Source organism: Ischnura elegans, chromosome 7 (genome assembly GCF_921293095.1).
Source record: "Ischnura elegans chromosome 7, ioIscEleg1.1, whole genome shotgun sequence".
Taxonomy (NCBI): Eukaryota; Metazoa; Arthropoda; class Insecta; order Odonata; family Coenagrionidae; genus Ischnura; species Ischnura elegans.
The window spans coordinates 15,369,173-15,631,115 of record NC_060252.1 but is presented as its reverse complement, the minus strand read 5'-3'; the positions used below and the strand labels follow the sequence as shown (position 1 = coordinate 15,631,115).

General features: G+C 38.9%; 5 protein-coding genes across 6 annotated transcripts; 3 read left to right on the top strand and 2 right to left on the bottom strand.

Annotated features, from left to right (window-relative positions):
* Nucleotides 1–18,220: 18,220 nt before the first annotated feature.
* LOC124162537 (helix-loop-helix protein 6-like) lies at nucleotides 18,221–18,634 on the bottom strand. The gene has a single exon (XM_046539111.1). The coding sequence runs from the start codon at nucleotides 18,632–18,634 to the stop codon at nucleotides 18,221–18,223; it is 414 nt and encodes a 137-aa protein (XP_046395067.1).
* A 78,248-nt stretch (nucleotides 18,635–96,882) lies between these two features.
* On the top strand, nucleotides 96,883–157,983 carry LOC124162227 (kielin/chordin-like protein). Its single transcript, XM_046538687.1, has 4 exons — nucleotides 96,883–98,309; nucleotides 137,134–137,172; nucleotides 154,067–154,635; nucleotides 156,916–157,983. Exons 1-4 carry the CDS (start codon nucleotides 98,147–98,149, stop codon nucleotides 157,123–157,125), a joined length of 981 nt encoding a protein of 326 aa, XP_046394643.1. The 5' UTR covers nucleotides 96,883–98,146; the 3' UTR covers nucleotides 157,126–157,983.
* Nucleotides 157,984–167,426: 9,443 nt separating this feature from the next.
* On the top strand, nucleotides 167,427–205,995 carry LOC124162917 (nucleoporin p58/p45). Its single transcript, XM_046539653.1, has 10 exons — nucleotides 167,427–167,628; nucleotides 168,881–169,161; nucleotides 171,064–171,156; nucleotides 174,204–174,377; nucleotides 182,221–182,305; nucleotides 183,688–183,862; nucleotides 185,540–185,738; nucleotides 186,348–186,587; nucleotides 189,870–189,956; nucleotides 205,456–205,995. Exons 1-10 carry the CDS (start codon nucleotides 167,570–167,572, stop codon nucleotides 205,653–205,655), a joined length of 1,593 nt encoding a protein of 530 aa, XP_046395609.1. The 5' UTR covers nucleotides 167,427–167,569; the 3' UTR covers nucleotides 205,656–205,995.
* Nucleotides 205,996–206,071: 76 nt separating this feature from the next.
* On the bottom strand, nucleotides 206,072–228,886 carry LOC124162916 (protein FAM114A2). The gene is made up of 8 exons (XM_046539652.1): nucleotides 227,885–228,886; nucleotides 226,906–227,212; nucleotides 224,950–225,218; nucleotides 216,781–216,886; nucleotides 209,566–209,807; nucleotides 207,633–207,853; nucleotides 206,720–206,861; nucleotides 206,072–206,336 (listed from the first exon to the last, which is right to left on the bottom strand). The coding sequence occupies exons 1-8, from the start codon at nucleotides 228,497–228,499 to the stop codon at nucleotides 206,259–206,261; spliced, it is 1,980 nt and encodes a 659-aa protein (XP_046395608.1). The 5' UTR covers nucleotides 228,500–228,886; the 3' UTR covers nucleotides 206,072–206,258.
* Nucleotides 228,887–229,564: 678 nt separating this feature from the next.
* Nucleotides 229,565–257,241, top strand: LOC124162458. Of its 2 annotated transcripts, none has more exons than XM_046538997.1 (12): nucleotides 229,565–229,907; nucleotides 229,980–230,118; nucleotides 230,277–230,412; nucleotides 230,630–230,721; nucleotides 236,004–236,183; nucleotides 237,112–237,437; nucleotides 239,729–239,906; nucleotides 244,522–244,698; nucleotides 244,947–245,170; nucleotides 247,557–247,813; nucleotides 252,388–252,520; nucleotides 256,732–257,241. In XM_046538997.1, the coding sequence occupies exons 1-12, from the start codon at nucleotides 229,795–229,797 to the stop codon at nucleotides 256,868–256,870; spliced, it is 2,094 nt and encodes a 697-aa protein (XP_046394953.1). In that variant the 5' UTR covers nucleotides 229,565–229,794; the 3' UTR covers nucleotides 256,871–257,241. The 2 variants fall into 2 exon arrangements, with proteins under 2 accessions (XP_046394953.1, XP_046394954.1); XM_046538998.1 differs by having other exon boundaries at nucleotides 229,567–229,907; nucleotides 237,112–237,413.
* Nucleotides 257,242–261,943: the final 4,702 nt, after the last annotated feature.

Below are 261,943 nucleotides of genomic sequence, written 5' to 3'. Positions count from 1 at the left end.
ATTTCCCATCAATTCGAGTCTAGGTCAAAATTTTCTGCTGCGCAAAAGAATATTTCACTCTTGCTAGGACTATCAGACGCAATAGGAGTTCTATTTCATAGTAAATGTATTTTCATGGATTATGCACCAGCAATTGAAAAATTATTTCTTGAGTTGAATATGAACTTTCTAATCAAGCCTACTGCCATGCTATTCTGATAAAAAAATAAGTTCTTGAAGCCATCCCATGTCTATATTGAATTTCAAATCAATGGTAATTATAAGTTTCTACTAAACTGTCATCTTTTCGTATGCTTAAAGGACCACTTATATATCCTCTAAATTTCTGGTACCTCAACCATAAAATGAAAAAGTCTCTACGAATTTAACATTGAATTACAATTCTTCTCGCCCGGAGGAAAACTTAGACATGAAATAACCCCGACCTGTCTTGGCCGAGATAGTGTGAGTCAAAACACTGTGTGCAGCGGCCGTCTTAAGCGAGTGAATTAGAATGTGAATAAATTTTAGGTTTTAACATTAGGAAATATATGTTTTAAATTTAGTGGAGAAGACGAGTTCATTGAAAGTGTTTTTTTAATTATATTCTGTTGTTTCGTTTGTGACTTTATGTTACTTATGTAGTTATCAACTTAAAGAAATAAGAATATCTTTTTTCCACGAATATTTATTTCATAAATTTATTTCAACCTACCTTTCAACGAGGTTTGCCATCATGATGAAAATTATCATTAAGTAGTTAATATTAGTATTTTGTTCACTCCGTGGATTATTGAGTGTTCATTCTTCGGTCTGGCGCTCCGTTAATCCAATGGAGGTATTTCAGCCAGTTATCCCAGGAGAAAGTGCGATTTCAAGGTTGAAATTTTCCGTGCTCTATTTTTTTTCTATCTGAGGAGCTTTCTTTAGTTTATGGTGGATTGTGTGAAGGGATGGCTCCCATTTTATTGTTTTATGCCTTTAATTTGGATAAAGTAGCATTTTCCCCTCGAATTTAGCCGAGGCTTCTCATGAATCTTCTGTCGGCAGTCAGGACAGTCAGGTGAGAAAGAGAGATAGAAAGAGATGGAGAGAGAGGAAGACATAGGAAAACTATCAGGTATTTAAAATAATTGTTGGTTTCCTCGTTTGTCTCTGAAAAAACCTGCGAGTTGCGTATCGAGACTTTCCTGCGACTTTCCCTTTCACTTCTCGGTTGGTCATGCCACTGAAATGAGTAATATCCCGGGTTGATCGAAAAAAAATATCTCTTTGGTGACAAAAACATTTCTCGGAAAAAAATTTAAGCACTGATCATTTTTTGTGTTTCTATTTGATTCTTTATGTTAGACATGCCAGTTCACATACGAAACCCCTTCAACGTATAAAAAAATGCAGAGAATACTTTAAACCACTACCGCAGAAATTATTCATATTTTCAAAAACAAAAAAAATCTTTCTTTTTTACGCTGCCTTGCATGGCCTTTAATGATTTAGTAATTTCAGAACTATACGCAATGCATGACGTTATTTGTACTACATGTATATTATACCTATCAAAGATTAAAATATTGTTTAGTGCATCATTCCAAAGGTAGATTTCGATTAACCTAACGATAACTAAGATAGGGCTCACCCCGGGTTAAGCCGTATGCTCACAACTACCCACATTCGGTGCTGTGGGTCAGTTTCTTCCCCTAAGCCATCTCAAATCTAAATAATTTTGGCTGGAAGTATTCATAGCTCAGGTTTATTTTAGCTTGGAAAGCTCAAAATTAGTTATGTAACTCTAGTCCCTCATCTACCACGCCTCAAAATTATTCAATGGTATTCAAATACCCCTATATTGTTCCAAGGATTATATTCGACTTAGTGATCGGTGTATGCCTCCAACGCTAGCAAAGCATTTTGAACTTTTTTAAATTACCGAGAATTATATTCGCTACAGTTAACGGTAAATCCTCATTTGTGTTTATAAAAATGATGCATTTATGCTGGAAGCAATGCGAAAGCTACGGGAAAGGCTAACATCACCTGACTATATCAGATTTGTTCCACTATTGCTTAGCTTGAACATTTTTTCATGACTTCACCGTATGGAGGTTCATCACAGACAGCCACGCTCGGAATGGATAATCTAAGGATTCATTCTATGTGGACTTATTTATGATGTTTTGGTCCAAAGTGCCCACTAATAGCTGCTGAAAAGGATGATTTAAATACATGTTGGTGATTTATGCCCATTGTAATACTCTAGGGCCGGTTTTATAATGTCTGATTAAACCTCACGTTAACTAACCGGGAGATAACGGTGACGTAAACGTAGCGGATGACCTTCATGTTGAACGATTGGTCTCTGTGTTGCGGTCGATCAAAAAAAAACAATTGCTATCGATATCGCTCTGCGGCTTAAAGTTTGTGGTTGGCGGTCCTCATGGCCCGTAAAAAAAAATTCAACTTGATCGGGAAGCATCTTTTGCTGTACTTTTTGCCATTTCACATTTTCGCATGAAAAAAATATGCTATTTTTTTCTGATAGTTTCTTGATGCTCCAATCCGTGAATTTGTGACAAATAATTACAAAAATGCATTTTATATCGGTTAATACTTACGATTGAGTGCCTCTGAATGGAAAAAATGTAGTTTAGTTCGCAATGGTTGTTCCCAGAGCGCCAAGTTTATGGAAATGTCACGGATATGGTCCCATCGATTTGAATTTGGCGTAAGGGCGCAGACTTCCCATCTGTAGGGTCCAGATTCAAATCCGAAAGGTGGCAGAAACGTCGCATAAATTCCAATCTTTATTGGGTAATCCTGGTACAGCACCAGTCCTTCGGTTGAGTCGTTGAGCCGTGGTCTTTGTTGGTGTCATCCCTTTGGAGCTATAGTCCTGCGCTAACACTCATTCTTCCCTTGGCCAAGTTTCTTAGATTGCACTATCAATCGGTCATCACCCTCAAATATCTACATTGCCGAATACTCATCAACAGGAAGAATCTCGTCTCATCTCTAGGCATTTTCTCTCTGCTGGACTCTAGCAACCTACAGCCACTAAGGTTCTCTTGCTTGAGAATTGCGATAAATTGTCCATGTGTTTTTTTTTACTGCCAGAAATTTTTCTTTGTTAGTTTTATCTTTCGGACAATTTTTATGGGCCGTATTCCTCTGAGGGGGCCTTCCAGTGCATGTAGTCTGTAAATAGGTCTCCCATGTACTTGAAAAACAGAAATTTACTCACATCCCCTGATCAGGTAAAAGCCTTTTCGAGGGATACTGGAATCCGTAAGGCCAGGAGTAGAAGGCTAAGGATTTCTATCTATTCTAATATTTTAAGGCGAGGATTTCTTCCTCAATCTCTTGGCAATTGACCAATGGTGTTTCAGCATCTTTTAAAATCCGTATATCCCCTAAACCATTTCCGACTTTGATGAAGTAGTAATTAGAAAGGAAAAATGTATAACTCTGGTATAAAATTCGTCTTCTAACACTTAGAAAACCCCCTATGCAAACTAATGGTGGTGGTGAACTTCTATCGGGTCCATGATCATTGATCATATGCACATCTCCCATTGTCTTGTGTCCGAATCTTTGCAAAATTTCTTTGACAACTCTGTTTACAATATTCTACAAAAGAGAATCTCCAAGCACTGCAGGAAAAAGTGACTTAGTGCGCATCACGCTCTCGGGTTCAAAGTTAAATACACCTAAGGATGAAGTTCACCATGAAAAAATATTTGAATTAGCAGGGATACGAACTCGGATCTCCCGATTGCCGTTCAGGTGAGTTCGCCAGTTACACCACCAAGCCATTTTCTAAAATCGAACTTCGGGATGGGTTTTACCGAACAAGATGCTGACAAGTCAAATATTTTTTCATGGCGAACTTCATCCTTAGGAGTATTTAAAAGAGAGTGTTTTTTTTACTATACCTTAAGTAGTTTTCTTGAGTGAGTTAAATCATGAAATATTATCTCCAGTAACTAACTGGTTGTTACTTTTTTTTTAAAAAAATGCTCGACACTTTTTTCTATAATGCGTGCATTTTGCCATAGCGCATATGCAGCACACTTGGAATCATTCTCAACCACGAGAACGTGGCTCTGTATGTTCTTTTTTATCATTGGGTGTGTATTATATTCCGTAAATTAATTTAATTCGCTTCAGCGAGAATGCTCAGCTTGTACGCGAATTCCACATATTCGAGTTGAATTTGTGGCTAGGGTTGGATATTTTCCAATGAATTAAATTTTACGGGGTAAGCCAGCTAGCAGAGCCGCTGCTTAACTACGCAAAAACATTAAATTTACTGGTAAGCCTAAAGCCTGTACATGCCGATGATCTATGAATATTCTGACCACGGAAAATCTTTCGCCGAACTCATTTATTTCTTTCGTACCTCGTTTCCTCTTCAAAGGAATCGTTTCGTTTTCCCTCAATTCAGTACTCTCTGATCGTATAAAGGTTTGATTTAGTCTGACTCGTCGTTTATAATTCGTTCAAATAATCGTCCGCGTTAAAATGGAGAGATTCGGTTGAAGTAGGTGAGGCTATTGTTCCTTAATAGCCCCATAAATACATCTATGGAGAGGGATAGGAGAAATTCCCACGCAAATCACGAACAAGGTTGCCCGGAAGAGGTGGTGACGAAGAATATACGTGATTCACGTGCCTCGAAAATTGGGCCAATGAAAGTGAGAAATAACCTGCGTTCCAGATTAACATTGGCCACTCTCCACTCATATTATATGGATAAACTTCTCTTGGGAGTCCCATCGGGTTAAAAACTCCATTTCGGCCGACGCGACGTTTCGAGCTCCGACTCGGGGCTCATCAACAGGGATGCTGAATGTAGTTTCGATGAAGTTGGCCTTCCTATCAACTTCACGAATCCCGAGAGAAGTTAAATCACATAATTCGCCGGGAAAACATGAAATCTTATTTTACTCATATTGTAATTGGTAGGCAACAGGGTGCAACTTACCTAACGAATGTTTTCACCTGTTGTTAACTTGACTCCAGTCCTTTATTCATGGATCAAGTAGAGGCTTTTTTCTGCCATGGATGTCGTCATATCCTAGAATATTTTACGTTTGTGATCTGTCCCACTTATTCCATTGCAGGTATTTGCGTTCCCGAGGTACGTGAAATATTCGATTTGATTCACATCAATCTTTTGAAACATACGACTTCTGTTCATGCTTCCGAACACCATCTTATTACTCTCCTAATAGATTTTCTTGCTTTGTCCTGATATACTTTTTATCAAATAAATGCAATGAAATCTGAAGGCCGTTCTCGTTCCCTGCTAAGGCTTTATTACTCACAAGTTAACAACAGGTGAATTTTATTATTATTATTTTATTATACAGATTCTGATTTTTAGTCCTGAAATACTTTTTTAAAAGGCGAAATGAGATCTGGAGGCCATTTTTGTTTCCGAATTGTATGGCGATATAATTTACGAAGCGTAGCATGTTGATTTCTCCTCTATTACCCTCGATTCTTTATTATGCAGTTCTTTCATCGCTTAATCCATTAAGAGTTCTGACGATAGAATTCATTCTTTTGGGATGCCTTTATTAATGTCTTTATCTATAAATCTTCCTTACTATCTGTTCCGAGGGCATCATCCCCCGCCCACCCGCTCTCGTGAATTACCTTTAGTGCAAAGATACGCCCTCCACAGCTTTCGTTTTGCGATCCGTCGTCTCTTGGGCGTGGGCCGACGTTGAACATCCCTCATTGTGCATTCAGATCAACACCTTTGGAACATTCGGTGCGCGGAGACCTCTCCAGGGGCCAACGAGCAGACGGATGGAAGGAAGGTTGAGGGGGGGGAGGGTTTGCTCGGACACGCCCCTGTCCTGGCGCATCTACGTGTGACCTTTGGCTGTTGGCCGTAGCGATGTACAACATACCTACTCTTGCGGTTACTCTCGGGCTATGGATGGCTAACATACGGCAGGCGTACGTGATCCTTAATTTTATAATCCTACATAAACACAAAATATCTACGAAAAACAAGGCCCTACATTTTGTATCGTATCGGCCACAAATACAGCATATTATTCGTGAAAGCTGATGAGAATTAAAGATGACAAATTTTTTTGTAATATTGTAAATTTTTGTTGCTATTTAATTGCAACAAAAGGTGTGACATTAGTTTTGACGTGCTGAATTACGGAAAAAAATTCATTTTTTGCGATATTTGTTCAACTTTTGAGGCCATGTACTTCGCTGAAAAAAGTAATATCAGAAAAACATTTTGCTTCAAAAAGATTTTGTTTCAAAACTAATTTATTGACAATAACTTAGCAAAGTTTAGAAATCCATGTTCAAATGAAAAACATTTTTGAGGTCTTGTCCAGCTTTTTTCGATTTTAGCCCACTGTGCGCGTGTCCAAAATGATACGCTACTGTGGAAGGGTGCTTGCGAGGCTGAAAATAAGGGGTTATGGTCTAAACGTTCAAAGTTGGAATCTTTCAATTATTGGGTTGTTCGTTAGAGGGAAACGGAATCTGTGGAAAAGTATTTGGTAAAGAGAATAGTGCTTCAAATGATGGTGTTGTAAACAGAAAACAACATCGATGAGAAAAACTGCATGCAACAACGTGAATTAGCGACTAAGGTGCCAAAATAAAATTTTACAACAGCTATGAAATTAACCTACAAATAATTATGACTACGAGGAATGACTCAATGTAACCATTAACTGTAGAAATGGAGAGGTCGCAAGCGCAGTTAGCTTTTCGAAGAATAGGAATGACTACAAGAAAAAATTTCCGAAAAATAAATCTTCTCCGAGTATTTCATTATTTTCAGTTTACCAGTGGCCATCACAGCAATAACCGTGAGTAGTTTACAGCGGTAAAAAAAATCAAGTCCTATAAAAGTTGGGTTTTGGAAATTTAGATGAACCAATAAGATGTATGGACATCGTCAGTGCGTCGAGTGTATGACTCAAAATATTTCTATCCGCTTGTCAAGACAGCAATTTCATTGAAAGCGAGAAAAAGGCATCATATTCCAAGTAATCTCAAATGAGGTTAGGATTATTATTCATCGTAGTATAAATTGAAAGAAATTTCACTTGGATTTTCATCGTCTAGCATTAATGTGTTTTTCCAGGCTAGTATTATACAATTATCCTGGCGGTTGATCCAAGGAGACTTCCTGAAAACGTTAACTTTTATAAATGAAGCATATCTGTGAACAATCGGAGGCTAGTATATGCCTAGTCTTATCATGAGTTTATCAGCGAGTACACTGCATTGGTCACGGTGACCTTGGAACACGGAAACTCTTCCGTGACTTACCTTCCAACCGTGTCGGCGTGCTCGTCTATCAAAATGGATGGAGGGGTTGTTAGGGGTTTGGCCAGGATTAACAAGCACTAGACACGGAAATGCGTGCGCAGTCAACGCAATTAAAAATTCTTTCTTATGCATACACTTTGGCGAGACTGTCGCTGAAACTCGAATATTACAAAATAGGAATGATCTCAAGTCGTCCTCTAGATGTGTCGTCACCCACCTCGCATTTCAACGAGTTTTCAAAAGTTGCCACTGGCGTCGCTGACAGGCAAAGAGATGGGAATTTGACGTACTCCAAAATCAAGGTCGGAGAATTACTTTAAAATCAAGATTGATAACCAAAACTTGTACTCCAGATGATTTTGATCCATGAAAAGTCATACGTTTTCTTTGCTATCCCTCGCAACTGCAAATACTATACAGCAAATAATAAAATCGAATAAAATCGACCGCTCGCGGCTGAGCTTAAAGCCACCGAGTGCGTCCACCGGGTTGCGGATGGTGGGTCGACCTTTAGATATAGAGGTTAGCTGCGAGATAAGCGAGTTCTCTCGTCGAATAAGCAGTCGTAGACAAAAAGCGGCGGTATTCTGAGGGGGTATTGGGCTACCCTTGGGTAAGGTAGACCATTTAAAAGATACCAAAACCGGTGAAGATACCGTGACTTGGCGACTGGGGGCCGCCAACAATTATGCCTCTCATCACCCGGGGGAGAGGGCAGCATCTCTTCTTCACATGTGCGAAGGTGGAGACCATACTGGTCGGTACAGCGACACACATTCCACTACGGGCGTGGTTACATTTACTTTAACGGCTGTAGTACTGCGATGTGGAAGGCAAGGGGAAACCACCACATTATCATCCCGAGGAGTCACAGCTACTCCACTCAATTTATATAATGACATGATGGAATTCTCTCGGGTAAAATATTCCGAAGGTAAACTAGTCCTCCATTCGGATCTGCGGGCGGGGACTACTCGAGAGGGTACATCGGTCAAAGGTGATAGAATGTCACGGATAGGAACATGGAACGTCAGATCACTTCGCACCTGCGGTAAGCTAGAGAACTTGAAGGTGGAGATGCGAAGAATGAACCTCGATGTATTAGGCATCAGCGAAATGAAGTGGCCCCAGGAAGGAGACTTTTGGAGTGGAAGCTACAGAATGATACACACGGGATCGCTAAATGGTAATGCTGGAGTAGGCATAATGCTTAGAAAGAGCGCCGGGATGCGTGTTAAAAGCTACCTGCAGTTTAATGTAAGGATAGTAATGGTGAAGATAGATACTAAACCCGTAGCTACTGTAGTGGTACAGGTTTACATACCTACGTCAGATTATGAAGACGAAGAAGTAGAAGATGTCTACCAAGATATAGCGGAAGTTATCAAGCAGGTAAGAGGGGAAGAAAATCTTATTATTTTAGGTGACTGGAACGCCGTCGTCGGAGAAGGTCAAGACGGAATAATAACTGGGAAATATGGGTTGGGTAACCAAAATGAAAGAGGAGAAAGGCTACTTGAATTCTGCACGGAGCACAGGCTAGTGGTTGCCAACACTTTATTCAAAAATCCCCTGCGAAGAAGATACTCGTGGAAGATGCCAGGAGACCGTAGAAGATTCCAAATCGACTACATTCTAGTGAAACAAAGATTCAGGAACCAGGTGAAGGACTGCAAAAGTTATCCAGGGGCAGATATCGATAGTGACCATAATTTAGTTATGATGAAATGCCACCTTAAATTTAAAAAGTTGAAGAAAGCCGTGAAAAACATATGGCAGGTTGAAAAATTGAGGGAGGTTCAGTATCAACTGGCTTTTAAAGAGGCTGTAGAAAATAAAATAGGGGAGGATACGACCAACAAACCGATTGAAGAGAGTTGGAAAACTATTAGAAGTGGTCTGCAGGCGGCAGCTGAGGAAGTTCTTGGTAAAAGAAGAGTCGTTATGAAAAAACCATGGATCACGCAGGAAGTATTAGATCTCATTGAAGAAAGAAGAAAATACAAGGCTGCGAAAACAGAGGAAGGACAGAATCGTTACAAGAGAATAAGGAACGAAATATGTCGTAAAGCGCGGGAGGCTAGAGAAACGTGGATGAAAAGCATTTGCGAAGACGTGCAAAACAATCTTAAACATGGAAAAGTAGAGGCCGCTTATAGGATTGTGAGGAACCACTTTAAGGAAAGGGGCGTAAGATGTAATACCCTAAGGGACAAAAACGGAGAACTATTGATTGAAAACGAAGAAAAAGGGAAGAGATGGAAGGAATATCTGGAAGATTTGAACAAAGGAAGTCGCCTCAGAACGAATGCTATCGAAAACGAGAGGGAAGTGGATACCGATGACATGGGAGCCCCGATTTTAAGATCGGAATGTGATGTGGCTGTAAGAGACCTCAGGATAAATAAAGCGTCTGGCATTGATGACATTCCTGCAGAGCTAATTAAAAATTCAGGAGAGAAGACGTTGAACTAGCTATACAAAATCATTAGTGAAATGTATACGACAAGTGAGATACCAAAGGATTTCGAGAGGAACATTATAATCCCTATTCCTAAGAAGAAAAGAGCGGAGAAGTGCGAAGATTTTAGGACCATAAGCCTTACTACACATGCGTCAAAGATACTGACAAGGATCATCTATAGAAGAATAGAACGAAAAGCAGAAGAGTACTTGGATGAGGACCAATTTGGATTCAGAAAAAACAAAGGCACAAGGGAAGCTATATTGGCCCTAAGACTGCTCATAGAGAAGAGAATGGAAAAGAACGAGCCAACATTCGTTGCGTTTGTGGACTTAGAGAAAGCATTTGACAACGTGGATTGGAGCACAATGCTTGGAATCCTAAAGGAAATTGGGGTTCTTTATAATGACAGAATAATCATCCACAGTTTATACAAAAACCAAGTAGCCGTGATAAAATCAGGGCCCAGCTGTGAAGAAGCAAGAATTAAGAAAGGAGTGCGACAAGGCTGTACATTGTCACCCGTAATTTTCAACGTTTACATTGAGAAAGCCATTAATGAAATCAAAGAAAAGGATTTGGGAGTCAATATCCATGGAGAAAAAATTAGCATGCTAAGATTTGCCGATGACATAGCCGTTATAGCAGAAACAGAGAAGGATTTGAAAAATATTCTGGCTAATATGGGTAGGGTAATGAGTAGATATCAACTGAAAATAAGCACGAAGAAAACCAAGATCTTAGTATGCAGCAGAAGAGAAGAAGTCAAGACCAACATTAAAATAGGGAGGCAAAAACTGATAGAGGTGGATGAATTCTGTTATTTGGGAAGCAAGATAACTAGTGACGGGAGAAGCAAGAAAGAAATTATCAGCAGAATAGCCCAGGTGAAGAGAGCATTCCACCAAAAGAGAGACCTGCTTACAGCGGGAAACTTAAATATGGAAGTAAAGAAACAATTCATAAGAACCTACATCTGGAGTATGCTCCTATACGGAAGTGAGGCATGGACAATGACCGCAGCGGAGAAAGCAAGGATAGAAGCCTTTGAAATGTGGTGCTACAGAAGAATGATGAAAATCAAATGGATTGACCGAGTTAGTAACGAGGAAGTGCTAAGAAGGGTAGGAGAGAAGAGAAGCCTCATGAAAACCTTAATAAGAACAACGGACAACCTTATAGGCCACATCTTGAGACATGATGGCCTGATGAAGACAATCGTCGAAGGGCAAGTGGAAGGCAAGAATGGAAAAGGAAGACCTCGGACAAAATATATGGAACAAGAAAAGAGAGATGTGAAAGAGAAGAATTACGTAGGTGTGAAAAGATTAGCTGATAGGAGAACTGAGTGGAGAGCTGCGTCAAACCAATCCTAGGATTGTTGACCAGTGATGATGATGATGATGATGAAAATCGACCGCTCCGCAGAATGGCCACGCTTCGAAAATTGTTTAAAACCAATTAAAAAGCATCGAATTGACTACAAAAATGACCCATTTTTGGGACAGAATAGGACCTCGTCTATGAAGTCCCCTTGTTCTCTGAACACCATTACCGGGATTTTTTGTCGTTCGTTCGAATCCGCTAAACCGCGTGGACGTAAGATGTAAGTGCGAGTACTTTCACGAGATAATAGTTATAATAATTGAAATAAAATGTAGTTGCACTTTTTCAGAATTATTTCAATGCGTACGACACGTTTCGGGACTGTGACGCATTAAAAAAATTGCGAGAAAGTGCAACTGCCTTTCATTTGAATTCGTCGCTCCCACTATATCAGTAATCAGTTGAGTTTATTCTTTTTAACATACAAATTATGTAGTGGAAATAAATCCCAAGAGATTGTCCACAGAAAGGAAGTCACAAACAAAAAGAACACTTACAAGATGCGTTTCGAATTTTCGGCCGTATATTTGGCGGTCTTCTTCGAGAAAGAGGAGTTTGTGGACTGAAACAGTCTCTTCCCCAAGCAAGACGACCGCTTTAAGTACGGTCGAAAACTTGATACGCATCCAGCGTGTAAGCGTCCTTTTTATTTGTGACTCCCTTTCTGAGGATTGGCATTTATTTACATTATTCACGTATGGTGCAATTCCAAAGTAATGATTAATGCACAGAATGTATGAGTTTTGATCAGGGGCGCAGCTAGGAATTAAGGCTGGGAGGGGTTTTAGGCGCAACTAATACTGGGGTGTCTGGGGGTATGGCATACCCGCCAAGGTAATCGATGGTGCGGGGGCCCTCCCCAGAAAATGTTTTGGATAAATAGTGAGTTTTGCAGTTTTATGAGGGATATTTTATAAATCCTTAGAATATTCTATAAGTAATATTAATGCAATTAAGTAAAATGGATTTAACTTAAAAATTTCTCTGAGCTCTGGGGGGGGTTTTATCCCCCAAACCCCCCCCCGCTGCCAGGGGCGCAGCTAGAAATTGAGGCTAGGGGGGTTTCAGGTGCAACTAATACTAGGGTGCCTGGAATGAGGTATACTCTCCAGGGTAAGAGGTAGGTGCGGGGGCCCTCCGCAAGAAGATAGTTAAGATAAATGGTTCAAAATGTTGAGTTTTACGGCCTTCTGAGGGATATTTTGTTAATCCTCACACTATTCTATAAGCAATATTAATCCAATTAAGTAAAATAGATTTAACTTAAAATTTCTCTGAGCTCTGGGGGGGGGGGGGGGTTTATCCTCCAAACTATCCCCCTCGCTGCGCCACTGGTTTTGATAGACTCAGTGGCGGCGGGGTCGGGCTCGAGTCCTTCCAGGGTAGATTGCTCCTATCTAGGGCATGGTTGTTTTTGCCCGTGTAATTGTTAAGGCCGTTTTACACGGGGCACGGAATTGCGCAGGTTAGGGCTACGTTAATTTCTAAAATGGCGTGGAATTGCGCGAATGCATGAACGAAATTAGAACAGGGGCTATTTTGCCGTCTCGCATCCACGCATTCTCGCATGTGTTCTAGCAATTCACCGCTTTAGACGACGCAATTTTGATTGCGCCTTCGCACGTACGTCAGATTGCGCAATTCCGTGCACCGTGTAAAACGGCCTTTAAACTAGTTGAAAAACCCGATATTTAAGTCCAGTATGTCCTGTTTTCGTAGGTGTGGGATAAATGAATAGAGTAGTTTCCTTCATCAAAGTAAACAAAATGCATCGATTGCTATTCGTTACCCACCATTAGGGATTTCATAAAATACAAATTATTTGGTTTTAGAAATCCCAGTTTAAACGAATGGCAGTGGCCAATTTTAACCTCATTTGAAAAGGGCCATATTGGCGCCCATGCGATTCCACTCCACGTGACGTCACAGGGACATAGTTTCTACACGAGAGGATAGGAGTTTTACATCGTTTGAGATTACCAATGCATGCATGAGTCACAGAGCTCAGGGAATCATCTGTTAACAATCACTTATTAAAATTGTCTAAGGTCGGAAAGTTTCCTTCGTTTGATAAGGTAGTGACAATCCATATTTAAGCCAAGCGCCACCTGCTAGCAGGGTACTCTGCTACCTGCTAGCAGCCTGCGTCGTATCAGCGCTCAAGCCTCGCCTCAAGGTCACCTCACAAGGTGGCAGCGGGAACCAGAACGACGTCACACGGAGTTTTCCCAGCATTCATACTCAGCCGTCGCGTTTTCGCGCGCTTGAAAATTTTCACTTTTCATTTAATCGCGAAAAATAGATATCGTCATTTAAAATTCTAAAAGCGTGAAATGCGTACTTCAGGAGTACTAATCTTTCGATTTAGGCAATAAAAAAATAATATGAAACCACCCTATTACTGAAGAAAGATTGGGTCTTACCCGGCTGATAGACTGCGTAAAGAATTCTCGGGATCGCCAACGTTTTCGATTCCGTTTCGATGTCTGACTCGGCCATCATCCTCGGCCAGGGCTATTGAGTGAACTTCGCTATTGAGGAGCTATAAGTAGGGTTATTAAGAGCAAAACGTCAGCAGTAATGCAGTTCCTGACCCGGTGGAGATCCCAAGAACTCGTCTCGCAAATAATTTTGTATTTCCACTTTCCTGCGGTGGCGTAATCAGGAATTTGAAAATTATGGGGGAGGGGGGGCTTACCGGAGATTTTGGGGTCCTTCCGGGGTGTATGGAAAACAGCCCTGGGAAAATAGGGGCCCACCCAGGAATATTTTGGGATTTTGAATACGTGACTATAAGGACTCAAAATTACTAATTTTGTCCGAGTATGTGTTTGATAAGTTATTTATAGAGGCCATTTTATTCGTTTTTGGCGCCTCTTTTGAAGTATCAAGGGGGTATTGTAACTCGTAAACCCCGCCCCCCCCCCATGACTACGCCACGGCTCTCCAGAATTATCATAAACGTTATAATGATGGTACCAAGTCAACGCGTAAACAACTATTTCATAACCGACATCTCGTAAACGGACAGTTCGTAACCGCGACAAATCGTAACCGTGACAATCGGTAACCAGAAAATTCGTAACGGACTATTTCGGGAGCGCGACAGTTGGAATAAAGACGTTCCGTAATCGGAAGGAATGAAACTCATGGAGGGTATGAGAAATATTAATACTATAACTACCAAGAATGTTTTCTGTTTCGACAGTGTTTTAAGTTTAATACTTGTCTGAAATGTTTGTTTATTATGTTTTAGATCGTGAATGAATGAATCATTTTCATGATGATTAATGGGTAATCCTTTGGTGGGGAGGGAAGCTTTGAGCGGAGCAACTTTGTTTCACGCGTGTGTGGTGTCGTGGGAGAGAAAGGGGCGGATTTTTTTGAGGATTCCGGCGCGTCACACCCTCCAATCCTCTTGTTTCCACACTCCCCCACCCCAGCGCTGCAGTGCCATACCCCTCCTCCTGCCTTTAACTTTCCCTGCCTCCGCGCACTGCCAAAAGAAGAGACGCGCCTGCTCCACTTTCCTCTCCTTCCTCACAACATCCTCTTCCGTTCCCACGTCCGCACCCCGAAAAGTAGGCAACGAAAAACATAATGGGCCATTTTCACTATCCTCTATTTTACGCCGCCTTTCCGTAGCGGCATGAGAATCGCCATCCGATTGTCTTCTTTCCCGCATAACTCTCGGAGCGCTCTAGGTAAGAAGCAGGCACGTAGGTAGAAATTTGATTCGGGGGGGGGGAGGAGGGGGGCAAGACATGGTTTAGGGGGGGGCAAACCAAGTTGTGACATTAGTTTATGAGATTATTTCCTTGAAAAAATAGTTATATTTTAGTTACATATCTTCCACCACACTTATACCAATACATATCATCTTTCGTGGGTTTAAAGAAAATTTGTTGAATGCTTTCGTTTCAATTCAGTTCTGATTTTGCTTATAGACTTTTGCGATTTTAGCTTCTAGGGGGGGGGGGGGCAACTGCCCCTCGCTGGGTACGTCCATGGGGGTAATGAAGAAGCAGGAGCAATGTCCACAATTTTAAATTTATTGGTACTACCGGTTTTGCTTACAGCATCATCAGGTACAATATATCAAAGCATGCAACGTCTTAAATAGGAAAGGCAGGATGGGGGTGGTAAGACGGGAAGGCGGAGGAAGGGGAGGATTCCCGCCTTCCCGTCTTACCACCCCCATCCTGCCTTTCCTATTTAAGACGTTGCACGCTTTGATATATTGTACCTGATGATGCTGTAAGCAAAACCGGTAGTACCAATAAATTTAAAATTGTGGACATTGCTCCTGCTTCTTCATTATGTTTCGTTTCCACTCCATCTCGCCTGAAACCTCAGATTATACCCATGGGGGTAGGCTGCGTGGCATGCGGACTGCTAATACAGATATTATGTTTTAAATTCGCTTTTTGAAATTAATACATTTTATTAAGTCAGCTATATATTTCGTTTGCATGATGATGAAAGTTAAATTCATATTTTGTTATTGGTAGTCATAATATAATGTATGAAATATACCAAATACTGTCGGCCTCGGCGGCGGTGGAGTAAAGTCCTCGCCTGATTATGATGTAATATTAATCCAATTAAGTAAAATGGATTAAATTTAAAAATTTCTCTGAGCTTTGGGGAGGGGGCGTTTATCCCCTCGCTGCGCCTGACAAACCGTAGTTCGTATGTTCGAATCCCGCCTGGGTAGGTGGTCCCTATCCAGTGCATGAATTTTTGTGATGTTGTATTTATGTTGAAACCGCCGTTTTTAAAGCCGTTCTGTTCTGCTTAAGGGGAAGTGGGAAATAAATAAATAAATCGAAAAATGGAGTGCAAAGTGATAGTTACCCCTGGGCTAGTGGTCTCCTGTCGTAATGCGGGTAGTCGGCTCAAGGGAAAAATTTCGCGGGTGCGCGGGGGAACCGCCAAAGCCTCGCCCCCCAGTTACGTGCCCATCAGAAAAGTCCATTGAATAGCACACGCCCACCGCAAACATTGGGGGAATGTGGACGATCATCGGGTAGAGGAAAAAGTGCTTTCCAATCCAGATCTAAAAGCTCCGCATTTTTCGTCATCGTCAATCATACTGTAAACTACATTTACGTCTACATAATACCTTGCGAACCACCACAGGGTGTTTGGCAGGGGGTGATCAATCACCAGCAAGCAAGAGAATCCCCATGTGCACACCACACGGTCATAAAAATATTACGCATACTAGCATGAAATACGTGCAAATTGATGCAAAGGCAAAACTTGCCAACGGTTAGTAATTTCGCAAATGAAATCCATGCAAGGAAATGGAAAAATAAAAAAATTCAATTACTTTACCTAGCGAGTGAAGCCATTAATTTTATTATTAGATACACCTTTGCTATCTTTAAAGGTAAGAGGAACCATGTGCTGCTTTCAAGGCAGTTGTAAGTCTGGGGGGGGGGGGGGATAAGGGGTTCGACTCCCAACACACAAAGTGTTTAAGATGTACGATCTTAAAAGGAATCTTTCCCTTCCGAAATCCTCTGCACTCTCTCCAATCCGCTGATCCCAGTTTTTTTCTGGCTACGGTATGGAGTGGTGGCTTGGCATGGGACGACGGATTATTTGCGCCATGCGGAAAGGTTAGGAAAGAAAGGGTGAAGAAAAACACTTTGCCGGTACTAGCTTACTCTTAGCGAAAGATGCCCTCGGGACCACGGCTAATGTCCATCGGACGGACGGTGTGCTATGCTTGAATTGCCCTCCACAAAGCAGGGATCGGGTAGTCTTTGAAAAATCTCCGCCGCCGCCAAGACTTGAACCAGGACTTACAGGATGAGAAGCCAGCACTTTAGTCACCATATCAACTCGATCCACACCTCCATACGGCCCTGTTTGCTCTGCATTCGGATTGGGAAATGCGGTTATAAACATCTTAAAATTACTCTCTGTGGAACGGAGTTTGAAATACATAAAAAATTAGCAACAGCGATTTTCGTCTTCTGAGTGTCTTACCATGATTGATATGGCAAAATCCGCGATCACGTGATGGGTGTGGTTTTGATGATGGCGTTTGTTAAAGTCATGTCGTTTATATCGAATGAAAATTTGATCTCCAGTAAATGTGGATAATGACGAACAGGGGCGCAGCTAGGAATTAGGGCTGGGGGGGTTTAGGCACAACTAATACTGGGGTGTCCGGGGGTGTGGAATACCCGCCAGGGTATGCGGGAGGTGCGGTGGTACTCGTTTGGAAAATTTTCAAGATAAATGGTTCAAAATGGTGAGTTTTACGGCTTTTGGAGGGATATTTTATTTATATTTAAACTATTATGTAAGTAACATTAATCCAATTAAGTAAAATGGATTTAACTTTTAAAAATTTCTGAGCTCTGGGGGGGTGTTATCCCCTCGCTGCGTCACTGATGACGAAGATGTAGAATCAATATTTAGATAAAATCTAATTATAAGTCGCAGAAATGAAAATATATTGGATGACAGCTTACACTTACATTGAACCGGACCCAGGCTTCGGTTTATCATACCATATCAGCGTCACGCCCTCCAGAATATGTTTCAACGAAAGCGCAGTGAGGTGGAAACAGCAGAAACGATAAAATTGCTGACATCAACCAGAGGATGAAAACACTTTATTCTCGTGAGTGTTCTTTATGATTTCTTTGAGACCTAAAAATTATATTTCTTGTATCACTGGAAGTGAGTATTTTGTTTACATGAAATTTGAATTTCTGAGCATATGCAGTGATTACGATTTTCGTAGATGATACTTATTACACTAAGATACGATATGCAATTTCTTTTTGCTACTACAGGTTACACTGGAGAATTAATTAACATCCATTTATTCATGATTGTTAAGCAATGATTTTATATTTATAGGCGCAAAATCTTAATCAGTATATTCGTATACTGTTTCTGCGGTTCCTTTTCTTCGATTCTTCCTAGAAGTTATGGATGTAAAGAATCGCCTCTCTGTCGCGGGCCATTTTTTCATCATAATTCTTTGAACTTCGGAGAGAGCTCCTGCTCAGCACTGATTTTATGTTTCAAAAAATTAACACAATTTGTTCAGTTCATCCTTATCCTGCTGTTGCGGTTCCTTCTCTTTAATTGTTCCTCTAAATTTCGGATGTATACAATCGCCTCTCTCAAAACTTCCACCTTGCTCATGCCGGCCTTCCTCTTAGTTTCCACGTCCGCCGGCAGACAGCGCTTCAGCCGCTCGAATCCCTCGTTGACGCTCCTCACCCGCTCCCTCTCCCTCTCGTTCCTCTTCCGCACGCAAGGTGGCTCTACCGTCGACGGCGCGAGAGCTGCCGCCTCCGCCACGACCCCCGTCCTCCAGCAAAAGCCTCCTCTGCCCCCAGACGCGGCCTCCGAGGGCAAAGGGATGCGGTTCTCCGGAGAAAAAGGGTCCATATTGCCTCCACTGCCTCCACTGTCAGCACCCTCCGTCTCCCAGGAATACCCGGGAGCGAACATATTCCCTGAAAAGAATCCACGAATGGAATGTAAAAATATGAAAAGTCTGGGTAAATGTCAGTTTACTTAGCAATTAATAAATTGACCACATACAGCTTAATTGCCAGTTTTTCATTGGCGCAATATAACAAACATAAAAACATATAAACACATTCAAACGTAATAAATTTAAATAAATAACAATTCATTAAAGGAAGTGATAATATCCTCAAGAATTGCCACTCAGATGGGAAAGAGCCCGGCTCGTTTAAGTTTGGCAAGGAAGTGAGCAGGGGCGGCCTGGCCCGGTCGGCTGGTTGGCAATCTCCGAGGGCCCCGAGCTAAGGGGGGCCCCACAACGCTCGCGTTTAACCGGTAGCCTGCATGAAGGTTGTAAGGCGTACATGGATGTATGATAAAAAAGACTCTGATTACTTGCACCAAAGTTCTTTTGCATGAAAAAAATTGTACGTTTTTATTAGTTACTTCATTTAAAACATACTAGGTGTAAAAATTTTATATAAAAAATAAAATAAAGATAAAAAAGAATTTGATGTGGAAGGTTACCCGCGATTTCCACCGGGTCAGGTTCTCCAACTCCATCTCGGCAGACGTTTTGATGTACGGGGTGTCCATTGTCATCAGGGCATGCCCTGATTGTCATCATGCCCTGATGACGATGGACAACTCGTTGATCAACAAACTGACCCGGTGGAAATCCCGAGTAACCTACTACAATAGGGTAGTTTCCTTCATCAAAGAAAACGAAAGGCATTGATTGCGATTCGTTACCCACCATTAGTGTATTCATAATATACAAATAAAATACACTTGCGGCAGCGGGAACCAGAACGACGTCACACGGAGTTTTCCCAGCATTCATATTTAGCCGTCGCGTTTTCGCGCGCTTGAAAATTTTCACTTTTCATTTAATCGCGAAAAATAGATATCATCATTTAAAAATCTAAAAGCGTGAAATACGTACTCCAGGAGTAATAATCTTTAGATTTAGGCAATAAAAAAATAATGGGAAACCACCTTATTCTATACGCCGGGAAAGACTGCGATCAAGAATCTGATGCTTTTTTGAAAGGGTTGTTCGAAAAGGTTATTTTAGAGGTTTTATTTTTTGGATTTTTGTACAGTTTCAAGGACAAAATTCAATAAATATATAATAGAACCATAATAAATTATTTCCATTTATAAGTAGTGAAATTCTCACTTTTCATAGAATTTTTTTCTTGCGATATTGTTATCATTTGCTAACTTTTGTCTTGTTTTTAAATGATAAAATAGCATCAAAATCTATTTTCGGGCATCAATTTCTCTTACTTTTCCGGGGGAAGGCCCTTAATCACCCCAGACCGCCCCTGAAAATGAGAACGGGTCATTGTGTTCTGGAAGAGAATACAGACTGTCCCAAGGGTCGTGTGTCATTTTTGACCTGTAATTTTAGTAACTTTGCATCGAGCAATATTCATGAAAATTGACATTCTTATGGGGAAAGGTCCTAAGTTTTGATGAGCGTAAGCAAAATTGTACAATTTTGACCTTTTGACCTCATAATGTAGGTCCAAACCAAACATTTGAATTTGCCTTATGGGGTTTCAATGTTAAAAAAATCGAGATAGAAAAAAGTCTAAACTTTATTGACCAAGATATCAATTCTTAAGTTTTTGGACACGAGAAACCCGAAAATAACACTTTTATTTACGAAAATTGAACCATTGACCCTGTAAGGTCATCGTCAAGGTCATAAGGGTGGCAAAAGGAATAGCATACCAACAAAGGTGTCGATCCATGGGTTTTATAGGGTGCCCAAGTCATTGGTATTGTCCAAATACCCGTATTATTCACTAATTGACCTCCGAGGGTCACAATGGGGGTCAAAGGTCATAGAGTTAAACGTTGGGCCATCATGACAACCAACGTGTCAAACCATAGGTTTTGAAGGGTGCCAAAGGCGGTTAGGCAGTTCATAGATCAGTACAGTTGTATATGAGGGAAGAGAGGCGGAAGAGGAGGAAACGTTTGTCCAGGGACAATGTGAGAATGGGCATATGGAGTATAGAATGCGTGCGAGTGGATACACATGGCACTTAGACCACTTATCAATAAATTAATTATTAGGACCACTTAGCCCATTATAACCCAATATTGCTCCTAAGCAACACCGAAAATGTTTAAATTTTAAGCTCTATTCTGGATATATTTAAACTATGTGCTCTTTTGTGCTGTAAATTTTTATTAATGCCGCCGCTCATTATTAATTTATTAATGCTGCCGCAATAATTATGAATCAGTGGAAAATTATCATTTTTTTTCAAATAAGAGGTCCTTAGATTTAGTTTCTCCCACAAGCAGCTCTGAGTCAGAAAGAGTTAACGTGAGATTGCTGCACCCATATACGCCTGTGGCGGAGTTCAAGGAATATGTTAGCGCGGAACCTGTTTAAATTGACGCTAAAATTTGCGATAGTTTGGCCGCACTTTGAACTAACCAGTGTTTCTAACCCAGAACTGCTTCTGGCAGAAATAAAATTTAAAGACTTGCCGTTTTTAAGACGTGAAAATTTTCTACTAAGTCATAATTATTGTAGCAGCTATTTATTTTCCCATTAAAGCTTTACAGCACTAAAGAATACTTAGTTTAAATCTTGCCTGAGTAGAGCTGAAAATTCATATATTTTTTATGATACTTAGACGCACCATTGAGTTATAATGGGAATTGGGAAAATCAGGGTAAAAATTTGGCACGTGTAGTGTCGTAGTCACTTTTTCATTCGATTCGTTGTTGATTTGTGTTTTGTTGATTAAAATCGTTAACCGTGGAAGAAGATACCTCGAAATGAAAGATAACGTGGATATACTATTGAATGGAGAAGTAGACCCAGAAAAATATATTGAAGTGGCTGAGAAACAGCTCAATTCAATTCCATTACCTTGTATGCGGAAGTTTGCTGTTTCAGTTCTACAGGAGAATGATATTTAGCGTCCATACCTCGCCAATATTTTCTATAAACGACTCGAAGTTTGAAGTTAATATTTTTGGTAATCCTAATTTATAAATTTTGTTTCTTTTCCTACAACCAGCCTAAACATTAGAGAATTCACATGTGCAATTTCGTGTTTACGAAGGTCCTTATTTTTTATTGATACCCAAATGACTGTGAAAATTTCTCAAAAATTAAATTGAAGTTTTTTGCCAGATATGCGGCAGTTTCAGAAATAACATGAACTTTCTATCCATTGAGCAAAATATTTTTTTCGATTGTGGTTTCATGGTTCAAACTTAGTTTATTTGTTTACGAACCGGATTTGTAAGGTTTATCTATGCCGAATTTCCAAAGCTGCTTGGTACTTCGCAATGGCGGATCCAGGATAGGGACAAGGGGGTTAAAGCTGGAGTTAAAATTCCAGCAGTTGTGGGGGTCGGAAAAAAATCATTATTCTATCTAGTGTAAATTGGATACCAAATATCATCCCGTTGCATCATTGTACTAAATTTACCCTCTTCAAATTGAGTTTTCATTTTAATAACGCTATTTGCAGGCTTGTTGAAAGGTTGCTTAAAAAATAATTTTCAATTTCTCTTAATTAGTATATTTATTAATGTAAACTTCTTACGAAGAATTTTTTCCTAAAGAATTGCATCTACGAAAATGTGAACGTATTGTCGTAATTTCGTCATTAATTCATAAAATCAGTCATTTCAATTGCCTAGATAGAGGCAAATAACTGATAGCTACTCAGAAAAAAATAATTCATGTCACTTGCTCGTTAGAAAACTGTAATCTATAATAGTCGCGCACCATTGCACCCTTTTGTTTTATTACACGTCTTTGGGGGTTTAAAAACGCACATTGCTATTCGCACCCATTTTTAGGATGAAGCGCAAAATTTTATGAAATAAAGGTAGCTTAGGAAATAATGTCTTTAATTTTGATGGTTAAATTCCAGAAGTTTAATTATTAACTTACTCTATGAAATTTTATGCATACCATATACATTAAGTAATTTGTAGCCATAAAATATTTACTGAAATATTCACCAATTTACTGTCTACATGTACACATATCTATCCGCAATTTGCAGCACCATTGCGTCTTCCTTTCATCATTTCTGCAGGAAATACTGTTCCTTAACACAAGATATTTCACTTTTATTTCATTTTGGCCCTATACATCAGCCACAAAATAAAAAAATACATTAGCCAATAGTTTGGAAGTTTCAATGATTATATGGCTGAGAAAAATGACCTTTTCCTATACCAGAGCGGCATTTTCGGGACCGTATAAATTATTCCATGCCTGTATTCCTATTTTAAAAGGTTCTCTCGTGCAGAAGATACCAGTATAAACATGCGTTCAAGCGTGGAAAACGTCGGCGGGGCGATGCGGAATACATTTGAATGCGACGGCACAAAAGATTGTCTTTCGGAGCGAACGCAGGTGGCATTCCGGAACAAAAAAAAAGATAACGAAACTTAAGGTGCGCATAAGGTATTCGGAGCGTTGAATATTAAACCGGAGATGGGAGGAGGCGGTACACACGTACAGATACAGTGTTCGGGCTTAAGTGGCGTGAAATGGTGACTTCTTTGCACCTGTTCTTCTTTCCCCTCCATCCCATCCAATATGTAGACGGCGCACACACAGCTACCGCAACCTCGCAAGTCACACTAAAAATTGGAATTGCTCGCGGGCGGGAGCCGACGAATGCGAAAAATATTGTTTCCCGAGGATTTCCCTCGACGATTGGATTGCCACTTCCCCTTTTCCACCCTCACAACCCCTCCCACTACGCCTCAGAAAGAGAGGTACGGATAAAGAGAGTGAGAGAATGCTTTCTTTTTTGTGATGACGACGCGACGTGGCAGCACCCAATGTGCGTGTTACATACGGGTGCCTTTGACTTCCCTTCGCTTTGATCCCTTCTTTTCTTTATTGTAATCATGGATTTCTTCGGCACACATGCGATGCAGCCCTTTCTGGGATCCAACTGCCGAAGCAGCGTTCTTTTTTTATTTATGGGTTAGGTTTGGAGTTGCAGTCTTATACGTCACGAAACATAGGGGAATGATTATTATTTTACTTTTGAATGTAAAAAAGCACAAAATTTAATATTTGTATATTTACAAGATAATAAAATTATGATTTGTTGCGCCATAGTAAGTGAAGTAATTCTTACCTAAAATAATAACAAATAAATGGACTGAACCACCTAAGAAAACTATATGAAAACTAACTAGTCATAAAATTGTTACCTGCTGAAATACTTGTTCGGGGACCTTCTCAGGACCCATCAGCTGAGGCTGCATTAATTTCTATTTATAGCTAAGGTATGGAGTTCCACTCAAACGACACGAAATTGAGCAGAATGATTATTTTATTTTTTAAAGCAAAACGTACCGCGTTAGTTAAAATGTGTCTTAACAAGATAAAAAAATATAAATTTTCTTACCTATGAAGTTATAACCGTAGTTATATCTTATACTATGTACAGTCGCAAAACTCTTACCTTCTCAAATATTCATAAGTGAGCCTTCCTTGGATCTAGCTACCGAAGGAGCGTTCTTTTTTAATAATGGCGAGGGTATGGAGTTCCATGTCTGCGTCACAAAGCATAGGAGAGTGATTATTTGACATTAAAAAGGCGAAAAAGCCCCGCTTCATAAAAGCTGGGTCTATATCCAATAGATAAATAAGCGATGCCTTTGAAATTACGCTTAGTCATGAGATCGTTAATAAAATGTTAATAAGTGAACAATGCGCATGTATACACATTCCTACTGTACTGCACTTTTATCCATTTCTTTCATGGTGAATGGACGCTATATCTATTTCTTATTAAAGATCATTTTCACTTATTTATTTTATGCATATCTATCAGCACAAAATTTAAAATGCATTGGCAAATAGTTTTGATCTTTCAATAATTGTAGTCAGGATAATATTCAAATGAAAAGTCTTTTGGAGTTGAACTCTTTTTCATCTATGTTTCGCAACTATGTACGGTGAAATATGTCTTTACTCTCGCAGTGGTGGATACAATTGGGGGGCGCGGGTGGCGCGCGCCCCCCCTTGCATAGCCGCCCGGATTGCCTAACATTGCAGAACCACATTTGTAACTTTTTTTTATCATAGTAATGGTATAGGGTAGTTTCCTTCATCGAAGAAAACGAAAGGAATTGATTGCGATACGTTACCCACCATTAGTGTATTCATAATGTACAAATTATTTCGTTTTAGAAATACCGGTTTAGACGAATGGCAAGGGTCAATTTTATCCTTATTTGAAAAAGGCCAGATTGGCACCCATGCGATGCCACTCCATGTGACGTCACAGGGACCTAATTTCTACACGAGAGGATAGGAGTTTACCAATTACGTCTGAGATTACCAATGCATGCATGAGGCACAGAGCTCAGGGAAACATGTCTTAATAATCACGTATTAAAACTGGCTAAGGTCGGAAAGTTTTCTTCGTTTGATAAGGTATTAATAATCCTTATTTAAGCCGAGCGCTACCAGCTAGCATGGTACTCTGCTACCTGCTAGCATCCTGCGTCGTATCAGCGCTCAGAGCCTCGTCCCAAGGTCACCTCACTTGCGACAGCGGGAACCAGAACGACGTCACACGGAGTTTTCCCGGCATTCATACTTAGCCATCGCATTTTCGCGCGCTTGAAAATTTTCACTTTTCATTTAATCGCGAAAAATAGATATCGTCATTTAAAAATCTAAAAGCGTGAAATACGTACTCCAGGAGTAATAATCATTCGATTTAGGCAATATAAAAATAATAGGAAACCTTCTATATTTATATAATCAGTTAAATGAAACTTTGCGTGTGACTTGATTATTTTTCAGTGCAATGAAAGTCAAGGTAGCTCAAGATATCCTTTGCGTCCTCCCCTAGAGTTTTTTCTGCATCCGCCACTGTCCTCTTGTTTCGAATTCCGGTAATTATTAAGTGAAGTATTCGTATAAAACACGCTTAATCACATACCCGTAATGCAAGTCATGGAGTCTTAAAGCTCAGAATATAAATGCATGATGCATCTAGGCGTGAATAGTGTGATGTCCTCTGGATGAACTATAGGTGTATTAATAAGTAATCGGAACATAATCAATTATGCAACTTTAATCCGAATACTGTTCATTTTCTTTGAAAGATATCGATTTTTAAAAACGGATTCTAATATTAGTTTTGAGTGATTTAAACGTTATAATTCATTGAGCTCCTAAATGTAAATTAAGAACCTATACATCGTATTGCAGGATCGTTGTGTTAAGATTTATATTTGACCCATATGCAGTTAATTTGGAGCAATTTTTTAAAGACTTCTCGGATTGAATTACACTCGAGTTTCTAAAATGTGCTTGCCGGTCGAGTCTGAGTCCTCCGGTGACAACATCCGCTGTTAGTAGTTGCGATGAAAATTCAAATCACCGATTTATGTCCGAGTGTTGTGCGCAATCCACTCGCCCTAAGACGATACGTTTTCATTCATTGGCCGACGTGGACTCAACGTGAAGCATTGCTGTGGAAAAAAGGAGCAGCTTGTGCTTTGAAGAATTTGCCGCATCCTGCCTCAGGGTTGACAAAAACCGCATCCAGTCGTAGAGGACGAACCAGAAATCGCCCAATCTATCTGGGAAAAGAGCGGATTGCTATTCCCGTGCGTGTGCAGTTCGTAACGCTCGGTAGAGAAATATTTCTCCCGTAATCCGAGATTTCGAAATTTTTTTCGCGCGGATTTATATGCTCAGGCTCCTGTAAATCTAGACTGCAATATAGGAATTTTTCGCGAATATGCGCCCTTCACAATTTTCTTTTATTCGGTGAAAGCACATTCTACCCATACGCGAGGTATAGTTCGCAGAAATAGTAGTATAAAGACGTTTTGGGGGTGCGTCAAAACAGGGTTATTTGCACGTATAGTTCGTTTTCGCAAAGATTGCGAAGTGTAACATCCTGGCTGTCGTCTGAAGAAATAAACTTAAGACGTTCTATACTTTCAGGATAGGTAATTTTATAATAATCGTATTTCTGATCACTGTGTCTCATGGAAATTCATGTCAATATCTTCGCCCTTCACGCGGCAGGATTGAAATACTATTACTCATTACCGCTTTAGCGTAAGTGTGAGGCTCTCAACAGTATGTGACTCCATGTAAGTCCTTTCTCCCTCGCGTTGCCATCTTGGATGGACCGTAGGGCGAAACATCCAGTACCATACCCTCGGTGTGATTGCCAAGGGAAATTTAGTACCTGGATAGCGTAGTAGTGTGCGCAGTGGACCGGTAAGCCAAAGGTCCGCGGGTCGATTCCAGCTTCAAGAGAATTTTGACACATCTCATTATATAACTCATGCAGAGAATCAGGACCCCTCCGAGGGTAACAACGCACCTGGGCCAGGAACCAAGTCAGAGACTTAGGAAGACGGAGCAGGGGGAGGTCTCCCGCCGCGATAGGAGCCCGTCGACGCCTATGGGATAGGGATGGGGTTGGAAGGGAGGGACGTGGTAAACATCTCGCCGCTATATGAGCGACGAAAGCCCACTAAATAGCGAAACACGGCACCAGCCATTAATATGCCAACGATTTTGGTGGATTTTCCTATTAAAAAGAAAAAAAAAACCATCGATCAAATCGTTGGATAATATAACTCATACAGTGTATACGAAACTCTAGGGCAGGCTCGCTGGTTACACTCCTGGGCCGAGGTCTGCAAGCGTTAGCTTATCATCTCTGCACCGCATAAGGGGGAGGACAAGGCAGGAAAAAGGAATGAGGCGCCGCCGCGATAGGAGCCCGACGACGCCTCATGGGACGGGATAGGGAAGGAAGGGATAGGACGAGGAATCCCGCACCGTCACAAAGGCGGGCGGGTCCTACCATCAGCGAAACCAGGAAAACCATTGCTGTGCCAGCGATTTTAGAGGATTATCATATGAGGAAGAATAATCTAACGATGAAATCGCTAAATTATCGTAGAAGGACAAAGAGAATGAGGGCTCAAGGGGAGCCCTTCGAGGATACAACACACCGGGGCCGGGAACCAAATCAGAGACTTATACGCCAAATCACACGGAGAGGGGGAGGAGAGGAAGGGAAAAGGAAAGAGGCGCCGCCGCGATAGGAGCCCAAAGACGCCTCTGGGAGAGGAAAGGTGCGGAAGGAACGGGATGGGGAAAAACGCCTTATCGCTGTAGAAGCGAAGAGAGCCCTACTAAAAAGCGAAACCAGGCAAAGCCTTTAATGCTCTAACGATCTTGGAGGATTATTCTATGAGGAAGAATAATCCAACGATCAAATCGCTAGATATATAACTCATACAATCTTAGGATTACTGACTTAATTTCAATACACTTAAATATCTTACAATCTCAGTCCAGAGCGGATTTAGCGCTGCTATGGGGTTCGCCATTGGCATTTGCTTCCTGGAAACCCATATCGCTTACGATGCCATCCTTAATCGACCGCAGTGTCCTTATATCCTGCGCCATTCATATCGGAAAATTGCTTTAAAATCAAATAAGTCTGGAGGTCTGCGTAGTAATCCGGAAAATCAAGATCTGCGGATCACGGTCAAGGGAAATTTTTTCTCTCGGCAATTCGTGTAAACATCTTCGCTGTTCACGCGGCAGGATTGAAATATTACAAAACAAGTATTCCTATGGTTTATGTAGCTCGTCATAATGGTCATTTTTGGTTTTATGGCTGTAACTTAACTTAGTTAACTAAGTTAGTTTACTTATGAAAAGTTTACAAAAGCAATTGAAAATGTCCAATGTTTTAATCTTGTATATAGGTCAGCAGCATATATATAATATTTTAGAAATATGGTGACCTCGCACTTTTCATAGGGGCGTGAATAAATTTAGAAAGAATGGCAGCGTATATTTGTCCTGCAGTCCGCGATTTCGACTATTTCCTCGCGGGTATAGATTTCGAACCTGCTCTGCATCTTGACAGCAATAGAGAAAATTTTTGCTGCTGCATCATACTTTTTGCACGCTATTCGACTTACGGTGGCTCCTCCCAGGCGAGAGGTTAATGTCATTTTCGTAAAAAATATTGAAATATAACTTCTTTTCCTTCAATGAAATGATCTTTTCACAAAATATTCTTCTTGATAATTTGATTTTATAAAAAATTTGTTCCGACTAGTTATTAATGCGTAACATGTTTATATAATATTGTTAAATATTATATTTTAATGGAAGACTGAATGAAAATAACGTTTCAATGACTCAAACCCTCGGCGTAGGTATGTATTGGAAAACACTTCCAAAGACAAGTCTGGGTGCGATATCGCCCAATTTTACCTTGTAAAATCGAAGGATGTCGCATGTTGCTGTACACATATATGGCATTAAGTATTTATTTTGAATGGCACAGTCGCGACAGAACATCCTCTAGGTTATTGCTTTTTTACTGCTTCCCGTAAATTGCCGCGGGCGCAGGATTGAACTCGTCCAGGTCACGGATCCAGATTGGCAAAACAATTCCGAGGGAGCACATCGCCTGAAAAACCCTCAAATCACCGTAAAGCCTCGCCTTTCTCAAGGATTCGCCTATTTCCCTGGCGCGCGAGTGTTCGTGACACAAAGAGCAGCGAAGAACGTCCGAAATGATTCTTTTTTTCATTCACGGGGAAGTTGTTTATGGACTGGAGGAAAAAGTAACCGGTGGACTTCATCGCCGCTTGGCCTCCCGGCGCTGTTCTCCGCCCGGGATATCTGATCTTCCTCGGGGGTCGGTCGTAAGACTCGAGGGCGAAGATGTGAGGAAATTACTCTCGGAAAATATTGGAGCGCAAATTGGAATGGGAAAATCAAGGAGCGGGCCTTAAACGGGTGGTGTGTGCTATGTTCTCGCGAATCGAGCAATCTGATACGCAGAACGGATCTGTAGTGCAAAGTGATGTTTTATGCGCAAAGGTATGGTATGGTATTTGAAGAAGGCGACCGACAGCTGAGGGTATTTGCGCTATGAGGGAAGGGTAGAGAAAAAGGAACCACGGATTAACTTCCCATCCGACGGACAAAGTGCTGACGTTGAGGTGACCTTCACAAAGTACTCCAGCTAGGATCGGGCATCTGAAATATCTCCGGCACCCCTTAGTTTTTAAACGAGGTCTCGCGGGGTGAGAAGCCACCTCATCAAGACGATCCCCATGCGCAAAAGATTGGCCTGCCGTATGATTTATTTAAAAAAATAGTCTCATTGATGTTGTGAGCGTCCTAGTTTTGTGCTTTCTTAACTTTTTGACAATTTAATTGACATGCCTTAATTAAAAACTTGTTAAAAAACATTCGAATTATGCTGCGCTTCATTAATATCAATTACCGTGCTACTATTGGAGAGGATTGCATTCGCTGCATTTAGTGTCCAGCATGCCGGCACCGAATTTTTCATCATGATTCATAAAAATGAACCATTCTCCCAAGCATTCTTTAATGGTGTAACCAGCATTTCCTGGATGTCTATGAAAAACTAAGCAATAAATACGGAGAACGACATTTTTTCTCAGCTTTGCAGCTTATGATACTTCTGATCAGTATCCTCTCCTATACGCTTTGAGCTTACCTAGTTCTACACGATACATTCCACACGATATCTTCGTCTCCCATGTCCATGCGAAAGGTTCTCGATGAGAGAAAGAGAGGTGCTATTTTACAGGCGACACCATGAATACGGAGCGAGCATGGGGGATCCGACCCAGAAAGACTTGATCCGAAACAAATACAATGGAAATCTTCGCGATTCGTTAAAAATTGCAACGAGTGAGTAGAAAGAGTTACACAGTTTTTATACAAATTAAGCTGGGAGCTGCTAGGTACTCGCAGGCTAAATGCTAGGGGTAGATTGCTTCAGCAATTACTAATAATAATAATTCAAACTTTATACTTCACGACCCCTTATTATATATATATTTTTTTTTATATCACGAGATGTGGGTCAAATGTAAATATTATTTATTTTTTCAAACTTTGCCTACGTTTCGGACATTATATTTGTCCATCCTTAGGGCTATAAAAATGATAATGTATGATACAAAATTAGTTAAATACAGGCAATTTTACAGTTGTTATACATTAAAATACATGGAAATACATATTCAAAATTTACCTTTAAGTCTGATGTTGTTTTTATTTATTTACAATTTGGTTGCTTGGATTTCTTTCTTTGTTGGTTATGTCATTTATTAAATTATGATAAATTTTGCTAAGGTAAGTAATGTCTGTTCTTTTATTGCAGCTTTTTTTATTTCTGGATATGTGGTACATTTCTTTGAATAATCTTTTTGATAAAACTGGTTCTGTATCTAAAATTTTGGCCTCTTCGAAACGAAATGAGTGACTGTTTGTAATTGCATGATCTGCTAATGCACAAATTTGAATTTTGGTCTTAATTGATGCTTTATGTTGTGAGATTCTATTTTTTAAATATTGACATGTTTGGCCTGTATAATTTTTATCACAGTCTTTACATGGAATTGAATAAATGATATTGCTTCTAAGCTGCATAGAGCAAAATGCACAAATATAATAACAAACTTCATACAAAAAGAAAAACAATGCCCACATAAATCTATTTTCATTAATCTTCTTCATAAAACTCAAATTTTTTTAAAAGATAACCCTGACATTATTATACTCAAAACAGATAAATCAAACGAAATAGCTATTATGTATAAACAGGAATATGACAAGAAAATACATTACTTACTTGATGATAACGAAATCTATGCTAAAGTTCCCATAAACAAAAACCTAACCACATCACTTCAAAATAAAGTAAATACTCTTGTTAAAAAACTTTTTAAGGAAAATAAAATTGATTTTAAAACAAAATTCAAACTAATTAAGCACAATAGTACTCCACCAAAACTCTATGGATTAGTTAAAGACCATAAACCGGAAAATCCTCTAAGACCAGTAGTAAGTTTCGTAAACAGCCCAACTTACGAATGTGCGAAATTCATTTCCAACATTCTTAATAATTTATCCTCAGATAAATACAATATTAAAGATTCTTTTCAATTCTTTGATAAAATTAAAAAACAAAATATTCCTTTAAATTATAACCTTTGCTCATTAGACGTCAAATCCCTTTTTACAAATATCCCCCTCGACTTGGTAAACCAAATTGTAATGGATAATTGGGAAATACTAAACCAAAATACAACTCTAAACAAAGAAGATTTTTTTGAACTTTTTGATTTATGTATAAACCAGGGGTATTTACAATATAAAAATTGTCAATACCATGTAAAAAATGTTGTTCCTATGGGATCCCCAGTGGCAACCATTTTGGCAGATCTCACCATGAACAAACTATTAGATACAGTGCTACCAAAGATACCTTTTATATACCTTTCATCTATAAATTTGTTGATGACCTATATTTAGCAATACCAAATAATATACAAGATAACACTATTTTACAACATTTCAATGATTTCCATCCTAAATTGCAATTTGTAATAGAAAAAGAAAAAAATAATGAACTTTCTTTTCTGGATATGATCACTAAAAGAAACTCTGATGGTTCCATAATAATAGATTGGTACAGGAAACCGCATAAAGCAGATAGATATCTAAATTTTCATTCCCACCACCCTCTAAAGCACAAAATAAATACGGCCATGGCACTCAAATTTAGAGCACTCAGTTTAAGTGATAAGATCTTCCATAAAAAAAATTTGAAAATAATTGGTAATATTTTAGAAAAAAACCACTTTCCAAAAAAATTAATCAATAACATACTCTATTCAAATAAAAAATCATCTTCACAGACTCACAATACAATAACTACAACAAATATATCAAACACAAATAAGGACCAATATCGAGGAATGATTTATATAAATGGATTATCAGAACAAATTACCAAAGTATTCAAAAAAACAAATTTTAAAATAGCACATAAAAACTATAAAACCCAACATAAACTCATATATTCTAAACTTAAATCAAATACCCCTATGCAGCTTACAGGAGACTTTGCCTAACTGATGTCAAGAAAGAAGATGAAACCTTTTTTATTTGAAAGTAGACACTTAGATAGGAATACAGTTGAAGGGTTTTGTCCAAATACCCGGTTTGAGAGAAAAAAGCATTTAAAAATTGAAAAATATGGTCACGTTGAATTTAATTTTAAAAATTCCGCCAATTGTTAAGAAGCGATTTGGCCGAGTGGTAGCGTACCGCGCTTCTGATGTGAAAGTTAATGGTTCGAGACTCGGTAAGAGTAAATTTTTTCCAGTCTGCCACCTCCTCCATTTTTTGTAATCCGTTCCATCCTCTTCTAATTTGTTCATTTAGGACGATTTACATTTTTTTTACTTGACTGTTGTTTGAGAATAAGCCCTAAACTGACATTTTTGTCGCTAGCTAACCCTTACTTCGAATTATTCTTTCCGTGCCAAGATTTATGAAAGCAGGAGTAGTAAAACTGTGGTGCTGGCTTCGAAGTGAAGGGAACTCATTTCCAAAGCAAAAGATTTTAAACATATTGTCTCCGGAGAGTTTCCCCGGTTGCATACAGGGGAAAGATATAAAATCAGGGGGAAGGAAACTCGACAAGCTTGAAATGATCGACAGATGGGTATACGATCACTTTGTCGAAGCCAGGAACAGCAATGAGCCGCTGATGACTCGGACTTTACAAGAATATGTTATTTATGTGTGATTTCAGCACATATCTCCAGGATTTGAATTCCCTGGTGGTGCTTCATGGGTTGCATCTTTTAAGAAGAGACACCGAATCGTCCAACGTAAATTAACAAAATACGTATCAGCGGGCGAGCAATGGTGTGCTTAAGAAATATTGCAATCGGCAATGACGTTTCAGAAGCAAACAAAAAGCCCAATCTCCAAATGTAATAGATTTCGTAATTAATACAGATCAGGCAGGGTGTCCGTAGAGGAGGATATAAAAAGAACGCGATCAAGAAAGGGAGAATATTGTTCAGGTTGCTCTTGGGAGCGTGATCAAAGTAATACACTCACATAAAGCGCAGGAAAGCTGCTTCCTAAAGTTTTTATTGTGCTTATCAGAACCTGGAGGTGATTTTGGTCCGCAAGTGAGCGAAGAAACTGGAGAGTGAATTTTTAAATGTTTCTGTTGTGTATTCTAAATCTGGAAAACTTACGACTGGGTTGTATTTCAAATTTTTAAAAAATATTCTCCGGCCATGTGTTAAAAACAATACATTTTTATTGCTTATTGATTTGTGGGGGACAAAAAAATAGTGCCATTTATGATGAACTATTTATCGACGAGGGAGGAGAACCGATATACAGCGTAAAAACTATACCACCGAAGTGCACATCCGTAAGCCAACCGTGCGATGTATATTTTTACAGGAAAGTAAAGCAGTTTATTGCTCGAAACCAGATCTGCACCTTCCTCCTTCAAGGGAAAAGAGAGATATTCTCACATGAGGATGGAATAAAAATCCATTCAATCGTGCATCATCAGTTGTCCTAACCAGCGTTCAATGATATGCTGAGGTATGCATGATATGCCTCGAAGTTAGTAGAGAATTGAATTGTTTAAAAAAGTTAAGGGGAATATGTTTCCTTGAAGATATAAAGAAACACAATGGCGAATGCTCAGGTAGCAGTTTTATAGAAAGAGCATGGTGTTTTTCAATTAATTGCCTTTCTTGTTTAATTACAATTATCATCCAAATTACTGTAAAGAGGCGAAGTAATAAATAAATAATGAAAAATTGGAGAAGGCAGTATGGCAATGCAGATTATTCAATTTTATATATTTTTATGCTTTATATTATGGAGGTATTTCCTCCAATTCATGGTCCTTTACGCGACAGAGATTTCTCGTGGGCATAAGATCTAATGAAAGCAAGAAAAACAGAATAATATCGTGCTACGGGAAAAAGCAAAAGAAGTGTAGGAAAATGGGAGTCTGGCGAGGCCATGAAAATAGAAAAGGGAAGGGGCGAGCCGACAAGCCAAACTAAAAACAGTACTATCAAATGGACATCGACCTCAACAGGTGCAGGCCATGAACCAATTTTGAGCTGGCCGAGTAGTATATTCCAGGTAATTAAAAGTTCATGTGTAACGACAATTTTTTCCCCAGCTTATACAGCTTGTTTAAAATCTCTAGGCACCTAAATACGCGGAAATAAGGACTCTGACAATGAGAGGAGAGTAAGTGTGTGGGAGGAAAGCATACCTCGCACATCGATCGGTTAGGGAAAGAGGAGTAGGGAATAATGGTCGGCAGGGTGCCCAAAAATGGCTTTATGGAGACTTACTATTCTAACGAAAAATATAGATGGTACTTCAACCTCCTATCCAGGTTACTATGTGTTGAAAAAACTTCGTTCTAATCGTCTAGCCCTTAAACTATTCAGGTGTTGAGGACAAAATTTCTTTCTTCCTTTCGAAAATACTATTATACACAAAAATGTTAGCCTTGAAACTTTGAACTCAATATCTCCGGTAAATCGAATTCGCTTGAATTGGTTCTTGGCAACAAAATGCATGCGGCAAAATAAATTAAGTTATAAGGGCATTTCCTGACGATTACCAAAGTAAAAAAAATAGACTACAGGAGAGCAACAACAGTCAGAAGAGCAATGGCAACGTTTAGCACTTTGAATACTCCAAATTGATGATACAGGTAGACGAGTGAAAATTGTTGTATATTCTAAATACTACAACGGCAGGAACCTGGGAGACTCTCCGGAGACAATATGTTTAAAATCTTTTGCTTTGGAAATGAGTTCCCTTCACTTCGAAGCCAGCACCACAGTTTTACTACTCCTGCTTTCATAAATCTTGGCACGGAAAGAATAATTCGAAGTAAGGGTTAGCTAGCGACAAAAATGTCAGTTTAGGGCTTATTCTCAAACAACAGTCAAGTAAAAAAATGTAAATCGTCCTAAATGAACAAATTAGAAGAGGATGGAACGGATTACAAAAAATGGAGGAGGTGGCAGACTGGAAAAAATTTACTCTTACCGAGTCTCGAACCATGAACTTTCACATCAGAAGCGCGGTACGCTACCACTCGGCCAAATCGCTTCTTAACAATTGGCGGAATTTTTAAAATTAAATTCAACGTGACCATATTTTTCAATTTTTAAATGCTTTTTTCTCTCACACCGGGGCGTATTTGGACAAAACCCTTCAACTGTATTCCTATCTAAGTGTCTACTTTCAAATAAAAAAGGTTTCATCTTCTTTCTTGACATCAGTTAGGCAAAGTCTCCTTGTTAGAAGCAATATCATTTATTCAATTCCATGTAAAGACTGTGATAAAAATTATATAGGCCAAACATGTCAATATTTAAAAAATAGAATCTCACAACATAAAGCATCAATTAAGACCAAAATTCAAATTTGTGCATTAGCAGATCATGCAATTACAAACAGTCACTCATTTCGTTTCGAAGAGGCCAAAATTTTAGATACAGAACCAGTTTTATCAAAAAGATTATTCAAAGAAATGTACCACATATCCAGAAATAAAAAAAGCTGCAATAAAAGAACAGACATTACTTACCTTAGCAAAATTTATCATAATTTAATAAATGACATAACCAACAAAGAAAGAAATCCAAGCAACCAAATTGTAAATAAATAAAAACAACATCAGACTTAAAGGTAAATTTTGAATATGTATTTCCATGTATTTTAATGCATAACAACTGTAAAATTGCCTGTATTTAACTAATTTTGTATCATACATTATCATTTTTATAGCCCTGAGGATGGACAAATATAATGTCCGAAACGTAGGCAAAGTTTGAAAAAATAAATAATATTTACATTTGACCCACATCTCGTGATATAAAAAAATATATATAATAATAATAATAATAATAAAATAATAATAACAATAACTTTATTCCAACCATAAGTTTAGACAATTACAAAGTATTACAGGTATTTGATTGGAATACAGGTGCCCCATTGGGGAAAAAACCCGCATTGGGGTCACCGAGTCCGAGCCACCTTCTCATAAATAGAGTTTAGTTGCACAGAAGAATTCCAGTTACTGTTTCCATCGATATAAATACCCAGATATTTTATATGGCTTACTGTTTCAATCGAAAAACACTGACCACAAGACAAATAATTAACATTAATACAGTTTGTACATCTATAATATATCGAACTCTCAGATTCATCAGTTGCATAGAAGAATGCAGGTGCTGTCTCAACAGCGTAACACAGAATTGCTTCACTGAAGCTGGAGATATTCCAATAACAAAAATGGAAAAAATTCCACTTATAATTACCAGTCTATAACTGAGGACATATTTTATGCGCCTCGTATACAACCACCCGGCAAATACAAAAAAGTAAATTGATAATAAATATCTTTCATAGCGACTCGCGGAGCATAATTGTTGAATTTTGCTATATTTCTAGGCAAGACATGAACGATAAATTGAGAGAGATGTTTTACCGAACGGATTGCCATGCGAATTCGTTTTCCGCCGAACAAAACAATAAATGGCTTCAGTAAATGCTTGGTGGAATTTCTTACGCGTCTCCTTTTCTTATTTTAGTTAACGGCAGGCGCCCTAATACGCCGCTTCATACGTCCATTTAGGCACCTTGCATGGTAGCATGTTGATGTAGATAAACCTGCCACAGACCCTGATACATTTTTACGCTGCGTCGTAAGGAAGGACCTAAAACATCATCTAGAAAACGCTCATCTACCCAAACAAATGTTAAACTTTACAGTGAAAGCTTTCTCTATTTAGAACATTGCGCCTAATTGAAGATTAGCCCTTTTAAAGTATTGTGAAAGCTCTAAATATCGATAGATACCATTATTCTGTGATTTTAGGAGCCTTTTATTATTGGCACAAACGAGGATTTTGACGGTGTGTCGGAAGCAAATGGAGGTCCTAAACGTTAATATTTCGCCAGCGATTACTCAAATAATTGGCGACGTATCAAATCAAGCAAGAGTAAGATCTTTTTTTTGTCTTTCGAAAAACTTTATAAATTATCGTTTAAAATAGTGAACGAGGAAATTTTTGAGTACTTGCTCCGCTAGAATCTGCCAGAAGAATAGCACCAATTCTGCAAATACATAGGCGCAGAGATATTTAATCAATCCCTCGGAATTGAGGACGTCTCGGTATTCATTGCCACTAAAAATCCGGTTGAAAATTCTCGTGGACTAATAAGGGGACTTTCCACATGAATGAGCAGCTGCAGGTATTTGTTTTTGGGAAATTTCATGGAAGAAGAATTCGAATTCGCGAACAAAAATAAACTTCCACATTTTCAGTATTTTCTTTTATTTTTCGCTGGAGCGAGTTCTGCGGGTCTGGAATCAATCCTACTACACTCGAATTACGACATGGCTTCCTTTTTAGTTATCAATTACGTTGCTATGTTACGGATACAATTCCTCCTTAGGGCTTGAATAATCAGTTTTCAAATTAAGAAGACATCTTCGGCCGTCATTTTTAAAATTCCATAGCACTCCAAAATGAAATTAATCGAGGAAGGGGATACTTTATGGAAATTTCGTGCGTGTGAAACGTGGAAAATGAAACGTTGAAAACATTGGAAGCAAAGTTTTTATTCTCTCAACTTGGAATGATAGGAAAATTCTACGCCGTAAAGGACTCAAGTGCATCAATCATATTATTTAACAACCGCCGACATTTTAAGGCATTCTATTATACCATGTGTACGTATTTTAAATGCCGTGGCAAATTTTAAATGCTCCCTCTTGTTCTTAACAGTCTTAAATAGGACTTGTATCTTACTGTCAACTGTGCCCCCACAGCTGCTCTTGATGAAGTCCAAATCCCTCCTTAGAAAAATTTTAATAACGCAGCATTTCCCAGAAGGAACTAACGAGATGGATAAAAGAAGCTGCGAAAATCTTCATTAAAAAAAGATTGTTTATTCTAAATACGTTTATAGGTAACCCGATCCATCTCAACGACAATGCGTCATTGTCATGGGGGAGCCAGCTTATCGATATTTCTATTAGGAGTGGGGGAGGCTCAAGTTGAGACGCAGGAATCATTTATGATAGGAGAGAGGGTGAAGAGTTGATGGAGGGAGGTAGTTGGGTTCCATGAAGAACAGATCTGGAGGGCAGGGTTGACAGTGGGATACAAGTCAGAGTTTAAACCGTAAAAACGTCTGGGAAGATTTTTAAATTTGTCAAGTCATTTAATTTTTGCACAAATGGTAAAATCCAGTGTCTTAAAATTACGACATTTTATAAGCAATTTGTTTGATGCACTGAGTGCTTGAGACCTTTACAGTTTAGAACCTTCCATTAATTCCAAGTCAAGAAAATAAAAAAATTATATGAAATCGTTTGAGGTTTTACGTGGTGGAAATGCGATATATCCATGATAAAATATAAACAAGAAATGGAAATGTCCACAGTTTAATATATTACATTTAACTACACTAACGACCATGACTTTGACACACTTTGTAATTTTCAAGTTAATGAAACAGAAACTAGAGTGTGGAAACCAAGCCCGGAAGTAGAGTAATATATTAAAATGTTTTTTATTACTATTTGCTGCTTACATTTTATCATGGGTAATAACTTTGACATAATTTGATTTTCAACTTTTATCGCTTGTACGTAATATTTTTGGGCTTAAAATATTTTTAAACGTCCCATAAAAATGATGCTTAATTGTGGAAATCGATCCGGGTACTTTTAACTCCACGTGGAAATTACAAAATTGTATTATTTAAAATATTTAACTGTAAAAATAGACTTTGTAAAGTCCAAAATAATATTGAAACCCGAATGGTTTTAGAACTTATGTCCAATATCCAAGGGAATCTTCGTGTTTTATCCGATTAAGTAGATTAAATTACTGAGGGAAGGTCCAAAATCTTTTTTTCATTTTTCCAATTAGACTATAGAAAAAAGAATAAATTCTCACGCGACGTGCCATTTGCCATTCAGTTACGGAATCTCGATCGATGTCAAATTGTCTTTGTTAATCGCTTTACGTCCACATGTCCAGTATTTTAGTAACTTTGGGGCAGCAAACAGTTACCTATTCTTAAATATCACCGCTTTTTTACAGGTGTTTGACTTGAAATAGTTCATCTTTATCTTTATTATAATTATATAAAAGAGGGTGTATGTTTGTCTGTCCGCTAAGCGTTTCCATACGGCTGCATGGATTGCGACCAAAGTCTGAATTTTGATGCATCTCATGCTTCCAAAGCCCGTATTGCTACTTCCGATTGCGTTCAATTCGTCCTTTTCGTCGTTTTCCCATTACCATTTGTTACGTCACGTCATACAGCTTCAGCGGTTGCGCATCCTGCCGGGTAGGCACACGTAGTGACTCGGTCAAAGTGAAAACATAACTCAAAGGATGCCGCAAACCTTTTCGCTGGGTTAAACGTTCAAGCGACGTTTATGGTCTACGCACGTACGGATACGCATAACGATCAATGTTGCAGTGGAGCGGGGCGGAAGCTGATCCCGTGCGCGGTATTTCTACGGAAATCATTTTTTCCATTGCTTGCTGTTCAGTGTCCTCCGCACACCGTCTTACTTTAATATTCCGTTTAGTTCCAAGTGTCCCACTTCTCTGGACACTGTCCTTCCCGAGCAAAGCCGGCTGGCCTGCTAGTCGATGAATGAATGTTGGATAATACGTGGTCAGAAATTCATGGTATCCAATTCTTGATCGAATTCGCTGTGGAAACTGCTTACTGTGATTCCTGGATGAACGAAATTATTCCCATACTGCATAGAATTGATGACTAGATACTCGTCGGGAAACTAGTAGATGGATTTCATCTGTAAAAATTGCGTAGTATCTATCCGATACATAATTTGATCTTTTCGTTGACGTTTAATAACGGCATTTATTGCCTTTCAATAATCCATTCTGTTTTTAACTTACCACTCTGAGGATGTGAATTATTTCTGATTTGTTGAGGGGAATAGTTGCTTATGCTTCAGTCAGTTGCCATACCTTATCCTGAAAATTTTATTAGCCGGGATCTTTCGTATTTATTTCGAACAGCTATTCCGTAATGAATTTGCAAGAAAATTTTGTTCATTAATTATTTTTTTTAAATTTCCATGACACATTCTCCTTCAATTCATTGATTTAATTTACCTACTTTTGACGTTTATATTTATTCTGGAATTCATCTTCTCTGAAAGAATTAGTTCACGGCGAATATTCCTTTGGGTCTATAAATAGCTATTGGATAGTCTATTCTCAATGCCACTAAAATTCTTTTTACTGAGAAATGGTCAGCTGTGATATAGCGCAAGGATGTATTATCCTCCTGAAGTCGTGGGCACTATTTGCGGAACGCTTGCTGGATGAAACATGAGGTAAACTTCTCCAGTTGCTTAGATAACTTCTGTATTCTGTCCTGGTGGAGGAAAATATGATTTTCCGACGAGCTTATTTCACATTTAAAACTGGTTTTGTTAAAAGTTCGCATGAGCTCTCAGTTCCGTTCTTTTCGCCAAGGGTGTAGTACCCGTGTATTATTCAAGGAAACAAGTTTGACCTCGAGCCATAAGGGAACAATAGATTCCTCACGCATGGAGCAGACTTTTCACATGAGAGATAAGTTACAAGTATAGCCGTATTTTTTTCCGTTTATCCATCCGTCGCATACTTTTCGGGCTATTTTGGACGATAAATCGATGGTCCTAAACAGTTTCGCAGATAATTTTATGACGTCACGAACTCATACGGAGCGGGTCACTGCTTCTCGGTTGCTCTTCGGCCTTTTGAACGGGTTTCGCGCAATTATTTGTTTTTTAGTCCTCTGAAGATTCCTGCTCGAGAAAAGGGTTATCCTGAGCCAGTATACGAACCAGAGCTATAATGACGTCAACAACTCATGAAAATTGGGCGCCAATTTTGTGTTTTATTATTTTAAATTCCGAGGGCATGGCTAAATATATACGATTTTTTTCGTCGCAACATATATTTCCTTAAATATATCGCGAAATCAGGTCCGAGTAAACGAACGTTTACTTTGACAACAGAATGGGAACTGAAATGCTCTGCAGCCATGCATTTCACTACTGAATGTGAGGTTGTGGTGTTTGCTGGACGTTTGCAAGATGAAAAATGAGGGGAACTCTTCCAGTTTCCTCGAGCATTTCACATATCCCTCATGATATCAAGCTGTTTGAGGAAAAAGTTCATGCGTGCAGATTTTATGATTACAAATAGCTGCAGCTAAAAGTTGGCATGAGTTCTTCGTGCTGCTCTCTTTTCGCTTCGTGTGAAACTCAAGAGGATTGTGCATTGAAGCATGGTCCATGACCTCAGGTCTTAAGGGAGCAATGCGTTCCTTATTCATCGGACGGTATTCTCACAAAGTTGTTTCAAAGTAAGCCCGTATCTTTCCATCTTTTGATCTGTCGCCTACTTTTCGGGCGAAAAATCGATGGCCCAAACCCTTTCGCATATTATTTGATGATGTCAGGAACTCATAACGAGCGGGTCATCGCCTTTATCCGCTTCTCATCGATCTTTTGTATGTATTTTTCGTGGTTCTTCATTTTTTACGTCTGTAAAAGATTAATTCCTTCAATGAAAGGGTCTCCCTGAACCAGTGCATTAACCAGAGCTCTAATGACATCGCCAACTCGTGTAAAGTAGGTAGCGACTTTCTCTTTTCCTATGTTAATCGTACGAGAGAATATCTGCTTTGGTTAGACTCTTTCCAACTAATTCTCATAATGTAGAATAATGTTCTAATACCACTCCCCTGAACCCCCAAAAACCAATTATCCATCCGCAGGTTTGCTATTTAAGAGTTGAAATACTGGTAGGCAGAGTCGGAGAGGCCAAGTTTGGAAGCATGCTCCGGCTAGAGTCCCGGTATTAAAGTCTCCAGACTTTGGAGTCGGAGATATTTTTGCGCAAATGCGCTCTACGTCCTGCGGCTAAGTCCAGAAGATAAGATTTCCAAGGACGGTAAATTGTCCAATGAGGCTGAATTTCCAAAAGAAAAATCTCTGAGGTGCTACTGAAAATATGCCAAAGGGGGAAGAAACGGATTTTTTTTGGTCCGGCGGGTAAAACGTTTAAAATTGGCCGTTGCTAAAAGTTTACATTTGTTCTTCTTTTCGCCTGAGGAGTAGCTCACGTGAATTGCACAATGAAGCATGCCCCGTGACCCCGGACCTCAGGGGAGCAATTCATTCCTTGAGACATGGAGAACAACTTTCTCATGGGAGACCAGTTAGATGCGAGGCGGCGGTATTGTGACAACTTTAGAGCGCGATTTACGTTGTGTGTAACGTCGAGGCAACAAGGCCATTCGCGAATAATGAATGCACTTTTTGTGCGGACTTTAAAGTCGACCGACCGCTTTCCAGAATACATGCGGTGGAAATGAGTGCAAGGTGGCTGATTTAGTTTCAGAATTCTTAAAAAGCATTTGCATAGCATGAACTTAACAAGGCGCCTGTTACGGCTCGTGGGTCAAATAATGCGAACGAGCTCACAGTGTGCCTTGCCGAGGACGGGATTATTTACGTTTAGCCTGATTGATATCCTCTGGGGGTCGGGAGGAGGCTTTCAGGTGCGCACGAGAGAGGAGAGTATAATTTATCAGATTAATCAGCATCAGATATGGAAAGCGCCGCCGACAACGCGCGGGAGCGTGGCCATAAATACGAGATTCCCGCGGGTCACGACTGCGCGCGGGTCCCCGCTACGGCAGGGCTGCTTTGCGGTACGCGCCGGCCTAATGCGAACGAGGTCAAATATAAATGGAATGTTATCTGATCTTTCCTCTAATTCATGGCTTAATGAGTAGGTATATTTTTGATGGTGTACAATTATCAATTAAAGGCAAACTGTCAAGGGCGTAAAGCCACGATCAAGGAGTAAGATCTATAATGAAATCCGAAGATCCAAGCATGATAGAATGGAATTTTTCCGTATTGAAATAAACACTTGCCATTACCCACGATTATAAAATGTATTCCTAACCTTGGTTTCGATCTAGCACATCACCTTCATTGTATATGATGGTTCAAAATTATGTGTGTAGTGTATTCATTTTATACAATTTTTAACTGTGGTGGAGGAGAGGAGGGGGAGGAAATGGAACAACCTGAGGAGGGAAGCGAACGGAACTCAGAGGAGAATAAGAGTGGGAAAATGATGGTTGGTAAAACCGGAGAAAGAGGTGGTGGGGGTTAGTAGTGGAAATTGGGGTCCAAAACCAGGGTCTAAAATTATTTTAAAAAAAGGAGTAGATATTAAGTAGATGGTTTTAAACTAATTTCAATACTTTTCATGTTCGAAAAAACTTCATTTTTCAAATAAATTTTCTGTAAATCCAGGATTTTTCAATAATTTGTTTCCTTTTATGAAGCAAAGCAATTTTTTTATATTTAGGGGGGTACGAACCGCCGCCCTACCCGTCGCTACGCCACCGGTACGGGTGGAGGCACGGGAAATGCAGATTTTTATGAGTTGACAAAATATTTCCTCATAAACATTCAAACATCCACGGAAAGGTTATTCTGGCTTCTAGCCGGGGTACCTCTCTTTATTCGGCCGGCGTTTCAGAACCCGAGTTGATGATGGAACGCGACTGCATGATGGATAAACAGCCTGATGATGGAACGCGACTCGGGCTCCGAAATGTCGATCGAATGGAGAGATATAATCCGGCTATAAGTCTGAAAAGCCTTTTTACACCACGTTTAAGGCATTGTCGTCATAAACGTTTCTAAAATGTTTACTAAAATGATTAACATTAAAGATTATTTCTTTTTGTATAGAAAAAGAAAAGAAGACACGGTATTCAAGAAACTCTTTCCGTGAGGTTGAAGTTAATCGGTGGGAATTTTTAAAATTGTAACTACATGTCATTGGGAGAACAATGGACATTAAATTCCTCTATTTTGAACACATTTAGTTGCAAGGATAGGCTCATGTATTTACTCTTCATCAAATTTATAATGGTGAATAATTATCAATTAAAGGCAAACTGCTGAGGACACAAGTCGTCATTAACGTTTCTAAAATTTTCTCTAAAATAATTATCATTAGAGAATATTTCTCTTTGGTAGAAGAAAAAAAGGAAACATGATAGCATTCGAGCAATTCTTTTTGTCAGGTTAAAGATGATCCGTAGTAGCTTTTAAAATTTTGAGTAGGTATGCACAGTTCATAGATAGGATATTGCACATTAAATTTCTCTAATATAGACACATTTCATTGCCAATGTGGGCAGATGTGTTTACTTATGGTGATTCCTCTTAAAATTTCACCCCGTTCAATATATTTATCTTAAAGTTACACTAACTTACCTATATTTCGCAATGGTTCTTCTTAGAACACCGCCATTTACCTTATGGGCACTGTTCACTCACTAAGTGATTCATCCCGAAGGTTGGTTTGGATAGGCTAGGGTAGAGCTCACCTCGAACTAAGTCATAGGCGTGTGAATTTTACAAATTCAGGGTTAAAGGGACCAGTTCATTTCCCTAGCACTGTGAGGATTTTGCTGAGGGAGTATCCCAAGGCTTCACCTGGGACCCCTTGATCACCACCTAAGAACACGAGTCTCTAGGCTACCACTTTCTCATTAGCACTTATTACAAGCTTCTTCTCACATTTGCCAGGAACAAAATTCACAATTTCACATTTTAACGCAATATGAACAGCTTTTTCTCAGGAATATGCCATCGATGTGAAATACAGCGTAACCAGTATTATGTAAATTGTATGCACTCGGAACCCTGTCTTTCATGGCATAGGTTGTACAAAATGGTCGAACTATATTGGTCACTTTCAGTAATGCAAAGTCTTTGGAAGTATTGTACGGCAGTTTTCCTCGTAACCACTTTACCTTCCAGTATTCCACTTCCATGTCCATTTATCATTATTCTCACGCAGTTCAGGGTATTTCATTGGTGCTGTGGTTAGAGTGTTGACTTGCTACCCAGATGGATCGGGTTCTAACCTCTGGTGTGGCAGAGATTTAGCAGAGACTGCCCAATCCCTGCTTGTGTGATCTTTGGTGGACACTTCATTCACAACACTCCATTTGTCGGATGAGACACTAAGCCATGGTCCCCTAGGCACCCTTGATTTTGAGTAGGCTAATGCCGACGCTAGGATTTCTCTCAACTCTCCCCTCTCTATCCTTCACCCGGGATCATCTCACACTTTTATCTCACTCTAAATACTCCCTGCGCTTAATTTATCGTTACTTATTTTATATGAACTGGCCTTTTGTACGTACATACTTGCGTTTGTCTCATCATCTGAGAAGTCCATGTCCATCCTTCACCCTCGACCCCTAGGGAGGCGATACTCTCTCAAGCATTCCAACTTTCTGGCGAGCTTGGAAAAGATAACAAGGTTCTATCTTCAATATCAACAGGGTCAAATGCAACTTCACTCCGTGAATGAACTCGATGGCTGGTTTGGGTAGTTGAAGATAGAGCTCACCCCTGATTATGCCACTGGCGTGTGAAATACACAAGTTCCGATTTGGGAGTCAGTTCGTTTGCCTGGGCCACCGCGCACTTCTTCAATTTTTTCTTAATTCGTATATGGAAGCTTCACGCGGTAGTCGAACCTACCACCCTTGGAACAAGAGCCTGGCGCTCTAACCAATGGACCACCTCGCTCCCCACTTGCAACTTGGAAACTTAAGTTTACTTCACAGTGTCCCACCGGCGTCCTCTTGCATTGAAGGAGAGTGGAAAAGAGGTTGACTTGAAGGAGCGTTTCATCTCTAGATACTGCTCGACTGAACACCGTTTGGTCTTATGATTCGGATTGCCTTACCGCAACCTTTTGCTCGGGAGCGACCCTGCCGTCCGCCGCCTCGGAGTTCTGCCCGTCCCTTCCCGCGGGCCTCCCGTCTTCCGAGTCGAACGTGACGGAAATGCCGCCTCCCAAGGAGTATTTTACGTCTCCACCCCCACCCCTACCTCTCACCCCCATTCACGCCATCGTCCGCGTGGCCTCTCAAGCACCAAGGGTTCCTATTAAGGCCGATTTGTTGAAAAAAAATAGCAATGAATTATGCGCAGGGGGAATTTAGCGTAATATTCTGACGCTCACTCGTCAATGCTGGCGTTCATTGAAAAAATCTTCGCGAATATTGGATTTGGTTTGGTCGATTTTATTAACGCGAAAACTAGCATGAAACTTTGGGACGGACAGTGTCGTAGTGATTCTTTCATGCGATTTGCGTCCGCGATTTCATAGCTCTAACAGTGAGTCGTGGAAGATGACATCTCCAGATGAAAAAATAGCATGGATGCAATATTTAATTGAGAACTGAACTGCGGAAAATACAAAGATGCGGCTAAATATATCTCAACCCAATTTATATGCCTAGAGTGCAGAAGTTTGCTGTTATTTTTCTGCAAAAGAATGATAGAAGGCGTTGATTACAAGTCAATTAGCTAGCGTAGCTAGTTGCAAAAGAAGTACTGTGTACCTAGAAATGGATGAGGAATATTATATGTTCGAGCATAACCAAGCACTGTATGAATCCAGAATAGGGTGGTTTCCTATTATTTTTTTATTGCCTAAATCGAAAGATTATTACTCCTGGAGTATGCATTTCACGCTTTTAGATTTTTAAATGACGATATCTATTTTTCGCGATTAAATGAAAAGTGAAAATTTTCAAGCGCGCGAAAATGCGACGGGTAAGTATGAGTGCTGGGAAAAACTCCGTGTGACGTCGTTCTGGTTCCCGCTGCCGCAACTGAGGTGACCTTGGGGCGAGGCTCTGAGCGCTGATACGACGCAGGATGCTAGCAGGTAGCTGAATACCATACTAGCTGGTACCGCTTGGCTTAAATAAGGATTATTAATACCTTATCAAACGAAGGAAACTTTCCGACCTTAGCCAGTTTTAATAGGTGATTATTAAGACATGTTTCCCTGAGCTCTGTGCCTCATGCATGCATTGGTAATCTTAGACGATGTAAAATTCCTATCCTCTCGTGTAGAAACTAGGTCCCTGTGACGTCTCGCGGAGTGGAATCGCATGGGCGCCAATCTGGCCTTTTTCAAATGGGGTTAAAATTGACCATTGCCATTCGTCTAAACCGGTATTTCTAAAATCAAATAATTAGTATATTATTTGAAAACACTAATGGTGGGTAACGAATCGCAATCAATGCCTTTCGTTTTCTTTGATGAAGGAAACTACCCTATTGAGCGATTGGAAATTTAAAATGTGGAAAATTAAAGGCAATATCAACCAATTCTCTTTTTAGCTGTGAATGTTTTGCCTTTAAAGAGATCGTTGAACAATTTCATGTATCATGAAAATGTTTGGCACAAAAATAATCTGTGCATGGGTTGAGCATTATTCAAATTATTATTACCAACATTGCAGGACTTTTAAAGGGAATGTGAAGAGTACTGAAAAATACGTTTTGTCTCCATGAGTAAGAAATATCTCTGTTTTAGTGAGTTTTTTTTTAAATGCCAGTTTTTTTCAGATTTGCCAGATGTCTTTCTGCAACTGGTTCAACTGGTTATTATAATCGCATTAAATCGCATTAATCGGCCATTCCTTCCTATTTGAAAAAGCGTAGCAATTTAGAGCTGAAAAAACCCTATACAAATGAAATAATGAACTTTAATAGGTTCACGAATATATATTCATATTCGTGAACCTATCCTTAAGGCTAATCAAAAATAATTGTTTAAAAATATTTTTTTTTAATGATACCAGAATATTCACTTCTATATTTCACGTAAAAGAAGATCTCCAGGCCCAAGCGATAAATATACGAATAGGTCGTAGCTGAGACTTATTTACACTTGTCCTTTTAACCCTAAAATTACTTTCATTTGAAATTAGTGGACTGTTCATTCAATTTTTATTCATCCCTTAAAGGTTTACCTTGATTTGCATACAAAAGAGGATTCATCTACATGTATATACTACCCCGCAAGCCGCCTAAAAGGCGTGTAGCAGGGGGTGTTAGGATACCAGCCATTTGCTCATAAAAAGGAATTGCTCTAACGAAATTACAATTGGCATATATTTAAGTCCTTTACGGTTCGGGGGAAAAAAGAATTCGTATGCCTAACTGTTCGGTAAAATATCTCTCTTAATTTATCGCTTTTATCGGACCTGGAAATATAGTGTGGCTCTAATATTATGTTCTCCTTGTCGCTCTTAAAGATATCCATTCTCAATTGTTCAAACAGTCTAAGCCTTGCGTGCAGCCTCCGAGTCTGCAGCGGCTCGCAGCCTAATTCTCTTAACATCTAGGTAACGCTGTCTATATGCACTTAGCAGTTTTTAACGAACCACGCAGCCTTCCTTTGTATTGTATTCAGTTCGCGGATTAGGTCTTTCTGCACCGGATCCCATACGCTCGCTGCATATTCAAGATGCGGTCGGGCGAGTACGAAATAGCACCTTTCATTTACTTTCTCATCCGAAAATCTTCCCACAATACGCTTGACGAATCCTAATTTCTTCAGGGCTATGCCGTAAATATTCCTTATTCGTAGGATTGTGAACGATATGCAATTCATTATAAGTTGTATGTAATAGTTCATAGTAGGTAATCGGAATTAAGGCATAGCTTTTCCTCCTTGGCAAGATGTTGAGCATCCTATCAGTGCACCCTGCATGTTTCAGGGTAAGGAAACGGAGGACAGAGTGAGTGCTTGCTTCAGTGAATGCGATCATGGTTCAAAACCTCTCCCGCCACCTCATTTATCTATCCAATCCGGCCAATCTGTCTCACGAAAGAACTTGAAGTTGATGATTCCATCGCAAGTACATTTCGAACTGAAGTTGTGAGTTTATTTATTTCAAGCGACAGTTATTTTTCCCATATTGGACGTACAAATGTTAATAAGACTCATCACTCCTACTCAATCGCTCGAACTTTGTCTTCTACCTCAACATATTACTAGTTTAAAATTTACGCTACAATATTAAAATTTTGAGGGTGTAATGAGTGTAGCATTCTCCTGTATTTCAAATATGAAAATGTCACCTCAGCAAATTCTCTAGAGGCTAAATTTTCATATTAGAGACACAAGAAATTTTTCACAAAGTCTGCTTTTCTAATTTCATCCGATGACGAACCTTAGCTTTGTTTTTATTATGATTATTGAGATATAGAGAACAGTATATTTGTTTTTTTTTCAAAATAACGAATATATTGTAGATTTAATCAACGTTTTTCGTACTGAATAACAGGTATCGCTGCGAGAGTCTGTATTAAAATGCAAATTTTCAAGTGCGATTTCGAGGAAGTTCAGCTTTGGTAGTCTTTATTGGTTACAGTAGAGAAGAGAATAATCAGGGGACAACAATCTGAAAAAAACGTAGCTCTGTCAATTTTTCGGTTATCTTTTCATACCTGCGTATTTCTTCTTTTTCATATCCTTCTTTACCTGCTCCATATATTTTCATCGAGGTCTTCCTTCATCGTTCTCGGCATCTATTTGCCCCTCAACAATGGTCAACATCAAGCCATTATGTCTCAAAATATGGCCTATAAGGTTGTTCCACCTTCTTATCAAGGTTTTCACGAGGTTTCTCTTACTTTTCTTATGACTTCCTCATTACTCACTCGGTCCAATTGTTCCTCACCTTCCTCACCATTCTTCTGTAGCACACATGGGAAGGCATATTTTTCTACTTTTATAAAAATGTCATAGGGCTGAACTCGCGCTTAACTCCTTAATTTTGATTGTCTTTAATCCAACTTTTTATTAAATTAATATTTATTAAATTAACTTTTAATTAAATTTTTATTTTTTGGTTAAATTGTCCACCTGCGTGAAGGTCTCAAACAGTGGTGTTTAAGGACTTGGCCTTGGGGAAAAGGTGTGGGGGAATGTATAAAATTGAATAGCACACCACACCGGGTTATTACCGCCCAAAACGAGGCCTGGGTGTATTAATCAGATAAACCTGTTTGAAATCGTAAATTATGTAAAATATAAGTATGAATTTGGATGCATTGGTGATGCCAAATCACACGATGCTAAATTATCGTGTCAATGCGCTTTACCCTATTCAAGTATATCTGTTTAAGCAAGCACCTCCTGACGAGCCATTTGGCTCAAGAAGACTTATATTGTTAACATTTATAATTTCTATTTAATCGAATTGCACAATTTACCTTATTTGTTACATTGAAGAATTTACATAAAAGTTTTTTGTAAATAGTATTGCTAAGATTTTTATGATTTTTTTGTGAAATTGTATTTATTTATTTCCATATCACCGAAAACAGCACACATTGGCCTTTTACATCGGGATTAATTAAAAATTTCAGCAATTACGCGGGTACGAACAACCATGCCCTGGATAGGGGCAACCTTCACAGACGGGACTCGAACCCGCGGCCTCTTGTTTGGCAGGCGAAGACCGAGGCCGGCATGAGAAATATTTTTTCGAATTTCGAAAAAAAATATTGTATTTCAAGCAAGTGGAATTGCTGCGATACGAATATTTTTTTTATTTTTAGGGTTCCTCATAGTTACGCCACTGGCCTCAAATGTTGCAGATGCGTTTCCTCCCACGCTTCATTTCTGTCGAGCCTGGATGGAGTTCGCGGTTCAGTGGTGGGGTATGGGCTCCACTGGGGAAGAATCGTCCTCCCTTCTTGGCTGGATAACCTGACCTACTAAGATAGGTCGCACAAACTGGCAGACTCCTGGAGCCGCATTCGCAATTTTTCCGTAGCAAAACTTGGAAATTTGCCTTTCTATGAGAGTGAGGGAACTTGAGTTTTGCACGTGTCCCATTCCATCTCTTTCTTATACCATATAATATTCCCTCGCGTGCTTTGAATACCTCAAGAAGCCTCCAGTTGCTCGCCAACCACGCGCTGCAGTAAGCTGGGTTACCTCATCAACTGTGCACATGCGGTACATTTTCATCGTAATAATCTTTGAATATGCCTCAGTTTATGGCACCATATTTTCAAGTCCGACCGAAACGATAGAATAAGAGAATAATTTTGTCGAATGGATAGGAATCCCTTTTTCCCCCGAGCTATAAAGGGTTTTAGTCGATGTTAGGCGGAACTCTAGCGGTGTAATTTCCCACAAACGCGCACCTATTTAAATTTTATGTCTCTTTTGCATAACATAACGCAACGCGTAATTCGGGATTTCTTTGTCAGCCTCAACCTTTGATTACTTCGCAGCCGGCATGCAAGCACTCGTTTATTTTTCTCCTAGGAGTATCGACTTTATCGTCTTTTCATTTTTTATTGTTTCCATGGGCTAAACTGTAAACAATGGAATCCCATGTATTTTTAATAGGAAAATGATTCGATTGAAATAACGAGCATTTTTGAGGTGAAAAACTGTCTGGCATCCAAGTAATTTATCTTCCAATCCGCAATATCATTCCAATTTATGAGGAGAGAAATGATAATACCAAATTTTCGCAATTTCCCATGTATTGAAATTTAAATCCGTTCATGTCAAGCTCTAACGCCTCAGCTCAAAAAAATTCCATTGAAACAATTGGCTCAAAAAACGGAATGATGGTTATCCCCTCCACAAGTGAAGCCAAGGAAGTGCGCATTTGGCCACCTTGGGAAGGACCTCCATAGTTGCGTTCCATTGAAATGCATGAAAAATCGCGCAACCTAACGAGTATTTTTTTCTCGGCTCATATAATTCGGATGATATTGGGTATTGAAAAATATTTTATTTGAATCCCAGACGTTAATTTTCTCCTTAAAATCCGCTGTTCTTTCAGTCGAATTTTGCCCATTTTCCCTATTGCAATAGATGGGATTTGACGAGCTTCAGCCTGTTTTCACTTGCTCCAAGGCATAGCGATCAGCAATCTGTTGTATGCAGTTCAGTGGTTATGGACAACATTCGATTCGATTTTTTCGATTATATTTCGATTTCGATTACACTTCCATTACATTTTATACTCGCGTAGAGGGAAAAGTATGAGAATTTTAATATTATCAATAAGTATATAGACATTTTATTTGCTGTTTCCTTTTCCATGCAATAAAACGGAAGTTGGGTTTCAATGTTGCCTTTCGTTTACTGTGCAGCCATCATATTCGCTGTTGTTTACATCTCCTCTAAGGAGTATCGAGGATATCGTCCTGTAATTGTTTTGAGTCCAGTATTTCTCACGCCGCTCTCGATACTTCGCGCGCAGTCGATCGTCTGCTGTTCGCCCCTCGACGGCGGACGGCAGATGAGCAAACAGAGACGCCGCTCTTCGTGTCAATAGAATAGTTTATGGACAGCGACATTTTCCGAAGGTTTGTCTACCTGCCATTCGCGTGTGATGATTTGCGTGAAGCATTTATAGGGGACGTCTCCCCTCTTGCCATGCCGGACTGTCAGCAAACAGATAGGGCCTCGAGCCACTAGTGGACAATGACAATTAGGGAAGAAAGATTTTTACGACTGTTTTCTACCTTAAATGATTTATCGAACGGTTCTAACATCCCATTATGAATATTTTCGGTGGAGGAGTTAAAAATGGCCATATTAGGCATTTGAGAGCATAGGATGGAAGGATTTCAATCTTAGATTTACTTTTTGGGTAATAGGTAATTTTTTTGAGCTGAGGCGTTAGAGCTTGACATGAACGGATTTAAAATCGAAACAACGGTTATATAATATTCCCTCAAATTATTTATTGATTCAAAAACAATATAAATTAATCAATTAATTATTACCTGAAATAAAATTTAACGAATTATGGAAAATTTTATGCCTGATTTGTAATTTCCTGTAATAAGTTTCTATTGATTTCACCGAGAAGTTTATTGTGTTTACTTTTTAATGTACTGTGTCATGACGGGTTAACTAGCGGATAAGTTTGAGGCAATGTATGTTTTTCACCGGCGAACAATAGCAGTGATGATTTCTCGGGTTTCTCACACGGTAAGGTCCTACATCCATCCATCCTTCCGACGTTTCAGTGTGTAACTCACTCATCTTCCTCAGGGATACAGGAATCCAACGTCATTCCGTTTGTGCCTCGGGTTTACGTACAGTTTATTAAAATTGCCTTAACCCTAGGCATGGCTTTGGATTTCTAAATCTCTGAGGAAGGTGGGCGAGTTGCACATCGAAACTTTGGAAAGGGATATGGAGGGCGATACCCGGTGAGAAAACCAAGAAATCTCAACTGCCAGCGGATGAGTCTGTTTGGCCAATATCTAGTGCAGTTCTATTATATATCTAGTCCCTTTCCTTTCTTGACAATCATCAGTAGTCTTCGCGTGATCAAACGTACGAAGCGCGTTTTTTTCGTGTATTTCCATCAATAAAATATAGATGATTTAATCATCTTAATACTTCGTTATTTCAGCCTTTTCCCATTATCTCATCGCAAATACTTCTCATGTCGTTTATGACGTCTTTTTCTACTAGTCATTTAACATCTCTTATGCAACTAAACTTAGTTTCAGTTACATACAATCAATACGGTACGAATACACTTTCGATTATTATTAAGTCACTCATAAAATACTCATTCCACACGGTCCGCTATAAGCCCCGCGAGTTCGTTGCCCGCGGGCACGCAGCCAAAAAATTGCTGTGTGTGGAGATTGGGTGGTTTGCGGGTTGTCTGCCTATACTGATATTTTGTTGGCAATTCGCTCGCATTGGGAGATTATACATTTCATCCATCCTCCATATTATGCTTGCATAATTCTGAAAGTTAAATTCATCGTCGCCTCTTTCTAGCTGATACGAAATGTAATTATATCGCAAATGGAATTCCACCGTGCCCCAGGGCTATTTATCTCCTCAGCACGTGTAGCGGAGGTAGTCGCCACGAGAGAAAAATTTTCGGTGGGCTGAAGCCCCCGAAAACCCCCCGCTAAATTGTCTTAGTGCCTGGTTGCCTGCATTCGCAACGGGTCCTCACTTCATCTATACAGTTTGCAATCAGAGTGAAGGTGGATACAAATTAATTTCGCAATTTACTCTTTACACGCAATCGTTAACCCCCTCTGTGAGATTGTGAAACCAGCTATTTATAATTTTAAAGTGCTTTTTATTAACGAAGCTTTCTTGCGCAGCGAAGTTGGCCATTTTCCAGTTATTACCCCAGACTTGAACCGAGAAAATATGAAGAAATCAATTAGGTGAGCGGGTTCTCCGAAATTTCTGGCCGTTAAAAATAGTTTTCAGGAACAAAGTGAGCTTCATTGGAGCGGAATGAAGTTAGGATGCCTCTCCCCCTCCTTAGAAGCCAGATTGAAATATGCTGGTGAAGAAAAGAGGGAAGCACAGCCTAAGATTTCCTCCGCCTCATTTGAAACAAAGGAAAACGGTGTGGTGAGTTCCCTGGTAATATTAGTTCAAGGAATTTTCCGTTTTTCGTTCCGAGAGCCATAGAGAAGATTATCGTTCGTGCCAAAAGACTTCGGTATAATGCAGGTGGCTAAAGGCGTTGGAGTGTTCATGAAATATGCATGATGTGGGCTACTAGAACATTCCACACCCGCAATGTAAACTAAGTGCATATTCAACCGTAACAGAATTCCTCTAAAAAATCAATGCAAGGAGAGCATTTGCGTCATGCTAGATAGGTGGGTGAGGAAAGTGGTACTTAAATTAGTGAATACCAGGGGTGCAGCTAAGAATTAAGGCTGGTGGGGGGGGTTTAGGCGCAACTAATACTTAGGGGTGTGGGGTATTGCATACCCGCCAGGGTAAGCGGGATTTGCGGGGGCTCTACTCCAGAAAAACTTTATGATTAATGGTTCAAAATGGCGAGTTTTACGGCTTTGATTAATCCTAACACTATTATGTAAGTAATCCTAATCCAATGAAGAAAAATGGATTAATCTTAAATATTTCTCTGAGTTCCAGGGGAGGGTTTATCCCCCAAAACCCACCTTCGCTGGTGGATTCCATATAGAACGGTCTTACGAATAGCCCGAAGTGGTGCCGAAATGCCTGAGTTCTCCTCCCTCCTTTCGCGTCTGGAATTATGTCAAGAAATGCATTGCAGTAAATTACTCTATTTCAACTTTCGATGAAATAGCCCAATATTAATTTACGAAGTTCGCTAACTACCAGTTTCTGTTCTTGTAAAGATGCTCAAAGCATTCATTGGTTCAGTATACCGCTATTTCCTGTTTCATGCGTTATTCAATTGGTGTGAGAGCCATGAAGCAAAGCAAGGTGTGAACCGCAGGGGTGATATTCCAAAAGAACTGTCTCGTATTCACCTGATGAAGCGTCAGGAGAGCCTAAAAAATATTTCCACGAATTTCTATTACCCATTTCAGACAATTTTTCTGAAATTATAATGTTGCTATATTTTTATGATCGATCATTTGAGCACTCTATTATCCTTCTCGGGCATCGCGTTCAAAAAATTTAACGTACTGAATAATACCATTGCATCCTACCATCTCTTTAGAATGTACTTTTTTAATTTGTAGGCATTTTTATCCCCCAAAACCCCCCATCGCTGGTGAGTACCACATAGAAGGGTCTTACGAATAAAAAAATCATTTATGCAGTTGGTCCACGAAACAGGCGTGAATTTTCCTAATACTCCCAGAATATCCTTAATGCAAATTTTTCTATTTTTAATTGAATCATTTACAGGATAATATATTCTAATTTTCCGTAAAACTTTAAAAAGAGGTTAAGATTTTTTGTTCACATAGTTATAATTTCCCCCTTGGGAGCCAATGGTATTGAATTACTAGATTTTTTTTTCGTGCATTGCAGATAGGTCTATGGGCGGAGATCTAATCGTGTCGATCGGAGGTATGTCTCTTTTGTGGATCAAAGTGTTTGATTCGTTTTGGAAGTGACTTTGTCCATTAAAAGATTTTTCATTCATGTAAACTAATGGGTATACTATATTTTTTAAGTATACCGGGACTAGCCACGGTGATAACTTTTACGGAGTCACCCGCAATGCACATATTGTGCGAAAAATCCACAGAGGAAAAATCATTCGCCTTGACCGGGATACGAACCCGGATCCCACGATTTCCGGCCGAGTGCTTTAGCCAGTTGACCTACCGACTATTTGTAGACTACACCGGACAAGGTGGCATGGACTGCTGAGCATATTATGCGACTAGCAGTCCAGGTCGTGCGCATGGCGCCACAGCCGGGGAGCAAAGCCCGAACTTTGAACACGAGAGGTGTTCGCTCTAGACTTATTTAAGTATGCCGGGACTAGCCACGGTGATAACTTTTACGGAGTCACCCGCAATGCACAAATTGTGCGAAAATGGGGAGAATGAGGGGGAGAATTCCAAAGGGGAGAATGACGCCTCGGTAGCTTAAATGGCTAAAGCACTCGGCCGGAAATCGAGGGATCCGGGTTCGAATCCCGGTCAAGGCGAATGAGTTTTCCTCTGTGGATTTTTCGCACAAGGGTATACTATCCTTGATATTTTACCCGAAGTGTTGTTATGAGAGCGTTCGTTCGCGGAGGTTGTGCTCCGTCACTTTCCTTCGTAAATCTTCTCACTTCGTTTTTCAGCTTACCAAGCCATCATCATACCCGCTTTTGCCGACTTCCCTTTTTTCTAGTTGCCGTTACAATTTTTCCGCCTATCCATCTCTCTGCTCATACGTAAATGTAATTCTTCTCGGATATCTGCGTGGATTAAAAGGTGGCTAATTGAGCTTAAAATTGTTCCGAGCGGATTTTTTAAAATTATCATGCCATGGATAGGGGCTGTATTACCTACATGAATAATTTATGCCAAAATTTACGTATCAAAGAAGGTGGCAGGTTTTTATGACCTCAGGCTTGCTACAGATCCACAATATGTCTTTAGAGAGGCAAGTTAAGATGAGCTGAAAGGCTAAAATATTTATCAGTTTAGGCATCTTCAATGAATACGTTATGTGCGATCTCAGAATTCGATGCTGTACCATGACGCACACCATCACCCCTGGCTTAGCTCTTTAATAGCATGGATTCACCGATAACATGGATGCCTGTTTTCTGTGGAAGCGAACTCCTATGGTTAAATAGGGCAGAGTAAGGAAGATTTTCTCTTCGAGTATTAATAAGTGGTACATTTTTTTCTTACTGCGTTGGATTCGATGACACGAATTGTCATTTTTTACCTGTCTATACGACAAGATGTTTATTCCTTTACCCTGTAAAAAAGTTTAATAAAATAAGGTATAGGTCACGTGCTTCACCAATTCCTTACTTCAGAAAATATCATATGTTGATTTGTCTTAAGAGAAATCTGATTTTTTTCGCGAAAAGCTCATGGTTTCTGTGGATGGATATAATTTCAACTAATTTTTAGGTAATGCCTTAGGGGTGTAAGTTTCGCGGATAGTTTTTCGTCTGCCATTATTTTGTCTTAATTATTTCTCCAGCAGTATTGGATGTTGGTTTATGGCGGGCTACAGTTTACATGAGCTATTTCTTCCCGTTGGTGCAATTTGACTCGTGGAACGAATTTTTAACATCCTCCATTATCCTCTCGTGAATTTTCCGGCCACCCCTTCAGGGAGTAACAAAGAGTTGATGATCGAGGCAGGTCTTTTTGGGTCTTTACGCAAAGCAATCACCCATTTTCCTTCGCATATATGTTTCCCTCTCCTCATTATCTCTTCTGTCTTCGCCGCCGCACCGCCTGGCCTTTGTGATTTCCGTCCTTATTCCGTTGCCTCCGCGACGTGGGCAAACATTGTCGTCCGGCTACATCAATAAACAAGAGAGGCGGCGGCAGTGGAAGGGGCTGATGGGAACGCGAACATGGCGACTGGACGCGGGATAGACGCTCTCTGGCCTCACCTCTGCGCAAACAAATGGTTTTTTGAAAAAAAGTAACGGCCCTCTCTCCTTGGCTCGTAATTGGTGAGGGATAAGGTGGAAGAGGGATGGTAAATATGTCTTTCAGCGGGAGAGTTCGGCGAAGCGACGTCGAATCTGCCCGCAGCGTGATTGTGTTTTCGGAAACGCGCCGCAATTTTCCACGCTGGTTTATGGATGAGAGCGATGATTTGAAGGTGTACTTTGCAGGAGAGGTTTATACCTGCGGGTGGGGGGAGGTGAGCTAGAGGGAGGGGCGCCGCAATTGAGCACATTTGTCAACGGATGATGATGACGCGGAGATAAGCACGAATTCGAGCGCGGATAATGAGAGTGGCGTGCGCGCCGCCGCCATATTCGGTCGTCAGTTTCAACGACTGCGCTATTTAAGGGACGGGGAAGCGAGGATTCCAGGAGACATAATTTTTTTCCGCCTCTCCCCCTGTTAACCTGTCGTAATCTTTCCTTCTTATATTCCAAAAAAGTGATCATTAAGCACGGGGTGCGCTGAAAATTATAACACTTGAAGAGAAAAATGTTTGCGAAGGTGGGTAGCGAAAAAGAATGGTCATTCTCTTAATTATTAAGCGGTGAAATTTCCGGCCTCAATCAAAACGGAATTAATGTTCTTTTTCCGACAATCTTAGACTTTATGTAATTTATGAAACGCTCAAACATAAACAATAAATTAAAGTTGACCATCATGAGGAGATTGAGTAAAAAACTCGCATATTTTTCCTGTGCTTTATTTTCCCGCATCTCTACTGAGGGAGGCATTTACTTAATAACTATTTAAAAATAATTCGACAGTTAACTTTAATATTTTTCTTCCTTTTAGCTAGCATTAAAAAGGAGACACGGTGACTTAATCGATCACAGTCTCTTAAGTCAGACTTGTAGTAAAGAGTTAATTTTTCCTTTTTACGAAACTGTTCAGAACCGTTTATACTACATATAAGGTTTTCAAAGCGGAATTTCTATGTAAGTTACTCCCATTTAAAATAAGAGTTAGAAAAAATTTAGTATTTCATTTCAACCTAATCCATATAGGTACTACAAAACCCACTTCCGACCTCTCACTCACTGACTTACTCATGAAAATGTTTGGAGTCTGAAACCATAGGAAAAATTGTCGAAACGTTAAATTTTCCATCTGTCTATTCAATTAAAATTAAAGACAGGGATTAATACAAACTATTGCCACCAAAATCAGATGCCGGCGCTGCGAACATTAAAAGGAAGGAGAATAATAGAAAATCATGACAAAAAAAATGTTTTTGCGAACATCAGAAGCAGAAGTGAAATAGGAAAATGAAAAGTGAAATATAAGATGAAGGAGCTGAAACGAAAAATGAAAAATATAAGGTAGATAATTTACCATGAAAATTCTGTCAAAAAAGTCAAATTCTTCGTGGTTTGTTTCCATAATAACAACGATATTTGTTTAGCGAAAGCGAGTCATGCTAATAGAAACGTTTAGGTAAAGGATAAGCAATTTAACTTTGCAGTTGAACTGACTTTCAGTAGCATCAAACGAGCCATTGAAACGGGTTGCTAACAACATCTCGAGAAGCCGAGAATTTAACAAAACATGCATTGTTAAAGGGTGCAATTCGGCTGCATTTACTCGCAAATGCAGCCGAAATGAGCAGGAGAATATCTATGGATGCAGGTTTATCAGGTGTACATCAAAACGCGGTTCCCGGAGGACCTTCAGCATCATAATATGTTGTCGTATCCCTCGATTCAATTGCATTAACAAATGCTGTTGAGAAAGATAAGGTAGTAAACTTAAAATATAATTTTTTGAAAAGAAAATTTTTCGTTTGATTTGTATCCATATGAACAATAATTTGTTTAGCTATAGCGAGTCCTGCTAATAGAATCATTTAGCGTAATCCTTAGTATTTTATCGTTTTAGTTGAACAGACTCTTTGTACCATCGAACAAGCGGTTACACCCGGCTTACAACTCGAGACATCATCTTCTCGAGAAGCCGCGGATTTAGCGAAACATGCATTAGCTCGCATTGTATTCAGATGCATTTCGGCTGCAGTTACTCGCAAATTAATTAGCAGGAGAATCTATGCAATGCAGCAATCTATGGATCCATCTTCATGAGGTGAACATCAAAACGCGGTTCCCGGAAGACGTTCGGCACCATAGTATGTTGTCGTGTATCCCTCGACATATAATTCCGCTAACAAATGCTGCAAATGCGCCGCTGTTGACAGTTGGCGGTACTATCTGGATCGTCTTTAATTTCCGGGTCAACAAGTTTCCCTCCGTGAATTTCTCCCGGGCCTCTGTTGATACTATCCGGCACTCCATTCTCCAGTGGAGCGCAAATATTTGTGTCTCTCCACGGAATCCTCGTGATCTCATTTCACTGCCTTTGAGAGCGGGAGAGAAAGAAAAAAAAAGGCGGTGAAAATGGCTTGAACCCTTTGATTGACTGAAAGGCATCGAGCGCGGTGGCTTCGCTATCGAGTGGCGGGCGCGCGTCTCCCGCGCACTAACGTTTCATTGAGGCATTAACGGCCTCTAATTACACCGATTAAACATGAAACGTTTCCGATCCGACGTGCATTGGAAATGCGCTCTGTTGATGGGTCTCGTTTGATGCGTTCTAGTACATTGGCACCTTGAGGACCCGGTCGAAGTGTAGTATCGCATCGGAAGGATGACTTCACGCTCCGCTGGGTCGAGAAGCAGAGAGAGCGCGCCGGAGGCCTCTTTTCCTTTTGGCTTTACATTATATCACCGGGAAAACTTTGATCTGTAATGGTTTCTGCTCAATGCGCACGTTCTCCGCTCTGTTGTCGGCCTCATAAAAAATGCATTAGAACTCCGCGCTATTCTGGGTGATTTTTATGATTTTTGATGCTATACTATTGTTAATAGGAACCTTAAAAATACGCTCGTGCACAATTTCATCAAATGCTACATTTGGGTCATTTTTCTGTCGCAGAATAGCGCAGGCGAAGAGGGCTTTCTACAACAATAAGAATCTCCTTACAGCTGAGAATACAAGCATGGAAGTAAAGAAATAATTCATCAGATGATACACATGGAGCATATTTTTCTATGGGAGCGAGGCTTTGACGTTGACGGCAGAAGAGAGTGGAAGCATTGGAAATGCGGTCCCATCGGAGAATGATGAAGATGAAATGGATCGACCGTCTGAGTAATGAGGACCCAATCACCTGATTTAATTACAAAAGCCACCATATTGGTTTCGTAAGGGGTCCATCAGGTATCACTTTATCAAATCGGCATCTATGTTCTTCTCCGATTGGGTGACTTTTTTAATGGCCAATCGATCTAATTTCTTGGCGCGACTATAGTATCTGCAGTAAAAGAGAAAGAGGACTTCGCACTGTAAAATATGTGGGAGTAACTGTACAGTTTAAATTTCAGTCTCATATAACCACTAAGCCTTGAATAGTGGAACAAGAAGTATTATAATACTTATTGGTTTAAAGTGCCTCTGCAACGTACTACAATTATCAATAAACTCTCTGCATTTAAATCCATCGGAAATGCATGCAACTGTTACCTTTCTTCTCACAAGATCCCATAACTTCATATAACTCGCAATGTGTTGGACTTTGGATGATCAAATATGGACCCAGTACACTGTCGTTTTAAAATGCATGGAAAAGCAACTACCCATGCTGTAATGGTTCATGGATTGCCTTTTCATCCATCTTCTTTCGCATATAAACTTAAGAAACATCCTCAACTAAGTCAATTCTTTTGTATGTCTGGAGCAGTTTTTCAATTTTTTGGCATTTTTTTTAGAAGGCATCAAAAGTTTTAATTCATGCAATCGGGTTTTTTTTATCGTAATTTGGGGGTATTTATTCCCTCTGCCCTTCTCCAAGCCAAATTTATCAGGAGATTTACATTTTTGTACCCTGAAATTTTTTAAAGGGTCGTGGACTAATCTCCCAGGATGCCACGCAGGTGGAGACGGAGCCAAATTTGATATTCGGTAAATGAGTGATTTTTCCTCTCAGCAGAGTTCTTATAACTTCGGCGCAATCTCCGCGTGCTTGCGACTCTGGCATAAGTTTTCCCACGCAAAACTTTCCATTTCAACTCGAGGATTTAAAAACCAGCCTCATTTTTCCCCATTCAGGGCGTCCGGGATTATTTTTTCTATCCCATCCTGTTCGCCTCCTAACTCACCACCCAGCACAATCATTGGGATTGGAATATTTCCAAGAGCCGCCGACTACAGAATTCGACTCTGGATGCTCAGACTTTGAATGTCGACTTTTTTCCAATGAATTTTAACTGAATCGTTCCCGATCGACCAGTCTTTCCTCAAGTCATTTTACCGGTGTCAAATTTACGCCAACACCTTCAATAGGTCCTTCGTAGTAAATGGTAGCAAATTATGAAATACCTTATCTAGAGAAATACGTGGTTCCAAAAGTAACCGGATATTTAGGCAAAGACTGTTTAACTAAATGTTTCTCAAACATAGTTCACGCTCTGGCCTGGCCATAATAAATGTAATTTAATGCTACGCTCAGTATGTTCGCACAAAACTGTATTAGTTTATATATTTATATGAAATGAACGTGATTTAATGCACTGTACAAATGGCATGTTGTTAACATTTTGTTTCTGTAATAGTTTATAAATTTTCTTCTTGATTTGTTTGTATCACTTTATGTTTTCAGGTTTTCATTGGATTGCTTATAAAATGCTCCGCTAAATACTGTTATATTTGTCGGATACGGACGATTATTCACTTTTAAATTTATGGAATGATCTTATGACGCTGAGTAGCCTCCTAGTATGAGACAAATTTTTGCCCAGTATTCTGTGTTGGGATTATGAAATATAATGTTTTCTCTCTCTATCACCTTGAAATATTCAGGGTATATTGACAAGGTCATAATTAACATATTTCCGTTCCGTAAGTGTGAAAATTTTACGTAGACATATATGCAAATTTAGACATGGGTTTATATTTATAAATATCCTTAAATCATAAAACGGCAGTTCTATTTCTATGCAATAAGTATGTACCACAAATTACTAACTACGATCGGTAGAGTACTAAAGTGATTGTACTTTAAGCCCTCAATGTAATTAACGAATTCATGAATTTAAGTGGAGCATAATAAAGCAAAAAATTGAGATTGATAATAGCTTAACTACATCTCGGCAAAAATGTGGAACGTTGAGACAAAGTCTACCTCGATGTGGTCAGCTTTCGATAAAATACTCAAAAACTGACTAGAGTGGACATCAACTTTTCCAGTCCATCATGTCTCAAGTTGTGTCCGACTAGGTTGGTCCGTCTTTTTATAAGGGTTTTCATGAGGCTTCTCTTCTTAGGGGTTCACACATTCTCAGGACTCATTGCTCACTCTGTCCATGCATTTTCGTCATTCCTCTAAAGCGCCACATTCCGAATGCCTCCACCCTTGATGTCTCTGCTTCTGTCATCATTCATTCCTCTCTTCCGTAAAAATTGCATTCCTCTGATGTGAATTTCGATTGATTGTTTCATTACCTTTATGCTTAAATTACCTGCATTGGATAGATGCTTCTTTTTGTGAAACGCTCTCTTCCCCTGTGCCGTGTTGAATATAATATAGAAGTAATTGCACAAATTTATGCTTCAAAAATTGGTCTGAGAAGCTAAATGACGATTTGAAATTGCCTTAGTTCCTAAAGACTGCTCTACTTTCGTCAGGCGACATAAATATCGCAGCGACAAATATCTCTGCAAACAAATGGCAGTAACCTTATCTCAGGGCACAGGACCTGATACACTTAAAATTATTTCCGTATACTTCACGTGGATGAATCGATCTCTAGAGAGAGCTTAGAGGTGACGGTGAAGGCAGCGAAATTCCATTTTCATCTCTACCTTGAAGCGAGATTCAAATCTATATTGAAAAGCCCTTCAGGTTTAATAGCAGAGGTTATGAATTCCTCGTTCGATAATAAGGCTTCATAACTGCATGGCGTTACTGCAAGAGTAAGGTGACGTATTTTTGGAATGATAATAGCTGAGGGAATATGTTTTCTTTCATTTTTTTATTGTTTTCCATCCATCAAATTGAATTTTATGCCAGATCAAGATACCCGTGCTGTATTCATTGCATGTTTTTCGAGAATCCCATTAGCTTTCCCATTATCGCGCTCATATTTCTCTTCGTATCGTGGCGCGTCGTATTTAAAAAAAAGAATGCCGAGGGAGCGCATGCAGGAGAAGCAGGCGATCAATCTGGGAGACCACGGAGAGAGGAGGAGGACCGCCACTCGACTCCGGGAGTGAGATTATGCAGCGGGCGAGAGAGTTTTACATGCCTACTCATTACCATGTCTTCCCATTCATCCATAGGAACAGGTGCAATCCTAAAAGTACAACAGGTATTAACGGATACCGCAGTTGCGATTCAAATAACTGAGGGAACATTGCGATCTCTTTTTTCACAACATTTTTCACTTGGTATTTGTCTTTTTCTCTGTTGCGGTGGAATTTTGAAATCTTTTTTAAACTTACTTCCTGGTAAGCTACAATCATGAAATTTGATTGATATAATGACAGTTGAATTGACATTGCTTCTCTTTCACAGCATTTTTCTCTACTTCACTTGATATATGTCCATCTGTCCATAACGGAGGTATTTTGCAGTCGATTGTAAACAAGCCTCCCAGTAAGCTAATAGCCAAGCTAATAAATTCTAATTAAAGATCACTTTTTATGATGCAAATACAAGTTATAAATAATTTCAACACAATCTGATCAATATTGCTAAAATTTGCAGAAAAAATAAAATAAAATATGGAGATTAGTTCGAAAAAATGGCAAAATATTAATTTTGGCGCTGAAGTTGAAAATTTTTATTTCGATTACGACAAAAATTACTCATATATACATACGTACCTACATTGTTCAAACAAAAATTTCATTATTAAAATATTATAAAATTGGACATCATAAGGTTTTTTTTTAAATACCGCAGAAGCGATTCAAATGAAATGATAGCTGAAATAACTTTGTGATCTCTTTTTTTACATTTTTCTCAACTTCACTCGTCTTTTTGTCTGTTACGGTATTAATTTTAAACTAGCTTCCCCTAAACAATAACTCTGAAATTTGAAAGATGAAATGACAGCTGAGAGAACATTAAGATCCATTTTCTACAACGTTGTTCTTAACTTCAATTTTTCCGATCATTTGAAGAGAACTTTTTCCGATGATAATGGTTTCAGATCAATTTGATCAATAATGCTCGAATTTTCAACAAAATAAAATGAAATATTGAGATCAATTCGAAAAATTGACAAAATACGATTATTAATGGTGGCGCTGAAGTCAAAAATTTTGAATATAATTATTACAAAATAAAAAAAATGAATTGTTTAAAACATATAAAATTTAGCGTCAATAATTTTGCCTTTAAAAATAATTTAAATCGATGGCAAACTGTCACTCACTTAGAAATAATATATTTCAAGTGCTTATGAGCGAAAACGCTGTTTTATGAAATTTTTACTAAGTAATAGCGGAAAGATTGATGAAAACTCCTTATTTACGTTTTCCATGTTTTGGCTGGTCCCATCTGTTCGCTACACATCTGGAGAAAATGGAATTATGCAAACTGAGGCTAATCCCATCAATCATGGAATTCTATGAATAAACGCAAGGGAATTGTGAAGAGAAATGCCATGGAAGGGATATTAAGTCCTGTGGCGTAGCCTTTGGAGTTCGCTAAAGTCATGTTTCATTTTATGCCACAATCACTCATTACTTTTAATACCGGTAATCCTTCAGCTTACCTATATTTCATGTTATGGGATTGTTTATGGCCATTGAATAATAATAAAACACAAATAATTCTTTCTTTGATCGTTCGGATGTGCCCTTTTGTATCCCACGTTGCCGCTGGGGCCCTTGGTTAAAACATCCTCTTCTGGTCCATCAGATATCTGGATAGCTTCATTTGCCTGTTAGTTCTTTATTTTCACTCCCTTGCTAGTCATTACGAATTTCATCATTGAATGAGTATAGTAGCATGACAATGTCCATACGTGAAGAGGTCCATTGTCTGCTTTCGTCATTTCCTTATCCTTTGTTTTTTTTATAACCTAATTGTTTCGTGGTCACAAAATTCATATCTTAGCGTTTCGTATGGAAAGGGGATTAAATGATAGAGGTGCTATCTCTCTTTCTCTTCCATTAATATGGGTTTTCTTACGTTTTCGCTGTATACACTTTTTTCCTTCGCCGTGAAAATCCTGTGAAATAGAGAAGTGAATTCCGGGAACGACCATGTCCCTCGCTCGGCCATGTTGCGTGATCTCACTCGCACTTGCGTGAGCATATGCACACGTCAGCCAGTTTGCACTCGCGTGAGAGATGACGAGACGGCAAACAACCTCCTCTCCCCCTTCTGCGAACTCCATAAGTCGCCAGCTAGGTTTAGACTCGGGAAGATTCGCCGATGAGCACATAAAACATGGGTCGGTTCGGAGGATTTGCTCTTGGGGCATGACACAAATCGGTTTCAGCATGAAACGAGCATGTCTTTTGGGGTGTACTTCCACGAGTGCACGATTTGGTTCTAGTAATATCATTTCATGTATATAGTAATAGTATGTACATTGTTTAAATATCTTGCTTCTATTGGTACGGAGGCTTAAACGGCGATTAAATTGATAATTTTTTTTCGGGTTAATCCCGCGTTGACATATTTTGTTGGACAAAACGTCATGTATCTCAGGTAACCTTTTGAGTTTTTAAAAAGTCGAGAGACATTAGTTTAATGAAAATGGTGTCATAGTCGCCACATAAAAGTCTGAAAAAAATAAGTTAAAATACTTCCTTGACAAATCGATGGAACGACGATGTGCTGGACATGGTGAGTGAGGAGAAGCAGATTCTGGATGTGATACGGAGGAGACAGAAGGTGTGGATGTAGAGAGTAGGTGGAGGATATGTTTAGAAAACGTTATATGTATGTTTTTTGTTCACCGAAATGAGTTTACGCGGCATTAACCCAAAAACAATTATTTATCTTGTTCCTATTCATGAGACTCTTCAATTCCAGGAAGTTCAATTACGGTTTGATAACGCCGATGAGTCAATTATTAAAAAGGTGTTCTACCGATAAAGGTAGTTTAGCATGGAGTATTTAAGAGAAATTCTGGCAGTCCTCCGTCCCTTCATGGACTTCCCTCTCCAAATCACAATACGGTCTGCTCCCTTTCATTCTATTCTAAAAAATCCTATTTTCTTCCTTACTGCCCCTCGTTTTCCCAACATTCTACCCTCTAACCCTTTTTTCAACTTGCCCTCCCCGCTAAGCACAATCAATTGATCAATCCATACCTTCTGTCTCCTCCGTATCTCATATGGAATCTGACTCTCGTCACCCACCATCTACAGCACTTCGTCGTTCCTTCCATTCGTTCGTTCCATCGATTAAACTGAAGTTATTTGACTTCCATTGTAACATTAATTTGTTGATAGCTCAAAAATTTACGTGAAATACATGATGTTTTGTTTTAATAGTGAGTCGTAATTTATGCGCTCCTCGTATCCGTGTTTTGTTACAATGATGCATGTTTTTATTATCATCTATCGGGAATGTTTTTGAATCATGGTTAAAAGTTCTCGTATGAGCCTATAGAAATCTTCCAGATTTCCGAATGTGATTTCCTAGAGACGGCAAACAATAAACCCTTCCCTTGCACACGGTACATATGTCGCCAGTCTGGTGTGTCCCTCTTCAGACGAAGAAAAAGCCGTCGATAAGCACAGAATAAACATGGACGGTGAGGACGGTTTAATTTGCTCTAGGGATGTAGTACAAGTAAGTTTCAGATTGAAGCGGACACATGCAGCGATCAATATGGATATACTGCCTCGGGTGCACAGCTCAAAACATTTTTTTTTTAATTTCTTATCAATTGTATATTAATTCTATTTTAATTCTATTAACCTCCGGTCCCAGAAGGTAAAACTGCGATTTGTATAGCTTATATAATCTTTAGAAGTATTTTAGATAGCTATTTTTTGAAAAATTTGAAAAATTATGTTAATTTAACTGCTGTTAATTTAACAAACGAATTTTAAATTTGAAATCGATGTTAATATTTACTCAAGAAGAAGCACGATGATTTATCTGACGTTTTATTGTAAACGTGTATCGTAATTTGATAGGGCTAATTTTTTCCGTATTTTAATATTGTCATATATATTCTAATTATTACGCATCGTAATTGTCCTATTTCCCATAAGAACCAATAGAAATGTACGGGTTTTCGAATGCTAAAATCTTGTAATTTACCGCGGAAGCTATTTCAACCTGTCGCCGGTAAGGATAGTGAGTTAGCATTTTAGAATTAGGAATATTAATAAGAGTTAATATTAATGAGAAAATTTATAGAAAGGGAGTATTTTGAAATATTCGCGCAAACAACTTTTCCTCGTTTCTGGAAGTTGTAAAATTATGCATTCAATTGGGTCTGCCTTGCCATTTTAACATCTTAATTTGGTCTTTTTAGCAACGAGATTCAATGCCATGAAAACAATATTCCTTGTTCGGTGTTACGTAATTTTCATATAAAGCCAGGACATGAGCATCCTTAGTGAAGATAGGCGAGTCGCCAGAAACTTAAGTTTGCATTCTTTGTCTTGTTATTTCCATTCTTCTAAAATCATGTATCATTTATTCGTCTATTCTATTAATTTTCCCCCCAATATTCCGCTCCCTAGATTCCCTGTGTATAACATCTTCGTCGTCATTAACAGAATTGATCTGAAATCTGGCCAGCTCTCCAATCAACCCTCCTATCATCTATTACTTGAACTCTTGTACACTACTCTTAATACATTAGCCAACTGCTCCTCTAACAATGCTCACATCGTTTTCCAGGTCCTTCTGCACTTCGTCCGTCATTTTTTGACTCGAGTAATATTTACGTGTCGTTTGCCATCCCTCCTATTAACATGAACATGCGATTCATTTATTTATTTATTTCTCTAAATCATTCAGAAATACTTTCTATCTTACACGCTCTTATATTATTTTCGTTTCTTTAATGGTGTGCTAAGGTTTTCCTAAGTTACTCCGGAAAACTCTCACCCTTTTTAACACCATTAGTTTAGGATGTTTCTGGCCTTGTTTCGCCTGTGTATGCTAATTAATAATAAATTTATAACTCCAAATGTCAAAAACTTATGGCTTCGGTAGCAAAAAATGAAGGAGCTTTAAGTAGCTTCAGTAGTTAACACCAGTAGGGATGCTACCATCATTAAATTTAAATGCAATGCAAGTGACAAAAATTATTTATTTAGTATACATTATAAATATTTCAATAAATATAACTCAACCAGAAAACATATCATGCGAAGAAACGTAAGTTAAATAAGAGAACATTAAGACCTTGCAATAAAATACAGTAGTTCGTACCGCAGCATTCTGTATTAATATTTTGGTATATTTTCTAAAATAGTTGTTTTCTAGATAGTGTTGTAAAGGCTTCCAGTCATCCGACAATATTTAAACATTTGTTTTAGTACTGCGTTATAAAATTATCCATGGCCATAACTTTTATCTAAATTTGAGGGTCAAATCTTTATGGTAAACTTTTCCTCGTCAAGCCCGATATCTTCCCGTGGCCCGCAAGCACCTGAGTTCGGCGCAAGGAGGGAATAGCGGTCACGAGCCCTAGGATCGCACGCACCACGCTCCCCTCTCTTTCCTTTTCACGGAAGAAAAAAATGGCTTTGTGTAAACTGTGTTTCGCTACTGAGCGTGAGGCATAACTTAACCAAGCGCGAGCTCTACGAGTTTCTTCGTGGTGACACACAAAATTCATGGATAGCTGTATAAAATTTTATGAAATCACTTGATGACCCGGTGAAATCCATATCACGATTAGTAATGGAATTAGCCTAAATTAAGTGTAGAAAGCTTTCTCACAACTATATTGTGAATAAATAATGACAGCTGAACTTATTTGTGACTGTATTAAAGGATTTATAAACTGAATACACTTAGAAAGAGATGTCAAACTACATCAATAATATGGACGGTCGTCAAGCAGAGAGTCTCCCAAAAACGTGACTGTGTAATAATTTTTCAAAAAGTCAAACCTTGTTGAGAGTGCTATGATATGTCAGTATGTGAACGAGTAACATGTTAACAAATAGAATACAGAGAAGATATTTAAGGTGTCGTGTTTTTCCGATCAGGGGTAGTAAATGATGTGCAATCAATGTAATTAAGCGCTGTACTCGGTAGGCCGACCAAATGCATGTATTTTTTCCCCTTTTCTGGCTTCGGTTTGTTGGTTCTTGTTCTCCTTTTCGGCATCTAACTAATAGTATGCAGCTGCATAGATATTTCTCCACTTCACATGTTTGAATTTTTACGAGGTTGGTTTCAACTTGCATCGAGCAATGCATGATCGATGAAAACTCACACTGCCTGTTGGCTTGTGCATGTGTAATAACCTTTTTTTCGATGGCTACGAACACTTAGCGTATTGTATGATACATTTTGGAGTAGGTATACTCACCCCCTGCTGCATGCGCTAAATACCGTGCGAGCCACCTATGAGGTAACTGATTTATAAAATAAAACGGAATTATTAAAGATGAAAGTAAGTCGGTGAGAAATGACCTTTGGCGTCGAACTACCCTTTAAAACCAAAAATACTATTACTATTTTAGATAGATAACAAAAATGTGCCTTTTCGCTGTGCTATTCGGGGGAATTAACTGTGGAAGGGGTCAGGATTAGTGATGGAAAAATAAATTTCGATTGAAATTGAAAATCGAGTTTCAATTGCGAAAGATCGAGGTAATCGGTTTCGATTCAAAGTCGGTTTTTCAACTTTTTACTTGACCATTTCGTTTGATCTTAGCAGCATCAGTACCGGCCTATCGACTGGTAAAATTGGTAAGGTATACCTACCCTCTATCATCAAAAAAGCATCTTAATCAGTTGATCTTTAAAAAAAATTAGTAAATCCGAATGTTTCTAGGCGGTGATCCCAAAACATTAATGTGCGTGCATTTGTTAGTTTTTACTAATAATATTTCAAGCGTGTATTCTAAATAGATTTTTTTCTGTCACTCAAATGTGTATTTTGTGTGTTCTTAGAGGGAATATTTTTCTTTGAATTGTGTTTTTTCTTTCAAAAGAATCGTCGATATTTTCGATTAATCGACATATTTGTACATTTCGTTGTACTCTTCATGGGAATGAACAGTGGAAGAGACCGTGATCAGACATGGAAAAGTTGACTTCGATTAAAATTAAAAATCGAGTTTAAATAGTGAAAGATCAAGAAAGGATCGAGGAAGTGTCATGATCATCGGATTTCGGAACAAACTCGATTTTTCAACTCCGATTTTGGCCATTTCGTTTGATCTTAGTAGCATCACTACCGGTCTATGATAACGTCATACGTCCCATGGGAAAGACTTTAGCATGGTCCTTATTTATGTACCATAGTATATAAGGACCATGGACTATAGAAAGGAAAATCGAGAAAATAGAGCTTATGAGTGACCGATGCTTTCATTTCGATTAAAAATCGATAGCTCGAAAAATCGATTTCGACTGACATTTTACCATCTCTAATCGTGATTCCGGAGCAGTCCGTAGAGGGCGTAGCCTGGTGGGCGAAACCGCGGCCCACGCACGCGGGGGCTCCCCAAGGGGGTGGGGTGGACCCTCGCCCCCGGCGTACACCCCCGTCCACCCACGCGGTGTACCTGCGTACCTGTCGAACCGCCGCAGCCGCCACCGCGAAATATTTATCGACGCACTTTTCCACGTCGGACCGAAATGCTTTGAAGGGAACAGCGCCCGGGGGGAGGAGGGAGAGAGAAAACATGTCCATTGTTTTCGCCCCTGTATTGATACGAGCATTCGCGTCGAAATCGATATGGCTGCATGAAGGAAGAAGGGAAATTACCTCGAATGAAAGCGCGGACACGGTCTCCTGGAAGAGTGTAGCTTTCAGCCATCAACGGCCGCACTTCGGATGAGGACACGTCGCCATATCCATAGAATGAACATCCTACGGAGTCATGGACCCAAGTTTATTGCCTCATGAATGCTCCATCCGTAACGGTCCGCTAAAATAAATACCTGGTCACTTGCATTTCTGATATCCGACGCTTCGATTTTCTTCATCTCAGATAGCCTACGACTTAAAAGTGTACATAGGTTACCTAGTGTCTTGCTTGGTTAGAGCTGGTATTTTGACTAGAGAGGTACTTTGACTTTTCTTAATATTTTTGGAGGCAGATTAATGTGAAAACTCACCACCGAAGTCCGCAGGCATTGTGAAAAAATTAAAATATTTGATTCAAACCTCCTCCAAATATCATGGCACACCTGATGCTATACTCATAATAAAATCTAATGCTATCATCATAAAATTTTAAGGGGAGTTTTAGAGAACTCATTTCAAATTTATACCGTGTCTTCTATACGAAAACACTGTGATAAGATGAAGTATTCTCTGGTGTTTTCCCGAAGTAAAGTGTCTTAGAAGGCTATTCGGGCTTCCCACCGGATCAATGTTCACGTGACTGCCGTCATTTTCATATCCAGGGCTGACTCGGTGTCCGAAACGTCGGCAGCAGTGTCAACATTACCCCGGTGGGAAACCAAAGCACTCGTCCAAGACTGGAGTAAAATTTTCATATTGTGGATCACCATAACTCAACGACCTTCAAATATTTTGACGCTCGTCTCCATTCTGGTATTCTATCTTCTAGCCTTTTCGTATTTATGTTCTGCTTCCCTCTTACATCCTCTATAACCTGTACTATGTTACCCATACTCATTCGGGTCGCCCCTAGCCCTTCTTCCCTTCCATCTATCCTTCTTAGATTCATCAGGTCACCATGTCTCATGCTGTGGCCACTTAGGATTTTTCGCCTTCCTCACGGGGTTTTTGAAGACTTCATTTGTCTCCCAATCCTCTTAATACTTCCTTACTAGTCGCTCTGTCTATCCATTTTATCTTCATCGTTCTTTGAAAGGTACTGGCAAAAATTGACAAGGTTCGCCTCAACAATATATTTTATCTTCATCGTTCTTTGAATGATACTGGCAAAACTTGACAAGGTTCGCCTCAACAATACGCGAAGTTTTCGATGTGATAGTGTCATGTTTCATCTTTTACGCATCAGTAAAAAAAATACAAGATGTGATGTGATGATGATGGGAGTAATACGTTCTCTTGTATTGGAGGGAATTCACTTTGTCCTCTTTTGCATTCCTCCTCGTGTGCGCAAATGTCTGCGACATGACAATGAAAGGTTCGAGGAACTGGCAAATTGGAAAGTCGCGGGTGTGGAAGAAAACTGGTGCTGGAGATTGACATGGCCCTATGGAGAGATAGGTATTTCGCGAAAGATCCGCAGACTGTACTCCTCTAAAATGGGAAATGTCATCCGTTATACTGGCTGGAACACAATAAAGGTGTACCTTTGACGCGAAAATATCTACATACCACTCCACAAGCCACCTAAATAGGCTGGGGGGAGGTGCTAAGGCACCGGTCGTTTGCATATAAAAAGGACGTAGCCGACTAACTGTAACGAAGTTCCACTTAGGATTTATTAAATGCCTTTATTATTTTGGGGGAAAAAAGAATTCCCATACCTACCCGTTCGGCTAAATATCTGTCTTAATTTACCATTTCCGTCGGAGCTAGAAATGTAGTAGGAATCTATTTATATGCTCTCCTTGTCGGTCTGAAAGATATCTATTCTCAATTGCTCCAGCAATCTAATCATAGTGCGTAACCTTTTAATCTACAGCGACTCCCAGCCTAATTCGTTTGACATCTGCTTGACATTCGTTTGACATCTGTTTGACATTCGTTTGACATCTGTTTACGCCCGTTGCAGTTTTTGACGAATATGAGCGTTAGCAAAGCAAAAAGGTAACGGACGGTCAAGGTATTGAAACGCATGACTTCCGTATTGATCAATACAAGTAATTCCTTTTCACATTTCCTGTTCATCGTACCATCCAGCAGTACATGTTTTTTGCGTGTTAGCCGTATGTTTCTTCAAGACAGTCAGGATATTTTATTTGACCGGCAGAAGAATACAGAAAATAGATTCTAATTTTTACTAATATTTTTACTCTGATGGGTTCGTTTACACGGCAGCCTATTGAAACGATTTGCTTATTTTAAAATACAAATTTAAAAAAATATAGCTCAATGTTTTACTTCAACAACCAAAGCAATAAAATCCTATTAACTTATTTGAAATTTCCTAAATTTTAGTTCCTACATCACTTGATCTCACTTCCCAAAGTGGCTATGCTTATTACTTTAAGAAGGCTATTGATTTGGGATTAAAAAATGATAGATATGAAAATAATATAAATTCTAGATGGCTAAATTTTCACGCGCATATTATAAATATTGCACTATAAAAATTACTTTATATAAAAAGCAACGTTTTTCTAGAGTAAAAAAGAGGATAAAATAAATTTTCCATGGATCTTACCGAGTCCCAAAATAAATTGCTCCATATACAACGAAAAAAGTTGGATGCATGTTCCACTATAACACTCTATTTATACTTACATCAAATACAATGAGGTACAGCTAATTATATTTTAATTGATGTTAATTATTAATTGAGTGCTCTAGTGGGACATACGCATTACGTTTTTCTTTTTATTGGAAACAATTTGTTTAGGGACTAAGAAAATGTATTTTATTCTTTTTAGTTCGCGAGAAAAACGTTTTTTTTCCTTTAAAATCATTTTTATATTAATATTAATTTTTATATATTATTATATATTAATATCATTTTTATTTTAATATTAATTTTATTCTTCTTATATTTGGAATAAATTTTGTAATCGATCAATTTCTTATTCTTATAGAACCACAATTTTCAATGAATGATCAAATTTTTTTCATAATTAAAGCAGAAATTTCAATGTGACATATAAAATTCGAGGAATCAAGCGAGATGAAGTGGAATTGATTCATAATGAAACACTGACTTGCAATTTTCCTCAAAAATAAAATTTAATTCGACTCGAGTTTCGATGTTACTACATCTGCCTTGAAAATGATGTAGTAACATCGAAACTCGAGTCGAATTAAATTTTATTTTTGTGGAAAAGTACAAGTCAGTGTTTCATTTTCAATGTGACAAACGAATTGGAACAGTTATAAATGGTCTACTTTTCTGATTTATATCACCAAATTCTAATTGCAATTAAATTCGCCGAAAGATTTAATAAATTTTTTATTCAATCGATTTTTCAATAAACTTTGATGTAAAAAAATTTGCGATTGTGACTCTCTAATGCTCTCGTTCCTTTAAATGATTCAGCACTGCCATCGGATTTTGATGGCCTTTTTTTGAACTAATCTCCATATTGAATTTTAAATTCTGAGTAACAATCGAGACACAGTAAAAAACATAATAAAAGTGTTAGAATATTCCATTGTCATCTGTTTATGAGTTATCCTGAAAATGTGACCTAGGTAGACTATTGGAATGTGGGTTAAATTGAGTTACAAGGTTTGACTCGGACAAGATGATAAACAAAAAAGCGAGTTTATAAAAGCGTTGTAAAAATTGTTTACTTCGGCCCACTCACTAGGCTGGAAAAACTACTCAATAATTGTGAAGGGCATAATCGTGGCTATCATAGTAGAGTTTCCCTGATAAGGATAAATATACCCTTACGATTGAGGCATACTCTCCTTTAGGTATCTAACGTTAATCTCAACGAGTTCCATTATTCCTGCCATTGAGAGGTATTTAAGGAGGCATCCAAACTTGGTGGAATGCCTACATAAAATAAAAATTTCCCTACCAGTTGTTCAACTTAGGGCTCTGAGAACTTTAAAAAAAAGTTTGGAAAGGATGTATCTGTGCAGTGCGCAGTCATTACAAAAACAAATGTCCATTTTATATTTGATTTTGAGTAAATAAATCAGGCTCGAAACACTTTTTTTATATTATTTAACATTATTTCGCATATTTTTGGAGCTAAAAGGGCATGATATTAAATAATTCTTTTAATGTTGAAAATTTGTTTTTATCCTTTACTGAAGGTGTGCATGGAAGTTCACATATTTTGGTCGATATCATACAACACATAAAAATAGCAAGTACCTACCCATAACTAACTTGATCCCCATACATTTCGAAAATGTTCAAGGATTTAGTTCTTTGTGAGAATTGGCTGCGATAGGAGAATCGTATTACTCTCGAACTATTTTCATCCGAGATGGCTTCATGGCTTGACCTTTGCCCGAGACGTGTGGGATACCGGCAAAACCCCACGCAAACCACCCTGTATGCTGAGAGAGACTTATTTTGCTGGAACTCTTTGCCTCCAGGATGGCTTCTAGGCTTGACCTTTGCCCTAGATGTGTAGAAAACCGACTGAAACCCACGTAGGTCGCCATTTACGCATTAGTATGAGTTTTGGGGTGATGTTGCGTCCTTTGAGATATATTTCGTTGTCATTCATCGCCGTCCATTATCTAATGATTTCATTGCCAGCATCACATCTGGTTCCATTACGTGTGCTGCGATTGGATTTGCGCGTATGACTGTAGCCATTTGTGCGTTTTCATCTCTTTGGCAACTAGTGGAAGTCGGGACTACGTGGTGTATGCTGAGTTACCACGGCAGCAGAGCAAAGAAGTGGAATTGCTACGGGTCCCATTTCTCAGAGATCATTCTTATACAATAAGTTGCATGCGTGTTTGGATAGAACTCCTGTCGTATTCCCCGATTTTCTCTTGTGAGTCTCTCAAAGTAGGCACTAAAGAAAATGTTTTATTTTTTCCAAATTTGCTAAAGAAATCTAACTTCACTCACGACTAGTTAACTGATAAAATCCTACCTAAGGAGAGAAATGTATTAAAATTATACTGGTACAGTTGGAAAGTGAATCGCAATCCTAGCTAAAGCTAATCACCCTAATCGGAAATAGGTTTCGAAGTGGAACGTACTGTCTGTATGTCTCACCTCATTTTCTCAAGCCGCCACCTGCACACCCATATCTTAGAAGCATTGTTTCTATCCTTCTCTCTTGTTCCTAGTGTACTCGTAATTCCCACCATATAGCTTAAAACTCAGCACATTGCATTTAGTAAGTCCCCACCTCAGTTATAGATCCAAGCCATTTCACATAAAAATTCTCTTAAAGCCAAAAAGTATATTTAATCATCGCTTTTCTTGGCCTAATCTTAGCATCACTCTTTCAATCTTCATTCGGTATGTTTCCAAAATATTTTTATCTTCCAACCTGCTCTAGTCTACCCTTATTTTATATAAAATTTTTATTATTTTCACTCGTAACATTTGATTTCCCAGAATTTATTTTCTTTCTTTATTTGTCTATCATCCTGTTTATGTACTTGTTTTTATTCCTTTCAAAAATAAAAAAATCGCCATTCGCATTTGTTGCTGACATTCAGGTGCATCCAAATTCGCAATGTCAGTCCATGTTTCTTTTGAGCTTCTGCGTAATTGCACGGGAGGCAGCATGGAAGTACTTCCGTTAGGCGGACATGACTTTGCACTTTTGGTGAATCGCAGAGCGGATATGCGCGCGCTTAGCTTAGCGTTTTTACACCGTCTGAGTTTCGTGTAATGGGTGCCGCCATGTCCAACAAGTCTCTTGATATCCTTTCGCCGCGTTCGGATGGATATAAATTATTTTAACGATCATGACTTCCTAATGGCAGTTTTTATTATCACTCCAAGATAAACTATTTTGTGTCACGCGAAGTAATGCATTCTGGCATTGAGTCCATTTTTATAAAAGGGGAGATAAATGTGATATTTCAAATGATTATCTTTCGTGTGGACATCAATCTCTTCCATCCTCAACTGTCCGCCTTATGCTTGTTATCATTTCATGCCCGTATGAAACTTTGGAGCCATTTTGAATCGTAGCATCAGCTCATTCGAGCGATATCTTGTGGAAACGAGAGAAACCCAGGGAAATGGGCTTCTATCCTGAACAGGGGCGCAGCTAGGAATTAAGTCTGGGGCGGGGAGGGGTTGGTTCAACTAATACCGGTGTGTGTGGGGGTATGGAATACCCACCAGGATAGGCGGTAGGTGCGAGATTAATAAATTGCGGAATTTTAAGATAAATTTTTCAAAATGGTGAGTTTTACGGCTTTCTGAGGGATATTTTATTAATCCTTACACTATTCGATTAGCAATATCAATCCAATTAAGTAAAATGGATTAAACTTAAAAATTTCTCAGAGCTCTGGGGGGGGGGGGTTTACCCCCCAAAATCCCCCCTCGCTGCGCCACTGATCCTGAATGTGTGAATTTCACACGCCTGAGGTTATTTCACGGTTTGCTCAACCCTCACCTATCCTAACTAATCCCAGCATTGAAGGACATTTCGGTAACTTGGAAGATGGCGAGTCGAAACACCCTAAGTCCAATGACGCATACCCTTCCTAAACTTCCCCTTCCACCTGCCACCCATCCGTTCTGTATAAATACAGCTCCGTGACCAACTAATCCTCATTGTACTTGATAATGACCTAACGGTCGAAACACGTCGTACTCTCAATAAACCTGTGGAAAAGTGCCATCTCTCTATTCTTTTAATACTTACCAACTAGCCAAGGTAGGTAACTAGGTCTGAATGGCTATCATCTAAAGAATAATTAACTCTTTCCTTCTCCCATCTTCAAAATTAGTGTGACTGGAAAAAATTGTATTCTTAAGTATGAAAGTGATCGTTTTTTATAACATTTCTGCTGAATTGTATAAATGAGACACTCACGGGCTCTAGACCAGGAGGTGAATTCAGGCTTTAAATCAGGGTCCTACTGCCTTTTGAAATAAAGCAAAACACCCGTATTCAAGGAGCTTTATCGTCCAAACGACAAATTGTTTACAGCAATTTCTTCAAATTTATCGAAATAAATATTTTTTCTGTTAAAAATTTGGAAAAGTTTTAGCTTTCTCATATAAAAAAAACGAAAATTACAGGAAAAAAACTATGGAAATGCCAAACTCTCGAAGTTGTGCCACGTGATTTTACGCGCAAAAAAACGGGAATTTTTTAAAATAAAAATGAAGTACAATAAATATCACGGGTTTAACGTCAGATTTTTTGTTCCAAATACTCTTTATTTACTTTAAAGAACCAATTTCTTTTTTGCCTGATGTAAAACGTTACAAGGGGAATGGGATATTGATAGTATGCTCCACCGTAGAAATAAACGGTTTACCTTAGGGTTTTTACTGGATTGAAATTGGTTGCTTTGATTGAATGATGAAGCTCCTCTTATCCTGTTGTCTTCCTTTTTACACAGGCAGTAATTAAATACGCTTCTATAGCTGAGTTCGCATCCGTCCTCAGGGCATTAACTGACGTAAACAGCAACGCTTGAGAAACTGAATATCTTCGGTTGCTTGCAAGCTAACTTTGTGGAACTTTTTCTCAGTTAAAGATACATGTTGATAACTTTGCTATTCCACAAGGCTTTATTCGCTACTACCTCGACTTTGGAAGTAAGGAAATAAAACTTTGTAAGGTAAAATTTCCTTACTTCCAATATGGAGAGGTTTCACAAAGTAAAGCCTGAAGTTATTAGTTATACTACCCCGACTGTTTGCAACACTCACGTCATTATCAAAAGTAAATTAATATAAATATTACCTCATACCTATTAGTATAAATTTTTCCTCGTGATAATGACGTGGAATTGTTAATTTACTAGTAAAAAATTTCAAGTGATATTTTTTGTTTTATCGAAGGTATGGCTCCATAGTTCCTATAGAGGGCTCTGTAAATGGCTCTATTCATTGAAATGTGACTCGATTCATCATCTCTCTGCTGTCATTTTTTTTGCGCAAACACAGCAGGCCGATAAATGTGCCCTTAGGCAATGAGAGGGTTAATTCGAGCTAACAGGTTTCCCCTGGAGAAGTGAGCTTCGCGGTGTATAGGAGAGCGCATTTATCTGCAAATGACGCAAATCGCCATCGATTTGAATCTGGCCGGAGTGGAGCGCGGACAATAACCGCCTGCGATCCCGCACTGCATTAAAATTGAGATGCGGAAGATCTTCCAGCGCTGGGGTTCACAAAAATCTTTCATTTTTACCATGCTCCCCCTTATTAAAATGAAAATCTTTCACGCCCCCCCACCAATGTAAATTATGTGGGCATGTGAAAAAACAAGTATCACAATGGAAACAAAAGCATGTATGTCTACCTTCACAAATTACAAAATTATTGGTTTCAATTTAAATAAATATTGTTGATAGGAAAAAATTGTCAAAAATAACGTAATGTTACTCTTTGCTAAAAGTATCACGTTCAGTACAAGTTAGTTGCTAAGTTTTCTAATTATATTAAGGCTGATTCTAAAATCCTACAACATAACTGATGATTTCTGACTTAAATTTGTGAAACCTTTCCATTATATAAAATGGAAGAATGTAACTATGTCATGAAGCACGACCCGTATTCCCAGTGGAATTATTGAATTATTGCAATGTCCAATTTTACTAGTATTAAGAGCTTCCACCCAATGGTGCCTCACATCATACAAAGAACCTAAGAAAGACCAATTTTGATATGACAACAAAAAAATAAAAACCATTTGTGAACCTAAGAAATTTTATTCTTTCATTTTCTACTACATAAAATTAGTGTAATAAATGTATAGATTTTAATTGTTTTTTTTATTTTTTAACTGGGCCTTGCGCTCACGCACCCCTGACATGTCTTCCCGTCCCCCTTAGGGAACGCCACCCCCCCCCCCAGTTTTGGAACTCCTGTTCTATCGGGTCGCGCCTCCGACCGCAATTAAGGCGACCACCGCCGTTGCAATTTACGATGCAGAGGACGCGATAGCAATACCTTCTGGGGACCGTAATCTAATCTTCTATACTCCACTAAGTGACCTCTTCCGAACAAAATCCTCTCATACCTCAAGGAAGGCCACTCCGGTTTTCTATGCTGAATATACCCTGAGGAATGAAATCAGTGTGACGTCAGCGGTCAGGGTTGACGTTGAGACCAGCACCCTCAGTGGTAAATTACATAAAGGAACTATGATTTTATGCGTGCATAAAGAAAAGTATCTGTATAAGTAATAATCGTAGCCAATGGACGCATTCATATACCACAACAGCTGTGGAATTTCCCCATGACTGCGACCGCTAAGTAGCAGCTCAGCATGAGCGCAATTCTCAGTGCGGTATCTTTAGCAGCTACTTGCCAGACCACTCGTCGCTAATTGGCGGGAGCTCATTTGTATAAGTAAATTTTTTGCTTTCAACAAAAAATATATAATACAGGATTTATTACGATAGGAGAACTAGAAATATAGGTTGCCGTAAAGGAGAACCTGTGCTGAAGCAAAATTCACAACATTATATTCACCGCTAACGTTTCCATTTTTCATACAAAAGTGATATTAGAAAGTGAAAGTTTCATAAAATAAAAAGTATCACTTTTCCGCTGAAACGTTACCGATATGAGTAAAACAACAAAACAACGAGTATTTTTTTACAAAGAGAAAAAAATATGAGGACATCAAAAGAATCTTACAACATTATCATCAGTAAGAATTCATGACTTAGCTAAATTAAAAAAAAAACACACAATTTTTAGACTGGTTATAGTTGGCCAGTGATTTACTGATAGATGATTCGAAAGCGCCCACTCAACTTATTCCATTCAGGGAGGCTGAAATTATGTTCAAAATCAATCGATATATGGGAATAGCAATCTTATCCCATGTTAAACGAGAGTTCTGAGCGCTCACTGCACTATGTGACCAATGACGGATTCTTCTAAAGGCTTGGTTACACTATACATTAACACGTACGGGTTAATGTCCAAATGTATGAACGCGAGAATTAACGCCAAAATGCACCGTGTCACCATCCAACTTGTGCGAATGCATGCACAGAAAATAGAACCTGTTTTAATTTGGTTCATACATTCGTACATATTTCGTTCCGGTCCACCAAAATCATTCACGCAAACGCACATTATCTTGTACGTGTTATTGTACCGTGTAACCAGGCCTTAATAGTTGCCGGGCTGATCATGGTGGTATTAACTGTCAACAATGCACTGGCCGCCCAGGAGATTAAAACGCTCGAAGTTGCAATTTTCGATGCAGCATACGCTGACGTGATATGAATGCCTTCTGGGGACTGTAATCTTATCTTCTAACCTCTGAAGTGATTTATTCGGAAAAAAATTCATTACGAATCTGTCCGGGTGAAGGTTGACTCAGCAGCGGTGAAAGATATGCCTGCTAAGCAAAGTATGGAGCCACGATAAAGACATCATTTGTCATCTCTGGTGTACTTCGATGATGTTAAAAGTGGATGCGGCGTTAGGGGATATTATCGGCCAAATATTTTCATGAGGAGCTGCTACTTACGCCACTTGCCACAGGAATCGCGCCGCACATGCTTGATTAAAAAAAAATCTAGATGAATTATCTGAGTACCATGTCATGAAGGGGTACCTTGTGTGACGCCAGTGGTCCGTTAGGTTTGAAGACCAGATGCACAATGGCAAAAGGCATAAAGTGGCATACATTTTCACACACGTGATCGACACCAATATCCTTCGTCGATTTAAAGTGTAGGCGTATTGCTTGGGCAAAATATTGTACTCAATGTCGATGCTTTTTCATCAGGAGTCATGAGGAGCTTGCATTCGCGTGATGTTGCAATGAGAGTAATAGGAATATGGCAAAATATTATTTTGCGGGAGCTAAAAAACTGTTTATTGCGAAAATTAAATATTACCCAATATTTGCCGTATTAAGTCACTTCAATAACTCAACTTTTCAAACAAATTTCTACGCGTTTATGTGTCATCTTCTGGTTCATACAATTAGTAGTACCTGGGCACTACACATATATGTACCTATAGTTATTGAGTTGCATTCCATTCCCCCGCCGCAATTACCCCCAGTTGATTGTGGTAGCCCAATTATCGGATTTTTTAAATCTTATTTTAATATTATTGCTAATAGAATGAAAAAATATTTCACCAATTTATATTGCTTCATACACCAAAAAAAATAAGTGTAAATTTACGAAAGAATGTCACTTTATAGAATAGGGTGGTTTCCTATTATTTTTTTATTGCCTAAATCGAAAGATTATTACTCTTGGAGTACGTATCACGCATTTAGATTTTTTTATGAGGATATCTATTTTTCGCGATTAAATGAAAAGTGAAAAATTTCAAGCGCGCGAAAACGCGACGGCTAAGTATGAATGCCGGGAAAAGCCCATGTGACGTCGTTCTGGTTCCCGCTGCCGCAAAGTGAGGTGACCTTGGGGCGAAGCTTTGAGCGCTGATACGACGCAGGATGCTGGCAGGAAGCAGAGTACCCTGCTAGCTGGTAGCGCTTGGCTTAAATAAGTATTATTAATATTATATCAAACGAAGGAAACTTTCCGAACTTAGGTATTTTTAATGTGTGATTATTAAGAGATGTTTCCCTGAGCTCTGTGCTTCATGCATGCATTAGTAATCTCAGACAATGTGAAACTCCTATCTACTCGTATAGAAACTAGGTCCCTGTGACGTCACGTGAAGTGGCATCGCATGGGCGCCAATCTGGCCTTTTTCAAATGAGGATAAAAATTGACCATTGCCATTCGACTAAACCGGTATTTTAAAACCAAATAATTTGTATATTATGAATACACTAATGGTGGGTAACGAATCGCAATCAATGCCTTTCGTTTTCTTTGATGAAGGAAACTACCCTATACATATCATGCCATTGCCATATTTTAACAATAAAAATTACTAATTTTATAAAAAATGTATTTTCTTGCGATCATAAAGCAGTTACTTTTAAATTTTATATTATAACTGTTAGAATGAAAAAAATATTTCACTATGATATTTTGTTTCGTGTTTCAGTATTTTGTACATTTACGGAAGTATATCGCTTTACAGAATTCGTATTTTCCTCGCTCCAGAAAATTTCATCTTCGCCTGCATTAATAAATCATATTTTGTCCACAGGGGAGGGGATGGAGGGGTGGCTGCGACAGCAGATCCTCCCGTTGTTGATCTCTTTCGGATATATCGGTCGATGCAATCCCTTCCGCTCTGAGACATTGGATATGCACCATTCCAGTTATTTGTCATCCAATCCCTTCTCGGAGAGGAATCACCGTTTCTTTCAAGTTCCTCTCCGATCTGGGGCCGTATTCTGTATTTCGTCGGTACCGCACCGGTCGGTTTCCCTTCCCAGCCCACCGACAGCACATCATTCCGTACCGACGACGGTTTCCATACCGACGACGGCAAATTCAGCGATTCAGTATGGTCGTCGGTATCAAACCAGTCGGTACGGTTCCCCCTCCTTCCCAAACAGGGAAAATCCGAATATATCCGAAGTTAGAAGTCATCTAACGTGTATCCACCAATGAAAGAAGGGTAAAAACAAGTGAAGACTCATTGGCACAGTTTGTTGTCGTCATTCTCAACCTTTTTATTTGCGGAAATTACGACTTATTGCTAGATTAAGATAATCGATATTGGTTAAGTTGTTAACAATGATTATATAATGTGTGGTAGTAATGCTGTACCTACAGAATCGAAGGAAACAATATTACAACATCACAATATAGTTTATATGTGATGGAGATTGTTGTTGCTGGAATGAATTATTGAAACTATCCTTGAGATCGTAGTTTCTTTTAAATATTGGTTCCGTATATTGCTATTTATTCATGATTTGGTAATATAGTTGTCATTAAGTAAGTTCCGTCTAAATGTTATCAATGGAAGGTAATGCCATTGGCACCGTAGCAGACGAAAATCACATACCATGGAACGTGAACGTAGGATTCAAAAGCAAATGTAAATGTTATATTAGAGGAACAAGTAAGGGGATTGTTATAAAAATATGGAGCTGGGTGTAATTAAAAGAAGTGTAATGACGAGGAAGTAAAGAAATTGTGATTGGGTGAAATACATATGTATAAGTAGAGCGCATTCCAAGTGAGAGAAAATTATAATGTAGCGGCAAACCTCATACTTATAAACAAATATCTTCTTTTATCGTCAAGGGAATCAATGGCTGACGATAGAATGAAATATAGCTGCCTATTACAAATGAAAGAAACTAATACCGTTACGGAAAACTTCATATTTAAATAAATAGATCTTATTTCTATGTCGAGAGAAACGCCAAATGATGATCGAGTGAAAAGTAGTTGCCTATTCAAAGTGAGATAAAGTGATAACATTGCGGCAAAACTCATATTTAATCAAAAATATCTTTTTTATGTCAAAGGAGCAAATAAATGACGATAGAGTGAAAGAAATCCTATTACAAGCCAGTGAAAGTGGTAACATAAATGAGAGAAAGTCATTATATAGTGGCAAACCTAATTTTTATTAACCAATATCTTATATTTATGTCAAGGTAATCAATATAGATGATGACACAGTGAATTATAGTGGCCTATTTGAAGGGGCAGAAAAAGATAACATTGCAGCAAACCTCATTATTTACTCGGTGATGAGATAAAAACAAAATAAAACGTACAATGCGCACCGGGGAGTTGATGAAACCCATTTGTCGGTGGCCGTACCGACACCTTTTTGCTGTCGGCAAGGCTACCGACGATCTTTCGCCCTCACGTCGGTGCCGCACCGATCGGGTTCGTACAGAATCGCACGACTTCTTACCGGGAGTCGGTGTGACGTCGCACCCGACGAATCGGTGCCGCACCGATCGGTTTGGAGTTACAGAATACGGCCCCTGAATAGGGTAGTTTCCTTCATCAAAGAAAACGAAAGGTACTGTCTGCGATTCGTTACCCACCATTAGTGCAATCATAATATTAAAATTATTTGGTTTTAGAAACCCAGTTAAGAAGAATGTTAATGGGCAATTTTAACCTCATTTGAAAAAGGCCAGATTGGCGCGCATGCGATGCCACTCCATGTGACGTCACAGGGACCTAGTTTCTGTACGAGTAGATAAGAATTTTACATCGTCTGAGATTACCAATGCATACATGAGGCACAGAGCTCAGGGAAACATGTCTTAATAATCACCTATTAAAACTGCCTATGGTCGGAATGTTTCCTTCGTTTGATAAGGTATTAATAAGCCTTATTTAAGCCAAGAGCTACCGGGGTACTCTGCTACCTGCTAGCAGCCTGCATCGTGGTAGCGCACATATCCTCGCCCCAAGGTCACCTCACACGGCGACAGCGGGAACCAGAATGACGTCACACGGGCTTTTCCCAGCATTCACAGTTAGCCGTCGGCTTTTCGCGCGCTGGAAATTTTTCACTTTTCATTCAATCGTGAAAATTAGATATCGTCATTTAAAAATCTAAAAGCGTGAAATGCGTACTCCAGGAGTAATAATATTTCGATTTAGGCAATAAAAAATAAAAGGAAACCACCCTATTGTGCCGTTTATGCGATTATCATAGCACAAAGTCTAGTAATATGTCCTTCTTCTAGTTTCTCATTCCATTCGTTTCTTTTGCTCGCGGCTTCGACTGTTCCGGTCAGAAGTTAAGCAAATCACCATGATAGTATCTCAATCGAAGCCTCTCACAATAAAATCGGAAGATCCAATCGTGATGGAGTGAAATTTTTTCATACTGAAATAAGCAAAGGTACCAAACCAAGATACAAATGTTTGTACCATTTTGTACCTTGAAGATATGAAGTAACATCGAAACATAGGCCGGAATATAAGTTCATAGTCGTGGAAAATCATATCATGTTAATATCAATACCTCTCGCAATATTTTTAGGTTCGACAGAAATGAAAAATTAAGAGAGATGTTTTGCCGAGCGGATAGGTATGGGAACTCGTTTTTCACACGAGTAATTAAGTGCTTTAAATAATGCTATGTGGAACTTAGTACACGCATTTCCTGTTCCTCTTATTTTTTTCTCAAGGAGCGGTGTCCTAGGAGCGGTGAGTTTTCTCAAGGAACGGTGCCTCTCGCCTATCGAGGTGACTTTCGGGCTAGTATATAGATGAAGATGATGAAAGGCTTGGGCAGGTATTGAGCAACTTCGAAAACCATTGTACACCTCACTTCTGTTTATTCCGTTTCCAAGAAATTTCTACCCGTTTCCAGTCATTTTATGACTGTACATTATTGTTAATATCGACATGTATTCAATTTTTTTATCCTATTCTTTTATTAATAGGGTTATCATTTTCATTTCTACCTATTTATATCCTCCTACGTTCATTTATATCCGAATCTCCCGTTTTCAAATCGTTTCCGTCCATTTCTGGCAATATCTTGGCATTTTTTTTCCATTTCGGGGCCATTTCTCGTCCTGCACTACTCATTTCTGAGAATAGCGTGGGCACGAATGGATCTAATGCGGAAGATGGACACATTTGTCAAGATAATGGCGATTAAAACTCGGATGATAACGGCGACACCAAATAGAGTTATCATAAAATAATGGTGCAGTTTCAGTGATTAATAGGAGGATAGATTGTAGGGATAGGGTGGCAGAGATTTTTCAGATGCTGCCCGATCCCTGCTTAAGTGCCTTAAAGAGGGCATTTCTAGTGCGCCACTCCGTCCGTCGGATGGGACGTTAAGCCGTGGTCTCCTTGGCGCCTTTCATTAGGAGTAGGCTGATGTCGACGCCGGGTATCTCTCTTGTTGAGCGACTAAGGACCAAAATTTTTTAATTATGTCAGATATCTGTTTGGGGCGGTATATTCGAAAAATAAAATAAACTGAGTAGGTAATCCTGTTTGCATTTTAATCATGTTCAAAACTGCACTATTCTATCATGATTACCCTGATTTAGAGCGATTAAATTTTCTGATTCCTTTTTTTAGTTTATTTTATTCCAAATAACGATGGCTAAGTTCTAACAACACGTATCTCAAAAATAGCAAGTTTTCAGGAGAGCAAAAGAACGATTTATTTTTTCAATCGTATATAATTTTAATTGAAATTAAAGACCAAAAATGCATAAACTGAAAAAGAAGCATACATTTTCAAACAAATTGTTGTTTTTTGCCTGAATTTTATTGTTTATTAACAGTATTAGCAATATTAGCAGTATTAACTCAAACCGGCCAAATTTTGAGATGTGTTATTGGAACTTAGCCATCGGTAAATATCTTTGCTTGTACGTGGATGATTTTCGAGCATTGCATTAGTGGGAAATAATTTTTTATTTTGATTGGGCTGATAATATTGTAATACCATATGGTATATTTCTTGATTTCCAGCTCATAGGGATGGGCATTATAGCTCAGAGACGGGAACTTAAAGGAAAATAGTGATTCACGAATATAATCAATGGGTTACGGGTGAGGATTAAATTTAACGGAGGAACTTAGAGGTTGCAATTACAACCTCTCAGCCTAAAAAGTCATTGGCATCTTTTTTTCCAAAAATATAAACTGCGTAATGAGTACAAATTAAACATATTACTAGCTAAACTAATGAGAGTTTCAACTTAGTGGATTGACTTTCGGTACTCTAGCCAGAAGAACTTTAATTACGGAAATTAAAAAACAATATTTTCTAGGAAATCCAACTTTTCCTTTGGTGCTGTGAGTAGAGTTTGTGATTGCAGTCCTCAGCCCGTCGGATGGGATGTTAATTCGTTGTCCTCTTGCCTTTGCCGATGGCGTGTTTCTCTCTTGCAACCGGCAGTGTAGGAGAATGGATATTTTTAAGAGCGACACAGAGAACATAATATTAGAGCCACACTATATTTCCAGGTCCGATAGACGCGATACATTAAGAGAGATGTTTTGCCGAACGGATAGATATGGGAATTCGTTTTTTTCCCGAACCATAAAGGACTTCAAATAACGCTAGTCCTAACTTCGTTAGAGCACTTCATTTTTATGTGTATATGGCTGGTGTCCTAACACCCCCTGCCACACCTTTTAGGCGGCTTGTGGGGTATTATGTAGATGTAGATGTATACCTGCCTTTAGCACTTATATCCTCCTGGTGGCTCGCTCATGTCTAACTCAACTCCAAGTGGAAAGTAAACTTTTCAAAAATTTACGACATTTGATAAATACGCGTGAAACTTTCTACAGTACGCAGGTATTTAGTAAAATTTTCAATATTCTAATTTTTAAATTAACTATTAATTTTGAATTATATCTGAAGCTATCCAGCACTAAATCAAAATCTATAAATTCTCTTCGATGAAAAGATTTTTCTCAAAATATCAGTTTCTCAGATACTATAGCCGATGAATATACCCAATTATTGTAAACAGCGTAGCACTTCCATCTCTTGGTTGAATGTTCTCAAGTGATCTTCCGCGGTGATATTTGGAATTGGTCAAGCCATGAATGCTTCAACGTCGGTAAACTACCTCTTATCCACCTCCGTGTAATTTTGGAACAGGTTGCTTCGATAAGTGATGATCTGACGATTTAATTTGGTTATATTTTTCTCCGAATATGAAAAATTATAAGTTAACTCATCCACAAATTCCTTCCCGTCATATAAATAAAACTTAGTCTAATTTAAGTATTCTAAATATATACATTTCTCTCCAGATAACTGGATTTCCTTCTCCATTTTTAAGCCCTTGTAATTTAGAAGGATATTACATGCATAGTGATGCCATCCATTCTCCTTGTATTGACTTAACTTCCGTGCTCTCGTATTCCACAAGTTGATGGCTGAAAATCGTGTTGTAAATATGGGACGACCATGAATGGAAATAAAATGGATAAATTCTTCTCTGGTATTACTCCAGCTCAGATAGTCTATGCTGGCCGACGTTTCGCAAGAATATTTCATTACAATCTTCAGGGTTGAGGTAAGATGTCGAAGGGTTTTAGACAAGAAATCTGCCGAAAAGTCGGCCAGCATGGATCATATAACCCGGTGTAATACCTGAGAAGAATTCATTCAAGCAATCCGCAGCGAGAGCCTGAAATCTTGCATCAATGGAAGTGGAGCTTACAACCCGTCTCCGAATATGAATCTATCTCTAGTTTTATTTACACGTGTTACCTTCGCCAGCATCAGTACCACATGTGGTTTTTCCCGGCGTCCGTCTTTCCAGTTCTCGTTATTCATTACTAGTTAAGCGTTTCGTCGAGCGACGTGGCGGTGATGCTGGGCTGTGCTTTTTTTTTCTCGCTTCGGGCGGCGGAAATGGCATACACGCCTCTTCTCTGTCATCGCCAACTCGCCTGCCAATTGTTCAATACGAACATCAGCACCTTGTTACCACCACTCCACGCTTTGGTGTCGCCCGTGTCAGCTCATGCAAAACCACCGCGTCGACGCGCGCGGTGTCTAGAGCTCCACGCTAGACCTAAGTCGTTCATGACCGAATCGTTCAAAATGAACGATTCATCTCCATCAACGGAATGTATTTAATAACTTTGTTTCAAATATTTGATCAATAAAGGCGAAAGTCCTAGAAGCTGACAGAGGAGGAGACAATGAGGTGAGGATCATATTAAATATAGATCTTGGAGTGTAGGTCAACGTATGTTATGCAAAAATGTTATAGCAAACGTTTCTGTTTATCTAAAACTATCATCAGGGCTTAACTTTGTACATATTTATTGATATTATGTTACTGATAATATGTTAATAATATGTTCACATAATATCTTATAACATAATATGTTATATTATGTTGTTTATATTATGTAACATAATATCAATAAATATGTACAAAGTTAAGCCCTGATGATAGTTTTAAATAAGCAGAAACGTTGGCTATAACTTTTTTGCATAACATACGTTGACCTACACTCCAAGAACTATTTTAACATGAATTAAACGAGGCCAAGATTTAAAAAAATTAAATATAGATATATTGTGACAAGTGAGCAGTGCTGTATTTGGGACGGTACGGCGTACCCCCTAAACTCCAAACTCGTTATAAGCGTACCGGTTAAAATACCTTCGCGGCCCTATGTATAATACGTGTTCAGCTGTTGGAATTTTTGGTGAGTATCGCCTAATTTTTTTCCAACTACAGCACTGCAAAAGAGAGATTTTGATTACTTTAGGAACAGAGCCGGAACTAGGGACCGGCCAGACAAAGATCAGTTTGCCGCCCCCTCCCTTTATCCGTACTCGCTTCGTCCCTCCCCCGCCCCCAACTTGTAAAATATAATACATCCGTAAACTAGGTTTTTGAGATTCGGTAGTGAGAATTACTCACGTACCATAAAATAAGGTGGGATGACACCAGACTTTTATGGCGATCAAATCAATTTCGGGATCGTTTAACTAAAGAGGCTATTGAGATAAGACTGGAAAATGAAAATGTTAACAGAGACACCGGATATTCGATCAGCAGCTCTTGGAATAGAACTCTTAAAAGAATTACGATTGCCAGAGCTAAGCCTACGCTGGTCCACGGTCCTCCGCGACAACAATCGGGACTCGACCAATCCGGTCCCTCCTAATGCTGAGCTTCAACGGTCACTTCAAATATTCATCCAATAGCCGTAAGAATGGGTGAAGAGTCGGAACTCGAAACGTCCCGACGCGTCGGCGCTCTCAGAAAATCTTACCCGCGCGGAATCCTGAGAAAAGTTTAAATATTCTGTTCGCCGGGAAAGTGTGAAATCTTACATACTCACCGTACGTTTACTATTAAGAAGTTATATTAATAGTGTATCATTGCTTAAATATTTTTCAATGAAAAATTGTTGTTAAATAATTTAATTATATATATTAAATAGCTTTTTTCAAATAAAATTTTCAAATTTTGCCTCCCCCTGAATCTGCCGCCGTGGTGCGTGTCCCCTGTGCCCCGCCCTAGTTCCTGGCCTACTTAGGAAGCAAAATAGGCAACATCGGATGAAGTAGTTGGAAAGAATAACGTTTCAGAATATTACGGGAAAAAATTACTTTCAACGACGGAAGAAAACCTTTTCCTTCCAACTATATCAATATCCTGTTAAATGTAAAGCTGATTTAGACCTTTCAATGGATTGTTTTGTTATATACCAGCGAGATATAGACCGCGGGGAAGAACAAGAGAAAAAGACTGTAGAGGCTTCATAGATGTGGTGCTACGGAAGAATGTGCAAAGTAAGCTGGCAAGATCGAACGACAAATGGAGAGGAATAAAGAAAATTGAACGAAAAATGGAGCTCATGGAAAACAAGAATATGGCACGAATTTATGTGGCATGTACTAAGAGCATGCCTCTCCACGAAAGTGAGGCATGGACAATGACAGCAGCGGAGAAAGCAAGGGTAGAGGCTTTCGAAATGTGGTGCTGCTGAAGAATGATGTTGATCAAATCGATCAACCGAGTAGGTAATTGAGATGCCTTAAGTAGAGTAGGAGAAAAGAAAGCCTCATGAAAACCTAGATAAAAAGGCAGAATAACCATATGGGCCATATCTTGAGACATGATTGCCTCATGAAGATAATCGTCAAGGGGCAACTAGATGATAAGAACTGAAAATAAAGACTTCGAATAAAATAAATGGAATATGCAAAGAAGGATGTGAAAGAGAAGAAATAAATGCGTGGGTGTGAAAAAATTAGCTGATAGGAGAATTGATTGGAGATCAGCGTGAAACCAATCTAAGGATTTATTACTGAGGAATTTAAGGTAGCCCTCTAATGAAATCTTTTATTTCGCCAGCTGAATAAACGATGTTTAGAAATAATTAATTAATAATCATCTAAAGGCCACTTGTCTACGCATATAAGACCTCAAAAGCAGTACTTCGAACAGAGTGAAATTTTGAGAGGTATTGCATACCTCCAGAGGCGATGCGGTAAGTAATGAACCGCCTGAAACAACGACCTAAATGGCCCCTACCCTCTGGGAGAGCCTGTGCTGATTTCCGCACTGTCACGCCCTATGTAAAAATATGGGAATTGGGGAGGTGCGGTTAGTGATGCGATGAGTGTTGGTAAGAGTACTGAAAAGAAGTAACTGGGCTCAATCACAGTTACTTCGTAAAAAAAAGCATCAATTACGAGTTCATATGCAGCAGAAGAGAAGAAGTCAAGACTAACATTAAAATAGGGAACCACAAACACTGATGGAAGAGGATGAATTGTGCTACTTGGGAAGCAGGATAACTAGCGATGGGAGAAGCAAGAAATGAATTATCAGCAGAATATCCCAAGCGAAGAGATCATTCCATCAAAAGAGAGACCTGCTTACAGCGGGAAACTTAAATCTGGAAGTAAGGAAACAATTTATTAGAACCTACATTTGGAGCATGCTCCTATATGGAAGTGAGGGATGAACAATGACAGCAGCGGAGAAAGCAAGGATAGAGGCCTTTGAAATGTGGTGCCACAGAAGAATGATGAGGATCAAATGGATCGAACGAGTTAGTAATGAGGAAGTCCTAACAAGAGTAGGAGAAAAGAGAAGCCTCATGAAAACCTTAATAAGAAGACGGAAAAAACCTTGTAGGCCACATATTGAGGCATGATGTCCTGATGAAGACAATCGTCGAGGGACAAATGGAAGGCAAGAACGGAAAAGGAAGACCTCGAACAAAATATATGGAACAAGTAAAGAGAGATGTGAAAGAGAAGAAATTCCTTAGGGGTGAAAAGATTAGCTGATAAGAGAATTGGGTGGAGAGCTGCGTCAAACCAATCTTAGGATTGTTGACCAGTGGTGACGATGATGATGGTTACTGATTTTTTTAAATTAATCAGTAAAATTATAGTCATTAATAATACAATTACTTCTTGTAAGATCATGCACTCTTAGAGGCCACCAGGCAGCTTTCGAATATTACAATTTGTAACAATTTGGATTAATTGAGTCCTAGAAATTGCATTTTTACTTGCAAAACATACAATTATTACGGCTGTAACAACACAAGGAGTGTCATATTTGGTACCATCATGAGTGCGCTACAACATAAGGGGGGCTGACCCTAAACAAGCAAATTATGGTACTCAGGGAATATGTAGGCCTAGGTAATTCAGTGAAATGAGAAAAGTAACCGTCGATTACGAGCAAGAAACGCTTACAATGAAAGTAACGACTCCTCTTTCATCGTTAGGAGTAAAGTACAAGTAAAAATCAAATTTCGTAAAAAGTGATCGTTACATGCACAAATTTCTTTAAAAGTAATCGTTACAAGTAATCCGATTACTTTATACTCGATCAGTGGCGTAACTATTGGGGGAAGAGGAGATAGATCACCCCAAAAGCCTCTGAGAAATAAAAAAAATATTTAAAACTATTGTCTAGTTTTGACATTCAATAACTGCATCTGCTTAATGTTAAATTTTTAGTGCTAATTTCATGTAAAATGATTTCCAGGCATATCATTTTTCAAAAATTTTCCCGGACCTGGGGATAGGGGATCGGGGGTAGGGTTGCCTGGGGGTCGGGGATCACCACCCTAGGCAGTCCTCTCCCCAAAGCATAGTCGTACTTACGTCACTGTACTCGAAAACTTTCCAGCACTGTTGATAGATCGGTCATGAACGACCGACGGGCGTGATTGAGGTCTTTTGTGTGATCAATTGACGAACTGGATCACTCCGACGAACGACACAATGTTATTGGCCGTTTGCAATTGAAGTCGGTCGCCGGTCACTCGCGATCGATGTAGTTCGTCGGTCATTTGCGACCGAAGTGATATACTGAGTCCTTATAAACTGCCCCCTCTCATAGGTATTAATTCATTAAAAATTACTAAGATTGTGATCAGATGGTAGACATTTTTCCCTCTTATATGCTTTCCAGCAAACATTATTAAAACCACAAGATTACCAAATATCTGTGTTTCTCTTATAATTTTCTTAAACAGCTGTAAGATCTCGCCGATTATAATTTGGCGATTTGAATAATACCGGTAGCGGATTACCTCAGCCGTCATTAAAATAGGTAGTGACCGATGAACGACCATTTGCGACCGACTCACTCAAGACTAGAGAACATGGAGGACGGTGATCGGCATCATTGAAAGAATCAACTTGGCCCATCACTAGATGTGGCGGCTACAGTGCTGGCTTACCATTCAGTGGATCCGGGTTCAAATCCCGGCGTTGATGGATATTTTTATTTGAACGGTGTATAGAGGGTACCTCAAGTACAGCACTTCGTTTGTCGGCCAAGACGTTGAGCCGTAGACCCCTTGGAGCCTTTGCTTGAGGGCAAGCTAATGCAGACGCCGGGTTTCACTCCACCCTTCCCTTCATTTCCTCAAGGCGCAAATGGCCTATAACGATTCGTTATTTGATGGAGATGGTAAATTTTTCATCGAAAATATTGGCAAAGCTAACACTTGAAAATCCCACTTCGAAATTGAATGCATTACAATCAACACTCCGTTTAATTTCGATAGTCCATTCAAAGAGGACCCCATGAAAGAAACGCGAGCTATTCAACGCTGTACTAAGTTCAGCACGGTGAGTGTTAAGTTCTCCATGGAACCTATCTTGATTGCAGTGGTCTAACCAGGAATTTCGTTCGGGGGGGTCCAAAACCAGGGGGAAAATTTTTGAAAAACCGGGCACTAAGTAATGAGTTTTAAACTAATTTTAACACTTTTCATAATCGAAAAAACTTAATTTGTTAAAGAAACATTTGGTAAATTCTTGATTTTTCAATATTTTGTTTTATTTTATGAAGGACAATAATTGTGTTTTTGTATTTCGGGGGGGAGGGGGGTCCGGACCCACCGAACCCCCCCCCCCCGCCCCCCTTGGCTACATCACTGCTTGATTGGTGGAATAGTAATAAATTTGAACCTTTTGAACAATTTAAAAGAACGATTAATCGGAATGAACTCCCTCAGTCTATTGGCATGAATGGAGTGACTCGAATCAAAGAGTCGGCCTTTCCTCACGGGCCACCCTCACATCAACAACCACCGCGGATGCGATCTCTTCCGATCCGCACAGACACAACGACTCCACCTCCTCCTCCGTTGGGCATCCCCCGCCTCGCCATCACAAACTCCCTCCCTGCCCCCCCCCCAATTCTCCGATATCCCTCTGACCCCTGTGCCAAACCCTCTCCTCTCCCCCCCTTCCCCGATGAAATTCCCTAGGTCTACCCCTGCTACTCCCTTCCCTCGTCCCGCGATGCGGCGTGTTTCAAGTGATGAGGCAGGCAGCTACGGAGGGTGAGCGGTGAACACGGCAACGCCGCGCCGGCTTCGAGAATCGGTCGGTGAAAGGACTGGCGAGGAGCGGTGGCAACGCCGCACTGCGATCTCGCGTGGGAGGGGGAGAATAGCAGGTATCTCAGGGGCGGGAGGGGAAGTCGTAGGGGAGGGGGGAAAGTTCCCCATTCCATCGCTCCGTCCTCTTATCCCAACTACCCCCATTTCCTTCTTTTACCCCTCCGATGAGCCGCTAGGCTGAATGTCGGACCAGCCATTGCATCCCCCTCCCTTCCCCTTCTGTAGTGAGTCCTCTCCCTCCCCTCCGCCGCCCTTTTCCCCCACCTCCGGCGTGTCGTCAGTTCGGGAATAAGACCAGCGAGTGAGGGCACTCGCGTCTGCGACGTCTTGTGCCGTGTGTTCTTACAGTGTTCTCCCCTCACCCCGCTTCCGACTCCTATTCGTAGTATTTCGTGGCGGCGCCGAGGTGGTTGTGACGTTTAGCGCGTGGGCGTGTTGCAGACGAGATAATTGTGCCGCGTCTGGAACGCTCATGAACATCTTCGGCCGAGCTTCAGCTGCAGACCCCACTCGCTCGGATGTGCTTCGAAAACAAACCGTTTCGGCCAGCTGACGAATCCACCGCCCTGACGTCTCCTCGTGTTGGCAACGCGCGAGGAATAACTCGACATAACCGGCAGTTGTGTGTGCGAGTTTTCGGAGGAAAAAAAACCACAATCGGGATCCGCAGTGCGCCTCTCTCTTGCTCAGGCGACGGACGACCTAAGGATTTTCCGCGCAGTGGCGGCGAGGAGGGGAATCGTGTCCTATAACCCCCTCCCACCCGTAACCCCTTCACCGTTGCTCCCCCACCTCCCTCGCCTTCCTCCCAGTGACTGATCGAACGCGAGCACCCTCTGTTGAGATTTCGGGGGTATCACTCCGCGTGCCCCTCAGAGGCCGTGCTAGTGTTATTGCTTGCCGTAGCTTTTCTCCCTCGTCACAGTTGTCTGGTAGGACACCCACGTCGTTATTGTCTGGCTTCTTGCATCTCTCCGGAGCTGGATTAAGTCTGCTGGATATTTTCGGTCGCGGAGATAACGCATATCCGAGCCCCGACGGGGCACTGTGTCTCGCTGGAGGTGTTTTGGAGCCGAGGACGGTGGAAGGGGGCGTTGTATCCGGAGAAAAGATTGTGGGGAGATATCAGATCGTGACCTTGGGTTATCCGTGCTGAAGAACTAGAGCCATCAACCTCTTTTGAAGCCCTAACACGCTATCCGAATGCGGTAGACTAGTGTGCCTTTGTAATTGTGCGCGAATACCCGTCATTCCCATGAAATCCACAAATGACAACGGTGAACCTCGCGACGTCTCCTAGGCGTTTGCTTTGTTGAGACGACAACAACATCAACAACAACACGACGAAAATAGTCACGTTGTTCGTGTCGCCGCGGAAGCAGCTCTCGGTGGAGGTGGTGCAGTGTGTGGTTGACTTGCCCCCCATTGCTGGAGGCGGTGGGTTGCAGGTGGTCGGGGGCGAGGGGGCGGCGAGGCGGAAGGTGACCAAGAGGAAGGGCCTCCTGCTCGCCCCCACGGGGGAATCTGCCCTAGCCATGAGCGCCCCCATGCGTTCCCTGCTCCTCTCGCTGCTCCTCGGTCTGCTACTCTGGGCTAACCTCGTGCTTGGAGCCGCGTGGCCCGACGTCGACTCCAACGGCCTCTTCAAGACGAAGCCCCCGAAGGCAGCAGCCTCCAAGGCCGTGTCTAGCAATCCAGGTGAGCTACATCATGGGTGTTACTACCAGTAATGAGATAAATACTACTCGTCGAGCAAAATATTCATATTGTCTTAGAAAAGTTAAGTTCGTTGTGAAGATGGGAGCGAAATTTGATGAATTTGTCAGTACTCGACGCACCGTAGCTGTAGGTAAAGGCTATATAGGTTCCACTTTATAGCTGCAAAATCTCATTCATCTATCATGGTCCCACTACATCTCACCTGAAACCACCAGTTTTTGGGAAAGATGTGTACGTGCATATAGTTGGCGCAAGAAATGTCATCTCTAGAATGAGGTGCTCCTGGAATTATCATTCCAAGATTCCAGTTTTTGACATTATTTACCTTGCAAGTGATGGTGCATCTTCAAATTTTACATAGGGTAACTTAAACCTCATGGTAATCCTACTCGACCACAGAGGGAATGTATTTTTAAATAATTCACACTGAACATTTTCTGTTTTTTCCGCGTCCTATTGTCAACTAAAGAATATCAGGGGAGATGAATGTTTTTGTTGTAAAAAATATAACGGAATTTACATTCTAGTACCTTGAAACAGCATTGTACACCTACATTTTACTCTACAAGCGTACGTTAAGATGTTTGACAGGAAGTGAGTTTTCACCATCATGTTGCATGCAATACTCAAAATGATTATTGAAGGAGACAAGTTACGTGTACCCATTAAAAGAGACCGAGCGATCTCCCATTAAGCATGAATCAGACCATGCAACATAGCACTACAGCGGAGATACACTCTAAACTTATAAAACGGTTAACAATTGAAAAAAATTTAGTGGCTTGTGTTACGTCTCTCTTCGAATCCGTCTGTAAGGTGGAAGAAGGTCGTTTGTTTATTTATTTCCATCCTTCTCAAGATGTTGGGTGAGATGGGTGGGGAAAGGGGAAGAAGGAACTGGAGATGCTCCTTTGTTCGCGAGTCAAGGACGTTTCCGCCCATGGCTTGTTCCTCGCCATTCCGTTGCTATGGATTTTGGAATGCTTGTATGAGGCAAGAAAACACTTGGCCGTTGTTATCGTCGCCAAACAGTTGAAGAATCGAGCGATTGTGTTTTGAAATATGTAAATATTATTATCACGGAAACAACTTATCTGATTTCTCTAGTAAAGTTTTCTTACCGATCCAACCTTCAGAGTACGGGCCGTAATCCTTTATAATGGCATTCAGTTGCTTAAACCGTGGTCGGTGTTAAAAAATAACTGGAAATATGCGATTGTCTCACCGATAATGTTAGTAAGCTGTTATCTACTTACCTGAGTGGCAATTTTGGTGAATATTTGCCTCCTTCTCTTAACTTTAAGCAGAACCTGCTTACGTGACCCACCAGTTTATCTCGATTCTATATATATTGTAGTTTTTTATATCTCTCTGCTGAATCCAATACTAATTAATGCCTCAATATTACATGGATGTCTTAGCATGTGATGTAATTAATTTGGGGCTACGTAATCCATTCATTGATTCTTCTGAGTTTGACCAATCCAACCTCATACAAAGCCTAAATCACTTGCCTTTTCCTCGTTGATGTATTGATTACTTTCACTAAGCCTCTATACTGATATTAGCTAACCAATATCTGATCCTTGTCAATGATTCCTAGGAGTTGTTAGGTAAACAATGTCTTTTTTAATTGCATTACGGTGTCCATAGTTTAGGTCGATGTATTTCCTTCAGCTATTTTGTCAATTATAGGTCAAATTCGAATTCCCAAGGTGTTTGAATCGAAGGGAAGGATAGAAATTTGGCGTTAAGATTTGCATATCGTGCCGCTCTGCAAGCCTATCTTCATATTCGAGGAATGCTGATTTTCGTATTCGTTATTTGCTCTCAAAATGCTGCTATGCGGGATCGCTGTGTACTCCGTGGGATTATTTTTACGATCAGTATATAGCCGTGACCGTTTGTGTGGCGTTTATTGAAGTGATCCTTATTCACTCTCGTCATTCACTGTTAAGCCCTCGTAAATATTTATTCACGCCCAACACCTCCACTTTATAGCGGTATGATCATCACTTTGTGTGTTGCTTTTGTAATTTTCATCATGTTTCACTAGACTCGCGCACGCGTGTGGGATATGTACGCTGCTAAAAATAGTACCTCATGTTATTTTTTTTAAATTATTCTCGACTAGACTGAAAGTAAGTATCGTATGGCACCTTTGGGTGTTGTCCTTTGTGGCCAGTTTATGTCGTGGCGAAATTGCTTGGCGAGACAAAGTTAACGCGCTCAAAGGTGAGTAACGAGCGTAGTATTGATTTAATTTTGGGGATCAATGGTCCACGAGCCGTGTGCATGCCATCACCACGTCCATTGAAGCCAAGTGAAACGGAAAGTGCCGGCCCTCCGCTATACTGGCGGTCTTTGTCTTTTTACAATTTTTTTTTATCGTAGAGCTGCACCCTAGAAGATCGCCTTTGTTCCAGCTTCAGATATGATGCTCCAACCCATCATTCTAATTCTAAGGTGTTGTTGTATCTGAATGGAACGTCGGCGTTCCCCTTTTCGCTCCATATCATTATGTTTTAGTTTGCTATGTGTGATCAAAGCTTTCGAAATATGTCGCGAAATGATTTTACAGCCTATAAATATGTATGATGCTGGTGGACTATGTCTTCAAGGCACTGCAGGAACAAGTGACTTTGTAAGCTAAGACAAATATTTTTCCCGGCAAAGACAAATATTTTTTCATGGCGAACTTCATCCGTTGGTGTATTTGACTATGTCTTCGATTGGAAGATAGTCGTAAACTTGATGTAATGTGCTTCCTAGGTTCATGTAGCAATTGGGAGCGTGAGAATAATCATTTTTTTTAAATTGGATGGTGTATGCGCCTTAGCATTCAGAAGTTCGATAGTTTATTGTCAGAAAATAGCGATAGTGTTAATGTGAAATACTTATCTTGGTTTACCCGTTCACACGTTCTCTAATGAGTTATCGAAGTGCGTTGTTTTGTGTATTCATGTTCATATTGGGTTGATTTTATTGTTACAGCTTAGAAAGAATTAAAAAATATATATAAGTAATGGCCCTTTATCGTTTCGTATAATGATGAAATTTCCATTTGGCAAAGGAAGTATTTCAAACTCCAGTATAAGTGTGAAGTAAGATAAGAAGTGAATTTTTCGGTCTACTATATCCTTATCTCCGTCAATGTCGTCGTAAGCAGTCAAGTTTATGCCTTCAGAGTCCCTCCGCTTGTGATAATATCATGGTCAGTCGCAAGGCATAGCTTCAATTGGTAGATTCATCCATTTTAAACCAGCAGGGCCAAACTCTGATTAATCAAGATAGTTAATTAAATTTATTTTATCGTACGTTTTATTCATAATATATTTTGGCGAAAACTATTTGCTTTCCGGTTTTGTCTTCGGTTTCTCTCTGCAATTCAATGACAAGTAGTTTTAAGTACTTAATACAAATCATAGTAAGCATATAGTTTGACTTCCTGAATTCCTCGTTCGGTACTGAAGTGTAAACATTTGAATATTGAAGCCGGAATAAACCGGTAAAAAATATTGTCCTTTAAAAATATATTTTATGGCTTTTCTTCACTTTTAATCATTGGAGCAAAGAATAATAGGGATCAATTTTATTGCTGGACGTCCTCCACACTCGTCCCATCCTAAACTTCCTTTTAAACTTTTCATGTTTAAGACAGTTGACATTAGGAATTTATTCTGGTGACTAGCACAAATTATATTTTATCGTTATTCGTAAGGTATCTTGAATATCGGTAGCGCAATAGGCAGCGCTTAAGTCACATAAAACTTTGATTATATCCGGTTTGTAGGAATGGCATATATTGTAGCATTCATCAACAGTTATCTTATGGCTAGGCATGTATTTCCTAAAGTACCGGCGTAAAAACGCGTATTTGCGTATTTATTTCTGTGAACCAAAGCACGGAGAGCATATTTTTTGGCCGCCAGGCGATGAGAATTCATGATAATTAGTCAGCGATCCGAGAGATTGGTTTGACGCAGCTCTCCTCTCAATTCTCGTAATAGCTAGTCTGTCAACGCTTATATAATTCTTTTGCTGTGCATCGTTCATCACCTGCTCGATGAATCTCATGTGAGGCCATCATCTGCCTTCCTTCCCTCCCTCCTCTCCTTCAACGATAATATTCTTCAGGCTTTCGTGACTCATTATGTGGCAGATTGCGTTGTCGCGTCTTCTTCTATGTTTTTTTCCAAAGACTTATCGTCTTTCTTGGTCTTCTTAAAATTTCCTCATTATACACGGTATCTATCCATTTTATCTTCATCCTTCTATGTAACACTGCTTTTCAAAAGGTTTGAACGTCGCCTTCTCGGAGGTATAGATAGAAGTGCATGCATTGAAATGTTCGTGCATTTGATGTATAATGATGATATTCCATTATAATGCATTAGACATAACTTAAAAACGATGAAATTCCCTGTTTAATTGCACAACAGTTAACTTTATACGACAAATGGGTTTCATGTTTGGAAGAATACTTCCATTTATTGAAAAAAAATAGTATTTTTTCCTAACTTAACTCTCAGTCAGTGGCGAATCCAGAGGGGGGTGGGGGGGGGGGCTCTAGCCCTCCAATTTACACTAGATAAAATGGTAATTTTGTTCAATTGTCGAATCTACTCAGGAAAGGAGAGCCCCCAAGTACCCCCTTGTCACTATCCTGGGTCAGCTGCTGCTCTCCATGAGAAATGTTGAGTGAGAGAGATCTTACAATTTCCACTGAAAATCTTGGAAGATCTTCATTTATGATGGATCGGTTCCTCCTCGTCCCTCGTTAAACACCCAGTTTCTATTAGCATGTTAAGTTAAAATTTTGACTATATAAAATTGCCAAGATTCAGAGTGGTCCCCCGGCATAATGGAAAAAATATTCCCATACTCATCGTGTCGACTCAAATGATACCTACGTATATATTACTTACCTCCTTACTGCCCTATTTACTTCAATTCTAAGTACCCTCAAGCCCTTGCAACTGTGACTGACAATGTTGCAAGGTCGTCCTGGTGGCCAGCTGACTGCATTGCTTATTTTCTGCGCGGTACACTTATTTGTACTTATTTGCGGGTCTTCGAGGAATTACTTTAAAAACATATTTTGATCCTTCTTAAATCACCCCATGTGGAGGAATTCCTTATCAGTCGCCAGGAATCTTCACTGTGTCCTTGGAACGTACTTCCTATATATTATCTCTTTTAGCCGGCATCTTGTCCTTGTGAAACTCTATCCTCGAAAGTCTCCTTAATTAGGCTCGTAGCCCGTTAATGTCAACCCTCCTTATCCTGCCATTGCTGTACGCCTTCCAGCCGCTTTTTATCTTTTAGAAATCCATTCCCTCGTTCCCGTCTCGCTGCTCTGAAGTAAAACCCTCGGGTGAAGTTTTACGTAACTCCATTTGCAGGAAAATCTAGTATAATTATAGTAGTTACCATGGGCAAACCATAAATTTTATTTAAGAGTTGAGGGAGCAGGTTACTTCACTTTATACTTGGATACCGGCTTCTAATTAGATGTAACTATATTTTTGGTCAAGTATTTTATATTGTGGACTTCAAACCACTTTTCTTTTGGGCGTTTAATTACTTTTACGCATTTGAGCGTGATAAACAGTTAATTAGGTTTCCTATACTTTGCCTACATCACTATACGTTATTCACTCGAACTTTTTTTCAGAAAAGTTTTTTTTTTTCGATTCTTAAAATGTGTTTATTTTTATCTCAGAATAGTGTTTATACCTTCCATTTTTCTCAATCGTTTTCAAAAGCGACGCAGAAATTAATTCTTTTGGTGACACAGCAGAAATTAATAACATTTAAGCGTGTTATTGTTTCATTTGAACGGAGTTTTTCACGAAAAATTTGATAAAACAGTAGATAGTATTAAAAGTGAAAATCTCTGTGGAGTTACCCATTTAATTTTATTTATATTATCGGTGAATCATTGTAAGCTGCTCTCTTCCATTAGTAATTCATTCCTCTTCGTTGTAATACCTCATGTGATCGATTATTGGTTTAATTACGAAATCATAGTCGTGGCCAATGCGCAGAGCTTGATACGTGTCATCAACTATTATTTTCGGATCGAGGACTTCTGAATATGGAACCTCTCGTTCCAAAAATTCCGCTAAACTTGGAAGGGAGGAAGAAATTTTAAATAGATATTTTTCCCGTATTTACGAGCTGCTTATTACTGGACATTCCATCTACGGCGAGGAAAAATTTTGAGAGGTACCGTATTAAGAATATGCATCGATTGCTCTAGACCGTCTGTATTATTTTTTCATATCCCGACAGCAGCACTGCCAGTGGCGTAGCGAGAGGGGAGGTCTGGGGGGTGCAGACCCCCCTTCCACCCGAAATATAAAAACCCAATTATTTTACTTTATAAAAGAAAACAAAATATTGACAAATCATGAATTAATAAAAGATTTCTTTCACAAATGAAGTTTATTCGATCATGAAAAGCGTTAAAATGAGTTTAAAACCCTCTACTTATCACCTTGTTTTTCAAAAATTTTCCCCCCTGGTTTTGGACCCCGCCAAACAAAATTCCTAGCTCGCCACGGAGCTCTACATTGGCATTTTAATGCGGAGCATAGTAATGATCTATCAAAAAACATTCACAAATGTTCATTTTTTTGTTTTTCTTTCACGTGTTATTCTTTTAAAATGCACGCCATTACCTTGAAATTTTCTGAGCAAAATTGATACACATTGGTCAAAATTTTCTTGTATCTAAAGTACAAGTAATTGACACCTGAGAGAATACCAGGTATTTGTGTGAGGCATGGACAATGGCAGCAGCGCAGAAAGCAAGGATAATGTGGTGCTATAGAAGAAAGATCAAATGGATCGACCGAGTTAATAATGAGGAAGTCCTAGGAAGAGTGTTAGAGAAGCCTCATGAAAACCTTAATACAAAGACGGAACAACCTCATCGGCCACATCTTGGGACGTGATGGCCTGATGAAGACAATCGTTGAGGGACAAGTAGATAGCAAGAACGGAAAAGGAAGACCTCGAACAAAATATTTGGAACAAGTAAAGAAAGAAGTGAAAGAGAAGAAATACGTAGGTGTGAAAAGATAAGCTGATAAGAGAATTGAGTGGAGAGCTGCGTCTAACCAAACTTAGGGTTGTTAACCAGCAGTGGCGGATCTATAGCTATAAGGGGGGAGGGGTTATAGCCCCCTTTGGATATCCAATTTACACTAGATAGAATGGTCATTTTGTTCGGACCCCCACTACTGCCCCCTAAATAGCCCCCCTTGTCCCAATCCTGGATCCGCCAATGTTGACCAGTGATGACGATGACGATGGTGAGAGAATGCCGATGAAAAATTGAGCTACAAGAAAATTTTGGAATGGGTCGTAATGGGAATGGGAAATATAGGGTTGTTCCACTTTTTCACAATATACGACTGGGGTTACGGCTCACAGAGCCATCACATGGTACAAGACATCACATTACGTAAGAACATAACGTTTACATTTGAGAAAGAGGTGTCGAAATTGCATTATATCACGCCTGAATCGGTTGAATTTTATGTGCTATTATGGGAATTACTATGGCAAGTAAATCTTTCATATCGTGGCATTTTGGTTGCAATGAAATAAATGTTGTGCAGTCTCGCGTAGTCTTCCGTGGCGTTCAGAATTCGTGGATCTCACCATTTCCCGGGTTTTCGCCGCGTTTTGTTGGCAGAGGCGACGGCAGTTTCGCCAGGATTCCCCCAGGCGTCTTCAGGTCGAAATAGATGTTTTTCATGTCAATGCTCCTGAACCTTACGACATTTTGGGTCGAGATGAGAGTGCCTCATGCTCTAGACGAATTTATTCAGTGTTCGAACAACATTCATGCGCTTCCTATATTTTATACGGGATGAAAGTTTTTCTCTCTAAGAGAAGAGAAAGAAACTTTTAATTTTTTTCACCACCATCGTTATTAACTTCATAGATACAATGATTGAATTCTTCATCGTGTTAATTATAGGTAATGAAACATATCTCTTCGTTTACTTTTTTATATAGTTAAATGTGATACTAAATAAGCATTGGATTTATCGTTCTCAATTGAATCCAGTAATTAGGGTTTATTTTCGCCTGGGTCAAGTCGCAAAGCGTCACTCAAATGGATGCCTTGATGTGAACTTTTCTCTGGGATTTTGTCCTGCGTACTTAAGTTGAAACTGACAGCATTATTTAAGAACGTTCAGTTCTCTTCTTTAGGTCTCTTCTTTTGTCTTGGTGGCCTGAAACATATTGTCAAACTACGCGGTATAAAACTCGAAAAAATAGTTAACATTAACCCACCCCGCAGAAGATCCTATCTAACTTATAGCTGCCTTATCTATTACTATTTTATAGCCTAAACCACCAGAAAATTCGCCTTTACTATATTTCGCACTGGGTCAATTTTCATCATCTTGAACGAAGCAGCTGTTGAGAAGTCGTCGTTCTCTGATAATCTTTTTCTTATCTATTTAAGTGACTCCTTTTTTCTATTTATATCACGTGAAATATAGGATTTTAAGATAGATCTTTTGATGTGAAGTCCCATCTTCTATCGTCTGTTTTAAAAATACTCTGCATCGCCGATCTTAGTTCATTAGTTTCGCCACAGTTCTCGGAAGTTTTTTTTTTTCAAGGAAAGAGGCACTGTGGCTTTCCTTCCAGGTTAGATCAAGAAAGGCTTTTGTTTGGTGTAGTGCCAGTGATGAGATTTTCTTGAAATCGATAGCTCGTTAGCGGTGTTTGGGTCGAGTGGCCAAAGGAGTGCGGTGGCCTAATCAAATATGCTGAGTGGCCGGCCGGTTCGCGTGAAGAACGCGATAGCGTTGGAACACCCGATACTGTTTGCTCGCTACCTCTTTATCGTCCCATCTCACTGATGATCTGAGGATTTCGGGAGGGGGGCGCTTTTGCTCTCAAAAGGATTCTGCCCCTCGCCCGGGGCAGCAGCGGTTGTGCATCTTGTCGGCCCCTTGGCCCCTTGCCCACTCACTTAGTCCGAGTGGGGATGGGCTCATTTGGTTCCTGGTTCCCTGGAGCAGGTGCATATTTCAAATAGAAGGCCTCGGATAGTGAAACCAGAAGGGAATATTTTTTAACATGTATTTATAGAATTCAAACTGTCCAAATCTTCGAATTACAGTAGTATTTCAAAATTGTTCAATTATTCCCACTCTCCTAATGGCTAATTTAAGAGTAGATGGCGATATTTTGTGGAACCTTAAAGCAGGTCACATATCAATGGCTAAGTTCTCTAACAACACGTTTCTCGAAATTTGGCTGGTCTGAGTTAATACTACTAATACTGTTAATAAAAATAAAATTCAGGCCAAAAAAACTACTTGTTTGCAAATTTATGCCTCATTTTTGTTTTATGTATTTTTAAATTTTTAATTTCAATTAAAATTATATATAATTAAAGAAATAAATCGTTTTTTGCTCTTCTGAAAAGTTGCTATTTTTTGAGATACGTGTTGTTGGACCTTAGCATTCGATATCATGTAATGGCTAGTTTCGTACCGTCGGAACAATGGCAGTGAAGATTCTCCTCCTGGAAGATCGTTGTCGCCTTGAAAATGACGCAGTGAAGATTTCTCGCGTCTCACGCAATGGTTAGGTTCTTCGTATCTCCGATGTTTCGATATGCAGCTCGCCCTTCATCGTGAAGGACTCAGGAATCAAATACAGTATTAGCAGCAACGGGTATGCATTAGGGTGTTGTTATTTTTTATTTCTCGGATTTTTTATTTCTCGGATTTTTTATTTCTATCTCTTAAAATATGCTATTGGGTGCTGAATAGATTTCCTAAAACATTCAGCTCGATTTTCAGCTGAAAAAATGTTTTTAAAAAACCCTGAAAATGATGTTATTTTAAAAAATCGGGAAAATTAAATGTCAATGCATATATGCTCTTTGAGCGACTCTAAATGTTAAACAATCGAGCTGAAATTTTTAGGATATCCATTCTGCACCTCATAGCATATTTTAAGAGGTAGAAATCAAAAACCCGAGAAAATGATAAAAAATAAGCAACACCCTAGGTTGCATCTTGTCGGCCCCATGTTTAAAGTCTTGAATCCCTGAGGACGATGGGCGAGTTGCTTATCGAAACGTTCGAAGGAGATTTGGAGGACCTTACCAGGTGAGAATCCCGAGAAATCTTCGCTGCCAGGTAACGTATTGACAGAAAAACGTTCGTATGGTTCACAGATTTTTTTATTAACCGACCTAAATTTTTACAGCTGATGTAATTTTGAAGGTGATAAGGATTTCTTGAAAATGGTATTAGATGTGGAAACCTAGGTCCGTGTATGTAATAAAAATTGTTTACAATACATACCTCCTAATGGGGTTAAAATAACTTTTTTGTTAAAAAAATTGTCCGTACATTACTGGGTTTCCTATCGCTTGTCTACAAAGCGGAGTAGCAAATATAGTCGCAGAGTTAAGTAGCGAAAGGTTGGAAATAAAAGGAAATTTTGAGTTTAAAAGAATTTCAAATTGCCCTTATTCCTCGGGGGTATTATTCTCAGATGATGTGCTATAACAGCGAGTTCACGTCTAGCCAAGAGGGAGAGAATTTTCATTTTTAATTTGTCCTAAGTGGAAATTGCCGCACTGCGGGCGACTCCATAACGCAGCATCTCTCGAAGTATCTCTGTTTTCTTTTAAAATAATTATGTGATAAATTTCCTATTTTAAGAAAAGTATATGAGGGAAGCCTGTTTTCAGAAGAAATTTTTCCTGTTTTTTCCATTTAACATTGGCTCTCAGGAGTCAAATGCGGATAAGCAGAAGATTCATTTCATTATTATATGAGGAGAGAGAGTGGAGAAATGCGAATGGATCAAGTGCCGAACAGTTTTCTTTATTAAGTCGTGCAATTTGAACCCTAGAGATTTAAACGATCACGTGACGTGAGCTAAGTGTATGTGACCGAGTAATTCCCGACTATTGATGATGGCTGTTTTTATTTTGTGCTGAAAATACGTATTCATGAATTCAAAATGAGACCAGAAGATTCCGGTACGAATGTCAGGATGGAAGGAAAGAAATCGGGAAATGTCTTTCAAATAGGCATGTGTGTAACTTGGAATGACAATTTTGTGAAATAGTATCTTAGCAGGGGAGATGCGGTATAGAAGTATCATTACTTTCAGTGTTCTACCGGTAGGTTTGACAAGGTAGGTTACCGGTAGGTAAAGCAAGGTAGGTTTTACATGGGGCACTTTTCCGGTCTCCTCGGCCTATCTCTCCTCCCAACTTGGGAGTTTCACCTTCATTTCACAATAATTTAATTTTTTTAATTCCGTCTAAAAATCCTATTTTCACCCTTTCCCCACTTTGCTTACTCAGCGTTCTTCCCTTAAGCACTGTTTTCGACATCCCCTCCCCGCTCAGTACTTGCTCCATCCAAACTGCCTATCTCCTAAGTATCGCTTCTAGAAGCTGCCTCTCCTCACCCACCATGTGCTGCATTTCGTCGTCCCGACTCCTCTCCATCCACGTCATTTTCTCCATTCATCTCCATAACCGCATTTCGAAGGGCTCCATCCTTTCTCATTCTTTCTGAATTCGCCATGTTTTGGAAATACCTAAAATACCTAGAAAAGCAACATTTAGAGAATGTCATGAATTTCTTAAAGCTGGTAAAATCCCAACTAAATTGAGGAAAATTTGGCCGTGAGGAAAAAAATAGCATAAATATTCAGTGTTTTGTGGCCGGGGAGAAGAATGGAAAAGTGGTATGGAAACTATGGAAGAGTATGATAGAGTAGTTATGATAGAGTAGTTATGATAGAGTAGTTTGGGTTTAACAGCTGACACCTACCGTAAGATAATTCTACTTACGGTGAGAAATGGCTTTTGCTGTAATTCCGGTATTCCGTTCTCAATGATTATTACGAATTTCTCATAATTATTTTTCATTACGTGCCGGGGAGGGTGAAAATTCTTGTTATGATCGTTCTTGAAGGATTAAGTATCATTTATTGCGGCCGAAATGATATACTTACTCGTAATATTCCTGCTACAGTACGGCAATTTGGTATTAAGTAGTTGACTAGAAGAAGACGGGATGCAATACACCACCTGAGGCTCTTGGCAGGAAAAAACCAAAACGTAAATTATGACGTAATCATGGATAAAATAGTCCATAGTAAAAATAGACGGGATTATTGGCGAAGAGGTCGCTACTGTGCTTCAAGAGATGTAAATTGGATACACGGAAACAGTATGTGAAAACAAACATGTTGGTAGCGGCACACCACAGATTGGACACAAGGAAAAACTGACCTGAAATGACTCGAGACCTTCAAGAGGGATGTTTAAGATTAAATGGACGGATAGATTGAGAATAGAGGTGTAGCAAAGAGTATGAGAAGAAAGGTAATTGTGGAGCACTATACGCCGGAGAAGGACTGGCGTATAGGTCATGCAATAACAATTACGCGAGGAATATAATGGGAGGAATCTCTAATTCCCCCTCGGAGGAGCTGGACATAAGTTATTCGAGCCAGAAGCGTAACTAGGGCTTATCTTTAGGGATTGATCAGAGTGAATAGCACGCCACACCGGGAAATAATACTAAAAAGTTTGCTATATATGTTGAGTGTGTTACTTGAAGAAATCTTTTTGAATCCGTTTTTTATGAAAATAAACCACTTAGCATACCACAGTGGAAAATTATACGCGAAATTTTTCGCCATTTCGGAAGTATTACATAAAGAAAATTGTTAGAAGTCGTGAAGTAAGCAAGTTATGCCCTTATGTAGATGTATTAAAGAGGTCAATTAAAACTAAAACATGTAATTACTATATTTCAAACAAGTGGTTTCAATTGTTGAATTTTTGTGAAATGGTATTATCCGCGTAAACAAATTAATAAGTAGGATTGCTGCGACACGAATGTTTCATTTTTAGAGTTCTGGAGGTGATTCCACCCCTTCCCGCATGGTTACGCCTTTGTTTATGGCCGATTAAGACGGGCATAAGAAAGATGAACTTGCGGGAAGCGAAATAACTAGCTTCCGAAAAGGGGAAATAGGGGAAAGAGGCAGTATAAAAGTCTTAGGATTGTAGTACTGTCATAGGTAAAAATAATAATTATGGTCTGGTTCAGGGGTCGGCAACATCTTGAGAAGAGTCCAGAGTTATGCGTTCAGCTGCGCAGATACATTTCGACGGTGCTTTGATTTTTACTACAGGTAATGTAGTCATTATATCCTTTATCCTCTCTCCTTGCTAAATTCATGGTTTTTATCCTGTTTACATTATTTTTAGTTTTGAAATTTAAATAGAATAATTATTTAAATTTGTGCATGAAACTGGAATGCCGCAATTTGAGCCGCATGCGGCTCGTGAGCCGTAGTTTGCCGACCCCTGGTTTAGCAGAAATTCGAAGTCTATGCATTTACTACGCTCTTCGCGGCTGTGGTTTTTCTTGCGCATGTATTTCGTAGCTTAGGTGAGAGTCATGTTATTTTCGGGGCCTGATGCCTCGCTTGTGTAGTTCACAGCCCTGGTTCCCTAGAGCAGCTGCGTGATACGCGGTGTGCGACACCGTGACCGCGCGCCTTCGCGCGACCTCTGTGTTCCTGGTTTCCAAGCAACGCTGTGCGCGATCGTGCTTGCTGTTCACAATAGGGTGATTTCCTATTAGTTTTTAATTGCCTAAATCTAAAGATTATTACTCCTGGAGTACGTATTTCACGCTTTTAGATTTGCTAGCAGGTGGCAGAGTACCCTGCTAGCAGGTAGCGCTTGGCTTAAATAAGGATTATTAATACCTTATCAAAAGAAGGAAACTTTCCGACCAGAGGCAGTTTTAATAGGTGATTGTTAAGACATGTTTCCCTTAGCTCTGTGCCTCATGCATGCATTGGCAATTTCAGACGATGTAAAACTCCTATCTACTCGTATAGAAACTAGGTCCCCTTGACGTCACGTGGAGTGGCATCGCATGGGCGCCAATCTGGCCTTGTGAGGTTAAAATTGACCATTGCCATTCGTCTAAACTGGGATTTGTAAAACCAAATAATTTGTATATTATGAATACACTAATGGTGGGTCACGAATCGCAATGAGTGCCTTTCGTTTTCTTTGATGAAGGAAACTACCCTATTCCGCGTCCTTCAGCAGTTGCCTCCCGGACAACTGGTGCGCGACGCGACAGCGTGGCGGTACACCTGACAATGTTGTTTCCGGTGTCGTGCAGTTCTGTCGCATCATTGCATCACTTGCCTGAATACGTGATCACGCAGTGCATCATGCCGTGCATCACGCAGCCACGGATGCGTGGTTCTGTGAAACTTATGTTTAATATTAAATTTTCCCCACTCCTTGCTGTGCTTGTTTAGGTGGCTCACGCCCCAGCTAACTGTCACTTTAACTGCATAAAATATTTGTTATACTTACGAAGGGAAACAGTTGAGCTCTGAAATTATTTCGGCATATTGGAATACTTATAGAATCGGTGAGGAGTCATTCAGGCATATGCGCCCACATATTTTCATTGTCCATCCTTAGAATTGTCTCTCTAGGGCGTTCTCATGCACCCGGATTTTGTTTTGAGTGTTATCGGAATACCGATTGAAAATATTTATACCAAGTATTTACACAGCGCCATGATCCCACGGACCGCACTGGTGTCTAAATGTTTTATCATTCACCCGCCACGGTTTTACATCTAACTGTATCCGCAAGAAACCGTCCAAGAGTCTATTCGTGGTATTGTTGCATTATTTCACTGTGGTAAAGTACATATACTTGTGTAAGATTTCACTTTTTCCCGGCGTATGATGGCGGTGAATTCTTCTCGGGTTTCCATCCGGGTGAGCTCCATCTCCATCGCTGCCGACGTTTCGATAGAATCCTTTTCTATCGTCATCAGGGCCGATGACATATACTTATTATACCATTCCCCTTGCAATTTATGTGAGAAGGACTTTTCCTTTTTATTTCGTGTCGAATTTATTCCTACGTTCCATGAAAATGTAATTTGGTGTCGGAACCGGTCGTTATAAGAAATATTATATTACATTGCTTTATATTTCTTGTGATCGACCCGCACTATTTGGCTATTGAAAGCTCGACCTCATGCAAACCAAGTGCTGTCAATAAAAATAAACCTCCTGCTACTGTCAATATATACGTCCTATATCATCCAGTACCCAATGTAGGCATCATTAATAATCCGCTTGTGGAGTCTATTTAATTTGTACGGGGAATTAGTGGATAACATAAAATATCCTTGATTATTCCTCATTATTAGATTTAATTAGTCATAATTGTTTTCAAATATCGCACCTATTTTTTCCGAGTATTTTTCATGACATTTTAAGTCGATATAATATCTAAACAGGTAACCTAGCTCTGTGGGTATATAGGCATGTTGGATTTAACTAATTTTTGTATTTCGTGCAATTCCTTCATTATTTCCTTTAATCAGTGCTACATTTATTGTCGTTGGAAACACTTTTTCTTTTATTTTAATGAGGAAAAGAAGATGTTTCCATGGTAAAATCAACCCTATTGAAATACGTAAATAGTTGTTCATGGAGCAACTCTTTCTTAAATCGAATTTGGATGATTAGGGTAGAAACGAAATTTTCTCGTTTCGCATGAAAACACTTTTGCTGCAATCCGAATTCTAAAATTCTTTTTTACTAAAATGTTTGATAAAATCATGATTTTTCATCTTCAGAATCAGCTGTAGTGTTTACATTTTCTCTCGTTTCTGCGCATAGAGCTCATAGTGCAAAAATAATCTGATGGTCAAAAGCGAGTAAGCGTGGTCGAAGCTGTGGGAATTATGTTGCTCGAAACTGCATTAGCAATGAGGAGATTTCCCATGCAAACAATAACTATGCGAGGGCGAGATGGTGAACTCAAAGGTTAAAGATGCCGACGGAGGTTCGTCATTTCTGACTTGCGTGTACTTTTGGGTTTCTAAAGGGAGTTTCATGTTTTGTATGAGATTTTCATTGGTGGATATGGCTGTAAACTTAACTAATTACCAGATTTACATTTAAATGGGGCTAAAAATTCCTCTCCCTCCATTATACGTTTTAAAATAGATTGCAATTGGAACTTGTATCAAACTCCTAAAAAAAACACTTGATAAAAATTGCAATATCCCTCTTACGCAAACTTTCCAGCATCTGGAAAATACGCATACTACTTCATGAGAGACATATCAAACAATGAACTCTTTCCACGATCCGTTTAAGTACTGCTGCTTTTTTATGACTGGCGTTGTGAATGGAGTTATTCCACCAAATACTACCGCAAAAGGGCTCCCAAAGTAGATAATTTCATGCCTATCGTAAGGCATATTGATATTCTGTATACACTTAAAGTCATTAAGTATTTCTGGAAAAGACCTGTGAAAAATCGTACGTCTTGGTGTTTCATGTCCCTGGCTTTCGGTATTGCTTAGCGGGATGAGAACCCTTGGAGAAGCATTTGGATGTTAAAATTTGATGGATATTACGAAGTGATAGTACTCCTGAAAATAATCCTCGTAGTTTTAAGGAAAAGAGTGGATTGATCCATTTTTGGAATAACACTCTAAAGGTACTTGCTTCTCATTTTAAGCTTGAATTTCACGATCTCACCAAATGCAGATCGTGACGACACCATCGAGCTTTAAGGTAACAAACATAATAAACATTGAGAACATTACTGGAAAAACACAGCTAAATGTGACCTGTACGTGATTCGGGCTTTATAGATCAAAATGCTCCCCACAAATTAGGAAGTTGGCATTAAAACATTTGGCACGGCAAAAAACGAGGTAGTAAGTGCTGGAAAATGGACAATGCAGTCGAAAAATTTATCTTTCTTGCGATTTCATCTTGGCGTTGGGCTTAGAAAAATGAAAATGCCCTAGCGTTAGTCAATTAATTGAAACAACGACGTCGTTGATCAATTAATTTTTATCTCTTTGTGCTGGCTAAATTTGACGCTCACTCGGGTTAAGATTGTCAATCATCTGTCTTGTGAAGGCTCCTTGTACATCATGTTTGAAAACTCCAATTCCCCGCTCAATTTTTCACCTGAGCTTCCGTAAAATCGTGCTGAAACACGGATTATGCTGTAATTTCATCATTGCATGTCGCTCGAAATGGGCGTTTCCCGAGGCATACTAAACTCGAAAGAAAAAAATTCGAGCAGATAATTGGATTCAGAGTCTTACATGCACCAATTAGCTGTGCTACTAGAGGGCTCATTACACTTCGTTGCAAGTGACTGACTTGGCAGCCCGGGCGTATTAGAAGTACGCATTTTTTTCCTCCAATCTTCTTCCGCTTAATAGCTCTCCACCTTGCGCCATCACTTCTCCTCTTCTCTCCGTGGTTGAAAGAAAAAGCAAACGACTTGGAGGAGACGTCGGAGATAATGAACTAAAAAGAGGAATTTGAGAAACAGCTTCTCTCGTCGACGCGCCACCCGCTGCTTCTGCCGCGGAGCTATTGTAATTAAATTTCATATATGACGAAATCCTCTTTGGAAAATCGTTTTATCTTCAAAACGAATTTTTGGAGGTATTAAGGGGGGGGGGAAGAAAGAAGGGGTCCCAGCCGGGCGATAAGGTGAGAGATAAATGAACTCGTTCTCTGAGGCTGCCGCTCCACCGCGAGTTTCCTCCCTCCGTTCGTAGGGGGTGCGCGGGTTCGGAGGGTGCTCTACCCCCATTCTAAACTGTGCATTGTTTCCGCGCCGGACGCTGGCGGTTCGGAGGGCCTTTGGGGAAGCAATCAAGGGCCGAGTGAAAAGGGCCTCCTTGTCGCCTTATTACGATGTTTTTCGTAATGGCGGAAGTTCCCTGCCGCGCTGTAAGGGAATTAGATTTTATAATGGCCGGCAAATTGTTGTATTGTAGACCTTGATATAAGCTGATGCGGGAGAACAATGTAGATTTGGGCGAAGTGGTTGCGTGTCGCGGGACAATACTTCTTTGGATGGAAGAACATTAATTTGGTGCATAATGGGAGACCACGCTGCAATCTTCAAGTCCTCTATAGGAATTACCATTTCTCCTCCTATTAAGCGGAGTAAGATAGGCTACGTTTAAATGTCCTTCAGGACGTTTCGGTACGATTTCGGTCGGTTCTATTCATATCACTACAATTGATAACTGAGGGTGTATACTTGGAGTGGGTATACCGCGTATACTTGGAGTTATTCTTGAATTATTAATTACTATAAAATGAGAGGCCAAGGAAAGAAGAATAAAAAGCTTATTGTCAAATGTAATCAAATGTAATTAAGTTAGACTTATGAATTATTCTTGAATTTATTGTTTCAGTCGAGAATATTTTAAGTTGTTGTTTCAAAGTAACTTGATAATTGAAATAACGGGAGAAGGTCACAATGCATCAAAGGATGCCACGCATAGGGAAGACATTATTTTCTGTTAAGGCGATTTTCTACTTAAGAAGTAAATTTGTAAAAGAACTGACTCGATTGCTGCAATATCTATGTTACGCTAGTATTGGCTTCCTACCTTTCATTATTAAATTTGCAGTTAAAGAGGTAGAAAATTTTCTTGAGAAACCTACTTAGTACAAATAGGTATATGAATATCTATTCTTCAATATTGTGGACTCCCCTTTCATTCATTTGTGTTATGTTTTTTAAAAAAAGTTTGAATAAAATATCTCGTCGGTTAGCGTTAGAGTCGACGGAATAAAACCAGCAAATTTTTAAAACTTCAGGCTTTTAGACGAGAAATTCTGCTTGAATTTTATATCCATCTATTCATTGTATCCATGCAATCATACATTTTTTCCTTCGTATTGTTGGACAGCTTTCCTTGATGATGTGATACGAATGCTTACCATTCGGTGTCGTTAACTAATGATGTACGTGAGGGTAAATAAATACAGTATTGTGTATTATTGAAGTGTTAAATTTAAATCATTGCCAGAGTGGGCCCTAGTGGTAACACTTGTATTACGCCGTTGTGTTACTCGCGAAGGATAGAAATCGTTGAGTTCCTTGGCGAATGAAATGATTCCAAGTTGTTTTGATACTTTGAAGATAGGTCTGGTTTCCTAATTGCTAGATTAATATGGTTTAGTAATTATTTTGAGTCTAGTGAATGTTTTATGTGAAAATCCAAATTCCGGTAAAGGTTGGCAATAAAATATCCGTAATCGGCCTATCGGTTGACTTAGGCGACCATCTACGGGAAAGGTTTTATACTCCTATCGGTTTATATTTGCCTGAAGTAGATTTTATTTTCGCTTATGAATTCGAAAAATGTCCACGTGCGTCTGATACTTTTCTATTCCTGATGCTTGTGCCCCATGTTTCCAAGTGAGTAATTTGCCTACATCTCCGTGAAATTCCACTGGCCTGCTTTTCCGTTGAGGTCGCGACTGTTACGAAATGGGAATAGCAGTTAAGTGCTTCGACCTGTGTCTGATTCGCCGCTTCTTAGGGCTCTGCCCTTCTGCTCCGTGTCGTCCGTCACCGCTGCCGGGGGTCTTCACCTCTTCATCGAGGCCCTCGAGGTACGGCGACATTCCCTTCCCTCGTCGCTTCCGTTACTTAGTGCCCCCTGTCTTCCGGCGCTCGCCAACAATCGCTGCTTTTCTTTGACAAGGTTCTTACTGAAATTGCATTGGTTTCTAGGAGTATGATTTTGACCTCTTTATGCTGTTGATTTTTTAAAAATGAAATGAGCTTTTTCTTCATCTTTTCTTAGCCTCTTCTTTAATAGTAAATGAGTTTCATGGAGTGTTGATCTTGTGTTGGAAAAATATAAAATGCAAATCGGTATATTTTTATTTATTTATCTCAATTACCCCCGAAAACAGCACATTTAGGCTTTTACATCGGGAGTTTAAACAATCAACAACAGACGATCACACGCACCCATGTCCTGGAAGGGGTAGCCTATCCAGGCGGGACTCGAACCCGCGACCTACAGTATGGTATGCAAGGACTTATCCCCGCCGCCACCGGGGCGACATGTCTTATTTTTAAATCTTCTTCTGGGCTCGAAACTAAAGTGAATATAATTTTTATGCATAAACAAAGTATAGGGTGAGAACAATTTTTTACATAAGTTTATAGTTCATATAATCAATTAAAGAGACAAATTCATTGGTAAATTAAAAAAATAAAACTAGAATTTTGACTCACACCTTTTCGACAACATTGTTTTATCGTTACTAAGTTGATACAATGTAAGGCTACCTACAAATTTGATTAATTAAATGATGATGAACTTTGCTGTGAAGGGTGTACCCATAAATACTCAACTCTATGGGTGTACCTATTCACATACAGGTAGTTAATGGTAGATTGGCGGGTTGCGTCCAGTTCTTGCCCGTGGTATCCGCCTCTTCCTTGTTAAAGTGCATGAAATACACCGGTGATCTCTGTATTCTCGGGTCATATCGTCCCACCCGTGCACATATCCGTAGTCTCAGTCAGGATGTGTAGAAACAACGTCATTACGACTTAAAAATCCCAAAAAAGGCTTGTGCAACTCGTATCGATTTTAAAATGCTTATAATCATTATTATTGTCGTAGCCTTGAATATTTTACTGTATTATACTTCATTGGGAATCACTGCGAGATCTAAGAAGCAAACAAGAAATTATAAGCGCTGAGTAAGGCTATAGTTTGGTTCAGTAAGGAGAATATGTCATTAGTACTGTTAGTATTAATCTCAGAAGATCATTGCTCTTCTTGTTTAGGATATTCACATGTGCTGCTGGAAACTCGAAGTATAGGGGATGCTTAGCGGAGAGGGATTTTGAGTTATGGGTCCTTGGGAGGATATTTAAAATTCGTTGGGCAGATAATATAGGCTCTAATGTAGTCCAAAAATTGAACGACTCCTTACCCTTTGTAAGAGCCTGACGCGGGGGATGAGATGGATGGATTGGGCCCAAACGTCATCACGAGAAATGTCTCCGGGCTGTTGTTAAGGGGCCACGCATTGTTTTCCGCGCATGGGACCAAGATTGGAATTGCAAAAGCCTAGAGCACTTGTTGGGTCTGAGTAGCTGACTGCGTGAAAAGTATTTCATTATTTGTTGTTATTTGGAAATTTTATTTCCAATAACTTTGATGCTCCAGAGTAAAGGAAAGTATCAGAATTTTTGTAAAATCTATTTTTAATGTTTTTCTAAACTGCTTCCATATCCCGTAATAAAATAGAAGGGGCCTCAATGTTGGCGTAGGCTTCTGGTCACTCGCAGCCATCATGCGCATTTTTGTTTGATATTCTTCTGAGGCTAAAATTGTGGATAAGGGCTAAAACGGAAATATACCTACTGAACAGGTAGAAGGAGACGTTCACTTGTCATCCAATGCTTAAGTGATTCGACGAGCGAAGGCCGCAAGGAATGATGGGTAATGGAGGTGATCTGAGAAGCAACTACTAATCCGTATCAATTGCGGAGAATTGCACTTTTTTGTATTTTAGATTGAAGGACTTATGTCTTAGCTCGATGCGTAAAATTTATTGGGACCTATTTTATTTCACTCTTTGAATACTCATTGGAATGGAGCCAATTATTCATATTGAGCTTGTTAGTGGCTGTGTAGCCTAAAAAAAGAACGTCTGTTGAGGAAATTAAAACTTTTATCTCCATAAACATGCTTGGCTGAGCAGCGCAACTTAGGATAATATAAGTAGCAATATTTAATTACGGTATTTTTCAAGTTTCTCAATATCTGCTGCGTAATTTTTGTGTTTGGCGCTGCCTTGATCATCGATTTATTGAGTTATGAAGGTATTAAGCTCGCCTTCATAATCTTTGCTTCTAGTTTGCTGTGGGAACTCAACCTTATTCGTGATGAAAAGTCGTTCTGCGGCTCCGTATATCCGGTTTTTTTTTTTAAGGCGCAGTTCGGTAAATTTTAGATTAAATGCAAATTCCTAGTATTATAATAATTAACTGGTTATTATCTTTCGTTGTAGTCTCCGTGCACACCAGAATTTGTTACCGTATGTGTACGTTTACTGCCCTGATTCCGAGAACTTTCCAGACGCTCGGGGCTTAAATTGAAAATTTTGGGCGCTCCGAACACTTATCGAGTTTCGGAATTCATTAAATTATAGCCTTTTTTTTTGCTGTTAGCAGATACATTTTTTCTAACTGCCCGCATTCTGCTTCTGATCCGTGATCGTGATATTTTGCGTGAAGATCAACAAAAATTGTTGTAAATTGATTTTTTCCTTATTAAATGTGGTCTAAAAACAGAATCTGAGCTTGAATGTGCTATCGGCAGATTAATTTTTCCCTATATTTCGTACTTATCGACTTTCCTTTTTCCTGTTATTTCTTTCTGTTTGTCCCTCCTTTTCCCGCTTGTTTCCTGCATTTCGACGTTCCAATTTTGATAATTATTGGGTTTTGAAGTGAGAAAAAAATTCATCAGACGTTACACCTGGAGCATGTTTCTCTATAGGAGCGAGGATTGTTGACTTATGATGATGATGAGTGGGTTTTCTTGTGATATTTACTTTTATTTTGTGTTCTCCGTTTTTTCACAGAATTTCGTATTTTTCGACAGGCCTGAGGCGAGGTAACTCAGGTTGACTGATGTAAACAACATTTTCAAAATTTGAAAAAATATGTTTATGACGGATATTTCTTGTTCCATACTAATTAATTTCTTGTTCATTTGGAGCTAAAATTATCAGAGAAGTTGCATTTGTCGTATTTAACGTCTTTCGAGACTACCATTTTGTAAGAAGTCAACGAATGAGCCTGCAATCCAATGTACTGTATTGAAGCGCAGTAAAAATTGCAGCGTGCAAGGTGACACACTTCGATTACGAACGCGCTTATGCACGGATGCCACCCTGGAAAGCAGCTGTTTTTGTAATTTTTTATCTACTTCACGAATGCGTCAGTGGGTACATTTAAATGCCACGTGTAAAACGTCCTTCTGGGCATTCTTAAAAGGTCAGAGTTTCTAACTTTAGTTTGATGAGCGATTTTCCATCCTAGTTGTTGCAATGAACTTCTTTACCCCTCTTCTTCGATGCGCCTTTGTTCATCTCACTCTTACGCTCCGCTTCTTGTGCGTCAGAATAGAGCGTCAGGTGGGCGCGTACCTAATGAGGTTCTCTTGAAGCTGATAATCCTCCTCTCTTGCTGGTGCGTTCGCTGAGAGCCTTTCAGGCATGCTCCTCGAGCGTAGGTTGATTCAGTGACCCTCTCGTTCAGCCTTTGATTGGAAAGGTCAAGCTAGTCGTAGTCATAGGAGAAGTTGGGTCGTTCACCATGATCCGAATGCGCTATCGAATTCATGAATAGGCTAAATTAATGGGAATATATTATGAGCATCCTTTCATATTCAGGTAGGTTGGTATTTGGCGGAGCTTAGTTTAGGTGTTTCAGGCCATATGAAGGCTAAGGCAGAGAGGATGGAGAAAAACCCGGCATCATAATTCTTATCTTGCAATTACGGAAAGAGCCAACGGGAACTAGGCTTCCGAGACATGAGAGATTTTCCGTTTCCCAACGTATGATACCGGTGAAATATTCACGGGGTTTCCACCGGGTGAGTTGGCCAACGTTTCGAGGGCTGCTTCTGCCATCGTCCTCATGCCCCCTCACATCGAGATGTCGGCCTACAATCAACTCACTCGGTGGATAACCCGAGAAAATTTCACATTCATTCAGAAATATTTATGTTTCGGGAGGTGCGCTCTTGGTGACATCACCATTGGGCGCTCAGCTCTAAGAACGTTTCATGGTGCTTGTGCTGCCTCCTCCCCGACTGCTCCATGAAATCTAAGCAGCTCCGACCGTATACATGATTTTTAAGGACTGTATTGAAGACACGACTCGACCGATTACCACGTACTTTTTATGGAAAGAAAGCTATTTTTTCCGAGTTGAATGTTGGTAATGTAAAAGTTCAATCAGCTTTTGACATATTTGTAAAATAATCATAAATGAACTTTTGTATAGTTCAAATATTATTATTACGGTTTCTTAATTTAGATACGGAGATATCTTAATTTAGTTACATGCATTTTGCAGCGAGATCTTTTTCACGTAGGCTACGCTTCGACATTGGCTGTGCGTTCAGTTCAAGTACAGAAATGATTATCCAATTAGTTTGCTCGCCCTGAAATTTCCCGCTCATTTTAGGTGCCTCGAGGAAGTCCTTGAGAACTCGCTGTTTTAATCAAGTGCACCTGTCGGGTCGTAATTGTTACTTCGGCGTCTCCCATTCTTCGTACACTTTCAAAAGATACACTTCGTACACTTTCATAATCCTTCTCGGTTCTTGTGTCGTGGCGTAGCCAAAAATATCCCACGAGGGTGACTTCGACGAAATTCATCTAAAAAGTGCCGGTAATTTAATGTGGGATACTCCATGGGAACCGTAAATTCTTCCAAAGCTATTTTATACGCATAGTATCTGTGGTAGATTTTGGTTCTGTTTTGTGGAACTTCAAGGAGTGCATTCCAAAACATTCACGTTGTGTAAGGCCGTCGGAATTGTAGGATAATGAACCTACGGTTACCTTAGCACCTTAATAGATGCTATGCATTGTATTTTGGGTCCAATTTTGGCCCCACGATCCAATAAGTTATTCACACTAGCCAGCGTTTATCTTGGTGGTTAGGTGATACGAGCGTGTGAGGCCCATATCTCGTGGAGTACGATTAGATACTTATCCTTTGTTGTGAGGTTCAATGGCCATCACATATGACCCCAAACATTTACTATAATTAAGTAGTTTAAATCGGTGGTTCCCGAGATTCTCAAGAGTGTTCCACAAAACGAATAAAAGAAAACGAAAACCATGGAGAGAACTGCAAGTTGATATAAAATTGGCCATTAAATCCATAGCATACATCGTTTAAGCTCACGACTTCATGGAGATGGAGAGAGTTCCCGTGTGGGGAGCCGCAACTTTGTAGGCTATGGAGTCATTCACTCGGCAGAAAACCCGATTTCAGTTCATGAAAATCATTGGCTGGGAAAACACCAAGTAGTATTTTCAGCGCTATTCCTCTCTATTGCAAATATGGAGAATACGTGGATCGCCCTTCGCTCATTCCCTGCACGCAGTGGACATTTCTGAACACCGATAAAAATGCACGAGAAGTGGATATAGATTTTAATCAAGCGTCTGTGGAATCTATCTGATCACCCTCCATGTGCCCCCTTAGGTGAGTTAATCGAACGATTGAGATATGCGGGAGGATCTATGTCGCTGCCGCATCTCCCTCGCCTCCTGCGATTGACTGTGGAGATGAGATATCTTGTTCGGCGGGGAGAAACCCCGACCACTTCCCGTGCCCCCATGCTTGGGGTTGATTGATTTTCTCGTGTTTGTAGTTGCATATGTCCTGATCATGTGAAATTTTTCTATGATGTATTACTAGCTTTATAAGTTGGGTATAACTTCATTTTTTTTCCTTAACTTATGATAAACTTGGATCGATTAACTTGATTTTTTGAAGATACATGAACTAGGCCCTTGGAAACATTTGCGCGTGTATTAAATATGAAAATTTTGTCTGATTATCTTATCAGGTGCAGTTTTTTATATGTAAAAAAAGTCAAATTTTGATAGAGATTTACTCTGTGTATTCTGAAATTTTCAGGATAATATCACAAGTTTGAGAGGAGTAACTTTTGTTTTCTTGGCATCTAAAATTACTTAAGAGTAATTTAATATGAAATGAATGGCTACGACGCTGTGCTATCAATAAATGCTCTAAATCTATCATACTGTAGTGGTCACAAATGTGTGCCTGTATTGCAGCGGCCTATTCTCGCTGTTAGTTGTGTTAAATGGGATAATAATTCGTTTCAATGTATTATGCCCATTTCCCTTCTAGTATTTGCTCTTAAATAGTCACCTCAATCGTATATTTAGTGGAGCACCTTATGATAGTAATCAGCTTTATTCTAGATTAGAAGCTAGAAAAAATTTATATCCATCATGAATATAGGGGTTAATGTATAAATTTATGCATTAATGTGAAATATGCAGTGTTATTGTAAAAAATATATAAACACGTCTCATAATGCCATCTCGGCCGTGTGCTAAGTTGTCTCCTCATCAATTCCTGCCTCTCGTAGAAGCCATGCGAAGAATCGTTCACTTCCGATTTCCGAAAAAAACGTGGAAGGGGAGTTAGTTTTTTATGTGATAAATCGCTTGGAGACCCCCCCCCCCTGCTCACTCTGACGCGTGGCAGGATTGCGTGCCACTAATTGATGTCATAAAACGTTCTGGGAATTTGTGGAAGGCTGATAACTTTTTTTAATGAGTCAAGGGAATTTTCCCGTTCCGTAAACTTTCTACTCTCTGGGAATCATCTCGTTGGCATCATGTGCGAGGTCCCTCATGAAAGGGTGCCTGTCCACTGGTCTGGAGGATGTCGTGCCTCCGTGACCTATTTTCCACTCCACATTTTTATTTCATTCATTCAGTGTAAAATCCTTGCTTTGCGAGGTGGCCCAGGGAAAGTAATTTGTCCCCCAACCCTGAATGCGTGAAATCCACACGTCTGGGACTTACAATTAGTGTGGGGTGAGATCTGCCCTTACCTATGCAAACCAACCTTACGGTCGAATCATTGAGTGATTTATCTTTATTTCATCCCCAGGCTTGCTGCCTTTGTATTCTAATTAATGAGGGGTTCCCAGTTCAGTTAACTTGAACTTCATTTCCTATTCTTCATGTATTATACGAAGTTTTACGTTTGTTCTTACATCGACTGTAATGGGGATAATGGTTCGATTGATGCCATCACGGCCACTATATCACTGTCAAGGTGCGATGCGCAGTACATCTGATAATCGTCCAAGGTAGTCTAACCCATACAACCTAGCTCGCGGCGATGACCTGAGATGGTTTTCTTCTCGAATTTAAAATCGTAAATAAATGCATATAACTGCTGAGTTGTAAGACTTTTGCTTCACAACGCATTTAATCGTCCTAAATTGATTCTGGAGTCATCACTTAAATATTTTAAAAAGTTGAGACAGCTTGTGACTTTAACCCTTTATAACCCAATGTTGCTTCTAAGCAACATCAAAAATGTTTAAACTTTCAGCTCCATTTAGGAAATATGTAAATTAAATATTATTTTGTAGTGTATATTTTAATGAGGAAATATTTAGCTGCCAGGATATTTACCATTGAGTGTAAAATTTTCAAGTTTTCAAAATGAAAAATCTTGAAATTTGATTTCTCCCAGAAAAAGCTCTGGGTTAGAAAGGGTTAAGAGGGCTCATCCCGTCCGAGTGACCGGTATATCTCCGTGACTTGTATATCTTTTTTAACGTGCGCTATTATCTTGAAAATGTCAGGTAATATTTTCTTCATAATTATTTACATTTTCCTGGCTCATAAATATGAAAATATTTCCTCATTAGTTTCTCGCAATTCAAAATTTTTATATTCGATAAATATGTAAACGATCGCACAGTTGTAATCTACGCATGTACCGCGAAACTTTCAGGATGATACCGTAAGGTTAAAATGTTTATTGCTTAGAGAAAAAAGACAAAATGCGATCACTCGAGCGTGAGTGATGCGTCCTATTAATGTGTTTGCTCAAGGGTAGACGCTTATTGTAGATTTTTTTATCGCGCAGTGATATTAATTGCTAAGTTTTCATTTACCAAACTGAGATCATTGCATGCAGCACCATTCTAATGCCGTGCCACGGGTTCGTCTTAGGCGGAATTCATTGTCCATTTCATTTCGAAGGCTTTCCCTCGCCATAAGCCGTTCCGCGGGCACGCGTTGATGGGATCGGGATTACGCCCATAAGTGACCGTGTCCTGTTGGCTTGCCAACGGGGTCTGGACGCCACATAGCGCCGCTAGACTCCATCATACATCCCTCATTTACTCCCGTAATTAATTTCGGGATACGATGGATTGCCTTTCACCCGGAAAACCTGGGAAAATAGTTAATATCATTTTGTTAGGCAACTGAGGGAATCAGGAAAAATAGCATTTAAGGCTGTAAAAATCATCTTTGTTGTAGGAGTCACTATTTCATTGCTCTGGAGTTCTCATCACCCATGCCTCTCGACCATAGAGAAGCATATCCCAGATGGTAGCTCTGATGATTTTTTTTGTTACCACTATATTTATAACACCCGCTGAACGTAGATGCTTTTTTTTAATAGAATGCCCTTTTAGCTTAGGTTATTCTTCTGACAATCTTTTATTACTTCTTCCATCGATGATTTTTCAATCTCCGTTATAACAGCCTTTTATACCCCTTTCATTTTTTTTCCTAATTTAACGCGTCTTGACCTCTTCTCTTCTGATACATGGCTACATAAACCCCGTTTTTTTTCTTTTTTTTAATATGACTTGTTCTTTCTCCTGACTTGGCCTTAAACTCTGTGTTCACATCAACTCTGTCTACAGCCCATGCCTCTCTGTTGGCTCTTGGTCGCGTCTTCCGCTGAAGTTTCTGACTCTTCAGTTGTATAGTGCACCTCGAGCTCTGTGGCTCGAGTTCAGAAATATGAGTACATGTATTTAAAGTGTAAACAAAGCGCTCTTTGAGGCTGTGCAGCTACCGAAAGTTAAGGTCGACATTAAAACGTGGCAACTTAAAATAAAAATGCCGTAATAGTTGTGAAAACTGTAAGAAGTTAAAGAAATAAAGTTTGGAAGGCAGATTTTATTTTCATTTTTCCGACATATATACCGAAATTAAATTAAAATTAAAGGTTTCCTATTGATGAAAACATCTACCTCTGGGTATCGCCTCCGACTGCAAACCTTGAATTCGCGGGTTCTACCCAGCTAGATCAGCAACTATTAGACTCCAAAAATTAATTCATGGGAAATATGAGAGACTTTCAGTGGCAAGAGGACGAACCCTGAAAGTAAATCTCCCTACGGAGTCACATTCTCCAACTTTGCCATAGGAGAGGAAGAAGTCACTCGCTCATTTATTGAACTGGATTTCAATTGACTAAATAGGGATAAAAGGAAGCGATTATTAGATTTCTGTACATGCAACCAAGACCCCCGAAAATAAAAGTCTTTAAGTACCACGATACCTGTACATTATCGTGAAACAAAATAAATCGTCTTTTCTCCTCCTTCCTGTCCAGTGTCCACTTCCCTTTCTCCATTCTTCTCCAGGGGCCGTATTCTGTGTTTCGCCTTCACCACACCGACTCGACATCATTTCGTAGCGACAACGGTTTCCCCTCCGACGAAGGCTCTTCCACAGATTCTGTACGGTCGTCAGGATCAAAACCAGTGGGTACAGTCCCCCTTCCAAACAGGAAATCGGAATATACCCGAAGGTATAAGTCATGTGACGTGTCTCCACCAATGAAAGAAGTGTGGAAACAAGTGAAGACTGTAAATGCTCAATTTCTGCTGAATGTTCTAAGGATGGAAGCAATCGGTGCGCAGATTTTTGTCGTTGTGTTAATCTTTTATTTGCGGAAGTTGCGATTTAGATTAAATAATCTATATTGTATAACTTGTTAAGATTGCTAACATAATGTGTGGTAATAGTGCTCAGCCTACAGAAGCGAAGGAAACAATATTACAACATCGAAATATAGTTTACGTGTGACGGAGATAGTTGTAGTTGTTATGATTTACTTCAGTTATCCTTGAGATCGTATTTTCTTCTTTAAATACGGGTACCGGATATTGCTATTTATTCATACATTTGTAATATAGTTGTCCTTAAGTAAGTTCCAACTATCAATGGAAGGTTATGGTATTATGTTTCACAAATCGTTTACTGTTGTTGGACGGGTCGGTTGCGATGTTTTGAAGAAACGCGAGAAGAAATGAATTTTAATACGAAAGGCAAAAATCTATTTTGTATAACCCATTCCTAATGTGTCATTTATCCATGTCTGGATTCATGTTTTCCCTGGAGGGCACTGTTTGGAAACTATAGAGTTAGCTAGTATCACAAATATTTTTCGTATACCTTTCTTGAATAAACATTATTCATTTTTGCTTTTTTGATAATCAATTGAAATTCTTTTGGGAAAGGCTAGTCCTTCCAATTCGTATGACAAAATATATGTGCATGCAAGTTGAAATTGTGCTAAACTGATATTCATTTCAAGCGCATATCATTGTGGAAAATAGAAAAAAATAGAATGTAGGTAGTAAAAATGTCGGTTCCTAGAGATAAATCAAGAAGGGCAATAGGTCAATGAAGAGTGCGTGGTGGTTTTCCAGGGAGTGCGTAGGTCGATAGTTATTCCTTGCGGGTAGTCTAGGAGGTGCAGAGGTCAAATTGTAAGAATCCAGTAAATGCAGTAGTCAAGATACATGTAGCACGCCAATTCTCAACAAGTGAATGACAGGGTGAGTGAAGTGATGGTGAGGGGAAAATAAAACAAAACGTATAATGCGCACGGGGGAATTCATGAAACCTTCTAGTCGGTGGCCGTACCGACACCTTTTTGGTGACGGTGCGGCTACCGACGATCTCCCGTTTTCACGTCGGTGCCGTACCGATCGGGTTCGTACAGAATCGCACGACTGCTTGCCGGGAGTCGGTGTGACGTCCCACCCGACGAATCGGTGCCGCACCGATCTGTTTGGAGATACAGAATACGTCCCCAGGCCCACATCTCGAACGCCTCCGGTCTTTTTTTAGCAATTTTTTTCTGTAAATGCGTCAAAAGATAATAATTTAATTTCCCAGTGAATATATAAATTAAAAGTGTCAGTGTAAAGCCTCGGATTATGACAGATGTTTCGGAAATGACCCGCATAATAGGATGGTTTCCTATTATTTTTTTATGGCCTAAATCGAAAGATTATTACTCCTGGAGTACGCATTCCACGCTCTTAGATTTTTGATTGACAATGTATATTTTTCGCGATCAAACGAAAAGTGAAAATTTTCAAGCGCGCGAAATCGTGACGGCTAAGTAGGAATGCTGGGAAAAGTCCGTGTGACGTATTTCTGGTTCCAGCTTTCGCCGTGTGAGGTGACCTTGGGGCGAGGATATTGTGCGCCGCTGCGATGCTGGATGCTAGCAGGTAGCGCTTGGCTTAAATAAGGATTATTATTACCCTATCAAATGAAGGAAACTTTACGAACTTTGGTAATTTTAATTGGTGATTATTAAGAGATGTTTCCCTGAGCTCTGTGCCTCATGCATGCATTGGTAATCTCAGACGAAGTGAAACTCCAATCTACTCGTATAGAAACTAGGTTCCTGTGACGTCACGTGAAGTGGAATCTCATGGGCGTCAATCTGGCCTTTTTCAAATGAGGTTAAAATTGACCGTTACCATTCGTCTAAACTGGGATTTCTAAAACCAAACAATTTGTATATTATGAATACAATAATGGTAGGTAAGGAATCGCAATCCATGCATTTCGTTTTCTTTGATGAAGGAAACTACCCTATTCAGTTTCTAATAAGCCTATTTTCTCCTGATTATACTTGATAAAATTCAATTTCCTAGTAATGAGGCGTGTAAACCAGGTTAACAGCTGTGATATTTACCTTAAGCTTTCATTCGTCGACTGCTGCTATGCGTGCCCTACCGGTGCGGGACCGTGCTCGCTGTGGGATCGGGAGGCAATGCATTAAGGGGGTGAGCAGCGAGGCTGTGTGGGTGTCTTTGCCTCGGAGCGGAAGATATCGGAGTGGACGCCACACACGAATGGCAGAACGGTGGGTAGGCTGTTCGATGGCACTCAGAGTCAAGGGATCATTCGAGTGGCGATTGACTGTCCTGCGGAGCGTTAGCAATGTGAACTGTCTATGCATAACGCAATAATGATATGACAGTTATTGATAACATAAGTTCGTTACTTCGAGCAGAAATATTATTTTACATTGATCAAACTTCGAGCCTCATCGGAGGGTCTAAGGCGTTCTGGGTGAATTTCTGGTGCAATCCTCGGATGAAATTATTCACCTTATCCTTAAAGTGAACTTTATGTTGCTATAGCATCATCAATGTAACCATATCATTTAAAATCTGGTTTGAAGTTAAATGATACAAGTATTATACATTTATAAACACACCAGCAGGCCACCCGGCCTTCCTCGAGAAAGATAGTACTGTGGCAGTAATGGGAAACTGGGAACTTTGATTTCATGATCATATTTGATTTTTATGTTGTCCTCTTTCCTGTTTTCCTTTTGAGCATGTCAAGAGGTGTGCTTGCCCGTCAACGTATCCAACCGCAGAAGTTGTATTACGTGACGTAACAAAAGGTAATGGGAAAACGACGCGAAGGACGCGTCGCACGCAACCATAAGTAGCACTACGGGATTTGATAGCATGAGATGCACTTACGTACTAACTTTGGTTGCAATTCGTGCAGCCGTAAGGAAACGCAAAGCGGACAGACAGACATCCTCTTTTATTATAAATAGATAATCAGGAGATAAACAAATTTGTATGAGGCTGAAGCAGTCTCCTAACGGTGTTGGCAAGTCAAATGTTCGTGTTTATTTCACGGAATGTTAATAGATAATAAAAAAACAATTGTATTGAACTTACAATGAGATATCATCCTGCGAGGACGAAAATTTCCGCAGTGTTGTGGTGTTAAATTCTCCATTTTGCGCTTACTACCGCTTAGGTTACTGCATACTTTAGAAGACAACTGTTTGGCACGTACTACTGCCAGCGTGTTTAAGTGCCTGCGAAACTACTGTCTTTCACTTAGCTGTAATCTCCGCGGAAGTAACCGAAAAATTGAGAATATTGAATACATCACCCTTCGAATACATGCAAATAATAAGAAAATATCATGGAAAAGAATGAATATATCCAAAAGATATTAGCGTTTTGATATTTACCACACGGCCGCCTTTTTATTTTTTAAGGTAGGTAGTTGAATGCTTCGGGTCCCGTATACAGAAATAATCTTTTGTGCGACGTTATTCTTGGATTTTGGCAGCATTTTATCTAAATCATTTTTTTTCCTTCCACATCTGGCATATATCCACGTCCGGCGTAAAATATTCGCAGACATTTGTAAATGCACAAATATCTGACCGGATATAATCCATGATTTACAATGATGCGATACGTGAAAGCAGATCAATCATTTGATGCCATGGGGCTGAGGAAATGATGTGCCGAAAAAAATGCTCGGAGTTGTGGTAGTTAAAAGTGTGAGCATTCTACTAGTAATAGTTAGTTTTATTAAGTGTTGATATCATTCGTTTCCACAAAATGAATGCCAATACATTTTCTTTCCATATGTAGGATTAGAATGAGCAATTAGTGATGACAGTTTACAATACGGGAAACGATTTTGTGTGGCGAATGGCGACAATTAAATTCCTAATTACGTTTTATAAGCTATGAATCCGGTTCTGTGTAATTTATGTTGCGAGAACTGTCCGACTGCTTGATTTGATTTGTCCATTGGCACTTCTACATGGGACAGTGTGATGAAACCCCAGTTTGAACGAAAAAATGATGCAATCAAATAAATAAGTACGTCGTAGAGTAGGCCTTATTTGTCACCACAATTCATAGATGCAAGCCTATGAAAGGATTTGTTCACTATTAGTCAGGGATCAAATCCCAAGGATGTTTGGATAAGTTAGGGTAGAGCTCACGATGGACTAAGCCACTGTGTGTGATACTATTTATTCAGAGGAGCAGGGGTAGTTTCTTTCCCATGACTACCTCATATTTCGAGGTTGTTTGTTGGCAGGTATTCGAAGGGTTTGCCCGGGATTTGAAACCGGAATCCTCCGATCAGCATCTTGGCCCAACGATGTGCTCATTTAACCACCATGCCTAATATGGGGTACCTAACCAGTAGAAATTCGAGCTTTTGAACGTGACTCCTTCGTTCACAAGACATTTGATGGAATAATTTCATCCCTTTCAGTTCCTTTTCCTTGGTAATGCCATTACAAAGCTTTCGTGGATGAGCGGAACGGATTCGTTCTTGCAATACATTGCGGTTACCATCCATTGCAACTTAAATGCTGTCGTCTCAAACTGTTACCCGCTTTTTAAGTGTCGCCTTCTTCTTAATCTCTCCGTTGGCTGCCTACCCATTCTCATTCTTGTATTCTCTCTTTTGTGTCTCCGCTTGCGTTTAGCCTTCTATCTGTGGATCCTGTCACCTTTCGTGGTTGCCTTATCCATTGTAGAAAACCTTGGAAGTTAGAGAATTTTATGGTGCCTGAAATGTCCTATGAGGTGAAAATGAAATCAGGAAAATCAGATTTTTTGAAAATAGCAAATGATGTTCTTTCATCAGCCCGTTTGAATGCATCTTCGATAAATCATCTTAGATCATTTCCAATATTTGGTGATAATTTTCTTTTCTTTCAGCCTTTTCGATATATGTATGTGTTTTAACTGAGTAGACATTGAGCCTGTCATATCTCTTTTACCGAAGTTTACCTTAAACGAAATTGGTGTTTCTTCCGAAGATTATGCGCATGTCATATAATGCATTGAATGTCAGCAAGTATTTTCATAGGAATGTCATTTTTTCGATACCTCATAACTTTTAAAGTTAATTTATTGTTGTAATTTTGATACATCTAATTTAATGCCGACCTCGGTGGCGGCGGGGTAACGTCCTCGCCTGTCAAACAAGAGGTCGCGGGTTCGAGTCCCGCCTGGGTAGATTTCCTGTCCAGGGCATGGTTGTTTGAGTACGTTTAGTTGTTAAACTTATTGAATACCCCGATATAAAATGGCCGATAAGAGCTGTATTCGGTGGTTTGAGAATAAAATTAAAAAATTAAAAATTAAGGGTTAATCTATAGTAGCCCGTAATCCTATTACACAATTTTTTGGGCCTTGAGAAGGGAAAAAAATTATCCCAGTTTTAGGCCGAACGGATAATGCGAAATGAACAATGGTTTAATTGCTTAAAAAGATCGGTGTGGGTAAGTTTCTTTTAAATAAAATAATGCTACAGAAACGGTGAATGAATCTTTCAGGAAAGGTCTTCTTAAGTAATTTTGTGTTCAAGCTTGAAACTTATGCTTAAGGGTTTTTGCTGTTGTAATTTGCAAGAGAGCGATGATTGAGACGTGTATTGAGGCCGTTTTACACGGGGTACGTACTTGCACAATCTGACGTGTTTACGAAGGCGCAGTCAAAACTGCGTGTAAAGCGGTGAATTGCTAGAACACATGCGAGAATGCGTGGACGTGAGATGGCAAAATAGCCCCTGTTCTAATTTCGTTCATGCATTCGCGCAATTTCACGCCATTTTAGAAATTAATGCAGCTCTAACCTGCGCAATTCCGTGCCCCGTGTAAAACGGCCTTTACGGGTAGCACGGTAGTTTCCTAGTCCTGAGAGCGGACGAGTGAAAGAATTTATTCTGTTCAAATGCACAATTTACGTCGTATTCCTACCCTGTAATCTGCGCTGTGATTTTTTTGTCTCCGTCTATTTCTGGCATAGCGTCCGTTTCTTGAAATGGCCTTGCATCTGTCCGTTTGCGCATTACATCTGCTTGCTTCCCAATGGATCGATTTTCATCAGCCATTCGTCCTCAGGCTAGCCCCCTAGTCAGTTTTAATTTCGAGAAGATTTGCATCTGGGTTACGATCCCTGGAATTCATTCACCTCCCAAATTGCCCAGGCGATTTCATCGCGTCGTGCGCCCGTCTTGTTTTTTTCACGTTCAGATTTCAATTTGGTGATGCAATGTGGAGAATTCCAATTCTCTCTCCTTCATCTGTACTGGAACTTTTCCTCGGTAACTCGCCCAGATGCGAACGTCATTTCGAAAAATTACCATTTCGTGAGAAATGGGCGTAGAGTATGCGTTTGAAGCTGTGACGGTCGGTCGCAAAACTTTTCATTGATCTTGTTTTTCTTTCTGGATTTCGTTTAAACCCAGCTTTATTCTGATTTTTATCTCTAAAATCGCTGCACTTACATCATTATTTTTTCTCTGAAAGTCATATCGATAATGATCTAGGAAATGAATTGATTTGAAAGTGCTTCCTCGATAACGCGTTCAGTGAAACTGAATTAGTGATTCGTGACCTTCTCTAATCTGTGATTTTCCGATGGATGAAAATTGATTGATGTTATCTCTTTAAAGGCTCTATATTCCCTCATTTTATGATGAAAATGTCTTGATTCCGGTGCTGAATGTAGTTTGCAACGTTGGAGATACCGGAGATTGGTAAATATCGATTTTGGTTGATTTGTTCAGAGCTGAACAAGTTTGATACCGGCCTATGGACGGAGATAGGTTGCAGTATTCAAATTACCCCGTATATCTCGTGGGGGTTGAAAAAATCAACCATTTCAATCATCTCAGTGAATGACTACCTTCATTATTGTGACTGTGTTGTTTGTTTCAATAATGCTTTGCATGTATATCTTCCGCTGAATTTGTCTCAACTACAACTACATATTACCCTGCAAGCCACCTACAGAGGTGTGTGACTGAGGGTGAACCATCACCAACATGCACCAGATAAAATTAAAAATGGATTAAAATTTTCGTCCACGAACGTGCACCGAGCTAATATGTACGCTACCTGTGACACTAGACCTATGAGGTTAATCCATATCCTACTTGTAAAGGCAAGCTGCCTATGAAGCTAGAACATGCAAAACATACTGTTAGAAATACTAGGAAAATTCATAAATATGTATTAAGGAATACATAAGGTAGTAAGATACTCTGCCAGTCATTTTATTTTTTTTGTAAGTCCCATCGCTGCCATTACAGCCTCTTAACGATCAAAGAAAAAACGACATTCAGAATAATCTGTTCTACAATCTATCTTTCTTGTTTTATTTTTATGATCTGATCCTTTGTAGTACGTTGGCGTTCGTAAGAAATGGCTAACTTCGTCGGAAAAAAACTGCTCTTGAATTTACGTATTAGGTTTAGTCTGGCTTTCAATATAGGGTCTAACAGTGATTCCCATCCGAGTCAATCTAAGAGGTCAGTTTGGTATACTAACTACGTACTTACATCCGGAATCTAGTGCATATATTTTCTCCTTTTCTTTGTTCTTTGCTTGTCGCATGTGCATGTTAGGTCTTTCTTTGTGTGTCTCTCTAGTCACTTCGTCTTCAATGACTGTCTTAATCTATCTTTTCTGTCATAAGGCTCATGTTTTTTTTACAATTCACCCACATTCTCTTGATGCGCCTGCGTTCTCCGAACTTTCTTGGGATCTCTTCGATGGTTATTGAATAGATTCTCGTCGTCCTTAAGTACTTTCTTTAGCACCAAATTTCATAAGCGCGTAATTCTTTCAGTTTTCGAAACTTCCTTTTTGTATTTTCCCCTCTACGCTAGACAATTACAAAATGTTTTCCTACCCATGTATTCGACGTTCAATTCGGTTCTTCACGTTGTTCCCCCGCTGACGCCGTAGATTTATGCAACCCTCGTCGCTCTCAAGTTCTCCTGGTAGCTTGTACGATTGGAGCGACACGTGTGACACACGGACTCGCAATCGGGTGTTGCTTATTTTTTATTTTTTTTCTCGGATTTTTTATTTCCACCTCTAAAAATTTTACCCCTTACCTCTTATTCCTATAAAACTCTTAAGTGGACGTTAAAATGGAGCAATTGTGATTCTCAAGCACTATAAAATTGTGCGTCATCCCTGAAAATGATGTTATTTCAAAAAATCGGGAAAATTAAATGTTGTTGCATTAGTACTCTTTGAGCCACCTCTAAATGCGAAACAATCGAGCTGAAATTTTTAGGTAATCCATTCTGCACCCCATATTATATTTCAAGGGGTATAAATCAAAAATTCGAGAAAATAAAAAATAAGCTACACCCTGACTCGCAACCGTGTGGTTCCGTTTTCTCAGCGTTTTCGTTTTATTATTTAGGTTTAGTATTAAAGGCTCTACATTAATGAAATTATGTATTCTTATATTATTTCAAATTATCTTTGGAATGAATTATCTACGCCTTACCAACAACTAGATTTTAGGGTTATAATTTACACTCAATAAGAGCGATGCTCCTAACGCAATGTTTCATTCGAGAGGAGTTCGAATATGACATCAAAGTGTTAAAGCATTTGTACCTTTGGTGGTCGTCCATAGTTGTGTCATTCACAATGTAATTGCTACGCATGGCTTCATGAGAATAATATTGTCTACTCACCCATTTTGACGTGAACATGCATGTGATGGATGTATAGTGATCGAACCTTTGTTCAATCCGTGCCAATATTTTGATCAGCACAGAGCGTATTTCTCAAATACATACTTTTAATGCTAGCAAATGTATTCGTTTCACCGCATTACTTGTATTTCTTAACCCTATAAAATTCTTCGGTTAGGATTCACTACTGCAATAGATGATTTTTCTTGTTATTTCGAGTTAAATGTATGTTGTTTTGAAAAGTTCGTTTGTATTGAGTGATTGATTTAGTCTTTTAACTTTGTTATTGTGTAAAAAGGCTTGAGAGGGTGTTGCAAATAATCCTAAATAATTTCTGATAGCCTTGCTGACCAAGTATACTGTTTCGAATCCTTGATCGCATACATTTAAAATGTTTTACTTCGTCTTTATCTGTGAACTACTGATTATATTTAATCTTTAAGTATTATTTTGTTGGAAACTGCAATGCAATATGTTAAATGTTACATTCAAAAGCCACCGACGGGTAAAATTGACGTCATAACTATAAATGTATAACGGTAATTTTAGTGAAGAAAATTTTCATCTCTCCTCGTAAAACGGCCCAAGGGACATTTTTTCTTAATATTGGAGAAAATGAAGTCTGGAGATGCAGACATTTTGGCCAAACTTTTTTTAATCCTAGTTGACTTTTTATTAATGGTTTCTTTTCTTCTCTTTGCAGAAAAACTTCCTCAAGGGCCGCACACGATAGATGACAAAAGTGAGTAGTTTTCATCATGTCTTACCCGTATAAAAGGTCGTCATTCCCAGTCGTCGTGCAGTTCAAATACGCTCATGATAGTATTTGGAGACGCGGGATCTTTTTCTCAGCTGTATCCCGGTTGTATTCTTGCTGATGATCCAAAATCCTTAGCGTCCTTCTGCGCCTCAACGAACCAATATGTCCTGCTTTTCTTTTTCTCGAATAAAAAGCTATTATTACGAGGCCTTTGACCTCCATGGCGGCTAAAATCATTTTACATACCGCTTTATTTTCCCAACTCTATAATTCTTTTCATTCTCTGCTACTCCTTCCCATTTATTCTTTAGAATATGGTACAGCATCCCATGTTCTCTGATGTCGGCTGCTGAACCTCGTGGTTATTAGTGTCAGGCAATCTGTGTGTTGTTTTCTTCTTTTGTAATGTCTTCTTTCATTGGCTATTTTATTTTAATTTGGTTTGATCGTGTAATTATGTCAAATTTCATTGCAACGAATACCTTGGTTGTTGTTAATATTCAGGCAGTAAAACTCTTTGCTCATCGGTATACTAATCGTAGCAGGTATACCAATCGTAGTATCCTTCACATATTAAAAATTAATTTACGTAAAAATCAGATTATAGTTCATTCTCAGTAACCTTTTTTTATGGTCGTCAGTTGCGCCGACTCCATGGGGCCTGAGGGGGCTCGAGCCCGTTATGGGTGTGAGGAAAAATGTGTCAGGCTTGTCGATTTTCCCCAGAGTGTCTAGATATCGAGATACGAGTTATCAGGGTTCTAATGTTGATCATATAACTCTTCTAAAATGCTTTAAAAAACTGAAAACTCACTGCTTATAAAATTTCTCGGGGCAAGACCCCCGGTTTGGGCATCCCAATATTTTTGTAAGTCGGCATCCCTGATGGTGGTTACATGTTGCCGAGTTGTTGGGTACTGTCAAAAATATTGCATGTGATTGCTGCTCAACTTCGGTTACAATGGGGTAGTTTCCTTCATCAAAGGAATCGAAAGGCATTGATTTCGATTCGTTACCCACAATTAGTGTATTCATAATATACAAATTATTTGGTTTTAGAAATACCGGTTTAGACGAATGGCAATGGTCAATTTTATCCTCATTTGAAAAAGGCCAGATAGGCGCCCATGCGATGCCACTCCTCGTGACGTCACAGGGACCTAGTTTCTATACGAGTATATAGGAGTTTAACATCGTCTGAGGTTACCAATGCATGTATGAGGCACAGAGCTCAGGGGAACATGTCTTAATAATCACCTATTAAAACTGGCTAAGGTCGGAAAGTTTTCCTCGTTTGATAAGGTATTAACAATCCTTATTTAAGCCAAGCGCTACCAGCTAGCATGGTACTCTGCTACCTGCTAGCATCCTGCGTCGTATCAGCGCTCAGAGCCTCGCCCCAATGTCACCTCACTTGCGGCAGCGGGAACCAGAACGACGTCACACGGGTTTTTTCCCGGCATTCATACTTACCCGTCGTGTTTTCGCGCGCTTGAAAATTTTCACTTTTCATTTAATCGCGAAAAATAGATATCGTCATTTAAAAATCTAAAAGCGTGAAATACGTACTCCAGGAGTATTAATCTTTCGATTTAGGCAATAAAAAAATAATGGGAAACCACCCCATTGACAGTTAAGATAGCGAAAGGGTAGAGCTGGTTTCATTGTATTTAAAAACTACTGCGGATGTCTGTAATAACATAGTTGTGTGGGAGTTCACTAATTACTGACGTAGTGATTGGGTATGCCTGAAATAGGACCAAGAAGAAAAATCTTTTCAATGCTGAAATTATAGGATAAGGGCGTTTATTACTACTGCGTAAATTTGATTAGTCCGTGGTCTCATTGACCAGTTCAATTCTTCGGCATGGAATTTGATCATTATTCGGGGCTTAATGATTTAACGAAGTGGAACGAAATTAATTTAACGGCAATGGGACTGAATCCTTTTACGCGATTATTTAATTGCATTAGTATCTAATGCGCATTTGTAAGGATTTAATGATTTGAACTTGCTTTACAAATGGCTTGTCAGCGTTTCCCGATATGAATCTATTCCAAATGAGAGATAAGTCCTTGATTTATTCGTTTCATGAATATGTAGTTCAGTTATCGTTAGGAAATGAGAACAGGGTATTTATATCCAGCTTTGATTTTCTATGAAATGACTCATTGTTGCTGAGCTATTCAAAACTCTTACGTGTTTAATATTGATCAAAAAGAGCATTAGATCGATAGATTTTGTCTGAGAAACAGTAATTAAGAAATAATATTTTCCTCTTCATCCTTTCGAAACGACGAACTTGAAAACTGTTAAGATGCTGATGAGAGAGGTACTAAATGCATCGGCATAAATAGCGTAAGCTGTTTCTTGTTCCGCATAATATTTATGCTTCTAATAAGTATTATGATACTCATATAAATTATTGCTACCCTACGATTTGCCTACATCATCCTAATTCTTCACGATAAGTTTTGAAAATTCCTTATTGATTTCATTTACCGGGAAGAGCTTGAGTTTTCTGTTAGATTTGTTCAATTACATTCGAGTTTCATTCCGAAAAAAATGCTGATTTGAAATGTCTTTTCCAATTAAACATCAGATACCGAGTAAGCTTGCATCATTTGTGTAATTGTTGTTCTTAATACTCGAATTTCCTCTACTCGTGTTCATTCGTTCATGTATATTTGTAACTTGGTAGACCTTTTCCTGGTTCTCCTCCGTTGCTATTGATTCCTTGCTCTCTTATCTCCATGTTTGCCTAAACTCAAAATGAGTGATATTGAGATATTATAGTTACGGGTGAAAATTGTTTATTAAATGTACGCATTATTTTATAAGTTTTATTCGAATGTTTCTGGTTATTATTGGTGATAGGCCAGAATTTTTTAACCAATAAATCATCTTGCAGTCGTTTCGCACTCTTAATCCTTGCATCTTCACGGCATATGTTTTTTTATTATTAAAGCCTAGCAGAAATTGCACGAATCCTAAGCAGACATAGAGCCTGTACTAACAGATATCTATTGATTTATTAAAATATGAGATAACGTCATAGTGTGTCTTGAACAGTGGAGCTAAACGTAAAGAATGACATCTACAATATTAAAAGTTCGGATTGGTGAATGGTTTAAACAGTATCTGTCACTTGCCAATTAAAAAAATATCAAGCCCTGTAAATGTAAGAATAAAGTTTGCCAACATCGGCGAGAGGATTATCTGACCTAAGTACCGACATATCTCCAGTAATAACTAATTAGAAATATAATTATGAATTAATAAAATTATCAAATAATGTTTTCCATTCTTAATGGTAATAATGTGGGACAGAGTCCGAGATGCAAGCATCATGCTTATGCCTAATATTATCGAATCCTTCATCCCTAAATCATGGATTGGAGGGGATCTGGTTGGTGTGGTGGCTCAAGTATTCGCTTCCGACCCTGTGGGTCCAGGTTAATATCCCATAGTGGTGGACATTTTTCAGCGGCTACCCAATCCCTGCTTACGTGCTTTGGGTAGAGCAGTCCATAGTATCGTGTGAGCAGTTGGACACATCATGCGTTGGAAAATCTCTTCTAATAAGAGTAGAAGCATTACGTAGTTACGAATACGGCCATGCAATAGAATTCTAGCTGTTTTGATTGATTCTTTTACAGACCCATGGAGCAAAAGGCGATTGGTCAACTCCATAGAAGTTCGAATAAGGTGGTTTCCTATTATTTTTTTATTACCTAAATCGAAAGATTATTACTCCTGGAGTACGTATTTCACGCTTTTAGATTTTTAAATTACGATATCAATTTATAGCGATTAAATGAAACATGAAAATTTTCAAGCGCGCGAAAACGCGACGGCTAAGTATGAATGATGGGAAAACGCCGCGTGACGTCATTCTTGTTCCCGCTGCCGCAAGTGAGGTGACCTAAGGGCGAGAATATGTGCGGCGCTGAGATGCTGGCTGCTAGCAGGTAGCAGAGTACTCCGCTAGCAGGTAGCTCTTGGCTGAAATAAGGCTTATTAAGAGATGTTTCCATAAGCTCTGTACCACATGCATGCATTGGTAATCTCAGACGATGTAAAACTCCTGACTACTCGTATAGCATCTGGGTCCCTGTGTTATGTGGAGTGGCATCGCATGGGCGCCAATCTGGCCTTTTTCAAATGAGGATAAAATTGACCATTAAGATTCGTCTAAACTGGGATTTCTAAAACCAAATAATTTGTATATTATTAATACACTAATGGTGGGTAACGAATCGCAATCAGTGCCTTTCGTTTTCTTTGATGAAGGAAACTACCCTACTCTTAATTCCAAAACTCAGCAACCGACCATGGCTTCAACACATTTTGTCATTTTCAAGGTCTCCTTGAATTCCAAGGTCTCCTTGGAAATGAAGCAATGTGTTGAAACCGGATTGGTTGTTGAGTTTTGGAATAAAATAGTGTGAAAATTACCACATGTGTTCTTTCATCATGGATATATCGAACTTCCGCCAAATCAATCCAGAAACGATTATATACGTCCATAATGTTGTTATACAGATAGCGATAAGAAAGGGGGGGGGGTCGGGCTGTTGCGGCTTTTCGCCTTGAAGTTCCGGGTTTTAATCTGGGTGGTTGCGGAGATTTTTCAGAGACTGCCGGACTGACTGCTTGAGCGCTTTGTCGATAGCACTTCATGTACAGCACTCCGTCCGTCGAACGAGGCTATAAGCCGTGGTCCCCTTGGTGCCTTTCGTTAAGAGCAGGCTTATGCCGATGTAGAGTACTTGTACCATTCCTCTCTACCCTTCCTTCTTGGCAAAAATGACCTCAGTTTTCGATCGCTGCCTCCGAATGCCGTGCCATAAAATGCAGGATGTGGATGAATGAAATATTATCTCGATAATTATGTTTCTTTCTTTGGCTAAACTTGAAAATAGCAACTGTGATGCCTTTTGGAAACGTAAACTCTGAGTGTTCTTAACATTTCAAAGTTTTTCTTCCGTTTTTTGTCTAAGCCCCAGACTCTTTGACTGCTCTCTAATGGAAGACAATGGTCTCGGAGGTGAATGCGAGTTCGGTCCCCCTCTTCTTCAATGCGTATATATCGCCCGTCTTGTCTTTTCCGTCCACATGAAATCGTTTCTGATTTCAATTTCTTCGCGATGTCTACATTTCAAACTGTTGTTTTCAGTCAGAATATTTTTACCTCTTCCGAGATCCGTATTGGATATCTTTTTTTTCTGTTCTAATGCCTTCTGAACGTCATACTGCCGCATCATGTTTTTATATTTTTCAGCAATCCCCTCCACTCCCTCTTTTTATCTAATGCTCTCCTAGATCTCCTTATCTTCTTTCATAAGTTCTCTTCCGTAGTAAATAATGAGGAAGTAATATTTCATTGATTGTATGCGTGCATTGGTGCAAAGATTTTTTTAGGCTGTTCTTTTGAGATAATAATTAGCATTAGAGAGACGATTTAAATAATATTATCAAACTTAACTGTGCTACTGTTTCAGTTATTGTCAGTGAATGTTGCAAGTGGAGTGATTGTGTGGTAGGTATTAAATGAACTTTGGACCAAGGTTTGTTCAAACAGCGTGACAAAAGAAATGTCCAGTAAATATGTTTCTTAATTGGGTGTTAGCCACGCAGCATTTATTTTAGCGCAACAATTACTTTTTGAGAAATGTCCATCATGGTGATCTCACTCTTTGAATATGTATTTCCCGCGTAAAAGTATACTTGATAAAACTCATCAACCGAGACATCACCGAGATCGTCATGCTATAAATCTCCTCCATCGCCTCTCTTGCGTACATATCACCCTTATTCTCTCACGAGTCTCCCACCTCTTTTCCATACACCCTTTTGCATGGAAATGTGGACATTAGGTCTTTTTTTTCGGATTTTTGTTTCGTTATGGAATTTTTTTTTATCAAGGTAGCTGTATTCATCATAAATCTTGCGTTGCATCGTTGCGATTAAGCCACGATATTTTTGCTGGAATAGGAGGATCAACAACTTTGCTATTTCCACATGGTAATTTATTGACACCGACCATGGTTTCTTTACAGAGTAACATTATTGGCCTTGATAATGTTACTCTGTAACGAAACCATGGTCGGTGTCAATAAATTACTATGTGGAAATAGCAAAGTTGTTGATCCTTCTATTCCTGCGATTATAGATTTCCACAAAGTTACACCCGCTACTATTAATAACACGATATTTTTATCGTGCGAAAAAATATCGTAGCTTAATCCAATCAAAAGGTTAACGACCAGCGCGCTCTCACCGTGGTAAGAAAGGAATCCTAAGATTAGTTTAGCGCAGCTCTCCTATCAGCTAATCTTTTCGCGCTCATACATTTCTTCTCTTTTACATACTTGAGGTTGCTTCTCGTAGGCACCTCCATTTTTCCTGTTTCTCCTTACCCTATGTAACTCATTGAGGACCACCCTTTGCCCTTCTTCCCGCCCACTTTTCGATGATCGTCTTCAAACGCCATCATGTCTCATGGTTTGGCCCACTTAGTGGTAGGCTTTTGGAAGACTTTTCTTCTCTCCCATTCTTCTCAGGACTTTCTCATTGCTTTCTAGGTCGGTCTTTTTTATCTCCATCGTTCGTCTGTAGTACCATATCTCGATTGCTTCCACTCTTGTCTCCTCGGCTGCTGTCACCGTCCATAATATCTCACTCCAATAAATAAATATGCAGTATTATGTTGCATTCGATGAATGGTTTCCTTACTTATATGCTTGTTTTTCATTTGTAAGTAGATTAAGGCTTGAAATTTGGGTCAAATACAAACCTCATCATGAATATTGAACTGCGGTGGGAAGGGTGACCCTAAGTGTTTACGCTGTCAGGTCTGTCTTCCAGTTTAAAAAATAGGTATGAAAGTCGTATTCCACAGTGCAGTGGACATTCAATGGCGCGATACTTGCAAATATTTGTTGCCTAAATATCTGTGAAATTCCATTTGTACCCAAATGACAGCATTTTAATTCCTCCATTTGCGCTCTATTCAAAGATATAATTGATTCGAAAATTGATTTCACTCTGCTATTTCCCGTTGCTCATTCCGGATAAAGTAGCCTTTTTGCTTCTCATCCTTGTTCGCGTATAGGCTCTAAAATCATCACAAGTCCTCTGTCAAGTTCTTAGAATTGTTTAAATGAGTTGATTTAATCCCGCCTGAAGCCTTCGCACAATTCCAAATAAATTCCTCTCTGTGCAAGGTAGACCAGAAAAGTATGGGCCTTTTATCGTGAATACGTGATATTCACTTGCCTGTGGCTGCGTCTGGGGTGAGCTCTATCGTCACCTATCCAAACCAACCTTTCAGTTAAATCACTAAGTCAGTGAGTACATTTTCAAGGAAATATAATTTATGATATCTGGTGATTTTTCCGGGTATTCTTCCGCGTTTATCCATTTTGTAGGACAATATTTCGCCAACGTTCCAGTTGGCTTCCTCAGGTCCATCTTCAGTGGACTGAAGGGGTGAAATCACTAGGACAATATTTCGCCAACGTTCCAGTTGGCTTCCTCAGGTCCATCTTCAGTGGACTGAAGTGGTGAAATCACTGAAGATGGACCTGAGGAAGCCAACTGGAACGTTGGCGAAATATTGTCCTACAAAATGGATAAACGCGGAAGAATACCCGGAAAAATCACCAGATATCATCATAATCTCCGCGGAAGCCTACTTGGAAATATAATTTATTGCTATTATGAAATTTCAAAGGAAAATGATGCATGATAGAGAAGCGATGTGATATAAGTGTGCACTGCTGATTCAAGTGGCATTATTTAATATAGGAATGTTTAGGAATAATATTCTAGTAAACGGTCGCAGTGGCCACTTATTGACCATATTCTTCCATGGAGTACCTCACAACTATCGAAACGTTGGCAGATATGGAGTTCCTGACCCGGTGGCGATCCCGAGAACTCTTTACCAAGTCCATTCGCCGGGAAAACACGAAATCTTTCTTCGAATAATCCGTCATCTCTAATGGTGTTTTCTTGTTGGCAGCTGTTTTACTGGTTTTCTTCAACCGCCTAGTTCTCCTTAATGTTCTGCTACTTACACGATTTGATCTTTTTGCCTGTAGTTCAAGATTTTCACCTCGCCCTGAACACACCCTACTGTTAATGCCAGTAATTAATTCTGCCCTGCGTATTGCCTTTTGCAATTCAAACTTAGTGTCTATTGTTTACTTTGCCCATTTGTCTTCCGTAACCGTGTCATAATTAACGCGGTAACTTTCCTTATCTCCCATAAACACTTCCATTAAGAAACAAGTTCCTGCTGCTCACGAGACTTCTTGTTATTCTTTAATAGCTTTGAGAAGTAGCCCTGGCGGTGCTTCGGAGAGCACATAATTATGCATCGTTATTTTGGCGGTGATGCCCGTAGGCAACTCTTTCTAGTTTCTAGCCGATCCCAAGAGGCCTCACTCTCCTAGTAATGTTTCGTCGCAGGAATGTCCAGGAGAGCTACGAGTGGCCTAGATATTATTTTCGCGCCCAGGATCTCCCAAATCTTAGTCATGGCGGCGGCTCGCTTAAAAAGTTGACTCTCAAAATTCACAATATTTTAATAGAAATTGAAAGAAAAAACTTTGTTTGGCTCACTAATGTATTTGAAAAAGCACGATACTGGTTTCATAACATAGTTACATCGTCATATGCTATGAAATAAAACTATATTATGTAACCTGGGTCGCGCTTTTTCAAACATATTAGTGAATGTAACAAATTTAGTTCTTTCAATTTCAATAATGGAAAGGTTTCGCGCAGTTTATCCTGAAATCATCAGTTACAAAATGTTTTTTTTACGTTTAAATAATTTATTCATTCCAAACGTTCAGTACAAACTAGTCACAAAAGCGGCAATATTTGATTTCTCAAAATACGTTGTCTTTTGCAGGGATTGACATTTAATGAAAATCACATATTGCTGGCAGCTCATGAGATAACATATGAATACTCTCAAATAGCTCTTTTACCAAGCATCAAAAGATTGTTGTTTATTCTGTATTGGGTAAAATTTTACAATCTTGGTCAAAATATATTAAAATTGAAATCACAACAATGTAGAACAGTTCTTGGTCAAGCTTGTTCCAATTGAATGTATTGAAATATTGGCTATTATATTTTTCTCTGCCAAGAGAAAACATGTCACACTTCACCGGGATGGATGTAGTAAAAGTTAAGTTACAGGGAATAAGTGTTTGAAAATGTTTGAGGAATGGATATTGTCTCGTTACAAAGTTAAATTTTTATATTATATCCATATATATTTATAATAAAATGTCCAATTGGAATTAATTTACATTCAAAATGATTGTAGCTGGATAAGTTAATGTAATTACATTTGTATATCCTCTCTCTCAATTGTAATGAATGAAATAGCCCTTTTCAATTGTGTACTAATATTCGGTAATTATATTTTTACCAATTCTTGCTTAGAATTTCACGTATTGAATACTGTCTACCCTCCGGTAGAAGACCAATTATGCGACTTTAAACTCATATTTGTTTTTTTTAACTGGAACAAGCATTGGTGTTTTAAATATATTACATGTATAAAATTCAGGACGTGTAGTTTCTATTATCCTCCTCGGTCCTGGCGTATAATTTAAAATACATCGGCGTTTGAATTTTCTTCCCGCTTCGCTTAGTGAAATGCCGTTATTGCAACTAGTTCAGTGATTTCTGACAGATGACAGCATCTATAGAAAAATTCATGGAATATTTTCACTTGTAATATATTAATCCATTTTTGTTGGAACAGCAAATCATGGTTTCGCTAGTAGTGGCCCTCGCCGCCCTAATGACGGCGTTGGGATTTCCCTCTCCTACTCCTTCCATCCTTATCCTGACCCTGGAGGCGTCATCGGGCTCTCATCGCGGCGGCGCCTCCTATCCTGTGTCCCTCCTCTTTTCTTCCCCTCCCGAGGTGTGAGGGTGAAAAGTCTCGGACTTACAGACCCGGCACTCATGAGTGAAACCTCGCGAGCATGATAAAAGACAGCATCATTTAGAAGAATGATTAATGGAAATCGCAAATGTTGTTTGTTGACATTTAATTGACCAGAAACCATGAAATTCAGACAAAAAATGGCGGTAGGTATTTCCCGGGACTGTGGAGGTTAAAGGTGGGTTCCGTGACTGCTTTTCTCGAGAGAGAGAGGATTCAAAAATTTTCTTTTCAGTTTGAATTCTTTTTTTTTTTCTCCTTTGGGCGTTTGTATCGGCGTTTGGAGGGATGAGCGTCGGTTCCCTTGCAGTGTGTGAGGCCTATTGATTTATCGGGGGAGTGCGGGGGTAGACGGACGGCTTTAAGGAAGGTGGAGAAAAGTGTGGGGAGAGGGAGAAGTGGGGCTAGGGAGGGAGCGAGCCAAAGAAACATCCCCGACACCACTTAGACCCAACTTGCTAGGGATGCACGAAGTATGTTGAATAGAATGAAAAATAAACTTTGTTTTAGTCACATTAAGTGTCCTGTTATATTTCATAAGGTATTCATTACAAACTCTTTCGATTTCGTCCTTTTCAGGTGATTATCAAGAGGTTCTAATACCTCTTGATGATTTGATTTGAATTATTTCTTTTACTTGGCCCAGATGAGGCCACAATCCGATGATGATCCGGTGATGATGACCTGAAAAGGTCGAAACCGGTAGTTTTTAATAAATACTGTGTGAAATATAGCAACGTTTACTTGTGATTCTGAGGTTCTGTTACCTCTTGATAAAGACCTTAAAAAGTCGGAACCGGTAGATTTTTTAATAAATAATGTCTGGAAAATAGCACATTCTTTTTGTTATGTCACGTCACCATTCCACGAAGTAAACTCGCCAACCATTGATTTGAAGAATAATGGAATTCGGTAGTTTTTCCTTATTGTGCCTACTGACGTGCCTAAAATAGACATCCAGCGTCGCACAGTTATCCGAACTGGAATAAACTGGCCGAAATTAATGACTCAAATAACTTCCTGTCCATGTGCAACATGAATTGCAATTTTAAGACGCATATTTGAGCTGTTAAACGTAATTTTATTATTATGTTTTCAATGTATCTTAAGGATTCCGCGCGGTTTGTGTCTTACAAAGGCGATTCAGTAGTCATATATTGTGTGGTCAAGCTGTTTTTTGTTTTTTTTTTTTCATTCAAACACACTAAGTTTCCTACGCGCTTCTAACTTTCAAAAAATGTTTTGGGCCACCTTACCGAAGAGATTTTGTATTGCTTATAAAACTTTAAAAGTGGCATTTTTTAACTTTAAATGGTCAATAATAATGTCAAATTTGAAAGGAATCAGAGAGAGTTGGGTTGAGTGGACATGTGGACAGTGGCGCCAACTCCATGGGGTCTGAGGGGGACCGAGCCCCCTCAAAAATTCGTTATGGGTGTGAGGAAAAAATGTGTCAGCCTTGTCAATTTTCCCCGGAGTGTCCAGATATAGAGATTCGAGTTATCAGGGTTCTAATGTTGATCGTATGGCTCTTCTAAAATGCTTTAAAAAAAACTTAAAAATCACTACTTATAAAATTTCCCGGGGCAAGATCCCCGGTTTGGGCCCCCCCAATATTTTTTGCAAGTTGGCATTCCTGAAAGCGGAATTCAAATGGAATGACACATGCGAAAGGAAGACGCTCTGAATTGGCTATCTCGGCATTTCCTTTCATCGCATTCACTCATTTCAGTGAATCAATCGGGGAACTAATCTGAATGGCGAGGGCAGATCTCATCCAATACTGTGACACTGTTTGCGGCGGTTGAAACTCGCGCATTCGCTGCAGTACGACCAATTCCCCTCTATATGGACCACCCACCACTTCCCACGAAGTTCCATTTCCAGCTTAAGCATTCGGAAAATACCACGGATTTAATTTTCTAGATAGGATTTCTGTGTGAAGAAGTTCCACTATTAAAACCAGCTCGATTCGCTTTCAAATGCTAATGTGTGCACTAGGTAATCACATATCCCCACACGGAAAAAAATTCTTGCGATCCTAATCGCACGTTTTTTTCCTATTCTTCAGATTTGCTCAAAACAATTTTCTCTCGTGAAGACAATGCCTATGTGGAACAGGTAAAGAAGGATGTGAAAGAGAAGAAATACGTAGGTACGAAAAGATTAGCTGATAGGATAATTGAGTGGATAGCTGCGTTAAACCAATCTTAGGACTGTTGACCAATGATGATGATGATTAAATAAGCATAACGTTCTTAAATATACCTTGCTTATTATCGCTGCACGCGCTGTACATCTCTCATTAACCCTACCTCGTGAGGGTCCCGCTAGCGAAATGTAGTCCGTTTTTTCGCCGAATAAGATTAATTAAGTCATCCTAACTTTAAGGTTTTCAATCGATTCTACGCTTCGTAACATACTATGTCCTCTCATATGGGCTCGTTCACCATTTTTATTGCAAATTGTGATAGGGCTCAAAAAATTAATGTAACCGTAATTCCCCGTTAATCTGTTCATCGCATTCTTCTTGAGCTATCCGCGGTTAAAAACCGACGGCCTTAATCCTTTCGTAGGGAAGTTGTTGACGTCATGAACTCATGCAGGGAGTGTCAACGTTTTTCCCCACCTCCTGGGCCTCGCGCTCCAATCTCGCGTCGTTGTTTGTTGCTTGTACTCTTGTTAGCGATTCTTACCCTCAACCAGCGGTTCTCACGGATCGAATTAACGAGCCTGACGTCACCGACTCATGAAACGCGGGCGGCAACTTTCGTTTTTTTATTTTAAACTGAATCGATCCTCTTTTCCACCGATTCTCGGGCACGGAATCGGAATTTAGAATCGATCGCTTAAAGTCGATTCCGTTTCCATCGACTGCAGGAATGTAAATATATTTATAAAAGACCGTAAGCTTGGGGCATAAAGGCCGCTACACACCTGATACTATTGTGTACTGTACATTATCAAGCTAACAATTTATATCAGCAACAGTTAAAGAGTTCATTATTTTATTAAAGCTAAGGATATATTACTATAATACTAAATCGCTATTTTTAATCAATAGTATACTTTTGGTCCACATAATTTGTTATTTTATTCTATTCAATTCTTAACTTTTACTGACTGCAATGTTACTATAAAATCAATAGCCCACTTTTTAATGTGTATGGGAATCGATGAAATCGGGAATAGAAATGAAAGTCTCTGAAAAAATGGAATCGACTCATCCCTATTTAAAACTAATCAGAGAATGGCTGAATGAGGTAGATTTTTTCCGTCGTAACTTATCTTTTCCTTCCACTACCGAGTTTTTTCGATGAATTGCGATTCCAGAGGTCTGAGTGAACCCATCTTCCTTGAGGTCTTTAGCGAGGGTCTGGTTGTAGTTGCGCGGTAAACGGTTCAACCATCTCCACAATGTACACGTACAGTGGTTCTCCCCGTGTGAATTGCGTTGCCCTGATGGCAGCAAGGGACTGTGAGGACGCGAAGGCCGCCTTGTTAGCGAATCGATGAATGGGAGAGGGACAGAATCGTAATTCACGCAGGAGGCAAGCAGGTGGGGAGGTCAAGGTCACTGCTGGCGGAAATACAAGTAATAAATACCCTCTTGGAGTTGTTATGGCTGGCATCTTTCCGTGATTGTACTGGCGAAATCACCTTCTGTGCCATCACCAAATTCTCAAACAGGTTTAAATTATACAAACAGTATCTTATGTGTTTTATTTAATTTACGTTATCGTACAACTGGTTTCGACGCTTATTTTGTTATCTTCGGGTTGTGGTTCTGGTTCCAATTGATGGTAGTCTGCATGTATGTAACGGTGACAGAATGAGGAAAAGGGCCGAGGTCACTGTTAAATAGATGTTGACTGTTATCAACCTGAACCTGTACGCTCAATTTAATCAATCGAAGTGGGCATATGCGGTAACTATTGCATTATTTCAAATCACAACTTTTCGCATCATCTCGCTTCATTTCGTTGAATTCGTTTGTGCAGGTTGTCTACGGGCTCTCAAAAACCTGTAATCTATGAATTATTCGTAAGAATGTTGAAGATCAAATGTAATATCTCATGTGAGTGATGCGGAAGTTATAAGGAGAGCGACGGAGAAGTCTTTTGAAAACCTAGCGAAAAAGCGAATTTTAAATGATTTGAAACCTGAAATGAATACAAAACGAGTGAAGGAAATAGGATAAAGGTAAAAATTACATTTTCCACGACGAGGAATCGATCTTACAGTTATCTTCATTTAGCACCGCATTTATTCCACTAGGCCATCGTAACTTCTTGAAATTTGGGAGTCTTATAATACCTTAAATACGAACTAACAGTGAAAACCGGGGCAAGTACGCAGTAAATACACACGAAATAATCGTAGAATCCAACATAAATAGAAAAAGAATGACCAATTTGCAAGTAAAATATCTCCCTCTGAGTGCATATATCTACACCCGCAAACGGAATATTTTCGGTGAGCAACCAAGGAAAACAAAAAGAGTAAGGATAACTATTTCCTCGAGAAGTAGAAGTGGCGCCGCAAACTTTGTCCTAACTCTTTTGAAAGTGAGTGTACATAGCGCAGGTGATAAAGGATGTAAAGCAGAAGAATTTGTAGGTGTCAAACGATTAGCCGATAGGAGAATTGACTGGAGAGCTACGTCAAAACAAACAAGGATTGATGATGATACGTGAGTATCTCGTGAAAGTTTGAAATATTTTAAACCGTAATTCCAAAACACCCAGCTTCTTTTCGTACTAAATTCACTAACCCATTTTTAACTGTGTTAATCCATTTTAAGGCTTCTTGGTTGGATAACTATTACGTATACCACTTTTTTAAATATAAAACTTACTTAATTTACGAATTTCATTTCATTTTCGCCTGATTATGATTATTTTTCGTCGAAACCCGGGTCGCATTATTTAAAAAAAGAAGTGGTATAAGTCATAGTTATCTAACCAAGAAACCTTATCCTTCTTTTCGATTGATATTATAGATTGATTAATCGTTATTGAAATTAACCGGAAAGGTAACGAGATTTAAGATTTCGTCACGGAAAAGAGAGACTTTTTTGTTAGCAGTGAAATTTCATAGCAGTTGAGTTGCTTACTGATTTGTCTCCATATTACTCCAAACAATCAGATTAAACATCGTTTTAGGATACCTTTTCTCAAATATCATTGAAAGAGTTCAAGGTCCATCATTATCATTTGGAACACCTATTTCTTCTTTTTAGGGCTGAAGTATTATATTTCCTGTATTATACATTTCAGAAGGATACCTTTGGTTTCACTTGATCGGTTGCGTCACCAACTCACGACAGTACAGTCCTTTATTCTCTATTACCACTCCCTTCTCATGACAGTTCCCATCCTATCTTTTCCTATGTGTTCCGTTAAGAAGCTGATTTAGGACCGACAGCCATAAGCAATTCAGACCTTTGCAGTATACAATGCGGACACAATCGTATACCCCTTCTGCAAATCGTCAACTTTGCCGTTTTCATGTGAAATCAACCGATTATCTCTTTACATTTTCTCCTGTCATGGACCATGATTTCCAATTTTGACCGGAAGTGGCACTTTTGCATGTTACTATCCTAAGCTATATGCTTTGTGCAATACTGATGTGAAATGCATGGTGGTAGATCTATAGGAATCTACTAGATTGCAAAAGTTTTTGTACAGCGGCCTCAAATTCCTTACATTGCTGATGGTGTACTAGAATATATATCCCCTGAAACTTCAACAGTAATGAGATATTGGCTCACGTATTTCTTTATTTTATTGGAGTAAATGACTTATTATTTTAAATGTTTCCAAGTTGGTGATAGGTAGAAAGTGATGAACAAGGAATGAAGATTGAATTGCAAGACTGTACTGTGAAAACTTTGCTCTTCTTGCAGAGGTGTTTGCAGCTTTACATTCTACTCAATAATTGAATTGCTCTAAAATATAAAGTGAAGATTGCTGACCTCGTTGGAAATCAGAGAGGAATTCACCTATTAGATCATTCTCTTCCTCATTCAGCCATTTTCTCATAGCTTGAAAATGAAAAAATGCAAAAGTTTTTGCCCACTTTCCTTGAGGTAGTGACGTTGTTAATGCTCTAGTTCATTAATTCGTTCATAGAAACCCAATCCTTGATGTAAAGAATCACTTTTTGGAGTTTTTATTACAACGTACCCCTTTAGATGCATGTGCGAGGCCGGAGTAGTTGAGCTGCTCGGCAAGAGTAAATGACACCACGAACTTGTCGAAAGGGGTTAGCAGCAAGTTTGAAATAGTGTTGTAAAAATGCTAAAATTAGTAATTATGCCTGTACACATATGTAGCTATTAGATTTTAAATTGGTAAATATTGGTGATAATTGTTAAAGCATACATTCTTCAACTCGTCTGTTAAGTTTTCAAATTTTCAAATATTTAACCCTGAATTTTTCATTTTATCGTTAAATATATATTGAATAACCCATTAAGTAAATCAATATCCTGAGCTTAATGTCATATATGAATGCTAAAAGTTATAAATCTACAGAAATTGTCAGATTTGAAATTATTCACCAAGTTAGCTCTGGTGCAATGAGTATGCCAGCTTAACTGCTCATATCATGCCAGGAGGCATGTCTCTCTGAGGGATAATGATGGTACATGTGATAAAATGTTAAGGTTCCTGCTTAAATGAATTATAAAAATGTCACAAGTTTGTTGATGAAATTAATTCTGGCTCTGTCATCAAAACTTCATCTATGAGTGGATCACATTTTACAATAATATGCTGCTTTCCTTTGTGTTGCATGATGAATAAAATTTGTAATTTATCCCCTCATCTTCCTAGACTAATATCATGTAAATACCATTTAAAATTAATTTTCTATTCCCTCCTTTTTAGGCATAGACATCCTTGAAATCCTAAATCTCAGCAAAGGATCTGTTGGAGGCGTTGGTGTTGTCTCAGGAGTTGATCCTGGTCATCGTGCCTACCGCTTCCGGGCGTCCTTTTCGGGTGCTCGCCTGCCAACTCCATCTCCAGTGGCTGCTGCCTTGAGTTCGACTGCGGATCCTGGCGGTGGTAGAGCAGTGTCCCTAGTGTTTGTTGTCAGGCAGCAACGTCGAGCTCCTCTGGCAACCCTCCTGTCTTTGCATTCACCTGGGAGGCTCTCTCCGTGGTTTCAACTGACATCTAACCTTAGAACCAATCGACTTGTTCTCCACTACCGAGTGCCCTCCGACAGGAAATTGCACAGCCTCAGCTTTGATCTTGCGCCTCCCCTGCGCTACCCGGGTGGAGCAGGAGGATGGACACGCTTGGCATTGGAGATCACGCCATCCAGAGTTCGGTTCTTGCAGGACTGCAGGGTTGAGCAGTCACAGCCACTGTCTGGGCTTGCCGGTCTTCATGTTCCAAAGGATGCCCTGGTCTACTTCCGTCAAGAACCAGGACTGAAGAAAAAGTTCCTAGTGAGTATATAACAATAAATTTCTCTTTGAGAAATTTGAAATTGGTTACTAGACCTTTATTATGAATAAAGGTCTTCTATTGGTTAAGGTAAAATGGAGAATTTTGAAATTCACCCCTTCCCGTCTCCATTCCCAAGCTGAACTCCCCTCTTCAATTCACAGTAAGGCCCTCTTGCTGTCATTTTATTAATCTATAAATCCTATCCTCTTTCTTCCTTTACCCCACTTATGTCACATTCATCCTACTTTTGGTGATTTTCTAGAATCTGGACCAAAGGAAGAGTTCCTTGTAGGTACTTTGAAATAAATCTTCTGAAAGAAATGTGAAATGGGAACTTCACGGTTGTTATTATTATTCAAGGTCTTCCACCGGTTATGGTTGCATGAACCATTTTACAAGTCACCCTGGCCTGCTCCACCTCCCAAATGGAACTTCCCTCTTGGTTTCACTATCAGGGGAATCCACTTTCATTCTATCAATTAATGGTTTTCCCTTTCTCCCCTTTCCGTGTGTACCTATAATTCGCCTTGAATTTGATCTTTATTTTCCCAAGCTAATTATGTATCAGAGAAATGATAATTTGTTTGAAAATACTCGTAAGAGGTTTTGGCAATCAAGGTAGCAGAAAATATTAAACATTATCATTATGAGTTCAAGGTTTTCTGTATCTCATCGGCACATTTAGTCTGTTAAACAGTTTCAAATGACATCTGTGAATGGCTGTTTAGTATCAGAAATAATGCATCAAGCAGAGTGTGCATACCAGCACATTGAATATATGTACTAACAAATGTGCTCTTTGTGATGCTTAACCCTTTTGCGCCGAATGCCACGCCTGTGCGGCGAGGATTTTCTTCCATAAACAACAAATGCCACACCTGTGGGGCGTGAATTTTCCTAACCTAAGCAACGAATGCAGCGCCTGTGCGGCACAGGCCGAAAAAAGTGACCGTGGTGGACACAATAGACCCACGGACGCGGTCGCCCCTCGTGATCCGCCTTAGCGCGAGCCCAGTCCCTCCTTCGGCCGCTCAGGTCAACCCTCTCCTATCCTCTCCACGCGGTCAACTACTGTTATTTGCAGTGTGTTTTCCAAAAAAATATTTGTTGCTTACTTTTGATATCCAATGCTATAAATGAATTCATCTTTTTTTGCTGACCACATGGAAATTTCAAACAAAATTCTAACTTTAATATCAACGGAGTTATAGAACAACTAGTAAATATACTAAATCCGTCCATATCAACGTTAGAACTTCGTTTAAAATTTCTGCACGCTCAGAAAAAAAACACAAAATTCATTTTGAATGTAAAAAATCGATGCGAACAACAAATATTTGCATATATTTTCCATTCATATTTTAGCCAGTTGACCGCCGACTCGTCCTAGGAAGGGGCTTTTAATCCTTCTAGGGTCTGGGACAGAGGCCGAGGAAAGGGATCGGCGCCCCACTGAGTTGGGTCCAAAAATGGTTAGGGAGGGAACCACTGCCTTCAGTCGACGCGAAAAAGCTTCGTGCAGGGGAGTAAAGAAAACTTTGAAGGGGTTCGTATTGAGGAAGAATTTCCCTCAACGAAGGTCCGGTGCGAAAGGGTTAAACTAATTCTTTGCTTGAATTTTCGAATTCCTGTTTGTATCAATGCTGCTGGTTTGTCAGTTAAGAATAATAAGTTCAATGGTGACTAGAAACGAAATTGTGGTCCCAAAAGATTTAACCAGCAATTCATATGTATAATGTTTCTCCATACATTAGAAAGAGAACTCATTTTTTTACACCTACCTGTTCGTTTCACTCACTCAGTCATTTAGCCCACAGGTTGGCTTGGATAGGTAAGTAGACATCACTCTAGACTATGCTACCAGGGTGTGATACCTCACATTCAGGGTAGAGGCCAGTTCTTTCTGTGTCCCATCTCAATTGTTGAGGATTTTTGTCCCTGGGCGTGTGATGGCTTCACCTGGTCTTAGAACCCTCATATCTTTTATCAGTACCCCAATACTCTATACACTGAGCTACAACTCTCTTTTTTTCATGTAGTCGGAATTACTTTCCCCATATCAAATATGTAGATAAATAATCATGTTTTAAAGTATGAAATTTCTTTCTTGATACTGCCGGTGATAGAGGAATGAATGCACATAAGCTATTGCTCATTTTCCCTTCCATTTCATCCATTTAAATTTTTTCCATGCCTTGCACATCTTCTTAGCACCCTTTTGGACATCACTTTATATTGGGTTTAAGCAGCTAATACATAAACTTATGTTCCATTCCTAGGGTTCCATGCAAGAAGCACGCATTATGAAAACCACGCTCCCAGATCGTCCATGGACGTGCAATGAAGTGCATTTGCTGGAGTCATCTCGGCAGAGGAAGCGCAGCACCCGTGAGCCTCACGTCGGGGATGACCACAGTATGAAGCCATCTGTTGGTCATCAGGGGAAAACTCCAAACTATGAACTGTCTTCCCCTCTTCCCACCACTTAGCCTCATGTCCTCATCCTTGGTGTGAATTTATTTGGTCCTGCTACGTGTGTAGTGATGGATTTGTGGCTGTCAAAAACAGGCTGAGTTTTCTCTGGTAATTCCATGCACATTTGCTGAAAAATGCATGACTAGATACCTTTGATAGCTGATACTCAATGAAGACTGTGGTGCTGTGAAAAATGAATCGAAGAATCTGCCGTGATGACTACAAATGTTTTCGGGAACTTATAAGTAATTCTTCGTTGGGTTGGGGCATGACTGGGACATCAGAGAAGTATTGTGAGTGTCTGTGCTGCATTAATGGTGTGCATACATACGTACAAGTACTCAAGAGTGAGTGTGTATCATTCAATTTGCAAGTTGGTGTAATCTATCATTCGTCATCTGAAAGACATTAATATCCTGAAATGGTGACCATTGTTTCCTTCCATGTATTGGCCGAAAGGGAGGAACAAAATTTGGCTGTGTCCATACTCTCTCTGCTCTCCACTCTAATGTACATTTTATGAATTACTTATGTACTACCAATTTTGTGAAGATTGCTGTGTGCAGGTATTGTTTCATTGCGTATTCTACATTAAGCCTCCTGAAATTACCAAAGAAACAAATTTTTTATTCTGATCATGTTCTTTTGCCCGTGCAGTTCCTGAATTACTTGATACTTTGTGAATAGGATGATTCTTGCCAGATACTTTGTGAATGTGAATTATTTTAAGTGTGCACTGGTAATGGGATGCCTTTTATTTTCTTGTAGAAACTTGCAGATTCATTATTTCAGAGGCATACACTGATCGTAGCAAATATTACTGTGCATATTTATGGTAAAATTTTAATACAAAATTATAGAATTTACTCAGATTCACTCCTGGTGTTATGGATTTCATGTTGGAGCCTCCCCTGACTCTTAATGATTTTGGAGATACGTACATGAGTGAGTGAAACAGCTGAATGTGCTCTCCTCCTTGCTCTTACATATGGTTTCAGCTGGCAGTGATTGCTGTTGGCCCAGCTCATTTAAATAATGAAAGAAATGTTGCATTGTCACAAGAGATAAAATGGATTTCGGCCCGGGCTTGAATATGATACATCACTGTCGGGTAATTAGGCATTTAGGCTGGTAATTTTTACCAAATGTTAAATTGTATATTTTTATTTAATTCGGTGAATTCCGTCATATGTAGCCTGACTCTTACAAATTTAACCTATTCAATTGTGATGGAGTTTTCTATAATCTGATATTCTCATTTAATGTATCCTACGACAATTACTCAGTTTATTTCTTGAAGAAGAAGATCTAGGGTTTTACTGTTTCAATCATATTAGGGATGGACGGATCCGAGATTTTTTTCGGATCCTGATCGGATCCTTGATTTTTGCTGCCGGATCTACGGATATTTTCGGATCCTATTGCATTTTCAATTGTCTGCTATAAACGAAGTAACTATTCAAGTTTCTTCTGGGTAAATACAATCAAAGGAATGCTATTTAGATTTGCATACACGTCTAAAAATTTTTACTGATTAAAAATCGTTTTTATAAGCTTTCAAGTTATTTTTTAAAAACGATAAAATCTTTACACGCTCAGGATGTAAACTGTTACGCTTGCATTTGGAAATGAAAATAGGTTTCAATCTTCGGATAAACCATTGACAGATTTTTGATATTCCTCATTTAAGTTTCCCCAGAATTTTATCACTTTCTCATCGCTAACTGACTTGTGTTTCACCCGCAAATGCTTCAGTTGGGGTGAGGTGGATTTTCCACTTCCTCGCGATAGTTTCACCTCACAGTCCACGCACGTGAAGTCAATGTCCCTTTATGTCAATAAAAATGTTTACCTTACTTAAAAAAACCAATGAATAGGCCGAGCATCGCAGTGCAACGGCGCATGCGAAGGTAGAATCGAAAATCTTTCCACTCCCTCGGATGGGACGCTGCATTCACTGAATCATGAATTAAAATTTCGGGTCAGGATCCGATGTCTTCAGCAAATTTGGATCTGAAGTATCCGATGAAGGTCAACATCCGCAGATATTTGGATGCGAAGTATTCGATCCGACCATCCCTAATTCATATCAATCACTATGGTAAATTTCTGCTGAAGTTATTTTGAATCTTTTTTTGGTGTCTCAGGGAATTTTTATTTGTGGTATGAGTGGTATCTACATCATTGAAGATATGGTTTTCACCTATATAAATTCTTTTGGTGGGAGTAGTTAAAATGCTGTGTCCATGATGAAGTGATATTTTATCTTCTGTTCCTTGAAACTCTCTCAGACAATTATTTAAGATGAATGTTTGTTTGTTCTCTTTATACAAACATTTAACAAACTAACAAAAATATACTCATTTAATTTATGTGGATTTTTTCTTTGGGATAATAGTCCAATTATTTTTTCCAATTTCTTTTTTTCAATCTATTTAATTATTCACTCACTTACAATCTTTGGTTGGTGCATTTTTGGGCTGCATGATTTTAAAGCAGTCACTTATACTGTAAATTGTAAATTTGCACAATAGTTATGCAACTTATATTGAATCACTTTTGCTCAAGTTTTTAGCCATGATTATTAATGCTGTCTTCATCGATAGTAAATATGTATTGTGTATTTTGCTTCCCGAAAATAGTGATCTGGATTTTAATTTTAAGAAAAATTGCTAATTCTGACTTCATAAAATAGTTACTGGCTACATTAATCCCATTGTGTTAGTTTAAAATCTGGGAGGCTTGCCATCTGCTCTGGACTATCGTGATGATTCACCTAGATTTCAAACTTGGAAAGCTTTAATTGCTAGTTTATCTCTCAGTTTTTATTAATTTCTTCCCCTGACTTGCTAGGTAAAGCTAGTTTTTTATCTAATATGAATGATAATCCTTGCCATGGTGTTAGCTCTAAATATCATACTTGTGAATTGTTTTAAATTTTTTATTCTTGCCTTGTATTTTAATTAATTATTTACATAGTGCTATCATTTACTCTATGAGCCAAAATGATTGCTTAAAAACCATTTTTAATTGTGATATAAAACTGAAAAGACAAATATTTAAATGTCAAGAAAATGATATTATCCATTTCTCACATTAGTGAGGCCACCTGTGTTGTATATCTCATTTATTCTCTTCGTCTGTTATGTTGTCTATTGCCTTCTGAGTTCATCTTGCTATTGAAAAGATTTATACTTTGGTATTGAGGGGATTACTGAATAGCTTTTGTTCAATTTATTAAGACATTACCAATACATGCACCTAATACAGTATAAGTGCAAATAAAGTATATTGCTATGATTCGAATGTGTTTAATTTATAAAATTCATGTCTTCAGGTTTAACTTGGAGGGAATTTTCTAGATTCACGATGAAAGGACAAAACTTAATATATTTTCCAGATGTTTAATGTTGATGCATTATTTACAGGAAGTGAATTTCATATGTACGTATGTATGTATTGCAATTTGGACTTCCCTCTCTTTATCTTACAAGTAGCCCCATAACTCCCTGGTGGTCGTGGAGGGAGAGGGAGTTGTGGAGGAGTTTGAATAATATGTAATAATAAACTCTGTAGCATTTAGGCGATAACGTCAGAGTGGCCCTCCTTCACCAGGAACAAGTGTAGAGAGGAAGTAGTAATCACAGGGTTGAGGAAAGGGCACTGGCCTTTGACTCACGCCTTTCTCTTTAATGAGGAGAAGTAAGCTCCTCTGTGTGGTTAGTGTAGGTGCTTTTGAGGTATTCGACAAATCCTGACATTGTGCGACAAACACAGGGATGCATGGAGATGGTTTAATGTATGTGGGGATCTTGAATCCCTTCTAGGACACCTGTCTACCAATTTAGCTAATACCATTTTGTTTCTCAAATAAATATGTCTTTTTAATAAAATTTAAATATTCCCTCCCATTATAGGTAGTTAAAGTGTACTGCACCTATCTTACTATTTTATTACTATTGTATGCTTTGAATTGAATGATTGGGTAGTGGTGCAAAATGACCTAGCTGTGGACACACCCTAATGCTCAACTCTACTACATACTTCATAAATCCCCTGGTCACGCCCTCTCCCCTCCCACCCACCTGCACTCCTCTGCTTGGTATGGTGCTTAGAATAGGCAACCAACTTTCAAGATCATTTGCCCCATGAGGGAAGGGTGGCTGGAAACCCTGCACCACCGATATTAGCCTGTTACTAACAAAAGGCACCAAGGAGACCATAGCTCAATGTCAAATCCAAAGGATAGAGTGTTGCACTTGAAATGCCCCCAAAAATCATTCGATTAGGGATCGGGAATCAAAAATTATCTTCATCATCACTGCGATTGAACTAGGGCCAACTGGGTGTGAAGCCAGTATTCTAGCCACCACATCAACTCATCCCCGCTCCTCAGCTTTTTCTCTGGAGTTGGATTCCCTCGATTTCTGAGAAACGAATTCTTAACCATAATGGATTTCTTCCTACTTTCCCCCTCTTCTCCATGTCTTTCCACATCTATGCATTCCTTGCCTTGTGGTAGGGCAGTGCACATTATTATGCTAGTGTCATGAAATTAATTGTGCGATAGAGGAAAATTTCTGTGGAAAATAGAAAGTTTTGTCCCTTCATCATGAATGTGTTTTGATAAACGCACTAGTAGAAAATATGTTCCTCCATTAAGTATTTGCATGCTATGATTTTTGTGGGTTAATCCTGGTGGAATTTGAATATTTTTATTATGCTCCAGGTAAAACCTGTGAGAGCAAAAAAAAATAGAAAATACAGGAAATGTTCTACTCTTAATAAATGACATATTGACAAAAAATATGGCATTACGGAGATTATTGCTAGGCTAACAAGAAGTAGATATTTAGACAAAAAATGTAAAATATTCAATATTACCTATAAGTTTTATCACAGATCATAATGAACATACACAAACTTATACATTTATGTGGAAAGTTTTGATAACATCACAAGGTTAAGATAATAACTTCAATAAGATGAGGAGACTAACTTAAGCCCTAGACTTCAAATAGGAGTATAGCCTTCCTTTAAACGACTGAAGTGATTGTGACGTCTTTATATTTTGCGGTAGAGAGTTCCAGTATTTAGATTCTGTTAAATGAAAAGATTTGATATATATATTGGTGTGGGCTTGAGGAATTTGAAGGTCAGAAACACAGCAGGTGAAAATTCCAGTAACTTTTTTGCGGGCATGAATAATTCGTACAGGTGTGCAGGAGTCTGGTTTTGGAATAAGGAGAGCAGAAAAGATCCAAAGATATGATTCCTGAGGCAATGAAGCGGTAACCAATTCAGATCAACGTAGAACTTGGACAAATGTTCATCTCTACGTAAGTCAAAAATAACTCAGGAGTAAATTAGCTGTTGCAGACATTTCAAATACACTAGGTAAGTCACTATAGACTAGTATATAGATACAGTAATCAATACTGGGGAAGATAAAACATGAGACAAGCATAATTCTCATGGAAACAGGTAGATTTTTCTTTTATAGTTTCAATAAATAAAAGCCTAATTCCCTTTATTACATACTTCAAGCACATGCTGATCCCATGATAGATTTCAGGTGAGCGTGAGTCCAAGATATCTTGTCTTGGTAACCGGCACAGTGGTGGAAGAGACACTTAAATTTGGGAGGCTGTCGTAAGCAATTGTGTTTAGAAGTCTTTTATTACCTAAAATTATAGCTTGAGTTTTGTTGGGGTTTAACTAAAGGCAGTTCAATTCAGCCCAGTTGCATATTGAGCGAATCTCTGAGTTAATCATGTTGATTTTGTATGGAAGCTCTTCTACCCTAGATGTACATATTTATATTTGTAAGTCATCTGCATAAAGCATATATTTACAGTGATTGATGCTCTTACTCAAATCGAGAGTATACAGAGCGAACAAGAGAGGTCCGAGGACGGAGCCTTGAGGGACACCGCATGAGACCGGGAGCCAAGAAGATATGTCACTATCCTGGTCCTTGACTGCTTGAGTTCTGTACGTCAAGTAGGAATGGACCAGTTCAAGGCGGAACTAGAGAAACTGAGGGATTTCAGTTTACATAAGAGCAGAGAATGGTTCACTCGTGGAATGGCCACTGATTACCAATGAAAAGATACTTTGGGCACTTTCAGGGGTGGTGAGCAATCAAGTATGTATTATTACAACAGCTGTTGAATTTCCCTTGTGTGCTACTGTATAGTAATAGTGCATTGTGAGCAGTAAGTGATTTCTTGGAGTGATCTTTTCTGCTCCTATTTACCTGATCAGTATTTCCTTATTGGCAGGAGTCCAAATATCAGTGCTAATGATGTCCATCTTAACCACCAGAAAGTTGATGAAACAATCGCCTTCAGTCCGTACAGGAAGGCAACCCATATATAGGGTCCTGTACATGAATTCCAACAGCTGCCACCATCCATCGCAAAAAATGGTCCTCTTTACTTTGGTAAACTGGGTCAATACTATTTCAAACCATGAAATTTTAACTTGGCAACTTCAATGCCTAAAGACGGCATTCCTCCAGAATCGATATGCTAGACTCTAAATAAATTGTGCCTTAGGACATTCGACAGAGATGGCCCAAAAAAGGACCAAAGACCAAGAGGGAACACAATGCGTATCTTGACCATATCTGGGATAATTTCAAGAATTCTTAAGAGACATGGAGTCAAAACAATTCATGTACTGCTTTCCAAATCAGGAAACAGACTAGTTTTGACCAAAGATCCCCAGTATTGAAGGCTGAAGGTGTTATAGCTTCCACTGCGAATGTGGAGTGACCTGTGAGGGAGAAATAGGATGGACCATTAAAACAAGACCCTAAGAACATGAGTGCTACACTCGTTATCAATAGCCTGAGTAGTTGGTGGTGGCCAAGCACAGTCTTCTACATGACCTCAAAGTCTACTAAGACAGAACCAAGCTTCTTTAGCAGTCCATTGTTTACTGGGACCACTAAGCTAACTATTGTGATCGAATTGGAAAAGATCATAATCAGTGGTGGATTAACGGGGGCTGGGGCAGGGCAGCCACCCCACCGCAATTTTTAGAAAAATTGAAATGGTGGTGGTTTTCAAAGTGGTTCTCAAGTGTTAGTAAGCATATTTCACCGGCAGAAGTAATGGATATTTAGCAACTAGAATCCACTTGTCCACACATAAAAGATGTCAAATTCATTATCTCTGAGAGTTAATCCACCTGCGAACAGAATGAACAACAGCACTGGTTTTCATCTCAGGTGTGCTTGGACACCAATCATGTATAACATAAAAAGCCAGCTGACCTCAGTGCTGGAGGGTCATTACCTACCAAACCCAAGGTTGTGGGTTTGAGTCCAGCCGGAGTTAATGAGGGCATTTTTCTTATGCATTGTTAGTGTTTGAACCAACATAGTATAGGCCAATATGTGCTGTTTGAGGAAGTTGGAAATCAATATAAAAATGGATTAAAAAGTTAACCTATCAGGTGGCACTAGTGCGAGTCAAGCCAAAATTAAATGAGTCACTCTCTCCCTGAGGACAACTGCAGAGTCAGCTGCCAAAATGTCAACATGGAGCTGACTCTAACTTGGTTGGAAGTCTGAGAGTGCTTCATCCCACTTAATCGGGGATTGGGAAGTCCCTGAAAAACCTCAACCATTGATAGGATTTGAACCCGATGTGGCATTTTTTAGTGTATCCCCCCCCCAAAATTTCTGGTACACCCCCCCAGAAATTCCTCCGAACTTCCTCTGAACTTATCTGCAGAACTTCTCCCACTAAGGACTTTTCGCGCAAAGGATTTCCGCACAAAGGCCCTTCGACTCAAAGGCTCGGAGACTCTTAAGTCTCGAAAACTCTTGTCTCCGAAACTCTGCCTCCGAAATCTGCCACTGAAATCAGCCTCCGAAGCCAGCCTCCGAACCAGCCATACCTGGAGAGCAAGACTTATATAGGTAGTACGGCGGAGGAATACCCACTCCTTGGCAATCAAGGCGAAATGGGTGCTGAAGCGCAAGTATGCAGTTTGGAGTGAGAAGTACTACCATAGTCCTATCACAATTCTCTCTCCCTGCAACACCTCACCCCACTATGTCTCTCCCCTCCATGAATTCCAATGAATTTCCCAGTGATTCCAGTGATGTCTCCAACCCAGAAGATTGAGGTGAAAATTCCGGCCTGCACACTGTTTCCCCCTCCTACCCCAGCTGGGATGAGGGATGTTTGGCGGAGGCGACAGTCAACAGGGGTGCTTTAGGGCAGATTTGCAGCTGATTGAACATCGCCCTTTTTACCCTGACACGTCTCAGAGTACGCAAGGCCTCTTTTGCTCAGGTGCTCGTGGTGGACGGATGGCGTGACTGACATGGGTGGTTTTAGCAAAATAGGGTGGTTTCCTATTATTTTTTTATTGCCTAAATCGAAAGATTATTACTCCTGGAGTACGTATTTCACGCTTTTCGATTTTTAAATGACGATATCTATTTTTCGCGATTAAATGAAAAGTGAAAATTTTCAAGCGCGCGAAAACGCGACGCTTAAGTATGAATGTCGGGAAGTCTCTCCGCGTGAAGTATTTCTAGTTCCCCCTCCCGCCCTGCGAGGTGACCTTGAGGCGAGGCTTAGCGCTGATACGACGCAGGCTGCTAGCGGCTAGCCTAGTACCCTGCTGGCTGGTAGCTCTTGGCTTAAATAAGGATTATTAATAACTTATCAAACGAGGAAAACTTTCCGACCTTAGCCAGTTTTAATAAGTGATTGTTAAGACATGTTTCCCTGAGCTCTGCGCCTCATGCATGCAATGGTAACCTCAGGCGACGTATAACTCCTATCTTCTCGTATAGAAACTAGGTCCCTGTGACGTCACGTGGAGTGGCATCGCATGGGCGCCAATCTGGCCCTTTTCAAATGAGGATAAAAATGGACCATTGCCATTCGTCTAACCCGGTATTTCTAAAACAAAATAATTTGTATATTATGAATACACTATTGGTGGGTAACGAATCGCAATCAATGCCTTTCGTTTTCTTTGATGAAGGAAACCACCCTATTATACAGCTTGTACTTAGTTTGGTAATGTTTCCTTTGGGATCATTAGTTATCATCGTTGTTTTCTGTAATAATTCTGATTTTGAATACTTCTACTTCTAATATATATTGATTGAAAATAACTCTTAAATTTTTTGACAATTTTTCTTGAGTGCTGATTTCTTGTTTGTGGAGTCTTTCCCTGAACCAGCGTGTGACCGACGATTGGAGTTCCCTATGTCTCGGGCTTGCGTGCACAATCTCCAAGATTTAACGACATAACGCCACACCAAGCCCATGGGGTGGGATGCCAACTCTCTGGCCACTGCAAGCCTAGGTACTGGAATTTGAATTTTTCGGTGTGGCTCCGGTAAAATAAGTTGGCTGTTATGAGGGTTGGTGAATGAAGTAATTTCCTGGAGGTTTAAGTGCATCACTTGTTAGTGGATTGCAAGGAATGCCTGTAGGACATGAAGACCACATTTGTTTACTGAGAAAATTCTATTACTAACCTTGCAAGGTCAGGGTTATAGTAATAGAGCAGACCATACTTCACAGATGGTTCCCATCTGTGAAGTATGGCCTGCTGAAGTTCTAACAGAAGATACCCCTAGGCACTAGGATTCTTTAGGCATTCTGAGGCCATATGCTCTTCTGGGGGAAAAAATTCTCCACCAACCCTGAGTCATAGTGGCAGAAATGTTATTTTTTACGATGTGATTATAGCCAATTATTTTCACCTCAATTATTCCTTAATCAGTCATCTACCATTCGCTGTAATGATCTGAAAATCACCAATTTATATATAGATACCACCAATTTACTGTCATTAGTTATTAGGAGTTGTAGGAGCATATATTAGTAGATATATAGAACTTAAATCAGTCCACTAAAGAAACTGAAAGTTAACAAATACAATTGAAAAATAAATCAATTTATTATGCTATTTGCTATGCTATGAATTTATAACTTCATTTGCGAGCGAAAATATGTGCATTTCTATTATGTCAATTTTGGAATTGCCACTTCCATGATTTTCAAGGAGTTTCTGCAAGAAAAAACTTGATAATAATTTTTAGTTTGATTTTACGTGGAATAACTGGGTTTTACCTAGATCAATTCTATAGAATATTCTTCGATTCCCTGAAAAAACGTAGTCAAATTCGTGGTATTTTTTAAATGTTAGAACCACGGTCTTAGAATATGAGAGTTAGAACTTGGGGGCTGTTGATGAGACTCAAATTTGAATCCCACCATCCCTGCGGGCCTGCGGCATGCTTTGAAAAATAACAGAAGAACATCGTATTGCGACGTGAGCGGTATGGAAGTATTTGCAACGCGCATGTTTTGAGGGAGATGGGATTAAGGAGTTGAAAGTACACTAACACTGTAATATTTGGAAAATTCTGGTTTTTCCGGTTCCACAAAGCGTAATATTGTACCAAATTCTATCATGGCTGGATTTTCATTTGGAGGTACTCCATCGGGTTCATCGTTCTCGTTTGGAGCGAAGTAAGTTTGAAATAATCTCTGGTTGTTTATGATAAGCCCTTGACGTTGAAGATGCATCCATCAGAACCGTGTTATTATTTCTGTGCAAATGTTCACGTTCTTAAAAAATTCTTTTCGATGGTGGTACTTTTAATAAACGCATTTGGTTTAGTCGTTACACCCAGAGTACTACCGTTGCATAGAAGAAACGTTTCACACCACCTTACCATTTAGTGAATATTAACTCCATATGATGTTCATTTACTTCTATTGAAAGCCTAGCATGTATTTATGTCACAATCATGTAAGTAAATGGGAATTATGGTGTTTTTAAATTCGTCGAATATCATAATGTGTGGCTTTCAATTCTCCGTGTTAGCTCCTGCGAATTAAGCGATCCCTTGAATGGTAGAAAGATCTGCCTGTTATAAAATAGAATTGTGAGCAACTGCCATTTTTCATATTCCTTGGGTTATATGTTCATATTTGATATTTTAATGTATTTATAAAAATACGGGAACCGAGAAAAAAAGGGAGTTTACAAATTTTATGCAAACTGGTTACTTATGATAAAATTAGATAACATGCCGCACTTGATTTGATATCAATTACATTATATTTCAATAGTAATAGAATGTTGCATGTGATATTAATGCAATATTCCATGGCTATATTGGAATTCACCTTACCTGAATTTAAGACGCCTTAATGCAATTAATCGGAGTCGGATCATAATATTTTTGACATATGTTATATGCTAAATTAATGCATGATACAAGACATTGATCATCCTGTGACTGTTATGACACCCATTCATTGATACTTTACTCTAGAGAAAGAAGAGAAAAATTGGCCCAGGGTCAGAAATACATTCAAATTGACTGCTAATTTGATGGAAATTTGAAAAAGACTCAATTTTAGGTTGTGTTTAATTTACATGACACATGCCCTTATTAGAGACATTTATCAAAGTGCTTATTGAGAACGGAAATATCATTACATGGTGATTGCTTTCTGTTGAAAGAGTAAGGTAATTGTTTAGATGACACACACTAATGTTACTCTATTGCGAGAGGTAATCCATGGATCAATGTACGGGTTTATTTTTAAATCTCTATCACAATCGATAATGATAAGGTAAATGAGTCATTGGATTTTTGAATTATCTCGTGGATATTATTATTGTTTTTGACTTTCTCAAGTGACTTGGATACATCTCAAATCATTGTTTTATGCATTCAACTTTAATTGAGTTGAATTTTTCTTTTTCCAGGACAACAGCATCTGCCGCTCCTGGCTTTTCTCTTGGCACCAATGTCCAGTCTTCTCCATTTGGAGCCACCAACACTGGAACAGGAAATCTTGGCTTTGGGAATTTGGGACAGACAAATGTGAGCTCATCAGGAAACACTTTTGGCCTCTCATTTGGTGCCCCTACAACCACAACTCCTGCTTCTGGAGGATTTGGCTTACAAACACCCCAGACGACACTTGGGGGCTTTGGGCTCTCTACTCCTGGGACAACCACCCAGCCCTCCACCAATTTCTCTCTTGGTAATCATTTCTTTTATATTTCCATAACGTTTTTAAATTTATGTTATGTAGAAAAGGGGCTATAAAGCATATAACTTTTTGTCTTGCAATTTTTTTCGGCTGTTTCAACAAATGATGTAAAATGTAAAATTCATCATGACTAAAGTGGCCATTTGTCCCAGTTTGGCTGGACAGTCCTGGGTTAAACTTCTTCTGAGGGCATCCTGTTGGTTTTCGAAAATTCTCTGCAATGTCCCTATTTCGTACAAAAATGATCAGAAATGTGTTTTTATAATAACAGTTTATGACAGAAAGCATAAGATGATGTGGCAACGAGAGTTAAGAATGAGAAAGTATCTTAGAAACGTCATTGTACAGTAGCAGCATTATCAAAGAACACCGTCAGCTTGGAGTCGAACATCACGATAGTAGCAACACAACGGCACACACAGCACCCTTCACCTTGGTCAGTTCCTGTCCCTACCACCACGCTACTCACCTCCTCTCTGTGCATCCCACCATCCATATATATGTAAATTAAGTTTGTAACGTATCAGTCTGCTGGCATTGAATGTAAACTCCATGGCCCCCTGCCTGGCGACAATGATGGCGATAGTTGAGAATTGCAGGAAGTGAATTCGCGGATTGGAGTTGAAGAGGTCCACTCGTATTGAATGCAAAAATAGATTGTAGTCTGCTGACTGAAGATAGAGTGATGCTTAGGCGACAGAAGTTCACCACATCACAGTGGCAAGAAGGTAATCCGTGGCTGGAGTTGAAGTGGTCTGGTAGCATTGAACAGGAAAAAAAATTCCCGCTTGTAGGTGCACGTCAAGAGATGAGTTGATTTGTGCTAACATGACACAATGCATTCTTTTAATACTATGCTGTGTAGTTTGCATTAAATGTAGAATTTCTGCTCCCACATTTTAGACTTGGTCCCAGCACTGTCGCTCGACATTGCTTAAAGGTGCGGGCAAAAAATGATCAAAAATTGACCAAAAACAGCCTGCCCACAAAACGAGAGGCATACAGTGGCAAGCCATCATTAATTCCTTCCTTGGTTCTCCTCTGCGAAACTCTAGCATTGGGGAGCCTGTCACTGGCATACCTCAATTTATTCCATGTCACCCAAAAACACTGACTATTTCTTGCAATTGGCCAAACATTCTCGCAATTGGGCCATAGTAAGCAACAAGGTAACAACCGATAGCCCAGCAAGGTTAACCTGGGAGCAGAGCACGCTGGTGGGCACTGCTATAATAATAATAAAAAGTAACGGTAGTTTTTTCATTCAACAAACCCATAGCCATGAATTTCCGACTTCACTGGGGATCCCCTTTCTCCCCCTCTCGCCCCCTGGTACTAAGATGTCCAAAGGTCTTGGCCAAAACATTGATAGCCACCCTAGTTATAACACTTTTTTAATCAAAGAAGGCTTTTTTGGAAAATTTCATTTGAAAACATGAAGATGAACCGTGAATTTGGTTATGGAGTGTGGCTGTGTCCATGCTCACACCAATCAGAGTATTTTATTTTGGGCTCCCAGTCCTGATGACTGCTCACACTCCATCTCTAGATCTGATTTATGGCTACCTTTCTTCTGAGGTGGCTAATGCACACTGTGGACTTGGGTGACTCACTCGGACAGAGCAAAATCTTTTGCAAGGGGTGATGAATGGTGCAATTCTGGTTCGAGTTCAGATGAATACAATATTTTTTAATACTCACTTTCAGTGTGGTGGAAAACATTTAAGGCATGCATTTCAATATTATTATTTTTGTCTCTCTATGGTCAGGACCTTTTCCTTTCTGAACTATCTGAAATTTTGCACTCATTGCAGCTCTTTAGTATGCATGTTGGAAATACATATTATATACCTTATTTTAGCACTAATGAGATAAAAATCTTCTTTAAATCAGGTTCTTTCGGGACTACGCCAGCATCCCAGCCACAGCAATCCACTGGATTGGGGAATTTTTCTACTTTTTCACAGCCTGGTGGACTAGGAACAGGTTTGTTTGACCAAAACTGGTTGTACAGGCGGTCCCCGACTTTCGTACACAATTCGTTCCCGAAAACTTGTACGAAAGTCGAATTGTACGAAAGTCGAACCATTGACTTCCATACTAATTAGGGGTTACGTTCCAAAAGAGCGGAATTTACGTACTAAAACCTTTTTTTCACGGAATTCATTTCAATTGACTTAATTTTAATAATATATTAATAAAACTCCTCAAATCATCTAATTTATTTCGAAAATACGCAGAAAATGCAAATATAAGTTTAAAAAACAAGAACTCCGTTGGCTATCGAGTGAAACTTCCTCTTGGCGTTTAAGTTGACATTCCACTTATTACGTCCACTATATATAAAAGGACATATCAAGCAGCATAAAAAAATGTATTCGTTGAACCCGCACTCTGGATACCTTTTAATTTTTACACCAAAATTCGATATTTGGCCGGTGACATTCGTGATCGCGTATATTCCGCATGTTATTCAAAAAAGACAAAATACAAACGAAATTCGGGTGATATTTCGTGCAATATCGTTGCTGAAGGTTTACATGAATTAAACAGCACTCAAACGAAAAAACACAATTAGAAAGAAGGTCTTACTATAGTTTTATTGAAAGCTATTCGATGATGTCTAGTCAACTTCTTTTGAAAAATATCTTCAATGAAGGCTTTCCTCTTCTCTTGATAAAGGAGCCTATAGCAGGCAGTCTCTCTCCCAAATAAATCACCTATATCAGAGTCAATTACCAACAATTACCTTCATTATATACGTTCATATTGTTCGCATATACTGCCGATACTGCAATTTGAAACAATTGAATGTTGGGATGCGCAATAAACATAGCGGGAATTTTAAAAAAATTACGGACCAGCGTCCGAAAGTCCGAATTTAGCGTACGAAAGTCGAGTAAAAGGTGTCAATTTTGAACGTACGAAAGTGCGAATTGTACGAAAGTCGAGTGTACGAAAGTCGAGGACCGCCTGTATTTGATATCTTAAAATGGGCTTCCATTGTAGCATGTAACTAAGAACATTATCTTTTGTTATTTTGTTAAGGTCTATCCATGACGAACACACCTTTAACCCTCTTAGTGCTATCCTTCTTCCAGGGATGGCGAGAAATACATTTTAATGAAATGTAGCAACTAGGAAAAAAGACAATACAAAGCTATTAAATTATTTCATATCCATCTGCAGTTTTTTTTAATTGATGAGTGTAAACTGGTTAATATTGACAACATATTTTTCAGTTTACTTAAATGTAAATCTTATATAATAAGTTAAAACAAATTAAATAATGAACTACGTGAGAGCCAATATGTAGGCCTGCCGCAATAGGGTGGTTTCCTATTATTTTTTTATTGCCTAAATCAAAAGATTATTACCCCTGGAGTACTTTTTTCACGCCTTTAGATTTTTAAATGTCGATATCTATTTTTCGCCATTAATTGAAAAGTGAAAATTTTCAAGTGCGTGAAAACACAATGGCTAAGTATGAATGCTGGGAAAAGCCCATGTGACATTCTGGTTCCGGCTGATGCGTGTGAGCCAACCTTGGTGTGAGGATATGAGCGCCGATACGATGCAGGCTGCTAGCAGGTAGCGCTTGCCTTAAATAAGGATTATTAATACCCTATCAAACGAAGGAAACTTTCCGACCATAGCCAATTTTAATACGTGATTATTGAGAGATGTTTCCTTGAGCTCTGTACCACATGCATGCATTGGTAATCTCAGATGTAAATCTCCTGACTACTCGTATAGCATCTAGGTCTCTGTGACGCACGAGGAGTAGCATTGCATGGGCACCAATTTGGCCTTTTTCAAATGATATTAAAATTGACCGTTAAGATTCGTCTAAACTGGGATTTCTAAAACCAAATAATTTGTATATTATGAATACATTGATGGTGGGTAACGAATCGCAATCAATGCCTTTTGTTTTCTTTGATGAAGGAAACTACCCTATTTTTTCCCGAGTGGCAAAAGCCGACATATCGGCCCGCCGCACTAAAAGGGTTAATAAATACAAATTTAACCTCACCATTTTAGATATAGCTAAAATAAGGATTTCCTAGCAACTTAGTTATATTTGCGCAGGTCCTATGCAGAATATTTTTGTTTAAAAAAGGTGGTATCGTATATACCTGTAATTTTTTCATTTACCTGACTGCATGCATGAATTTCTATTGGTGAAACATAAATGTAGCCAAAAGAGAGCTTGTCGTGAAAAAGTGTCATTTTTTTTAACAATGAACCCATCTTCATCTCATATTTATATTTTGCCATGTGATTTTCTGCGGTACCAAGTATTCATGAAAAATTGTTGAAATTTTTAAATCATGTTTTTATTGTAAAATATTTGAAAACAAATATTTTAATTTGTATTTTGAAAAAAGAATTTATCAGAGACCTATGCAGTGCTGTGTAGCAAAGGAAAGAACACCAAAAAAAATCAAAATCCTTTTCGGCTCTTTTGTGCGTTAGAAAAGCTCCAAGAGCAATTTGAAAAAATTCCATTCATACTCTTTTACCAGTTTTTTACAATTTTACATTGCAATATGTCAGGAAAAGTTAGGCGTAAATATGTAATAGAAATTTGGCAGTTTTCTTAGTCTTGACATCCACCATCGGTTTAAACCTTTATTAAAACAAATTTTTGCAAAATCTAATGTGGGGTGCTTAAATCTGTATTAAAATTGTGTTTATTTGACTTGGAATGACCTGTTATGAAAGCCTGTTTACACAATACATTAAAATGTACATGTTAATGTCTGTTTGCGTGAACAATTTTTGTAGATAGGAACGGAACATGTATGAATGCATGAACTTAATTAGAACAGGTTCTTTTTTTCTGTACATGCATTCGTACAAGTTGGGGGTTTACATAGGGCATTTTCATATTCATTCTCGCGTTCGTACATTTAAACATTAACTGGTACGGGTTAATGTACAGTTTAATCAGGCCTTAAGGTTTTCATATGCTGAAAATTTCAGAATTGTATAATAAATAATTAACGCATTTGTTTTCTACTATGTAGCTGGCACCACATCCTCTGGCTTCCTTGGTCTTCAGACGTCAACTACAGCGTCAAAACCTCTCCTGGGTACAGCTCCTCCTCTCGCTTTACCCAATCCCGGCTCCACTGCTGTTTCATCTTCCTTTGTTGGTCTGGGAGGAATTGATGTGTCTCAGAATAAAGTGGGACAGTCAGGTAAATCCAAAGTTCAATGCAAATTATATAGAGATGATTTTCCCTCTTTTCCTACTAATATCGTGTGCTAATATTCAATTTTGAAGTACAGTGCAACCTCGATATAACGACACCCCACGGTGCACTAATAAACACTCGCTATAGCGAATTGTCGCTTTACCGGAGGTGGAGCAAATAATAGTCAATATACCTGTTGCGAACAGATATACAGGAACAGGAGTGGTGCGGCGACAGATAAACATCTATTCGATAAACGTAAGCATAAATCCAGACGAAAGGCGATGTTTTTTTGCATCACTAAATTTCCTTACTCAAACAATGACTAACTATTCAAACAATTTATAAGCGCCACACTGAATAAAAATCATGGAAAGCATTGTTTCGTCAATCATTATGCCAATGCACATCCGACGAAGTCATTTTTCTATGCACTTAATTAGTTCATTTACGTGATCATTCTATTATTTTGGTATATTCCACTGAAAATTCAAAAATTAACTGACAAAACAGTATCGCGGTTATTTAATGCCTCAAAGGTTTCCATTGGTGTATGTTTATTGTTTCTGTACGTTAAGCGGCAGTGAAGTGAAATAACGCATTACATTTGTTTCTACAGGCGAAAACGGTGGAAGGTTGTATAACGTTCCCGCCTTGGAAGACTTTTTTTATCAGATAATGTAATATCTTCATCATCTACGGTAAAAAGTTTGCTAAGCTTGAAAAATGACGTGATTAAAATTGCCGTTGTTGAAAAAAAGTTTTTTTTTGAGTGTTACGCACGCGACTTATTTGAAATGATACACCGAGTTTACCACGGCACTGCAAACGAGAGTTAGTTGTTCTGTGAGTTCTTCCAGCGGCCACCAGGGGATTCTCGGCTACCCACGTGACAAAAGAGAGCGCCAGTACGACTCCGACCAGTGACGCGAATAGTTCACCCTTGTAAATCCGCAACGGAGAATAAATACGTCCATCCGGACAATTCACGCTGAGTATCATTGCTTCGTACATCGTACATCATCGCTAAGGCGCACTACCTACCTTTAAGGCCGTTTTACACGGTACACGGAATTGCGCAGGTTAGAGCTGCATTGATTTCTAAAATGGCGTGGAATTGCGCGAATGCATGAACGAAATTAGAACAGGGGCTATTTTGCCGTCTCGCATCCACGCATTCTCGCATGTGTTCATGGAAATTCACCGCTTTACACAACGCAATTTTGGTTGCGCCTTCACACGTACGTCAGACTGCGCAATTCCGTCTACCGTGTAAAACGGCCTTTAGAGGCATCATTGCAAGCAATACCTCATACTGCAAGGGTTTTGTCGGGGAGTTGTATGTAAAAATAAGTTCCGTTTCGTCTATGTTATATGATGCGGGGAATACTTCTAAAGATACTTATGATCAGAGTCCTTTCTTCCACGACTTCAGGTTTACACCGCAGGCATCACCAGCAATTGTGAGGGGAGATAACGCTTTGGTGCTTCGCATTAGTATAATCAACCTTCCGCACTCTTAAAATTCTCGATTCGCAATCTATCCCTAAAATACTCCGCTTCAGGCTTGGGCGTAGCCCCTTTCTCAGAAGTTCCCGCAGATTTGAATGGGCAAAACCACCCGAACAAAGCTCCTTATAACTCTTCATCGTCTGCATTCCTTGGGCGCTTTTGTTTTTTTAATTTTGCAGAGCGAATAGGAAGATAAATTAATTTCGACACTCTCATATTACTCCTTTATTTTTATTTTCTCGCTTAGACGTGTTTGGTGTTTTTTGGCCATGGTGACTGCCATCAAATGCTTTCTATTCACGCAACTCACGGACGTGCGGGTATGCTGCCGACTGCTTTCTGCCGCCCGAGGAACATAAGAAGATTAAGCATTCGCGAATGCTAATGCCACAATATTTTCACCAAAATTAACTACTTATTTATTGAACGACAGTTTACCAAATAAATTTGAGACTGAGCACTCCATTAACTTCATTTCTAACAGATCGCTAGCATTTACAGAGGTTAAGGAGTCTTGATGAAAGTCTTCCGGCGGTGAAACCCTCGCTATGACGAGAGCCAGCACCCAAAGGGTCTCGTAAAAATGAATTTTTTAACACGCTTATTATAGGGTCAATTGACGGTGCATTGGCTATCTCTCGTTATAGCGGGAGTGTCGCTATAGCCCGTACTCGCTTTAACGAGGTTCCACTGTACATGGAAACATCTTTATTACAAACCTCTGTACAACAAAACATCTCTTTGTAGTTAAAAAGATTATAGCACCGATTTTTCTCCCAATAACTTCTGTAGAACCTCTAAGCAAACCCCCGTGCTACAAAATTATAGGGAATCCTCCCCATTTACAAGTCACGACTCCTGTCTCAGATCAATGCATATAAAAAAACCTCCTGTAACAAACCTCTTTGTTAACGAAAACACCATACAACCAAGTCTACACCTGTGCTCAAGCATGAAAAGTGCACCTTTTTTTCAAAGTTTTGTAAAAAAAATATAGAAAAATGCCTTTAGAGGGAATTTTTCCAGCAGTACCTATTGACAGGGAGTAGAACCAGAGCGGAAGATACTTACTTAAATGCTCCTCTCCAAAAATGCGTTGACGGTGTGCAATACCTTTCAGCTGTTGTGTCTCTGAGGTCTGGTATGCATAGGCAAGTTGTTTTTAGATATTCAGCTGTAATTTTTAAACATTGTTTGTTCATCGTCAACTGTCATCAATCCTAAGATTGGTTTGTGGCAGCTCTCCACTCACTTCTCTTATCAGCTTATCTTTCAACGTTTTTCAAAGCACTGCATCGAACAAGTAACTTTGTATGCAGTCATGTGCACAGGTGCAAAGTAGTAGTATACACCACGGAGGGTTCATTCTACGACAGTGATTTAGTAAGCATGACCGTTGTCTCCTGTGCACAGTGTCGACTTGAGACATCAACAACTAGTTCGGTTAACCCGGCCTGAGATTCACCTTGAATGAAGATGGCTTTGTGGTGGAACTTGGTGACAGGAAACATAAGAAAAGATACACTGATGGATGTTCCACAGAAGTTTACTTAACCGACCCAGGTTTCGACATTACACTATGTACAGTGAGTCCTCATTCTACGTCACCCCGTTTAACGTCATTTCGCGATAACGTCACGAAAATTTTGGAGACCATCATTCGTTTATCGCACCTGTGCTTCGCGATAACGTCAAATATTTTAAATTTCGCGCGAAAAAAAAGGCGAAGCGGCGGGCGTTGCAGGTTGCTCGTTTTGTGGGCGGTAATACAGTCAGTCTAAGCAAAGTGTAAAACGGTGTGTTTATTCTTAATTGCGATTACGGTTTTAGCAAAAATTTCTGCATAATGAATTATTGCGTAGATGCGCAAGGTTTTACTTGACATAATGGTTTTCAGGAACCTAAAAAGTGATTTCAAGGCATTTTTCCGTGTAGAACTCGGAGTTTTTGTTGTCACTTTTTTCGCCGAGTTCACAATAATTTTGGTTCCAGTAACTGCGACGATATTTCAGTGATGATGATGCCCAGGCAACGCTCGCCCGGGCGACCACCATAGCGAAGCCAAAAAGCAAATGCTGGAAGATACAAAAATGGAGAAGGATTTACGTCACTGCTGCTATTGTCGTCGATGAAGACAGGAACTCGTATATATGCGATAGTTTGGCTTTCCCATCGTAAAAATGCCCCAGATATGATACGCTAACATTTTTTTCACGTAGGAATTGTGAGGTCTAGGAGCCGATATTCACTTTTTACATTGTTTCTTATGGGATATTATGTTTTGATTAACGTCATTTCGTTTATCGTCACATTTTTCAGGAACGGTAAGTGACGTTAAACGAGGACTCACTGTACTTTGAAAATGACATAGTGTAATGTCGAAACCTGGGTCGGTTACGTAAACGTCTGTGGAACATCCAGCAGTGTATCTTTTATTCATATGTTTCCTGGCAATTGGGAGATTAGGGTTGGAATCCCAACTAAACCAAATGATTTTTTCATGATGAATTTCATCCTTGGTGCGTATAGAAATGAATTTCTTTGGTATTATGTAGGAGAATAAAGGATCGATTAAATGCATAAAAGCTTTAATATCATATATCTAAATCTGTAAATTGAAGTGTATGTATAAAATTTCAATTTTGTCTTTCAAGACTTTGGAAATATTCAAAGCTCAGCGACATTACGCTGCACTACACATTCAGGGCAGACATGACCCACCAGTGGATCATGTAAGGATTGGTGGATCATGATACAGTAAACTCTCGATTATACGAAGCAGGATTTTACGAAGTTTTCGATTATACGAAGTGATAGTGCGGTCCCGGCGAAAAGCCTATGGTAAATACATGGTGCTATTCGATTATACGAAATATTTCGAATTTACGAACCTCGGATCGGTCCCCAGGAGCGAAAAGCATTTGTTTATACGAACTATGGCGAAATATTTGTCAACAAAACTAGTTACGCAGGCGTAAGTAGCTAGAAAAATCAGCGCTTCCAACTGTGGTTCATCAAAAGTGTGAAATCGTAAATGATAGTGCAACTTTGGAGAGAAAGGGTTCGCCTAAAACCTCACGGTGGGAATTTAGGGGAAGTAATAGTTAAGTAAAATATCGCGACTGATATAATGCCCCTATTTTCGTGCCTATTCGTAAACATCGCATCGACAATACTTCGTAGTTTAACATGTCAGGAAGGTCGAGCGGGGTATTTCGTACACTCCTAATTAACCCTTTGCACTGCTGTGAACGTACCTGGTACGTTCGCAAGGCAGGCTGCTGTGAACGTACTTCGAAGACTACTTGACTACTTTTCGCCGAAGCACTTCGAAGGGTCCCTAATCCGGGACCCTTTCCTCGACGAGCTCACCCTCGCTGGCCCCTCTCTTCGACCCTCCGAGCGTGGGGCCTTTCTCCCCTAAAGTGACCGCTCTGACTGCATTTTGAAAATCTATCAATCAATGCCATCATCAAAAATAATTGTTTGCATCGCACTCCTGCCTATCAGGCATTTAAGTACGTCTCTGAACCGTGTTTCTGCGATGAGGAATAACGACTTTGTTAACTTTGCTAAAATGGCCAAGTTAATAAAATTGTCATTTTTCATCGCAGAAACACGGTTCAGAGACGTACTTTATTTCCTCCACTACAATCGCAAATTGCTGGAAATCGGCCCGATTCCCTTTGATAGCGCATCATGAGGATGTTCTCGAGGTTGGTAATTGATACAACTAGCCTACTAGTAATTCTAGTGCTATAATAGCACAGCTATGGTTGATTCGTTACGCTATACATTCAGGAAGCAGCAGCGGATAAAATCGCGGAGGAGATTAGAGGCTTAAAAGATGATTTTGGAAAATTCTTGGAAAAAGCAGGAAGAGCATAGCGCGCAACATCAAACGATTATATTGCCCTTGACGATGAACTCCGGGCTTGCGACAATGGGACGCTGGTACATGCGTCGGGAGAAGCAGCGGCCGGGACTAGTCATAATAGCAGTGACGACGAAGATGAAAGTGAAGTAATTTCACCAAATAAAAAAGAAGTACCTGCTGCCCTCCAAACATTAAGATATATTGATCTGGCTAACGAGTTAGGTCCCCAATTTCATTCCCATTTATGCAAGTGAGAAACCATGGTGGAAGCGGCGATGGAGAAGGGCAAAAAGGAAAAAAATAATTGATATTTTAGTAGTATCCTTTCGTGTATATAATAGCCTTCCTGAATAAACAACTTCAATATCTTAAGTATTGGGCTCTATTAACCACCAACTTATTTTTCAGGCTACTCGTAATGAAGACACACTTCTAACCGTGAACTTTCTTCTCGCGTGTCTCCCCGTTTTCCAATGCCGAGAGATCTTTCTTTCCAAAGTCTTTGTTTACTTCCTCCCGCGGCCTTCTGCTAATCTTGCTGACACCCATCTTACGCATCCCAAACCCCTCCTTCCCCAGCATTTCCCATTCACTCCCTCTCCCCTAAGGTGACAGAGGTCGAGTGCGTCGCAAAAAATACGGCCCCCAAACGTAGACTGAGGTAGAGCTGAAGGCCGTTTCCCCACCCTTCTTTCTCCTGCCCCCTTCACTACTGTTCACCACTCCTTTGTGCTGACCACACTTCTTTCCTCAGGCAATCCCCATCCCACTCTAATTCACCCCACCCACTGGGAACGTTCCCCGATTGTGGAGAAGGGCATGGTTCATCTTTACCTGCCACGGGGGTAAGTTATTAACCGGAGAGAGGCTGAAGAAGCATCTTCCACTATCAGGGAAATGGTGCCGCGCTTATAATTCTCTCTTCTTCTCTGCTGACGTTTCAATTGAAATTATTTTCTTTGCTCTTTCCTCACTATATTTATTTACGATTATTGCGCGACTATTTTTTAGTGCTAAAGCTAAGAAAATCTTTTCTCTACGTCAATGATTCTTTGCATAACTTTCAATACGGAGGAGAAAGGGACGCGAAAACAAAATGAGGAGAATGTACAGGTTTTCGTGGGTCATTTTTGGGAATTCACGCAAGTGAAACAATACTTCACACACGTTGAGAAATGATGAAACATCTCTTGTAGAAAAACAATCAATGCGGATAATTACGTTTCCCTTTTTATTTCTCCGATAATGGAAGATGTTTCTCCTGTCGTTTTCCGGTTGGAACCTTGCTCCTGTCGGCATAAAAGAAGAGAGAGAAATATTATATGAACAAAGCACTTCACACCCGGTATGAAGAATATGGTCCGGATGAAGAATAAAGTCTTTCGTAGCAACGTCTGCGAAGATGATGGAGCACAGTATCCGGACGGAGAGCTCAAACAGAATTTACTTCAAATATTCGCCAGAAGATAATCATATCCTACGAAATTTAGAATCGTAACTGAATCTCAACAAAAATAACAAATGGAAAAGATAGCACATTCAACTGAATATACAGAGTAACTCGAAATATTAACTTACGAAGGTTATTTTGGAAACGGGTGGAGGCCCTCGTTTTTCTTTTTTTTTTCTCGTCACTGAGCGATAGAGGGCGACATAAATGGCGGTTAGGCCGGCTGCCGCTAAAATTCCGTGGGTGCTGGAAACAAATATCTATCATACGCGAACTTAATAGTTGCTACTCGCTCCTAACCACATATTTATAACATTAAATTCTTATAATAAACTTTGCAATTCATTATTTGATTACGTTTTCTAAACTTGTCGAGAATTTCTTAAGCGATCGTTGATGTTGAAGTATGAACAAGAAATGGGAATTTTATGGTGGTATAATTATTTAACGATTTTTCACATCATAAATCGATAAAAAAAAAAGCCTTTTCTATGAATAATACCGAGAATAACCACCGAAACCATTTAAATAAGACCACTAAAGACAAAAAACGGCGGAAGAAACAAAAGCGAACATTTTTTTCGTGACTTATGAAAAAGGTTTGAATTTACGAAACTTGATTTTACGAAGTGCCGATTTTCCGGTCCCACTGACTTCGTAAAACCAAGAGTTTACTGTATATACTTATCCCTATGGGCATTATGGCCCACTGGTGCCTGCAAGAAATAACTTCATTTGCTGCTATTGCCCACGTTAGCATATTTTTATGACATAATGATGTATTTTCCTACAAAATTTAGTAGGTAATTAAAATTTAGCTTCTTGATTTTACTCTACTCTTATTTCTTTTTTCAAGATGATATGAATGGGATTCTCTATGAAATTTCTAGATTTTTCTTAATTTCTTTTAATTTTTTAAGTTTCATGATTTAAAAAAATGTAATTGTATGTTTCATGTATTATAATGCTGTTTTAATCTTAGCTAATTTTCATTTGTTTTCCTTCAGGCTCCACCAGCACTCCTAGTGATAATAAGGCTGCAAAAGAAACTCAGCTACCGAATGAAATACTTCAAACTGTTCATGATTTTGAGTAAGTAATGACATTGTTATCTTGTGGTATTATTTATTTCAAATCGATTAGGATAGTAAAAAAATAAGCAGTATTTGAATGTATGTGTGTAAATCTGCCAACAATTTCTCTTTCAGTTTGGTTTGTGTTAGTTTTTTATGTGAATCAAAAATTGATTTTAGTAGCTCCATTTCCTTTTGCATAACGAGGGTAACTTGGTACACTGTTAGTTGTGAGCCTTAAGTGAGTGTTAAGGCAGTCTTTTTAAAGGCAGTCTTTTTTAAACCCTACTACATTCAACAATAATGAAACTTAATTGAGCAAGTGGATTGGTGGGATCTGCCACAATCTTAGCTCCTTATTAGAAACAAAAGCAGTAGCCACAATGTTTTCCAATACCAATCATTGTACCATTTGTTGAACCACCTGACCAAAACCAGTTAAGTAGCATCAGGTCCTATATTTTAGCTTAAGTTGTTAGCCTTTTGGTAAAATGAGTATTGGCAATTGAAAGACAATCATTGTCACGTGGAGATAACCTAATTTACTACTAATTATTGTAGCTGATACAGCAATGGATTAATAAAACCTTTTTTGTGTGTTTAAAGGAAATATTCTCATTTAACTTTACATAGATTATTATTGCTAAAAAATTAAAATTGCTGCTGGTGCAAATTGAAGTGATGAGCATCATTTTTCTAGAACTCACTATAGCTCAGGGTTTGTATCTGGCAGGGAAAATGAAAATTAGGACTGGAAGTCATGGAAACGTAAGGGAAATAAGATTATGGTGAGAGAAAAACTCCAGAGGCCCAGCAGGAAGATAAAAATAGTGCTTTAACACGTGGAGATTTGCTGTGTTCAAGCGGTGAGGTGGGTGTTTAGATGCCATCCTGGTTGGGTTGCACAGAGTAGCACCTGCTCGATGCTACTTAACTTAATGGATATTGTTATTGCTACTTCTACTGGACTTTAATTCACTATATACTACATTACTTCATTTTCCCATTAAATGCTATGTAGTATGACTACTGTGCAATTGAAAAAAAGTCAGGGAAATGGAAAAAATTCAGGCTGAAAACAGGGAAAATCGTAGGAAATGAAAATGGAAATTTTATATTAAGCCTCTTGGTGTATTCCATCCCTTTGTTGTTTCCTTAGTAAACAACATAATGCCTGGAACTATGATGGAAACATATGTATAGCACATTTCATATTCTTAAATATCTATTTTTGAACATATAAATGAAGTACTTTCTGATTTGATTTTCTTATTAATAATATTTCACATGGCAGAATTATTTTGATGATCACTTATTGTCGCACAATCTTATGCTATTTTTCATATGTTCCCTTTGATGTGTTTGAAAGAATTTTGTCAGAAGCATTTTGTTTTCTTTCAGATCTTTTATGAAGCAGCAGAAGCTAATGAGCTCTGAGATTGGCCGTGGTTCAGTGAAACCTCTTCACAAAGTCCAAGAAGAGACAGAAGCTTTGAAACAGGCATTGGCCTCAATTGATAATGCTCTTAACAGAAATGCTGCTTTAGTTGAGAAGCTTAAAACAGAAGGTGCCAAGGTATGTACCTATCCAGTGATAGCTAATGGTTAGAGGTCCGTGAAATTTGCAAAATGCGATATCGCAAAATAACACGAAATAATGCAAAATCGGCAAATAATAAACGAAATTTCACATTTTTGCGATTTTAGGTGAATTAGCAAAATAATCACATCTAACGAGTCACAATCTATTAATGCCTAAGCCTTCATTGTTTAACGCTGCCGACGTTCATTTGCTCTATCTCATTACGATTCCAAGGTCAATTGGCTAGTATAGTCTCGTGCATGACGAATCCGCATAATATCGCGCACTGTAGTGATTTCTCTGCCAGAATTTATCAAAGCCTCTCTCTTCGATTCCCATGTATCAATCATGAAATATTTAGAATGAGGCGCTTTCTTACCTCATGAATTAGATATTATGAATTAAAAATGTGCTGAAAGAAAATGTAACGCGGCCGCGGAAGAGCGGAAATACAAGCTCACGTTCCAGGCACGCGTCAATGCCGAGCAGTAATTCCGGTGACACCGCGACGCATTAGACAGCGTTATTGGATAACTTGTTGCAGGAAAACCTTGTGTGGGTCTAATGTAACAATTCTGTTGACTTAAACACGGCCGCTGGCTGGGAATGGGCCACCGTTCACGCCACACGGCGTGGCGAGCGAGTCGTCTCGTCTGAAAGTGGCCTGAATTTCACAGCGTCGTGACGTGAACGGTGGCCAGCAAGAAGTCGTTTCGTCAGAAAGCGGCCTCTATGTAGCACTACCTGTATTTTACGCCGTAGACGGCACACTGTCGGGTCAGATTGAAATGGGCGATGTGGTGACCATGGCGGCCGTCAACTGCGCGATTCGATTCGTTTTAAGACATCTGCAGACACTAATAATTATTTGAAAGCGCGAAGCACTAGCAGTTGGGGGAAGGGAAGGAAGGAGCAGAAAGGATAGGAGGAGAGGGGGTTCTCCTTATTAACGGACAGATCTTCGGATATTTGGCTCTGCACTGAGCTACAATGCAAAAAAAATTCATTTTGACGTTGGCCAAATCTAATATCTAATTCTTCAAGTGAGAAATGTCTTATTCTAGATGTTACAGGATAGATAAATGGGAAATAATTTTTCAAGTTTCTTTGAATCCGATTATGTTTTATTATGTGTGCTTCTTTCACTACCTTTCCTGACCGATTGATAAAAGCTGTAATGAAAACTAAGCGTTTTTGTCGTATCTGGCTGCTGTCCTACCTTCCCTCAACACCTGGGTGAGGGGTACCGAAAGGGAACCCCCGACATGAAACATTTTGGCCACTTTGTAAGTTATACAGTATTATGGTTATACCGTAGCTACCCAGCACTTGGTTTGAAAAAAACCATTGTGAGTGGTTTTGTTTTGCGGTTGGAATGTTTTTTTATCGTGGTTCCAGCTTTAAATATCGAACGAAGGAAAGGAATTTTAAAATGCCAGAAGCTAGTGATACTGTTCATACCAGGGCAGGTGAATTCAGCTCAGAAGGATTTAATGTGAAAGACAGAGTATTACTGTGCAAAGTTTGCGATAAAAGATTAGAATTTGAAAGATATGACACGTTGTTAAATCACGTCAGTAGCGATACACATAAACATGCGAAATTTTTTCTTTTTTTTTTTCCTTGTTTTGCTCATGATGTACTAAATGAATCTACATATTCTTCTTGCAGGAATTACAGAATGCTGAAATGGCACAACGCACACATGAGACTCCTGCAGGGCTTCAGTTGGAAAATTCCACTCCTTTGGAGTACTTCACAGGCCTTGTCACTGGTTTTGAAAGAGATATGCAAACCTTGAGGCAAGAAATAGAGAATGCCGAGCGGCACTTGCACAATCAAATGCAACCCATTGCACTTACACCACAGGGTGAGTTTCAATTAAAGTATTGCCTGTATGTTCTGTTTTTATCTGTTCTTCTTACGGAAAAAAAATATATTAGCACCATCTTCATTTTTGTTGCATTTCGTCACGCATTTTTATCCTTAAACCTATGCCCGCAGATTTTTTACTGAAATTTAACTTCAGTCTTTAATTATCAGATTTCTTTTCCACTGTTTTTGTCATTTTTTTCTTGTTGTTGTGAGCTTTTTATTTTCTAGTTTTTGTCTTTATGTATAAATTTAAAAAAATTATAATTTTCCTACATTTTTTGTCGCCAATTTTGAAAAAAATTTCTCATTTTTTGTTTTCTGAGTTATGAGGCATGAACATGTATTTTTAATTCATACATTTCTATAAGACGACCCCAGGGGTGTGTGTATGGCAACCGTCACCCCATATTGATCAAAACCAAGCTATACAAAAGGTGTCAGCTCACAATATATAACTGTTTCGATTAATAAACAAACTGCAGAAAAATTAATTTTTTCTTACCTGAATAACTGAGAGTTGCTGTAGCATTTTGGCTTCTGGCACTTCCAAGGCATAGCAGTTCAAAGATATGCCCTCATTCTTGTAATAATTTTCTTTATGTAGAGTTGACTGTGTCCCTACGGCGGTTGCATGAAAGCTTTGTTGGCCTTGCGGGCCATCTGCAAGAAGTGCACAATACGGTGGATCAACATTGGGAGCAGTACCTTGGTCTGAGGCGACGCATCCAAAGGCAGCTGCCTCCTCCCAACAGCACGTTCACTGCGACCACGTCGGCGGGGCGAAGCGCTGATATTTCAAACATGGAGACTTTGTCTGCTAAGCCAGGTCCCAGCCCATTTACAAGTAAGTGTGATTTATGCTTTTAATTTCCTGTGCTGTGTTGTCGACATAGGTGAAGTTCAGCTGTTGCCCGACCAGCACTTCAGCTAGGACTGGGGCTCATAGCCTTGGACAAGCTATGACCCCTGGTCCTGAGACCCTACCTTGTGTAGTGCATGGTGAAAACCTCCGAATAACGAATCTCTTTAATTATAAAACCTCCCTTTTACAAAGTTCACACGTGGGCTTCAGTTGAGAAAACCACCTCTTTATTCCAAAAAATCTAAACTCAGAATTTATTTTCCTAAGTTTTTGCATGCAATTTCATTTCTAAATTCCACATTATCCTAAGAATTTCTCTTTGTTGTGACCTATTTCCTTGTACGTATTATACACATCTGATACAGCATTGCTATAAGCTGTACAAGATATCAGAAGCAGGAGCACCAGGGTGGGCTAAGGTGCTTTCTAATTCACCATTTTTCAACCTATTATGTATATTAGATGTGGAAACTGTGTTATCAGGCACATATGTTCTTTATCCGACAAAGTTCATGTATCAGGGGCATATAGGGTACATAATCTGATGATCATTGAAGAAATTTTGTTGCCTGAAGACATCGTAGTGCTAAGGAATGCCCAATGCCTGATTGTGTGCGTACTTTAGGCTGTAGAGGCTGTGACCAAATGAAATGGTGTGCACGGAAATATCAGAATGGACAATTTTGTATATTTTCGTGGCGAAGTAGGAAGGGAAAGTAGTATACGGAGAATAAGGGTGGACAATATTTTTTCAGGAAGAACATCTGATCGACAATATTTATGCAAAATTTGTAATCTGTGATGGAATCAGGAGAAGGGATTTGAAATATCCAAAATCAACTTTCAATCAGTCGACTTTTGATTTTGGTTTTTATACAAATTAAATTTTTTGCCCAAATTAAACGAAAAATTAAAATAGTAATCGATGTTTTAAAAAGTAAAGTAATTGTATGCTGAAATATGGATCTATTTTTTCATCAAAATATGGGTTAGTGGAAGCCTTAGGAATAAGAATTGAATACATTTAAATTGATTGGTTATAATATTATTTTAAAGTTAGTAACCTGTAGTAGGATGAGCTTTTCATGTAATGTACCTGTCTGAGCATCTGACCTGTCCTATATCATGTACTTGATCGCTGGACTAATAAACTTATTATTATTAATGCGATAGGTTGTTGGGTGGGAAAAGAGCAAGAGGCACTGTTCAGCTAAACAAACTTTAATATATCATGCAATAGTAATCTATTGATACTTTAGACAAACTCAATAATAGAAAAAATAAAAACTGATTTTTAAGTTATGAAACAATACTTAAGTGTGAGAGTTATGGGAATTAGACAATTTTCTGTTTTTTAAGATAGGCATTGGTTTTTTACGACTCGGTCGTAATCTGCATTTTGGCAACATGATATGCTATTGAATACGTAGTTCTCGATGCATATTTTATACTCAACGACTTATTACAAGTATTGGATAACTTTTTTTCCTAAATTTTTAGATGAACAGTAAATACCTACGTAAATCCATCAGCTAGAAGGCTCATTTTTTTTGCTGCCCCCAGAAATTCCTTCGAAATAACTTGCGCTCACGTAATGATGAAGACAATTTCATGTTCCGCAGTGTTTCCCTTCGTGGAGAGGAAACAACAGATCAGATAAACTGACCAAGCTAGCAGGAGGGCTAGCAAAATTTTGTTATAATATTTAAATAGACAGAATGAATCCCAAAAAAGAAATTATCAAGAATGCATCTGCATGTGGGGAAGACTATACCGTGCTGCTCTCTGATGAGCACGTTTCGAATGCAACAGGAGCAGCATGATGATGAATCAACCAAAACACATACAAGCCAATGTGAACAGGGTGCAGCACAGTGGGATTGAAACTTAATGGCCCAGGTGCAGAAGGCAGTAGTCACACTAGGTGTGAAGAAGGTGGTTGGTCTGAAGTGATTTACTGAGAAAACGTTTGCAAAAAAAGGCATAATGTTAATATATTTTATGATTTTGAATCTTCATTTTGTGGTTCACAATGTGGTACCTGCAAGTGTGAGTCCCCACTGGAAAGACTGGAATCGTAATAAAAATCTGCAGCCCTACATTAGACTGTGTGCGGAACAAGGCAAGGCAGTAAAATTCAAATGCTGTAGCCAGCTAAAAATCTAAAATTGGTCTATTAGAATCGATTTTCCAAAACAAAATTTGACCTTGATTAAATCCAAAATCAATGTAGTATAATCGATTTTCGATTGAAATTGAAAACTATTTTTCAATCCCTAATTGGCAATATTTTGATAAAAAATGCCATGGTTGTGTCTTCCAGGTTGCCAACATTAGTCTGTTATTTGGGAGGTTCTTTGAAGTTCATTTTCAAAGACTTGTTTCTCTGTATTCAAAGATTTAATGAAAGTAAAAAGCACTCAAAACGAAGAACCAATCCTTCCCTATGTGAATAATTAACATAGTTTAAGATCCACCCAGTACAGAATGCGTCGTAGGTGTAGTACTTATTTCTAACCCTGCCGCGTGAATGGCGGTGAAATATACAAGAACTGCCATGAGAAAAAATTCCCCTGGACCGGGAATCGAACCACGGACATTTGGCTTTCCGGGCCACTGCGCAGACCACTACGCTATCCTGGTTCTTTAATTCCCATGGCAATTATACTGACGCTCATGGTACTACTGTAGGTGTTAGAAATACTACACATACCGCTTTGCACGGCTTTAGTGCAAGTTTGAGGCTCTCAACCGGTTGTGGCTTCTTGGAAGTCCTTTCTCCCTCGCATTGCCATCCTTGATGGACCGTGAGGGCCTAACACCTAGTACCATGAGCCTCGGTATAATTGCCATGGGAATTAAAGAACGTGCATAGCGTAGTGGTCTGCACATTGGCCTGGAAAGCCATAGGTCCGTGGTTCGATTCCCGGTCCAGGGGAAATTCTTTCTCATGGCAATTCTTGTATAAATGCGTCATAGACCGTGGACTGGAGGTGTACAGAGAAAAACCTGAATTTATGCCATTTTGAATTCTTTTTGTTGGAAGTGTGCATAAGGCAGAGTGCCTAAAATTTTCCTCCAAGTAATTTTATCTAAAGAAGAATTAGGAGAATCAAAGATTTTTGGACAGTCTGGATAAAGTTGTAGAATTTAAATTTGGGAATCTTGCAGCAAGCTTGTCTCTGTATTCAGTGAATTTGTGAGGGAACAAAACCAAGGGAACTTGCATAAATGCGGGGTTAATGTGATACTTGTCGTTTTCAGGAGTTGGAATAAATCTCACGGCACCAGCAGCTAACATGTCCACACTTAATCCTGGGAGATCTCCATTTGGCTCTGTTGTTCCTTTAGGTAAATAGTAACATAGCTTAGTTTTTATTTTATAGCTGAAGTTAATATGGTAATTTTTGGGGAATATTTGGTTCATAATGTTGCATGTAGATCTTTATTGAGGGTTCACATGTGATTTTTATAAGATAAGTTTTGTGAGCATGAATGTTAATGGAACCTGAGGGTACAGCACTGTCTTTTTGGCAATTAGTGCTGAAAATATGAACTTGTCAAAAATATGAGTATAATTTTTACCTTCCTCGTTGTTCCCTGAAGTTGATAGGAGCTTCTCTTGCATATTTTTGCTAAGATACTTAAATATTAACTAACATTTTGGAAAAAAAAGGCCTGTGATACACATTTCAGCAATATACCTACTTGCCAAAATGTCTGTTCTTGTTGTTGTTGTTTGCTTGTGCTTGAAATAGTAGTGAATCTTATTTCATTATGTGTTGGTTAACTGGTATGTGCATTAATATTTAGATGAACCAATGTTGTTAATGGAGCATTTTTGTTGTAGAAACCACTTCCTAATCTGCATTAGTGTGTAATAAATTAGAATAAAACTTGGGCATTCAGAGTGTTTAAACTTAGTATCTTAGAAATTGAACTTTTGTATTAATATTGATAGAGCATAACATGTGAGGGTCACTTCAAAAATAATGGTGCTATTGTGTTGAAGTAGATTACATGAGACAATATATGTGTTATTTTGTGAAGACTTGACTCCAAGAGTGAAGTGAGACTGATTATCTGAAAGACAGTGCGAGAGTGAAGCATGTGTGTGAGATGAGAGTGTTTGTCATTCCCGTTGATGTCTTCTTCTGATGCCTACTATCATTTGGACATTGATCATGTCAAGTACCTAGATGCCTATTGGTTCCCCATCTTTATATCTTGTAGCATCATCTTCTATTGCATCAGGTGCTGATAGTGAATTTATTTTGTATAAGTATAATTATACACTTATTATGCTTGCATTGTAACACTACGCCAGCAATCCCTTGGAAACATGAAGTGAGGCATCGTCAATGCAGAAGCAGACTAATTCACATAAATAAGTCTATCCAGATTTTTTTATGGGCTGGTAAATCATGGTGTCATGTAATTTTCTTTTTAACATTTTGACTGTGGATTTTATATGGTGTACGATCCCAAAATGCGTACTTTTTTACTTGGAATCCATTTTAAAATGGAATGTGAAGTTTACTCTAGTTTAATTTTCATTTTTTACCCACTGAAAATATACATAACTCCTTTTACAAAAAAAGTTATGGAGCATGTGGATCAATGTGTTCCAATGCTGTCAAAAGGCCGAGACCGTATTGATTGATATAGATACTCCACAGTCGATGTGTTAAAAGCACTCACCTTGAAAAATCAAAGGAATTGTAAGTAAACATAGCATATGCGTCAGTTTTTTTATTTGAATTTAATTTGATGTCATAGCATAATCAATTCTCTTGTGAAATATATTATTTCACTCATAAATATGGTGGGAAAGCATGGTTTGCAATGGTATATAATATTTATTTGCCTAAGGTAAAGAGAGAGAGTTTAAACATTCTCATTGCCTTATTCGACCATTTCATTCTTATGTCATAATATTTTATCATTGTGCTGGCTGAAAACAGTGATTGTGAATATATGGTCATGTTCTAAGTTCTCCGCGTGGAAAAAGTTCATAGTTATGGGATTATCCTCTTTTGCTCAATTAAGTAATAGTAGTGCATACTGGTGCACACACATATATTTATCTGTTCATATGTAATTCTTGTGTCATCTGTTGATCTATGAAAATATCAAGTTCATTCACAAATTTTGTATCTAACAAAAGCAGCTGTTGCTAATAAATTAATATGGTTATCTTGTAGTATTACTCTTTTGCTTTGAAAATTTTTAAATATTTAGCCTGTTATATTTTTTACAAACATTAACCAAATAAAACTGTTGTGAATTTAACAGTGAGTAAAGTTTTGCTTATTCTGGTGTATTATGTCCTTGTACTTAAGTAGGCTATTAGGTATAATTATTAAAATTTTAGAAATGTGGCTAACCCAGTAGATGTGCAATAGTTCCGTGTTAGTCACATCTGATTCTATCCACAGTGTCATCCTCTACAGTAGTTTTGGGAATTGACTTTGAATGTGCTCACAATTAATGCTAAAAAATATTGACAAATTCTTATTACTCAGCTCAGTAGTTTTTTTTTCCTTTCCATGTTAGTTTTTTCAGCTCCATACTTTATTTTTTACTTTGTGTTGCTGCTATTAATTTATATGCATGGAATTGGCATGCTGATGAAGATAGGATTTCTTAATTGACAATTTAAGTTCACACAGTAGGTGGCATAAATTTCATCTCATGTCAGTCTCAGAAGCTGTTCGGACTAGCTTCCACATTTCATTGTTTTACTTTAATATACATATACCTTATCAAAAATTATGCTCTGAAATTACAGATAAAGTACCCTATGTTCCATATCTGTAATATGAAACAGCTGGGACATATGGAACTAGGTATGGTGTGATATTTGGAGGTGACCAACAACTAAAGAAGACATTAGTGCCACTTGGGAAGGGTGAAGATAATCCCAGTGTCAGCATTAGTCTGCTCTTATTGTTAGTGACACATGTTAAGGGGACCACAGTTAAATGTCTCATCCAATGGATGGAGTGCTATGCTTAAAAGTGCCCTCCACAAAACACTATATGGAACTAGTATACAGCACATGAAACTGGCTCAATCCTCATTGGCTCAGCTTAGTGAAATATTGTCATGTTAATGGGAGTTAAAATGGTTCAATAATTTTCCACTGATTTTTTAAGGTCTGATCTGATCAATTTCAGATGTGATTTTAATTGGAAACTGCATTTTAGTAAATTTTTATGGGGTATCGTAGACTTGCCATTGGGTTAGTGAGGAATTAGATTTGTCTAATGCGTTTGTAGATGGATTTAGTAAAGCTGATCAATATTATTCACTGTCTTAAAATTCCATGTGGAGCACACATTACCTATCATAGTAATTTTTTGTACTTCATAATATTTTGGTTTTTAAATTATTGGAAAAATTGTAATGAATGTACAGTAGACTCTCGTTAATACGAACAACGTTATTACGAAGTCCTCGTTATTACGAAGCAAATCGTTGGTCCCGACGAAAAGGCCTATACAAGCTATAGTTAAAGAAACGTTATTACGAAATTTTCGTTTTTACGAAATTACGAACCTCAGTCCCGGTCCCAGCGGTTACAAAATGAACTTTATTACGAAGTTCAACGCATAAGCAACGGCATTTAGGTGGAAATTCACTATGATAAGTTTTAATAATCGCGCCACGTTTAAGTTCTGCTCGTGTACTGTGCTCAAGAGCGTCAGTTATGGGTCTTTATTCAGTTTATACGCTACATCATATAATAAGCTTCATTCCTGTGGAGACATGGTGACTCACTCATAACCGCTCGTAAATTAGACGTATACTCTTCCTACGCACACACTATTTACAAATTTTCAGAGGTAGCACCATTCAAAATTTTCAAAGTTGAAGATTTAGCACATGCGTGTAATGCAGTGTTGCATTATGCAGGGTAACCGCACTCCTCGATTCCTTGCATACAGTCCGGCCGGCGAAATTTGTCCGATGACGTCACAATTGAAGGGGTAGATAACCTTGGGAAAGCACGTTTTACAGCCAATCGCTGTCCCCCAAACACACCCTCGCCTAGTTATACAACGTGAAATGCATAAGGAGCACTGAAATTAGCCTGATCCACCCAAACAAACCCTCTCTTCGAATCACCAAACCAAGTGATTCTTCCTCTGGGTCCTTCACGCTCGTCGTCCCTTCCCACTCTTTCTTCATGGAACCCTTTGTTTCCCTTTGTTACCCAGCAACCTTGCCCCATACCCCGACCTAGACCACACTCATCATCAGGCAACACTCGGCGGCCGGACTTTAGACTTATACTTAGGCTGCTATTATGGATGGAATAGCATCATGCTATTCTTCATTATTGCAACCGATGTTGCTATAATATAGCGTATTGCAACGCCTATGCTATTTGGTATTACGAACGGTTGCAATTCGTGTTTTTACTACACCGGAAGACGTAATTCTCAGAATAGCATAGGCCCGTTGCTATTTACTATTATGAACGGCGAATTGCAACCGGTAGGCTTGCTATAATATTACGCGGTCTTCGATGCCGAGCAATTCGGTATTGCAACCAGAAAACGTGCGCATTGCGATGTCGAATTGTTTTTCTGAGGTTAAAGTAACCTAATCAAGCATTGAAAAATGGAATAATAGCCAAAAATAAAATGATATCAGCTTTATTTTAATTAAATAATAGTAGCATAAGTGATGAATATTTAACTAGTTAAGTGATTTGGTTAGGAATTAACATTCGAGCTTAATATATGAAGCACAAGCTTGCTTCATCGACAGTACGAAAACAATAACAATTAATGCAAAGAATTACTACCATTAGCCCAAATTTTACGTGTTTTATTCATATTTACAATTCATAATTTTATTTCATCACTTGACTTGCTACTAAAAATATCCTCAATGTAGGCAGGTATCAGGTCGATTCTTGAAAAATTTCAAGCTTGTGTTAACACACTAACTCGCCAAATATATTAATAGTTATAGCTTTCAATGAAAACCATATATTACCATAATAATACCATATACTTTGATCAGCCGTTCATTTCCTCAATTGGACAGTATATACAAATACATGCAACGAGTCGAAATTGTTTTCCCCACTATTCGCTGCCTTCTACAATTAAAACTAAAAATTTACTTAATTATAAACACGGGCAGTCGACTTGAATTACTTGCTTGAAAACAAAGGATTTCTCCGAACACCAATAAACTTTCCGAACAAATATGATTCACCACAAACGTTTAATGGAATATCCATGCACTACATCATTAATGCAATATATATCATGTGGAATTGAATACAAATTGTTTCCTCTATAGACAAGTAAGTTATTCACACAATTAAGTTTCAGTTTATCGGCACAGTTCAGGGTCTATCAAAAATTTCAGTGAGCACATAATAAAATCAGCTGATACGAAAACAATGATAACTGACACAACAGCACTTTCCACACGATTCACTATTGCTAGATTCACTTTTTCACAGCTGTTCCATCCATCCTCAAATTCACCATCACCTCCCTCTGCTTTTTCCAATTATGCAGCTGAAATATCGATACTATTCCATCATAATACATGAAAGCACAGCTGTGACGTTGCCACCTACTTCATTTCCTAAACAGAGAATGAACACTGAAATTAGGGAGTCATATAATATATAGATAACATTAGAAACGAAAGCTTCTAGTTCATACAGTAAAACGATATCGTCACGAGCAATACAATAAAAGTTGATACATATTAATTCTGATATGCAACAAACAGACTTCGAAGCCTAACACATTTACGAAGAAAATCAAACATATTTAGCTTTCAATGATTATTTCGCATAGCATATATCTCACGGTAAAGGACCGATCGGATATAGGTAAATCATTGAATATTTATGTCCGATAAATCATCATTATAACAACGAAATTATGACCTAACCCACCTGTCTGAAGCCATTGGGAAATTATCACAACCACAACAAACAGCTGATTTCTTAAATGAGATTTTCAAAGCGTATTATATATTTCCAAGGTTTAATATAATTTTTAAATGTAAATAAAGCAATTATTTATAATTTCAAGTCAATATTCCGTAAAATACAGAAAAATATATAAAATATCTTCTCCCTCATTGGTTACGCAAACTGTTCAGAAAGTTTTTCATACGGGAAGAGGCGGAGCTTCCAAATAGCTCGCGCAAGAAATAGCATGCTGCTATTCCGAACAAAATTATTACTACGCTTCATTCATAATACGGGGTCGTTGCTATAATGACCCGCAGAATAGCGTATGCTATTTTTTGCAACGCTTATCCATAATAGCAGCCTTAGACTTTAGGTTTATCAACTTAGGAACAAGGTCTTGGGGCGCATCTAGTACGTATATCTGACTGACTGTATTCAGGAAGATATCAACCCCAGATTGCGTCATGTCGCATTCTTCTGTCGAGAAAATGAAACGTATTTTCCTATTTATATGTGTTTTCGCGTAATTTAATCGTGTTTATTATATATGGTTTTTTTTTTACGATTCTTAAAAGAAACGTTCATACGAACTTTGTTATTACGAACCTCCGGTTTCTCGGTCCCGTGAACTTCGTAATAACGAGAGTCTACTGTAATTGGTAGTGTGTAGGAAAGCCCATCCCCACCAATCATGCCTATGGAGTTGGAGTGTATGTGTGCATGAATAGTGAAAATTATGAATAGAAAGGTCAGTTGATTCAGAACATCAGTTTCTGTTCATATAGATGCATGGCTTAATGTGTGGTATTGATCATTACTCTTTGTAATCTTAACATTCTTTGGATTGACTGCACAAATGATTTTAGAATTTTAAAAAAATTCTCATTTATGGCGTCTTTAAAAGACCTCATCGTTTCAAAGTTGGTTTGTGGTGTCACACCATTGTGTTAGCCTAAGTAATTGCATATGAATTCCTGGGCTGTTAAGCAGGCATTAATTTTTGCCTGACCCAGTTACAAGTGAAATACAATGTAAAAACCATCCCTCCCCATTTGCTTTTTCCTGCTTAACTTAGTGTTTGCTGTATTTCTGAGAAATGTTTATAGGCTTACCCTACACCTATGTCAATTTGAGTGACACCTCCAGTACTGAGGTAGGTAAGGAGTTGGCAATACCCATTCTCCGTGAATTTCAGCTCGATTAATGATAATGCATCCTCTTGATTTGTATGGGTGTCATCTCTTTTCCAGGAAAAGTTGTAGTGGTAGTAACCAAGGAGTATTTTTTTTACTTGTTATTATATTTTTCCTTGTTACTTGGAAGAAGAGGTACAAGATCCATTAAAAAATTTACATAATAGCACAAGGCCCTATGAAATTACGTCCACCACAGTGGAGATCTCGAACTACCTCCGGAAAAGCTTGTGACTAGCATATTGAGATTGGAATCGAACGGTAGTTGAGCGGTTCTTTCATCTCACTTGATCCATAAAAATCATGACCTGCTCAGCCCTAATTTTTACGTCAAAAAAGAGATATGAGATAGCAAACATTCTCTTCAACAGAGTTGTTACAGGTCTTGGGAATGACGTAGACTTTTTAAAAGGGTCAGAGAAAAGATTGGGAATCTTAAATCGACGCCTTTTACTCTTTCGCAGATACAAAGAATGGCATCATGAGGTCTTGACGCATGTATTATCACCTCTTGATACTCTTTTAGTTCCTAGCATTGGCCTTGTGTGGTGTGTTGATGTTTATCATCTGCCCTCTTTCATCAACTACTCATGAAATGTAGGCGGCAACTTTTGTTTTCTTATTTCAAACTAAAGATAGAATGACTGTGTGGGGAGGATTTTTTTGTCCAAATTTATCTTTCCCTTCCCTTCACCAAATTCTTTATCTGAATTGTGATTTTGGATTTGAGTGAATATCCTCGTGATCAAGTAAAAGAAGTCAGGCTGAAGAAGAAAGGCAGTTTTATTTATTCAGCAAAAAAGTCAGGTGAATGGTAAGCAAAATGATGTTAGAGTGAGTGCATCTTGGACCACACATCAATTATTATTGCACATACATTTTTCCTTCTTCATCCGTTCTTAATCAGACGATTTCTTTGATTCTTAAGAAATACTTTTTGTATGCTCATATTAAAGAAATATCTTTTGACATGAATTTAAGTACATTTTTAAAAGAATTTTCTAATTATTGACTGCTACTCTTCAAAAATGTTATGCAAGGATGGAAAGAGGGTAGTCATCAACAAACTATGCTAGGCTGATGCGAGGAGCTCAGGAGTAGCGGAGTGGCAGTGATCCACTTATCATTATCATTAAGTAAGGAATTAAATGGAAAAGAGCGCTTTTGTATTTGTCTTAGCAAGATGCTCTAAATTTGCATTTGGAAATAATATAATGCGAAACCAATTTAATTGTTATTTTTTTTTTAACTTTTGGTTCTCATAACATCACATTACATTGCATTTTTTTATACTTTATTGCCAGATATTTATTGTTTTCTTACCTCCAAAAATTATGGAAGCCAAGTCCGCTGCTCAATGCTCTCCTTTGACATTCTTCTCCTGAGGAAATAATGACCACAATACGAGCTACTATCCTGAATAATTACATCTAAAAGTTTGTTATGTGTCTATGGTAACAGAGCATATTTTTAAAATGATTTAAGTTTATTTTTAATGAAGTGTTTCTTACTATTTACTCCTTTAAATTGCTATGTAATGATGGAAAGGATAGAGTGAAATCGGGGAAATAAATATTTTTTTCATAGAATGGTTAGGGAATTTGAACTCTGGAATCTCATAAAAACTCTGTGTTAGGCCTATTTCACATGGATGCAAACGGTCTGTACTACGCACGCGGATGAGATTCCATTGACATTAATGGAAGCTTAAACATGAGTGAGGACAGTCCGGATGCGGAGGAGCTATCCATGTGGCCCTTCTACCCCACAGATCATCCGCACGTGTATGAGCCACAGAGACAGGTTTGTGCTTAACATAAACTCAGCGGCTGACGTGGACCAAGTAGATTTGTCAGTAGCATTAGAGCGAGCTTGGAGATAGCAATGTGAGTGCGTCTCTTTGCCATGGATAGTGAAATTGACGTAGAAAATAATTGAAAAAATTACCTATATTCTTCGTGCCACATTAGGGTGTACCCAAAACCTCCTTTGATGGGCACTTTTCTCCCGTTTTTTCTAACATGGTATGCAGCAATTGCTTCAGTTGTACTCAGCAGTATGACATTCTTCTACCTTGGCAAGCTACACACATGTGCAGGGCTCCCACTCAACCGTGAATGAGCCGTGGATTTCGTCTACCGTGAAAAAACCTGGAAATAGTCATGAATTTCGTCATAAAACCTTAGAAATCTCTCAACCTTGATTGTAGAACTACGATAGACAGATTAAAAGAAAAATCGATATTTTGATAATGTTTCAAGGCCGAGTCACGTGCAGATACTGTCCACGCATTTACCTGCACATGTGTATTCGAAGCGCAATTATTAATTGGTCCGTGTGTGCCATGACAGCACATTTACCTTAAGCCTGCGATTGGAAGACATTAACCCTGGCAAAAAATCAGGCACTTCTTCACTTCCCTGCCACCCTGCTCTCTCCATTTTCCCACTCACACCCTTTAGACGGACCTGAATTTTGCTAACGATAGTTGAAGTAATTAGAAATAGCACTTTCATTGCTGCGTTTGCATTCAAGGCATCTGTCATTTTTGTTACATTTTTAGTTAATGTGCGGCGGGTGATTGTTTCATGATCAATATTTGTGCCTAAAATGCCTTATCTATAAACTGTGAATTTGGTGACATTTAGATCGTAAAAACCTGGAAAAAACCGTGAATTTTATAATGTAGTTAGAGTGGGAACCCTGATGTGACATTGTGCCGGATGCGGATGGGATTTATCTGCATCTATGTGAACAACGGTGATTGCCCTACGCACCCTGCATGCGTAGTGCGGGACGCAGTCTGTCCACATCCATGTAAAACAGGCCTTAGTGGTAGGGAGAGAAAGAACCGAATATGATTGACAAGGGAGCGAGATGCAGACTCTCATGGCAGCTGAAAAAAGATTGGGTGCTTTCCTGGTAAATAAATTGCGGAAAGAGTTCTCATGATCCTCACCAGGTCAGGAACTGCATTGCTACTGACTTATCAATGTCCGACTCGACCATCATCCTCAGGTCCTGCCTCTAGCCTCTATATAGAAAAAAAATACATTTTTCTCTGCTCTTCATTTAATGCTGGAGATTATAACTAAAATTTATTATTTGTCAGTATTGGGTAATGAGTTTTAAATTGTAGTTTAACAAAACTCATCCGATTGTAGTGCATTGGCCTTGTATGGTATTTAAAAAACACAGAAAAGTTACTGTAACTATACATACTTGTAACTGTAACCAGTTACTTTTTAAAATTTGAGGTGGTTCTTGTAACTGATTACAATTTTTTGAAAGTAGCCATACTGAGCCCATTTACCACTTTCTGGGAATTCACCCGTCTCTGGTTTCATGGGCAGTTTGTGGTGGTATAGTTGGAGCCTGGGGAGCCTCTCTACCGTGAATGTGCATTATTCACACTTATATAGTGGTGAGCTCTATCTTCACCTATCCAAACCAACCATAGAGTCGAAGCACCTAGTAGGTGACCTATTTTTCCAGTTATGCCCCTTACCAGCATTGATACTCAAGTAACTTTTTTCGTACCTACATGCATCCTATTGAATATGGGTCACTCAAGTACGTACTTCATGAGGAAGTTTCTGTGGTAAATGACTTGCATAGTAAACTCAAAGCTAGTAAAGTGAGTTCATAACTGTAGTAGCAGTTTTCATTAATGGGTAAACTGTCGGTAGTAGCCATTTCACAAGCATTTTGCAGATAGAAAATTACCATAGTGGAAATGCTGTAAAGAGAATAGCCTTTTTGGTTGCAGTGGATTTCCTTTGGGTATTTTAATTCACACCTTTGTGCTTGTCTCGAGAGTGTAGTAGTCTAGTGGGTTGAGTGCTTGACAGCTCTCTACTCTGCTATCCCATCAGCTAACTTTTTCATACTTGCGTATTCCTCCACATTTATATCCTTAATATCTTGTCCTACGTAACTCAGTTGGGGCTGTCATGTGCCTTTTTCTCGTCCCCTTGATCTTTGATGATTGTCTTCATCAGGCCTCCATGCCTCATGAAGTGCCCAACGAAGTTGTCCCTTCTTCTTCTTTGGGTTTATAAGATAACTTTTCTTAGCATTACTTCATTACTTCTTCAGTTGATTTATTTTATCATCATCACTCTTGACTTCTAAGCTGCTGTCAATGTCCGTCCAAAAGAAATATGCTGCATGTAGCATCCGTCACCATTTGAATAAATTAATCATGGGCAAAAAAATGACCGATATCTCCCATCAAAAATTCAGTACCGGCTTCTCTAAAGTTGTAAACAAGTAAAGAGTTCGACCTTGGGGTATTTAATTTCTTACAAATGTTTAAATAAGTTGTCAGAGAAAAGTGAAGGACCAGTTGGCTCGACTACTACTTTAAGGGATCTTCCTAATTACTTGATTAATTCATTTTATCCAATCCAGATGGCACCAGAGAGGCCCCCACTTAGGACATTTGTCTCACTAAAATTTCTGGGTGGGTTTGAACCCCTCCCCCTCCTAACTCACTACCATCTTGTGCACGCAAGCTCTTACTCTAAAAATTTTCTCACTGTTGGTGAGAGGTACTTACTATTGATCAGCTGTCAGTACTCACCATCGTGAGGCCTTGGCTTTGTTGCTGTTTGTGGATGCCCTGCCTAGGGCCTGCAATGATGTGCGAGGTCTGTGACAACGCAATTGAATAAAGACAAGTGACACTCTAAATATGATCACTGGTTTAATCCATGCTCACTGTGGGAAGAGATGTGCAGCGCTACAACAAGGCACAGTTTCTCCTACTTATTGTGTCAATAATGAAAATGGCCACATATCCTGTTTCCCGAATGCTGAATTGTATTTCTATGAGAGTCAGAGAAAGCTAATATTGAGCCAGATAATCTGAATTTACTTTTAATACCACGTACCATATATTTATTTGTAAAAAAATGTGAGGGTAAACAAGGCTAATAGAGTGAACACCCACATTAGTGGTACTGTAAGTATAGAAATAATTTAATAGAAATTTGGTTAGGGGTATAGCAATGATAATCTTTCAAAACCTATTTTATTGAAAAGTTACAAGAGTATTTCTAATACAGAGTATTATTATAACTCTTTGCATTGTGGTGGAACCTGAGTCAAAGAAAACCATTTAATCTAAATTAAATTTCTCAGCATATTAATATTGAAATTTATGTTGAAGGTATACTATTAATGAAATTTGGTACCTTATGAAATTAAAAAAAGTATCCATTGCAAATTGAAGCTGTTATAAGAGAGTTGAGAGCTAAGGTAAACCTCTGAAATATGATTTTTCAGAATACCTGTGGACTTCCGATATAGTGATAGGTTAAATCCTTGTCAGACCCTTTTGTTGATTTTGGCCTCTATATTCCTTCCTGGTAGTGGTAGGATCCGTAGATGATTCCTCTGTTATTGTAGTCCAACCTGAACATCTTAATCCATTCTACATCATCAAATACATTCTTCAAGGCCACAAAGGTCATATGCTTCGGTCATTTTCGCTGCCAGTAGTTTCATGCATACTTTTGCTTCCCATATTTCTCTATTTTTCATAAAATCCAAACATTTTTTGAGAGGTTTGCTTAGATTTTTCCTTTGATTTATCTACCTATTATTTGTGCGAAGATTTTGGGGGCATGTGAGGCAAGACTCAAAGTTCTTGCATTCCTGCCAAATGCAAAAACGAGCAATACGTTAAAATAATTCGGTAAATTTGGAAAGGAAAGATATTTATGAAGAAAAAAATCTTCCCCAATCCTTCTTAAGTTTAAGAAAATAAATAAGTTGCCACCCACTTTTCATGAGTTGGTGACATCATTAGATGTGGTTTATTTCGAGCCTTCCATATGAAAGGCTTTAAAATTCATATTTTGTCATGAGGTCCACGGGAATTTTATGTCATGGCAATTACTGTGGGCATCATTAGATTTCTAGTTAACTTTTTTGTATAGGGAGATCTTTTTGATGAGGGAAGGAATTGAATTTTGAATCTTTTGGCTCGGAATGTAAGTTTGGTGCAGTATAGTCAGCATTAAGAGGATGCATACCTCTCGCTCGATTGGCTTTTGGTGAGGGATTAGTCACTTTAAACTTATTCATCTTGAAATTTCATTGAGACTAAATCTTTGACACTGTAAAGGTGCAGGTTTATGTTATTTGATGTACTAAGAAGATGAATAAGTGGAAGATGTCTGTGTAGATATGAAGTAATGCAACAGGTAAGATGGAAAGATAACCTAGTTTTTCTTGTTCATTTGGTTTGCTTTTATCAGTGACATTCATGTTGGAGGTATAACTGGAGAATGTAGATTAAGAAATTGAAATGGAATAGGTGAAGGGGTGCTGGAATTCTGTACAGAACACACATTATTGGTAATCAACGAAAATTATAAAATTGCCAGGAAGTATATACATATGTACACATATAAATTGCCAGAAGACAAGATTTTGGGTAGGCTACATTTTAATGCAGCAATGACTGGAAAACCTGGCAAAGGCTACTCTGTGGAAGATAACAACAGTGACTGTAGATTAATGATTATGAATGCCATCCAAAATTCACGAATCAGAAGTAAACATAAAAGAACATACAGCTGATGAAAAATTTGAAGAATTCTCTCCATCAGCTATTTTTCAAGAAGCATTGCATAGCGAAAAAGAATCAGGCCTGGCTGAGAAATTTTTATTTCCTTGAGATCATGGATTTCGATCATCACCTTTTTATTATTGGACTTCATTGAAGGAAGTACGAGGATGTGAAAATTTAAAAAGGACAGCTTCGCTACAAAAAAATTGGGAATCAAATAAGTTGCATAGCATGCAGAGAACGTAGAAGTAAATCTGCTAAGATGTGCTTAACAACCTCACCTTGAAAAGTGGATGCTGAATATTCCCGTGAGTGTCAATTGCATTCAGACAAGGGTAAGAATTGAAGTGATGGTTCAATGAATTTTTAATTGACCATATACATTCACTTTTATGAGCAAGGAAATGATGAGTTAATTGCAAGCAAGCTTTAAAAATCGGCAGAGAAATGACTATTCAGTGGGTATGGCCAACTTATATCATCAGCAAACTAGGTGTGTTTTACTATTTTCATGTCTACGTATTCACTTCTTGGGAGGCCATGGGACCACCAACCCTACTAGCGACATACAGGTCACAGGTTTTCTAACCCACTGGTGTGAATGGAAATAAAAGGACTGCACTGCTGTGCTGTGGCTCAACCACAGGTGTATGGCTGCCAGGGTTATGTGAAGCATGGTCACAAATTAAATTTGTTAAATTTTTACGGTGGGACCACAAGCATTTTGCCACCACCACATAACCCCACTAGCTGCAACCATGTTTTGTCATCCTTGAAACTCTTAGAAATGATATTGAAACCGTAGATGAAAAAGCCAGTTTGGGAGTAACTGAATTGCATTTAGTGATTGAACTAGAAGGGATTAAATTTCAATTCATTTTTAATCCGAATAATTACATTTTTTTAAAGTTGCTACTACCTGTAAACTGTTCATTGCTTTCTGAAAATAGAGTGGTTACTTTTTGGCACGTGGCCTACCAGACAAGTAATTTAAACTGTCCAAATATATGCTTCTGTAGTGTCTTCATTCTATTTCTCGAAACAATCTCTTCACCTAGAATGACATTCATTCAGAAATGATGATTCATGAGTGGAAGTCAATCTGATAAAATGGACAGTGTAACATTAGCAGTCAACATCAAAATGCAAACATGAACCACCTCTCTTGATTAAAATTCTTAAGAAAAGAAAATTCACTGTGACACACTGCTAAGAAGAGGCAACAAAACATTCTGATCTTTGGAAAACCCACTATGGCATTCATAAGAGAGGGAACTCAAATATGTATATTGTGGAAAAATGATGAATTTTTTCGAATTAGCACCAAAAGTCGTGAAAAGTGGCTTTTGCACGTTTACAGACAGTTTTTAAAAATTGACGACACCAAAACTGTATGCTAGACTTACCAGAAGCATCTTTGGGAGCTGTACACGTATGATGTCATGATTTGTTAATGTCTGAGCGTGAAGGCTTATAGACTCAAAATATGCTTTTACATTCGTTTAAATATGCCTCAACTATTGCCATAACTAAAAAAAATAATACACAAAGTTAGAAAAATTTATGTATAGAAGGGGGTATCATTAAATAGGAAAAATAGACTGGCATTTTTAAGCATTATTATTGGAATAACGAATAGTCATTGTGTAAGATGGCAATGGTGCTAGACGATAATTAGCCAAAAAAGGAGAAATCTGAAAGCATCCTTGAATTTTGCTGAATTTAAAAAAATGAAAATAGCAATTTCTTAGAGCTGAAATAATAATGCAAAGGAACACTAGTATGAAGACCTTATGTGACTCTCAAGTTCAGTTAGTAGCTTGTTTTGTAGAATACCAACATCTCTATGTACTCCCTCCTTTCAAAGTCATATCCAAACTGCCTCAATGAAGCACTTCACGTTCTATGTTGCAAGTTTCGATAAATATAAAGGATTAAAAGTTAACGAGGTACTTAGCAGAGAGGTTTTTCCTGTCATGATTCATAATGTATGGCCGGGACTTATGGTCACCATTTTCTTATCAAGAGGTATGAAATGTTAAGGTTCAATCGGATTGCGGTTTTACTGTACCTTTACAGTCTATGCAGCCCTCCAATTTCAATCTCAAATTCTTTTTCCAGGACTTACTGCGACCTCCGCACTTCAGCCGTCATTGGGCCAGCAGCTTGTGCCCTCACTTCCTTCGGGAGGCCCTTACGGCTTAGGCTCTCTGCAGAGTGGTCCCCTGTGTGCCAGTGCCCCTCCTTACGCATCTGTGGCTAACTCCACGTTCCTTCAGTCTTCCTCGCCCACGCAAGGCAGCAAGCGAGGCAAGCGGTGAGGAAGAGACTTGGCCAATGGTTATCAGCTTCGCTAAGGGCTTGGGACCCGAGGTGTTTGCTGATCTGTTGGCTTGTTATTTTTTTACAGAAGTGTGGATATATTTATTTGTATGAATAGGAAGTGACTAGCTTACACATTTTTTGTATTTTCATAAGAGTGAATGTCATCGAGGTTAACAATAAGATATTCTGTGTATAAGAATGAAAGATTATTCTTAAATGGCAGGCGAGATCTCCTGATATGGCCTTCCTGTTAATTTTTTTCATCTCTTGTAAGTCAATGTATGGCCAATATTTTATGTGGTTATCATAGTACAATTGAGTGATCTTATTGTTAGATTGCCAAAAAGCTAGACTAAATGTCTTTCATTCATGATTTTACCTCATTTAATAGGCTTCATTAGTAAACTTCTCAAATTGTTTATAAATTTTATTCACAGTTAACAACAATATTGTCTTTCTTTCATTACTTTTAACACAATAGAATGATTAGAGCCTCCAAATATATACAATAGAAATGTGATTATAGCATACATTAATTTGCATTTTACAAAAAGAATTGTTATTGCTGAATTCCTTTTTAAATAATTTGGGCCAGCATTTTACGCTATTGCTCCCATTTGGAGTACAGGGACCATGAGTTGAAATGCATCCTGGATATATGTGCTGCTGTTAGATGCCTGAGAAATAGAGGAGAAAAATGTGATCAAAATCATCACAAGAATACCAAGTACATAAAATAGAAATCAAATGTACTGAGGGCATCACTGTTAACTCTTTTGCTCCCAAGGCTCCAACAAAAATAGTTCCCAAATGTACCAAATCAACTAGTGATATCTATTCATACTGTTGGATATTCTTAAGTCCCCAGATAACAATTTCAGCCTGTGCCTCCCCCTAGTCAAAAAATCTAAAGTTATGACTCGGAGGCTGATACATTAGCTTTTTGGGCAGGATAGCCCAAGGTGATACACATTGGCTACTTGGTAACAAAAGGGTTAATGATTATTGGTATTAATATTATGATTCATTTCACCGCATGCTCACGGCCAGATAAACCTACCTCCAGAAAAGTACTGGTGATGAATGATTCAACTTTTTCCTTATCAGCAGCTGTTAAAGATTCATCATTTAATTTGGTGGACAAGAAATCTGAGAAGTCTGTGGCAATTTTATTCACCTCTGATATCAAGGCAACAGTTACTCTGTGGAAAAAAAAGTACAGCTCCATTAGCCACACAACTAAGGCTACTTGAAATCTGAGTAACATATTACTACATATTTCTTTGCAATAGAAATGAAAAAAACCGTGACTGTTGTTTAAAATATGTGAATTATTTATTTTCGGAGTGTTTTTTTTGCATTTCTGACTAGAATGTGTTATTTCCTGCCCATGAGGTGGTTTTTCAGAAGCAATCAGTATTTTGTAACCATTATAAAATAAAACCGTTTAGAATACAACAGAATCAACTGTGTCCATTTCATTAAATTCTTAACTTTCCAAAATGAAAATTTAATAAAAATTTTAATAGGTTATAGGAAATCTAAAAATTCCTTCCAGTGGTATACATTTCAGTAAGTTTTTGGTATACATCCTGATGAAACTTAATATTAGCCTTTATTGTGGCCTAAGTTTTTGCATTGTAACTTGCCAGCATGTATCAGCTAACTTTATAACACATAACTTTCAAAGAAACAGATCCCATTATTGCATTTACGTGCATTCAGTTTTCTAAGCTTGGCATCAAAAGTCCTTGATATTTATACATTCTTAAGGAATAGCATATGCAAGAGGCAAAATAAAACAATATTCCAAATTAACCAAAACTTTGTCGGGTTTTCAAGGGTTTTTCGTGAGATTACAACATACCTATTTTTATAACTTAAGAATTCAAACACAATACTCATTCACCTAAATAATACATCGGGATTATTTAGAGAGCAGTTACTGAAAACAAGAACGTTGTTGTACATACCCCACCAAAGCTTTTGATTCTTCCTTCACTTCCCTACTTTTGCCATCTTTCACCAGTAACAGCTCTGTGACCTTATGAAAGACTTCAATGGAATTGGCAGTCAACATAGCCAAGGCTGTGATCGCTTCTTGATGGATGATTTTTGGCTCCGCCTTAGGTACGCCATTATCTCCAACATCAGCTTTCATATCACCCAGGCGATCATGTGTCTCTTTCACACACTTACCATAGAATAAAAAATTGTAAATACTTATGATTAAATTGGGCAGTCCAATCACTTATAAGTACATATTAAAAAGTATAATGATAAAGATAGAAAGGGAGTAACTGATTTAACACATTGAATTCTGAGGGACGAAAATTGTCATCTGCAGGATAGTGTCGGGCAGAAATGATTTCAAACATTGCCCAAGTTTGCATTCTCTTCTCAAGGCCAGCCATCAATGAGCTGTGCCTCCAAATAGCTCTCTAAGTTTTACCTGTCAGTCAGTCAATATGGATTGGAACATATGAGATAGGGGTAGTTGTTGAGTTTTTTTTCCAACAACTTCAATAAACATCAACATGTACTTTGTATACATATATGTCGTTTATAATAAATCATTCAATTGATTTATCCTTTCTCCTCACCCCTAAATCAAGAGATCTACACTCAGTGAAAGTAACTTTAGACATTCTTTCTTTTTATTTATTTTCTTGAAATTGTATCTCATCATTGAGATGTTGCCATTACAATTGCTGTAATTGGTAAGAAAAAAAATAATGCAAATATTTGTTCATATGTGCTCACAAGTAATTGGTGGTAAAATATTTAAATATATGAAAAATATTCTACCACCAAGCATAAATATGGATGAATGTACTTGCGGTCATACAGAGCATGCCCTAAATCAATGAATGTGTTGATATTACAAAGGGCTTCCTCTAGCATGAAAAAAGTTATAAGTGACACAGGATAATGTAGCGTTACATGGATTGAGAAAGTGGGATTTTTTTACATGGTAGGAAGCCTTTTTTCGTTGAGGATTGGCTAGCACTTACTTCATTGAAGATGGAATTTAGTTATTTAAAGGTTCATTATGAGTTAGCTCCATGTATACTATCATCAAGTTAAGTTTTAGATAGTGAAGTTTTGGAAAATTCCTCATCAAAGACAAGGAAGGTTTTACACTTGAAACTCATTGAATAAGGAAAACAAATCATGGCTTAGAGCAGATATTTTTACCATAATCTATTCACTTTATGTTTGCGGGTGAGCTTTCATGACAGTCCCGACCCTCCTGGAAAACTTCGATAATGGGGCAGGGATAGTACCAGTAGGGAGAGTTGGAGCGAACATAACATTGACAATGTACATGGCTGCACTTGTTTGTCACTGAACACGTGTGAATCATGGGTGGCCACAGGTATTTTGGCCCCGGGGCCAAGACAATATACCTACTCATTTGGAAGGTATCGAGGATAAGCGAGGATAAGCTTTCACATAAGCGTATGGCATTGTCAGCTACCACGCTGAATGTGGTGCGTTGGTGAAAGGCATTCTTAAAAACGTACAAGGAGAACACGTGACATTTGACAACATTGTTTCACGAGCAGATTCACGAATGTTAACTCGACGGAGGTCTGAGAGCGAATGACTGAGGCCACGCCTACTGTTTGCTGATTGGCAAAGGGAAAGTCACGTGTCAAGAAACTTTCCCTCCCCTCACCCCCACTTGCTTTGGTCACACCAGCTCACCCACAAAGATAAAACGAACAGAGAATACTTGAAAATATTATTCATTACTTCATCTTCCCAATTGAATTTTGGCCAACATAATTTGCTCAATTTTACACCATCAGGTTTCTCATTTGAAAAATTATTCATGTGCTACAAAAAGTCAATTGGCATTTCAACACTCATAACCGTAATCAATCAACGTGGATTACTTACCTGTATCACCTTATCTGCTGAAACTTCAACACTCAAGACCTTCAGCGACTCCGATATCACTTCTGAGAGTACGGGGACATCCTCAGATTCATCACAGTCTGGTATTTCACACATTTCCTGCACTGCTGCCAGCCGTAGTTGGAGGCCCCTTAGAGCTGGCCCCGTTTCCTTTAAAAGGGAACTCTTGAGCCTGAGATCTGACTGACGAGAGAGCATTTCCAGTGCTTCCAGGTGCACCAATCCTGGAAAAAACATAACTCAATTAATACTCCTGCAAAGCCAAATAAATTGTACATACAGTACACTCATGATTATCTGGGCTAATTAACGATGGGGAGAGACGGCACGAATAATCGGTAAACACGGATAATCCAAACTTTCACTTCAATGTCTTGTAATGTTCATAATTTACGTAAAACAAAAATATATAATTTATACAGTTAATCTGTTATTTAAGAGTGCTTCCTGGACTCATTGAGAGCTTTCTTTGCCAGTTCGCGATCTTTTTAGCAGCGATAATATGGTTGTACTTGTACGTATTATTAATGCTCCATGTAAGGCCTGGTTTAAAAAAACCACACATCCCTGGCTGTGTGATCACGGATACAGAAAAGTGGTTTGCACGAATGCTTCAAAACCACTGCTCGACGTCGGGAACTACACTGTCAGGCACCACACCACGTAGTCGGGTCTCGCACAAGTTGCCCGGGTTGCAACTGCTATGCAACATGTATCCGTTATCAAAGAGCACAGTCGCGCATGGCGAGGCTTGGAAATCTGGAACACGGTGCTCCCGTGAATGCAGCTAGCGCGTGTTCACTTCCGTTTCATGAAGGGGATTCTAATGGAAATAATAAGCCTGGTATATCCTAGCATTAATGCCATAATACTGATGATTTTTTTTGCGTCCGATTTTTTTAATACAGTGAATCCTCGTTTAACGTCACTTACCGTTCCTGAAAAATGTGACGATAAACGAAATGACGTTAATCGAAACGTAATATCCCATAAGAAACAATGTAAAAAGTGAATATCGGCTCCTAGACCTCACAATTCCTACGCGAAAAAAGTGTTAGCGTAACATATCTGGGGCATTTTTTACGATGGGAATGCCAAGCTATGGCATAAATACGAGTTCCTGTCTTCATCGATGACAATAGCAGCACTGACGTAAATCCTTCTCCATTTTTGTATCTTCCCGCATTTGCTTTTCGGCTTCGCTATAGTGCTATGGTGGTCGCCTGGGCATCATCATCGCTGAAACATCGTCGCAGTTACAGGAACCAAAATTATTGTGAACACGGCAAAAAAAGTGACGACAAAAACTCCGAGTTCTACACGGAAAAATTCCTTGAAATCACTTTTTAGGTTCCTGAAAACCATTATGTCCAGTAAAACCTTGCGCACCTACCTAAGAATTCATTTTGCAGAAAATTTGCTAAAACCGTAATCGCAATGAAGAATAAACACACTGTTTTACACTTCGTTTAGACTGACTGTATTACCGCCCACAAAACGAACAACCTGCAACGCCTGCCGCTTCGCATTTTTTTCTAGCGCGAAATTTAAAAGCCTTCACGTTATCGCAAAGCAAAGGTGCGATAAACGAATGACGGTCGCAAAATTTTTGTGACGTTATCGCAAAATGACGTTAAACGGGGTGACGTAGAACGAGGACTCACTGTAAAGATCGCGGAAAAATTGAGGGAGAGTGAAAATCATGCACGGATAATCCGCAACCCGGATAATCGGGAGTCTGCTGTACGTATGTTGGCATGGCATTAGACTTCATTCATTGCCTAAATAAGCAAAAAGCCACAGGATATGACAGAAAATGAGAATATCATAAGCAACTAAAATGTCAGAATTTCTTACTTATACATGATATTATTTCCCGAATATGTGTAGGAATTCATTTCACACAAAAATACTTCCAAGATATTAAGAAGAGACAAGAAAAACTTATTTTAAGAGTTTTATGAATGACAGAAAATGAATGGCAATATCCAAGTAGGGAGCAACAGGGAATGGAGGAAAGAGGTAAGTAGTGACCCATGAATAGGAAAGTACTGTTAACCAACGCTGTTTCAAAACACAGACAGATAAGGTCATCTAAGAACTTCACCATGTTTCTAGGTCAAACAGAATGGATAAAATAGGAGAAATATTTTGCTGAATGCATAGGTCTAGGATTTTTCTCCCAAACAACAAAGGGCTTAAATAATAATTAGGTGGAAATAAGTAGTCAAATATCTCAATGCAAAGGACAAACTTTGCTACACATGATGCATGGCAGAATGTTTCAGGAACACTTGGTGAGGAAATAAATTTGGCAGATGAAGTAAAACCTCCATACAACAAATTTCTTGGGACTGGAAATATCATGACTTCACCATGGGGTTTTTTTTTATAGATTCGATATGCAGGTAGCGGTCTTCTCAGGGGCCTCCAAGTGCTCCGTGCGCTTCACAGGGCTAGCTGAGAAAATTTTTCAATCCTGCTATACTTACCATAAAAATCTTTCCTAATGCGTTGATAAACTAATGCTATTACATACCATCAAAAACCGTGGCTTTCAATGCATAATTTTCAATCTGTGTACATATTTCTAACTGATATTTCTTTCAGAATTACTAGTGGGGTGTGATGCTAACTCACATCATTTTGTGTGGGGGAGCAGTGACTCCAACGATAGAGGTAGAGCCCTAGTGGAGTACCTCATGACAACTAACCTCCAGGTGCTCAACAGGGGCTCCTTACCCACATTCTCAAATAGTTTGAGGGAGGAGGTGCTAGACATCACTTTTTGCACCAATACACTGGTAAGCTCAGTGGGTGAATGGAGAGTATCCAACGAGGTCTCATTGTCAGACCACAGGCATATTCTCTTCACACTTATGTTCGCCGCTGAAAAGCGAACCACATACCGGAATCCTAGGAGCACGAACTGGGTAATGTACCGAGACTATTTAAGGGATAGCCTGTCACAGACTATTCCTAAAAAATTTAACAAAGTGGAGGAGATTGATGCTGCTGCGGAACACCTGCAGAAGTGCATCATCACCTCTTACGAAGTCAGCTGCCCGTTAAGAACCAGGAAAGAGAGTGGTAATCCACCCTGGTGGGGAGCAGAGTTAGAAAGTCTCCGAAAGGAGACAAGAAAACTCTTTAATAAAGCAAAGAGAACCAGGTTGCCGCAAGATTGGGAAACCTTTAAGGACACCCAACGTAGGTACAAATCAGCGATCAAAAGCTCAAAGAAGAAGTCTTGGAGGCGCTTTTGCGAGAATGTGGAGTCAGTTCCACAACTCTCAAGATTTCATAAAATCATTGCAAAAGACCCGGAAGCCGGAGTAGGGTCTCTTTTGCTTCCCTCGGGAGAATATACGTCTTCTAACAAGGAAGCATTAAAACTTCTGTTGGAGACTCACTTTCCAGGCTCCAAAGAGTCGGAGGAGATGCAACAACGGAAGCCTCCCACCCGTCCGGCTGGGACGGACTGGAGATTGGCCTCCAGCATCGTTAAATATGATATAACAAGATGGGCTATAATGAGTTTTAGCCCTTACAAATCGGCCGGCGAAGATGGAATTTTCCCGGCACTTCTACAAGAGGGACAGGAGCTGGTATTACTCCCCATGGTAAGGATATTCCGCTCCTGTCTTGCATATGGGTATATCCCAAAGAAGTGGAGAGCTACCAAAGTTGTCTTTATCCCAAAACCAGGGAAGACGGACTACACTTTGGCCAGCTCATTTAGGGGCATTAGCTTAATGTCTTTCCTGCTGAAAACGCTGGAGAAGATAGTTGACAGATATATCAGAGATGGTCCCCTTAGGGACCATCCTCTGCATCCACATCAGCACGCCTACCAGAAGGGCAGGTCTGTGGAAACTGCACTCCACAACCTAGTCTGCAGGATAGAGAACGTACTGGAACATGGTTTGTATGGGTTTGGAGCGTTTCTAGATATAGAAGGAGCCTTCAACAATACATCCTTTGAACAAATCTGCCTGGCAGCAGACAGGCATGGAATCCATACACATATTGTGAGATGGATTAGATACATGCTTGAGCAAAGAACTGTTACCGCCCGCCTTGGAGGGAGCTCGCTGACGGTGACAAGAGGGTGTCCACAGGGTGGGGTGTTGTCCCCATTACTATGGAATATGGTAGTCGACAGTCTGCTGTCAAACCTCCACAATACCGGTGTATTCACACAAGGATATGCTGATGATATCGTGATCTTGGTTTCAGGCAGATTCCTAGACACAGTATGTGAGCTTTTGCAGAAAGCCCTGGACAGAACAGCCCAGTGGTGTTCCGAAACAGGACTCTCTGTTAATCCAGAGAAGACCAATCTTGTTCTCTTCACTAAGAAAAGGAAGAGAGAGGGATTTACTTCCCCTTACCTCTTGGGAAAGAGACTAACACCGTCCTCGTCGGTCAAATATCTTGGAGTCACTCTAGATTCCAAGCTCAACTGGAGAGAGCACATGGATAGCAAACTCAAAAAAGCATGTGCCTCATTATGGACATGTAGAAGACCCTTGGTAAATCATGGGGCCTTACACCCAGAGCCATTAGCTGGCTATACAATGTAGTGGTGAAACCTAGTTTCCTCCACTGCTCAATTGTATGGTGGAAAAAGACCAAACAAATTACTGTTAGGAACAAGCTTAACCACCTACAAAGAATGGCCTGTATGGGCATTACAGGAGCAATGAGGACGACTCCAACCCTGGCGATGGAAACTCTGCTGAACCTTCCCCCACTTTATGTGGAAGTAGAGGTTCATGCAAGAGCCACGTTATACAGATTGAGAAATCTAGGTACGTGGTATGACAGAGGAAATTTCTCTGGACACAGACAACTGTGGACGGGACTGAGGGAGTCTGGCACCATTTTTGAGATGGGTCGGATTCCATGATGGCGACGTTCAATTCTTCACCGCCTCTTTTTAAAACCCATTCCCAAACAGGGAATGCTGGGCAAAAGAAGAGGGGAAAACCCTTCATAATGGAGGCCAAGTGTGGTTCACCGATGGCTCCATGAAAGAAGGGAAAGCAGGGGCAGGCGTCTACAGCCAATCCCCCCTAGGAGCATACATGTTCCCCTAGGAAGATATGCCACAGTGTTTCAGGCAGAAATCTTTGCTATCCTAACCTGTGTGCACGCCATTGAGGAGACAGGTCTCTACAAGAGACCAATCCATATATGCACCGACAGTCAGGCTGCTCTAAAAGCCCTGAACTCACCTTGGTGCAGATCTAAACTATTGGCTGAATGCTACAAGGCTCTCAATATTTTGGGCAGCCGTTGCAAAATAGAACTTTTCTGGGTACCGGGACATTCAGGTATCACCGGAAACGAGAAGGCAGATGAACTGGCAAAGGCCGGCGCTGAACAGAATCCAATTGGCCCAGAACCAATTGTGCCAGTTGCCCCATCAATGGGGATGGCTGCAATCAAAGTGTGGGGATCAACCCAACACTTAAAGATCTGGCGAGAAACACCGGGTTTACGTCCGGCAAAAACCCTTATAGGAGAGATCTCTCCTAGACTCTAGAGAAGACTTCTTCTTATGAACAGAAGTCAAGTGCGGACGGTAGTAGGCCTGCTTACGGGCCACTATCACGTAATGAGACATATGCACCTGCTGGGGATAACAGACTCAGATAGGTGTAGATGGTGTGAGATGGGAGAGGAAACAACAACTCATCTCATATGTGAGTGCCCCGCAATCATGAGGACTCGATATAGACACCTGGGCTCACCTTTTATAGAGCCCAAGGAAGTAAGAGATCTTCCCATTGGGGACCTTTTGTCCTTCGTTAAGGACATTGGCCTCTATGGGTGATCCATTATCGGTGGTTAGCACAATGGACCTACAGGTCGAAGTGCCCTGGGAGCTGATTCCCCACCGCATAAACTAATCTATCTATCTACCATCAAAAACCGTGGCTTTCAATGCATAATTTTCAATCTGTGTACAGTGAAACCTCGATATAACGACACCCCACGGTGCACTAATAAACACTCGCTATAGCGAATTGTCGCTTTACCGGAGGTGGAGCAAATAATAGCCAATATACCTGTTGCGAACAGATATACAGGAACAGGAGTGGTGCGGCGACAGATAAACATCTATCCGATAAACGTAAGCATAAATCCAGACGAAAGGCGATGTTTTTTTGCATCACTAAATTTCCTTACTCAAATAACGACTAACTATTCAAACAATTTATAAGCGCCGCACTGAATAAAAATCATGCAAAGCATTGTTTCGTCAACCATTATATTTATCGAACGACAGTTTACCACATAAATTTGAGACTGAGCACTCCATTAACTTCATTTCTAACAGATCGCTAGCAATTACGGAGGTTAAGGAGTCTTGATGAAAGTCTTCCGGCGGTGAAACCCTCGCTATGGCGAGAGCCAACACCGAAAGGGTCTCGTAAAAACGAATTTTTTGAAACATGCTTATTATAGGGTCAATTGACGGTGCATCGGCTATCTCTCGTAATAGCGGGGGTGTCGCTATAGCCCGTACTCGCTTTAATGAGGTTCCACTGTACATATTTCTAACTGATATCGTTTTTCTTGTCCATTTTGCTCAACGCCTCATCCATTACTTTAGTTACAGTCTGAAATTACAGGAACACCAAAAATTATGCCTGTGACTTATGTATTTTTAAAGTGCTCCACAATTTTTTTAGGAGCCTAGTTGATATTATACTTGGAGTGTAATAATGTAAGTTGAAATCAAATGCCAGTCTTGCAGCAACTATGCTAGAATGAGCATGTGCTGCCCTTATGACACACAAAATACAATGCATTGTTAGAATCCCATTGAATTACCTGTAAATAATTATGTTTATGACCAAAATATACGATGTAAGTTAGGTGGGACTAGTTAGTTCCCACAAGTAAAAACGTGGAAGTTGGCAATGCACTGAGGTCACAATGGCAATCTCAGATGATGATGCCTCTGTAGAAGTTACGCACTATTGGTTTTCTGTTGGCATATCTGTTCTTTGATGCCAAATTGCAGTACCATCCTCGAGTACAACAGGTAATACATCAAATGTAATTATTAATTGTAAAGTGTAGACCTGCGTTGAGAACACAATCCCATAGGGTGATATTTAATCCTCCCCCTCTGCCATCAAACCATGGGGCCCCTAAAAATTTCAGAAGCCTTGCACTTACCTTGGTAATCATCAAACAGAGTTTCAAAGTGAGCTTTTCTAGCAGCCTCTTTCTCTTCGGCTAATTTTGCCTCTGATTCAGCCTTTTCCTTAGCCTCTCGTAGTACCTGGGCAAAAAATGGCAAATAAAGAAATAAGTTACAACATTACACACACTTTCATCATTGAACATGTATCATACCCTTCAAAATCAAGTAACATGTATTTTTAAAGCTACAGTTTCAGTGGCAGAATTTTCTAACACCTACTGATGACATCCAAGGAAAGAGAGAGCATGTAACTGCTAAACGGTGTTTTAGTTTGAAACGATATTTCATGAAGTTAAGCTTGTAGTATGCGATTGTTGTTACTGTGCTTGTGTGTAAAATTGTGTTGTAGGTATGATGACAATTTTTTTAATCGCACATAATTATTTTCATAAATTTCAAGTATTTCGGTTTGTTTCAAAATGAATTTCCAATGTTGTTTATTGATTTAAAGGTTTACTGATTTGATGGTTTATTGATCTGTTAACATGTGCTATCATAAGTCTGTTCCGCACATTCTCTGCAATATGTAGGTAACAGCTGCAGAGCTAGTAGGCGATCTTCATTGTACCAATTAAATATTTTGCTGTGACGAGATGACGAAGACGACTGTTTCACCATTCTCATAGTTTTTTGCATGTTTTTCTTCACTCTTTAGACCGTAGAAGCCAAACATTTACGTTTAAACAATTATTAATGATTCATTGATATAATTGAATAAACAATGAGTAAAATGACGTGTGACATGACCTTATAGAGCCTCGGCAGAATTTCATATAAAGGCTTTAACCACTAGGCCTGATGATGATACCATGTATTGAAACCGGTCGCAGTGTTAATTAAATTGTGGAACCTGCCATTGTCTTCCTTTTTGTTTCATCACTCATCTGGGTATTAAATTTTCCCATGTCCAACCCGTGGTGGGTATTTAATTTTACACTAACAAGGAGACTTTGCCTAACCGATGTCAAGAAAGAAGATGAAACCTTTTTTATTTGAAAGTAGACACTTAGATAGGAATACAGTTGAAGGGTTTTGTCCAAATACGCCCGGGTTTGAGAGAAAAAAGCATTTAAAAATAGAAAAATATGGTCACGTTGAATTTAATATTAAAAATTTCGCGTATTGTTTAAAAGCGATTTGGCCGAGTGGTAGCGTACCGCACTCCTGAAGTGAAAGTCCAGGGTTCGAGACTCGGTGAGAGTAAATTTTTTCCACTCTGCCACCTCCTCCATTTTTTGTAATCCGTTCCATCCTCTTCTAATTTGTTCATTTAGGACGTTTTACATTTTTTTATTTGACTGTTGTTTGAGAATAAGCCCTAAACTGATATTTTTGTCGCTAGCTAACCCTTACTTCGAAATATTCTTTCCGTGCCAAGATTCATGAAAGCAGGAGTGGTAAAACTGTGGTGCTGGCTTCGAAGTGAAGGGAACTCATTTCCAAAGCAAAAGATTTTAAACATATTGTCTCCGAAGAGTCTCCTAGGTTCCTGCTGTTGTAGTATTTAGAATATACAACAATTTTCACTCGTCTACCTGTATGATCAATTTGGAGTATTCCAAGTGCTAAACGTCGCTATTGCTCTTCTGACTGTTGTTGCTCTCCTGTAGTCTATTTTTTTACCTTGGTAATCGTCAGGAAATGCCCTTATAACTTAATTTATTTTGCTGAATAACTTTTGCCGCATGTATTTTGTTACCGAGAACCTATTCAAGCGAATTCGATTTACCGGAGATATTGAGTTCAAAGTTAAAAGGCTAAAATGTTTGTGTATAATAGGATTTGGAAAGGAAGAAAGAAATTTTGTCCTCAACACCTGAATAGTTGAAGGGCTAGTCGATTAGAACGAAGTTTTTTCAACACATAGTAACCTGGATAGGAGGTCGAAGTACCATCTATATTTTTCATTGGAATAGTAAGCCATTTTCGGGCACCCTGCCGACCATTATTCCCTACTCCTCTTGCCCTAACCGATCGATGTGCGAGATATGCTTTCCTCCCACAAACTTACTCTCCTCTCAATGTCAGAGTCCTTATTTCCGCGTATTTAGGTGCCTAGAGATTTTAAACAAGCTGTACAAGCTGGAGAAATTGTCGTTACATGTGAACTTTTAATTACCTGGAATATACTACTCGGCCAACTTAAAATTGGTTCATGGCCTGCACCTGTTGATGTCGATGTCCATATGATAGTACTGTTTTTAGCTTGGCTTGTCGGCTCGTCCCTTCCCTTTTCTTTTTTCATGGCCTCGCCAGACTCCCATTTTCCTACACTTCTTTTGCTTTTTCCCGCAGCACAATATTATTCGGTTTTCTCCTGCTTTCATTAGATCTTCTGCTCACGAGAAATCTCTGTCGCGTAAAGGACCATTTATTGGAGGAAATACCTCCATAATATAAAGCACAAATATATAAAATTGAATAATCTGCAATGCCATTGCCTTCTCCAATTTTTCATTATCTATTTATTACTTCGCCTCTACATTAATTTGGATGATAATTGTAATAAAACAAGAAAAGCAAGTAATTGAAAAGCACCATGCTCTTTCTATAAAACTGCTACCTGAGCATTCGCCATTGTGTTTCTTTATATCTTCAAGGAAACATAATCCCCTTAACATTTTTAAACAATTTAATTCGCTACTAGCTTCGAGGCATATCATGCATACCTTAGCATATCATTGAACGCTGGTTAGGACAACTGATGATGCACGATTGAATAGATTTTTATTCCATCCTCATGTGAGAATATCTCTCTTTTCCCTTGAAGGAGGAAGGTGCAGTTCTGGTTTCGTGCGATAAACTGCTTTACTTTCCTGTAAAAATAAACATAGCACGGTTGGCTTACGGATGTGCACTTCGGTGGTATAGTTTTTACGCTGTATATCGGTTCTCCTTCCCCTTCGATAAATAGTTCATCATAAATGTAACTATTTTTTTGTCCCCCAAAAATCAATAAGCAATAAAAATGTATTGTTTTTAACACATGGCCGGAGAACATTTTTTTTTTTTAATTTGAAATACAACCCAGTCGTAAGTTTTCCAGATTTAGAATACACAACAGAAACATTTAAAAATTCACTCTCCAGTTTCTTCGCTCACTTGCGGACCAAAATCACCTCCAGATTCTGATAAGCACAATAAAAACTTTAGGAAGCAGCTTTCCTGCGCTGTATATGAGTGTATTACTTTGATCACGCTCCCAAGAGCAACCTGAACAATATTCTCCCTTTCTTGATCGCGTTCTCTTTATATCCACCTCTACGGACACCCGGTCTGATCTGTATTAATTACGAAATCCATTACATTTGGAGATTGGGCTTTTTGTTTGCTTCTGAAACGTCATTGCCGATTGCAATATTTCTTCAGCACACGCTTGCTCGCCCGCTGATACGTATTTAGTTAATTTACGTTGCACGATTCGGTGTCTCTTCTTAAAAGATGCAACCCATGAAGCACCAGCAGGGAATTCAAATCCGGGAGATATGTGCTGAAATCACGCATAAGTAGCTATTCTTGTAAAGTCCGAGTCATCAGCGGCTCATTGCTGTTCCTGGGTTCGACAAAGTGATCGTATACCCATCTGTAGATCATTTCAAGCTTGTCGAGTTTCGTTCCCCCTGATTTTATATCTTTCTCCCGTATGTAACCGGGGAAACTCTCTAGAGACAATATGTTTAAAATCTTTTGCTTTGGAAATGAGTTCCCTTCACTTCGAAGCCAGCACCACAGTTTTACCACTCCTGCTTTCATGAATCTTGGCACGGAAAGAATATTTCGAAGTAAGGGTTAGCTAGCGACAAAAATATCAGTTTAGGGCTTATTCTCAAACAACAGTCAAATAAAAAAATGTAAAACGTCCTAAATGAACAAATTAGAAGAGGATGGAACGGATTACAAAAAATGGAGGAGGTGGCAGAGTGGAAAAAATTTACTCTCACCGAGTCTCGAACCCTGGACTTTCACTTCAGGAGTGCGGTACGCTACCACTCGGCCAAATCGCTTTTAAACAATACGCGAAATTTTTAATATTAAATTCAACGTGACCATATTTTTCTATTTTTAAATGCTTTTTTCTCTCAAACCCGGGCGTATTTGGACAAAACCCTTCAACTGTATTCCTATCTAAGTGTCTACTTTCAAATAAAAAAGGTTTCATCTTCTTTCTTGACATCGGTTAGGCAAAGTCTCCTTGTAAGCCCAATTTCTATTTTTCTTGTAGGAAGATAAAGCACCAACATTTCAATATTTTTGTTCACTATAAAACCAATATATTCAGCATCGGTTTGAAATTTTGAACATTTGTGGTTTGAAAATTAAATTTAATAATAAAAATTAATTGTTTAAAAAAGTTACAAAGGAGAATAATGATCTATTTCGTACAAGTGATGAATACATTGGCATAGAATGAATACTAACTATTTTTTGTCTGCTTAGTGGTACCAAAATGTTTAGAAAGATATCAACAAGTAAATTGCAGCGTTAGAAATTTTGCCAATTCAAGGGGCAAAGTAGGCAACCGCACATTACAAAAAAAAATTATTTTTTTTTACTCTTTCCTCTTCTATGATAAAAGAAAATTTTAAATGATTACTAGACTTCATTTCTGTTAAAAACACTTCATATTTTACAATACCATCGAATAAAAACTACAAAAATGTAATTGTTTGAAGTAAACAAGATGAGAAATGAAATTATAAATAATTAGAATGGTAAATCATGACCATTGTTATAAATTGGCTGACCATCTGATATTCTAGTGCAACTATCTCACAAAGAACATTTATTTAAAAATCAATGAATGTGTATTTTTAGAAATCACTTTGAACGTTATATAATCTGAAGCATAAAGCAGGACATAGAACAGAACAATCAGGACACAAATATTTTGTTTCCTTCCTTTTCCCCTCTTTGAAGCATGCAACACATCTTTTTATATGGGGAACTTTGTGGCTGTTGGGGGGACAGTATCAAAAAAATGTCTCTCGGTAAGGCGAGAAGGCGTAGGGGATTTAGATGGCCTTCCCTGGAGTACTAGGACCTCTACTCCATACTTTGCAATCAGTATTTCAGCAAGTAAGATTAGAAAACCTTGTCGACTCAATTTCCCCTTGTTCTTTTTGTAAATCGCATAAGCATTCAGTATTGCTAAGTCTATCAAGTGCCGAAATATTTTTGATAGTATTTTGTTAGTCGATTTCTAGCAATTTTTTTACATGTTCATGAGTTGATCGCTTCCATCAACCCCACCCATAATTTTATTGTAATCTTGTACCGCAATTGTTTTCACCACTTTTTTACCCAATTTTTTCCGTTTTGCACGTTTCAGTTTCATGAAATAATAATAATAAAATGCCTTTATTAGGGCGAGGTTGAGACTGAAAAGTCCCCTCTTCCACCTGAAATGTGGTCACCATTACCACATCTCCTTCATCCTTCCACTTCATCACCATCTGTATCCCACAAAATGCCGCCACCATTTCTCCTTTCTTTTGGCAGATTTTACCGATTTGGGATATTCTTTCCTATTTGACAGCATCGCCCCAACCACACCCGTTCTATTCTCGCATAACTTGTCCACTAATGTCACAATGTGAAGTGCACCAATTGTCTAAATATATAGTATGCCCTTACCTATAAGATCATCGGCTGAAGCATGTACGATCCTGGCGCTGACATTTTATCCTTTATATTTGTCGGCATACATTGTGTCCTTTCCCGTATTAATAAAAAAATTCCTTGCGTAGCGTGACTCACTTCCATATAGCACAAAAATTTTATATCAAATTTACTCCACTTTGATAGTATGTACTGCTTCCAAGAGATCATACCCATCCACATCAGACGGGATTCATCGACAACAATAGCCTGATTGGGCGAGTGAATTGATGAAAATTTATTTTTCAAAAACTGAAGAACTGGCTCAATTTAAAAAACATCCTATTGTTGATATCAGCATTGAAAGTTTTGTTATCCACAAAATGTAAAACTTTCCGAGGGAGAAGGAACCTTTTTCACTAAAAGCTTTAGGAAAAAAGAGAGTAGCGATGTTTCCTCTTTTACTAAAATATATCGCATAATCGGGTTTCAGTACAATACCCTGTAGTATAAAAACTCCTTGCAACACTCTTATTTCATTCCCAGTTGTCTCAACCGAACTCCGTGCCCTAGAGTGTGGCTTCAAGTTAACATTTGCCGCAAGGACTTGCTGAGCATAAATATTCGTCTGCTCAATTATCATAGTGTACAGATTCTCATCCACAAATAATTTATAGCATTTTGGGATGTCATCCTCAGCCTCAATATCCACATTCAATCCAGATTTACGTGAGAAACTGAACTTCTCTCGCAATTCCTCTCGAGCACTCCACACGTAAGGATACCCAGGTTGATTGGTAACCTCCACCTCCAAAAGATCGTCGTTTTCATCACTTTCGCTGTCACTTACATTAGTGTTGACGTAATCGTCATCCAGATACTCAGACGCACTTTCATCTTTGCTCTCTTCTAAAATGTGAGCCATTTCGTCTGCACTAGGTTCAGATCGTTTTCTTTTATTCGATGGAACAATATTAGAAAACGTGAGCAAACTTGATGGAAATTATTCCTATTCCAAAAGCGAGAGAACTTCAAAACATTTATAAAACATTCACTTGTCGTTCACACTACAAATCCCCAAAACCGCGAAAAACCTTCCAATCTAATGCTCAAAGACATCTGAGGACTATTTAGGTAGCTAAAGATATCCAATTCAGTTACCCTGCTCATAGAGAATAACTGAGCAGACCACCATCGCCACCATCTGCGAAGGATTACAAGGGTAGAGAAACAATAATTTCTTTAGGAAAAAACGCGCTGCTAGGTAGAGAAGAGTACGCGATAAAATGAGTCTTTCTTGTTACTCAAGCCGTCGAGATAGCATTCAATTTTCCTTGCCAAGGAAAGAGGCAGTATTTGTATACAAGTAAAGGATTTGCAACACGTTCCTTTCCGCCGTATTTTCGCCGAATTCACCCACTGGAGCGCCGCTTCAGTCATTATGACCAACGCGGAGGGTGCTTATCTTGAGAGAAGGTTAGATTACAATACTCAGTCTCTCAGTTTGGCAACTTCGTTCCCAGATGGTTGCGCAAGCTAATCGTATTCATAACACTTTATAGTTTATCCTGATCTACGGTATGCTACAAGTGGCAAAAAAAGTTCAATCAAAGCGACCAAAGCTGTGTGAAAAGAATGGGATCGGTAATTATGACCGAAGCAGCAAGGAGCGTTTACTAATAGCATAGCTTTCAATAAAATACATGCAGGAGAGTGAAAATAATAGATACATTCGCATGAAAATCGGAGAAAATAAAGGTATAAAAATACGTCAAGGGGCAATTAGAATGCAACCCGCAATGCAGCGACAGAGCTATGCTACGAGACGCATAAGTACATAAAAAAATGTCTGAAGTATCATATGCCGGGCAGAAAGTGACCTCAATGGAGCCATCTACGAGTTGCAGTAGGTGTGTGATGGAATATCACAGCATATCCATTGTAAATGAACATTAAATCGGCGTGGCGTATATATACGGCATACCCATTGAGGGTTAAACCCCTCATGACGAATATATACGGCATACCCAGATGAGTGGTTAAGTTCAGCTTTCCACCTTTTTTTGTGGCGATGGTAGCGTGCTTACTCACATGTCGAAAAAGGTTTTCACTGGGTTTGAAAGAGGGAGTGAATTTTTGTATGGACAAGCTCACTCCTACAACTCAAGCATACCAAAAGGTCACGTAACCCTAGGGGTTGGGGTTGGTTTTTCTTGGTCTTATCCTAACATTAAATAATCTGTGAAATTGATCATATATTCACAGTTTAATAGTGTGACTCACATTTCTTTTTCTGAGGAGTCAGGAATGCCCCTTGTGAGTAATCATACTCGAAAATTGCAAAAGAATAATGCCGGTTTACAACTATGGACAGAGGCATGCTATTGTTTAAATGATAACAAATACCTCAAGCACACATTTTAAACCAGCTTCTTAGTATTCTCAAAAGGGGATTTTGTCTGCATATTCAGAAAGATCGAATTGCCAACCTGAAAGACCGTGCCTCCCCAATGTAGGGTTAAGTTGCTGTTCAGTGCACAAACCTGAGATAGCACCACAGTGTCTCGGTCCCCAAGAAGCAATGCCCGCTTCTTCTTCAGTCCTGGATCACCTTCCTGAAGAACTTCCATTGTTTTCTTGCCAATCACCTCCAAAGTGTCCAATCCAGTGGAGAAAACTTTGCCCGTCACTTGAGTGACACCAGACACAAGGCTCAGCAACCCTGCTCCTGCTACCAGGCCACCATCCCCACCATCATCATTCCAGTCACCCCACGCCTCCATCTCCAACTCGGATGTATCACCATCGTCACCTACAGCGACATTAAAAGGCATAATATAATTCTGATACAGAGGCAACCTTGATACATGCCTTGGAGCAACATTATCAGTGGAGATGGCTAAAGTAAGTACCACAAAAATGTACCTGGGGTCAGATACGTTTACTTCTAAAAATTTAGAACCAGTCACAAGTAAAAGTTACTTTTTGTAGATTTTTTAAAAATCCCACTCAAGACACCACTATCAGATGAGTTTTGTTAAACTTCTATTTATAACTCGTGATGACTGTAGTCAACTATAAACGACAGACGCAGCTGGAGAACCCGGAACTTGGCAGTCATCATGAACAATGCCACGGAAACCTACGCACAAATTTTTCTATTTATAACTCATTACTTTGAATTAACAGATCATTTATTTTATTTATAATCCACTGCATTTAGTTGATAGTAGAGAAAAACATCAGATATCTTATATAAGAGTAAGTGGGACAGGGTTAAATTTGGAAAAAATCTTGGATTGTCATGCATAGTGGGAAGAGGGAATTAAAAAAGGTATAGATCAACTAACATATGTACTACCTTATGATTACATTTCCAGTTTCTGATTTACCCTAATTTGGACTGCAACTACAGCACTCACTGGGAAAACATTATATCAGCTGGACTTTATAATGTGGTAATACTGCATTACAGTGGCGTAACTAAGAATATGCTTTGGGACAGGATGGAATGGCCTGGGGAGGCGAACAACACCCAGACAGTCAGGAAATTTTTTTGAAAAATGGCATGCCTGGATATAAGTTTTACATCATTTTGGTACTAAAAATTTAACTTTAAGCAGGTACAGTTATTAAATTTCTAAACCATACAATAGTTTAAAATAACTCTTTATTTTCTCTGAGCCTTTGGGGAGGGATCTATCCCCTCATTCCCCCCATAGTTATGCCACTGCTGCAGTATAGTTTTACTTCGTGACTCAATGGAGCCTCATTCTCGCTGACTCGGTGATTAATCTCGAAGGTTGGTTTGGACGAGTGATGGCAGAGCTCAAGCTAGACTAAGCCACAGTCATGTGAACATTAAACATTCAGGGTAGTGGGGCCAAGTGCTTTTCCAGGGTGCATTGGGTGTGAGGTAGCCTAGTTTTTAGCATGCTTGGATGCTGATCAAAGGGTCCCAAGTTCAAATCCCAGGTGAAGCCTTTGGATACCCTAGGAAAAAATCCACAGAACACAGGGTGGCCCATGGAAACAAAATAACTCAGAATTTGTGAATCTCGCATGCCTGTGGCTTCCTCTGGGTAAGCTAGACCTTCACTTAAGCAAACCAACCTACTGGTAGCATCAGCGAGTAAGGAATAAGTCACAGTGTTTACAATCCAATGGTAGATACGACTTTTGGTTAATCTAAAAAGAGGTTTGGTAATTTTTTCAAAGATTTTTACTCCACATTAACTGGTTTTGTCGCATATATGTCTGTAGATGGCATCTTTACATACATGAGTTCAGATCTGATAAATTCTACAGCCATCTGAACTTACATTACTGATAATGTCACCTATGCATCAAAACCGGTTGATGTAGAAAAAAATATCTGTAGAAGAAATGAATTTTCAGGAAATCAATAAATTTTCTAGGGTTGATGTTTATTTGATATAACTCCATAATCATCTAACTTAATATCGTTAAGATTGAGATGTTGAAAATTAAATTGAAACCTTCTCCTTTTTGATCAGTTGGCCCTGCACCCAATTCTTCCACCTTCTCCTTCTCTTCCTTCATCCTCCGAGCTAGCTCTTCCGGACTTGGTGCTCCAATGCCAGCTTCCACTGTTTCCAAAACTGTACTGATTCCTTGGGTCACCTGGCTACCAAGAGTGGAGACACTCAATGTGGCTGTATTGAGCAGGCTGGACCCCCAACCTCCCAAGCTGCCCAGGCCTCCTGCTCCCATCAGTCCTTTACCAAACCCCCATCCTGATGACTCCTCATTGACCTCTTCAGTATCTGCCTTTGATGAACTACCCTATGGGTTCAAGAGCAGTCCAATTCAATTAAAATCGTTATTCCACAGCCCTTATAGATGAACGATTTTCAGACAATGACAAAATGACCTCAGCTTACCAACTTGATAGCAAGAAAAGGACATACTCATCATTATCTAACGGCTATCTATATCTATAGGGCTAGGACATACTCTTGGTACAGATACTATCATAATAAAAAGTGGCACATTTCCCGGAGAAATTACGAACTCTAAACAAGGTACAATAGTTTCGCTCAGGGCAATTGAGTAGAAGGTAACCAAGAGCTCTGAAGAAAGTTAGGGCGTCATAATTTTTCACCAAATTTTAGATCACTACTGAGGATTAAAAACCACTATGGATTCCTGTCGGCAGGATTAATCTAACAGAAACTGAATCTAGATGGAAATAGAAGCGGCTATGACCAGACGTACTGAGACAATTGAGGGCTAGGGTTAATGCTTTCTTCCCCAAATTTGAACAACGCTTAAAATATTTCTCGAGGCCCAGTATCAAACTGTCCCCTTAGAGGCACCTTCGGTGGCCGAAGATCCGACTGGCAAACTGCAGGAGCAATGTATTTAACAGACACTTCTACCATCTCATTGTCAATATAGAAGGCCTCGAAAAACCGAATAAATAACACATCAATATCAACTTTGAAAAAAACTCACCTTGGCGAAAATCGAATTAGACCCCAGTGACGCAGTCGATGATTCAGCTGTGTCACTTAGCACTTTTTCTTCTCTGTTTACTGGATCTGACTGAGGTGCAACAGACGGTTCAGGTGTCTTACTATCCTCAGCTGTCGACGCTTTAGAAGATATTCTAACTCCTAACTTCATTGGACCAGACCTGCTTTCTTTGGTCTTAGTAGGCTTTCCTCTGTCTTGCCTCCTGCCCGGTTTCTGCTTCACAGAATCTTGAACCTCCTGACTTGAAACTGATTCATGAACACCGGATTTTTCTTCGGCCGTTTCGTCAAAGGAATGATCATTTTTACTCACACTTTTGGGATCTCCCTTGATCACACACTTACTATCCACTTCGACTCCAAGTACATCGTCGGTTTTCAAAGAGTGAAAAGTTCCTGTATCATCACATGCTGTTCCGCTGGATAAATTTGAGGATGGGGCAGAATTATTATCGCTGGTTGAACATTCTCTGGTTGTAGTCGGTTCAGCACCATTTGGTTGCAATTTAACAGCAGCACTTAACTTAAGCCCAGAACTGTCGCCTTCAATATCCTCGTCGGCACTTTCAAAATCTTCACTATCGGAAGTAGCCATGATCACCCAAATAAATTATGATAAAATTGTATTCTAGATACAAGAAAAATTATTTAATGTCTATCATGGGGCGCGTAAATACAAAATTCTCTAATTCAGAGCATCCAAACTTGATGATACCGAACAAACATGTTAGGAAGACAGACCATCATTAACAACCTGGATTTTTAGGATACAGCACAGTGTCAACCATCCATTTGCAAGTTGTCTCTGGAAGAGCGATGCCCTGATAATTTTTCCAGGAAATAGAGAAGCTCACAATAGTCCTTAACAAGACAACAAATTAATAACTCCACTAACGACACTCCCATCAACAAAACATCTGTGGGCCTTTAACCACCTTTAACTCTCGATATGACGAGGCCACCACGTCGACTGAATCGATATAATCGATACCATCGATACTCTCTATGACACCGATTGCCGATTGCTATCTTACATTCAGCTTCACATTCAACGTAATCACAGGTGATCACCGGATCACAGATTCTCTGGCGTGGCCATCACGTCTTCTGGCAGTGCAAGTGCGCTCCAGAAAGAGTAGAGTTGCAATCCTCGAATTTGTATCAGTGCTCACAAGGTGCCACGCAATCTCTCGTGGTTTCACACATTTCTGAGAATTTGCGTCGAGTATTTTGTTTTTTTTTTGTAAAAATGTTTTACAATATATATTTTCACCGGGCGCTGGCTATGTGTGGCACGTTTGATTAGAGGCATTGCGTATTTACAAATAAACTTGGTCAATATTGACCGATATTGACTCAAATTTAGCGTTGAAAATCGTGAAAATGCTCTTATTCCATTAATGAATGCACAATTGCATGATGGAATGACATTGCCATGATTAATTAATACATTACTATGTACAGAGATTACTGCTATAGAACTATACGCTATATTAGTTACCTAAGGAGAAATTTTCAAGGAGACGATTATAATTATTATTACCGACATAGCTTAGCATTTCAAGGAACATGTCGACCACGCCCATGTATTAAAATATATTTTACGATGAATAATGTTGAATAAGATACTTCAAGATGAATTTGTTTCGTTTATAGTTGTAAATTTTATTATATCTGAACTCCGATTTGACATTCGCGGTTCTTCGCATTCCGTTTCTCCTTTGTTTTTTTTAACCCTTGTTGTTTCCCGCCGAACATACAAGTCGTTATTGTTTGTGCATGTGTTGTGTTTTCCAAGGGCTACTACAGTTGCATTTAGGTGCAGTGGATTAAAAGGCTGAGGCAGTTGATTCCCTTACTGATAATTGTGTAAGTTAACGTCTCTGCGCAATGGATGACGACGCTCACCGATTATATGAGTGGTTAACACAAGATATGTCAGTACTGCCTTTCAAGAAGAATGGCAAAGATAAAACCGCCATCACCGTCGACGACTTTAAATTGTGAGTATGTTTAAATGAGCTGATGTCAATTGCTTTTGGTGTACATAACATTTCTTAATGTGCTGGATTCAGTGTTGTTCAGGGTGGAGGGGAAAAGCTGTGGAAGCATGTGATGAAACATGTTCACCCTCGAAAGAAAGTGGATAGCGTAAGGAAGAATATATTATTGAACAGGATTAGAAATTCTGGGAACCCATATTTTTTCCAAGAGGTAATTCGGCAACTACTGAAATTGTGATTTTGAATATTATACATCAAAGGAAGTGTCTACGCAGCCGGGGTATGACTGTCAATACTTACAATTTGTGTAGCCACTTCCAGTAGAATAGTAGGTGTTGGATTTCTTTTTTAATCTGTGAAAAAATTCAGGATGATCGAGTCGGTAAGCAGTGGAAATCATCACTTGATTTGGGAAAATTGAGGACGGCTATAGAGGACAAAAGACAAGTAATCGGAATGATGAAAGAAAAGTTTAAGCTAGTCAACTCCGCTCACAAATTATATGGTATGCATTATGTTTTCTTATTCCTTAATGTAACTTCCTTGCATATTTTCGCTTCAAGGTGCTGGATAGGTGAACGCATTATTAGGTTGATTATGTGTTTACATTTAATCTGCAAATGATCGATACGTGATTTTTTTAAATGATGGAAATAGATTGTTGAGACTTCTTCTTCTACTTAAACTCTCTGAACTTATGTTTATTTTGTTGTCCATTACAGAATACAAATTGCAACTGTCAAAGAGCCAACTAAATGACATCGAAAGGCGGATATTACTTCTGCAATTGGCTAAAAACACCATTGCCAGTAAGGTAACTATCAGACTGCTTCTATGTATGTAATAAGTATTTTGAGTACATCGTCATCGGTAGCTTTTCTATAAGTTAAGACTGCCAGCTGTTGTATTACTCTGAAGTGGAGTTGACTTTGAAAATGATTTTTGTTTTTACTTTTACTTTTGAACTCAGACTTGAATCACTTTTTTCACGTCTACCCTGCTACTTAGTTTACCTAGCTTTCAAGAGGTTACCCAGGTTCTGAAATAGTGGGTACACAGCCCATAGGTTAGGGTGGGCAGGGAAGGACACTGCCTGGATTAATAGCAGCATTAATGACGTTTTCACATACTATGAGTGGAATGTTTTTAAATAACTTATTTTTGTGAACTATAAAAGTGCAATTTAATCGTGAATGTTATTTTTTGTATCTGTCATGAGTGGAGTCTATGGCAGATAGTTATTTTCTGCTGCTATCTAACTGCTGCAAATTTTTTGTTAGCTTTCTTCGTGACCTTCTCACTACTTTTGACACATTCTTAAGAGTTTCTCCAGAGTTGTGGTTCTAAATATGTATATTTTAGTAAGTATCTAAGTATTTTGTTCCTGTCCTGACAAATGCTGTGTAGTAAAGGAAAATAATTTCACTGGCACTATCTTAATACCTGGTCTGAAGTTCTGGCTTTAGTGCCAGCAAAATATTGTCTTTTGCCATACAGCAACCTGCATGGGAGTAACTGAAAATTAGAGAATTCAACATTTGTATTTGTAATCTAAGTGATCAGGCATAATCCACTCCAATCATTATTGGTTGATTTTCATCAATTAACTATTATGACGTTAAAGTTTGTTAGTTAAGTAATAGTTGATATTAAAATTCTATTCTGACTGGACATAAATTCATCTGCCTCGTAGGCGAAGCAGCCAGAATTGTCCCATGACTGGAAAGGAGAATGTTAGGGGTGTTGGATACTAGTGGAGTTGGCATGAGTTGATAATGCAATAGGGTGGTTTCCTATTATTTTTTTATTGCCTAAATCGAAAGATTATTACTCCTGGAGTACGTATTTCACGCTTTTAGATTTTTAAATGACGATATCTATTTTTCGCGATTAAATGAAAAGTGAAAATTTTCAAGCGTGCGAAAACGCGACGCTTAAGTATGAATGTCGGGAAGTCTCTCCGCGTGACGTATTTCTGGTTCCCCCTCCCGCCCTGCGAGGTGACCTTGAGGCGAGGCTTAGCGCTGATACGACGCAGGCTGCTAGCGGCTAGCCTAGTACCCTGCTGGCTGGTAGCTCTTGGCTTAAATAAGGATTATTAATAACTTATCAAACGAGGAAAACTTTCCGACCTCAGCCAGTTTTAATAAGTGATTGTTAAGACATGTTTCCCTGAGCTCTGCGCCTCATGCATGCAATGGTAACCTCAGACGACGTATAACTCCTATCTTCTCGTATAGAAACTAGGTCCCTGTGACGTCACGTGGAGTGGCATCGCATGGGCGCCAATCTGGCCCTTTTCAAATGAGGATAAAAATGGACCATTGCCATTCGTCTAACCCGGTATTTCTAAAACAAAATAATTTGTATATTATGAATACACTATTGGTGGGTAACGAATCGCAATCAATGCCTTTCGTTTTCTTTGATGAAGGAAACCACCCTATTGCCAGCAGGGATTTTGAGTGAAACGATACAAAAATGTTTCGTTTCGACCTGGAGTGAAACTAAAACACGAGGCCTGGGTTTAGTTTTGTTCCCTCACGAAATTAAAGTCACCAAAGAGTTTAGTATCGACCCTGGACGAAACTTTACTCCTGGGAACAAAACTAAATTAATCCAAACTCAGCTGGTCATAGTTAAGTTTTGATTCCAGAAATTGTGTGGAGGGGGATAAGAGGGTTTAGTTTCGACCCATTATGTTTGACATACGAGTGGAGAGGTTGAAACATTGAGCTTAAAAATCGAATGGCCTGTTTACGTTCACCTTTCTCCTGTTAGTGGTAAAAATATGAGTGTCCCATCCATCTACTGGTAGTAGGACTTTCCTTTACTACATTCAACCACACCTCATACTCTGGTATGTGGGTCGAAACTAAACTGTTCGAAGGTGAAGCACGTGGTCCCTCCGGTCCAAAACATCATCTGTGTTTCGTTTCATCCCAGAGTTTTAGTTAAGTTTCGACCCGAATTAGTTTTGAACCCCAATTTCGTTTCGACCCTGAGTTTAGCTCCCTGGGTTTAATGCCATTTCGTGTCATTTCTACGTTTTGTTCCTGTGAACGAAACTATCAAAATTTTACTGGTTTTGACTTCCGTTTTGTTTCAATTGCCATCCCTGATTGCTAACCCCTATTTTCACTCCACCTCCCTGCCCTGTCCTGTTGTGCTATCACCGGAAGCACCTGTTCCTTTCAGTATCTCTTTAAATTATTTCAAGTTTAGTTCGTCTGTGCAGTATCTAAAGCTATTAAGCAAAGTCTTTTTTCTGTGTTTTTAAGTTTTCAGTTACTTTAATGATGGTTTTAATGACGTTGTGGAAGAACTGCAGTGTAATATCTGTAGTTATTTCTGTGAATTTTCAAGCACAAGTCTGTGCTAATGAGGTATTTTAAAAGACAGTATATTTTGGCCTTGCACTTCACCTGCTGGATTCTCGGATGAATCTATTTTTGGAGTTGATAGGGAAGCAGATGCTTGGAACTTTTCCTTTCTTTTGCCTTGCCTTCCCATACCCTTTTTTCTTATGAGACTTTGTGTACCCTTGGCATTGGGCATTTCCCTGTACAGCAATACCTCCCCAACCATTTCCTCTGCATCCAATCCATCCAGATAGGGCAATATTGGACCACCTCGTCTCGTACCTGGGTCATTGTGTGCACACCTTCATTCACTGTAGTGCGTCTAAGCCTTATACAAATTGCGATTGAGTCACCTATTTTCCAATCTGTGCTTAGTTCTTTGGTTGTTGATCATCATCATCACCATCAACAATCCTAGGATTGTTTTGACACATCTCTCCACTCAGTTCTCCTCTCAGCTAATCTTTTCAAACCAACTCATTTTTTTTCTTTCACATTCTTCTTTACCTGTTCCATGTATTTCATTCAAGGTCTTCCTTTTCCGTTCTTGCTATCTACTTGTCCTTCGACGATTGTCTTCATGAGGTGATCATGTTTCAAGATATGGCCTATAAAGTTGTTCCGTCTTCTTATCAAGGTTTTCATGAGGCTTCTCTTGTCACCTAATCTTCTTAGGAACATCATATTAACTAGGTCGATCCATTCAATCCGCATTACTCTTCTGTAGCAGCACATTTCGAAGGCCTCTACTCTTGATTTCTCTGCAGCTGTCACTGTCCATGCCTCACCTCAGTAGAGATTCATACTCCAAATATAAGTTCCGAATAATTGTTTCCTTACTTCTTTTTCCGCTGCTTTTAGATCTTTCTTTTGGTGAAATTCTTACTTTGCCTGGGATATTCTGCTGATAATTTCTTTCTTGCTTGCTCAGCAGTGGAATAATTTAGTTGAGCTTCTAATAGGCTTAACCCTTAAGCTACAGATAACGTTCATGCATCGTAGCCTGCACTGTTTTGCTAGCTAAAATAAGGTATGTTTCAAAATTTAAAGGAACCTTGGTGATGTGATTTAGGGTCCTTTTTCCTTGCAAAGATGCCTCTTTTGTGTGTTTTTATGTTTAATATTAGGCTATTGTTTATAATATTTGTGGAGTTGTGTATTTTAAGCTTATTAATTTGGATAAAATTTAATCCTGAAAATGAATCACATTTACTGTGGATTATTAATAATTACTATCAATATGGAATTGCTGCACAAGGGGTGAGGTAAGGCTGAGCATGGAATAGATAGTGAATGCAAATTTGAGTTTCTTTAGAAACTACCCTAGTAGAAAAAAGTGTGTTCATTCAGTGTTTTTTTTGTGTTCATTTAATGTTCAAATTGTGTTCCTTCTATGTTCACCGAATGTTCACTTTATGTTCTTTTTATGTGTTTTGTGACAGAAAGAACATAAAAAGAACACAAAATGAACACTCGTCTGTGAACATAAAAAGAACATAATTTGAACACAAAATGAACACTTTTTTGAACATCAAAAGAACACAAAATGAACATAAAAAGAACATTTTGTTGAACAACAAAGAAAAAGCTTTCACAGTCCCATCATTACCAAGAACACTTTCGAATCTTTGTGGATCAGATGTCAGTGTTTGAATTAGTTTCAAATCATTTTATTTCCAGCTTTCTTTATTAGAAATGAACTTATTTGTAGAAGCCAAATGCTCAGGCCTTATCCCTGTTTAGTATGCAATAAAGTACATATTGAGAGTGATTTCAGGTGTTCCTTGATTGCATTCTCGGATCGTTCAATGTCCATTTTTTGATGATATGCCTTCATTTTGGGATAATTTTCCCGGAAATTCATTATTTTAAATTTCTAGAAATATTATGGAAAACTGCTAAAAAATACAGTTTTGTGGATTTCAAGATGGCGAAATTCAAACTCATTTTTGGTAGGCAAAGTCTCCAAAATCATCTGTATTACTTGTTTTATGTAAAGCTACTTGTCATGACACATGAACTGCAGTTATCCACAATCACCTCCAAGGAATGAGAATTTTTATACTGGTTTATTTTAAAGAACAACAAAGAAAAATGTTCATTTTGTGTTCAACATAGTGAACATAAAATGAACATATAAAAAAATGTTCAATTTGTGTTCACCATGGTGAACATAAAGTGAACACAAAGTGAACATAAAATGAACGCATAAAAAAAATGTTCATATTGTGTTCACCATGGTGAACATAAAATGAACTCAAAGGGAACACAAAATGAACATAAAGAAAAATGTTCATTTTGTGTTCACTGAGATGAACATAAAAAGAACATAAATTGAACATCAAAAGAACACACAAAGAAATTGGTGAACATAAAAGAACACCAAAAGAACATCAAAAGAACACTTGAATGAACATATAAAGAACACCAAAAGAACACAATTTTTTCTACTAGGGTATGTATACTTATGAATGAGATAGATGATTAAGTTAATGTGTACTAACAGCTGAATTTTCATAACACATAAAATGTTGAGTAATCTTAGTTTGATAAATGGATAGTTTGCTATTCTGGTTCAAGTATTTGAATGTTTTGCATGTATTTTTTTAACTGTTTTGCTAAATATAATGTTTGTTGCAACCATCTGCAAGTATTTTTATATGTAGTTGAATACTGATTAAAGTTATGCATTTCTTTATTTTAATTTATCTTTATGTGTTTCTATGTGTTTTAGATAAAAATCTTTCAGTCGTCAGAGAATTATTTTGAAAGATTCAAATCAGGAACAGATACAAAAATGGATATGTCCTTTAACAGAAGCATTGTGAGAAAAAATGATACCATGAATTCATCAATATTTTCTTTGGGTGTTAGTAACATGGACTCTGATTTGGAAGCTAAGACTCGTTGTCAGGTGAGAAACTCCCTGCCTATGATTTTTGAGGTTGATTGATTTTCAAGACTGTTGAAATGAATGCCATCAATTACGTAATTACTTAAATTTAAATTATCAGTTGTTCATGAACACAAATGCATGAAATTCAATCAAAACATCATTTGTCAAAAATTTGGAATTTCTCAGCAGTTTAGTATGTGAGTCGTAAATAAATTGAGGATACTTCTATTTAGTGCCTATAAACATGTGTGCATTAGTTTATAAAATCATTTTTTGCCAGACCTTGTTGCTTTTGATAAATTAAAATCTTAAGGTAAAATAAAATGGCCTTACATTTGGCCCATTTTGGCCCTGTTTCTTTAGTAAGCTCTGAAGAAACCCTTGAGATGTACTACCCATACTTAGTCTTGTTTTCATTTTGAATTTTGCCCAAATGTGGAGAGATAAATAGATAATTCTTGGAGAAGATCCTTGAAAGTGCACATTTCTCAAATAACTCATTTGAATATAGAAAACTGTTGGAGATTTCGAAGCCTTGAGTGTACTCTAAAGAAAGCATTGTGAAAAAGTTTTTTTTGCTAATAGGCTATAATGGCTTCATCATTTTATGCATAGCTTTAGCTAGGACAGGGCACATGGAGTCATGGTGTAGGTGATGGAAATGATGTCATGAGGAAGACAATGTTTTTTCAACCAGATGACCCTCTAAAATTTAAAAGTTTTATTATTAACCTGTTTGGGTCTAATGCTGCAGATGAACTGCTTGATGTGAATATTTGAAATCTATCCTCATTTTTTTATCAAACAAATTGCTTATTTTTTCATGAGAATTCCTTATTCTTGAAGTATACTATGTGCTATATGTAGTGTATATTGCCAATACTGCAATGTACCAAGATGAATGTGGTTACTTGGTGAAGTTAATTTTTAAACCCATTTTTTCCAGAATTTCATTAGCAAATGTATTGAACTAGCAAAAGAAATGGTTGAAGAGCAGAATAAAGAGGTAGCTCTGGAAGAACCACCAAAAACTCATTTGGACTCATTTTCATTGTTGAGAGGCACTTGCTTACATTCTACTCCTAAGAATGTGAAAGACCGTTCTTTCTCAAAATTCAGTGCCAAAAAGTCTGAGCTGAGGAAATATGTGTCAGAAAATATGCACCAACTGTCACCGCAGCTGGTACATGAATTGCTCCTTCAACGGACTAGTCTCAGCTTTGCTAATCTTGCTGCATGCAAATCAAAGTATGTATTCAAAGATTCCTCAAGGTAATTTAACTTCTGTCCTTACTTTCATTCATTTATGAGGCACTATCAGACCTCTTGTTAACCGTATTACGCTGGACGTCGGGTGGAGCCAACAGGCATTGTCGAACACATAACATCTGACGTCGTGTATAGCTGTCGCGCTACAGGCATTTATCAACACAAATGACCGGACGTCGGCTCTAGCTGACGCAAGGGAAGGGACCGCTGAGGTAGCAATTATCTGATGCATTCAGGACCGGCCTGAAACCCAGCGTAGCCACTTCTTAGGGCCACTCCCCTTGCAATAAAGCCCGACCCTCCCACTCATTTATGATCATCCTCACCGCTGGAATCCGTTGTGAAGTGGTTATATCGTCAATAGTTTTTCAATGATACACATATTTTGTTGCATACTACAATTTTTTGATACTTATTCTCCCGGAAATTTGGCCTGTGTCTGAGAATGAGTGAGTGCTAAGGTTTTTCTGTTTAGAGGCTTTGGTTTGGTTCTTGCAGTCACATGCTCTTTTCTACCTAACCAAGGCATAAATCTTGGTCAGTACTTATGATAAGTTTAAACATTACTGCCATTGGAGCTATTTCATAAAAACTTCATTCACATTCTTTTCCTCTATTGAATTTTTTTTTTTTTTTTTTACCGGGAAAGGCATGATGAGTACCTACATAATTATATACATATAATGATTTTATTCCTTCACACTAAAAATTCATGCATCACATATTCTAAGGATAAGTTTTTCAATAAACTATTGAAATACTTATTGACATTGTTGCATTTGATGCTTCACACAAATTTTTCTTTGAAATTGGTTTAAAAATTGTATGAAAATATTTGTTATAGGACATTAAGGAAGGTAAAAGGTAGCTAAAGCCATTCATGATACTTAATTAGAGTATATAAAATGAAAAGCACCATTTTTCCAAAAACTTTTTTTTGTATTACATTCTAATAGAATAAAAAGATGCTTGTTTCCAGCATTATGTTATTTCTGGGTGCCTATCTCAAATTTTTTTCTTCGTAGCAAAATGAAACTTCAGTCACCAATGAACCGCTGTGGCTAAATTTACCACCGTTTCATAAGCTGCTTGCACAGCCACGACATTCTTGATTGCATAAGACTTCAATTGCATTGATGTGTCATGACATTTCTCGCTAGTCTGTTTGGGAACACTGAAAATTGATTGCAAAGCGAATGGGAACTTACAGGAGCTGGTAAAGTGCACAGGTTGCAAGAATTTGTAATTACAAACAATTAAACTGTGAAGGTAATTGCTATTACTCTTTAGGTGGGAAGGTCAGCACCTGCTTATTTATTTTTTTATTACCTGCAAGAACTTCTCTAAGCATAAAACATCAATATCAGCCCATCAAATACATATATGTAAAAACATTATAAATTCATTTCACACTGGTAAAAAAAAAACAGAAAAAAATATATTGTTTACAAGCCATGTCACTGGCAAGCAGCAAAAGTAGCCATGAGTGCAAGTTTATCAGAAAAAATTGTTCTCTGTGTGCTCACCTACTTTTATTTTAAGCCTCACATTCCTTGTTCACAATGCCTGATGATGATGAGTTTTAATGAAAAAAGCCTTTTTTGTGTTCTTTTTCAGCGTGAATGAGAAATGTTTTTTTCTAGCATTCAAAGTTTTTTAAAAATTTCATTCGTTTCAAGGTGCCCATTTCTAATTCTAATACAGCAAAGGTTGCATAGCCTTTTCCTCTTTTTATCAAATCTAATGCATGAAAGTGCACCGTTGAGTTTTGATTTTCTATATTACATACTAGAAATCAGTTGCTTATTTTGTTCCTCCCATATTTCCTACCTCCTATGCTTCCATAAGAATATGCTCTGCATGGGCATGTTCGTAGTCAGAAATGTTGTTTGAGGGGCTAACACTAATGCAAGTTAATTTTTTCCTTTACATACCAAGAGTCAACAAATTCACCAAGTGCATAGACTTAATCTGTTTTTAGTCTGTTGCACACTGTTGTTTTAGGAGAGTTGAAAAAAATTTGGGGGGTGCTGAAACCCCCATAGTGCCCTGACTACGTGCTCATATGCATGGTCATAGTTGGTAATACATGGCTCGAAATATTTATGTCATGCCAAGAACGTTCATACTATGTACATAAATTTCATGTCTTTAACATTGCATCTCTGCACAAATGGGAGTTTTTCTTTCATTTAGTAATTCATACTTTTCAATTCATCTCTGGTAGAATGTTAAAATAAAAATTTGTAAATTTTATAATTGTTCAGTTTTTTTTTCAAAGAATGTTTTATTAGATTTCTAGGAACAAGGAGTGACAGTGTATCGTCGGCATCTGAAGTGCAAAAGGAATTCAATGGCCTGAATTTTGAAATTACTAATAATATGTTGGCATCTGTGAAAGAAAGGAAGGCTAAAATGAAAGCTGAACAGAGTCTGAAGGCCCTGATGGATGCAGTGGAAAAAGAATTGAAGGTAATAATTCTTAAATCAATGAATTGCATAGTGTGAGATTCAATCTACCTTTTCATGGAAATTTATGATGACAAATTGAAAGCTAGGGTAAAATATTACATCTATCACATTGGTAGTAAATAATGGATGTATGTCCCGCAATACTATTCATGAATCCTTTTGTTTTGAGCATTTGAATAAGCAGCCTTATTTCCTTACTCCTTGATATCAAAAAATTTTAAAATGAAAATAGTTTTCAGTAATCAATGTGTTATAAAAAATTACTTGAAATTTTATTCGGCAATACTTCCTATTGATAAATCAACACACCTTTTAATTCCAATTCAGAAAATGTTAATGTAGTGTTTAAGCCCCTGTGTCTTATTTAATGTCCTCCAAATTATTTTTTATATTTTTCTTTGGTTGCAGTGCATAGGAATGGTTGAAATTCTGCCTTTTTTTATTTTTGTTATAAGCTATTAAGGAATACTTATTTTTGGTCCCTAAATGACATTTTTGTCATATTGCTGCTATTATTATCAAAATTGAATAGAGGTTTTTGCTTTTCTTGAGTGAAAAATTTGTTATTTTGAGCAAAGCATTGAGGCAAATTTATTTTCCATCAAGCGAACAAAACCACAAGATACACAATTACAAGTGGCAATTTTACAACTTTAATTTGAATAATACAAAAATACTCCATTTTTATTTAACCCTTTCACTGCTGTTCAATCTCCGGAAACCTTCTCCTCACATGCGGCGAAAATGTTAAAATGCGTTTCCTGGGCCCATGGAGCAGGTACTTCCAGGATGGGTGTGGTACACCCTCCGAAGGGTCACTAATCCCTGACCCTATCCTCGACGAACTCACCCTCGCAGGACCGTCTCATCGGCCCTACCAGCGGGGGCCCTACCACCGGAAAAGGGACCGCTATGACTGCAATTTGAAAATCAATCAATCAATCTGATCATCGAAATATGATTGTTTTCATCGCACTCCTGCCAATCAAGCAATCAAGTATGTCTTTGAACCGTGTCTCTGCGATAAAAAATAACGATTTTGTTAACTTTGCAACAAAACGTTCATTGAGTATTCAATGCAATTGTATGACTTCAAAGCCTGTGATTTTGAAAGCCTTGATAATTACTTGATCAATATTAATTGGCCCCAAATACTCTCTAATCAAAATATTGATAACGCGACTCACTCATTTTACAGTGTCCTCCACAATGCTATCCAACTCTACACTCCTATCATTAACATCAAAAGTAATGGCTTTCCAAAATGGTTCTCTGCTGAGCTCAGAAATTTAATATGTCTTAAGAAGCTGCATCATCAAACGTTTAAAAGAACTGGGAGTCATTTAGACTATGCAAAATTTTCTGAAATCAGAAGGAAGTGCAAAATCCTATCTAAAGAGTGCTACTCTAAGTATATGGACGAGGTTCAATCATCCATTTCACATAATACTAAATATTTCTGGACTTATGTCAAGAATACCAAACAGATGGACAAATTTCCTCACCACATGACCTACGACAATATGATTGCTGAAAATTATAAAGAAATAGCTGACCTATTTGCCTCCTGTTTTGTCAAAGTCTACAGCAATCAACAGCCTGACAACTTAGCTATACCTAACTATGACACAACACTCAATCTGAGCAAGCTTCACATTTCTTGTGAAAACATTATCAGCAAACTGTCTCATCTAGATCTAACAAAGGGTACTGGCCCTGATAACATTCCTGCAATCGTCCTAAAAAGTTGTCGTCATTCATTAGCCTATCCTTTGTTCATATTGTTTAATAAATCCCTGGAAAGTGGCACAGTCCCAAGTGCACTAAAGACCAGTTATGTTGTACCCATCTTCAAAAGTGGAGATAAAACTGATGTGTCGAACTACAGACCAATTATAATTCAGTCTGTAATAACCAAAGTTCTTGAGAGCATAATTGTAGACAAAATAGCTCCTGACTTAAACTCGCTGATAGTGGAAGAGCAACATGGATTTCGGCCAGGTCGTTCCACTGTAACTAACCTCCTAATATATCAAGAATACATAATAAATTCCATGTCCCAGCACTCTCAGGTTGATTCAATCTATACAGATTTTTCAAAGGCATTTGATAAAATTAATCATAAAATTCTAATTGCTAAACTAAAAGCATATGGCATAAGTGGTCAACTTCTAGCCTGGGTTGAAAGTTACCTACATGATAGGAACTTGTATGTTAAAGTGAGCGGAGTTCTGTCCTCTGTCTTCACTGCCAATTCTGGTGTACCACAAGGGTCGCATTTGGGGCCACTTCTGTTCCTAATGTATATTAATGATATCAACTTCCCCCTGCATCCATTCAAGTACTTACTATATGCTGATGATTTAAAAATTTATGGCTGCATCCGATCACTTGAGGATTGTAACAAATTGCAAAATTGTCTCTACAAATTTGAAAAATGGTGTAATGATAACCTCATGGCACTAAACGCATTAAAATGTAATGTAATAACCTTTCATAAAATTAAGTCTCCAATTATGTACGACTATAGCTTAAATAATGCTACTATCTCTAGAGTTAGTAGAATATGTGACTTAGGTGTTACATTTGATTCATCCCTGACATTTCAGTATCATATCCAATCCATAGTCATAAAAGCTACTAAAACAATGGGTTTCATATTCAGAATTTCAAGAGATTTTGATAATATTCATACTTATAAGATCCTCTATTGCACTTTAATCCGCCCTATTCTTGAGTATGCCTCTATTGTATGGTCCCCGTTCTATAACATTCACATCAAAGCTATTGAGAGTGTGCAACGCAGATTCATTAGATTAGTATCCTACAGATTTAACATCCTCCCTATTATTTATGACTTAACACTATCCCTTCTTAATCTGTTACCTTTGGCAACCCGTCGATTACACCTGGACATAACATTCCTTCACCGTCTACTGCATGGAGACATTGACTCTGTTCATCTGGTAGAAATGATCCCTTTCCATGTCCCCATTTTAAACACTAGGCAAACATTCATGTTTTCACTCCCTCATTCTAATAGAAATTACGCCTTCCACTCACCCTTAACCAGAACTATGCGGAGCATTAACTACAAATGTAGTAACATTGACCTTTTTAATTTAAATCCAAAGAATTTAAGGAGGAAGCTGCCTTTGTTTGTGCAATGACTTGGATGATTTGTTCTTGTGTATGGTGATAGTGTCTGTTTCCACTGTTTGAGAGATGTGTGACTGTTCAATCTGTTATTCTTGACTGCTGTGTTTGTTTTTTCTATTGTTGGTTTTTGCAGCAAGTTTGTGCGATTGTTCCTGTATTTTTGGGAGCATTGGAAATGTTTCAATCTTGTGTTAATTTGTGCATTTTTGTAATTGGGTGGTTTTCCCGTCAGTAAATAAACTATTAACTAAACTATTAACTAAAACGTGGCTGCGGACCACCGGAAAATGGCCATTATATCAAAGTTAACAAAATCATTATTTTTCATCGCAGAAACACGGTTCAAAGACGTACTTGATTGCTTGATTGGCAGGAGTGCGATGAAAACAATCATATTGTGATGATCGGATTGATTGATTGATTTTCAAATTGCAGTCAGAGCGGTCACTTTTCCGGAGGTAGGGCCCCCGCTGGTAGGGCCGATGAGACGGCCCTGCGTGGGTGAGTTCGTCGAGGAAAGGGTCCTGGATTAGTGGGTCCTTCGAAGTGTTTCGGCGAAAGTGCTGACCGCATGGCAGGGAGGAAGAAAAAGTACGTCCACAGCAGTCTGCCGTGCGGACGTACTAGGTACGTCCACAGCAGTGAAAGGGTTAAATACTCTACCAGTTATGGTATGGAGCTTTTTTAAGATATTCCTGGCCTATTTTTTTCCCAACTTGGAGTTTCCATTTCTAATTCTAATATGACCCATTTCTTTTCATAATGTCCAAAAATTCTCTTCCCTTCCAACTGTTACCCAACTTCCATCTTACCTTTCTTCCATCTAACACTTTTTAATCTCTCTTCCCCGCTCACAGCTCCCTCCATCCAAACCTTCTGTCCTCCATATCTCATTTAGAAGCTGCCTCTCCTCACCGACCATGTCCAACACTTTGTCATTCCTCTTCTTATCTATCCACTTCTCCACCTTCATTCTTCTACTTATCTACATTTCAAAAGCTGCAGTCTTTTCTTGTCCTCCTTATGTGTCTATATTTCCAATCCGCAAAGTGCTACACTCCAGATTAGATTCTTCATTAGCCTTCTCTTTTAATTCTAACGTAATGATTCTCTCGTAAGCTCCTTCCTATTCATGAGCACTTCCTTAGGTAGCACAAATCTATTTGTGATGTCCTTAATGCTGTATTTGTTTTCCTTCAGTTTGCTGGCCAAATCTTTGAACTGCTCTACCTATTCAAGAGTGTGACCCCCTACTTTTATGACACTTAGTTTGAAGTCTCAAATTATCTTCATTAAATATATTTCCCATTCACGTTTGAAGAAACTCATGGTGCAAACATGCAGCAATGTAAAGTAACTCTCACATTAATTAATTATTCCAATGAGAGAGAACTTATTACTGGGTAATTTTTATCTTCTTCCTTGCAAGTGACCATCATTGTTAATTTTGTTTTAGGAAGTGTTTACTGTCCAAACTGCAATGGTGGAAAAAGCATATGAACTGATCAAGGTGGAGGTAGAAATGGCTACCTTACAAGGTGAATCTGGTTGCTTGGAAGAGTTCATTAAAGAAAAGGACGCCGAGTGTGCCAATAGCTCAAGTCATTTTCCAGAAGGCAACATGCCTAATGTGGTAAATTTAGTTTTGAGATCTCTGAGTTCTCTTTGTAATAATTTCTTGGATAGATTACTTCCTTATTGTTGATTATCTTCAAGAAAATGAAATTTTTACAGTTGTCATTCAATGCTATCAGATGTAATTGCATGAAAAATACTTTTTTCCAATATGTTCCCTTAATTTTTGTGCATTTGTTTGTATCTGGTGCGTGTAATCTGTTATGTTTGTGAACTTAAGGTATTTATTTCGTCTTTTTTATTTAGAAAAGATTATTAAAATCTTTAGAGAAGTTGAAAGCGGACGGAAAAATCTGTCAAAAGACTGTTATGGAGAACAGTGTAAAATTTCAATCTGTATTGAAGGACATGAAAAGGTCGGATTTCTTGGGAGACCTTCAGTCATTCTTTCCTGTTAGAGGATTGATTAATCAAGAAATCATGCTATTCACTGACTATCCTTTGGAGTACCAAGTGAAAACTAATGTCTGGTAAGTGCTTGATTCTTTGCCAGTTGAAATAATTTTCTTTTCTAATCCTGTGCTTTAGTAGCAGTTAGATATAATTGTGAATATTTTTATTAATCTAAAGTCATGGATAAGTTAATGGTCTGTATATTGACCATGAAAGACAAATGGCTATGCTTGAAATCGTTGTCCAAATGTATTCTTTATCATTGCAATTTGTGCAGTTGAATTCTTTCTTCCTTGTTAGTTAAGGCTTCAATTGGATAAACTGTCTTATTGTGTATCTGGTAAAAAAATTTAGTTATTGTGAACAGAGCCTCAGTTGGAGGAGGAATTTGCAGAGTGCTTTGACAATGTTATGGTGACCACATTTTCCTCACGAATATCCTATTTTTTCCGAAAACGTATGAGCATTCTTGGAAAGAAAAAATATACTTATGTATGTAAGTAAATTCCATCGATTGTTTACTCACAATGGTGTGACCTCTTTAATTTGACAGATATTATTGGAACCGGATGAATTGGTGACATATGTAATGTAGATCTTATGCATATTTCTTTTCATTAAGGCCATACTTAGAAATTATGTATATTGAGGCGGACAGAAGGGATGGAAATTAGTGAACCCAATTTGTATAATCATTAAATCAATTTAATCATTAAAAAACTTCTGAGAGGGAAAATAAACCTGAGAAATTAAATCATCAATGTTTTTGGTGTACCTGGTCACATATTTCACCTATATGAAAGTGTACTGTGATGTACAAATTGGTATGGTATTGACAAAAAGGAAGATTGATATGAATTTGTGGGATGGTACATGAGACACATGGAGGAAAACAATTTGGAATTTTAGCATGTAAAGCAGAATTCTGTCCCCTTATTTGGACGGGATTTTGTCCTAAAGGTTAAACAATTTGAAGTTTTACATTTAAACACACCTCTCCAAATGGCAATCCCTATTCAGTGGTCACCCCAGTAAATGGCCATTTATTTCTTGGAACGATATGGTTTTCCCTGCCATCTCCTTGCAGAATGACCCTTTGTTCAGTGGCCATCTCTCTTTTCTGCCAATGACCGGACCATAATGAAATAGGATACCAAATTCCATTGTATTCCATTAGTGGCAAATATCCTCTCACAGGGCTTTGTTTTCAAAAATATTTTTTGCCAACTTCCTGTTCCCTTGCCAGTGACTCTTTAGCAGTGGCATAGCAAGGGGGAGGTCCGGGGGTTCCAAATCCCCCCCCAAAATATAAAAGCACACTTACTTTGCATCACAAAAGAAAACCAAATATTGAAAAAATCATGAATTTGCAAAAGATTTCTTGTTAAGAGAAATGAAGTTTTTTTTTTTAGTATGAAAAAGGTTAAATTATATTACAACCTTCTATGTACTTACAATTAGTGTCCTGTTTTTTTAAAGTAAAAGCTTTCCCCCCTGGTTATGGACCCCCCAAGCAAAATTCCTATCTTCGCCACTGCCATTTATCATTGTTTTAATAAGCGGCAACCTTGCACATTTCAAAAACACTATTTTCATCTCAATTCCTTCACTCTTGTCAATGTTACAGTGCATAAAACTTTAATTTTTGCTGTCGGCCATACCTTTCAGGATAGTGAGATGTCATCATTATACAGAAGATAACACAGCATATAGCGAGGCGTTCCTCTCATTCTCTATGGTTATTCTCATGTTGTATCATTGAGCTTGGGTGTAGCATATAGTTGGGTTGGAGGATTATCAGGTTGTTTGTTTATTAAAATTTCTGTTGCTTCAAGAGTAAGGTTTCATGTAGTATATATCAAGTACTGTACCATTAAGGCAGGGGTGGATTGGATAGTGTGGGAGTTCGTTGTTCATTTAAATTTGTGCCAACTTTGTGGCTTTTGTAAAAAACTGAAACTATCCAGGCATACGGTAGTTGTGAGTCACTCTTCATCCCTCTGCTGGAACTTTTTGAAGGCATAATAAATGACATAAAATCCAAAATTTATTAAACATGTCAATATTTTGCCATTATCAGCCACTTTTTTCAGATAAATCTTGTATTTCTTCTAATGATTCATAAAATTTTGAAATCCATTATCCTCCTACATTAGCAAAGTGAAAACCTGTAAGTGATAAATACCTATATCTTTGTTTTCAAGGTATAAATAACTGAAGTTAAAACCTGTTTTAGCATACTTACCCCCAATAATATAGGAATTCCTAAGAAACAAGAGTAAGGTGGAGAAAATTAAGGCTTAGGCTTCTGCCCCATATTATGATACATCTGGAAAGTGAATATCGATATCAGCTCTGGTGGTTGAGGCTTTTTTTATCCTTGACATTAAAATTAATTTTATTTTGTTATGCACCCTGAATGTTTTTGTAAACTTATTTCTAAGTGATAAATTGTTCTTTCAGTGGGAAGTTTGTTCACGACTACCAGCTTTTGAGCAACAATTCCTTTCTGCAAAATATTCTGTGCCTCGGAGGATCTGGGATGGATGATTCATTCTTAAAATTGTGCATCAAAGCCACCCAGGGCCACCTTCCCCACTGTTCATCAGAGGAGATTCTTGTTGCTGCCTTTAATCTGAAGCTAAGTGGTTCTGATGATGGTGACAGAGATGAACCTACGTTTATCCAAATGTTGAACAAACCTTTACATAAGACAGAAGGTATGTTCAATTTTTTACCGGAATTCAGATTTTTAACCGTTTTACATACCTACTTATGTTTATATATATTTTTGAGTAACTTGAATTGTATCAGTCTGGCATTTAAATAAGTTATATAATGCAGTGCTGCACTTTTAGGTGGCAAACTTACCATGAAAATGGGGTTTTAAAAAGGTAGTACATAATACCGTATAAGCGTGTGTAAGAGGCGCACCCCTATTTTGAGCATCGAAGCTATAAAGAAAAAAAAATTGCTGCATTTTTTTATCCTATCGTGCGGTGTTGCAGACGTATGCCTGGAATTTCGACAGTTATCGAAATTTCGTCTTTCAATGCTAATTGAAAGAGGAATTTTTTATAACTGCGGCGGTAATAGTGGCATAAGAGGGAGTAGAAAGAGTTCAATGCTAATTTAAAGAGGAATTTTTGATAACTGCGGTGGTAATAGCGGTATAAGAGGGAGTAGAAAGAGTTCCGATCCTCTCTTCGCATACGCCGTTGCTCTACGATGCTAGTCTTACTCACGATCAATTTTGTTTAAAAGCTCTCGTAGGAGTATTGCAATAGAATTTCAGCCGTGGAAAATTTTAAGGCAAAACACGACAGGCACATAGCATGAACCTTCCCAAGAGATTGGACAACAATCGGGGCAATCTCAGCGCCGTAGGATAATAACCACGTCGTAGATTTAACGGAGCCACACTTGGTCCTCCATCAGCCAATGTCTCTGCCGTTTTTTTCCCTTTCCTAGACCCCACAGGAAAATAGGAAAATATTAAGTAACAGGAGAACAATGGAAACGTGTTTCATCCCTACCCCATCTCACCAACTGACCTTTTTCGGTTTCATGTTCAATTCTCCTAGTTTCTGGAGGCCAAATGCTAGGTGAGTCACCTGGTGAACTCGAAGATATCTCGATATCTTTCAGCAATTGTATGACACGCACGAGGTTCTAAAAAGAATGAGACCTAACGCAACGTATATCTGACAGAATTTAAGTTTTTTAAGCTCTAATTGATTGACACAAAGATTTATAGTTAAAACAAGGCTACTAATATTCAACAAAGTCCAAACAGCACAATTTCGGAAGAAATAAGCGTAGCATAAGTGCATTCAAACATGACGAGACGGACTGAAAACTTCAGGCAACGCAAACTGCGTATATCACATTGCTGCGCCTTTGCCCCTTCGCTTTGAAGGCAACGACGTCACATGCAAGATCGGACGGGTTCTTCCCTTGCTCCTTCGCTCATAGCTTCGTAGCTTGAAATACAGAGGGGAGGGAGCAAGCTCCCTCCCCTGGACCACTCCTTCAGCGCTCTTCAATAGAAGGGATTACACTACTAAATATTTTGTCTGATTTATAAAGCATTGGGTGTAAGAAAGGCTCTCACCAAATTTTACCATTGAGCGCAGAATAATTTCGCCCCTAGAGCAGTTTGAAGTTTCAACTTGAATTCCGCGCCAAAAACGTATTTCTCGGGCGACGCCATGTTGATGACGTGTGAACCTTATGATGTCCGCATCGCTTGCATAAGGAGTGCATTGTCGTATACGTTATTTCGAATATAAGTAAATACTAGATAAAACGGAGAAGTTTAAATGATTGGTAGGAAACCTTATGTATATTATTGTGTGCCGAGATGTGAATTTACCTCTCGTTAAACGCCAGAAAAGTATTTTTTGTGGTGCCAAACGACCCAGACCGGGGAAGGCGGTGGTGCGACGCTGCACGGAGACTGCATATTCCTTCAGAAATAGGCTGTTTTAGAATGTGTGAGGACCATTTTAATGTAAATCTCTTCTGCTTCTCAAAGAGATTTAGTTTCCATTACTCCTTTTGTTGTCTTTGACCACAAATCGCAAATATTTCGTAGGTGCTTAAATATATACGCACTCAACGGGAAAGTTTACTTTTTAATTGCAAATATATCATTCTGCTTCAATTTATGTTGGATATAATGATTATTTCGTGTGCATTTACTGCGTATTTGCCCTCGTGTTCACTCTTTGTTTCTATCTTGCACATTAAAAGCCAACCACTGCAACGGAAAGGGTCTTCGACGCTAACCTAGTTATGTGCCAAATAGTAAAAACTAATACATGATAATCTCAAATTTGTACTCCAGGAACACTATGATATCGATTTACTCACGATAAACAGAAATAAGCACATTTGACTCCCGGTGCCGCCAGGTCTATAAATAGAAGAACAAATAGTAATAAATAATAAACACGGATAACTTTGCAAATCTTACAACAAAACAGAGAAACTGGAGGCAAATACTTACTGAATGAATACTAGCAAATAGTTTGAACTATCATTAATCGAAAAAGAATAATTGACAAATAATAAATTATAATGTGTGACTCCTTTCGCCAGACTTCAAACTGTACGTTCATGATAACGCCAGGATTTTATCCACCATTTTTCTCTTAATTTTAAAAATTCGCATCGGCAATAAAAAAAGCATAATATCAAATGCAGCAAAAAAGCGATTATAAAAAATCTGTTAATAAGTAGGGAATGGAGCTGAAGAAATTATGAGAGACAGTCCCGACCCCTCAATCTTCACTACCCGAGCTCAAAGCGTTGCTCACTAGGTCACCGCCACGGCGACCCGTCACATGACAAAAATCATATAATAATTACTTTAACCACTAAAGTCAAAAACCGGTGCAAGTATGCAGTAAATGCTCATGAAATAATCATTACACCCAACATAAATAGAAGCGGAATGATAAATTTGCAGTATAAAATAATTTGTCCCTTTGTGAGCATGTATATAATCACAAGCGGAATGTCAGCGGAGTGCAGCAGATAACTACGAAAGGAGTATGGGTTACTAAATTTCCTTGAGAAGCAGAATTGGTGCAACAAACTTAGTCCTAAAACTTTTGAAAGTGACTGTACGTGTAACTCTGATGCAAATATAAGTGAACTTACGGATATTTTCATGTAAAAATCTTCATCTCTGAGTTACTCTTTCATTTTGATAACAATAGTTTACCATTTTTCATAGTACAAAACTGACTTAAACATTTATCAGGAGCATAGGTGGACAAAAGCGAGACCTCTGCTTTAAAAAATGCTGTTCCAACGAAATCTGAATGTTAATTCTAAAAGAAACGGAGAGAAACCCGAATTTCCTCCCTTCAGAGGGCAAGAAAACAGCTATAACTATAGCACATTTGTTCATTTATTTCACAATTTACATCCGAAAACTAAAAACCAGTAATAAGTAAAGGATTATATGATGGTAAGTCCACAAATTAAAGCATCCACGATAATCGCCGTGATTACTGTCTCTTTCAAAAGTGTAAACATTTCATCTTAAGAAGTTTCATTTCAATGAAATGATTATTTTTTAGACAAAAAATTGTCCAGAGTCCGTGTTAATAATGTCAGTACACTTCTGGTATCTGCAAGAACAAAATTAACATTGTGTTTCGCCATGTCGATAAACTTTAGGCCACTATTTCCACGAACGCAGTGTGTTTACGGCTTCTTCAAGCATTACTCTCGCGACATTCATGAGGTTCACACGTCACGCGGCGTCAGCCAATGGAAATACGTTTCGCGCCGTGGGCGTGGCCAAAGCTCCTAGCGGACTTTCAAAGCTACTTATCTCGGTTAAAAATCGAATTTGAGCTCTAAAATTTGGCGTGTGTTATTTTCTTTCGTATCTTTTTGGTTTTAAATAACGAAAACAAATTTTTAATTTTGAGTGTTCCCTCCTATTATAAGTATTTCTGATTTCTTCTATCCACCATTTAGTCCAACAATGAACACGCTCGTTCGAATTTTTTAAACCGCAGGTTTTGGCACCAATGTAATTTTCAGTTGCAAAAATCCTCATATTAGTGTCTGAAGATGATTTTTGAAAAATCAGGTCCTCAGCGTAATGGAAATTGCTCGGCAAGACAGATGTTGACTATTAACCAGGTATGTCCTTCAAAACTACGCGTTTCTCCAAGTTTGATAAGCGATTACTATATGCAGTATAAATGCCGCGGGATGCCCACTCGTGGCAGTAAATTTAGCGCGCCTCCGGAGCAAAAAACCCCACGCGATCTTTTCCATGTTCACCTCTGGAGTACCGACATGACGGCGCGATGCTTACAAGAAAGGCAAACAGGAGCATTTTAAAAATACGTCACTAAGGGAGAAACTCCCCTGCCTGATGCTTGTTTTTGACCGAGGGTTTCATATGACTGACTCGCGCTGAAAACCAAGGCCACTCAGCTCCCCTTGGACTTGCGACCGGTGAAGGGGAGGGGGGGGAAGATAAGAATTTTGTGTAAGAGGCGCACCCCCATTTTCGGCTGCAATTTCTGGGAAAAAAGGTGCGCCTCTTACACGCGCTTATACGGTTATATAAATGTCTTGGTTTAAGTTTTAAGTTGAAATAGTGTAAAATAAGGTTTTCTAATTCATGGATATTTCCTATTTTCAACTCAATTCAAGCCTTTTTATGATTGATGTGTTGTGGATTCATGTGGCATGAAAATCAATATTAGAAATTATATTTCATTATTTTTTTTATTTTTACATTTTATTTAATCTTCCGCAGAGTTATCATGCTTACTGAAAGAAAAGGAGGAGTCAATAGAAAAAGAGATGGCGTATTCATCTGGTATTGTAAAATCATATAATGAAGAGGAGAAACATATTTTGGATGAAGCTGAGTTTCTTTATACCAACTGGTAAGTTAATATCAGGGTTCCCACTCAACCGTGAAAACCTTAAAACCGTGAATTAGCCGTGAATTTCGTCTACCGTGAAAAAACCGGGAAATAGCCGTGAATTTCGTCTTAAAACCTTAAAAATCTCTCAATCTTGATAATAAGACCTTCCCAGAAATTTTCATCTTCGTTCGTAGCTAGCGCACTTCTATTCATTGTGGCGAGCATCGTCGTATGCGGTCGCATGGGTCAGAAAAGCGTGGGAACGAATGTTGCCTGAAGAAAAAAAACATCTTTCCCCAGCGCAGGCCTTTTCTCTCCCCCTCCTGAAATATGACACCACTTCCCATCAGCTTGTTTACTTTCCTCAAATGGCTTGGTTTCCCCTCCCTCGGTCACTGCTTAGTCCCCCTTCCACCCAATTAGCCTTCCCACTGGCTGCAGCGACCACTTTCGAAACTAAATCTAGATGGCCATTGTGTCGAAAAATTTGAACGTTTATTCAACACCCTCAATCCTATGACTGGAAGACCGCTAGCCTTGACAACCTGCCATGCGCTGTGGACACTACGCTCCCATTACACGATTGTCGCATGCGTCGACCTGGAACCTGCCAGTTTTACGTCGCAACCGGAAAGTTTGTGTGGAGTTATTTATTGTCGGTGGTGATCCAGTTCCTCCGCTTTGTGCTATCTAAGGTAATGCTGTTTGTTTGTGTCGTTAAAGCCTCAATGCCGTCGCGATATAAACTGCTACATAGTCGTTCCATTTTTCCCAGAGCAACGGTAAGAAGGGAACATGATTTGCCTCTGATTAGAGAGATCGATTCAGTTTTGGTTTCAGAGTATTACGATAGCAGAGAAAAGAAGTCATTACACTGCCGCTTTCAAAAGAAAGTTATACGGTGGAACCTCGATCTATCGTTCCCGCATTGATCGTTCGCCGTTTCTGGTCCCAAATAAAGTTCCTTATAGACAATTTAATTTTTTCTCGCATCTATCGTTCCCCGAAGTATCGTTTCTCGCATTGATCGTTTGAAGATCGCGGTTCCGACGCAGAATTTTCCCGCATCCATCGTTTGACGAAAATGAGACGAAATAAATACAATGTGTCATTTATGGCTAATAACGACAAGCACGTTGTTGGAATCCTCCCCAAGAGATGGAACTACCATTGGGAGAAGCTCAGTGCCGTGGGAAAGTAACATTAGCGCATTTCCCAAGATCCGTTATCCCCCTCCATTCAGCATTCGCTTCCCCCCTTCTGACGATTTCCTCTTCTTCAAAATAAAAACAGGTCCCAGCTCGTGCAGGGATCTTATTACGAAGACCTTAGCTTCGAAAAAAATATCGAGTTACACGAGAACAATAGAAACGTGTTTCGCGCTCCCCCCTCTTCTCACCAACTGACCTTTTTCAGCCTAACTGCTTCGAAGTTCCCAGTTTATGGAGGTCAACTGCTGCATGAATCACCTATTAGCCCAAAAGGTATCTAACAATGATATTCAGTAATTGCTATTATGCTTTTATTAGATTGAAATGTTAGTAATTTGCACGTAATTAAAAAAGAAATGAGTCTAAACGCGACGTATTTTAAGCAAGGAAATAGATGAAAAAATACGATGGTGATTTTTGGCGAAACGCGATATCCTCGTAGCTGAGCTTCTCGGCAGTTAATTCGGCATTTTGTCCCGGAAACATGATATCAGGTTGTTATCAGTTATCAATTTACGAGCTGTACTATAAGTCTCACTTGTCAGAGTTACTGACGAAGGGATATCGTCTCATTGTCAGTATTTTTGTTTCTCCCTACTAACAATCCGAATTCATCTGCTCATCTGGCGCTACGATAGTTAGAAAAGAATGGGTATCTTTAGGGTAAAAAATTTGATGGCGCAGTCATATGGTCACGCTTCGCCCTCTGCAGTATGCTCTGCGTACCCCCGTACGCGATAGCATCAGTTCCGAACTTCACCTCGTACGAGTGGTTCCCTACTTTCCAGGGTGGCTGGACTTCGAATCACCGAGTGTTTTCCATGTGTGTTTAATAAAGTCAGGTTTCATTTTCACTAGTTTAATTTTATTCGTCTTCGGACCTTGGCCACTCCGAAGAAACTATTGAGAACTTTAAGAGATGGACTGAAAATAATTGAACACGAAGAAAAGAATCCGGGGTAGATGCGCGTGAATATTGCAGAGCGCCTTGGGTTGTCCGCTAGCACATGACGGTAGGGGTGGGGGTAGAGTGAGCTACCTGGAGAAAACAAGTAGAGATATGAAGGCGAAGATCCAGGTGGGCGTGCCGCTGACGATTAACGAAACATTGTTCACGCTTTACACACTACCTCAATTGTATTAAAAATATATTCATTAGACAGGAACAATTCAAGTAATTGACTATTTTTGGCCTTCGTGATCCATCTCACAACCAGTCACTGCACCAGCGAATGCGGTTGTTTTAGGCACAACATGCACATTGCTCTCGTGAATACGTGTACTGGAAATGGTGTTTGATGGATAAGAATTTTTACATCTGACTGAAATCCATAATAGCAGTGTAAATGCCGAGTGGACAGCAAACATTCAGAATTTTGAAAGAGATATGGGTCGAATCAACAATATGACGTATGTGTCTTGATAAAGTACTACTATTCCTGTTATTATCTAAAATATTTTTTTGAAACCTTTAATGAATATCTTAATTACTCGCCCAAAATCCTGCGTTTCCTGGGACATAGGCAACTAGCAAAAAAAATAAAGCATTGATCGTTTTTCCGCATTCATTTTATAATCGTATCGTTATTAATAAAGAAAAATTGTCCCCTGGTGGAGTTCCAAAAAAGGAGGGTAGTCTTAGAATCGTGTTCGTCTTAGATTCGTGCTAATACGGTGTATGAAATTGTTTTTCGATTTATTATGTTCTATTAGCAATTTTCATAAAATATTTTTCGTTAAATAAGAAAGAATCAATTTATTATATTCTATAAACAATTTAAATAAAATATTTTCCGTTAAATAAGAAATATTGGGGTGGGGGAAATTCGGTTACTGTGCAGTAATAACAACGTGCGCAAAAAACAATCTCTCAGCGAGGAATTAAAAAAGGACCTCGAGTGTCCGGACGGAAGAAGGTCCGAAGGGTATCCGGCGTCCGGGCAAGAGCGCGGTTGGGCTGGTCCTTTAGTCGGCCCTGAATTTTTCAAACGATAGATCACGTCATAACAGATATCACTTTTCATTGCGGCGTTAACATTCACGGCGTTTTTCGCGTACGTTAATTTTCTGTTGATATACGGCCAGTGATTTTCTTATTGTTGGCTTATTAACGGACCGTGAATTTAGCAAAATTGAGACCGTGAAAACCTTTAAAAAAACCGTGAAAACCTGAAAAATAACCGTGAAAACCTGGAAAAAGCCGTGAATTTCATTGTTCAGGTGGAGTGGGAACCCTGTAATATGTATTTAAAAGAATAAATTTTTGGTTCACCAATTGCACCATACTGGACACAAAAATGAATAACTTGTGTGTGGCAGACCATCTCCAGGATAGTGTGCTTCAGAGCAGGTGACAATTAGAGGCCTGCAGGCATGCGTACAACCCAAACTCCTCCCGTTCAGGTCCCTTGGCTGTCTGAGTTAGTGTCAGGAGGCAACCGGATGAAGGAGGTGGCCAACAATGTCCATTCACCCCGAGTTCAAATGTCTAGTTGGCATTGTGCTCTGACTGCCTTAGCCACCTGAGAAACCCCATAGGAAAGAAGCTTGTGGGTGGCAGTGGGTATAAGGACCTGGGAAGGTGTTTCCCTTAAAGCGAATGCTACTCTGCCAATCGACTGCTTGGAACTCACTGAAAAAATAATTTCATTGTACTTTTGCACTCTTATTTATTAACAAACTGCTCTCAGTGATGCTGTGCCTATTCTCAAGGGCCCTACAAATCTCTTAAAAATATTAGAGTAGTACTGAAAATTTTAAGTAATTATAGAAAAGTACAAATTCTATTTGCTCAGTGCTATGCACTGCCACAATGCGTTGTCTAGATAACATATTTTTTTCATTTCATTGTGGTGCTGTACAGTTATTTATTATTCATTTTCAAAAAAATTAATTTCAAATATAGTAAAATCTTTGCATGCTTGTATGTATATAAATATGTAATGATTTCCATCAAGGAAACTATTTCTTGCTACTGAATATTCTCCTTGGTGTTAAATATTTTTATTTTTCATGCAGGAAGAAACATGCTGTGGATAAATGTGTCCCTGAAAGTTTAGTCTTTGAGGGAAAGTCTTACCAACAGTGGCATCATGAGGTTTTGGCTGCCTTGTACAAAACAAAAAACAGAAAAGAAGGGGCGATTCCAGAAGCTTAGCAATTTCATGTGAGAGTTAATGAGAGTGTATACATAATATATTATAGGCATTATGAATACATACTTCAATTGTTCTCTGGCCCAGGTAATTAACATGGTTCAGGTGCTCTTTTTTATGGCTTCTTCATTTTCTATTTGTCTCTGTTACTTGTTTTTAAATATTATGTGACTTTTTTCAAGTTTTCTGCTCTGATATTGCATGGAGACCTATTCAACATTGAAAACAAATGTAGGATTTTGCAATGTTGTTGTATATAGAGTGTATCTTGTTCTATTATTTATTTTGTATAGTATGTGAGTGTTATGTTTATGTACCAAATAGTCTGAGAGACTGATTATGGGGTTTTATAATTAAAATTTTTTCATCATCATTGTTATTTGATTTGTACCATAAGCTCCCACTATGTCCCAGAGCCAGTGGCAATGCCTACTAACCATGTCTCAACCCATCACAATTTGTAATACTATCTACTGTGCGTACTCTCATTTGTACCAAGAGAGACTGTGATTTCAATAAACGCAAGGAAGATGTGTCAAATGAGGAAATAGGAAATCTGCAAGTGTAGGGGAAATTGTCTCTGGTGGGGGAACTCGAGAAGGGAGGTGAATCACATCAGTCTGAGTTAAGCATAGGCATTGAATGGTCTCGAGTGACAATCAATAATTGAGCAGCAAGAGAACACATGAAAAAAGTTGGAAAAATAATGAGCAGTCACTTACAGTGAAATACATATGTTTTTCCACATAAATAATTTAAGGAGCCCTTTTGTAGGGTAAATACAGGGTCTGTTCAATAAGTATCGGGACTGGTTCCAAAAATCAAAATTTATTGCAGTTATCATAATATATACTTAATAATCTTCATAATACATTCCTCCTGCATCGATACACTTAGTTTGGCACATCTGCAACTCATTGGACAAGCCAGGTCAACTAGCCTGCTGGAAGTCAATTTCCGAAATACTGTTTAGAGCCTTTGTCGTCGCCGCTTGATCTGCCTCTATGGAGTCGAACCGATATACTTGAGCTCCCTTTTTATTTGTGGAAACAAGAAAAGTCAGGCGAAAGGTCCGCAGAGAAAAATTCATCTGCCTTGACCGGGATTCGAACCCGGATCCCCTGATTACCTCCAATATGATGCTACAAGCAGTCCAAATTGTGCGCACAGCCAGAGAGCAGGCCTGGACATATGCTCAGCAGTCCAGCAACACCTTGTCCGGTAGTGTCCAAAAATATCCACAGGGAAGAAGAACGCCTCGGTAGCTTAACTGGCTAAAGCACTCGACCGGAAATCGGGGGATCTGGGTTTGAATCCCGGTCAAGGCGGATGAATTTTTCTCTGTGAATCTTTCGCACGACTGTGCATTGCGGGTGACTCCCGTATAATTTATCACCATGGCTAGTCCTGGTAAACCTTAAACTAAGAAAAGTCAGGTGGAGCTATGTCGGGGCTGTGGAGGGGGTGAGGCAACATCACCATGCCGAATTTCGCTCGCAGCTGCCGCACAACAATTGCACTGTGGCACAGTGCAATGTCATGGTGAAGTTTCCAATTCTTGGCAATGGCTGATTACACACGCGTTTTGCGATGTCGCACCAGCTTCGCACACATTTCCTCCTTTCCGCAAGATCCTCTGTTACAATGAGGTGGATGGTTACGACTGAAAGGCCGGTCTCCTCACTGATGAGGGCGATGGTAAAACACCTGTCAGAGTTCAAAACTTTTATCACTTTGTCCACCTGAGCATTGGTTTCAGCAGTCGTCTGGCATTCAAAGAGCTCCCGAACTTCCGTAAACTTTTTGTGATACTCAAAAGTTTTGCTGGGGTACAGTAAGTAAATAATAGAGCTGTGCTTAATGCTTTACAAAAAAATCATTTCTAGGGTTAAAAAATATTAATATTTAACCACTCTCTTTGAAAATGTTATGCATTAACCGAGTAATTCCACATGTATTTGTTGAAGATGAATTAGGTTTCGGAGTTGCATTGCAAAATCAGATTTATACACTTAAAAATTACCATTTCAGTATATGTCATACACCAGTTTTTACATGAAGTATGCGGTATATGATGAATTGGTGACTGAGAGGCTTTATCAAGAGCTGAGAGGTGGCAGGGCCAACATATCAGTTTTTTCTTATTTTCGCTTTACTCATATCGTGCATTAAATGCATAACATGTTTAAATTGTGTTCCTGGAGCCATTTTCGTGAAAATATGGTATTTGGTGGAGGCGACTGATATCTGAGCTCTTTTGCAACATGAGGGGAGAGTTGAGAGAAACCTAGTCTCTGCATTAGCCTACTGAAAACCAAAGGCACCTAGTGGACCTAAGTTTGATCCTTCGAGTGCGGGAACTTCTTTATATGTTTTGCATGCTGACTGTGTCATTTACCCAAACTTTTTATCGGTACCTGGACATCTTGCCCTTGGGCACTTTCCCTCACGATATGGATCTTGACTCTAACCTAAGGGGCTTAACTCTACCAGACCAGCCGTCATGGCAGGGGGTCTCATGCACAGGGGTTCCCTTCTGAACTGGCTAGCTGCTATAATTGAGAACTCCCCTAGCCCAAGGGTTCAGGGGCGCAGCTAGGAATTAAGGCTGGGAGGGGTTTAGGTGCAACTAATACCGGGGTGTGTGGGGGTATGGAATAGCCACCAGGATAAGCGGTAGGTGCGAGACTAACAAAATTGCAGAATTTTAAGATAATTGGTTCAAAATGGTGAGTTTTACGGGTTCCTGGGGGATATTTTATTAATCCTTACACTGGTCTATTAGTAATATCAATCCAATTAAGTAAAATGGATGTAACTTAAAAATTTCTCTGAGCTCTGGGGGGGATTTTATCCCCCAAAACCCTCCCCTCGCTGCTCCACTGCAAGGGTTAATGCTTCATCTGACGAGTGCTATGCGTGAAGTGTCCTCCACAAATCACTCAAGTAGGGATTGGGCAATCTCTGCTAAATCGCTGCCACACTTGAGATTTGAACCCATGCCATCTTGGTGGCAAGCCAACACTCTCACCACACCAATCCTCTGAACTTCGTGAGAATATTGATAAATGGTCATGGAAGTGAAATACTGGGAGGAAAATTGGCTATGAAGAAAATTGCCATACCATACTTCCTCAAGTGCATACAATTCAATAATTCTGTTATAGCAGTATTTCACATCGAGGAAATGCTCTTGGGCAAAATAGAAGCAGTTCATGTTGAGTTAACCCAACTAGCACAGATTTTGCCTTATCCCTAAATACGAGGATATTATACATATATGCCGTGACGAAACCTATCTGAAAGCAGAGATAAAGTATGAATAATCCACGCCGTTTTTTGGGATAAATCGGAGATGCACTTCCGCATTTTTTGAGATATGCCTATCCTTACGCCGTATAATTGCCGCTAGGTGGCAGCTGTTTCGCGTACGATCGCTGCGCTGCCACGCGAGATTCATGAGAACTACGTGAAAATAATGTAATAACCGTAATAACATAAATTGGCATTCGATGAGGAAAGATTCAATGCATTATTTTTCATCATTGTATTTTATTATATTATGGTATCCCATATAGCATCAAATATGCCAGAGACATCTCACGAGGCATATATGACCACTCTGTCTATGAGGTCTGTATGCCTATGAGATCATATCTCGTGAGATTCCTCTGAGATATTTGATGCTACATGGGATACTGCAATACAATACTGTATAATAACATACATGATGAAATATAATGCACTGAATCATTCACCATCGAAAGCCAATACCGCACTAGTCTCCACAATGAGGTTTTTTTTCACTATGTTACTCATTCACGCAAGTTTAGGAACATCCCAAAAAATCCGTTAGAAGAAGGTGGTAAAATAAACAAAATTATTGCTCTAAAAACGATATATTTAATGAATTATTCATCTTGAAACGATATACAATACACTAGAACACGGAGCAGTCTTTATACCTTCATCGGTAAACCATAAATCTTACTGTTCAATTCCTTACATCAAATTATAGAGGAGACTGGTGAATTACCTTACGTATGGTTTCTAAAAGCACAAATTCGAAATCCATTACCGTTATACCCTAGAATTTGGCAATTGCAATCACTAATACCTCGCATTTGTTAACAAATCACAGCACTGTCGATGATTCCTTCATTAATATCCACGACAATCCGGGATGTTTTGATGTGTCGCCACAACTGTACGTACCGGCGTAGCCCACATCGAACTCAGGAACACAAAAACGATGCTTAGGTCGCATTATCACTTTAACTATTATTGTATACACAAAATAATCAACGATTTTTACTCACAAACACCACTATACACAACACCAAAAATGTAAACACGAAGCCACTATAATGGCTTTAACGGTAATGGAGGACTTCAGCGCTACTATGCGGCCAATTTTGGCAATATGGTATCATGACATCCCCTCCCCAAACGCTTGAAATCGTGGAAAAAAGGGATATTACACATGGAGGATATGCTTATCCCCACAATATCTGATTTCTCCAAGGATAAGTTCAAATCTGTGCTGGCTGGGAAAGTGTGTGATTGTGAATTTTGTTTCTGGGAAATGTAAGAAGATACTTGTGATAAGTGTTAATATGAGAGCATGGTAGCATAGTGGTTAATGTTCTTGGCTGGTGATCAAAGGTTTACGGATTCAAATCACTGGTGAAGCCTTCCCACATTTCCAGGATAAAATCCTCGAAATGTGAGATGACCCAGGGAAAGGAATTGACCCCCCTACCCTGTGAAATTATCACATGCTTTTAGGTGAACTCCAGGGTAGGCCCCACCACCACTCATTCAAACCAACATTCGAGTCCAATCACTGAGTGAAGAGTTTAATTTTACTGAATGTGAAAATATTTTTCCAGGCCCATGCATAATAAAATACAAATTTTATTTGAAAATAACCGTGAACAGGACCACTAAAGGAAAACTCGATTAAAACTAATGGATAAAAATCGCAAACTAAAGATTTCAATATAATTCAGCAACTGAAACAAATATCAATGATGGACAAAGCTGAAAGATATTGGCAAAATAATCTGTTGCAT

Bases quoted from the DNA above. Each gene is read 5' to 3' on its own strand.
- LOC124162537 (XM_046539111.1), bottom strand. From the start codon at position 18,634: ATGTTCGCTCCCGGGTATTCCTGGGAGACGGAGGGTGCTGACAGTGGA.
- LOC124162227 (XM_046538687.1), top strand. From the start codon at position 98,147: ATGAGCGCCCCCATGCGTTCCCTGCTCCTCTCGCTGCTCCTCGGTCTG. The intron at 98,310-137,133 runs GTGAGCTACATC...TTCTCTTTGCAG, and splicing joins GGCCGTGTCTAGCAATCCAG to AAAAACTTCCTCAAGGGCCG. The intron at 154,636-156,915 runs GTGAGTATATAA...TTCCATTCCTAG, and splicing joins GACTGAAGAAAAAGTTCCTA to GGTTCCATGCAAGAAGCACG.
- LOC124162917 (XM_046539653.1), top strand. From the start codon at position 167,570: ATGGCTGGATTTTCATTTGGAGGTACTCCATCGGGTTCATCGTTCTCG. The intron at 171,157-174,203 runs GTTTGTTTGACC...TCTACTATGTAG, and splicing joins GCCTGGTGGACTAGGAACAG to CTGGCACCACATCCTCTGGC. The intron at 174,378-182,220 runs GTAAATCCAAAG...GTTTTCCTTCAG, and splicing joins GAATAAAGTGGGACAGTCAG to GCTCCACCAGCACTCCTAGT.
- LOC124162916 (XM_046539652.1), bottom strand. From the start codon at position 228,499: ATGGCTACTTCCGATAGTGAAGATTTTGAAAGTGCCGACGAGGATATT. The intron at 227,213-227,884 runs GTGAGTTTTTTT...TTGAACCCATAG, and splicing joins CTAATTCGATTTTCGCCAAG to GGTAGTTCATCAAAGGCAGA. The intron at 209,808-216,780 runs GTAAGTGCAAGG...TGTTTTTTCCAG, and splicing joins TCTGTTTGATGATTACCAAG to GATTGGTGCACCTGGAAGCA.
- LOC124162458 (XM_046538997.1), top strand. From the start codon at position 229,795: ATGGATGACGACGCTCACCGATTATATGAGTGGTTAACACAAGATATG. The intron at 230,722-236,003 runs GTAACTATCAGA...TATGTGTTTTAG, and splicing joins AAAACACCATTGCCAGTAAG to ATAAAAATCTTTCAGTCGTC. The intron at 244,699-244,946 runs GTAAATTTAGTT...TTTTTTATTTAG, and splicing joins AAGGCAACATGCCTAATGTG to AAAAGATTATTAAAATCTTT.